The sequence below is a fragment of the Hoplias malabaricus genome, chromosome 2 (genome assembly GCF_029633855.1).
Source record: "Hoplias malabaricus isolate fHopMal1 chromosome 2, fHopMal1.hap1, whole genome shotgun sequence".
Taxonomy (NCBI): Eukaryota; Metazoa; Chordata; class Actinopteri; order Characiformes; family Erythrinidae; genus Hoplias; species Hoplias malabaricus.
Genome location: NC_089801.1, coordinates 80,350,984 through 80,616,080, shown reverse-complemented (window position 1 = coordinate 80,616,080; position 265,097 = coordinate 80,350,984). Strand labels below are relative to the sequence as shown.

Genomic DNA, 265,097 nt, shown 5'->3' with positions numbered 1-265,097 from the left:
TGAGCAATTCTTCACAAACACTAGGGGCAGTGAACACACACACAACCAGAGCAGGGGGCTGCCAACCACCTCAGTGCCCGGGGAGCAGTTCGTGGGTTGGGCGCCTTGCTTAAGGACACTTCAGCCGTGAATGAAATTTTCCTTAAAAAATTTAACCGGCAACCTTCCGGTCTCATGCTCACTTCTCTAACCTCAAGGCCACGGCTGTCCCCGTTATTAACTCCTGTTATAATCTGTGACTGTTCTCCTGTGTTTATGTCCTTTGCCATGTTTTGATCACGTGTTCAGTTCTGTTTTTCTTGCCAGGTGTCTTTTCCGCTCGTTTCCTAGCCACGCCCTGCACCTGTGAGTCCTGAGCGTTCACAGGTGTTTCCTATCGTGTTTTCCTTCATAAGCTCCTCTCTGTGTCCCTGGTTTGTCCTTCATTTTGTGTCTGTGTCATTTGTGCTCCCTTTGTTTATTTCTTGTTCCCGTGACTTGTTTAATAAATCTCCATCTCTGCATGTGCTTCAGTCCCTTCGTCTCGTTCCTGAACCGACAGCTCCATAAATCCAGATCAATGTGGAAGATCTCAGTAAATAGTGTTGGAGAGTGTGGTTTGATGAGACACATTCAATAAAATGCCTCATAAAATATGAAATAAGAATAAGAACATAGTGAACATGTGCTGTGTGTAAAATATAAAGTGAATCATGAAGCTGAAGCAGCAGAGCCACGCCGTCAGACCTCCACAATCTGATATTTCAAACACTTCTGTCAGAAATTAAAAGATAAAAAGCTTGTCTCACCTGAGTATCTCCACTTTACTGTTTGAACTCTTCAGTCGGTCAGAGATCAGCTTCATTTCTGATTCCTGCAGCTCAGTGTCACTGAGGTCCAGCTCTTTCAGGGAGGAGTTTGGTGATTTCAGAGCAGAGAAGTGAACTTCACAGGAATTCATGGTGAGTTTATACACATTCAGTCTGCAAAGCAAAGTAAATACAGCACAGTTCAAACAGAATGTGGATTTCAGACTCAGAATCAGTTTAATGAGATTAATGAGTAAAATAATACTTTCCATTATTTACATTATTCAGAGGGGCATTAATAACAGACTTCAGTCTGAACATTTTTTCTGAATATTGTTCTGAATATTTTCAGCACTGTTTGTATTCTCTTCTCCACATGAACTTTCACCCCCAAAATTAAACTCTCTTTAAACTCCCTCTCACTTCAGGAGGCAGAAACGGGGGAAGAGAGAATTACAGTCAGATGAAGACAGTGTCGAGGACTAGTCTCAATGGAACATAGCTACAGACTGCACCGAATTAACCAATGAATATATGAATAAATTCATTCATTCATCCTCTGTAACCACTTCATCTCTAACCATGTCAAAGTGGGGACTGGAGCCTAACTGGAAGCATTGGGTGAAAGGCAAAAACACACCCCGGACAGGACACCAGTGAATCACAGGACATCACACACACACACACCCAGACACAGAGAGATCACACATCACACAGACGCAGAGAGATCACACCCGACACAGACGCAGAGAGATCACGCCCAACACAGACGCGGAGAGATCACGCCCCACACAGACGCGGAGAGATCACACCCCACACAGACACGGAGAGATCACACCCCACACAGACACGGAGAGATCACACCCCACACAGACACGGAGAGATCACACCCCACACAGACGCAGAGAGATCACACCCCACACAGACGCAGAGAGATCACACCCCACACAGACGCAGAGAGATCACACCCCACACAGACGCAGAGAGATCACACCCCACACAGACGCAGAGAGATCACACCCCACACAGACGCAGAGAGATCACACCCCACACAGACGCAGAGAGATCACACCCCACACAGACGCAGAGATATCACACCCCACACAGACGCAGAGATATCACACCCCACACAGACGCAGAGATATCACACCCCACACAGACGCAGAGAGATCACGCCCACACAGACACAGAGAAATCACGCCCACACAGACACAGAGAAATCACGCCCACACAGACACAGAGAGATCACGCCCCACACAGATGCAGAAAGATCACACCCCACACAGACACAAAGAGACCTGAGCTATAAATGTTCAATATCAAAAACATTTAAATCACTTTTGTCCAAATCACAGACCAACCTTTATTAAATGTTCGGTGTAAAACTAGAGCAAATCTTACTGTTTCTACAAACCTTTTCTATTCAGGAACACACAGAAATCTCACCTGATTATCTCCAGTGTACAGTGTGAACTCCTCCATCCCTCAGAGACCAGCTTCACTCCTGAATCCTGCAGGTCAGTCTGACTGAGGTCCGGCTCTTTCAGGGGTGAGTTTGGTGAGTTCAGAGCAGAGCAGAGACTTTCATAGGAATTCAGGGTGAATCTACAGTCTGTGAGTCTGCAAGGTAAAGTAAATACAGGAGAAAGTGAAGTTAAAATAGAGAATGTGAAATTCAGACTCATGTGAATCAGGAATTATGAGATTTTCATACATCAGTATTTCTCCAATATTAATTATTCAGGGGTGTGTATAATATGAGCTCAATCTGAACATTTGTTCTGAATGTTATTCTGAATATTTTAGAGCTATTTACATTCTATTTCCACATGGAATTTCACTCTAAACTAAACTTTGTGAAGGTAACTACAGCCAACTGGATCAGAAGAATACACACATTATCCACAAGGACATTCAACTCACAATCACACAACTCTCACCTGAGTGTCTCCAGTTTACAGTGTGAACTCTTTAGTGTCTCAGAGATCAGCTTCACTCCTGAATCCTGCAGGTCAATGTGACTGAGGTCCAGCTCTTTCAGGGGTGAGTTTGGTGATTTCAGAACAGAGCAGAGACTTTCATAGGAATTCAAGGACAGTTTAAAGAGAGACAATCTGTAAGGAGAAGTAAACACAGTGTAGAGTTAAAACAGAGAATGTGAAACTCAACCTCACAGGAATCAAGAATTATGACGTGTGGAAAACACTACTGTTATAATCTTGGGGCCTGTGTTTTATAAACGTTATTAAGAGACACAAACAATGAGCTCAATCTGAACATTCATTCATTTTCTGTAAGTGCTTCGTCCTGTTCAGGGTCACGTGGGTCTGAATCCTCCCCAGAATCACTGGCTGCAAGAGGAACACTCCCTGGACAGGGCCCCAGTGCATCACAGGTCTTCACTCACTCAGCCATTTGACATTTATGAGGTCTTTTATGATTTAGGATTCACACTGACATTTGTGATCACACTCAATGATGACTTTCTTAAATGTACGAGAAAAACAAAGCAAAAAAAACTTTATTCCAACTTATTGTAGAGAAGAACAACCTATAGACACCTGCTGCTGTGAAGAGCAGAGAAACTCAGCCACTGAACAGATTTAATCTGGAGAAATTCTTCAGGAAATACATCAATACTTTACTAACATTTATATTTGTATTTGTAAAACCTGTTTATTCTCAAGTGAAATGTTTCAGAAAACAGCTCCATATTGTTTTGAAAGAAATGTTATCCTGTGTTCAATTCTGTTTTTCTTGCCATGTGTCTTTTCCGCTCGTTTCCTAGCCACGCCCTGCACCTGTGAGTCCTGAGCGTTCACAGGTGTTTTCTGTTTCCTAGAATAAGAACATAGTGAACATGTGCTGTGTGTAAAATATAAAGTGAATCATGAAGCTGAAGCAGCAGAGCCACGCCATCAGACCTCCACAATCTGATATTTCAAACACTTTTAAACATTTCTGTCAGAAATTAAAAGATAAAAAGCGTGTCTTACCTGAGTATCTCTACTTTACTGTTTGAACTCTTCAGTCCGTCAGAGATCAGCTTCACTTCTGATTCATGCAGCAAAGTGTGACTGAGGTCCAGCTCTTTCAGGGAGGAGTTTGGTGATTTCAGATCAGAGAAGTGAACTTCACAGGAATTCATGGTGAGTTTATACACATTCAGTCTGCAAAGCAAAGTAAATACAGCACAGTTCAAACAGAATGTGGATTTCAGACTCAGAATCAGTTTAATGAGATTAATGAGTAAAATAATACTTTCCATTATTTACATTATTCAGAGGGGCATTAATAACAGACTCAGTCTGAACATTTTTTCTGAATATTGTTCTGAATATTTTCTGCACTGTTTGTATTCTCTTCTCCACATGAACTTTCACCCCAAAATTAAACTCTCTTTAAACTCCCTCTCACTTCAGGAGGCAGAAACGGGGGAAGAGAGAATTACAGTCAGATGAAGACAGTGTCGAGGTCTCAATGGAACATAGCTACAGTCTGCTCTAAATGTCACCAAAATAACCAATGAATGAAGGAATTAATTTATTTGTTAAATGTCAGTTACAGCTTCATCTTGATCAGGGGCACGGTGGGACCGGAGACTCACTAAAAATTACTGGGAGCCAGGCAGGAACATCTCACACACACACACACCAACATGTGTGTCTGGACTGTGTGATGAAACCAGAGTCACTGGAGGAAACCCACATAGACACAGAGAGAACACACCACACTCCTCACAGTCAGTAACCCAAGGTGAGGACTGACTCTAGGACCCAGAGACGCTGGGGCTATGTGGCAGCAACGCTAACTGTGTTTCACCACCGCTGAAGTAGTGCTTCCACTTTGTAGATAAGTGCTCTGTTCTTATTCCTCTAGAAAGATCCTCAGGTCTAAAAGAATTTTAATGTACAATGAAACGTGTCTTCATTCAACACATGTGGCTGTTAACACACACACACACACTAGTGCACTGGGGGCAATCATCCTCGAAGCCTGAGGAGCAGTTGGGGGTTCGTGCCTTGCTCAAGGGCCCCTCAGCCATGGACTGAAGGAGGACAGTGCTTTTCCTTCACTCCCACCACCCCCAATTATTTCTGTGGTTTGTGGGGATTGAATCAGAGACCTTCCAGCCCCAAACTCTCTTCTCTGATCACAGCTCTCCATTTATAACACCTGAAATATTAAAACTAAGACTTTACCTCAAAGATAAACCACCAAATGTTCCTAATAAACACACTGAGGTGACTGGTTTAAAACCTTGTAACGTAAACAATTTCAGAGCCATTCTCTGCACCATTAAATGGAAAACTATGTGAGTTTTGAATGTTGAATATCAGAAATATTTAGATCACCTCTGTCCAAATCACAGACCCATCTTTATTAAATGTTCTGTGTAAAACTAGAGCAAATCTTACTGTTTCTACAAACCTTTTCAGTTCAGGAACACACAGAACTCTCACCTGATTATCTCCAGTGTACAGTGTGAACTCCTCCCTCCCTCAGAGACCAGCTTCACTCCTGAATCCTGCAGGTCAGTCTGACTGAGGTCTGGCTCTTTCAGGGGTGAGTTTGGTGAGTTCAGAGCAGAGCAGAGACTTTCATAGGAATTCAGGGTGAATTTACAGTCTGTGAGTCTGCAAGGTAAAGTAAATACAGGAGAAAGTGAAGTTAAAATAGAGAATGTGAAATTCAGACTCATGTGAATCAGGAATTATGAGATTTTCATACAGCAGTATTTCTCCAATATTAATTATTCAGGGGTGTGTATAATATGAGCTCAATCTGAACATGTGTTCTGAATGTTATTCTGAATATTTTAGTGCTATTTACATTCTATTTCCACATGGAATTTCACTCCAAACTAAACACTCTTCACTCTTCTTTCACAAACAGAAACAGAGCGAGAGTAAACTACATTCGGCTGGAGCAGGAGAATACACACATAAGAGCAGGGGAGCGAGTGACTGGTCTTAGTCTCACTTTAGCCCAGGGTCTAGTCTCTATTCCTTCTTTGAACTGATCGTCTTCTGTCGTGTCTTATGTAGTCGTAGTAGTCCCTCTGTTCACAACAGCATTAATATCATTACTTTACTAACTCTGTTAACCTCTTCAGTGGGTTGTAGCACATTTCCATTTTCCTTTCACAGATAAACTATGGTGTTGTGCTCTATCACAGCTTTTTAGAGAACTGCAAATGGAGCACTGACCGTGTTAGGCCTGTGAAGAAATGTGTCAAAAACTGGATACGCAGTTACAGATAATGAATGAATGAATGAATGAATGAATAATCAAGGAAAACCTGGCCTCCCTTTTTCCTTTTCTCAATGCATTTACGGAATGTAGCACATTTCACATGTTTAGCATCGTCACAGATTTTCTGAAATGCAGTATATTAAGTATTGTTATTATTATTATAATTATTATTATTATTATTATTATTATTAATTCATTCATTCAATGTCTGTAACCCTTATCTAGTTCAGGGTCGCACTTGGTCTGGAGCCTACCCGGAATCACTGGGTGCAAGGCAGGAACTCACCCTGGAGGGGGCGCCAGTCCTTCAAAGGGTGACACACACTCACACTCTCACATCTACAGTTGCCAATCCACCTACTAATGTGTGTTTTTGGACCGTGGACACAGGGAGAACACACCACACTCCTCACAGACAGTCACTAGGAGCAGGACTTGAACCCACAACCTCCAGGTCCCTGGAGCTGTGTGAGTGCGACACTAACCTACAATGCGCTACAATGCTGTACATTTTGTTTTATTATTATTATTATTATTATTATTATTATTATTACTGGTAATTTTACTGCCTGAGAATAATGTTTTCTTTTGGGAATAACTGTCAGTTTACAAACAGATAATAGTAAAAACACAAATAGTAAAATCTCTGAACCTTATGGATGTAAAAACAATGGCCTAAACTTTTTGAGGGCAAACTACGGCCAATCAGAGCAGGAGAATACACTCATTATCCACATGGACATTCATCCAAAATCTCACCTGAGTGTCTCCAGTTTACAGTGTGAACTCTTCAGTGCCTCAGAGATCAGCTCCACTCCTGAATCCTGCAGCTCAGTCTCACTGAACTCCAGCTCTTTCAGGGGTGAGTTTGGTGATTTCAGAACAGAGCAGAGAGTTTCACAGGAATTCTTGGTCGGCTTACAGCCAGACAATCTGCAACACAATGTAAACCCAGTGCATAATACAGTAAAAAACGTGAAGGTGAGGAACTGTCTGTTAGTTTGGTTTGTTAGAGCAAATGTGAACACTTCCTTCTGACACTGGTGCTCACAAAACAAACAGCACCTCCTTTTTTATTCTGTGCAGTGGAGGAATTTCAGGTGCTGTTTTGACTCCTTTATCCATTTGACCACTGTCTTGTTGTGTTTCCAGTTGAAAATATACCACCAGGTACACAGCCCCGAGAAGTGCATTAAGCTCAGTGTGGGGCATTGTTCAGACGACAAATCTAATGTCATACATGCGTCGCTTTCATACATCATATGTCAACGCTTTTTTTAAAATACATATTTGGTTCAGGACCCAAACCTGTAACGTCCAAAGAAAAACAGAGAAACTAAAGGATCCAATCGCAGGAGTTTTATTTGTAAAGAGTATTGAGTGGATCGCAGAGACGTGTACAGTCCAGATGGGTTTATTCCGGTAAGCGTAGTCAGGGAAAGCGTGGGTGACACTAGGAAAGCAGAGTCCAGAGATTATCCGAGGGGCTAGGCGAATGACGGGTCCTGAGGGGAAAAGCAGAGGTCGAAATATCAGAAGACAGAGAGGAAAATTAGACAGTTTAGTTAAACGCATGTAAGGGCGATACTTCGCAAGGAAGAGAGAGGAGAGAGGAAACTTAAAGGCTGCCACTGGGGTGTGGCTTATGAGGTGCAGGTGTAACTAATTAATACTCAGGTGAGCTGGAGCGCGAGTGGTTCATAACAGTACCCTCCTCCCGACGGGCAGCTCCTGACGCCCCGGAATGCCCTCCCCTTGGTCTACCTCGCCTTCTAGGAGCTGGACGGTCTGGGTGGTCTGCATGAAAGTTGTCGATGAGTGCAGGGTCCAGGATATTCCCAGCAGGTACCCAGCATTACTCCTCTGGGCCATAACCCTCCCAGTCTACGAGGTATTGGAGGTGTCCGCACTATGTATGCGGGTTGACCTTCAACCTCCAGGGGTGGAGGAGGGCGGAGACCGGTTCCAGCTGCAGAAAAAGGACTGTAGAAAACAGGTTTCAATAAGGAGACATGGAAGGTAGGATTCATTTTATATTGGGGTGGTAGTTGTAGCCGGTAGGACACAGGGTTGACCCGTCGAAGCACCTTGAAAGGGCCAATGTACCGGGGACTGAGTTTTTTACAAGGAAGTCTGAGGTTCATGTGGCGAGTGGATAGCCAGACCCGCTGACTGGGGTGGAATACCAGGGTGGGATTACGGCGACGGTTGACGTAGTCCTGCCGGAGTTCGGAGTGCACGTCTAAGGTGGACATGAGCCTTCTCCCATGTCTTGCCACTATTGTGAAACCACTTGTCCAGTGCTGGGAGGTCACCAACATTATAGTTTCTCTCCGCAAGCAGTAGTTTCTTAGAAAAGAAAGCACAGGGATGTAACTTAGGGGGGTTACCTGACCGTTGTGAGAGGATGGCTCCTGTGCCCACCTCAGAAGCATCCACTTCCAGCACGAATGGTAGGTCGGGATCGGGTTGGCGGAGAATAGGGGCAGAGGAGAATGCTTTCTTCAGGTGTTCGAATGCCATGTCCGCGTTAGATGTCCAGGTAAGTTTCTGTTTGGGATGTTGCTTGAGTAGGTCTGAGAGGGGAGCAGCTAAGGATCCAAAGTTACAAATAAACCGCCTATAGAAATTAGCGAAGCCCAATAATCGTTGTAAATCTTTTTTTGTGGTAGGTATAGGCCAGGAGGTAATAGTGGAAACTTTGTCAGACTTCATAGATATATAACCTGGAGTTAGGGTTTATCCCAGGAAGGTTATGATATTTTTGTGAAACTCACATTTTTCTGCCTTAACATAAAGGTGGTGTTTGCGTAACCTGGAGAGAACTGCTTTCACATGTTCGATATGTTCTGGGACGGAATGAGAATAGATTAAAATATCATCAATGTAAGCTAGGACGCTCCTCCCAATCATGTCACGAAAGATCTCATCCATGAAGGCCTGAAAAACAGAAGGACTCTTAGTTAAACCATAAGGCATAACTAAGTACTCATAGTGCCCCCTGGAGGTGATAAAGGCTCTTTTCCATTCATCTCCAGCTCAAATCCGAATGAGATTGCATGCACCTCTCAAGTCAAGTTTAGTGAAAATAGTTGCTCCTTTTAACTGTTCATGAGAGACAGACATGAGAGGAAGTGGGTAGGCGTACTTCACTGTGATGTTATTTAAGGCCCTGTAGTCAATACATGGTCGGAGGCCGCCACCTTTCTTTGTGACAAAAAAGAAACCTGCTGCTAAAGGAGAAGTAGAAGGCCGTATGAAACCATGGTGTAAAGCTTCTTCCACGTATTTCTCCATAGCACTTTCCTCAGGACGGGATAAGGGGTAGGCTTTAGCATGTTGGGGTAAAGGCACCCCTGGTAGAAGGTTAATAGCAATATCCCATGACCAATGGGGTGGTAAATGAGTTGCCTTGGATTTGCTAAACACATCACTGTAAGCCTGGTAGGGACGTGGGATAGATTCTCAAATATTAGGAAGCCTAATATGATAGGATCACGTGGGATAGGAAGTAAGAGAAATTGTATTTTTTCCTGATGAATTAAACCAACCTCCAATGAGACCGGAATAGTCTGATGTTTCACCCATCCCTCTCCTATGGGTTGACCATTAATAGAGTTTACTCGTATGGGGGGGTGCACAGGAATGGTAGGGAGTTCTAGTTGACGGGCTAAATTGATGTCTAAGAAATTTCCTGCTGCTCCTGAATCTATGAGAGCAGACAGAGACACCTTTTCACTGGCCCACGAGAGCATTACAGGTAAGTTAATCTGTTGATTTATGAGATTTAATAAGGAGGATAACCTTACTTGAGTAACGCAATGCGGTTGGTTTCTTAATCGGTTGGGACGTCGAGGACATCGATCCCGAAAGTGATCCGTTCCCCTACAATACAGGCGTAGTCCCTCTGACAGGCGTCTGGTGCGTTCCTGCACAAACAGCGAGGATCGACCCAGCTGCATAGGTTCGGGAGTGTCCTCCGTGAAACCGTGAGATGAGGTGGTGGGAGTTGAAGGCATTGGCCGAGGTTCTCGGTTCCTACTGCTTGGTTGATGCGTGCGTCTCAGGTTGTCCACGTTAATAGCGATCTGGATGAATTCGGTAAGGGAGCTAGTATCCCCACGGCATGCGAGTTCAAGTTGTAGCTCCCTGGAAAGCCCTCGGCGAAACATAGTTTTCAAGGCTGGGTTGCTCCACCCACTCCCGGCCGTGATGGTGCGGAATTCCCTTGCATATGCGGCTACGGTACATTTACCTTGCTGAATCTCACATAGGCGTGTACCAGGGTCTTTGCCGTCAGCTGGGTGGTCAAAGACTGATTTAAACAGAGCGATAAACGCTGTAATCGATTGGAGAGAGGAATCTCCACTGTCCCAGAGTGACGTTCCCAAAGCCCCAGCTTCGCCAGTGAGGAGGGACAGCATGAAATAGATACGCTGTTCCTCTGTGACAAACTGAGAGGTATTGTAAGCAAAATATATCGAACATTGCATTAAGAAATTTTTACAACGGTCGGGAGAGCCGTCATACCTCTCTGGTAACGCTACTGGAACGTGAGGAGAGTTTGCTCCAGAGATGGTAGTTGAACTAGAAGCAGGTTGGGCTTGGGTAGGGTTAACGAGTCCTTGAATTGTTTCCTGGAGCCGAGTGATAGTAGCGTCCTGTCGAGCGAGGTGAGCTGACAACTCCGCTGGATCCATTTTTACTGGTAAAGTATTCTGTAATGTCCAAAGAAAAACAGAGAAACTAAAGGATCCAATCGCAGGAGTTTTATTTGTAAAGAGTATTGAGTGGATCACAGAGACGTGTACGGTCCAGATGGGTTTATTCCTGTAAGCGTAGTCAGGGAAAGCGTGGGTCACACCGGGAAAGCAGAGTCCAGAGATTATCCGAGGGGCTAGGCGAATGACGGGTCCTGAGGGGAAAAGCAGAGATCGAAATACCAGAAGACAGAGAGGAAAATTAGACAGTTTAGTTAAACGCATGTAAGGGCAATACTTCGCAAGGAAGAGAGAGGAGAGAGGAAACTTAAAGGCTGCCACTGGAGTGTGGCTTATGAGGTGCAGGTGTAACTAATTAATACTCAGGTGAGCTGGAGAGCGAGTGGTTCGTAACAAAACCAGAACTAAAATATAAAAATGTATGAATTTACATATTTGGTCCAACCCAAGGAAACTGAACTACAAGTCTGAACACTCCTTGAAATTCAGCCTCACGGGAATCAAACATCAGATTTGCTGCTTTTATAAACTTGGGGGATTTGTGTGATATACAGTGTGAGTGAGAGAAAACAAGAGAAAGACATCAGTCTTATCCATGTTCATCAAACTCCACCTGTCTCATTCATTTTATTTATCACATCCTAATTATACACAGAGTGAAGAACTTCTACTGACCGTAAAACATCTGGAAACTTTTCTCAGTCAACAACAACCTGAAATATATATATAAAAAAAACATATAGAAACAGCACTCACACTGCCTTTCTGCAGTTGCTCACAGCTGGGATCAGTCTCCAATAACCCTGCTCAGTGGTGTTGTACTTCCTCAAGTCCAGTTCATCCAGCACCTTGTCTGAGTTCACGAGCATGTAGGCTAATGCTAAACACTCATCAGCAGACAGTGTCTTATCTGAGTGTTTCTCTGTTTTGAGATACTCCTGGATTTTACTGGATAAAGAGGAGTCGTTCATTTCAGTGAGACAGAGGAACAGGTTGATAGATCTGTCAGAAGGAAAATCCTCTGATTGTATCATGTGTTTGATGTACTGAACTGTTTTCTTGATGCTCTCAGAGCTGCTCACTGTGTGTGTCAGTAGGTCCTGCAGGAGTTGTTGATTGGACTCCAGTGATATGCCCAACAGAAAACGGAGAAACAGATCCAGGTGTCCAGTCTTACTCTTTAAAGCTGTACGAACAGCTCCCTCCAGCAGCTCGTCCAGTGAAACACTGTCAGACCACTTCATTTTTTTTGGCTTCAGAAACTTCATTTCCTTCCTCTTGTTGTTCACACAGCAGTGAAACACATAGAAAGCAGCCAGGAACTCCTGAAAGCTCAGATGCACAAAGCAGTAAACCTTCCTCTGGTAAAGCACAGACTCCTCCCTAAAGATCTCAGTGCAAATTCCAGAGTACACTGAGGCCTCAGTGACATCAATCCCACACTCTCTCAGGTCATCTTCATAGAACATCACATTGCCCTTCATCAGCTGTTTGAAAGCCAGTTCAGACAGTTTCAGAAACATGTTCCTGTTGGATCTCAGGACTTCCTGTAAAGTTCCTCTCTCATCTTCCTCCTCATACTTCTCCTTCCTCATGATCGTCTGAGTGCACAGAAAGTGTGAGTACATTGCAGTCAGAGTTTTAGGGATTTCTGTGGTCCCTTGTTTCATGATTCCCTGAAGCACAGTTGCTGAGATCCAGCAGAAAACTGGAATGTGGCACATGATGTGGAGACTCCTCGTTGTCTTAATGTGGGAGATGACACTGTCGGCTTGGTGTTGGTCACTAATCCTCTTCCTGAAGTACTCCTCCTTCTGTGGATCATTGAATCCCTGAATTTCTGTCACACGGCTGATGTACTGAGAGGGGATCTGATTGGCTGCTGCGGGTCTGGAGGTTATCCAGATGTGAGCAGAGGGAAGCAGGTCTCCTTTGATGAGGTTTGTCATCAACACGTCCACTGAAGACACCTTGGTCACGTCTGACACTTTCTCACTCTCTGAGAACTTCAGTGGAATTCTGCTTTCATCGAGGCCGTCAAATATGAACACAGTTTTACACACGTCATATTCCTTTGTGTCCAGACTTCGGAGCTCAGGGTGGAGGTCACACAGAAGCCCATGAAGACTGTACTGTTTGTCTTTAATCAGGTTCAGCTCTCGGAATGGAAGCACAAACATGAACTCTATGTCCTGATTGGCTTTTCCTTCAGCCCAGTCCAGAATGAACTTCTGCACAGAGACAGTTTTTCCAATACCAGCAATGCCTTTAGTCAGAACGCATTTAAGTTTTTCCACTTGTGGATCTTTATCTGCTTCTCCTTCTTCACGTCTCACATCTTCATCCATCACAGCTCTTGTGTTGTCTTCTTCCATTTCTCCCATCGTACACTGTACAGGGTTAAATATGTCTAAACAGTTTATTGGTGTATCTGGCAGGTTTTGTTTCCAGGGTTTGTTTTCAATCTGTAAAACTTCATGTTCTTCATTCACTCCTTCCCTCTCTCCCTCGATGATGTAGAGCTGAGTGTAAACCCTGTTCAGGAGGATTTTATTCTCTTGTGTTTTGAATCCCTCAAATAAGCTCTCGTACTTGTTCTTCAGGCTGATTTTGTTTCTCTCTGAGACACTGAGCAGGACGTCATCCACTGGTTTGTATTCATCCAGCTCCATGGACTCCTCCGTGTGTGGAAACTGAACAGAGCCCGTTTTAAACCTCCTTCTGCAGCAGGGACAGGTCAAGTCTCCAGAGTGGACAGACTGGTCCCTAAGGCTCCTGATGCACTGTCTACAAAAAGAGTGTCCACAGGTGATAGAGACTGGATCTGTCTGAATCTGCTCACACACTCCACACCTGGAACCATCCTGGAGCCGCACATCCCTCCTAGAGACAGAGACAGAGACAGAGAGAATGCAGAAGGGATTATTGAGTGAGTGTGTTTCAGTAATAAATTCAGATGCTGAATGACTTCATTTTTCATAAAAGGGTTTCTGTTGTGTGGTGGTTGAGAGTATTTTTCTTTCATTTAGACCAGTGTGTGTGTGTGCGGTTTACACTGTATATGTGTATACGTACACTGAGTGTCACTGATATTTTAACACTGACATCTGTTGTAGCGATGGAGAATCCCAGAGATGGTTCTCTGTAGAAACTGTGTAAAATCTTCCACACACCAGACATAGTTCTGTAGTTACAGGCGCAAGCACAAAAAAAAAAAAATTAAAAAAAAGAAACCATTCCACAGAGAGAAATACTCACCTCAGATCAGTGCTGATTTCTTCATTACTGAAACCTGGAGGATTGTGCATCGAGATGTCGCTCTTCATAGACACACAGCTGGGCTCTTGAGATTCTGCTCTAAATGTCTGCTGCTTAAAACATAACCTGGAAAAATGAGAAAGATTAGTTTAATAATTGAACTGAACTCTACAGAAGTCTACCATCCAGTATTCAGTATATTTCCTGATTAAGTTGAAGATACTGAAACATCCACAGAGAGAAATACTCACCTCAGATCAGTGCTGATTTTTTCATTACTGAAACCTGGAGGATTGTGCATCGAGATGTCGCTCTTCATAGACACACAGCTGGGCTCTTGAGATTCTGCTCTAAATGTCTGCTGCTTAAAACATAACCTGGAAAAATGAGAAAGATTAGTTTAATAATTGAACTGAACTCTACAGAAGTCTACCATCCAGTATTCAGTATATTTCCTGATTAAGTTGAAGATACTGAAACATCCACAGAGAGATATTGGAAACATAGCCTTGAAGCCTGATGACAGATCTCAATCACTGATTTTCAGAAAGAATGGAAATGTATAACAGGATGCAGTAGAGCAGCAGGGAGTGTCTCTGTCACACAGCTCCTGTTTCCTGGGGTTTGGGTTTGAGACACACCTTCAGGTGACAGTCTGTGGGGAGTGTGGTGTGATCTGCCTGTTGCCCTCCTGTCAGGGTTTCCTCAGGGTGCTCTAGTGTCCTACTACAGTCCACACGATGGTAGATGGATTGGCTGTTTTAAAGTGTCAATAAGTGTGAGTGTCTGTGATGGACTGAGGCCCAGATCAGTGTATGTTCCTGACTTGTACACAGTGATTCACACCACAGTCTTAAACAGGATGAACTGATTACACAAAATGAATGAACGTATGAATGGAAATGTATTTTCGGCTGAAACATATGGAACACCACAAAAATCTTTTTTTAATGTTTTTTTTTTTGTTTTGTTTCATTTTGATTTTAAGGTCAGTGATGAAAGCAGTCGGAAATGATTAAGTGTTCTTTATAAATCTAGGATCAATTTACTCGGTGGAGATTAACCTGGGTCATTTGGGGACAACAAAGCAATTCATTCTTTATTTCATGCTGTAATTAAAAAAATATATAAAATTAAACACAATTACTTTCATAATACTTGTTTGTTATTATTCGTGTTAAAATGATGTGCTCCTTCTTGCTGAGGAAAGATTACATGGTGTTTTCAGAAGAGGTGCAGTGTAATTCCTGCACTGATGACTACTGAAAGTTCTCAGTATTTTGACAAAATTATTAAAAAGCTTGGTTTCATTCTGCTTTGAATGGTCTACATGGCTAAATACATGTGGTCACAGATATTACACTTTTAACTTCTTCATCCTGTAAATATCTTTGTAAACAAAGTGAGTAGCAGCGTCTTGGCTCAGAGGATTTTAATGTCAGTTCAGTTATTGACCGATTGATTTACCTGTCCCTACAGACACTTCAAACATGAAGATTGTCTTCAACGTCAACAACTGCATCAAAAAAATAAGTCTTCCAGCAAAGCAGCAGTGTACATCAAAGTAAGAAGTGAAGATGTGGTGTTTTTATGTCTCACCTCGGGTCAGTACTGAGTCTTTCATTTCTGAAACCAGGAGGATCCATCTTCAACAAGTTGGTCTTCATAGACACACCACTCGGCTCTGGAGGTTCTGCTCTGAACGTGTGCTGTCTGAAATAAATAACATGGAGAAATGAGAATGAGTTCAGTGTGGACATTTAGTGAAAGCTAAAGGTGATATTTGGTTGTTCTATTAATTAACATCATCATTGTCAGCCATTAGCAGAGATCATTAACCAGTCTGAAAATACACCAAGATTTTGTCCTTTGGATTTTATAAAAGTATTTAAGGGGCCTGCAGTTCAGTGTTTTCCTGATTTAGCTGAAGATATTGTGACATCCACAGAGAGACAATGGAAACATAGCGGTTAAGCCTGAAGACAGATCTCTATCACTGATTTTCAGAAAGAATGGGAATGAATAACAGGGCAGTGCAGTGGTGCAGCAGGCAGTGTCTCTGTCACACAGCTCCAGTGTCCTGAGGTTGTGGGTTCAAACTCTGCCTCAGGTCACTGCTTGTGTGGAGGGTGTTATTTTCCCGGTGTCTGTGTGAGTTTCACACCCACAAGCTTGCAGGTCGACTGTCTATTTAAAAGTGTCCACAAGTGTGTGTGAGTGTGTGTGTCCCTGTGATGGACTGGTGCCCTGTCCAGTGGGCCTCATTCATGAAACCATCGTAATAAAACACGAGCAAACTGCACATAATGTATGAAGAAATGTACATTCCTGAAAACTTTCCACCAGATTCATGAACGCTGCGTAAACACCATATTTTTTTATTAGAACGTGAATATGTTAGTGAATACGCAATGTTCGCAAATTGGGTGGGTGTGCACATTCCTTTGCAATTAACGTGCAATTACCATAAGCTCCGCCCATTAATTTCAAATGACCACTTTATAAGGAAGCGCTCTGACTAAGGAGCCACAGCAAAAAGCCTTAAAATCTTTGCAGAAAAGCAAAAGAAACAAATGAGCGGAAATCAATTTTGTTGAAGTGCATTCAAATCTGCACTTTTTTAGATTCGTTTAATGTATATATATTTTTTCCACTTATGGGCCACTTATGCCATCTAAATGCTGAGATACATAGTACTGTGCAAAAGTGTTTAGATTAAATGAGATGTAAGAAGCTATTATCTGAGCAGTAAGTATGTGCTCCAATGAAAATAAATAACGTTTTTACAGTGAGTGTGATATTCTGGGTGTTAACATCTCTCCTTGTGACGGTGCAGTTTTATTTGAGGTTATTATACTTCATTTTGCTAGATAACGTATGCTGGTTATTTCACAAATACATACGATCAAGAAAATCATCCGGAAACCAACTTGTTTCTTCCCACTGGCTCACAACACGCACATACTTTTAGAAAAGAATATCCCCTTTTTTGTTTTCACAATTATATAAAATTTTATACAAACACCACTCTTATTTAGACAATATATTATTTTAAATAATGATCATTTTCTAAGGGTCTAAGACAATTGCACACTACTGCACCTTCACTAAAGTTAGCCCTGCACAATTGTGCTTAAGGTGGGGGAAGCTGCACGGAAGCTAAAGGCATTTATTCTTGACATTAGCTCTTGGCCCATTGGACTCGCTCTGTAGTCTCTCATAGAGGGATAAAGAATGGACCTATAGTGAACCGACCAGAGAGACATCACTCGGCTAATAAACCTTACGTCTCCAAAGATGTTAAAGTTCTCTGTGCAGAGCTGTCTGTTAAATCCAGCATCAGCACAAGATCAGCCATTTACACAGGTTACAGACCAAACACTTGTTTATATTGCAGTGATCCACATGAAGTAACTTCATGATGGAGCCTCCTAGCACACGAAACTAACATGAAAATTTCATGCATTTCATTATTTATTCATTTATTTATTTATTTTATTAATTAAAATTCAGTCATGCCAGATTATACTTTTACTTTGCGCATTTTCAGGAGCAGGTGTAAATTACATTTGTACCTACAAACATTTAGATTAATTTAGATGCACAAATTCGTTCTTGTCACAGATGCAGGGAGAAGAAGGAGGCAGACGTACACAGAAGGAATTTTTTTCAGGGAGAAAACAAAACTGTAACAAAACAAACACCAGTACAGAGGCAAAAACACAAACCTGAACAAGACTAAACAAGGACAGGAACCAACAGGGGACAGCCGTGAACCAGTGTAGATATAAATGAAACACAAAGACTTGGAAACACACATCCACACACAACACCAGACAAAGGAGCACTGAAACCAAAGGAGTATACACAATGAGCACAGACAAGAAACACCTGGCAAGGATAACAAGAGGACAGGACCACAAAGGAGACACAGGTGGGAACACTAATGAAAGAGCAGGGTTAAGGTGGAGCTAAGGCAGAGGCTAGGGACAAAACAAAAACAGAGCCATGTGCTCTGGAAACAGAAACTGGACTGGGGAATGAACAGGACCAGAAACAGGAGATGGAATTAGTGAAGATGAAGATGCAAAGAGGAGAAAAACTTGCAATTGGCCCCTTAACACTTTCTCATAACTGGATTCACCTGTGTATGTAGGTCAAGGGTCAATGAGCTTACAAAACTAATTATGTGTTCCAATAATTAGTGCTAAAGGTATTCAAATCAATAAAACGACAAGGGTGCCCAAATTTATGCACCTGCCTAATTTTGGTTAATTATTGCGCACTTTCTGTAAATCCTCTAAACTTCATTTCACTTCTTAAATATCACTGTGTTCGTCTGCTATATGATATATTTAACTGAAATTTCTGATCAGTTAAATATGATTTATAACAACCAATGATTTATAAAGGAAAATCATGGTAATTATCAGGGATGCCCAAATTTTTTCATACCACTGTATATTTATATATGTGTGTGTGTGTGTGTGTGTGGAAATATAACAAATTACTCATTTACATTATTGATAATTGCTAACTCACTTGGTGTCACAGGTTCCACTGCTGAAGTCTGTTGTGCTAGGAGGCTCCATCATGAAGTTTTCACATTCACAGACACAACTGGACCCTGGAGATGCTGTTGTCTGCTCCGTGTGAAGAGTTTTTGACCGAGGCTCTCAAACAGAGATTGAAATGAACTTAGATCACTATAAGAAGCAGTCAAAACAGTTTACAGAAATGCAGCTAACATTACATTGGTTGAAACTCATAAACAAAGCTCTTCCTCCTTAAATTTCATAACTAATCAATATTAGTTTTCCATCATTTTTCCATGGCATTTTTTCTGGGAGTTGTACCTCCCACTTGGAGGTGCCTCCAAACTGCAGGGATACCCTTCTCCAACCGTGACGCTCGAGCAGGTTGAAAGTTTGAGGAAAACCGAACGAACCAACAAGAGACGAGTTTAAGAACTTGGGCAGTAATCGCTAAGAAGAGTGTGCCATAACCAACATATTTACACAGAAATATCACTGCGTTTACAAGCCTTTACTGTCCAAATCCACCTGAAATATTTAGACTAGACAAGGCTGGTGTTGCTTATCGATTTTCCCTTCCATCATAAATGTCGTTTAGGAAGCAGATCTTATTCACAATTTTCATAGTCAAACATTAGCTATTCCACCTTACAAGTGTCCGTTTACGAGTTTTATTGGCATTATACGCCAGGTTCTTGAATTCTCTGTTCCACCTTAAGAGCTGAAGCTAGCACTAAAGCTTTTGAAACATTTTGGAGTAACTGTTATTCCACATTATCCATTTAAAACAAACAAACCAATTGTATTATACAACCAATTATTTACAATTTTTTTCCCATTTTATCCATTTAAAACACAGGGTGCACATCATGTCACTAAAACATGTAACTACCTACTAGAGAAACACATTTGTTGTGTACTACCAAGCTTGATTTCTCCATTCCACCTTAAATAGGTCAAAATGCGAGGCTTTTCAAACACAATTTTTGAAAAAAAGAAACACACATTAATCTGAGTTAATTTCTTTAAAAAAAACAATGGTATTAATACTTTTCCTGTTGTTATTCATCCACTTCATATAAAACACAAAAAACACACACCGTCCTGTTTTTAAACCTTTCAAACGTCGCCTTACTTCACTTTCTTTAGATAAAACACAAAAACTACGGTCTTTACTCTTTCTAATCTATACAGAGGCGTCTGTACTTCTATATTTTTTCAGAAATGACTTTGACTGTTTCCTTAATCTATGATCACACACCCTGGACATTTTATGACTAAATACAGTTAATATCCTACATTACATGTCTGTTAAAGTTAATATGAACATCAGTATACACTGCTCTACCACAGTAGGAATATCAAGCTTGTAACAACTATGTAGTTTTACTGCAGGTTTACTCTTTTTTTAAAGAACTTATTATAAAAGGAGACAAAATTCTCTTTTTATTTAACTGTTTGTCTGTGTGATAATAATAATGTTAGTTTCTATAAAACACAAATAAATGTTTGTAGTCGTTGTTGTTTCTATTTAATTCTATTGTTGTTGTCTGGACTCCATTTATTATTTGACTTTGTTCAACAGCAGTTAACATTTTAAAATCCCAGGTGAATAAACTCTCCTTTTCTCTGCAGTAAACCGGATGAACCTGTTTATTGTCACAGACACTTGGCCGTGTTCAGTTTATTCACAGACGTCAAAAATTACGTCTTTTTGAACAACACCTTAAATATAACTTAAGCCTGAAAAACATAACTAAGAGAAGGAATGGCAGATAAACACACAGCTGTAAACAATGAGCCAATTTTCCACAGAAAAATAATGTTAACGATTAAACACCTACCGAGTGAAATCCAGACCGTCTTCCTCTGAAATCTTCTTCAGCTCAGAGTCACTTTTGGTTCAGTTTGTTTCCTCATTCTTGTTTTTCACCTGTGGATAGAAACCTCCTGATCATCACCCAGTGCTTCATACCCAGCCATTACCGTGTCTTGGTATGTCTTAAGACATGTCTAAAGACACATTATGAAGACGTCTTAAGTCATCTTGTGGCATGTCTTAAGATCTGAGTACAATGTCTTTAAGACATGTCTATAGACATGGATCTTAAGATGTCTTGACTATAATAACATCCAAAGATGTCTCAAGATGTGGGATGCATAAAAATTATTTAAAAAATTTTCCTTAAAATATAAAAAAATAAGTCATTTACAGTTAAATATCTTTAAGGGCATATTAAAACATTATGCATTATTTATAGCAAGGACTCTTTTTTATATATATATGTATATATATATATATATATATATATATATATATATATATATATATATATATATATATATATATAACTATCTTTAGTATCTTTATTTTTTTTTTATTCTATGTAGGATGAATAACAGTATTATTTACATTCATACATACTTAATAAACATTTAAACATTTTATAAGTATATATTTACTAGTACATGCTACAGTGAGAACAATTCAACAAATTAAAAAAAAAAAAAATATATATATATATATATATATATATATATATATATATATATATATATATATATATATATTTATATATATATAATTATTAATCACCCCTGCACTGTTGTCTTTCAACATCCTGAGTTCCTCAGGGGTCAGCGCTGTCCTCCACTTGCAAAGAAATTGAGATACATTGCACAGAGACCTCAGGCCTAACCGTTCAGCCAGGCTCTCTGTACCGGAAAGGTCAGGTCCCGCAATGTCCACCAGTTGACGCAGTGTGGTGACCACTGAAGAAAACAGGACTCTGGTCAGTGCAGGAGACGACACGCCTGATATGTCCATCCGGGCGCCGTGAAGCAGAGGTTCCTCCAGCAGCCAGTGCAGCGTTGTACTCTCCGGTCCTTTAACCTTAAAAAAACTCCATATTTTAAAAAGGCCATGATAAAATGCAGGTAAACCTGCAGTGTTCAGTGACTTTGGGTTCATTAAAAACAGGGTCCTGTCCATCCCCAGGCCTCCCACTGTGTGCAGGATCTTGTAGGCTACCACCCTCCAAACCAGTTCCTTGGGGCCAGTAAGCAGTCTTTGTATGAACTGGAGGCAGAAGGCAGCCACCCTGCTGGCTAAATGAATGAGCACCTGCCCGCCCTCATCCTTGGGAAGATGAAGAACCCCCTGAGGAACCCAAAAAAAATCCACCAGCAGAGCTTGGAGATTGGCCAGCAGGCCTGGTGGGGGATCGACACATGCCAGTTTATGCCACAGGGAGGACGCAGCCAGGTTGTTGATGATGAGAAACGTACCTCGGTATGACATTTGAGGGACCAGCCACAACCATCGGTTGAGTCTGTCCTTAACCTTCTCCAGCACACCGTCCCAGTTCCTCTCTCCAATAACACTGTCCCCCAAATGCACACCAAGTTATTTAAACCTGCTCGTCCCCCAGGCCAGTCCGTCTGTGATTCTGGGTTCTTCACCTTCCCAGTCCCCAAGTAAAACCGCTTTGCTCTTGGCCCAGTTTACCTTTGCAGAGGATAAAATGTTAAAATCATGTAAAACATCAACTAAAACATTTACATCATCTTGAGCACTGATAAGTACAACAAGGTCATCTGCATAAGCTGAGACACGTATTGGGGCAGTACAGTTTGGAACATAAAAACCCTCAAGTCCCTCCCTCAGTTTACAGAGCAGGGGCTCAATGGAGGGTGAGTATAGCATTCCCGACAGTGAACAGCCCTGTCGGATCCCTCTAAAAACTTTAAAATGAGCACATACACCACCGTTAACCTTCAGCACACTCTCAATGGCACCATACAGAACCTTGATCATGGCAATAAAACCAGTGTTAAACCCAAAGCTCTCCAGAACCTTCCAGAGATACCCGTGTTCAACCCTGTCAAAAGCCTTTTCCTGGTCTAGAAATACGAGACCAGTCTCTAACCCCAATAATCTGGAGACGTCCAAAACATCACAAATTAAAAATACATTGTTAAAGACAGACCTACCGGGTACACAGTACGACTGGTCAAAGTGAACCACCTGCTCCATCACCTTCGCCAGTCTCGAGGCCAATGCTTCAGCAGAGACACGGGGCGCCAGTTCTTCAGTTCGGACAGTTCCCCCTTTTTCAGCAGCAGCGTCAGCACCGCCCTCCTGCAACTCAATGGAAGCTTTCCATCCCATATGCTGCACCTGAGGACCTCCAGCACATCCTGGCCGATGACCGACCAGAAAGTCTTGTAAAACTCTACTGGTAGGCCATCAATGGCAGGAGCGCGGCCATTCTCCATTCCTTGGAGGGCCTCGTGCAGCTCCCCCATAGAGAGTTCAGCATCCAGCTGCACAAGTCTGGTCACATTCCTGAGGAACCCTTCTCCACCTCCTGCGTCGCTGTGCACTCGCTCTCATATAGCTTTGAGAAAAAGCTGACTGTTCGCTTGCGAATGTCAGCAGGATCAGTAAGGAGATCCCCTGATTCTGATCGCACAGCATGCATGTACCGCTTCTGTCCATTTCTACGCTCGAGACCAAAGAAGAACTTAGAAGGAGAATCCAGTTCATTCACGCACTGAAAGCATGAGCGGACCAGCGCCCCCTGTGCTGTTATACCCAGTAAATCAGCCAGAGCAGCCTTCTTTTTGTTTAGAGCTCTAATATGCTCTAGATCTCCTGTGGTCTCCACAAGACCCTGGAGCCCCACTATTCCAATCTCCAGAGCTTTCAGTGACCTAGTAATGTCCCTCGTGACATTGAGAGTGTACTGTTGACAGAATAATTTAACATTAGCTTTGGCTATGTCCAACCATTGCTGAACAGAGGTAAAATCATTTCTCTTTGCTCTAAAAACCTCCCAGAAAAAGGTAAAAGACTCTTTAAAATTGGCATCTTCTAAAAGTGTGGTATTAAATTGCCAGTACGCACTCCGCGGCTTCATGTTATTTTTTGAGATAGTTCCCTGGATCATAGAGTGGTCAGAGATTCCTACCGGGGTAATAAAACTCTGTGTAAAAAGAGACCTCTGGTGTCTAAAACAATAAAAGCGGTCCAGTCTGGCCAGCGAGAGCATGTTATCTTTACTGTGGGCCCATGTGTACTGTCTTTGTTCATCATGGAAACTTCTCCAGACATCACATAACTCATGGGCCTCCAGCATCTAGCAAAGACGCTTCCGTGAAGCTGCGTGAGGTTTGCCATGATTCCGGTCTGTTCTGTGTGCTGTACAGTTAAAATCACCACCCAAGACTAAAAGCTCCGTGGAATCACAACTTGTTAAAAGAGAGCTCAGTGCGTCTAAAAACATTAACCTCTCAGCTCCTAGTGTTGGAGCATAGACGCAGATAAAAACAAAAGTGTCTTCTTCAAAAACAGCCCTCACTTTTAAAAGTCGCCCCTTTAAAACTTCCTCCACTGTATAAGAGACCGGAATAAAAGACTGTGAGAAAAGGAGTGCCACCCCACCACTAAGGGATGAGTTGTGGCTGAGAATAGTGAGCCTACTCCACTCCTTCGCCCACTCAGCAGCATTTTCCACATTACTGTGAGTTTCCTGCACAAAGACAACATCAATACGTTTGTGTTTAACCAGCTCAAAAAACTTTGCCCTTTTCTCACAGTCCCTTGCCCCATTAATATTTAAGGTGGCGATTTGAAAACCTTCCTTTAAAAAAGGTAAAAAAGAAGGGACAAAAACAATCAGAGATAAAAGTCCGTTCAGGAGTCGTCTTCACACTGCACTTTGTTCAGTTTGATCAGTAACTTTTTTAGTCTAAACGTCTCCTGCTCCGTAAAAACCCCCTCCCTCCGCAAGTGTTTGACGTCCCTTATAAACTGTACACTGTCTGGGAAGTGTAAACTGTACACTGTCTGCTGAAGAGGGCCCCACCTCAGCTGACGCGGCCCCGGCAGCCACCTCAACAGCAGGCCCCGCCGAAGAGGGCTCCACCGCGTCCGACGCGGCCCCGGCAGCCACCCCAACAGCAGGCCCCGCCGAAGAGGTCTCCATCGCGGCCAACGCGACCTCGGCACCCACCCCAACAGCAGGCCCTGCCGAAGAGGGCTCCACCATGGCCGACGCGGCCCTGGCAGCCACCCCCACAGAGGGCTCCGCCAAAGATGGCTCCACCACTATCACCACGGACCCAGCAGCCACCCCAACAGCAGGCCCTGCCAAAGAGGGCTCCACCACAGCCAACGCGGCCACGGCAGCCACCCCCACAGAGGGCTCCGCCAAAGATGGCTCCACCATTATCACCACGGACCCAGCAGCCACCCCAACAAAGGGCCCCGCGGAAGAGGGCTCCACCGTGGCCCCAGCAGCCACACCAACAACAGCGGACCCCGCGGAAGAGGGCTCCACCGCAGCCAACGGGGCCCGGCAGCAACCCCAACAGAGGGCCCCGCTGAAGAGCGCTCCACTGCAGCCAACGCGGCCCCGGCAGCCACCCCAACAGAGGACCCCGCCGAAAAGGGTTCCACCGCGGCCAACACGGCCCCGGCAGCCACCCCAACAGCGGACCCCCCCAGTGGTGACATTGTGCTGTTCGGAGTCCGTGCAGCCGGCCAACCAGCGGTCGCAGGGGGAACAACCACCGCAGGCACAGCCGCTACAGGCCCCGACTGCTCAGTGCCCCCCCGTCCCCTCAGTGCCTGTATTAACTCGGTCAGGGCAGGCACGAACAAGATGTCTGACCTGTCCACACCCAAAATACCTCATAGTACTGTCAGTCGATGCAAACACTGAGTACACAAAACTGTCAACTCTAAACTTCAAAACTAAGTCCAACATTTCAGCTCCTCCATTCAGCACCATGAAAACCACTCTTCTAAAAAACACCAAGTGTTTAATTAGGGGCGACTTACAGGGTAAAGGGACCTTCTTGATCGGGGAGACGAGCTTCCCAAACCGGGAAAGCTCCTGAGCAATCTGTTCATCCTTAATGAAGGGAGGGACGTTGGACAAAGTAATTCTTTTAGACGGGGTACTCAGGTGCAGCACAGGCGTAAACTGGTCATTTATAACCAAACCTTTTTCCACCAAATCAACCACGAACTGCTCGCTAGTCAAAAACAAAACAATCGCGATGCGGAGACATTGTTTTCGTGGCCGACGACATTTACCGCCGCCAGACAACACTCCTCCAAACTCCAGACTCTCACACAGCCGGGTGTGGGAGGACGCTATGCTCCCGCCAAACGCTGACAGCAGACTCCCCCACAGGCCCTAGCTCCACAAACACACCACCAAACACCAAACACAAACTGAGTGTTCTGCTTTTCTCAGTTTAAAACCTCTTGTATTCTTCATGAAGCTGAAACCCAGGTGTCCACACATCAGCACAAGACTTAAACTCTCACTCAGTTACACACACAGCCTGTCCTTTCTGACACAAACTCACTGCGGAGCCTAAATAAAACTCCACACCTAGCACAGACCCAGACAGCAGACACATTTGGGCCGAATCTGTGTCAGTTTTGGGATTCATTTACGGTTCAGTAACGGCACTGGCACAAGTGTGGTGTGAGCTGGACCTGGGCCAAACGTCACGACCCAGGCCTGGCTTGAGTTACAGCTCGTGTTGTGTGGCCAGGCGTGGGCCGACTCTCAGGAGCTGGGCTTGACTTGGGTTATGGTGTGTGTTGTGTGAGTCAGGCGTGGACCAAATGTTGACATGTGGCTCATACACAGTGGAGCTGTGGCTGAGGTGAAGTATCCAGCCTCACCCTGAGTCAATGCCATCATTCCAGGCCAAATGTGACACCTGCTCCTCCAGTGCTTTTCTGAAATGAAGGGCATTAACAGTGGGTTTGTTGATACTTTGCTGCAGTAACAGTCTTCTATGTCCTAGGAAGGCTTTAAACTCTGTGCTGCAACATTGCTCTGAGGGTTTGATTGTATTCAGCGACGTTAGTGAGGGTCGGTGCTGAGATGAATCTCCAGCTCATCACAGAGGTATCATCAGACGGAGCTTCATCACTCCAGAGAGCACAGTTCCACTGATTCACCGCCCAGTGCTGGGAGATTTTACACTCTGCTCTGCACTGGACATGGTGACCTTAGGCTCATGTGTGGGTGCTTTATACCAGTGCTTCTCCAACTGTGCCTTATGCCCCCCACCTGCCCCCGGAACAGAGGGAGAATCAGGGGGCACATGTTTCTGAGTCAGAAACAGAGATGAAAGTGAACACAGTCAGCCACTGCATCAAGAAACGCACCCTGAAACATTTCTGAAAGGAGAGAGCCATATAACATTTCTGTTCATAAACAGCACCAGGTTCTGAGCCCAGATTCATCTCAGATGCTGAAAGACTGAAAGTGCCGTGGTGAAACGAGTCCAGGTTTCAGCTGTTTTTCCTGAAAAAAGGTAACATTTGTAAAGTTTTAAAGTGAAATTTAAAGTGTTATTTATATAGAATCCCCTCATTTATTAATGATTTATTGCTGAGCTTTGTTACATATGTGTAATCTCCTGTGTGATTGTGTAGTGGACACACCTCAGGTCATTGTGCTGATGAAAGTGGATGAAGCCTGTGAACTGGTGAAAAACGACTCGAGGAGAATTTACTGCAGCAGAAAGATCAAAGAGAAGGTGATATTATATGCGTTCATAATGTAAATATATATGTGTGAATCACTCTTTCTCTGAGCCAGTGTTCTGCATAAATACCTCATAAAGTGAGTGATATTCTTCAGATTCAACTCGACTGAAAACAGTGGGATTTCTCTGAAAATTAAAAATCAAGTGAAGTACTTTACGTCAAATTAATACACAATTAAATATTCAGCGTGTAACAGCTTCTAGATCAAATACATTTCAGAGCAATGTTTATTTAATGCTGCATTGTGTTTAAATAATTACTCGTGTCCTGCTCGTGTTAAACACTCGCCCCGTGATAAAAACCTTGACCATGTGCTAAAATTAGCATTTGTTTATTATTTTAGGAAGAATGATTGTGTCCACACACTTTTGCCCAGGGTCTGTTTCTGGCTCCAACACTGATTTAAACTAAACGTTACTTTAATGATCTCAAGAATTTAGGGATTCTACGTCATCAGAACGACAAGGAACTTTACTCAGTGGAAATTGTTGGGTTTTTTAAATAAGGCTTTGTTCTTCAAGGTGAACCAGGCACAGAGCTTTTTACTCGACAGCCTCTTCCTCCTCACCCTCTACTTCTGGAGTCATAGCCACTACAGCTGTAGAAACACCCCCTGTGTCACGTTTAGCTTCAGGCTCATGGTTTTAATCCCATTTTTTACCAGAGAAACCACTGAGGATCTTTTGTGTTTACATTCTCTTATAGTCTTTACTCTCATACATTCAGCTTGTTGTTGCAGTGTGAAGAATTAAAACGTTCTTTTGGACCGTTCCCAAAGTAATTAAAATTTAGAAGATCTCCAAAAGGTCCAAAATACAACCTTCCTCCTCAGGGAGGCGTGCTCGTTCCGGAAGCGTTACAAAGACCAGTCGAGTGAAGTTCAAAGCAAATCAAAGTATTTATTGGATCCAAGAGAACTAATACATGAAAAAGTCTATAGCCTTCCCAGTAGAGTTCTGAGTTCTCCTCCCATCTGACTCCACAATTATACCCCAGATGACGTATTGCCTGGTGGTGAGGCGTTTCTAGCTGATTAACATATATTAATATGCATAATTAGACATGTTAGTACTCATGTTTCTCGCGTGCAGGTTTTCCATACACCTTGACCCCAAAACATTAATTCTTAGGTAAGCTTGACAATATACCTCTTCTTCCCACACTCCTCTCCCATCAGCAAGATTCAGAGGAGTCACTAATGGACTTAAGGTCACTGAGATGCCCTACAGTTCAACTCCCCCTTTTGGCTAACAGTTGTAATTTATATATGTCTTCTAAAAGCTTAAGTGCACTATTATTCAAAGTTAAACGTTTAGGAATTTAAAAAGGTGTATATATCACGTGTCAACATGCCAGTTAGTGTGCAGATTCTAAACTGTTTAAATGTATGGTTAAATACTGGTTAATCATTCATATGAGTACATATAAGATACAAGATTTCACACAATTATAAATGCTTAATTTTAACTAATCATTTAAGGATATTTGTCCACTAACACAAAATAATAAAATTATTTTTCACAACAATTCCCCCTTTTGACCTGTCCAACTGACAGGTCAATACATTTATATAAATGGTAAGCAATTAATGTTAGATTGGTCTGCCTAGGTCACCCCCGGGTTGGCGAGTGACTTAGGTAGAGCGTGATGGCAGATTGTGGTGGTAGCGGGCAATTACACCGCTCCTGTTGGGAGTGGACACCTCTGTCCTACCACTCACCCTCTGGACTAAGAGATTACAATGAGCCCTATATGTGTATGTGTTAAAGTGTATTCTTCATCCGTTGGTAGGGATCTGCGCTGGGGGCAAGGATAGACTTTCCTTGTGGTGCCCCTGCCTCAGGGGATTATTCTGCCCCTATGTTGGTTGAGGCTGCTTGATCAGCCTCTTCTGAGGTGTTGTTTTCCTTCAGTGAATGTTTGATGTTAGGTGTCGGTGCGGCTCTGCACTGTGTGAGGTGGTACCACTATAAGCCTTTACCCTTCAGCCGGACTGCACAACTGGTTCTCTCTGTCACCTGGTAGGGTCATGTCCAACGAGGTTCGTACCACTTCCGCTTGATGACCTTCAGGAGGACCCAGGGTGAGACTGTCACTTCTGGATCCTTCTCCTCCGTTTCTTCTTCTTCTCTCCTTTCCTGCACCTGTATAGAGAAATCTTTACAAACAGCTTTTAGTTCTTCATATAGCTGTCGGTACTCTGCTTGAGGTGGTTTCTGTGGGGCGCAAGCGCATTGTTGGGGCCTGGAAATGGCATGCCTCTCACTAATTCAAAAGGAGTAAATCCTATTGTTCTATTTACTGAACTACAGACACTAATTAAAGCAATTGGAAGGGCCTCAAGCCAATTCATGCCCGTGGCCAGTTTGATTTTTGCTAATTTGGTTTTCAAAGTTTGATTCATCCTCTCCACTTGACCTTGTGAGGCAGGATGATACACACAACCATAGCTATGGCGCAGCCCCAACGACTGCTCCACCCACTGCAGTATTTTACTCGTGAAATGACTCCCGTTATCTGAAAAAATTTTCCTAGGAAACCCATGGTTCGGAATCCAACAATTAATCAGAAACTTACAGACTGATTTTGCATCTTCCCTCAGATTGGGGAGTGCCTCTACCCACCCCGAGAATCTATCTACAACGACCAGGAGATATCTATATCTCCTAATGGGATCAATCATATCTGTGTAATCCATTTGAATCTCATGTCCATGAGAATCTGGCAATGGAAACCTTCCTGGAGCTAGTTTAAATGCTTTTGCTACATTCTGAGTGTTACAAATCTGACATTTAGTGATGTAATCAACCACTAATGCTGACATGTATGGGTGCCACCATTGTTTTAGATTGTCCAGTGTTTGTTGTTTTCCTATATGTGCCACTTCTAATGCTGAAATTACTGCTAGCAGTTCTGCGTTCCCCCTTTTTCTGAAACCGTACACCATTAATCACAGTGTCTGTTTCAGAAACATCCATGTAAAAAGTAAGGAATAGTCAGGTCTGGCTAAGTCAACTGCAACAGATAAGGCTTGTTTAACATCTATAAACACCTGTTCAGACTCCACCGTCCAATTGAGCTTACCAGACAAATTTCCCATCCCTAGCGATTTCACCATGTCCCTAAAAGGTTATGTTCGTCCGACAAAGTCAGTAATGTATTGTCTGCTGTAACCAGTCAGTTCTAAAAATCCTAACATGTCTTACACAGTCTCTGGTTTTGTGTTTATATTGGGGAATCCAAATTGGTTGTGTAATATTCATACAAAAAGAGACAGGTGTCTGATTAGTTTATCCTACATCATCTGGTCCTATGGACCACAATGTGTCAGGTAGTGATGCCAATAATACCTCCATCTGTAGATAATCAGAGTCCTCACAACCATGGTATCTAGGCAGCATTTGATGGTGCAATGTGACTTGGATGGATGAGTTATCAGTGATGTGATATGTCTGTGTGGACTGCGAAAACATGACACCAGGCAGCTGGGTCCGGACCCAATCCGTGGCCTCATTTGCTCTTTTTACCATAGGGCCCAACTGCTTGGCCTCGTGTCTCTGATGGAGAGCTAGTGAAATGTGTGGTGCCACCGTGTCAGACAGTTTATACCAATAATGTTGTTGTGGTGTTAGTGAAACAGGAGATGCCACCCCTTCAGGACCCACATAAATCCCTGTGGTATCAACCGACCACTCTGTACCCTCTAATTCTGTTTGAAAAGCTTCATAATAAGTTAAATCTCCCCCTACATCATAGAACAGGGTGACATGTAATGGGTCGGGCGGAGGGACGTAGGGTGCCATAGCTGTAATCCAAGGTGACCACTGGTGGAACAAAGCAATGAGTCGTGGTGACGGGTCCGTCTGTCCAGTCACTAAACCCCAATAAATGTCTACCGACTCATCCTGCTGAGGTCTCATCAGGTACATACCATCAGTGTACCCCACCACTGCCACAGTTTTGTGTCCATCCAACCACGTAAGTGTGATCCCATCTGGTTGGCATAAAATAGTAACTCCCATTTTCATCAACAAGTCTCTACCACAAATGTTCAAGGGTGCTTGTGGTGCAATTAAAAATGAATGTGACACAGTCTGTGTACCAGTACTGACTGGCAAATGTCTTGTTTTTGGCAGTGATGTAGATGTCCCCGAGAAGCCCCTTACTTGCACAGTATGTTCGCTCATCAGATGTGCTGGTAATACTTTGTTGATGGCTGACCATGTGGCTCCCGTGTCTACCAGAAAAAGGATTTCGGAGGCCCCCACAGTTAATGACAGCATGTGTTCCGCCCTGGCCCTGCTGTCCTGGTGCTCCTCTGGGCCCCGTCAATGTCCACCCCACGGCTCCATGCTGTATTGGCCAGCAGGAAGATGTGATGGCTCCGGTTTTGGTGCCGCCTGTGGTTGTGGTGCCTGGTGTGGATAGCTGGTGTCAGTAGAGAGTGGTGCCCTACATTGTGCTGCCCAGTGATCCAAAGCTCCACATCTTAGGCACGCCCCTGTCCGGCGGCGAGCCCTGCCCCTCCACCTGCCATTACCGCGCCCCCTGCCCCATGAGTAGGGTTAATATGAGAAATATGGACTTGGTCCATAATTATACGGTGGGTTTTGTGGTGGCCCTGATTGGGTAGGCATGTATGTGTTTGTGTTCATAAATGTTTGTGGTGATTGCATATTATATGGTGGTGCAGTCATAGGCATCATGGTGTCAGACTTTGTTTGCTTTTTATTATCATTTACAGATTTCCTAGCTTCTGCTAGTTGAACAGTTAGTAGGTCTCTTTGTAACTTAAGTGTCTCCTTGTCTTTGTTATCTAATTTTTCCTTATATTTGTTCATATGGAACAAAACGTGCCTAACCCACAAGTCATGTGGTGCGTCAGGGTCCATATTAGGATCGTCCTCAATTTTGTCCTTTATGAGGGCTGGCAAGCCTTTCACAACTGCAGTCCTAAACCAAACCACCTGCTGCCCCCTAGCAGGGTGAACCCCTGTAGTGTTAGTCCAATCCTCAACTGCTTTACCCATATATTCCCCTGGGCTAAGCTTTTCATCCCAGGCATATGATGGGATTGTGGACGCTACTCTGGTTGGCCACATCTCTCTCATGACGTCAGTGAGGCGCTGCGAGTGAGCGTGGAAAATATCATAATTAGGTTGAGTAAATGTCTGAGCCTGTCTCTCTATTTCAGCTGCTTCCATGGAAGTAGTCGATCTTTTAATAATGTTTCTAAAATCCCCCAGTGCTAAAGTCATGCCACCTGTCAGACTGTCCAGCTTTCTAATCCAAGCAGCCGCTCCACTACATAAAGGCGGAAGCTGATCGACCAAAGTCTGTGCATCAGTCAATGATAATGGTACATATTTATATGTTCCTGTACTAGTGGCCACTAATGGAAACATAGTGTCGACGTTAGTGTCAGTCCTATATCTGTCAGGCGGGTGTCGGGGTCTGGTGCTTCGTCTCAAAATGTCCGTTTTGTCTGAAGTGTGCATGTCACATTCTACAGTCTGTTTTTTTAAGTCCAATTGTCTCTGTTCTTCTAATATGAGTTTTTCCATGGCACGCAATGTATTGTTCAAATCAGTAATCCGTCTACCACCACGACGTTCATTCGCACTGTCCTCATCATCTGCTATAAGTCCCTCATCTTGGTCAGAGTCATCCGTTGTGACATGTCCCTCTAAATCTGCTTTAATCCTGATGTTTTGTTTATTTTTACGTGGCATCGGGTTCTTAAATGGTGTTGTCAGTGTTTGTTTATCGACAAGGCGCGGTTTATCCTGTTCTACATAATTTCCTGTGGTATCTATAATGTCAGAACAGTCAGTGTGAATATTTGTCTGTGCAATTGAAATTGAGTCATGTGCCTTTCGCAATTGGAATGGATCTTGTGTTTGTACGTTTGTGTGTGTGACTGTTTGAGCTGGCTGCTCGGAATGAGAGCCCCTGTCTTCGTTGTCCATCCGTAAACTCACCGTGCCAGAGTCTACACTGAAGACAGGGAGGACATTATCAACTGGTGTGACGTGACCTAGATTATATGGGGGAGGCGGAGCTGTAGGCTCCTCCCCCTTGTGGTTCGTATACTCAATTTCCACTTCCGTGTTCTCGGCAGTAAGTGAAACAGCGCTCGAAGGTGATTGACCGGGTGTTTTCAAAACCACAAGCTGCGGAATGAGACTGAGGAACGCCATTTTAAAATTTTGAAGCTCCGCAATGTCCGTTTTAGCTATTTTTAAACTTGTCTTTGCCTTAGGTCTTTGGAAAAGGCTAGCCTTACTAACCTCTGCTTCAGCCTGACATAATATTTCCTCCAACTCTCTTTTTAACTGATTAATACAGGTTATTAAAGACGTTTTCTCCCCCGTGTGTATTTTAGCCCACGTTTCAAATCTCTGGAGCACACTTTTGTGCACAACATCCCGCTTTTTCAAATGTATTTCTCCCTGTTTTAATCCCTCAGTTATTATGTCAATTTCTTGTACAAACGGTTTCCATTCCCAGTTCCCCACGCCGTAAATGGCGTTTAATTCATTATGTAAGTCTCTAGTAGTAGCCATAATGTCTGTAAGAAGCTGATTAAAAAATTGGACCTTACCTGAATGGGTCTTCGTTCTAGTTCACCCTTTAATTGCAAATCAATTATCACCGCTAGGTTTCATCGCAATTCAGAGTGAATTAAAACATTTTTCCCAGGGTCACCCCCGCAGAGCGCCCACGCAGCCGCCGCTGCTCTCAGCACAGTCCGCCTTAGTTTATATAAAAGAAAAAGTCCAAAGTTTTAGAGTCAAGTTTACAAACTCAGCCAAAGAAAAGCAGAACCACCTCAACCCTGTGAATAATTTCACAGGTGGATAGAAAACATAAGTTTGTCTTCAAACACAGTATTGAATTTAAAAGCAAGTCAAGCCTAATTTACATGAAGTATGAAACCGACCCACGGACCGAAAAAGCTTATTAGTCAGAAGCAAATAACACGCCAATATATGAAATAAAATTTGTAATCAACAAAAAAGCTAGGAAGACAAGACAGTGAGCTCACAACACATAATTAAACCAAAGACTATATTCAAGGTACGAAAACAAATTTCCAGACACACTTAACAGTCAACAAGCCACAGTGAAATCACAAGATATATTCTAGCAAGCAAAAACAAAATTATATGAACTACTGAATTAGCAAGCAAGTTACAAAATATGTTATGATGACCGAAAAATTGAAACCGAGGCAGAAAATAAATTTTTAAGACGAACTACCACAGTTAAAATATGCAAACTAAACCGGAAAAATAATATTCTTAGGACAATAAGCAGTAAACAAAATACAAAATATATTTTTTCCACTACAAGTCTAAATTAACAATATCAAAGAAACCAGATTCAAAATTAGAGCAAATGTTCAATTAACAATTTTCCCTTTAATTCCCATGTTTAAACCTTACAGTTTCCCCAATGTACCCTATTAATTACTCAGCTTTACACCTTGCTCTCCTTTCTCCTACTCTCAACCTCTAAAAACGTCTTTCTGGAGCTCATTGTCTATATTTTCTTAATGTATAGTCTCCAAGAAAGCTCATTTAATTCACTTTATATATTTTACTTTAAAAACGTCTTCTGTTCAGGGCTCATTGTCATGAATAAACAAACCCCTCATTTTATTGAGGTTCATATTCATTTAAATAACTGTCCTTGAACGAAGCTCATAATTTATACCATTACAAATTTCTTTCCCTATTAATTTCTAAATCACTCATTCTTTATCACATTCCCCTTTTTCTTTAAACACACTCTCTCTCTGACACTCTCTAGGCAGAGGTGTCCTTTCCCCCCTTTTCTCTAAACACACCCACAGAAAATTTATGGCTCTTTACAGCACATGGACAGTTCTCCCCACACAAACTCAAAGGCAACCGCAGAAGAAAAGGGGGTTGATCAGTCCTCCACTTTCTCCTTTTTCTCCCAAAAAATTATTTCAGCTGAAAAAGTTATAAGATGGAAAAAAAGGGAGGGGGTGAGACACACACACTCAGCTGACACATACACATACACATACACATACACATACACAGAAAGACACTCCTCTATCGCCCTCTAGCGAGCAAAAACATACACGACAGTCATGTCACAGCCTCTAAGAATAACACAGGCTCTCAGAACAGACATGAAACATGAATACACAATCAAATTTCATTAAAATACACCACAAACTCTGGCGGGAACAACTTCCGCTCTTTTTTTTTTTTCGCGGGAACAACTTCCGCTCGCGGGTACAGCGTCCGCGAATATTAATATACTTAACCTGCGGGAACAACTTCCGCTTATGAATATACTTCAGAGGGAACCACCCCTCTCGGACGGCCTTTCCGACCGGGCAATTAACTCGATACCTCGTCAGGTTCCGAGTGGAGGACGCCACGACTCAGTTTTAAAAGATGGGAAACCAACATCCATCTATTATATTTTAAATTCCATAATTAATTTTTTAAACCAACAACCCCAAATGTATAAACCGATAAAAAATTATAAAAACATATTTAAAATAAATTGATTTGCTCAATACCTCACTCCGGACCGGCTTCAGACCTCCACACCACTCTGATTTAGAGATTCCAATATGCAGAATTTGAATAAAACAGGGTCTACTCACCCACTTTAGTTCATTGCGGCCGCGAGTGGAAAGGAATCCAAAGTCGGTCTTGTTCTCACACTTCCGCACGTCCGGGGTCACCAATTGAAGAATTAAAACGTTCTTTTGGACCGTTCCCAAAGTAATTAAAATTTAGAAGATCTCCAAAAGGTCCAAAATACAACCTTCCTCCTCAGGGAGGCGTGCTCGTTCCGGAAGCGTTACAAAGACCAGTCGAGTGAAGTTCAAAGCAAATCAAAGTATTTATTGGATCCAAGAGAACTAATACATGAAAAAGTCTAATAGCCTTCCCAGTAGAGTTCTGAGTTCTCCTCCCATCTGACTCCACAATTATACCCCAGATGACGTATAGCCTGGTGGTGAGGCGTTTCTAGCTGATTAACATATATTAATATGCATAATTAGACATGTTAGTACTCATGTTTCTCGCGTGCAGGTTTTCCATACACCTTGACCCCAAAACATTAATTCTTAGGTAAGCTTGACAATATACCTCTTCTTCCCACACTCCTCTCCCATCAGCAAGATTCAGAGGAGTCACTAATGGACTTAAGGTCACTGAGATGCCCTACAGTTCAACTCCCCCTTTTGGCTAACAGTTGTAATTTATATATGTCTTCTAAAAGCTTAAGTGCACTATTATTCAAAGTTAAACGTTTAGGAATTTAAAAAGGTGTATATATCACGTGTCAACATGCCAGTTAGTGTGCAGATTCTAAACTGTTTAAATGCATGGTTAAATACTGGTTAATCATTCATATGAGTACATATAAGATACAAGATTTCACACAATTATAAATGCTTAATTTTAACTAATCATTTAAGGATATTTGTCCACTAACACAAAATAATAAAATTATTTTTCACAACAAGTGAAACACAACAGAATATTCTTCTTCAGTAACAGGGTGTGACCGCCACATCTGTGGATTAACATTTACGCATTTGTAAAGTATCTTGAGACTAATCTCTCTCCATAAAACTACCAGCAAAATCATTAAAGGAGGGAGAGGAGGTAAAGCGCTGCGGGCTCACACTGCCCCCCTGTGGCCCTCGGTGGAAATACCGCTCTTATTTTAAAACACTCATTCTTACACAGATGCAGTTTTCGGTATTTTCTGAAAATAGACAGTATGTACCTCAAAGTGACCAAACGTTTAAAATAGTCTGTCACCAAACATAAAGGTTTTATTTGGTTGTTCTGCGATAAAACAAGTCAATTTAAGTTTATTCTAAAATGTGTTCCCAGGCGCTCCCTCTCTCTCTCTCCCAGACCCAGAGAGAGTGAGTGATCTCGGCACATCGACTCTCTTTGTCTTCGCCTGAGTCCCTGCTATTGGTTTACAGAGGTGTCAATCACTTCTGACCCGCCCCCTCAGAGCTGTGAGCGAATCCCTTTGGACAGCGGCGTCCAGCAGCGCACCCCTCCCCCGGGGAATAGGACCCCGCTCACAGCCGGCAGCCGCTCATTGGTCCACAGCTGCACTGAATCTAAGAAGGAACGCCCTCAACTTTGAATTCACGAAGACTTTACGTCAAAACTTACCATTGCCTGGGCGCTAGGAGCTCCAGAACAGTGCGTTACCGTTACTCAGGAAATAAAGGCACCTTTACTGTGGCGTGGTGAGTAATGGATTATCTTTTGCATAAAATTCCTCACTAATGTGACAAATGTTGTCTTCGAAAAAAAAACCTAAATAAAATAAAGGATATTTTTAACGATTCCTAATGAAAACAAGTGTAGTACAATAGGAAACAAACACGTCAGTTTAAGTTTATTCTAAAATATGTTCCCAGTCGCTCCCGAAAGTCTTATGGTGGAAAAATATCATTTCGAGACTTAATCCGTTCCCTCAGTTTAACAATCATTTTCAGACAGACATGACTCAGGCTGTGCATTAGGACACTAGTCTGATCTCTCCATTCCTTATTTACACACTACACCCACTGTTTACCACTGAAACATTAACAGTTGGTGTCGAGGAGGGAGTGAATCTGGTGGGACTCCATTTCGTTGTGAACTGAGCGAGTTTGTCGCGGCACATTCAGCTGGAGGTGGGACAGTGGGCTCCTGTTGTGCGGCACAGAGCCGCGGCCAAAATCACACCTCATTCTCAAAGTGTTCAGTAAAATCCAACTGACCCGCTGTTGTCTTTATTTATCAATTACCACATTAAACAATAAATAAAACATAACGGGGCTTTTGTGGACAGAATGAAGCCTGAACCGATGAAAATGAGATCAGACAATACCTCATATCGTCCACAAGAGGGCGCCCTAAGGTTTAATTTGACTCCTCATTCAATGTAATGGGGCACTGCGTGATGATACGACACTGAGGGGATTTGTGACCCCGAGTTTTGTAAAAAGGACACAGTTACACACCTAGTGAGTCCATTAAAGCTGGTCAGAACCTAATGTTGCCCAATTTGTCATCGTCCACAACACAGTCCCTGCTCCTCCAGTGGAAAAAGGACAGTTCCAGCTTCATGTGTCTCCTTCATCTTGTGTCTGTTTATTAAAGTATTGTTCCTTTATTTCGTAGACTACGCTTTTGCTGAAGACAACACAGAATGAAGAAAATAGTTATCAGCAAACACCTCTGCAACAGTCTAAATTAATCAAATAATTACAAATAAGCAGCTTTACAGTGGCACTGACGGTGTAATCCTCTACACAGCGCTCATTCTTTATGGTTTTATTCATTTTTTAACGTTCATTCTTGAGAAATATGACAGTAGCAGGTCAACTGTTGAGAATTGTTGAGAACGCAGCTTCAACAATAAAACTTCCTCATATTTTTATTTATTCTAAAAATGTTCACTTTATTCTTGAACATTAACGTTATTAAATCATTTTAAATAGACTTTATTCTCGTAATATAACTTTATTATAAATATATAATTTTATTCTTGAAATATGAACTTAAACTCAAAATATTACAAGTTTATTATTGAGTATTTACTGTTTTCTAGAAATAATAAAAATGAATTCACAAAACGTTGACTTTAATTTTGAAAAATCATAACGCCATCTGGTGCTTCACTGGCAGAGGAACTTAACTGTTTCTTTGCTCGCTATGAGGTGGGAGCAGTGGAGACAAACACAAGACCTCCACCAGTCTCCAATAACCACATCCTCATGGTGCAAGAACACGAGGTGAGACGTGCACTTAAAGCAGTGAACCCCAGGAAAGCTGCTGGTCCGGATGGTGTGACAGGAAAGGTACTGAAAATATGCGCAGACCAGCTCTGTGGCATTTTTACAAAAATCTTAAACCTGTCCCTATCAAAATCCATCATACCACCATGTCTGAAGTCTGCCACCATCATCCCGCTGCCCAAAAAGAACACCATCAGCGACCTCAATGACTACCGTCCAGTCGCACTCACACCGGTTATAATGAAGTGCTTTGAGAGACTGGTTCTACAGCACATCAGAGCCACTCTCCCTCCCAGCTTCGATCCACATCAGTTTGCTTACAAAGCAAACAGGTCCACTGAGGATGCCATCAATACTACCCTTCACACAGCACTCACACACCTGGAACACCAGGGAAACTATGTAAGAATTTTTAGACTTTAACTCCGCCTTTAATACGGTCATCTCCAGCAGACTGGTGACCAGACTCATACACCTTGATCTTTCTCAATCCACATGCATCTGGATTAAGGATTTTTTAACAAACCGCACCCAGTCTGTTAGATTAGGCCGCCATCAGTCCTCCAGGGTAACACTCAGCACTGGAGCTCCACAGTCCTCTCCTTTACGCACTCTACACCCACGACTGCACCCCCACCCACTCCAGCAACACAATCATCAAGTTCGCGGATGACACAACCGTGGTGGGACTCATATCTGGTGGAGATGAGAGCGCCTACAGGGATGAAGTCCTGGGACTGGTGGAGTGGTGTGCAGAGAACAATCTCTCCCTGAACTCCACCAAAACAAAAGAACAGGTCATAGACTTCCGGAGGAAACGCATAGACCCCACACCACTCATCATAAATGGGGACTGTGTGGAAAGAGTCTCTTCCTTCAGATTTCTGGGTATGCACATCTCTGAAGATCTCTCCTGGAACACTAACACCACAGCTGTGGTTAGGAAGGCACAGCAGAGACTCTATTTCTTGAGAATTCTCAGGAAAAACAACCTTCAGGAGAAGCTGCTGGTGTCCTACTACCGCTGTGCTATCGAGAGTGTGCTGACCTACTGCATCTCAACATGGTACAGCAGCTGCTCAGTGGCAGAAAGGAGAGCTCTACAGAGAGTGATCAACATGGCCCAGATTATCATCGGCTGTCCACTGCCCAGGCTGGAGGATCTGTTCAGCTCTCGCTGCCTAAGCAGGGCAGCCAATATACTGAAAGACTCCTGCCAGCCTGGACACCATCTTTTCCAACAGTTGCCCTCAGGAAAACGCTTCAGGTCCATCACATCCAGGACAAACAGACTGAAAAACAGCTTTTACCCCAGTGCTGTACGGGAACTGAACACACAAACCTCTTAAGCCACTCAGGGCCTGTGCAATACACAGCAAACACACGGACATTAATCTCTTCAACTACCCAGGGCTTGTGCAATAATTTGTTATTTATATTGTAAAAAAACTGCATGTTTCTACTGTTTTTTTTTTTGTTTAAGCACTTTAAGGTTTGCTGCTCAATTTCATTGTACATCTATCTATCTACACTAGTATTTCCTGTGCGCATCTACATCGCGGTTTACGGTAGAACGTGTGAGAGCAAGAGGGGGGACTCAGATATTGAAAATTCATAAGAAATGGAATTTAAAACACAGTTCCACATAATTCACTACAGTTAATATTAAAAACAGACCTGAGTGGCTAAAAGAACGGTTTACAACCCTTAAAAAGTCCATAAAATGGAGGGAATTCAGTTTACTCGGAGATTAAAATAAAAAATCAAACTGTTACCAGAAAATCCCACTGTTGTATTGAGAAACATGTCCTCAGGTTCACAGGGTGTAATATTTATGTGTATTTACTGTAAGAATTAGGAGTAATAGGCTGGAAAATACTCAGATATTAAACTCCATCAAAGGGTTAAATCAAACTGTTACCAGACCACTCCACTGCAGCCTTGAAGAACATGTTCTAGAGCACCCAGATTATAATGTTCATACATTTTTACTGTAGGAATGTGGAGTAATAGCATTACAAACGTCATAAGAATAACAACACAATTCCATAAATTGAAGAATGCTGAAGGCCATGAAATGGTTAAATCAAACTGAATAGTAATATTTCAAATTTCCCCAAACATTATTTTTAAATACAACTGTAGTGTTACCAGGGAGACAAGTGCAGTCTTGTCCCTTTTTTCTCAGGTACAATGTTCATAAGGTTTCATTATGGTGTAGTTGTGGTGTTTGTGGGTAACAGCAGTTAATAATTAACTCCTGTTAGTGATTCACATTTCCTGAAAATGACAGTTATATTAGAACGTTAAACACTGTAAAAAACGTTCAATTCAAAAGACACTAGAGATCATGACTGTAGTCTGGAAAACAGTGTTTAAAGTTTGAAAATGATTGTCTTTGGTTTTCACGCTATGATATTTGAGTCATAGAGCGGCACATTTATGAATAATTCTTTTTGAAAAAAACTAATCAATTTAAAGATATAAAAAAGAATAAATAAACATTAATCAGTTTTGTATTTTTATGTTTTAAATTCAGTAAAATGGTTAAATCTGTTTATTACCAGGAAAAATACTGTAGTTTTTAGACCATATCCTGAGATACAGGGGGTGATTTTGGCTGGTGTCTTTACCACAGCAGTTTTGAACTCTTGTCTTCAGAATTCTTTTAAAAATCCATGTTTTGTGCGTCATAACAGGGTTAAATCAAACTGTGATTTGAAAACCCCACTGAAGTATTCTGGGATGTATCCTTATGTACCCAGGGTATAATTGTCATGTCAGTTCTGTAGGAGTTTGTAGCAGTAGGATGTCAAACTGTCGTTTCTGATCAGTAAATAATCACATTTATTAACTCCATAAAACACTAATATCTAAGTTTAACAAATAAAATCAGCCCTATTCTTAACAAACACACACCAGGTAACTGTGGCAGTGACGCTTAGTTATTACACTGTTTAAATGTGGAAACTGGTACTGATTAATTCCTTAAACATGGACCTTAAATGAAGACGTTAAATCAGATGTTCAAGAGAAACGTTTTAATTGAAAGTACTCATTAAATCCAAGCCAAGCGTTTCAAGTTAAACACCACCCCCACCACCCACCACCAACACCACACTCTGAAATGTAAAGAAGACTCTGAAATGTAGAAGAACAAACTAAATGAAGGACAGTTTGTTTGTCTTTTATCTTTCAAACACTAACCTATGCAGGTTTGTCAGTGCCACTCCTCTGCTGTGGGGTCCAGTGCACACTTAGGGACACTCACACAAGTGGGGGATGATACCAGGAACTGCATTTGCTGCACTGGACCATCACTTCATTATTATGAGAAGTCCTGCACACACAGTGAACATATACTTTTACTGCACCCCTCTCTGGCTGTCTTTGTGTTTTTTTTGTAAGCACAGTCTGGGACCCTTTTCTCCAATATCCCTCTGTAGAGTCTTTGCCTTAGTGTTTGTTTTTCCTCAATAAGGCACTCCTCTGGTCTAACTCTGTCACACAACACCTTTACAAAGGCCAGGGCAAAAAGTCCACAACTGCTCCCTGACTGCTGAATCTGCACAGTAGTCTTTCTGATAATGAAACAAGGTGCTGACGGTCGAATCATCCGTGACAGCATTTGTTTAGTGTTGTTGTTTACTCCTGAATTTAAGCTGTCATATATGCACACCTCATTTGGCTGACAGAGAATGTTGCTTGTGTAGAGGGTTAGAAAATTGCCTCCATCTACAGTTAATTTAACACAGACCACCCCCTCCTCACACTTATTTTATTATTTTAATCATCAGAACCATTCTAAAAGCTTTTGAAGCCATTCTTGTTTGTTTGATATGGTGTTACACCACTCAACCCCTAGATGGCGCTTCATCCCATTGAGTTGCATGGAGAACACTAAAATTTAGACTCTGAGCATGCGCAGTTCAGAAATAAACTCGCGCTGTTTTCGACCAAGCTTTTCACTGCTGTCGTGTTTCTTCACTGATTCACAAATTCACAGATCCATAGACTCTAAGGATACACAGTGCCGCTCGGTCTGTGTGTCCCTTGCTGCTGGCCCAGCCACCCCTAGACCTGGGGCCGGCAACACTTGCAGTAATCCAGTGGTTGTCATTAATATTCAGTACTTGCACAAATGGCTTCACTGGGGCACCAACAATACTGCCACGATGAAGGGCTGAGAACAACAGGCATGACTGAAAGCCATCAATATCATTATACTTCTGTGCCATGTAAAAGCAAGCTAACTCTATCTCATCACTGCTTAGCCATGTCTGCGGGTCCAGATGCTAATCCACTGATCACGGTGAATAATTACTGGTCTCGACAATCTGGCTGCTGCTGGAATGACTTCTTGCGGTGAATGATTTCCCCAAACTGGCCCAAGGTTTTCTCTCCGTGCTCTTGTTTTCATTCCTTTACCTCTCTGTTACAAATAATATAAAACATATAAATGTTAACGCTGAGAACTGAAAGCTAAGTGCAATATCAGTAATTTAAATGAAGCTGAATTAAGTCTGAAGCTGCAGTTTTATTTAAATATAGAGCACTACATAAATACGCTTTGGGTATCCCTTTAAAATAAGACCACAGTTATAAAGGTTTACAAATGTTTTAAAAACCTGTGTAAAACACCTTATAATAATATATAATAATTATATAATTCATAATCATTTGTGACCCACAGATAGAAAAAGCAGCAGTGACCTGTGTTTATTGCCTAATGCTGAAAATGTCTGAGCACTTATTGAAAATGTCGACATAAAGAATAAGCTAAGACCTGATGATGTGAATTTGGCTGATTGTGTTGTTATGTCGGGGTACACACCGCATTATAGTTAATGTATAAACAGCGAGTTTGTTGGTGGTTTATTCATTAAACGTTTGCCATTTTTAAGAAATCTGTGCTGACGCTGATAGGTTTAATGTCGATTGATGGAGAAGACAAAGTAAGGTCAGTATCCAGCAAGATCTGAGGTCTAACAGTGCAGATGGATGTGGGTTCACTATTTGGCAAAGAGGCCATTTCTATTTATGTTTTATAACATCATTAATTATTTTTAATATATTAACAACACAATAAATATCATAAATAAACAGATGGTTAAACGTTAATAAAAGTGTATAAGTGTAGTCCTATTCTAAAGTGGTACAGTGTTTTAATGTTTCGTGGCTAAGCCTTTATTACTCTTCTAGAATCACTGGAAGGTACTGAGCTACAGACTGAATAAAATAAACACCTTTAAAGGAACAGTTTCTTTTGTTTCATGAACTTGTTTCTGTCTCGGCTCACGCTCTGAAGTTAGAGGCTCATAAGATGTGGATGGCGTAGATGTAATTAATGTCATGGGATGACTCTGTGGATATTAATCATATAGAAATATGCATTAGTTCACATTCAGATATTTCCTTTGTGAAAACTTATTATAATTCTGAAGACAGACATTGTTTAAAAAACTAAAGAAGTGTCAGTTGTAGAATAATATATTATTAATGTGGTGATATGTGGTTATCTCACTGTCACTGATGCTGTTTCCTGAATGTCAGCTGTAGGCGAGGCACAAGTCAATGGGGATTTAGTGCTCTGTTTTAAACTGGAAAAGTCATGTCAGTGAATAAATAACTACACGTCAGTGCACAAGTCAATAGAGTTTTAACACAAATAGTAGAGTATTTATTACATTTTGTCCAAATAATATGACCATGAAACTATGAGCTATAAAAAGGCTCCTGTGCTGTACTCGGCCGCTTATAAATGAGGTCCTCATCCCTTTCATCGTCCACTGGTTCTTCTGCTTTCAAATGTGTGCTGTTTGTTCTTGAAGACGTCTTTAAAAAATTCAAAATAACTGTTTTTTTTGGTTCTCACTACATTTTTAACAATTACCTAATAATTTTTAATCATTTTCTTGTATCATTTTTATCTAAAACATTGTACATTTAAAAAAAACCAAATAAACAAAACACTATCAGGTGTTAATTCATGAACTCACTGTTGGTTCTTATATTTTTCACTTTGTACAAAAATGTCTACTTCATCGGCGTGACACAGACTCCCCTCTGATTCCCTTCTCTTTGTTTCCACACCTCTTTCTGTATTTTCTGCTCCTAGATAATGACATTAATAGTAATTAAAATACAGATGTTTGGTTTCTCTGTGCTGCACGTGTTTATCTTTTTGCACTAAGTGTGGTGTTAATAATTAATACTTATACAATCATTCATAACGGTTTAAAGATAAAAATATAAAATCACTGTTACATATGAATATTGTCTTATTGTAGACGTCCGGAAAGATGAAAAACAGATCTTTAAATAACTCTTAAATGACTGTCTGAGCAGAGTCTGATAAATCCTATTTAATAATTTAATATAAACATTCAATTAATATATATTTATCTTTTATATTATATCATGTGTTTGTGTGTATTTATTTTTTCAAACCTTTTCACTTTTTTCCTCGTGGTTCGTTCTCCATCACCACATTCCCTTAAAAGGGCAACATGGGCGTCCTGATCACTTCTCACAGAGTCATCACGTCTTGTTATTCGTTGTCTATTGAATCGTATTTTGTTGAGCTCCCACTGGCTCTTCTCCATGATTCCCTTGGGTTCTGTCGTCTTTGGTGAAGTTCTGAAGATCAATGGCGTGTTTCACTGTAATATATCAGATTATTTCCAGCAGCACGACTAGTAAAATACAGACCATACTTTTAAACTGAGAAACACTTGAAGTATATTTCACCTGGAGGGTCTTCATTGAAATTCTGGAACATTTCTTTGAGAACTGCTGATAAACAGCCCCTCACCACGCCTCCCCAGGTCACCGAAAATAACACCATGGTCCTGAAATGTTCCTCGTTGTGAGATATACTTTTTCACAGATGTACATTCTGTGCATGAACTAAGACTGGAATCACCTGAATGAATCACCTACCCAGCGTCAAACCTGTCCACAGAGCTGCCTGGGGCGAGACGTAAGTGACTAAGGAAGAGGTGAATGTCCTAGAGCAGTAAACATTAGGGTCTCCTTCTTGGTCCAGAGGTGCGCTGCTGATGAGATTCTTGAAATGTGTTTGAAATGGTGTTTGACTCACGGTGACCTATAAAATAAATCACATATTTACGGATTGAGGAAAAGGGTGAAGAGAGAAGTTTAATGAAAATCATAATGAGGTTTTTACCTCAAGGTCCTCGGCAACAATGCTGCTGTCATTGACAGGAGATTCTCCAAAGGCCATAAGCAGTGCCTGGAGGTCAGTGAAGTGCTTCTGTACATTTTCAGAACTGCATGGACTTGATAAAAGTACAGTGCAGCTGAGAAGCACCTCGTCTAATTCTGCCATTGTGCTGATGTCAGGAGGCCAAATATATGCACACACAACTTGTAGTGACTGGGAGCACTGACTGAGGAATAGATAGTTTAGAGTTGTTATAATGTACATATTACAGGTCAGTTACACAGACTAATACACATTAATAACAAACAAACAAAATGTTACTAACTGTTTATTTCCATATGGTCTTTACATTCTTCATGATGTGGCTCAGACAGCGATGAAGAACAGTGACTGAAGTCTTCTGTGGTGCCTTTTCCAGTTACTATTTTGAAGTATTTCACAAGCAAATTGCTGAGGTTTGTTTGGTAAAAAACTTGTGATATTTCCTGCATGAGAACAATAGGGCCATCACCTACAATCATTATTGGGTTTATATTCCTGTGTCCATGAAGTCTGACACGATCAGTTTGAAACACACTGAGAAAATAAAGAACAGAAGCAGTGGTGTGATCACATGTCACATCAGTTGCGACAGGGAAAGGAGGACAACCTTTGTTTTGGTTTCTCACCACGATCTCATACATAAAATGGACCTGGATTGTTTTATTGTTTTTTTTAGAATACTCCCTGTAGCATCTAGATACACTGTGTCCTCTTTTGATCGTCTGTGAAAACTGTCAGTGCTCCTTTTTGACCACAGCATTGCTCCTTTAGGAAGGAGGAGTAGTTTTTGAAGCACATTGTAAGGCGAGTCAGTTTCTGGAGACTCAGAGTTTCATTTTTATGAGGTCTTTTCTTGCCTCTTTGTCTCCAGGAGATGGATTTCAGAACCCCAGGAGTTGGGGCTTCATCTCTGCAACCAGACTCAAATACAGCTTTCTGACGTTCCTGCAGATTTTGAAGATGAAGAGCCCTTGGAAGCGTTCCTACAAGTTGTTGATCTGTATGAAGTTGTTCTTCTGCTCTCACAGGACGCCTGTTCAGTTCAGTTTCTCCGTGTACCGCAGTTTCACCTCTGAAGGACACAAGTGCTTTCAGAGTAGCCTCACTGTGCACTACAACATCTACTTCAACTGGACACTCACTAAATGTACAGCACCCTGAGCATTTAAAAAGTGGTGCATTTCTCTTTGATCCAAGAGCTTTAACCCTGTGACCAAGAAATGCAGAACTGCAGCATGGGTGCACAGATCGAATGACTTTAGCTGTAACATTTGTCCATTGTAGTCCCTTAAAGTGGTTTCTTTTTTGCCTTTTACGTAAATGTGGAATGAAAAAGAATAATGTTGGTGCAGGAAGACACTGGACACACACACACACACACACACACACTTTACAGCATTGTATAAGTAAAATGCATTAAATATCATCAGCTTTCAATGTGTTCACTACAGATCTCAATCAGCTGCTGCTGAGTAGCACAGTGTTCATATTAATATTCATTCATTCATTCATTGTCTGTAACCCTTATCCAGTTCAGGGTCGCGGTGGGTCCGGAGTCTACCTGGAATCACTGGGCCCAAGGCAGGAACACACCCTGGAGGAGGCACCAGTCCTTCACAGGGCGACAAACACTCACACACATTCATTCAAAATATAAACTGGGCTCAACGCTGACAGGGGATTCACTCAGTGGAGAACTGTTGGACGGTGCTGGACCCTGGTGTAACTGTGGGGGACCAAACCAGTCACATCATTTCCCTTGAGGAAGGGTCTTGTGTTTTTGAAAACTGTTTAAAACCGGGCACTCTTCAGATTTAAGAGGCTGGAGGTGATTGAGGGGTTAAGCCACAGACCGTCTTCAAGCGCAGCCTGAAGTGCTCTCAGTCCATGTTTCTGTAAGATATCGGTGTTGACTGGAATCAGAGGGGTTTCTTTTGAGTGGATCACATTACAGCTGCAGTATGAAGAGGAGCACTGACTCTTGCTTGTGACACTTGGAGTGTGCTTCATTGTTGAGGTGATGATGTGAGCAGTGTTACTTTCTGCATTGCTCCAAGTCGAAGTCTCAGATTTAAAATGTATTTGTAAATTACTGAATGTTCAGATTCAACACTTTACAAATACATTTTAAATTCGAGACAGTGACTTTACAAATATATTCAATGTAAATTTAAACAAATGTATTTATTTTCGCATAAAATGATGATATATCTATGAAAACCAAACACGTGTTTATGAATGTAACTGTATTTGTACAAACTGCAGACCGTGAGACACAGAGTGTGATGTGTTCATTTGTGAACAGTGAAACATATCTGTGTTTAATTTGTGGATTAACATTTACACATTTGTAAAGTATTTTGAGACTAATCTCTCTCCATAAAACTACCAGCAAAATCATTAAAGGAGGGAGAGGAGGTAAAGCGCTGCGGGCTCACACTGCCCCCCTGTGGCCCTCGTTGGAAATACCGCTCTTATTTTAAAACACTCATTCTTACACAGATGCAGTTTTCGGCTCATTTTAGAACGGTTCCACTTTAACACTAGACTTTAACACTGAATGTAGACAGTATGTACCTCAAAGTGACCAAACGTTTAAAATAGTCTCTCACCAAACATAAAGGTTTTATTTGGTTGTTCTGTGATAAAACAAGTCAATTTAAGTTTATTCTAAAATATCTTCCCAGGCGCTCCCTCTCTCTCCCAGACCCAGAGAGAGTGAGTGATCTCGGAACATCGACTCTATTTGTCTTCATCTGAGTCCCTGCTATTGGTTTACAGAGGTGTCAATCACTTCTGACCCGCCCCCTCAGAGCTGTGAGCGAATCCCTGTGGAGAGCGGCGTCCAGCAGCGCACCCCTCCCCCGGGGAATAGGACCCCGCTCACAGCCGGCAGCCGCTCATTGGTCCACAGCTGCACTGAATCTAAGAAGGAACCTCCTCAACGTTGAATTCACGAAGACTTTACGTCAAAACGTACCATTGCCTGGGCGCTAGGAGCTCCAGAACAGTGCGTTACCGTTACTCAGGAAATAAAGGCACGTTCACTGTGGCGTGGTGAGTAAGGGATTGTCTTTTGGAGCTTTTCACCGGTGCGGCGCTTAAAACAGTGCTTAAACAGTGAGTGTGTGGCTGTGTTTGCGCTGCTGCTGCCGCCCTCGTGTGGTGCACATGTGTAAATGCGACCGGCACAAATCTGTGTGGAGACACTGACCGGTCGATCACGATAAAAACCGGCCTTTTCCGGTCACGGACGATCAGTCTGTGCATCTCTACTGTTGGTACATGATTATATAAACTGATTATATAAATAAAGCTCTTAATAGCTGTGGAGTTAGTCATGGGAACATTGGGTCTTTTTCTTTCTTTTTTACCAGAGAAATCACTGAGGATCTTTTGTGTTTACATTCTCTTATAGTCTTTACTCTCATACATTCAGCTTGTTGTTGCAGTGAAACACAACAGAATATTCTTCTTCAGTAACAGGGTGTGACCGCCACATTCTCACTGCTTTAAAATGTGAGAAAATGTTGAATTTTATTCAGAATCTGTTTCTCATATTGAGAAGGTAACGGAACACATCACAAAATACGTTTTAGGGAATGTACTTTGTTTTCTGTAACGGAATCCATTTTAAAAGTAACCCTCCCAGCACTGTCCATCCTCCATTCAGTGACACACACACCTCCCCTCCCCCAACTCACACACGGACAATTTTGAGTCGCCAATCCACCTACCAACGTTTTTTTGAACCGTGGGAAGAACCCGGAACACCCGGAGGAAACCCACGTCGATACTGGGAGAAAACACCAAACTCTTCAGTCACCTGGAGCTCTTCTCAAGCAAATTATTTAATAAAATGGTTTTCCATTTAAATGCTTTTACATTTAAGTTAAAAAAAAAACTTTAAAATAATAATAATAATAATAAAAAACGAACAGAACCATTAAAAAATATACGCAGGCTTAAAATGAACTGGATTTCACTGTGGACGATCTATTTGGGAACTGAATTACAGATGTAAACATTATTCCACAGCAAAAAAACAAAACAAAACAAAAAACGATTAACGGCCTACCGAGTGAAAATCTTCATCAGCTCGAGTAACTTTCGATTTTGTTTGTTTATCTTTCCTGTTTGTATTTACTTGGGGATATAACCCACCGGACCTCACCTGATCATCACCCAGTGCATATCGCCATCTAGTGTTCGGAACAGTATAAATCCCAAAACTATACATATTCTAGCGTGAATAACGTTAGACACTCTTTCGAATTATTACATTTTATGTTGATTTTCTAAGAGAAAATAGTATACTCTACAGGATTTAAAGTTTTATTTCCCCTCCCCCCTTCCCCATAGGTTAAATCCAGAAAATCGTAACTGCATTAAAGTGTGCAGAAGTGTGCTTTCTTTTCTGTGGAGGATGTGTTCACTTTCTTTGTAACTAGGAAATCAACAAAACCCATCATTTGGCTGCACTGGAATGTAACATGATCCAATTGACCATTTCATGATTTACACTGTGAATATAGAGGCAAACTCTTTATTAATAACAATCAAGTAATACAAGCAATAATAGAAAGATCACAAATTACATAATGATTTGAATGACAATGAAAAAACAAACAAAAAATCCACACATGCAGTAGGGGACATCATTTAGTCCAAAATCTAAGATAAGATTATTACAGACACAAAAGTGAAAGGGGAAATCCTGAGTTTTAACAGGTAGATCTTGCCTCACATTCAATTAGAATGTGGTCAAAAAGTTAATTTAAGTAATATATTTCAAAAAATTAAAATATAAAATATAAATTCATTACAAACAGTGATCTTTTTCGAGCGTTTATTTCTTTAAATGTTGATGATTGTGGCTAAGAGCCAATGAAAACCCAAAAGTCATTATCTCAGAAAATTAGAATATTATATAAGACCTATTTAAAAATAGATTTTTAATACAGAAATGTTGTTCTACTGAAAAGTATGTACAGGACATGCACTCAGGGGGCTCCTTCCTAAATGGAAATCCCAGTCAGCCACGTTAAATGGAACCCAGAGCCTAGACCCGCTGCATTGGCTGCTGGATGTTGCCGACATCGTAACACGTCTGCCATGGTGTTGATGTCATTGGGTGAATTTATTATGTTTGTTAACAGGTCCATAGCCTCATTTATTCTGGGCCTGGGCTCTGGGTTCCATTTAACGTGGCTGAGTGGGATTTCCATTTAGGAAAATACCCACACACAAGGGAGGGGCATTGTTGACCATTAGCGAATCAGAAAAGGAAAATTTAAATGACAGCTCTGTAGGCCAATCAAAAAACGCTACCATTAAACTCTCATACACATACTCTCTCATTGACTGTCAAACTCATACACACTTACTATAAAAGTCTCTTTCATTCCCTAATGAGAGAGGGTTTGATGGTGTGTGTGTGAGGACTGATGGAGAGTGTGAGAGGACTGAAATTTGGCTTAAATGGCCACTCATAGGAATCCTCTGTTGGGATACACATTGAAACCAGGGGCCCTTATCTTATGTATCTTATTTCTGAAGTAGAGTTTACATTAGAAAAGGGAAAGAGTGAAAAGACAGGCAGAAAAATAATTAAATTGAGAGAGACACAAAGCAGAGTCAAAAAAGAGTGTGTATCAGATCATTACAGAGACACAGCACTATTTTATCTGACACAAACTCACTGAGGAGTCTGGATAAAGCCTAAACCCTGCACAGAGGGGTTCAGTGAATGTGGTGTGGAGTGTGTGTAAGTGTGTGAGTGTGTGTGTGTCAGTGGAGACGCTGTAGAAGGACAGAGTGCCAGCCGGATAGTCCAAATACACTCCTGCTCTGTTAGAGCTAGAGGGAGGAGGAGGGACAGCAGTGTCATTTGCATTGTAACGGACAGAGTAACGGTGTTCATGAGAGGTCAGACTCCAGGACTTTTCATTCTGTCCAAACCAAGTGGCATCAATGGCTCCTTTTCTATCAATTGATTTATACGCCACTGAAATATATACCAACCCCCAGCCACTCCACTCAGTTTCCCAGTAACAGCGTCCAGTCAGACCCTCTCTACATAGAACCTGTCCCCAGCCACTGAATCTCTCTGGATGGTCAGGATACTGGTTTTCTTTCTCCTCATTGGACACTTTTCTGTTATCCTCACTGAGAGAGAGGTGTTTGTGCACTGTGTTTGGGTCCATTGTGAGTTCACAGGCATCTGCACACAACACAAAATAAAAGCATCACAAAAGAAACTAAACTCAGAACAACACATAAGAAAATGAGAACTAAAAAAGAGAAAATATGTGAATGAATAGAAATAAATTTCTTTGTTGTACATATACAGAGAGGGAGCTCGAAGGAGGCAGGGCTGGACAATTGATCAAAAATTAACTGTAATCCAACCTGATGACTTCTCCCATGACACTCATTTACATTCATAACTTAGCCATGCAGCACCAGTCAGCAGCTCCTGGATTTCATTTCTGATACAGAAGTTAAATACCTGCCGTATACAGATGATCTTGTCCTGCTGTCTCCCACACAACATAGGCAAAATTTCAATTCAAAAGTTTCAAAAGAAACCCAGAATTCAGGAGAATAATACCCTTTCACACTGAGCAGCACCACACTAATCCACTGATAAAGGATTTTTTTGAGAACTGACCTCTGCATCAGGCAGCTTCAACTTAATTACTCAAAAGCATTTTCAGTACATTGGTAAGAATTTGGTCACAGATACAGCTGCTGGTCAAAATTAGAATACCATGAAAAAGTTGATTTATTTCAGTAATTCAACTCAAAAAGTGAAACTTGTGTATTATACTCATTCATTACACACAGACTGATATATTTGTGTTTAACAAGTGTTTATTTCTTTTAATTTGATGATTATAACTGACAACTAATGAAACCCCAAATTCAGTATCTCAGAAAATTAGAATATTACTTAAATACAAAAAAAGAATTTTTAGAAATGCTGGCCCACTGAAAAGTATGAACATGTACAGCACTCAATACTTAGTTGGGGCACCTTTTGCCTGAATTACTGCAGCAATGCAGTGTGGCATGGAGTTGATCAGTCTGTGGCACTGCTCAGGTGTTGTGAAATCCCAGGTTGCTCTGATAGTGGTCTTCAGCTCTTCTGCATTGTTGGGTCTGGCATATTGAATCTTCCTCTTCACAATACCCCATGGATTTTCAATGGGGTTAAGGTCACGCGAGTTTGCTGGCCAATTAGGAACAGGGAGACCATGGTCCCTAAACCAGGTACTGGTAGCTTTGGCACAGTGTGCCAGTGCCAAATCCTATTGGAAAATGAAATCTATATCTCCATAAAGTTGATCAACAGCAGGAAGCAATGTAGTGCTCTAAAACTTCCTGGTAGACGGCTGCGTTGACCTTGGACCTCAGAAAACACAATGGACCGACACCAGCAGATGACATGGCGCCCCAAACCATCACTGACTGTGGAAACGTGCCTCTCCTCTCTTCCTCCAGACACTGGGACCTTGATTTACAAAGGAAATGCAAAACTTATTCATCAGAGAACATAACTTTGGACCACTCAGCAGCAGTCATTTTTGTCCAGTCATTTTTGGAAGCAAGAAGCTTCTAATGCTGTCTCTTGTTCAAGAGTGGCTTGACACAAAGAAATGGGATGCTGAAGCCCATGTCTTGCATACATCTGTTCATTGGTGGTTCTTGAAGCACTGACTCCAGCTGCAGTCCAGTCTTTGTGAATCTTGCCCACATTTTTGAATGGGTTTGTTTTTTGAATGGGTAATGTTGCACAATCCTCTCCAGGGTGCAGTTATCCCTATTGATTATACACTTTTTTCTACCACATCTTTTCCTTCCTTTCACCTTTCTATTAATGTGCTTGGACACAGAGCTCTGTGAACAGCCAGCCTCTTTACAATGACCTTTTGTGTCTTGCCCTGATTGTGTAAGGTGTCAATGGTTGTCTTTTGGACAACTGTCAAGTCAGCAGTCTTCCCCATGACTGTGTAGCCTACAGAACTAGACTGAGAGACCATTTAAAGGCCTTTGCAGGTGTTTTGAGTTAATTATCCGATTAGAGTGTGGCACCAGGTGTCTTCAATATTGAACCTTTTCACAATATTCTAATTTTCTGAGATACTGAATTTGGGGTTTTCATTAGTTGTCAGTAAAAATCATCAAATTAAAAAAAATAAACACTTGAAATATATCAGTCTGTGTGTAATGAATAAGTATACTATGCAAGTTTCACTTTTTAAATGGAATTACTGAAATAAATCAACTTTTTCATGATATTGTAGTTTTATGACCATTTTATTTTAGCCCCTGTATTTGATGGTGTAATTCAAAATCAAACTCAATAGGAGACAGTGGAAGTGAAATTTGGGTTTCCACTCAGCAGAATCAAGTTCACTAACTAGGAAATGTATCCAGTTGAAAACCTACATGCAGGAGTCTGCCATAAAATCCTAAGATATACATAAAACTACGGAGCCCCTAAAGTCTTACGGTGGAAAAATATTATGTTGAGACTTCATTTGTTTCCTCAATTTAAAAATCGTTTTCTGGCAAACATGACAGAGACAATGTGTTAGGAAACATGTTTGAGCACTCGGTTGTAATGTTTAAATAAGGAATAAACAAAAGTTTTTATAGACTAAAACATAGATGTTCAGGTAGAAAAGGGAGTCAAACTACCCTTATGGCAGTAATTGAGAAGCTCAAGGCAGCAAGTTCTGTCATCAGTTCTGATTCTTCTAGACCTTTCTGCATCCTTTGACACAGGATGTCTTCAATTGTTCCATCTGGAGATGCAAGAAGCCTAGGTGTGATTCTGGATGGCCAGCTGTTGTTCACAACCCATATAGCAAATCTGACACGTCATGCAGATTTCTACTATACACCCTTTCTTTCTAAAGAAAGAAAATCTGCTGGGATTGATTCAGCACAGACCATTACTAAAGGCCTCTATAGCTCTATAGCTCTAAGAGGCTGATTCTAACCAAGCAGTTGTAAATTAAAACTCAGTGTCAATTTTGGCAGCTGATTTTGATGTAGTTGTACATTTAATCTTTTGACAAAATGTATTATATTATTTATGTTTTAGCCATTTTTGTATACGCAGTTTTAGTTTAGATTTAGTCAGAAGCACTTTAGTTTTAGTCTATTCAATTTCATAAAACAATTTTCTTAAATTTAGTCATGTATTTTTTTTACTTTTTACAATGTTGGAAGCATAATTATATAATTAAAATAATCATAAAACTACATATTTTCATAACCGATACTTTAAAAGTTATGTTACATGTACAAACACCTTAAAGGAGCAATCTGTAATACTGACACCAAGTGTTTAATATGGGAACTAAAATACAGTTTCAAAACAGTAGAGGGATCTGTCTACCTCCTCCGCAGACCTGAAGCTCGACCAGATTGGTAGGCTGAGGAAAACAGCGCTGCTGTGCGCTGAGTCACACACAGACTTTAGCGGGAGAGAAAAAAGCTTGAGTATCGATCTTTTTACACGAGTATTCATCAATACCAATACCAGCATTGGTATCGATATTATCAATATTTGGATTGATCCGCCCACCTCTACTGAACATACATGAACAAGCAAAAGACGAGTTTAAAAACTTGGGACTGTAAGAGCTAAAATGATTTTGCCATCAACATATTTACACAGAAAGGTGTTCATTTCAGTAAAACATCTACCTATGCTGGAGTGTAACTTTGGTGGTACTCTAGCTTTTATAACCACATAGCCAGAGACAGAAAAGCACTTATTACCAGATGTCCAATGCTAAAAAGTGAGCTAATCAGGCTAAAGTTAGCAGGCGCTACCACTTGCTCTTATTCATCTGTAACTCTCAAAAGCCTAATTATAACACTGTCCTCAACAAATACAAAGTGTATCTCTATCCATTTCATTCACAGCCAGCCACAGAAAAGCACTTATCACAGAATTGATGTCTAACACGAAGAAGCGAGCTAATCTGGCTTAAGTTAACAGCTGCAAACCCTGGCTCACTGCACAGTAACTCTCAAAAAATAATTATAACTTCCTTAAACAAAACGTATCACTAACACCTGTGAAGGGAAATTTTAAATGTGTGTGTTTCTTTTACAAACGTGCTCATTGAATCACTAGTATTTAGTAGTAATTAGTAGTAATCACTGATGATTAGTAAAGGTCTTTGTTTTATATAAAAATGAGCTGTTTTATGAAATGTATGTTGCATTATTCTGTCTTTAGACTTTAGACTTCACCAACTAAGTCTTTTGTAGGAAAGGAATTTGATGGGAGTACACGGGAGTGCAGCTTGAAAGAGTTACACTCCTGCATCCAAAGTATCAAGGAAGTTTTTTCTGTTTTAACGAGCATGAGATCTAGCTGGTTCATAGAACTTTGTTTCTGCACTGTTATCTCTTTCTTCCCTTATAGATGGTTACAAAACAACTCCTTGTATGATCATGAAGTGCTTATGTGTGTGTGAGCGTATACAACAGAGTTTTTCCCTTTTGATAGAGCAGAGTAGAGGTTTAGTGCATGCTTTTAGCTGATCTCAATAAAGGTTACTCACAGACTACTTTCTCATTTGTTATTAGTTGATAATCGCGTGAGCCCTCTGCCCCGTGATTCAGAAGTTGCTTAGTATAGTAAACCATCAGTAGACCTGGCATAGCAGCCACAGAGGCTGTACTCTCCTTATTACAGCCCAGTGGAACACCACAGTCATTTAGAAGCTGTAATTTTAGGGTGGAAATACTACATAGTGTTCCTTTAAGTGAAAGGAAAAAATTGAAATAGCCACCACCGTTTTCCCTGCTTTTACAAGGCTTTACTGTCTAAATCCACCTTAAATGTTCAGACAAGTCTAGGCTGGTGTTTTTTTCCCCTTTAACCATAAATGTCATTTCAGGAGGTAGATCCTTCCTTCTTATTCACAATTTTTGTATTCAAGCATCTAGTTCCACCTAAAGTGGGTCCATTTTAGAGTCTTATTCTCCAGCTTCTTATTTCAATATTCATGGCCACCTTAAGCAACTATGCAAAGCTAAAGATAGCGCTATATAAACAAAGCTCGTTTTGAAACTAGTTATTACACTACTTATTTGCATTTTTATCAGTTTAAAACACACAAATAAGTGTACATCATATCACAAAAACATCTACCTAGTAGTGAAACGCTTTTTTGTGGTCTATTACTAAGCCTGAATTCTCCATTCCACCTTAAATAAGTGAATATGCCAGGTTTCTCAAAAACAACTATTGTTCCTTAATTCGTTTAAAACAACCACCACAGAGAAACACACATGAATCTGCATCAATTTATTTAAAACAAACAAACAAATAATGATTTTTGCAACTTTCAATCATTTTGTTATTAATGTACTTAGAATAAAACATACCAAACTCAGCCCTTACACCATTCAATCATCGCTATGCCTCACTTTCTTTATATAAAACACACAAACTATAGTGTTTACTCCTTTTAAACCATACATAGGCCTCTGTACTTCTAGATTTGTTTCAGAAATGATTTGCTGTTATGGAGTTTTGCATGAAATTATATCAATTTCTTTCCCTCTCTTTTCTGTGTTGTTCCAATACACATAAAGGAAATAAACGTGTATAACAAAATATGTTTAATTGCAATGATTTTCTGGGAGAAATTCAGGGGTGACAACAGTTTTGGCTATGATTGTATACTGAATGATATAAACAACGATTGACTGAAACGTAAAAAAATCAAAGTGAGTGTTTTATATTTATGCGCCTTGAGATGCCTTGACGATGGTGTTAAACTTTGGTTTGAGAAAAATAAAAAGACGGACTGTTTTTTTTTGTTTCTTATTCCTTGCAAATTTATGTTTTGATTTAAAATAAAAAAGAAATATTGTTTGTTTTTACATAATATGTATTTGGAATATGAAATGAAAATCAAATCCATCCATCCATTTTTCATTGTTTAATATCTGTTTTTAATATGTAAAAATAATGACCAAAAACAACATGGACTGTACATGGACACTTTGTCATATCTAAAATACAACCAGCATGAAGCTGAAAATTTTTTTTATCAGGGTCTGTTCTGTTTTGGCAGTAAAACTGGACAAAGTGCACAAAATTAGTTGCACGGTAGCGGCATATTTGTGTTTTGTGTAGTGAGTTGATGTGGGGAATATGTAGGATGACCAGACATCCTCTTTTTGAAACCTAAAAATGCATCTAGTCTGGATTTCTAAATCACCAAAAATTTTACTGTCCACAGCCTTTCCTCGTCCCGATTCTTGCCGTAAGCCCTTATCTGATGTCTGTTTGGCAACAAAAGAAAATCACAAGGAAATAAAAAATAGGAAAATGCTACATCTGTGTTTCCTGCTGCTCTCTCTTTTCTCAGGGCTGCTGTCTGTTTTAACCAGGACATCACCAAGGCCAGAGATAAACGGAGTCATGGTTAATGCACTAATAGGTTCAGATCATACAGATATATGCCACACGTTTAAATGATACGAACTTCTTCAAAGTTCAGAATGTGCTGCAGAAGGTGCTTGCAAACAATCAAATGTTGACATGAATGACACCAGATGCTCAAAAAAACTATTTTTTGGGAGTTGTCTCCTCTTCACTAAATCTATTTACTTTGACTTTATTCCTGCTGGCCACTCTCACTGTGAACAGAGCAGATGCTCTGGGGAAAGACTTTGAAACATTCATTCAACGTCTGTAACCGCTTATCCAGTTCAGGGTTGTGGTGGGTCTGGAGTCTACCCGGAATCATTGGGCGCAAAGCTGGAACACAACCTGGAGAGGGCACCAGTCCTTCACCGGGTCGGCACACACACACTCACACCAGTGGAAACTTCTGAGTTGCCAATACAACTACCACCGTATTTTTTGGGACCGTGGGAGGAAACAGGAGCACCCGGAGGAAACCCACATGGACACAGGGAGAACTTATTAATCAATGAAGCCCCCAAGACTCTGGAGCTGTGTAACAGAGACACTACCTGTTCAGCCACTGTGCTGCCCTGACTTTGGCACAATATTCTGAAAATAACTTAAGATATTTCTGAGCAATATCTGACCCTTACAGCAGGACAGTGAGGATGTAAGTTCTTTGATAGAGATGACTCATGATGCCATAGAAAAAATCTCACAATGTCTCTGTGAAGCGAGAGAACAGGGAGGAAACTGAAACTGAACATGCCCCTTCAGCAGCAAACAGCCATTACATCTTGCTGTTTTCCACATGCTGTGCATGACAATAGATTCCAATGGATTTTCTCTCTGCCACCATCAAGCACAAAGCCTTTAACTTGTGTTGTGCCATTCTCTTTGAACCAACCACAAAATAGCGTTGTTGTTATGTTTATTTCTGATTGGCTCTTTGAGTCGTAAAATGGGAGATTTCAACTAGCTAGAGTAATAGTTAACTGCTTACATTTAGTGCTCACCTACAGTTAGGGTATTGTAATATATAAATGTTTCATTCTACCTAGTGACTAAAACATATTACTCTGGCCCTGTCCCAGTACTTGAAAGAAGAACTTCAGGAAGCAGTCGTTATATATTTATCAAGCAATTTTACATCTGATTGATCAAATGTAAAGGAGCAGATGACTTAGTTGGGTAGTTGGCTTTATGAATGTGTGGTATGATGCAGACTTAGGAGAGGGGCACATCAAATGTACATATGGTGTGCTCGTGAGAACATTTGTTGTGTGAAATTACAGAAACCAGACACCTGTCAGCTTTGCACACTTTGCAGCAGTGCAAGGCTGGAAGTGGGAGTACTGGTGCAGGGCCTGTGATCAATTAAATTATTATCATGAGGAATATTTGAGGATGATTGTAGCTAACATTTTCTATTTTAGATCATTTGAAGCAGCAAAGGGTGAAGAAAAAACATGCCAATATATGCCTTTGCAGTTGTGGTACAAAAACGGCTCCACTATGCACTGCAATAATGGTTCAGGTGGAACAGGTGGCCAGATATGTTCTTCATCTACAGATTTGGAACATGATCTAAGGGCATGAACATTAATATATGCTGACCTATCATTGGATTATGAACGCCTACCTGGTAAATACACTCACTGTCCATTTTATCAGTTCCACATATCATATAGAAGCACAAATGTAGTTCTACATTTACTCACTGTACTCCATATGCTTCTCTGCATACTTTCCAATTCTCATTTCACGCCCTTCTTCAGTTGTCAGGATCCCCACCAAGCAAGTTTGATTTTGGGGCTGGATAATTCTCAGTGCTGTAGTGGCACTGGTGTGTTTAAGTGGGCCAAAAACGTATGCAGAGAAAAATATGTACTAAAATGTGCAATTGTAAAAACATATTTATCTGAATCTGAATTTTGAATATTTTAATTATATTTATGTGAAGGGCGGCACAGTGGTGCAGCAGGTAGTGTCACACAGCTCCAGGGACCTGGAGGTTGTGGGTACAAGTCCCACTCCGGGTGACTGTCCGTGAGGAGTTTGGTATGTTCTCCCCGTGTCTACATGAGTTTCCTCCGGGTGCTCTGGTTTCCTCCAACAGTTAAAAAACACATGTTGGTGTATGTTTATTGAATGTTTATTTCAAGTTTAATGTGCTTGGAATGCAGCATTATTAAATGATGTGCTACATCATGCAGGTAGTTTTCTTTTTTTTTTTTAGAGAGAGAAAATTAACAGACTCCCCAGAGCCATGATGCCAAGCTGAGATCTACAACTCCCAGAAAGGTGTGCAAGTGAGATCATCTGGCCCAACCAGTGTAGCAGAGAGAGACAGAACCAGATATAAGAGGCGCATGAAGCTTATCTTAAGTAAAATAATGATCATCTTTTCCATTTAATCCATTTCTGTTGTTTGCTCCTCTGCTGATGACACGCAGTGAATCATGGGGTATCCTGGCTGCTGAAGGATACTCCCATTGTGTTGCTCTCAGGAAGGACGACTATGGAGCTAAAACAATGACATAAGTATCTAAATCTGAATTTTGAATATTTTTATTATATTTACCTGAATATTTTATATTTGTATTGTTTTTGTAAGACATTTGATAAAATTGAAATTTTGAGGTGGTGAAATATTAATAATAAAAATTCAGAGTAAAAAATAACAGTTCACAAAAATAAAAATCTAGGCCAGAGGTAACCCAGTGGGTTTCTCAAGAAAAAGCTAACTTCCTTAGAGAGATGGATTGCAGTGTTTAACTGAATAAATACTGACTGAACTTCCTCCTAACTAATTTTTCTACATCACATCTCTGTTTACACCAAAACAGGGCAGATCTCTGGATTATAAACCATGAGTCTCACTAATTTTAGAAGATGCGACTGGACCTCTACTAGATACAGCACTGTATAATAATCAGACATTTACAGAAATGTAAGAATTTGTACACAACAATGGGTTCCCCGCTGTGCCTCGTATCATATTATTCTAATTAATAAATATAAAAGTATCACAGTTTAAATAAAATGTATTCACAATCTGACCATTTTCTAATGTAAACAAATATCATTTCTGTACAGCATCTTTTTGATAATATGCTGAAGTTCAGGGAAAAGCTCTGTTTTACTTGCCGTAGTGATATAATATAAACGACATGCAGTTTAGGACAGTTTATGGTCATGGAAATCCTATCTGTTCAAAAACAAACTACAAAACTGAGTACACTTCAGAACGACACTGAATCACTTTTTTAAAAAGAAAAGCGGTGATCATAGCAGGAGCTGAAAAGATTCAATCTGAATGTTGATGTATCATTAAATGCAGGCACCTTTACATTTAATTAACAAGAATAATATATACTTGATGAAGGAACAGGGCATTTTTGTAGAAGTATTTCAATTTCTAAGGGCTGAAAAAAAACTGAAAAATTGTGCTGTTTGTAATGGAGATTCACAGTTTTTAAAAATATTGATCAAACCACTAGTTCTCTAGTGTTGGGCTTTAATTGTTTAGAGATCTTGCCAGTTTTTGTATAACGTTAAAGGGAACAGCTGCAGTGAACTGGTCCGAAAGGCATGAACAGTATGGGTCCAGTGTTGGGTACGAACAGAGCAGCAGATATTCAGTCAGAAAGTGAAAGGCGCATGTCACAGGAACGCCTCCATGTATAAATAAGAGATTATTAAAATCTTTCAACTCGTCTGTCAGAGTGTCCAGTACTGTAAAAAAAACACTGTAATTATGAGAGCTCAGCTTTCATTTCCAGCCCCCAGAGTGAGGAAGAGCATTTACAGTTACTACTTTCATCTAAAGAACAGTAGCTGTAAATTAATATTACCTCCAAATTTAATTCTGGATTTCTATAAAAATGTAGTGTGATACCATGATTAAAATGAATTTGACTTGAATGCATCTAAAATCATGCTAGACCAGACTTTAAAGCACTACAGGCCCAGGAGCTGAACCCTGAGATGTGTCTATATGTGTACCATATACAGTCTTATTGGCAGTCACAGAACGAGGAGACATCGACCATTGTGCACGCAAGAGGGATATTTACACATGCCAAATGTAAAAAAAAGCCTTATGTGTCCCCAGTTCCAGCTGGTCTTAGTGCTCATGCATCAGTTAACATCCAGTACCCCAGCACAACACAACAACAAATCTGACAGCTCTGTGCTCTAGTAGCACATCCTGAACATGAACAGACTCAGTGACCACAGCCTGGCCTCAAAGCGCATCAGAGTAAAAAAAAACATGCCTGTCCAGAGGAGAAAGGCTGTGTACCCACTGTGAAGTAGAGGAGGTGGAGATGCACTTTCTCCTGCATTGTAAAAAGTACAAATACATGCAAGACTAATATTTACCAAACACAGAGCTGACATCTCAGAGTTAACTGAAAATCCTGATTCAGAGAAACTGAAAGAAGTGCTTGGAGACAGACAGAGGGCTGCTCTGGCTGGTAGATATGTATAGTAGTGTCAGAGTATGAGGGAGTGGGGTTCAACACATTAGTCATACACAGCAATAACATTGTGCCAAAATTGTAACTAATACACACAGAAAATATTAATATTTGTAGGGCTGAATGTTTTAATTACTTTAGTGTGTTGTGTGTGTGTGAGAAAGAGAGCTTTAGTGCACAGTCATATTTCAGAACAGTTTTAGATTCAGCATTTCAGAGTGTCCAGAGCAACCCTTAAAAATCTGTGATCTTGATCGGACCATCTGTAGGACCAGCTTTCAAATTTGTAGAACCAGTGTTTCTAATCACAGGCCATGTGTGACTCAAGGCTTGAAACATCAGCTTATTCCACAACACTTTTTCCCCACTTTGGCTTCTGAAATATCCTTACAATAAATTTCCACCTTATGCTAGCTTACACATCTTATTGTGAGATTACGGCATTATTTTTCTAAGAATTTTTTACTTTTTCCATTAAGTTTTTTTTTTCTTTTTTCTGCATTTACATAATTACCAAAATGTTATTGATGTATGGAAAACCCAGACAGAGAGAAAGAGAAAGAGAGAGAACCTACATTTTCTTGGTCCTGTTTTCATCCTGATCTCTCCTCCATGCTCCAACCTACAACACACACGCACACACACACACAGTTGTGAGTTGATGGTTGTGTTTGAGTGGTGTTTGTTCTCACTGTTCTCTCTGAGCCCCACATTCAGCTTCATTACAGCGTCATTCATTGATGTCATTTTTGGAAACAGAAGAAAGATCATCATCTGTGGTGTTTCATCTTCTCTGTCTTTTTATCACAGAGAAATATTCTGTTTCTCTTTCTCTGTGTTTCATTTCCTCCATTTCCCTCTATTCCTCTCAGCCTTCAACACGGAATAATGCAGCAGAGTCGCTCTTCTACAACTGCTCCATTAAAACCTTTCTAGATCCTAGACTCAGCTGCTCATTTATTAGGTTATTCTGCTTTGTACCTGCTCTCACTGACCATTTCATCACAGACCCCTACACTGCCCGACCAACACAACTCACACACTCTAATATTTCACTGGACCACCTTTAGCTTTGATTTCGCTCAACATTCACCACAGCTCTGTTTCTACAACACAACAACATTTGTTGTGTTAGTGTGTGTTGTGCTGGTACACTGTCATATTTTATATTTATTACATGTATTTCAATCAATTTCAATATTTCAATGAATAGTACTTTACTCAAATTGGAAATATTCCAATGTGAAATAATGGATTTCTATGTTGATGAACAATAAGTCATATAGATCAAAAGAAATACAAAAAATGTCTGAAATATCACTTTATGTGTAATGAATTTAAAATATTACGGTTTACCTCTGAATGAAATTGATTAATTAGTTTTTCACATTATTCAAATGATCATTATCTGATATTATCTGTTACATATTAGCACACTTATTTTTACTGAATTAGAATAACATATGTACAGTGAACATTGTTTAACATCACTGCATTCTCATTATTGAAAAAATAAATGTAATACTATCAAATAAACATAAGAGCACACTGCTGAGACAATGCAACAAACAGGTCACTGTCCTGGCGGACAGATGGTGGAACGAAATTCCACTGGCTGTCTGAACAGCAGACTCTCTTGCAGTCTTCAAACGCAGACAGAAGACCCACCTCTGTGTGACCCACTTAAAGGAGCATTAATCTAACTGCACACCGAAACAGACTCTATTGCACTTATACAATGCTAAACACCTTTCTTTCTAGGTATGAGGACTGATGGAGGAGAGATGCTGTGCATTGCACTTACTATTTTTAGTTCTTTCTAGGTATCAGCACTGACCCTTTCTCTGGCAGCATCTTAGTTCAAGAGGAGCTTGGACTCAAACCTATATTTACTAGCTAGGATAAACATTTTGTCTGAACACTAAGCACATTTTTTGCTCTAGATAAGAGTGTCTGCTATAATGCAGTAAATGAAAAACAATTTCAAGTGTAATGGGGAAAAAACCTAAAGGTAATGTTACTTAAGTACTGGCGACAAGCTGATTATTTTTTTAAAGTAAAAAAAACAAAAAACAAACAAAAAAAAAATAGATTTCTAGTGTACACCACTTTAATGCTTTTAGAGGATCTATGTTTACAAGGAAAGAGTTTGTAGATTTGTATTTAATTTTGAACAGCACAAGTGCCTACTAAGTGTTAGTGGACGTTTGTCTTGCCAATTAAAAAAAAAAGGACCTTCCTTATTGTGGTGTTTATTGATGTCACGTATCACTGGGCGGACTGACGGAGGTGGACGCACTTGCTAAAACACAGTAACTTATTTACAAGACAATATAACCATACAAAGACAGACTAAGATAACTAGAGGGAAAACAAACAAAGAAAGACTGAGACAGAGAAACTTGGAAACAATGACTTGAACAGAGAAAGGGAACTGGACATATAAACCTAGGAAGAGAGAGCTAAACATACAAAGAGAGGAACAGACTAATCTTAGACAGAGCTAAATAGACATTTGAACAGCCAAAGAAAGCTAAACAGACTAAACTTGAACATAGACATAAACAGAGTAAACATACAAAGAGACAAAAGAGATACAAAGACTGACTTGGAGGGTATAAGAAATAAGCAAGACAGACAAAAACAACAAAAAAGAGTACAAAACACAGGTGAAATGTCCGACGAGAGAAAGTGAGAGAAGGGGACTTAAATACAAAACCCAGATGAGACGTACCTGAGACAGATAACGAGGGGGCAGGGTAACAAATAAGACACAGACGAGGAGGCGGAACAAAGGCGGGACAAGGGAGGAGACAAGGACACAAGGGAGGAGACAAGGTGTGGGTTTCCTCCGGGTGCTCCGGTTTCCTCCCACAGTCCAAAAAAACATGTTGATATGTGGATTGTGAGTGTCCGTAGGTGTGAATGTGAGAGTGTATGTTGCCCTGTGAAGGACTGGCGCCCCCTCCAAGGTGCATTCCCGCCTTGCGACCAATGATTCCAGGTAGGCTCAAAGAGTCTCAACATATCGGCCACTGTAAAGGATGTGGCTTTGTCAGATCACTACTGTGTGTTCTTTGATATGTGGGTCTCACCAGTCATCACGGACAGAAGAGTTTGTGTCAAGAAAAGGATTATAAAGGACTGCACAGCTACACTTTCTGCTGTTGAATAAAGATAAAACAGATTATTTTATTTGGGAACAGCAATGAGACACAGATTGGCTGCGTCTGGACTTGGGAGCCCTCAAATCTAAAAAACTGTCTCGCAACCTTGGTGTATTAATGGACTCAGACTTCTGACTAAACCAGACCTGGAGAAACTTATCCATCCTTTTATTTCTAGAAGATTTGATTACTGTAATGGTCTCTTAACCGGACTTCCAAAAAAAGAGCATTAAAGCTTCAGCTGATTCAAAACACAGCTACCAGAGTTCTCACTAGGAGCAAAAAAAGAGATCACATCACCCCATCCTCAAATCCTTACACTGGATACCAGTCTGTTACAGAATAGACTTTAAGGTGTTATTACTGGTCTTTAAACATCTTAATGGGGTATTTAACTTAACCAGTGTATTTAGCAATATATAGCAGAGCTCTCAGATCTTTAGGAACTAGTCAGTTAGTCCTGCCTCAGGTGAAAACTAAACATGGAGAAGCAGTGTTTAGCTACAGTGCCGCTCTTAAATCAAACCAGCTGACTGAGAATATTATAAGAGCCCCGACTTTAGACACTTAAATCAAGACTTAAAACATTCCTGTTTGAGCTGGCTTATAGCCTTTAGTTATTTTCTTTTATTGTATCATTTTAAATTCTTTTAATCATTTTTATCATGTTTTGTTTTACTCTTATGTATTTCCTTTTATTGTACTATTTTAATTGTTTCAATGGACATTCATGATTTTTATACTTGCTTTTAATTTAACTGTTTTTTTCTGTCAAGCACTTTGAATTGCTCTTGTATGAAAGGTGGTCTATAAATAAACCTGCCTTGCCTTGGGTTATAAAAGTGCTATGTATAAAGTTTTATCCAAAAAAAACCCCACAGCCCTCAAAATAAGATGTTTCCTTCAGTGTAGACTGTTGCTTTATCAGAAGTTCAAACAGCTTTTCCCAAAGTCAAATTCAAGCACTTTTCAGGTCAATTTTCATGCTTTTACAACACCTTACAGCTGTAGTAAATTGCATATTTATTTAAATACATACATACTCAAAATTATCACTTCACTTTTTATATATTTTTTAAAAAGGGACGAAAAACATCCAGAACTGTATGTGGTAATAGCAGAAGGATAAGAATTTAAAATTAAAGTTTCAAAATGTGTCACCTGTTTATAAGTAGACTTTATAAGTCTGCATTTATACTTTTTGTCATGTGCTTTTGTGTGCAAAATATTTAAACGTGCATGTTTATATTTTCGCCTTGTGACTTTGTGCCCTCTTGTATTGGCATGAAAATGATGCAATAAAAACTAGAATTACCCAATTGTATTACACACAGTGCACATCATTATGCCTTCAAATTCAACAGCTAGCAGTGTACATAAGCATTAACATTCAAATGTTCTCGAAATTTTTCCACTACAGTGTACCTTTCATGTGACTCAAGAGTTCGACTCTCCTAGTGTAAAAAGCTGCAGGTGCTTTTTGCAGACTTTGCGGGAGGCTACTTGTGAGTTTTGTCTTTTTTTTCTAACTAGCGCTCACTAAAACAGCAACCTCCCAGCATGGTGACGAAGTTCTCCATTTTTCAATTTGGAAACCACAGAGTCATTACTTCTGGGTGATCCCAGTCAAATAATCATAGATCACCAAAAAGAGTCAGAATTCCAATCATTATCATACAAATAGGTGCTAGCAAGTCCAAGTGGAGCAGTTTTAGGCTCTGGGACTTATTTTATTTCTCTATTTAATAAGCAAAATATTAATTTAGATTAGCATTTCCAAGCACTTTCTCAAAAATTTCATCACTGTTCAAACCTTGAAAATACAACATTAATATTTTCAATATTTTCAAGAACTGAATGCGCAGTTTTAAACTTTCCATGTGAAAGCAGCTTCATGTGGCACCACAGTGGTACCACCTGCACTTAAAACCTATGTATGACATGATGCAAAAACTGTACAGTAATTGTGCTGAATGCACAATCACTAAACAGCTATATTTTAAATTGTAACAGCATTTCAAGAGTTCGAGGATTTAGATAAGGTTTATTCAAGCAATATACAATTAATAAAGACTTTGTAGATAGTATTAGCACAGAAAATTACATAATTTGTTCAGGGCTGAAGACTTTAATTTGTAAATAAAACAGAAACACTACTAGATATTTATAACATTTTTTGAGGCCGTCCACTGAATAATTTAAATGAATAAATTGTTGTTTATATATTGGTGTCACGCCCTCGTCATGTCTGTTTCCCAGGCCATGTGCTCTTTTAGCACATGGCTATGTTTGTTGTTGTTTCTTGTCTCCGCCTTTGTTCCGCCTCCTTGTTCGTCACCCTCATTATCTGTTTCAGGTGTTTCTCGTCTGTTCGTGTATTTAAGTCCCCTTCCCTCACTTCCTGTTTGTCGAACATTTCACCTTTGTTTTGATTTTTCCCAGTCGTGTTGTTTCTCCTTTCTCTTTTGTCATATCGGTCGTGTTATTTAGTCTGTCTGTCTCTGCAGTTTCTTTTTGGCCGTTACCTATCATCGTTTCGTTCCCCAATCTAGCCTGTCCTTGTTATAGTTTTGTTTCAGTTCTCAGTCGTTGTGTTGCCTCATCTGTTTCCTGCTTCGTGTTTGCCCTCAAGTCTATTAGTGTTTGTTTTGGATTTGGTTTCATTAAAGTTCTCCGTGTTTTAGCAAGTGCGTCCGTCTCAGTCAGTCCGCAATTGGTACTTTATTTGATTAATTCATTTTTTAAATTTCTTGTTCTCTTTTCAATTAGGTTTTTTTAAATATATATATATCTTAATCCTGTGTCTGAATAACAGAAAATTAGAATGAGCGAACCTGTGTGACACCTGCGGTTACAAAACAGACTTACAGCCTTGAGGCTCAACATTTTTCCACAAGTAGGAGTGAAATTGGTCTAAATAAGTCTTCACAGGAATTATTTAAAAAAATGTAAAGCTGCTAACTTATTAAAAGAACATTTCTAGGAAAAGTCATGAAAGGAGGGTTAAGCTGCAGTCAAATGACTAGGGTGGCACTTCAAGGTATAAGTAGGTAAACCAGGTGCAGTGTTTCTGGTGTTAAACCATTCGGAATTGAGCTTGTAGAACAAGTATGTGGGAGTTGAACACCACAATGTTGCTCATTTTATGTTTTTTTTTTGCTTATTTATTTATTTATTTTTTATAAGTGACACAGGATTTTGACTGATGTTAAATAACCACAGCCAGTTGACTTTATGCAATTTGACAGGCAGCAGATAAATATCAGTTTTTTTAAATGATGTTTACATTTTGCAAAACAAATGGCAATAATGATGTAAATGTCTGCATAGCACAAACTGAAATATTTGCAAAACGTAGGAAAATAATTCAAAGTAATAAAGCAATAAAATCAAAATTAACAAATATGTTAAACAATTCAAAATAATAAAAAAAAGGAACGGTTCCACAGGGCGTGTCTTCATTCTGAATTTGGAATGAAAATTTTGCTCATGCAAAAAGAAAATATGCATTTTGCATTAGCAAAATCTTCTGTCTGCAAGCTCCGGCAAGCATATTTTCATGCGAAATGAAAATGTCAGTATAGGCAGGAATTACCCATGACACTAATATCTAGGACAAGTAAGATGTCCAGCTTTATAGAAATAACAGATGATACCAAATTACAGTAGTTCATCACACAAATACAGAAAGCCACATAAAGAGACCGTTATATGGGCTTAGTTTTACTTCAGTGTCTCACAAGCCTTCAGCCTGACAACAGTTACACACTGAACAGTGGAGACAGAGCGGTGAAGGGTGATACTCTAACCTTTAAATACTACTAGAGCAGAGCAGAGGCTAAATGAAGAAGGAACAATGAGCTGTAGAGCTTTATAGAAATACAGTAACAGCAGATGACATCAGTAACTGAACACACACAAATACAGAAAGCTGTCCGTACCTGAGTGTGTCCAGTCTGCAGTGTGGATCCTCCAGTTTAACAGAGAGCAGCTTCACTCCTGTGTCTCCTGGGTGATTGTAGCTCAGATCAAGTTCTTTCAGGTGTGAGGGGTTTGAGCTCAAAGCTGAAGCCAGAAAAGCGCAGCCATCCTCTGTAATCATGCAACCAGACAATCTGCAGAGAGCAGGCAATAAGACAGAGAGAGATCATTAAAATAGCTGATATGTATTTACTGTTACACAAACATGATGTTGTCTAGTAAAAACAAGTAACCATTAATTTCTGTATGTTTTGCATAAAAAATGTTGAAAATTATGAAGCACAAAGTTCATTCACAAAAGATTTTATTAAAAGGTGCACTATGCGAGGTTTTGCCAGCAGTGGTCGCAGTACCATCTCAGAGTCAAACAAATGATTATTCAGTGACGTCCTATTTCCTGCCTCAACCACACCTCTAGTCATGTTTAACTTCTCGTTGCTGAGAGCAAAAGCTAAAAAGGTCACACTGACTCACTCAGTCTGAGCTTATAATACTCAAAACAAAGGAATAATATCCATAAAAGCTAATGATATCATGCAAGTCACTCAAGAATACTGACACAGAACATTACAATGACAAAGAAAATAATATTTACTTGGTGCTTTTCCATCACCCAAATAACTTCCAGAAGTCCACAAACACCAACACAAAGGAAACAAACCAACACAGAAAACAAAAGTCCAGGGAGAACAGGAGTAGTTACTGTGCTCTGGGGCCACACTGTGTGGACAGAGAGGCTAGTCATTCTCTGAGGTGTGAAAGCAATACAGCGACGGCACAAAAGAGCACATTTCACCAGCATGAGGGAGCTCTGCTCACCGGCGTATAGGTGACAAAATCAGACATTATGCCTAGGCCAGGACGGCAGAAAAACTACGCTCCTACAGGTTCAGAGTGCAAATACAAACAAAAAAAAACATGACTGAGTGAGCCATGGCAAGCCGAGTGGCAGTGAATTCAAGCTCTCCCTCTTTTCAGTATTTAGTGTTTCATTCGTTTTTTCTGCTCTACCTTAAATGGTGCTGATGAACTTTGTGTTTTCATTCATTCATTGTCTGTAACCACTTATCCAGTTCAGGGTCGTGGTGGGCCTGAAGCCTACCTGGAATTACTGGGCACAAGGCAGGAACTCACCCTGGAGGTGGTGCCAGTCCTTCACAGATCGACATACATTCTATGGACACTTTTGAGTTGCTAATCCACCTACCAACGTGTGTTTTGGACCGTGGGAAGAAGCCAGAGCATCTGGAGGAAACCCACTTGGACACAGGGAGAACACACCACTCCTCACAAACAGTCACCCGGAGTGGGACTTGAACCCACAACCTCCAGGTCCCTGGAGCTGTATGACAGCGACACTACCTGCCACCCTACATTGTGTTTTAACACTGATAAAGGTAAATGACTCTGAAAAAAGTAAATAATGCACTGTTTAAAAGCCCTGAATTTAAAGAACCAAGCATGACAGTAACTTTAAAAGTTTCATTTACAGTTTGAATGAGAAATCCGAATAAAGAAATGGTGAATAAGATGCTAATTTCAGGCTTGTGTGTTACACAATATGTAACTGCAGCATCATTTAAGGTGAAATATTAAAATCAGCTCTCCCAGTCCCCCAGAAAGCAGTACTCCAGACTGCCATGGCACAACATCAGTATGGAGAGGAGACACTGACCCAGGAAAGCACTTCTAGGAGAATAATCATGAGTTCAGAATCCTTTTGAAGCCTTTCAGCAGAACTTAGTGTTCTTTATATTAGGAAAAAATCAGTCCAGTCAGGTTTTTTCTCACTCTGTGTTGGTTGTTTTTGCAGAAGAATGTGTTAATCTCAGCAGAGGAACATGTGAATTGTTTTGTTGTTCTGAATATTTGTTAGTGGAATCCACCATCCATAATTGATAACAGCAGAACAGTGTAGCTTTTCTATTCTACTACACCTTTTCACTCAGTCAGGTCAGAGTCAGTTGATACTATATAAATGTGTATAAATGTGTTTAAAATATTATAATACCTTAATTTACTTTTAGTTAGTTTTTCATTTTATTTGTCTAAATTTGTATAGATAAATAAATCTTTTCATTCTATGTATTACCCCAGCTACATTGTAAATGAGAGGGTGAAAAGATCTTTTTTTATTATTATTCTGCTTGGTTTTCTGTGTTGAAATCTTAATCAGTATGTGGAGATGTAATCTACATATAATCTAATAATTCAACAAATGTCTTTTACTTAATATGTTGCATTATACTCTCTAAAATTAAATATTATCTTGTTTGTTAAGATGTAGGAAACTCATGCTGGTAAAACATTAAATTTCAAGAATGAACTGACAGAACTCTGACCTGAGTGTCTCCAGTTTACAGTCTGAACCCTTCAATCCAGCAGAGAGCTTCTCCACTCCTGAATCCTGCAGGTCATTGTTACTGAGGTCCAGTTCTTTCAGGGAGGAGTTCACCAGTAAAACTGAGCCCAGATCTTCACAAGACTTTTCTCCAAGTTTACACCAAGTTAGACTGTAAAGAGAGAGGACATTACTCACTAAATATATTACCAGGAATACTTCTGAAATGTATAAGAAATGCAAGATGATTTCATGCAAAGCTATTTTTCGTATTTTTACTTGGCTAGGAACACATTCAGTCACATTCATGTCACATTCAGAGACATAAGGAGAACTGTTAAATATTCCTTTTTTTAATACAGTGGTTGATTTTGCTTATGACATTCAGAAGGGTGCCTTAGAAAGAGTTTATAGTTTGTGATCATGTGAATTTATTGTAGAACCTTTACTGAAACTCACTAATGTTTTTAACCTCTGTCTGTTTTGGATTTGTGTCATTTCTGAGTTGTGGATGGAGATCAATTTCAGTAAAACACACCTGTGAGGAAAATCAGCTGACAAAGGTTTAATTGTTTAGGCACAGACATCAATATTTAAAGTAACCTGAAATCAGAATGGACTTCTTTCACCTTCTTAGGTTATATTCTTGGTTACATTAACACTGTATGCTTGGATTTTGTATTTAAACTGTTAAATTATTCATGTACATTGTAAGTTTTAGTACATTACTAAGTATATATACTCTACTCAATTTATAACACGTTTAAATGTGTTAAAAATGTCAGCTTAAATAAAAAAATTATCATTTTTTTTATAAAAAAAAATTAATGGGGTTATTTTAAAAGATAATGGTAGTTTTGTGGAGTAAACACTGGAGACTTTTTTTTTGTGTAAGATCTCCAATTTTTCAGCTTGCTCTTTGTGCCAGGTGAACATTTTCGAAGTGATTTTTTAACCAGTGTAACTGAAATGTTCCTGCTGCTCTTTACTTCATATCTGCTGGCAGTCTGTGAGTATGGACAATTCACAGACAGTGGTTTTGGGAAGTGAATGGGATCATATAGATAAACCCTAAAGTTAGGTATTTACTGATGACATCAGAGAATACTGCACTGGCATGAGGAGAGATTTGGAAAAGGTTAAGCCATTACATTCACAAAAACAATATCACTACTTACTGTAATAATGTTATTTTTTATACTAGTATTGAGGGGGTTGTCTGTTTTTTTAACAAATAATACTTCTCAGATAAAAAGTTTTAGAAATCTCATTTTCTCAGGTGCCTACAATTTTTGCAAAGTACTGTACATTCCCACTAACAACTAAAGATGTATGATGTAGTTCTGATTCTCATGTCATCTGATTTATGGTGAGATAATGAGCATAATGTTATAGACCCACTTAGGTGTGAATTACTTAGTTTGTATTAGATTTTCATAACATAAAAATTTTCTTGTTTGTAAAGATGTATAAAACACATGTTTGTGAAAGTCTGAACTGACAGAACTGACCTGAGTGTCTCCAGTTTACAGAGTGAACTCTTCAGTCCAGCAGAGAGCTTCTCCACTCCTGAATCCTGCAGGTCATTGTTACTGAGGTCCAATTCTTTCAGGGAGGAGTTCACCAGTAAAACTGAGCCCAGATTTTCAAAAGACTTTTCCCCAAGTTTACACACAGTTAGTCTGTAAAGAGAGAGGACATTACTCACTGAATAGTTACAGGAACATTTCTGAGATTATGAAATGCATGTTGATTTTGCAGTCCTCATTAAGACATTAAACATTAAAATTAAAGAAATTAAATATGGACCTATTTATCCACATCATGTTTGTAATGTGATGAACGTCTGTTCATCTGTGTCAGTCAGTAGAGGGCACTGCCCCTAATAATGCACATTACAGATAAAATTAAAAACACTGTTAATCGTTAATTTGACTTTATAGCTCACTAAAAATAATTTTCGACATACAATGCATTACGAGTACACAAACCTTTATTTTATGACCGACTGCCTGACAGAGGGTTTATTGAGACATTTGGGATTCTGCCTCGGCTTCGCTACAGCATAGAGACTTCACTCACTGATCAACCACACTTTTCAGACAAGGACAACTGCTGTATTAAACTTTAAGCCAAACCAGAGAAATTGTTTAAGTAACAGTTGCGACAAAACTATATCCTCCAAGAATCTGTTCCACTCTCTAAGAGCAGGCACAATGGGATAGGATTATTTACTAGTAAACTGGGGGAAAAGACTGAGACAAAAGTATATGCTACAACATGGACCTCTATCCTATGTGGTTCCTTGCTTTTCTTTAAGAACAGGTGTTACACCTAACTCTTACATGTATCTCCTTATTTACAACACTAGACATAAACAGACACACAAGAATCCAGACATTTATAAGAGTGCAATAAAATAAAGTTTATTTAACAATTAGATTAATGGTTCTTAACTATGGAGAGAGATTAGTCTCAAAATACTTTACAAATGTGTAAATGTTAATCCACAAATCCAATCTGTGTCTCACGGTCTGCAGTCTGTACAAATACAGCTACATTCATTTTAAATTTTGACATATTTCAAAGAGCTTTAACTAATCAAAGACTCACTTTTACAGATGGTCTTTAATTTTTCCATTCAGGAATGAAATCACAGAAATCTCACCTGAGTGTCTCCACTTTACAGTTTGAACTCTTTAATGCCTCAGAGATGATCTCCACTCCTGAATCCTGCAGCTCAGTATCTCTGAGGTCCAGTTCTTTCAGGGGTGAGTTTGGAGATTTCACAGCAGAGCTGATAGTTTCATAGGAATTCGTGGACAGGTTACAGCGAGCCAATCTACAGATGGAGGTAAAACCAGAGCAGAATTCAGAGGAACCTAGAATTATGAGACTTGTTATACTAAAAATAAAATACTACTTTAATAAACTTAGTGTGTGTGTGTGTGTGTGTGTATATATATAATATATATATATATATATATATATATATATATATATATATATATATATATATATATATATAAAAGACTGCAAGGGAAGCTCAGCTTCCCCTAAAATGTCAAAAAATAAGTGATCAAATATATACTGTTGTGTGTACATGTCATTGAATAAATATGCACTACAACGCGCTCAACTTTTGTTCAGAATCAGCTTCTTATCACTGGTAAAGACACGGCTTTCCTCTCAATCATCCGCGCAGATTCACAGTGACTTAAACAGTGCGGACGCTGAGCATCCACAGAGCTCAATAGCGAAGCAGCGAAGGGCAGCGAAACGAGAAGACGAGTCATTGGATAAATGCTGGGCTTTGTCCCGCCCATCGGACGCTCAGCGTCTCTGGGGGTCTATGAGGCAGTGGGCTGGCCTCGGCTGGCCCGGACGCTCAGCTTCTGCATGATGATTGGATGATCTGTCTGAGGCTGAATCCCTTTTTGATTGACAGCGAAATGAGCGAATCAGCGATCCTTTGGTTTAAAGATCCGAGGGAGCATTACATTTTCATTCTGTTCTGCGTTGAACCAGACTTTCTTAAACCTCTTAGCGGCATTTTCTTTGTTAAAAACAACTAGTGACAAATCAAGCTTCTATTTCTGGTGGGTATTTTGTAGCTGCTTGTGTTTGGAGACTGACTTCTATCACTCTTTCTGACTTGTATCACAGTTTTTAGCGGGTGCTGCTGAGCCCCTCCACCGTCACAAAGCACTCACAGGCGGACACACTTCACATGGGCCAAGGCCGTTTAAGCAGCCTAGCTCTGCTGGCCATTGAGAGGACACTAGTCAAGTCCCTGGAAAAGTTGGTACGGCAGGGTCACAGATCATTTTCTTAAAAAAGAACGGAGGGTAGAATTTATGTATAAATAAACCAACACATTTTATGATGTAGGCAGAAATTGAGCTTCCCCTCTTTGAAAGACCAGTATATATATATATAACCCTGTCAGCGTTGTGCAGCAAGAGAGTTTGTGTGCCACTTCAGTCATGAGGTCAGGGGGTCTGTAGTACATTTTGAGGAAACTAACATTTTCCTATGTAATTACAGTAGAATCCAGGTTCGTGATTTTTACAGCTGTCCCCTGAGTAACTCCTCCAATTACAAAAGACCTTTAGCGGTTTAATGAATTTGAATGTCTTTTTCAAGAAGGGGGATGTAAACTTATTAGTAATTCTGACTGGTTCTGTGGCAGGTCTGATATCATATAAACCAATTTACTTCCGCACACTGAAATTCAACAAATGAGCAGTGCAGGAATAAATAACTAAAAAATTCAAAAGTTATCTGTGCCAATTCAGAGCAAATTCATCACTAAATATAAATGGTTAGAAGAAAAGTATGAAAATAAGTGGACAGCAGTTTTAAAACAAATTCATTTATACACAACACTCACACAGCCCTTGTGCAGTGGCTCACAGCTGGGATCAGATTCAAATAACCATTCGGAGTTGTGTTGTATTTCCTCATGTCCAGCTCATCCAGTCTTTCATCTGAATTCACAATCATCCAGGCTAATGCTAAACACTCTCCAGCAGACAGTCTCTTACTTAACTGTTTCTCTGATTTGAGATACTCCTGGATTTTACTGGATAATGAGAAGTCATTCATTTCAGTGAGACAGAGGAACAGGTTGATACACCTGCCAGAAGGAAGATCCTCTGATTCTATTATGTCTTTAACATTCTGAACAGTTTCCTTGATGCTCTCAGAGCTGCTCACTGTGTGTGTCAGTAGGTCCTGCAGGAGTTGTTGATTGGGCTCCAGTGAGATGCCCAACAGAAAACGGAGAAACAGATCCAGGTGTCCAGTCTTACTCTCTAAAGCTGTACGCACAGCTCCCTTCAGCAGCTCGTCCAGTGAAACACTGTCAGACCACTTCATGTTTTTAGACTTCAGAAGCTGCAGTTCCTCCATGTTGTTGTTCACATAGCAGTGAAACACATAGAAAGCAGCCAGGAACTCCTGAAAGCTCAGATGCACAAAGCAGTAAACCTTCCTCTGGTAAAGCACAGACTCCTCCCTAAAGATCTCAGTGCAAATCCCAGAGTACACTGAGGCCTCAGTGACATCAATCCCACACTCTCTCAGGTCGTCTTCATAGAACATCACATTGCCCTTCATCAGCTGTTTGAAAGCCAGTTCAGACAGTTTCAGAAACATGTTCCTGTTGGATCTCAGGAGTTCCTGTAGAGTTCCTCTCTCATCTTCTTCCCCATACTTCTCCTTCCTCATGATTGTCTGAGTGCACAGGAAGTGTGAGTACATTGCAGTCAGAGTTTTAGGGATTTCTGTGGTCCCTTGTTTCATGATTCGCTGAAGCACAGTTGCTGAGATCCAGCAGAAGACTGGAATGTGGCACATGATGTGGAGACTCCTCGTCGTCTTAATGTGGGTGATGACGCTGTCGGCTTGGTGTTGGTCACTAATCTTCTTCCTGAAGTACTCCTCCTTCTGTGGATCATTGAATCCCTGAATTTCTGTCACACGGCTGATGTACTGAGAGGGGATCTGATTGGCTGCTGCTGGTCTGGAGGTTATCCAGATGTGAGCAGAGGGAAGCAGGTCTCCTTTGATGAGGTTTGTCATCAACACGTCCACTGAAGACACCTTGGTCACGTCTGACACTTTCCCACACTCTGAGAACTTCAGTGGAATTCTGTTTTCATCGAGGCCGTCAAATATGAACACAGTTTTACACACGTCATATTCCTTTGTGTCCAGACCTCGGAGCTCAGGATGGAGGGCACACAGAAGTCCATGAAGACTGTACTGTTTGTCTTTAATCAGGTTCAGCTCTCGGAATGGAAGCACAAACATGAACTCTATATCCTGATTGGCTTTTCCTTCAGCCCAGTCCAGAATGAACTTCTGCACAGAGACAGTTTTTCCAATGCCAGCAATGCCTTTAGTCAGAACGCTTCTGAGGTTTTTGGCTTTTTTGTCTCTTTCATTTCCATCAAGCAAAAAAATGTCATTGCAGCTGATTGGAATGTCATCTTGATGTTTCCAAATTTTTTCAATCTGTAAAACTTCATGTTCCTCATTCACTCCTTCCCTCTCTCCCTTGATGATGTAGAGCTGAGTGTAAACCCTGTTCAGGAGTATTTTATTCTCTTGTGTTTTGAATCCCTCAAATAAGCTCTCGTACTTGTTCTTCAGGCTGATTTTGTTTCTCTCTGAGACACGGAGCAGGACGTCATCCACTGGTTTGTATTCATCCAGCTCCGTGGACTCCTCCGTGTGTGGAAACTGAACAGAGCCTGTTTTAAACCTCTTTCTGCAGCAGGGACAGGTCAAGTCTCCTGAGTGGACAGACTGGTCCCTAAGGCTCCTGATGCACTGTCTACAAAAAGTGTGTCCACAGGTGAGAGAGACTGGATCTGTCTGAATCTGCTCACACACTCCACACCTGGAACCATCCTGGAGCAGCACATCCCTCCTAGAGATAGAGGAGAAACAAAAGACTTGATGAATCAGAATGTGTAAGTGTGTGAGAGTCTGAAACTTGAACAAGACTTAAACATAAGTTCGTACAAATGAGTAATTCACTGACAACACATTTTAACGAAAGAGAAGCTACTCTCCATTTCTTCATCTACTAATAATCATTTTAGCACAGAGGGTAATGTGTTACTGACACAGAAACACGGCTTAAACCTGAGAAAATAAACACGATTTGTATTTAAAGAAAATAAATCAATGTCCCATATTTAGAAAAGTGGATCACCTGCCTGACACAAGGCGCTAAGAAACGGAACCAATGTTGTTTCTCATCTTTACTTCAGTAATGTACTGTTCACAGGATGTTACAAAAAATCACAAATGAACACTTCACTGTTTGCATATTCCCTTTAGAACTGATCTTAATATTTTAATATTTAAAACTCATTCTGAAATACATCAAAAGAGAGGAATTAGAAACTAAAAGTGAATGAGTACATTTCCATATTCTCACAATCATACTTCAGTAGACAAAGAACAAAGCCTGAAACATATTACTGGAGGATTTAGAACTATCTCTGAAAAGCAGAGGTTTCTGGTAGTGGACTCTGTAATAAACTAAACTCAGCACAAAAAGTAAGGAAATGTGTGTTTGTAGATTATTTCTTTGTTGTAACAATGCTTCTTGGCAATAAATCTTCTTTTAACTTTCTTCTGTTAACTTTCCAATTTGTAAGGAGCATGCGTTTGTGGGAGGAGCAGTGGAGCTGAGTGTGTGGGAGGAGCAGTGGAGCTGAGTGTGTGGGAGGAGCAGTGGAGCTGAGTGTTTGTAAGGAGCATGCGTTTGTGGGAGGAGCAGTGGAGCTGAGTGTGTGGGAGGAGCAGTGGAGCTGCGTTTGTGGGAGGAGCAGTGGAGCTGAGTGTGTGGGAGGAGCAGTGGAGCTGAGTGTGTGGGAGGAGCAGTGGAGCTGAGTGTGTGGGAGGAGCAGTGGAGCTGAGTGTGTGGGAGGAGCAGTGGAGCTGAGTGTGTGGGAGGAGCAGTGGAGCTGAGTGTGTGGGAGGAGCAGTAGAGCTGAGTGTGTGGGAGGAGCAGTAGAGCTGAGTGTGTGGGAGGAGCAGTAGAGCTGAGTGTCTGGGAGGAGCAGTAGTGTGAGTGTCTGGGAGGAGCAGTGGAGCTGAGTGTGTGGGAGGAGCAGTAGAGCTGAGTGTGTGGGAGGAGCAGTGGAGCTGAGTGTGTGGGAGGAGCAGTGGAGCTGAGTGTGTGGGAGGAGCAGTGGAGCTGAGTGTGTGGGAGGAGCAGTGGAGCTGAGTGTGTGGGAGGAGCAGTGGAGCTGAGTGTGTGGGAGGAGCAGTAGAGCTGAGTGTGTGGGAGGAGCAGTAGAGCTGAGTGTGTGGGAGGAGCAGTAGTGTGAGTGTGTGGGAGGAGCAGTGGAGCTGAGTGTGTGGGAGGAGCAGTAGAGCTGAGTGTGTGGGAGGAGCAGTGGAGCTGAGTGTGTGGGAGGAGCAGTGGAGCTGAGTGTGTGGGAGGAGCAGTGGAGCTGAGTGTGTGGGAGGAGCAGTGGAGCTGAGTGTGTGGGAGGAGCAGTGGAGCTGAGTGTGTGGGAGGAGCAGTAGAGCTGAGTGTGTGGGAGGAGCAGTAGAGCTGACTGTGTGGGAGGAGCAGTAGAGCTGAGTGTGTGGGAGGAGCAGTAGTGTGAGTGTGTGGGAGGAGCAGTGGAGCTGAGTTTGTGGGAGGAGCAGTAGAGCTGAGTGTGTGGGAGGAGCAGTGGAGCTGAGTGTGTGGGAGGAGCAGTGGAGCTGAGTGTGTGGGAGGAGCAGTAGAGCTGAGTGTGTGGGAGGAGCAGTAGAGCTGAGTGTGTGGGAGGAGCAGTAGAGCTGAGTGTGTGGGAGGAGCAGTAGAGCTGAGTGTGTGGGAGGAGCAGTGGAGCTGAGTGTGTGGGAGGAGCAGTGGAGCTGAGTGTGTGGGAGGAGCAGTGGAGCTGAGTGTGTGGGAGGAGCAGTGGAGCTGAGTGTGTGGGAGGAGCAGTGGAGCTGAGTGTGTGGGAGGAGCAGTAGAGCTGAGTGTGTGGGAGGAGCAGTAGAGCTGAGTGTGTGGGAGGAGCAGTAGTGTGAGTGTGTGGTGGACCACCAACGAAGGACTGGGAGACTGCGGACATAACAGCCTGGGAAAGCCAGCTGAAATACCATTTTGTGTGCGGGTTATGCCCAGATCTACGCGCCTGTGTTGAACCAACTGTTTAGATGTGAACGTGGGCCGACTGAAAGAGGTAGAAAAGTATGCAGCACATGCAGAAAAACTTCTGAACGCCAAGAGAGAAAAACGACGAGAAAAGGAGGAGCGTAAACTGGTTGATGCACAGCTGGCATTGTGGAAGCAGGCAACAGACCATGATCAAAGAGGTGAGGGATGGCGCGGAGGTCGAGGCAGGGGTCAAGGATTTGGAAGAGGCCATGGCAGCGCTGGCAGAAGCGCAGGGTGTTTTGTCTGTGGAAGCCCTGATCACTTCATAAGAGACTGTTCCAACAGACACGGAGACAAGCCTCGCAAGCAATGGAGCCTTCCTGAGAGGAGGCATTGGGGGTGGAGGAGCTGGACGGGGGTGGAGTGCCTGGACGAACACCAGAATAGATAAGTGAACAATTTTTATTATGAACACAAACTGATTCTTATGTTGTCGTGATTATAATAAAGATGACAGAAGCAAGGATAGAATTTAGGTTCATGAGCAACCACTTTTGAGCTTCATGTTTTTCAATTAGACCTCAGCATAAGGGGTGTGTGGCCAAAGTTACAGATGTAGTAACAGAGTCTTTAGGATGCTTCATGCAGACAGAAAAAAAAATGGATTTAATGTGTAAATTGCAGGCACGTGGCTTGCTGTTGTACATATGAGTGGAAGCTGGGAAAGCTTGGCTTTATCAGCAGATTTACTGTCCACTGTTAAGTCTAAATCTCTGCAATCCACTGACCTCCGTACAGACTGGGTCGATGTCATGTCAGTAGAGGACCTTCTGTGTTTCTGTGACCACTGTGCACATGCATGAAGGGCCTGATGAAAATTTTGATAAAGGAATTTGATGGGTTTTAAGTGAAAAGCTAAAGCTTGTTTATCTCTAGTGGGAAAATTGTCACTCTGTGGCTCAGATCATCCTCTCACCTTCACAAAAGCAATTGTTTAAACTGTTTGTTCAAAAGAGAAGTATATTTTTGCATTCTGAACCTCATATATCACTGTCTAAACATCTTGATGATGGGTGGAGAGATCTGGGTCCATGGCAGTGCAAGTGCACCTCCTTGAATGATTGGCAGGATAATAGAGAAAAAGAAGGTGTGGTGGGGAAAAAAAAATACATGAGAGAAATGCATCCAGATCCATTAAAGATAGAATGCTTACTGCAGGGGAGTAAAGGTAAAATGTGTAAGGATGAAGACATCCTAGATCAGTCAATAAGGAGGCTTTATGTGTCCTAGAGATTGTGCTCTAGCAGCTGGCTCCAAAACGTTTAATTATTCAGTTATACATTGTGAATGTCCCACATGGCTTAAGTCCTTCTTAATGAAAACCCAAATGATTATGTTGACAATTTGAACGCTCCCTATGAGTGTTACACTAGAAACTTGTCAAAGGTGTAATGTGTGTCGTAGCAAACCGCTTGCGCCCCTGCGAGAAAGAAGTGGGACATTTTCCAGGGCATTGTTCCATCATGTGGGTGGTTGATCAAAATCAAAGAGTGTTTCAACTGGGGTCTGATCACACAATTACATTTCAGAACATGTATACTCTCTATCCCCCATGCTACACGCTCCTGGTGACCCAACAGAGACCAAGGGCTGACATATTTTGGCGGTGTGGTAACAGAGGTCGTCTTAGATCGACCCTTCCTTCAAACTGGACAGGTACATGTGCTCTGGTCATGTTGGCAGAGCCGACTAAAAAGGTGATTCACAGGGCGAAGAGAGATTTCTTGGGGGACCGTTTGATTTACTTAGATGCAATAGGCACTCCACATTAGGCCATAGTACTAATCGGATGTTGTATTATTCCCTGTGCCAGAAGCCTAATCATCAAAATTATTGAACGAGCTGTTGGTATGCAATTCAGTATGGTGAGTGCAGATGTGTACATGGAGCTTGACCCTGCAGCCGAGAAAAATCCGCTGGATGAGATGCCTCTTGAAATGCCCCAGCCACTTCATGCCTCATTTGATGAGGACTAATTTTTTCCATTTATTCACTTTTCATTAATTAATGCTGATTTCAGGTTGATTTTATAAGTTTAAATAATCATTTGATTTAATCATTTGACATGTAATCATATCACATGTAATCATTCAATATGTTTTTTTTAATGCACGAGTTATGATGCCTAGACTGAAAGCTTAGCTAGTCTATGGTTGATGTTATCTTTTGCATTTTCTTTTAGCATTATTATGATTAATGTTTTTAAATCATAAAAAGGAAGGAATGTAATGGAAAAATGCAGATTAACACTAATGAGTAATGATTAATAATAACTAATGACATAATATATATGGAGTTAGATTAATTTTGGTTGATTCTTACTAAATTATGTAGGCCTTAGTGCTTGAAGGTGAAGGGACTTATTGCATTGTGTGGTTACGGTGACCTGTGGGAGGAATGAGCTGAGCAGATTAGAAGGACATTCTCACCATTTCTCCCTGGCAACTATAAAGTTGGAGATAATGAGGCACCGGTAAGGGAATGTTTGGGTTAAAGGAATGAGACATGTTGATGGTGTACGTGAATGAGGTCCTATATATATGACTTGATTTTGTTCAATAAACTAGAGAGATTGGAGAGAATTCTTGACTCTGTGTCTTTGTTTCTCTGATTTCTCCTCGGGCCTGAGAATCGGTCTTCCTTCCTGGTTGCACTTAGAAAATTGCCATAACACTGCTGTTTTTGTGTCTCACCTCAGACCATTATAGAGTCTTTCACTACTGAAATTAAGAGGATCAATCTGAGAGAGAGAAAGGACAACTACGTAAGGGGAAAGCCAACTACATAAGGACAACAGGGGAGCACAGTGAACTGATACAGGACTTTGTAGAGTGGTGTATGCCGTATCACCTCCAGATCATTTCAGGGAAGACCAATGAAATGGTGGAGTATTTCCACAGGAGCAGACATAGCTCCCCCCCGATGCAGTACCTGAGTTTTCACCACACCAATAGTCTGGACTGGTCAGATAACACTACAGCACTTTACAAGAAAATCACAGAGCACACTACACTTGCTCAGGACCATTTTTTTAACACAGCTGTAGCATCAGCCATCTTTTATGGAGTGGTCTGCTGAGGCAGCAGCATATCAGCTGCAGATAAGAGGAGACAGGATACATTTATTAAGGCGGCCAGCTCTCTCCTGGTTAGTTACATAGACCTAGTGCAGGAAATGGGGGACATTTATGCAAAGGAGCAGTGACTAGGGCAGCAACTACAAATCAGAAATTGACGAATAACTGACACATTTATAACACCGCGGTCAGAGGTGAAGAGGTGCTGCTGTTTTTGTGTCTCACCTCACATTAGTACGGTGTCTTTCTTTACTGAAATTAACAGGATCCATCATTGAGATGTTGCTCTTCATTGACACACAGCTGGGCTCTGGAGGTTCTGCTCTGAACGTCTGCTCTCTGAAACATAAAGTGGAGAAAAGAGAAAGAGTTCAGTGTGGATATTTGGTGAAAGCTACGGCTGATTTTGGTTTGAGTGTTTTCTATGAATCAACATCACTAGTGGCCATTAGCGGATATCACTGACCAGTCTGAGATTATACAAAGGTTTAGTGTTTTAGATTTGATACATTAATCTAAGGAGCCTGCAGTTCAGTATCCAGTATTTCTCCTGATGTCACAACATTCACAGAGCGATATCTGATACAGAGCTGGTCAGTGTTTTGCTTAAAGTAAGTGTTTCATAGAGCAGCAGTGTACACCACGGTCAGAAGTGAAGATATGCTGCTGTTTTTGTGTCTCACCTCAGACCATTACAGTGTCTTTTATTACTGAAATTAAGAGGATCAGCTCCGGTTTCCTCCCACAGTCCAAAAACACACGTTGCAGGTGGATTGGCGATTCGAAAGTGTCCTTAGGTGTAAGTGTGTGAGTAAAGGTGTGTGTGTCTGTGTTGCCCTGTGAAGGACTGGCATCCCCTCCAGGGTGTATTCCCGCCTTGCGCCCAATGATTCCAGGTAGGCTCTGGACCCCCCGCGACCCTAAATTGGATAAGCGGTTACAGATAATAGATGGATGGATTAAGAGGATCAATCATCGAGATGTTGCTCTTCATTGACACATATCTGGGTTCTGGAGGTTCTGCTCTGAATGTCTGCTCTCTGAAATATAAAGTGGAGAACAGATAAAGAGTTCAGTGTGGATATTTGTTAAAATTTGTTGGGAGGGGAAAAGGGAAAGGAGGTGGGTCGGCAGTATTTGTGAAAGTACATAACCGGCCACACCAGAGACAATTAAATACTGGACCCATTTTATACCCACACAGGAGGAGGCATATTACTCCTCACCCCTCCCTCCCTTTGGAAGATCAGATCACTGAATTTCACCCACTGCATGACACATTATGTCAAGTTCTGTGTGGAGAACACTGTACCAGCAAAGTCTGTTCTGTTTCTCCAATAACAAACCTGTTATAACCCTGCTTTCTCTCCTGAAAGAAAAAAGTAGAGATTCTAGCTTCTAGATCAGAAGTTAAGGACGAGCTGAGAGCCGTGCAGTGGGAGCTGAGTAGGAAGATCTGGGAGGGGAAAGCCAACTACAGGAGAACAACAGGGAAGCACAGTGAACTGATACAGGACTTTGTAGAGTGGTGTATGCCGTATCACATCCAGATCATTTCAGGGAAGATTAAAGAAATGGGGGTGTATATCCACAGGAGCAGACATAAGTCCCCCCAATGCAGTACCTGAGTTTTCACCTCACCAATAGTCTGGACTGGTCAGATAACCCTAGAGCACTTTACAAGAATGGACAAAGCACACTAACCTTGCTCAGGATCATTTTTTAAACACAGCTGTAGCATCAGCAATCTTTTATGGAGTGGTCTGATGGGGCAGCAGCATATCAGCTGCAGATAGCTGGAGACAGGATACATTTATAAGAAGGGCAGCTCTCTCCTGGGAAGTCCCAAGTCTACTGGCCAAGAAAAGGGAGGTCGCACCACTAAGCATGAAACTCCGCTCCAGGGACAACGACAAAGAAGACGAGATTCCCGGCCTAGTCGAGGCTATGAATCAGTTTATCATGGAGATGCTTGAGGTTCCGATGGGTGAGACCATCGGACAGGTGTTCAGACCATGGACTTTACAGATTACAGATCTATGCGCTTGTGTTGAAACCAACTGTTTAGATGTGGACGTGGGTCGATTGAAAGAGGTGGAAAAGTATGCAGCTCATGCAGAAAAACTCCTGAACGCCAAGAAAGAAAAACAACGAGAAAAGGAGGACCGCAAACTGGTTGATGCACAGCTAGCATTGTGGAAGCAGGCATCGGACCACAATCAAAGAGATGAGGGTCGGCTCGGAGGCCGAGGCAGGGGACGAGGACACGGAAGAGGGCGTGGCAACGCTGGCGGAGGTGCAGGGTGTTTCGTCTGTGGAAGCTCTGATCACCTCATAACAGACACGGAGACCAGAGACAAGCCCCGCAAGCAATGGAGCCTTCCGACTGAGAGGAGAGGCCTTGGGGGTGGAGGAGCTGGAAGGGGATGGAGTGTCTGAACGAACATCAGAAACGATAAGTGAACTTTTATTATTAACACAAACTAATGCTTACACAGCCATGCCTAGAATAACCATGACAGTGGCAGGGAGAGAGCTTAGTTTTTTAGTTGATTCAGGGGCTACTACATCCACTCTTAGAGCTTCACACTTCCCCGAAAAGCCTCAGCTTACACGGAAAGCGATAACATCAATAGGTGTATCAGGTACCAAAACCACAGAATTTGTCACAGAACCTTTAAAGTGTTCTTTACAAACAGGGGAAACTTTCTCACATGCATTTTTGTTTTCTAAGTTTCGCCCAATTAATCTCCTGGGCAGGGATTCAGGGATTTAATGTGTAAATTGAGTATTTAATATATACTGAGTCTATGTGGGCATCGAGGTCCGTGTGGAGGATGCAGTGGTGTATGTCATGGTGAAGCAGGCACGTGGCTTGCTGTTTATATATATATATATGAGTGGAAGCTGGGACAGCTTGGCATTATCAGCAGATTTACTGTCCACTGTTAAGTCTAAAGGGCGGCACGGTGGCGCAGCAGGTAGTGTCGCAGTCACACAGCTCCAGGGACCTGGAGGTTGTGGGTTCGATTCCCGCTCCGGGTGACTGTCTGTGAGGAGTTGGTGTGTTCTTCCCATGTCCGTGTGGGTTTCCTCCGGGTGCTCCGGTTTCCTCCCACAGTCCAAAAACACACGTTAGTAGGTGGATTGGTGAGTCAACAGTGTCCGTAGGGGTGAATGTGTGTGGGTCTGTGTTGCCCTGTGAAGGACTCCAGGGGAATAAAGGAATTTGATGGGTTTTAAGTGAAAAGCTAAAGCTTGTTTATCTCTAGTGGGAAAATTGTCACTCTGTGGCTCAGATCATCCTCTCACCTTCACAAAAGCAATTGTTTAAACTGTTTGTTCAAAAGAGAAGTATATGTTTGCATTCTGAGCTTCATATATCACTGTCTAAACATCTTGAGGATGGGTGGAGAGATCTGGGTCCATGGCAGTGCAAGTGCACCTCCTTGAATGATTGGCAGGATCATGGAGGAGGTGTGGGAAAAAAAAAAGGGTGAAAAATTCTGAAGTGTTCCGCATCTAATACACAGCTGTGGTTTCTGTTTTCTCATTTGACATGAACACACACACAAACCAGAGCTGTGTATGGGTTTCAGTTCCTCCTGAGGATCTAGCTGCAGTCCCAGACTGCTGATATGCAAAGTACAAATAAAGTTGGGGGTGATATGCGCCCAACCTGTAGTAGTTAATCCTAAAATAGACTATCAACCGAAAAAGCTGCTCAAGCTGCTCACTATTGAGGGCATCACATCAGGGTTCAATTCACTCGTCTGGTGTGATTGTTCTCCGCCCTAAATCAGCAGTTCATACCCTAATTTATTTGGTGAAGAATAATAAAGGTTAGTGCTTCAGGGGAATCTGGAGAGTGGAGATTTGTGTAAGACCTGCAGGCAGTAAATTCTGATATTAATCCTGAGACTCATCCACCCTCTCCAGAAGTTCCAAATCAGCACATAGTCTTATCCCAGGCACCTGTTAAACCTGTTAACAGCACTTTTTTGTGATTTTTGTGATTAATTTAGTGAATGCGTTCTTCAGCATTCCGGTGCACCCAGAAATCCAGTACTGGTTGGCATTTTTATTTAAGGGTAAATTGTGGACATGGACCCGATTGCCTCAGGGTTATTCAGAATCACTGATCATTTTTAGCGCAGCACTTAAGGCTGATTTGAGGATTTCTTTTTGCAGGAGGCTGTGCATATTTGTTGGTGTGTTTTTCTGATGCTGAAGCATGTCATGATGATAATGTTGTATTGTTGAGTTCTCATGGGGTTATTTATAATTATTATGCATACTTCTCCAGCAAATCTTCCTAGCTTCTAGAGATATCATGGTGTTAAAAAAATTTGATGTTGGTGGTTCAACATGAGGTGTTAGTGATTTTTGTTAGAACAGGAAACATGTCATTTGTCAGCTGCACGCTGGTTACTTGTTGCCTTGTTGCTTTAACTGCTGAATGCTACTACTCAGTGTTGCACAATTCTAAAGCCTGCTCCTTACACAGGATGATGGAGAGTCTCATGATGTTTGACAGCCATCTCTCAGGTCTGCTCCTGTAGATCTGTTTTAAAGGATATTTCAATTCCTAACACTGATTTTAATTTGTTTGTTGATGGGTTAGCATCCCATGACACTTGTGGAAAGAACCAAGTTGACTGTTTTGTCTCTGCATGAGTGTTTGTGTTCTGGCAGGTTGCCAGGGTCATTCTCAGCTCAAGCAGCTGAATCGGTTGCTCTCACAGAAGCATGCAAACTGGCTGTGGGTAAGACTGTAAATATTTGGACTGACTCCAAATATGCATATTCCTGTGTGTTTGATTTTGGAATGAAATGTTCCTACAGGAATTTTCTGACATCCACAGGGAAACACATTGCACATCACACATTGGTGACAGCATTATTAAAAGCACTCCTGTTACCAAAAGCTGTTGCTGTGATTAAATGCCAGGCTCACACAAAAGACATTTCAGAAGTGGCACGAGGAAATGCTTTTGCAGATGAATCAGCAAAAAAACGCGCACCCTGGATCTACGTGTCGCACTGCAAAAAGACACCAGCCTTACAGAGGGACGATGGCGACACCGTGAAGCAAGAATGAAAGATTACCAACTGTTAATCATTTGGGTGATGTTGTTGGCACCGGCATTGGCTGGGTCATTTCCAGGTTTGGGCTATCCCAGCGGCACCATACGTTCAGGTACAAATCTTTGGCATCAAAAAGCTAAATACGCTGTCACAACAGCCACAAATTCATCATGTTATGTCTGTATGGGGGCACGGGACGTTCCAATTATCGTGCCGTTTCCTTACAATGCTTGCACTTTTGCCAAATACATGAGAGAAATGCATCCAGATCCATTAAAGATAGAATGCTTACTGCAGGGGAGTAAAGGTAAAATGTGTAAGGATGAAGACATCCTAGATCAGTCTATAAGGGGGCTTTATGTGTCCTAGAGATTGTGCTCTAGCAGCTGGCTCCAAAACGTTTAATTATTCAGTTATACATCATGAATGTCCCACATGGCTTAAGTCCTTCTTAATGAAAACCCAGATGATTATGTTGACAATTTGAATGCTCCCTATGAGTGTTACACCAGAAACTTGTCTAAAGATGTAATGTGTGTTGTAGCAAACCGCTTGCACCCCTGCGAGAAAGAAGTGGGACATTTTCCAGGGCATTGCTCCATCATGTGGGTGGTTGATCAAAATCAAAGAGTGTTTCAACTGGGGTCTGATCACACAACTACATTTCAGAACATGTATCCTCTCTATCCCCCAGGCTACACGCTCCTGGTGACCCAACAGAGACCAAGGGCTGACATATTTTGGCAGTGTGGTAACGGAGGTCGTCTTAGATCGACCCTTCCTTCAAACTGGACAGGTACATGTGCTCTGGTTATGTTGGCAGAGCCGACTAAAAAGGTGATTCACAGGGCGAACAGAGATTTCTTGGGGGACCGTTTGATTTACTTAGATGCAATAGGCACTCCACGTGGGGTCCCCGATGAATTTAAAGCACGGAACCCTATAGCAGCAGGGTTTGAGTCCATTTTCATAAGGGTAACGATGAACTAAAATGTAGATTGGATAAATTTCATATGGTATGATCAACAGCGTCTGGCTAATATGACTCGTGACACACTGAAAATTCTGGGGGAACAGTTGCATTACACTTCACAAATGACATATCAGAACCGAATTGCCCTAGATATGATTTTGGCTGAAAAGGGAGGGATATGTCACATGGTGATCGCTGCTGCACTTTCATTCCTAATCACACAGGCAATGAAAGCGTTAACATCTTTTACTGAGGAGTTGTATGAATTTTCAGGTATAAATAATGACTGGATGGCATGGTTTGATTCCTATTTTGGTAAATGGGGAGCACTGGGGCTGAAGCTGGCTGTCGCGGTAATTATTTCTCTATTAGTAATAGCACTAATCGGATGTTGTATTATTCCCTGTGCCAGAAGCCTGATCATCAAAATTATTGAACGAGCTGTTGGTATGCAATTCAGTATGGTGAGTGCAGATGTGTACATGGAGCTTGACCCTGCAGCCAAGAAAAATCCGCTGGATGAGATGCCTCTTGAAATGCCCCAGCCACTCCATGCCTCATTTGATGAGGACTAATTTTTTCCATTTATTTTTCGTTTATTCACTTTTCATTAATTAATGCTGATTTCAGGTTGATTTTATAAGTTTAAATAATCATTTGATTTAATCATTTGACATGTAATCATATCACATGTAATCATTCAATATGTTTTTTTTTAATGCACGAGTTATGATGCCTAGACTGAAAGCTTAGCTAGTCTATGGTTGATGTTATCTTTTGCATTTTCTTTTAGCATTATTATGATTAATGTTTTTAAATCATAAAAAGGAAGGAATGTAATGGAAAAATGCAGATTAACACTAATGAGTAATGATTAATAATAACTAATGACATAATATATATGGAGTTTGATTAATTTTGGTTGATTCTTACTAAATTATGTAGGCCTTAGTGCTTGAAGGTGAAGGGACTTATTGCATTGTGTGGTTACGGTGACCTGTGGGAGGAATGAGCTGAGCAGGTTAGAAGGACATTCTCACCATTTCTCCCTGGCAACTATAAAGTTGGAGATAATGAGGCACCGATAAGGGAATGTTTGGGTTAAAGGAATGAGACATGTTGATGGTGTACGTGAATGAGGTCCTATATATATGACTTGATTTTGTTCAATAAACTAGAGAGATTGGAGAGAATTCTTGACTCTGTGTCTTTGTTTCTCTGATTTCTCCTCGGGCCTGAGAATCGGTCTTCCTTCCTGGTTGCACTTAGAAAATTGCCATAACACTGCTGTTTTTGTGTCTCACCTCAGACCATTATAGAGTCTTTCACTACTGAAATTAAGAGGATCAATCTGAGAGAGAGAAAGGACAACTACGTAAGGGGAAAGCCAACTACATAAGGACAACAGGGGAGCACAGTGAACTGATACAGGACTTTGTAGAGTGGTGTATGCCGTATCACCTCCAGATCATTTCAGGGAAGACCAATGAAATGGTGGAGTATTTCCACAGGAGCAGACATAGCTCCCCCCGATGCAGTACCTGAGTTTTCACCACACCAATAGTCTGGACTGGTCAGATAACACTACAGCACTTTACAAGAAAGGACAGAGCTCCTTGCTCAGGATCATTTTTTAAACAAAGCTGTAGCATCAGCAATCTTTTATGGAGTGGTCTGATGGGGCAGCAGCATATCAGCTGCAGATAAAAGGAGACAGGATACATTTATTAAGAAGGCCAGATCTCTCCTGGGAAGTCCCATAGACCTAGTAGACCTAGTATTGGGGCAAAGTAGGATGTTACCCAAATAAGGATCCATGCAGGAGAAATTTTCAGGACTCTGTAATCGTTTCCTCTGTGGGATTATTGTCTCATCTAAGATCAGCTCTGTGGAGTGAGTGTGTGGTCTGAGAGCATGGAGAAAAACACACTGGTCTGCACAGATAAACATCATCTCATACAAGAACGTCTCCATGGTTACAGTGGCTCTTGCTTGGAGAAATGCCCTAAAAGTGTCGTTCTTTACTGCTTGAGCATGTGTATACACCAAAAAAAATAAAAATAAAAATAAAAAGCTTTTCTTCTGCACAATTCTATATGTCACTGTTCTGTGTGAAGTTTTGCAATTGCCCCACTGTAGTGGAGTATAGACTGAATAAAGAGATGAAAGTTTTGAATAACTCTAACAAGGATTTTCGTTTTACAACAGGACCCAACATTCCACAGGATTGTATGTGTGTGCGCAAACCCGCTTTGATAAACACTCACGCACACACATAAGGTTTACATCAAAGGACTGACCAGGACACTTTCCAGTGACACTACACCTCACCCCCTTAGGATGAAAGATAATAAACCCACTTTTATAATGCTTTTAAGAAACAGGAACCTCAAACAAAGGGGGGGAAGTTATAATCCGTTTATGACAAGTGGCACCTAAGTGTCTCTCGTTATCTCCTGCGGGAATCAACAGATGGCTAGAAGGGGTGACCTCGGTTTGAACCCCCGTTAACTCATCCGCACCGGACGAACAACATGGATCAACAGTTGGACATCGACCCCTAATGGACATGGGCGAAACTACGCCTCGCCCGAGGTCGCCTAAACAATAACAAAAATAAATCAAACTCTTATTAATATGTACACACAATATGTACGAATGTCATTCTATTGTCTTCAGATGGACATCTATTAACCAATGAAGTGATGTGTATTACTGTTGTCAATCATGAAAGAAATTTCTGTCTCTAAACTAAAGGAAACAAATTAATATTTTTCTAACATAACATTGTAAATGGGACGTAAACACGACGTACCTAAGATAAAATCTTATGTAAATGTTTGATATTAATAATCCAGGACACTCATTGTGATTGTTACTAACATGTATAGGAAATTTCGATACGCGAAATTTCTATCTTATTACTGTTTGAATCTCTGATCCAACCTTCCCCCTTCTTCTCTTTCGGGAAACAAGTCACGTGAGCCTCGGACCCGGATCCAATCAAAGGAAGGACACCTCCCAATAGGGCGTGACCGCGCTACCTTTGAAAAGAGGATGCCGGCTCATTTTCTCTCTCTCTTGTATCACTCTTAGTTCTTAGCTCTTGCATTTTTCAACTCTTATCTTCAAACTCTCGAGCTCTTACCTTTAGCTCTAACTCTTAACTTCGTTTCCGCTCTGAACGCCTTTACGCGTTCTCTTTGTTTTATTTCTTCAAGCTCCAACCTCTCCAAGCGAGACATTTTCTCCTCTTCGTGCCGACGAACAAAGACTTTTGAAGAAACCTCACTAAGCTCCCAGGAGACGTCTTGAGTTAGCTAGTGTGAGAAAGTCTACGAATACGTCGAGTGATTTGAATACCTTCTTTTCTTTTAATTGTGTTTGTTTTTATCTCCCATCGAAGTTTGATCTCACGAGTGATCAAAGCAGGTGAAACTTATTCGTGGCCAGAATAAGATATCACCCTTTTAGATTAGTTGATAGTGGATGTATTAGCGTTATAAGCCGACTTCTGAGGGAACTACTTCTGGAGAATCGAGCGACGAGGCAACTACTCTGAAGATGCCTCCCCTTTCTCAGGGGAAACCAGCCAGGCCCGCGGTCCTCCGTGAAAAAAATAAATCCCGTCCAATGTCACTAAGCCTGAAGCCGAGAGCTTCTGACTCGCCCTGGGAGGAACTACCTTTCAACGGGCCTACTTTCAACGACGCTTAAAGGACGAGAGGCGAAACCCGGAGCACCGAGATCAAACCGTGGGACCCGACGGCTCGGCAGAAAAACGGCGAAAGAGTAAGCAAGCTAAATTCTCACATTCTCCAGAAGCTGATGCCTAATTAAGTCCCTTTATAAATTTATACGTAATCAAACCTCAGTTAGCAACATTTTAGTTACAAGCCATAGGGCCTAGCTTATCTTTAAAGTCAAATCGGCTTCCCCTACGTTGATGCCGTGAGATTGCAAGATTATGCTATGTTAATTAAATATCCTTCTTCTTTGTTAATAAAAACTTTCATTATTTGAAATTACAGTGTGTACAGTCTTTTCGTTAAGGGTCTGAAAATCCTGAAGGTCTCACTTAGCTTGACTATTATTCATTCTCAAACTAATTATTAACGTTTTAATTGCTTAAGCCAATTATAAACTTTAATTACTATCATTAGTCAAATATCAGTAATCATAAGAGTTTGAATAAGGTCAACGCTATAAACACAATATATAAATATATATACTATATATCACGGTGTATATCAACATACAACATACACTACATATTATTTTTGGCACCCACGCGAGGCCAGGAAAAAGTCCTTTAATGAAAAAAACTGTAAAACACTGAAACAATCTCAGCTTGGGTTTATGAAATGCTTTCCGCTGTTTGTGTTGCTGAATAACGATTGAGATTCAAAGCTTGATGTGGGCAATTTCGTGTTGTGTATGTTACTGTTTAAAATCTGTTCTGTGATATATACTGTTGAGAAAAATAAGCTTGGTTGTTTTTGAAGTGCGCGGCTCTGCGCCATTTTGCATGCATTAAATTGAGGCCTGGGTACACCCATTACGTGGAATCCGTTCTGGGATAAGTGCCGTCGGTTCGACCCCTCAGCTGCAAATTCCGGCGAGAGACCACCGAACCGAATTCCTCCGTTCGTTTTAAAACTGGGTCGCTACCAGTGTTAATAACGAGATCGCGCGCTAGGCGATTGTGAGGTTATAAAAGAAACAGCCGAAAATACGTCTTGTGTTAAGAGCGGTCTGCTCTCATCAGCTCTTCCTGTTAGACTGAACGCGGATTCAGGAAAGGAACGACCCCTTTGAAAGGGCGGAGCTGAAACTAAGGAGGGAAATTCAAAACGCCCCCAAAACAGAGGAAGACTAATTCCCTCTTGTGGTTTAAGTGCGTAATTGCAGGGAAACTACTTCATAACTAGCGTCTATAGAAGCGTGTCCTCCCGTGCTACTCCTTGTGGTCAAGTGTGGTGCTACCCTTGACGTTTGATTCCCGTACACCCTCTAGTGGTTGGGAAGTTTTCCGCCGAGGCAACCTTAAGTGTTTAGCAGCCCTCTGGTGCTTAAAAGTTGTCATTACAGATGAAATTCTTTTAAAGTACCTTAGTGTAAAATCTCTGTTCCCCTTTTAAATTTAATTTTGATAAAATATCTGAGAGTTTAAAATCTTTATCCCATTTTAGATTTTAATTTGATAACGCCCTCTAGTGTTGAAACTTCCCGCTACAGTGGAAATTCCCATTTGTGTTATATTGTGTCTGCTCGTGCCGTGTTTATTAGGATTTCCACCAGCGCTGACTGGTGTTCATTGCTGCTATTGCATTATAACTTGCTTGTCGCCCTCTGGTGCCCCAGTCTGGTATTACAATTTAAGTTCAACTTAAATACTGAAGCTTGCTGTTGCCATTCAGACTTACCTTCAGTACCCTCTAGTGGAGAAACTTGCTATCGCAATTGAAATTATTAACTAGCTCACACTGACAAGACCTGGTATTACAGCTCTAGTGGCTGTCTCTAAACTCTGCACATCTGAATAATTACTAGTAAAGGCTTGGAAGCATAGTAAGCTGATACAGCTATAGCAGACAGTGTGCAGTAATTAGAGATTGACACTTTAACTTGAGACCAGATCATAAACACAATTAAAAGAGAAAGTCTTTTAATTTCGCTATTCTTAATAATTCTTTAATTCTGACAATTCTTTCACTTTCATAATTCCTTAATTGGAAATTATATTTAGTAATAAATCTTACTTAAAAATATATTTTTTACTTTTTTTTAACCAAATTTTTCGACACTTCTTTAATTCAAAATTTTAATAGTTTTAATTATTGAAAAAAAAAATTTTTCTTCCTTTGCTCACTTGCGTATAGCAATTTTCACTCCACCCTCTACTACTAACAGACTTCCCTTAGAGATTCACAAGTGAACTCCAACACCATACAGACTAGCAGTTACTCTTAGAGCACGCGGTACAGGTGAATTTAATTCGATTTAGTTAGAAAAGGAATTAACGGAATTAATCCTAACTAAATAGAAGTAAGTTACACCTCGCAGTTAAAACACAGCTAACATGGCAGAAGGGACTTTTCCCTCGGAAGTATATGTAGAAGGCTTGTGGGATGAGGCATTCTCTGTTCTGACCAGCATCACCAGTGATGTGATGCCGGGACTCGCAGAAACTGTGCAGAAAGCCTCACAGGACCATCGTGACCACATGGTGGCTAAGTGGATAGAGAACCACTTAACCGACATCCTCAAGGGCAAGCCCCTAATGGAGGCATTAGGTCAAATAGCCCTCCTCGCTGTAGTACAGCTCAGGGCCAGTGAACGTGAGCTTGACGTATCACGGCGACAGCAGGCAAAGGTAGAGGCAGAGTTAAGTCAACTCCAAAGCAAAATAATTGAAGGGAACACACTGCCCCAGGTCACTCCTGACGTGCCACCTAGTGCCGCTATAGAAAGACAAGACCAGCAGGAAAATAGTGAGGATCAGGAACCAGACTCAGGAACAGTAACCTTTAGAGCTGCTGCAGCACCTCCCCTGGTATCAACGGGTATTTCACCTTCCCCTGTGTCTCCTGTCAGCTTTCCCTTACAACACCCTGCTAGACCCAGAGCACTGCAACCCAGTGTCTGGTCCCCTCAACCTTTACCCTCTCACGGTCCCTCATACAAGGACCTAGACAAAATCGCGCGTAATATAACCCGCTTTGATCCCAAACCTGACGGTTCTAATGATATCTTTTCTTACCTAAAAGATATTTACTTCTACCTCCAAAGGTTCCCTGGGATCACCATAGATGACAGACTATATGTGATTAAACTGACCTCCAACCGAGACGTCAGTAACTTCATTGAACGTCAGCCAGACTATGTAAAAACGCGATATGATGTGCTGTGCCAAGTATTAGAGGAAGAATTCTCCAATCACCTGTCACAGACCGGACTGGCCGTTGCTTTGAACATAAAACAGCAACGCCAGGAATCCCCTCAACAATATTATAACCAACTCAGACAGGCTTATTTCGGACCTAGAAAATGACTCCGGAATGGAGGAAGAGTTAAATTTCAAATCACTATTTATCCAAAACCTCCATCCCCACACCAGTCATCAGCTGGGAGTCTCAGCTTGCCCTCGCACCCTGTCTAGCAGACAGCTGTGTGATTTAGCACTCAGGGGTTTCCTAAAATCCCAACAAATTCCCAACAGACGGTCAGAAACACCCCAAGTCTTCAATGTCGACTCCAGCTCCCCACATTTAGAGTTGGATCCACCAAGATCCACCCTGGACCCTTCCCCCACTCCGTGGGCCAGTGAGGGCCCGAAACCTCTTCCGCCCTCACACCAATACAAGCGCTACCCTCCTCGCAGGCCAGACAGAAATCACGACAAAGATTTCTGGAACCCTCGGAACAGGGCTGGGTATGGTCGTGACTATTACCCTGCAGAAAACCGCGGTGCGGGCCGCGGAAAACCAACACATCCCCATAAGGGATATGAGCGAACAGCTCAGAACCAGATTTCTGATTCTAATAGAGAAAAGAAAGAGAAATATTGGTACCAAAATAAAGAAAATCACGCCAAAGACAAGCTTAAAGGCAAGGAATTCAGCTCTAAGGAGTTAGAGGACATCCGCCGAATGCTTGCAATGATTTGTAAAGAGAAAAAGAAAAAACCTGACGTTCTTTCTATCACCTCTGTGCGGTCTAACCCAAAGCCATCCTCTAACACCCTAGAAATGTTAGAGAGTTATGTAGGAGAAGTGACAAGCGAAGCTCCGTCTTCTAGTGCACCGTGCAATCTCCTCGTGACCCAAACAAACACTGAAGACCCAATGATACAGGGGGGTGACTCGCAAACACCCTCCAGTGCTGTTTTGGTTGTTCAGTTAGACGGTAAGGAAGGTTTAACGCCAAATGTCCCTTCAGTCATTGAAAGGCGACACACCCGTCCAACAATTCATGGGACACTTAACTGAGAAAGGGGTTGCACGCAAATTCTATTTGTCCACCATTGTAGAGAGAAGGCTTGTACATGAGGCCCTGTTGGACACTGCATCAGATGTCACGCTCATGTCTTCCACCTTGTTCCACCAGGTTCGAGCCATTGCGCGGCGTGAAAATCGCGAGATACAGCTCCAAAACTGTTCTCTTAAAATTCAGCCGTATTCACATGCAGGCCTCACTATCCAATCTATGGCACTAATACACTTAGCCATTGGACCAATGACTTTAGTGCATCCAGTTCATGTGTCTCCTCTCGAAACAATTCCCTTCCTCATCGGCAAAGATCTCCTTAATCGCTTCGAACCACTGACTGACTTCAAAAAGTCAAAGATCTGGGCTCAAGTGCATGAGCCTTTGCCCATCTGCACCCCACACCACCGGGAAGCTCAGTGCTGCCGTCTCGAAATCCGGCCTGAATCAATAGGAGATCCACCAAGTCAGATCCCTCACTTTCAGGAAGAGGAAACTGAGCCCATGGCGGCCACACCAGAGACTGCAGTCTCTTCCTGGCCCCCTAATGCCATGTTAGAACAGCGGAACACATTCCTGTGCACTTTCACTAAGCCGTCCACAACAGACGCTCCCGGCCTTCCCATCGTGAATGGTCTCACAATGCAGGACTATCATGTGGACAATGTAGTTCTGGCTCTGTGGACTGACAAGTCCGCCATAAGCCAAACCCTCTTTGACACCCTGCGCCTCACTCAGCCAAATATTCCTTTGGTGAGCAGTCCTTGTCGCTTTCCTCTCGACCTGAAATCAAAAGTAATGTCACCCGCTGATGGAATTTGCACTCTAACCATCCAGTGGAATAAAAGGGTACTCACCCATTATTTCTTGGTCGTCCCTAACTTGCCGCATGACGCTTACATTGGAAGTGACTTCTTGGTGCGCCTCGACGTCCACGTAGACACCCTCAATAGTGTGCTGTGGTCCTTGACTGATGTTTCAACGGAAACCTGGTCCTCAGATCCCAGCAACCTAGGCTCAGTACAAACTATTCCCGAGGTATGTCAGGTCACTAACCAAGGTTCACTTGTGGTACCTGCGAACACCGCAGATGTACCCATCCGCTTGGTCATACGACCTGGCCAACACTTAAGCCACGCGCATGCACTTTTCCAACCGTCACCTCAGTTCTTTGAACTAGGCCTCACCCTCGAAGCCACACCTTTGGTGGAAACATGAGCAAGATCCACCTATCTGTTCATACGAAACGAAACCACTCAACCCTTGACAATTCCTCATTCATCCCCTTTGGGCTGGTTGGTCAGTACGAAATTCCATGACTTCGAGTTGCGAATCCCGATTATAGGACCAATGCCTGAATCCCTGCTTCTTGAACATCCAGAATCAAAGGTGTTCTACACTCATCCGACACGTGCTGTTGCTCTCTTCTCAGCTCTGGACATGGGTAAAGACGCCATTTGCAGAATAGATCTCGCTGACGATGATCAAATGACGGTCATGGTTCTTTCTTTAGATCCATCCACGGAATCCTCCTGGGAACCATCTCTTCTTCCCGAAACGGGAGAAGACACTTCAAATTCACGCAAGTCGAAAGAACTATCTGACTCAGAATTTCGTATCCAAGTCGAACAAGTTCTAAAGGAGGCCGATGCCCTCCAAAACAAAGAAGAACGTGAGAAACTCTGTGAAGTGCTTCTTAAATATCAGAAATCTTTTGCCAAAGATTCAACGGACTGTGGTCTCACTGACATTCATTCAGTGGGCATTCCCACTCGTCCAGGAGCACCACCCACGTTTGTCTGCCAATACAAAATTCCGTTGGCATCCTATGAACCGGTACAAGAAATCATTGATGACTTGCTGGAAAAGGGCATAATTCAACCCTGCAACAGCACATACTCGGCACCATTATGGCCCGTCATAAAACCCAATGGTAAATGGCGCCTGACCATCGACTATCGGAAACTAAATCAACAGGTTCCCTTGTCTCGGTGGCCGATGACACAATTGGAGCAAGAACTCCCCTCGGTCCGAAACGCTAAATACTTTTCCACCATCAATGTAGCCTCTGGCTTCTGGACCATCCCGGTGCAAGCAGAAGACCAACACAAGCTCGCTTTAACCTTTGCAAACCGACAGTACACATTCACTCGGTGCCCCTTTGGATATGCCAACTCACCCGCGGAGTTCAACATTTTCTTAAACAAAGCATGCCCTGATGCCCGCGAGCGAGGCACCCTCATATATGTGGACGATATACTCATGCGTAACCACTCCCTACAGGCACATATTGACGAGATTGATCATGTTCTTGACCAGCTCACAACAGCAGGTGCGAAAATATCACTCTCCAAATGTCAGTGGTGCAGAACAAAGGTGAATTACGTCGGCCTGCTCGTAAGCACTGATGGTGTTGAACCACAAGTGAGTCGAGTGCAAGGGGTAACAGACCTCGCAGCACCCATCAATCTTAAGGAACTCCGCAGTTTCTTAGGAGTATGCAACTACTCACGACAATTCATAGAAAACTATGCGGACCTAGCTCGTCCACTTTATGACCTCCTAAAAAAGGATACTCCGTTCACCTGGGGCAAAGCCCAGGAACACGCCATGCAGGCACTGAAATCTAAACTGTGCACAGCCCCATGCCTTGCCTATCCTGACAGTAGCAAAGAATTCTACCTAGAAGTAGGGTTCTCGGACCACTGTCTCAGCTCCGGTCTGTATCGGCTCTGTACATGACAGAGACAAACGTGTCATAGCCTACGCTAGTAAAAATATGCTGGCTGCCGAAAACAAATACAGTGACTGCAAAAAAGCACTACTAGCAACAGTGTGAGCAGTCAAACATTTCTCCAACTACCTAGGTGGTCAGAAGGTGATTGTTGAAACTCATCATCAGCCAGTCACTTTCCTAAACAGCCAACGAATTCGAGAGGGTGTAGTAACTAACGCTCGAGTAGCCTCCTGGCTAATGGCTCTCCAAAGCTTTGACTTGGAGGTACGTTACGCACAAAACTACAAGAGCCCCCTAGGCACAGGCCTTGCTTCCTGCAGGCGATGCGAAGGAGACATTCCTTCCCAAGTGCCACAAACTACAGAAACCCTCTTACCTACCGTGGCTAACCACCACTATTTCGATCCTAACACATGCAAAGACCTTGTCACTGCGTATGTAGATGGTTGTTCTTTCCGCCGAGAACACACCCTGATGGCAGGAGTGGGTATTATCGGAATAAACGGATGGCCTCACAAACCCCTAAGTTTCAAATTGGGTGCTCAGTCCTCCCAATATGCTGAAATAGCAGGAATTCTCATCACAATTCAGTCTGCGGTCCAGAAAAGCGTAAAAACGTTTGTGATCTGCACAGACTCCAACTACGCGCGCCTAAGCTTCACATGCCACTTGAAACTGTGGAAAACCAACAACTACACCACGTCAAACAAAAAGCCAGTCAAACACAAAGAGCTTTTCGCGGCATGTGAACACTTGGTAGACACACATGACCTGCAGATCTACTGGAAAAAAGTGAAGGGTCACTCCCGAGCCCCGGGAGATGACAAAGAATTCAATGACCAAGCAGATAGCTTAGCCAAACAAGGGGCCCGCGAAGGCACATCGTGGACATTCGATCCCCCCCTTTATCCAAACCCACCCGACGTCGAAGTCCTAGCTATTACACGGTCTCGAACTGTAACGAAGGCATCGCCTGACAATGCTAAACCTACCATTGTCTCTATTAACCCTGCTTTTTCTGACGCTGACTTAGTTACTCTCCAAGCTCGAGACCCATCCATTTCTAAAATGCTTAGCCATGTCTCTGACCCATCTACATGTCCCATCTCAGCCCAAGATCTTGACACCATACCAGGCCTTAAAGACCTATACGGCGCCAGAGCGTCCCTCCAAGTCGTCAAAGGCTTGCTAGTTCATGCCACTGACTCGCACACTTCACCTACGTTTGTGGTTCCTCAGTGCCACAGGGGGGTGATGGTGATGCACGCCCATGACTCCCCATCTGCGGGACACAAAGGGGTCAAAGCAACACACCATGCGCTCCGGCAGGTAGCATATTGGCCCCACATGGTAAAAGATGTGGCTGACTACATTAAAGGCTGTCTGGTATGTTGCCAATTTAAACCCTCGAATCCTCTTCATAGAGCCCCCTTGCAAAAGAAAGGATTATCCTTCCCTTGGTCAAACCTCCAGATAGACTGGGTTGGACCACTCACTCGAACAGTAAGAGGTAACAAGTACTTCCTCACAGTCACGTGTGCATTCACTAAATGGGTAGAATGCCTCCCCGCACCGAATAACACAGCGCTAACCACTGCATACCTAATGATGAACCATGTCTTCTCACGGTTTGGCCTACCCAACCGTGTTGACTCCGACAGAGGGACACATTTCACAGCTGAGGTCATGCAGCAGCTCTGGCAACTCTTAGGAGTAAAAGCCAGCCTTCACATTAGCTACCATCCTCAAAGCTCAGGTCAGGTAGAGCGAGCCAACCGAACTGTTGTTAGCATACTAAAAAAGTACGTAGCTGCAAACCAACGAGACTGGGATGTCAAGCTACCCCTTGTACTAATGGCCATACGGGCGACCCCACACGATGCGGTCGGGGTCTCACCCTTTGAGTTGATGACAGGGAGACAGATGACTCTGCCTCTACATCTGTTATATCAGCCAGGTGAAGCTAGCATAGCCGTAGCCTACACCACTCATCAGTATATGGAGGATCTGCAGAAACACCTCAAGGCCACTTTCGCCTTTGACCAGCAGAAACTGGAAAAAAGTGCGGAAGGTCGCAAAGCGTACTATGATCACAAAGCATCCCACGACGAACTCCAAATAGGGGACAAGGTATGGTACTACATCTTTGTCCAACCTGTTGGAAGGTCGCGAAAAGCAGGGGGGAATCTGGCCCGCAAATTCCTACCCAGATGGTCCGGTCCCTATAAGATCACAGACAAACTGTCCCCCATTGTTTACAGGATCAAAATAAACAAAGCTCGAGACAGTACTGAACTCAAGTGGGTCCACCGCAACCAAATCCGACCACACACAACCCCCATGGGACTTGTAGGGGATACTAACGCTTGTGTTAGATCATAAACAACAGAATCAGAGGCAGGAAGGGTGTTGGTTAACAAACAACTACAACCTTCTACTCACACCTTAGTTCTTCTATCCCTTTTCCCCTTTTCTCTCACTCTTTAGCAGGCAACAAGCTTCTAACCAGACTGAGGACACACAGGGTGCAAGACCCTAGTCCCTCATCGTCAATTATTGTAGAGTGTTTACCCTAGGAAATTTTTATCAAAAGGGGGGTATCGTGAAAAATTTTATAATTTGTCTAAAATGACTCGCCGTAAATACCCTAAAAATTTACCATGAGCATCTCTTCCAGTAAGATGGCCCCGCTGCTCATTCTCCTGATCGTCGGCTCCCTAGGAACCGCCGTGCTTCCTGAAGTGATTGAACTGGGTCCTGACTCAGGAATAATACTGAAAGACCAGCCGGGACTGCTAATCACTAATTGCCGCCTCCATACCCAGAGAGTATTCGTACGGTTGAATCCCGCCGAAGCGTGTAGCAAAAACCTACCAATAACCACTTTGCAGACTGGCCGGAATGGAGTTAGATGGACTGAGGAAGCTATCAGCCATGCTGAAGCCGACGTACCTCATATGCTCCGCCAGCTACAAAAGTTTACCGTGACGCAATCAGAACTAAATGGTTTTAACAAACGACCTAAACGCTTCATAGGCGGATTGCTAATGGCAGCTGCAACTGTGGGATCACTACCGAGTTTCGGAACGTCCGCCGTCAACGCCGTCAATGTAGCCACTGTCAAACGTCAAGTAGGGGAATTACAAGCTGAAATTCCAAACATTAAAACCCAATTAGACAAACAGCAGCAGCACCTGCAAACAATTGGGCAAACCCTACGTGGCACCGTCGTAGTGCTCAATGCTCACAGTGTCGCTTTGAACAAAACGCTCCAGACGGTTAACTCTATGCTTTCAGTAGTGCAACTTGACCTTGCCCACATCCAGCTTGTGAATATGTTATTGTCTGATATGCTACAAGAAATCAGCTCCTCTGTGGATAGCCTAGCCATGGGGAGAATTCCTCCCTACCTGGTGCCCCTATCCTTAGTACAGGAGATTTTGTCTAGAGCAACTCGAGAAGTAGTTACTGATCTCCAGGCCCACCTAGTCTATACCTTAGATAGTGCCATCCCAATTTATGTTAATCCTCAAGACCGAGAATTAGCATTCATCATTAACCTTCCCATAATGGCGCCTGAAAACATCTACCGTTTGAAAGATGTTGTCAACATTGGCTTCTGGCAAGATTCTGCCTACGTTCGTATGAAAACAACATCTCTTGTAGCACACCAAGACGATAACCCTGACCTATATCTGGTACCCAATTTACTTATGTGCACACTCACTAAAGACATTCACTACTTGTGCTCAAATGCGCAAATGGGATCTGTGGCCTTAAGCCTATGATGAGTAATATTCAATGCCCGGTAGTCGTCACACCCCGATGTTTGGTAACTAGTACTCAAGCTGAGATTGTTGGAAATCGTTGGTTGGTTAACACCCCCTTTAGAGAGGCCCTACTACCCTATGATCAACATGACACCTCAGAAAGGGTACTCTTTCCTAGCCAAACTTTCTGGGTAGACGTCCCCGTAAACGCAATCCTACATGTAGGAGACCTGGCCCTGTATCACCTAAACCCTGACCAATATGAGAGCGACATAGAAATCTCAGAGTTCTTCTCCAAACACACCATCGAGCAAGATACTAAAACACTAACTCGTCTAGAATATGAGGGAACCCAAGTCATTGATCTAACCCCCATAGATAACACTCTTAGAGAGCTGTCGTCTCAACCCCTATGGCCAGTTCAGCCTGTCGCCTATGCATGGTCCACTCCAGACACCTTACTAGTTACCCTGGTAGGATTAGGATATCTTTTGACCTTTGGTATAGCTTGGTTCTATTTCAAACGCACTCAAGCCCTCCAGAGCAGGTTAGAAACTTGGTCTAATAAAATGGTCAAATTCGTTAGACATAAAAGAACCCAGAGAGGTGAACCCCCAAGTTTTAGATATGAAGCCGAAGGCCATGTTGAAGAATCAGCTCTCGAGGTTGCGTTTGAACAAGACCTACCCCTAAATAATTAGAATCCCTTCAGCATGCAAACATCAACACTCCATATGCACCCATACACTGGTAGGAAGACATCAGCTCTGGAAATGTGTTTGAATATGTTTGCTGATCTCACCTTCCTCCACAGCAAAAGTTCTTTTCAGCTCCATGCCGGACCATAAAACTGAAAAAGGGGGGAATGTAGTGGAGTATAGACCGAATAAAGAGATGAAAGTTTTGAATAAAAAACTTCTCCACTCTAACAAGGATTTTCGTTTTACAACAGGACCCAACATTCCACAGGATTGTATGTGTGTGCGCAAATCCGCTTTGATAAACACTCACGCACACACATAAGGTTTACATCAAAGGACTGACCAGGACACTTTCCAGTGACACTACCCCTCACCCCCTTAGGATGAAAGATAATAAACCCACTTTTATAATGCTTTTAAGAAACAGGAACCTCAAACAAAGGGGGGAAGTTATAATCCGTTTATGACAAGTGGCACCTAAGTGTCTCTCGTTATCTCCTGCGGGAATCAACAGATGGCTAGAAGGGGTGACCTCGGTTTGAACCCCCATTAACTCATCCGCACCGGACAAACAACATGGATCAACAGCGACCCCAAATGGACATTGGCGAAACTACGCCTCGCCCGAGGTCGCCTAAACAATAACGAAAATAAATCAAACTCTGATTAATATACTTATAATATAATGTACACACAATATGTACGAATGTCATTCTATTGTCTTCAGATGGACATCTATCAACCAATGAAGTGATGTGTATTACTGTTGTCAATCATGAAAGAAATTTCTGTCTCTAAACTAAAGGAAACAAATTAATATTTTTCTAACATAACATTGTAAATGGGACGTAAACACGACGTACCCAAGATAAAATCTTATGTAAATGTTTGATATTAATAATCCAGGACACTCATTGTGATTGTTACTAACATGTATAGGAAATTTCGATACGCGAAATTTCTATCTTATTACTGTTTGAATCTCTGATCCAACCTTCCCCCTTCTTCTCTTTCGGGAAACAAGTCACGTGAGCCTCGGACCCGGATCCAATCAAAGGAAGGACACCTCCCAATAGGGCGTGACCGCGCTACCTTTGAAAAGAGGATGCCGGCTCATTTTCTCTCTCTCTTGTATCACTCTTAGTTCTTAGCTCTTGCATTTTTCAACTCTTATCTTCAAACTCTCGAGCTCTTACCTTTAGCTCTAACTCTTAACTTCGTTTCCGCTCTGAACGCCTTTACACGTTCTCTTTGTTTTATTTCTTCAAGCTCCAACCTCTCCAAGCGAGATATTTTCTCCTCTTCGCGCCGACGAACAAAGACTTTTGAAGAAACCTCACTAAGCAAAGCAGGTGAAACTTATTCGTGGCCAGAATAAGATATCACCCTTTTAGATTAGTTGATAGTGGATATATTAGTGTTATAAGCCGACTTCTGAGGGAACTACTTCTGGAGAATCGAGCGACGAGGCAACTACTCTGAAGACGCCTCCCCTTTCTCAGGGGAAACCAGCCAGGCCCGCGGTCCTCCGTGAAAAAAATAAATCCCGTCCAACGTCACTAAGCCTGAAGCCGAGAGCTTCTGACTCGCCCTGGGAGGAACTACCTTTCAACGGGCCTACTTTCAACGACGCTTAAAGGACGAGAGGCGAAACCCGGAGCACCGAGATCAAACCGTGGGACCCGACGGCTCGGCAGAAAAACGGCGAAAGAGTAAGCAAGCTAAATTCTCACATTCTCCAGAAGCTGATGCCTAATTAAGTCCCTTTATAAATTTATACATAATCAAACCTCAGTTAGCAACATTTTAGTCACAAGCCATAGTGCCTAGCTTATCTTTAAAGTCGAATCGGCTTCCCCTGCGTTGATGCCGTGAGATTGCAAGATTATGCTATGTTAATTAAATATCCTTCTTCTTTGTTAATAAAAACTTTCATTATTTGAAATTACAGTGTGTACAGTCTTTTCGTTAAGGGTCTGAAAATCCTGATGATCTCACTTAGCTTGACTATTATTCATTCTCAAACTAATTATTAACGTTTTAATTGCTTTAGCCAATTATAAACTTTAATTACTATCATTAGTCAAATATCAGTAATCATAAGAGTTTGAATAAGGTCAACGCTATAAACACAATATATAAATATATATACTATATATCACGGTGTATATCAACATACAACATACACTACACCATGATTCAGGAGTTTCTGTATGTCAAAGTAAACCAGAGGTAATAAGCCTCAACCACAAACGTGGGCAGAATCTATACTAGGTGCAGCCTCAGGTATTTGGGACAAGTGTAATAACGCCCTAATAAGCCATTAGCAGAAATTATTAACTGGTTTGAACAGAAATAATTAAATACTAATAATAATTAAATAGTCTCTGATAGGAGCAAACTCAATTTCAACTCTTCAAGTTATGAAACAGACATTATACTGACACCTAGTGGTCTGGATGTTTGAGGTTCTGTACCAAAATCTCATTTAAAAACGATCCTCTATGGGAAACTTGCTCTATGGGAAATAATCTGGTCCATGTGGAGTTTACAAAGCTATTTGTTTCTTCACGATTTGTGAGTTTCACTATAAAAATGTTAAACCAATCATAAATAACTTACAGCTTATTTATATTATTAACAGATGATAACTCACTTTGTGTGACAGGTTCCACTGCTGACGTCTGTTGTGTTTTGAGGCTCCATCATGAAGTTATCACAGACACAACTGGAGGCTGGACATGCTGCTTTCTGCTCCGTTGGAAGAGGTTTTGATTCGAAGTAAGACTAGGATTCTGAAATTCTGAAAAAAAAATACATTTAACACTGAACAAGTTAAAACTCATTACTTCAACAAACTCTTCCCCTTAGATTTCATTAGATTTGTTAGATTTCATCATTAATCGACACATGCTCACACCGTTAGAACGTCTCGTGCGTGAGGAAAGTCAGACTACGATTATTCCAGCTTTTCCCAATAACACAGTTAAACAGCTGCAGGGCTATCAACATCTTTACACTGGTCAATCAAACTCAAACGTCAACACATCATGATCCCTCCCAATAACTCGTCCATAAATGGTTATGAGTTCAGAGTTCATCACATGGTTCACACATGAAGTAAAAGCACCAAGTTTCTGTTTCTCTTAAATATAAACAGTTCAAAAGAGACCAGTGAACCTTAATATACTCTGAACATAACACTAAATGTTCAGGAGAACTCTCAATCACAAAATGTCAAAATGACCTGCCAACGTCGCAGCATAATTTATCATCAGACAGAACACACACATTTGATTAGAAGTCTCCAGCAGTCATTGAACATTAAATTACCACGTCTTAACTTAGTTCTGTCTAGTTATTTCTGGAAATACCTTGGAAGTAAGTTTGGATAAAAGAGTTAGAAAAAGCCATAAATGTAAATATAACATAATGCATGTTGTGAATACTGAAGAAATAAAGCAAAATAATTTCTATTTTTGTGCCCAAGTGTGATATGTTTTCTATTGTTTTATTATCCAAAAAAAAAAAAGGATGCCATTTTTAAAATGGGAAAACTAACCAAATTGACTGAAGTTAAAGTTAAAGGAACACTACATGATATTTTTATCTAAAATTACAGCTTCAAAATCATTGTGTTCGGACCTGTACAAATGAAGAGTAGGGCCTCAGCTGTCACTACTGTAGGCTCAGCACTGCAGAAACTGAACCATGTAATTTTTGGAGGAGGGTAGGAAACCACCCCCTCCTGATTTATTACAGTACAGTGCTGTCAAAATTAATTACACTATGGAGAGCTCCAGGAGCAAAAAATACAAATCTTACCTAGTGTTCCTTTAACTGAATTTATATTTAGTTAACTGAAGAACTTGCATTTAAACATAAGCAATTCAAATTTACATTTATTTTGTGTGTGGTTGTGTGTGTGTGTGTGTGTGTGTGTGTGTGCGCACATGCACAATGGTTAATGCAACATGTTCTGATTTTAAAAGTCAGTGGGAACATTCCAAAAAGACTGTGTGAATGTGCATGCCTAGGTTGAGATGTATTAGTTAGTGTCTGTGTTTTGTGGTGTTGTCCGAATTCTCATTGAGCGATTTGATTCCCTATAGAGTACACTAGATTATTACCCACTATGCACCGAAAATCCAGTGAACAACTGATGTACACTACTTACGGACTAATATCCCACAATGTACAGCGGTTTAATAATATAGAGGTTTACAGTCTTTTTTGTGGTATAGTGAGTTTTGTTTGTAAAATGTAGGTTAACAGTATGTGCACTGTTTTAGTAATAGTAAATGAGATTTGAGTATTGAACATTAATAGTTGTTGCTTACTGTAAAATAAGTAATAAAAATGTGTGATAACATGATAATTTAATAAATGTGCACTCTGATCTCTCTGGCTGTTCTTCTCCTGAATGTCCTTTCACAACACGTGGCTCCTACTGGAGTAAAGTGGTATTGCACTCACTAGGAGACTTGGAGAATTAGTATACCACAAAATGCATTCGGGTTGTAGGGTTTTCTAATAATTTAAAATAGTATACACCCTTCTAAATAAGTTTGTACATGATTAAAAAAAACAGGCAGTGTATTTGAATTGTTTGAATTTGGTAACTAACTATAAAGCTAATATTCAGCGGTGGGTGTTCTGAGGTAATGACAAGCCCTTTTGTGATCACAGCAGTAGGTTACAGATTAACATTTGAATTCACAGATGAACTAATACAACTCGTCTCAGGTCCCCAGTCCTTAGAGCACGTCTACCTCTCTGTCTCAGGGCTCAAATCTTCACCAAAACCAACAGGACTGAAAGTATGACGGACATCTTGATACTTAATACAAAAGTGGAGATTATTATAATGGAGCTTGAGCCAAAACACTGTCTCGTGACGAAAGGTCAAGATAATTTGTTTCTGGAATAAGTACGTGTTGTCTGACTTCTCCTTTTGTTGCTCACTGCTTCCCTAGATATATAGTGTTCTACATAGTGATCAGTGAACGAGTGTACAAGTGGATCATTTCAAACACAGCCCAAGTTTTTTTTTTTTGGTCCAGGCCTTGGTGTGGATAATAACAGTGGCTGCAGCCAAGTACATATCTCTGCAGGCCGGAGGACCGCAAGTGGGCCGAAACCAGCAAGTGGGCGGAAACCAACAAGTGGGGGATATAGATGTTTTGTGGGAAGGCGAATGTAGGAAAAGCATAGCAATTCTGATATTTTAATCATATATTTGTGGTAATCTGATTATGCGGTGAACTGCAAACTTATGAAATCCATCCAATCTACAATCATTATTTAAATTTGATTACAGACTGTATTATTTGTTTTGTACTCAGCACAGTATTGGATTATAATCGGTTTAAATGTGTAAACCCTTAAGTAACACTTATGGCTCACTATTGAAATGAATATTTATAGCAGCTCCTTTCCATTAATGGACATGGTAGAAATGATGCTAATAATTTGCAAACAGTCGTAATATTCAGCAAACCTACCATGAGCACTCAGTCACAGTGGGTGTATATGACAGTGTAGTCAGTGCCTGTAGCTACAAGTGAGGTGAACTTAATAAGATGGGAATTCACTGTAATGTAGTGATGGTTTAACGAATTCCAAGATAGTGGTGCAACCTTTCAGGAAATTTGGCTCAATTAAGAATATAAACAGACATTCAGAGAAGTTCATTGTACTTCATTTAGTTCCTTTGCATGGTTTTAAATGATTTTTTATAGAAGCATGTCCTTGTTGTAGAGTATTATGTATTACTCTTTGTGTTCAGATGATCACACATGCTTTGATTTGGCATCAGAACCAGGTCCTGGAACACAATACTCACAAAATTAGTTGAATCAAGTTTGTTTGAACAGGTAGAATAGGATCAGAATTGGATAACACTGTCTTAGACTGTCAGAAAGCCTCCCTTTATTATTACCTGGATTGTGCATGTGCATTCATTGTCTGAAACTGCTTATCTCATTCAACTCCTCACAGACCGTCACATGGAGTGTGGCTCAAACCCACAACCTGGAGCTGTGTGACTGCATCACCACCTGCCGCACTACCGCGCCGCCCGAAGGGCTATCAATTTATTTTAATATAGTTCATTTATTCAGTTTAATTTATTTCAGAAATACACCATATGTACAAATATTTGAGGACAAATTTGTAATGAATGTATTCCACATTAAGTTGCAACCGTTACTACCACAGATGTGCACACACTGCCTCTCTAATCCCTGTAGAGAAACACTGACAATAGAACTGGATTCTCTGGAGTAGAGAAACATGAACCTAATGCCAGGCGAGGTATATATAGCACCCCAGCACTGGGCTGTGCTGATGAACCCATATTTTCTGTCATGTCTCTTGTTAGGAAGTGAGTAGTGTTGTAGAAAACAATTTTATTACTTTGTGTTAGTAGACAAATATTCTTAAATGTTTAGTTAAAATTAGAAAGTATAATTACATATACATTGTATGAGAACTTGTATTTTATATGCACTCATATGAATGACTAACCAGTATTTACACATGCATTTAAACAGTTTAGAATCTGCATTGGCATGATGACTCACCTTTCTATATTCTTAGACCTCTAACATTGAACAGATCTGCACTTAGGCTTTTAGCATGCTGATATAAATTACAAGTGTTAGCCAAAAGGGGGGGTTGAACTTTAGGGCATCTCAGTGACCTTAAGTCCATTAGTGACTCCTCTGAATCTTGCTGATGGGAGAGGAGTGTGGGAAGAAAAGGTATATTGTCAAGCCTACCTAAGAATTAATGTTTTGGGGTCAAGGTGTATGGGAAACTTGCACGCGAGAAAGCTGAGTACTATCATGTCTTATTATGCATATTAATATAAGTTAATTAGCCAGAAATGCCTCACCACCAGGCTATACGTCATCTGGGGTATAACTGTGGGGTCAGATGGGGGAAGAGGTCAGAACTCTACTGGGAAGGGTATCAGACTCTTTTCATGTATTAGTTCTCTTGGATCCAATATTGTTAAATAAATACTTTGATTTGCTTTGAACTTCACTCGACTGGTTTTTGCAAAGCTCCCGGAACGAACACGTCCCCCGAAGAGGGGGGTGTATTTTGGACCTTTTGGATATTTTTAAATTTTAATTACTTTGAGAACGGTCCAAAATAACATTTTAATCTTCAATTGGTGACCCCGGACGTGCGGGAAGCTAGAGACTTTGGACGGCTTCGGATTTCCTTTCCACTGGCGGCTGCAATGAAATAAGGTGGGTGCGCAGACCCTGTTTATTCAAATTCTGCATATTGGACTTTTTAAATTGGAAGTGGTGAGGAGGTCCGACGGCGGTCCAGAGTGGGGTATTGAGCAAATCAATTTATTTTAAATATGTTTTTATAATTTGTTATTAGTTTATACATTTGGGGTTGTTGGTTTAAAAAATTAATTATTGAATTTAAAATATAATTGATGGAAGCTGGTTCCCATCTTTCAAACTGAGTAGTGGCGTCCTCCACTCGGAACCTGACGAGGTATCGAGTTAATTGCCCGGTCGAAGGTCTTCCGTGAGGGGTGGTTCCCTCTGAAGTTTAATCACGCGGAAGTTGCTCCCGCGAAATAAATAATCAAAAAAACGAGTGGAAGTTGTTCCCGCACATTTTATATTAATATTCGCGGATGTTGTTCCCGCAGATTTATTTGATATTGAGCGGAAGTTGTTCCCGCCAGAGTTTGTGGTGTATTTTAATGAAATTTGACTGTGTATTTTGTGTGTTATTATTTTGTGGGGCTGTTTGCATGACTGTTGTGTACGTTTCTGCTCGCTAGAGGGCGATAGAGGAGTGTCTCGCTGTGTATGTGTATTTGTCAGCTGAGTGTGTGTGTCTCACCCCCTCCCTTTTCCCATCTTATAACTTTGTCCCTTAGTCTGTAACTATGTGTGTGTGTCAGCTGAAAGAATTTTTTTGGGAGAAAAAGGAGAAAGTGGGGGACTGATCAACCCCCTTTTCTTCTGCGGTTGCCTTTGAGAGTGTGTGTGGGGAGAACTACTCTCTCCACTGTAAAGAGCCATAAATTTTCTGTGGGTGTTTAGAGAAAAGGGGGGAAAGGACACCTCTGACTAGAGAGTGTCAGAGAGAGAGTGTGTTTAAACAAAAAGGGGAAATGTGATGAAGAATGAGATTTACAAATTAATAGGGTAAGAAATTTGAAATGGTAAAAATTATGAGCTTCGTTCAAGGACAGTTATTTAAAGAATATGAACCTCAATAAAATGAGGGGTTTGTTTATCTATGACAATGAGCCTGAACGGAAGACGTTTTTAAAGTAAAATATATAAAGTGAAATAAATGGGCTTTCTTGGAGACTATACATTAAGAAAATATATACAATGAGCTCCAGAAAGACGTTTTTAGAGATTGAGAATAGGAGAAAGGAGAGCAAGGTGTAAAACTGAGGAATTAATAGGGTACATTGGGGAAACTGTAAGGTTTAAATATGGGAATTAAAGGGAAAATTGTTAATTGAACACTTGCTCTAATTTTGAATCTGGTTTCTTTGATATTGTTAATTTAGACTTGTAGTGGATAAAATATATTTTGTATTTTGTTTACTGCTTATTGTCCTAAGAATCTTATTTTTCCGGTTCAGTTTGCATTTTTTTTTAACTGTGATAGTTCGTGTTAAAAATTTATTTTCTGCCTCGGTTTGAATTTTTCGTTCATCATAACATATTTTGTAACCTGCTTGCTACTTCTGTAGTTCTCAAAATTTTGTTTTCACTTTTTATAATATATCTTGTAATTTGACTGCTTATTGATGGTGTGCTGATGATGTTTGTTTTGTTCGGTTGGAAATTGATACTCTACATAATAGGCACGATGGTGGCTTGTTGACTGATAAGTGTGTTCGGTTATCTAAAATAGGAGTTGGTGTGTTCTCCCCGTGTCCGCGTGGGTTTCCTCCGGGTGCTCCGGTTTCCTCCCACAGTCCAAAAACACACGTTGCAGGTGGATTGGCGACTCGAAAGTGTCCGTAGGTGTGAGTGAATGTGTGTGTGTCTGTCTTGCCCTGTGAAGGACTGGCGTCCCCTCCAGGGTGTATTCAGGGTGTATAATTGGATAAGCGGTTACAGATAATGGATGGATGGATGGATGGATGGATATCTAAAATATAGTCTTTGTTTTTTTCTGTTTATTACAAATTCTATTTTATATATTGGCGTGTTATTTGCTTCTGACTAAAGAGCTTTTTCGGTTCGTGGGCTGGTTTAACACTACAGGGGTTCACCCTGCTAGGGGGCAGCACGTGGTTTGGTTTAGAACTGCAGTTTTGAAAGGCTTGCCAGCCCTCATAAAGGACAAAATTGAGGACGATCCTAATATGGGCCCTGACGCACCACATGACTTGTGGGTTAGACACGTTTTGTTCCATATGAACAAATATAAGGAAAAATTAGATAACAAAGACAAGGAGACACTTAAGTTACAAAGAGACCTACTAACTGTTCAACTAGCAGAAGCCAGGAAATCTATAAATGATAATAAAAAGCAAACAAAGTCTGACACCATAATGCCTATGACTGCACCACCACCTAATATGCAATCACCACAAACAATTATGAACACAAACACATACATGCCTACCCAATCAGGGCCACCACAAAACCTACCGTATAATTATGGAACTACTCCATATTTCCCATATCAGCCCTACTCAGGGGGCAGGGGGCGCGGTAATGGCAGGTGGAGGGGCAGGGTCTGCCGCCGGACAGGGGCGTGCCTAAGATGTGGAGCTTTGGACCACTGGGTAGCACAATGTAGGGCACCACTCTCTACTGACACCAGCTATCCACACCAGGCACCACACCCAAAGGCGGCACCAAAACCGGAGCCATCACATCGTCCTGCTGGCCAATACAGCATGGAGCCGTGGGGTGGACATTGACGGGGCCCAGAGGAGCACCAGGACAGCAGGGCCAGGGCAGAACCCATGCTGTCATTAACTGTGGGGGCCTCCGAAATCCTTTTTCTGGTAGACACGGGAGCCACATGGTCAGCCATCAACACAGTATTACCTGCACATCTGATGAGCGAACACACTGTGCAAGTAAGGGGCTTCTCGGGGACATCTACATCACTGCCAAAAACAAGATATTTGCCAGTGAGTACTGGTACACAGACTGTGTCACATTCATTTTTAATTGCACCACAAGCACCCTTGAACATTTGCGGTAGAGATTTGTTGATGAAAATGGGAGTTACTATTTTATGTCAACCAGATGGGATCACACTTACGTGGTTGGACGGACACAAAACTGTGGCAGTGGTGGGGTACACTGATGGTATGTACCTGATGAGACCTCAGCAGGATGAGTCGGTAGACATTTATTGGGGTTTAGTGACTGGACAGACGGACCCGTCACCACGACTCATTGCTTTGTTCCACCAGTGGTCGCCTTGGATTACAGCCATGGCACCCTACGTCCCTCCGCCCGACCCATTACATGTCACCCTGTTCTATGATGTAGGGGGAGATTTAACTTACTATGAAGCTTTTCAAACAGAATTAGAGGGTACACAGTGGTCGGTTGACACCACAGGGATTTATGTGGGTCCTGAAGGGGTGGCATCTCCTGTTTCATTAACTCCACAACAACACAATTGGTACAAACTGTCTGACACGGCAGCACCACACATTTCACTAGCTCTCCATCCAAAACACAAGGCCAAGCAGTTGGGCCCTATGGTAAAAAGAGCAAATGAGGCCACGGATTGGGTCCGGACCCAGCTTCCTGGTGTCATGTTTTCGCAGTCCATACAGACATGTCACATCACTGATAACTCACCCATCCAAGTCACATTGCACCTTCAATTGCTGCCTAGACACCATGGTTGTGAGGGCACTGATCATCCACAGACGGAGGTATTATTAGCATCACTACCTGACACATTGTGGTCCATAGGACCAGATGATGTAGGATACACTAATCAGACACCTGTCTATTTTTGTATGAATATTACACAGCCAATTTGGATTCCCCAATTTAAACACAAAACCAGAGACTGTGAAAGACATGTTAACATTTTTAGGACTGACTGGTTACAGCAGACAATAGATTCTTGGCTTTGTCGGACAAACCTCTTAGGGACATGGTGAAATCTCTAGGGATGAGAAATTTGTCTGGTAAGCTCAATTGGACGGTGGAGTCTGAACAGGCGTTTATAGATGTTAAACAAACCTTATCTGCTGCAGTTGACTTAGCCAGACCTGACTATTCATTACTTTTTACATGGATGTTTCTGAAACAGACATTGTGATTAATGGTGTATTGTTTCAGAAAAAGGGGGAACGCAGAACTGCTAGCAGTAATTTCAGCATTAGACGTGGCACACGTAGGAAGACAACAAAACACTGGAAAATCTAAAACAATGGTGGCACCCATACATGTCAGCATTAGTGGTTGATTACATCACTAAATGTCAGATTTGTAACACACAGAACGTAGCAAAAGCATTTAAACTAGCTCCAGGAAGGTTTCCATTGCCAGATTCTCATGGACATGAGATTCAAATGGATTACACAGATATGATTGACCCCATTAGGAGATATAGATATCTCCTGGTCGTTGTAGATAGATTCTCGGGGTGGGTAGAGGCACTCCCCACTCTGAGGGAAGATGCAAAATCAGTCTGTAAGTTTCTGATTAATTGTTGGATTCCGAACCATGGGTTTCCTAGGAAAATTTTTTCAGATAACGGGAGTCATTTCACGAGCAAAATACTGCAGTGGGTGGAGCAGTCGTTGGGGCTGCGCCATAGCTATGGTTGTGTGCATCATCCTGCCTCACAAGGTGAGGTGGAGAGGATTAATCAAAATTTGAAATCAAAATTAGCTAAGATTACACTGACCACGGGCATGAATTGGCTTGATGCCCTCCCAATTGCCCTGATCAGTATTCGGACTTCAATTAATAGAAGCACAGGCTTCTCCCCATTTGAACTGGTCAGAGGCGTAGCATTTCCAGGCCCGAAAACAAGACTGAGTCCTGATGTGGGCTCGCCTGGGATGAATACAGATGAGTATTGTCAACTGTTTTTGAAACTAAAATCAGTGTGTGAGGAACTATCTGTGCAGGTACGGAGAAACAGAGGAGGAGACGAGGAGCATGAGATACCTCCTGAAGTGGCCGACGCTCCATGGGTGTATCTGAGAGCCATCAAGCGAAAGTGGTCAGAACCTCGCTGGACAGGCCCATTCCGGGTGACAGAGAGAACCAGCCACGCGGTACGACTCAAGGGTAAAGGCAGCTCATGGTACCACCTGTCTCAGTGCAAGCCAGCACTGCCACCAGAGGAGCACCAGACGGAGAAGCAAGCATCCAATTAGTAACAAGTGCCAGCTGGACACTCTGCGAACAACAGGTGTCAACGGAGAGCTGTCTGAAGCTGTTGAAGATCCAGAACATATTATTATTTTCTTTACAGGTTGTTGTGGACTGTTCTTCTTTTTACAGGTTGCTTGGATTGTTAATTTTTTCCTTCCTTGCAGGTTGAACTATCTAAACATATTGTAAAAAAAAAAAAAAAAAAAAAAACGCACTCTGTAACTTTAACACTTACACATATAAGGGTTTAGATAATATTTTCTTAATTAGAAGGGAACTTAGTGGGGAAACACATTGATTGTTTAATGATGGCTTGGTATGTTAAAAGGGGGTGTGACAGGACAAAATACAGACAACATAACCAACCAGTACTTCCTCCTGATATTCCGATATGGCTCCAGGTAACCATAACCATTACTCTATTGAGTATAATGATCATAACACTGGCCATGGTTTTCACACAGGAACAATTAACAACGGTAGAGGGAACAGTTGTCAATATTTCAGCAATCGTACGCCCGGCAAACGAGACAATTAAAGACCTGACATCACAGCTAAATAGAACTAAACGATCAACCATCTCTCAGCCTAAATCTAAATGCATCTATCTAAATCTAGACGCTGGGGAGGTATTGAATTAGACTATCATTGGGGTGAGACAACCGCATGGACAGTGAACTTATGTGAAGTGGTTAAATGTGGTACAAATCAGCTGGGACATAAGGGGGAGCCGGTGTATTTGTGTTGGTCTCGTGATGACAATATTAAATGTAATCAAAACACCGACCAAGCAGCTTATAAGGCTAGACCTTGTAACAAATGGGAAGATGTGATGAGGTCAACACATGTTAATTGGAATTGGGCGACTCGTGAACGGGAGAAATGGGAAAAACTTAACATATAGAGGGATAATGGTCCAATCACCAATTTGATAACTATTGCATTGGAGTGGCAAGCCGACCCTAATGGGGAAAAGTCTTCAGCATTTTTCATAGGGGTCGGGGTAGATGTAAGTGGTAATGACCCTGTGGGATGGATTAAGGTCAGAGTTAGAAATAAACCAACAGCCGACACCGTTGAGGACACAAAAAACATGACAGACAACACTGGGGGGAATCAGTCTATATTGGGAACAGATTATTCTACATGGACAACCGAACAAATCGTAAAATTAAGCACAGGGTTTGAAGGGAGTAATTTATGGATTAAATGGATAAATGCGCAAGCTAGAGAAGCTAACATGGACGGGTGCATAGCATGTGCGGCAGCCAGACCAACATTGTTTTTAGGTCCAGCTCCATTATTTCCGAGGGAAGACCCAATAGGGTTTAAGTGTATGATTAACTTAACACATATGGCTAATCCAGCTAATTGTACTGCCTTGGTAAACATTTTTCCAGTCATAGCAAACAACACCGGGTCAGGGTCGTTCAAGATTCCTGAATCAGGTAACTTCACTTGTTTTAATCATACAGCAGGTGACGTGACACGGAGTGCAAAACACTTAGGTAAAATAAATCCTAAATGGTGCCACACTATATTTAATCATGACTCCGGTAACTATATAGGACCATGGGCTAGAGCAGGACTGTATTATTATTGCGGAGGATTAAATCTATTGCTAAGACTACCTATGGATAGTCACGGCCTTTGTGCTATGGTTAGATTAATTTCCCCAATCACTATGTATGGCGTGCACAAACCCACTCCTAATCACAATAGGCTTAGACGATCAGGTGATTATGAATTTGACTTAACTAAAAACACGCCCACTTATATAGACGCAATAGGAATTCCTCGCGGAGTGCCAGACGAACATAAATTGGTAGATCAGATAGCGGCAGGATGGGAAAGTATTTTCATTTGGATCACACCAAACAAGAACGTTGATAGAATTAATTACGTAAATTACCAAGTAATGAGACTGGCTAACATCACTGGAGCAGCAATAACTGGTTTATCAGAGCAACTATCTGCAACTTCACTAATGACCATACAAAATCGTATAGCTTTAGATATGGTACTCGCTAATCAGGGTGGCGTTTGTCATATGTTCGGAGATGTATGCTGTACTGTAATTCCAAATAATACGGCCCCAGATGGAAAGGTGACTAAAGCCTTAATAGCCCTAAAATCTCTGTCTAGAGAGATGGCAGAAAACACGGGAGTAGATAATCCAATCACTAAGTGGTTAGAGAGAACTTTTGGACAATGGAAAGGCGTGTTCATATCTATGGCTTCAGCCGTAGCGGTATTTGCCGCTATTTTAGTCACGTGCGGATGCTGCTGTGTACCTTGTATTAGGTCTCTGATAGAGAGAACAATAACACGTATGATGGAGGGCAAAGATCCTCCACCACCATATATGTTACCAATGTTGGAGTCTGCGGAGGAGCGGGAGGAATTACTGTTGTAGAATAAGTAGTTTGGGAGACAACATACAGGGAATAATATTATTTCCTCCTGTTGACATGGTTAAATTTTGGCCGCCTGGGGGCAGAAGGGGCTAGTGGGAGAATTTTTCCTGTCAAAAATTGGTTGGTTGGCTGCCCGACAGGTTTTCGCTCTCACAGGTTAAACACATGTCAAAAACATGTTTGGAGGATTTAGAGTGTGATGACGTGTCTTGGGACACGTCATAAGGGGGAATTGTTGTAGAAAACAATTTTATTACTTTGTGTTAGTGGATAAATATTCTTAAATGTTTAGTTAAAATTAGAAAGTATAATTACATATACATTGTATGAGAACTTGTATTTTATATGCACTCATATGAATGACTAACCAGTATTTACACATGCATTTAAACAGTTTAGAATCTGCATTGGCATGATGACTCACCTTTCTAAATTCTTAGACCTCTAACATTGAACAGATCTGCACTTAGGCTTTTAGCATGCTGATATAAATTACAAGTGTTAGCCAAAAGGGGGGGTTGAACTTTAGGGCATCTCAGTGACCTTAAGTCCATTAGTGACTCCTCTGAATCTTGCTGATGGGAGAGGAGTGTGGGAAGAAAAGGTATATTGTCAAGCTTACCTAAGAATTAATGTTTTGGGGTCAAGGTGTATGGGAAACTTGCACGCGAGAAAGCTGAGTACTATCATGTCTTATTATGCATATTAATATATGTTAATTAGCCAGAAACGCCTCACCACCAGGCTATACGTCATCTGGGGTATAACTGTGGGGTCAGATGGGGGAAGAGGTCAGAACTCTACTGGGAAGGGTATCAGACTCTTTTCATGTATTAGTTCTCTTGGATCCAATATTGTTAAATAAATACTTTGATTTGCTTTGAACTTCACTCGACTGGTTTTTGCAAAGCTCCCGGAACGAACACGTCCCCCGAAGAGGGGGGTGTATTTTGGACCTTTTGGATATTTTTAAATTTTAATTACTTTGAGAACGGTCCAAAATAACATTTTAATCTTCAGTAGTAGCCTCTATGTGAGCAAACATTATCATTCTCAGTGTGGTCTCAGTTAAATGGTTATTCTCTTTATTTATTGCAAGAATTTAACATATTATTCCAACCACAAACAAGTCTGTAAGTCACATAATGCTGAAAATGTACTCCATATAATGTACTCAATGTTTATAAGATACAATATTAACACTGAAAACAAAACAGTTATTACATCGTCACCAGGCATAGAGCTGAACTACAAAATACACAATAATCTAACACAGTGTCCCAAAGAACTCACTGACATTCTCTTAAACTTCAAACAATGCTCAAACTGAGCAATCTGAGCTGCATTAGTTATGGAAATGTGTTAGAAGAAAGAAAGTAACTAGGATACCCATTTTGTACCTCAGGGTCAATGCAATGTTTGTGGTTACGCCATGCCCCTCACCCCCGAATGTTTAAGGCATGTAAACTGGACTGTAGGGCTCCTCACCTCAATTCTTAATGCACAGATACTAGACTGCAGGGCACCTTGTACACCACAGTTCAGACAGTGTGTATAGTTTGATACTTTTAGAAACCTAGGCTGTCTGGTTCACTGTGACGTCCTGCTTTGTGTAAAATGCCCTACACAAAATAGGTATCCTAGTTGTTTTCTTTCTTCTAACACATTTCCATAACTAATGCAGCTCAGATTGCTCAGTTTGAGCATTGTTTGGAAGTGTAAGAGAATGTCAGTGAGTTCTTTGGGATGTTGTGTTAGATTATTGTGTATTTTGTAGTACAGCTCTTTGCCTGGTGATGATGTAATAACTGTTCTGTTTTCAGTGTTAATATTGTACCTTGTAAACCTTGAGTACATTATATGGAGTACACTTTCAGCATTATGTGACTTACAGACTTGTTTGTGGTTGGTTTAATATGTGAAATTCTTGCAATAAATAAAGAGAATGACCATTTAACTGAGACCACATGTGCTGAGAATGATAATGTTTGCTTACATAGAGGCTACTACTCACTTCCTAACAAGAGACATGACAGTAAATATGGGTTCATCAGCACAGCCCAGTGCTGGGGTGCTATATATTCCTCGCCTGACATTAGATTCATGTTTCTCTACTCCAGAGAATCCAGTTCTATTGTCAGTGTTTCTCTACAGGGATTAGAGAGGCAGTGTGTGCACATCTTTGGTAGTAACGGTTGCAAATTAATGTAGAATATATTCATTACAAATTTGTCCTCAAATATTTGTACATATGGTGTATTTCTGAAATAAATTAAACTGAATAAATGAACTATATTAAAATAAATTGATAGCCCTTCGGGTGGCGCGGTGGTGCGGCAGGTAGTGATGCAGTCACACAGCTCCAGGTTGTGGGTTTGAGCCACACTCCATGTGACGGTCTGTGAGGAGTTGAATGAGATAAGCAGTTTCAGACAGTGAATGAATGAATGATAGTCCTTCTACAAATTCACATGCACAATCCAGGTAATAATAAAGGGAGGCTTTCTGACAGTCTAAGCCAGTGTTATCCAATTCTGATCCTATTCTACCTGTTCAAACAAACTTGATTCAACTAATTTTGTGAGTATTGTGTTCCAGGACCTGGTTCTGATGCCAAATCAAAGCATGTGTGATCATCTGAACACAAAGAGTAATACATAATACTCTACAACAAGGACATGCTTCTATAAAAAATCATTTAAAACCATGCAAAGGAACTAAATGAAGTACAATGAACTTCTCTGAATGTCTGTTTATATTCTTAATTGAGCCAAATTTCCTGAAAGGTTGCACCACTATCTTGGAATTTGTTAAACAATCACTACATTACAGTGAATTCCCATCTTATTAAGTTCACCTCACTTGTAGCTACAGGCACTGACTACACTGTCATATACACCCACTGTGACTGAGTGCTCATGGTAGGTTTGCTGAATATTACGACTGTTTGCAAATTATTAGCATCATTTCTACCATTGTCCATTAATGGAAAGGAGCTGCTTTAAATATTTATTTCAGTAGTGGGCCATAGGTGTTACTTAAGGGTTTACACATTTAAACCGATTATAATCCAATACTGTGCTGAGTACAAAACAAATAATACAGTCCTATAATTCTGTAATTAAATTAAAATAATGACTGTAGACATGAGAGGCCTAATGGATTTCATAAGTTTGCAGTTCACCCCATAATCAGATTACCAAAAAATATATCATTAAAATATCAGGAGTGCTATGTATTTCGTTTTCACTGAAACCTGACGTTTTAAACTATAACTAGTGAAGGGTACCTAGTTCTGTTGGAGATAAACTATGCATTTTTTCAAACCACAAAAGCTGCATTTCCTACATTCGCCTTCCCACAAAACATCTAGATCCCCCACTTGCTGGTTTCTACCCACTTGCTGCGTACGCCCCTCCCACTTGCTGGTTTCCGCCCACTTGCGGGCCTCCGGCCTGCAGAGATACCCTTCTCGCTGCAGTGGTTAATGACAAGTGGCTCCTTTTGGCCATTGGCTTAAAAACATGACCGGCAACAAAAGTCTAGCATCTGATTGGCCACAATAGAAAACGGCTGCTAGCGAACCCGCTCACTTACCCTTCCAACAGCGAAGGGAGAAGGGTGTAGTTTTGAAACCGAATGTAACGACATAAAACTATAAATGATAAATAACGATTATAAACTACATTGTACTATTATACAGTTAACACACACACACTCGGCTGTGGTCTTTGCTTGACTCCAGCAACACAATTAAAACAGAACCAGGCTTCGCACAAACAGCTGCGTAGTTTCCTGAACGCCATTTTGTGACTGGTTAAAAAGTAAACACGACTAAAGCTGAAAGTAACATTTATTACATTTATGCATTTGGAAGACGCTTTTATCCAAAGCGACTTTCAAAAGAGGATCTAACATTCGAACTACAGCACAAATTATACAAAAAACTTTACATTAAGTGCAATATGCAGGAAGTAATAAGTGCATTAAAGAAAGACTTTCAGTGCAAGATACTCTCGGAAGAGCTGGGTCTTCAAGGATTTCTTGAATGAAGAGAGGGTTTCTGTTGCTCTGATGGTGCTTGGAAGCTCGTTCCACCAGCGTGGTACCAGAGATGAGAATAGCCTCAACTGACCTGTACGGGGGGTTGGTCGTGTTAGTTGGCGCTCCTTTGAAAAGTTTTCCCCTTGGTCCAGGCCGTGGTGTGGATAATAACGGTGGCTGCAGTGGGTAATAACAAGCGGCTCCAGTTGGCGATTGGCTTAAAAACACGACCGGCAACAAAAGTCTAGTATCTGATTAGCTACAGTAGAATATTGCCAGCGAACCCGCCCACTTAGAGCCCCCCTACGAAAGTAACGACATAAAACTATATAAATCATGACAAATAACGATTATAAACTACATTAAACTATTATACAGTTAACACACACTCGGCTGTGGTCTTTGCTTCACTTCAGCAACACAATTAAAACGCCATTTTGTGACTGATTAAAAAGTAAACACGACTAAAGCTGAAAGTAAACACACGGGATTCTCTCTTTAACACTCCGTTTTTAATGTTGTAAAGGCTTACCGTCTCAAACACCAGCAGCTTTATCTGGTCTCTCCTCTCACTCTGACCTCGTCTCCTTTCAGTTTCAGGATGTGGGCGTTGTTCCGAAGACTGACCTCCCAACGTCGTGCAGCGGTATGAACACTACAGATAACACTCACAATTTATTTATGTTTATAAGAAAGTGTTAAACCTAATTTACTGCACATCGCATTACTTGTAATGGCTTTAAATATATTTGGACTCATATATATCCGTATTATTAACGCGTTTTAAAAATAAGGTACACAACTCAACCATGACTAGGGCACAAACGCTAAGAGCATCTCCTCATTGTTGGACATTGTGAGGGGTGCTCACCGACCTGAGTTACTGTAATCTGAGCAGTAATGAACACTGCACTGCAAAAGAAAGAGGCTGGCTAAAGAAAGTATAAATCATTGTTAGGAACTGTGTTTAAGCTTTAATTATTCAAATGTTATTCACATTAAACCCTCTAATGCCTTGTTTAAAAGATCAATATAAAACAACATGAATTCTGGGGTATGTTTATTTCTGGTGTTTAAATGTATTCCAAGACAGATCTTTCTCACTCAGGATGCTAGAAAACTGCAGGTTTGAGCACCATCTTTCTTTTAATCTGTTTAGTTTTAATAGTAACTCTCCAATGCAAATGCTTTCTGAAATGTTAGATCTCAGCAATGCTCTTATGTTTTTAGGTATAATATTTAATCATGTATATGTTTCCCTTTATTTAATCAGATTTTGATGTTTTCATTTCTTTTCTCCCACATCCTTTATTTTTGTATTTGTAAACCACTTTGAATGAACATAATGTATGAAAGGTGCTCTATAAGAATATTGCCTTGTTATGGGACTGACCAGAAAACCAGGATCAATTTAACTGTAGACTAACATAGGATTTTGGGTGTGTGTGTGTGTTTGGGGAGGGTTGGGGGGTTGGTAAAGCCCCACAAATGTCTAATTTTTAGGTGTGAAGATGCATTCTTTTGTAGTCTCTCCAGGGGAGATTTGGCAGGCAGTGGCATATTTTTGACACCTGCCAAAATTATTCTCCTTGCTCATCTCTGGAGGGTGAAGCCTGATGCACATCAAAGCTATTTGGGTTACATTACATGGTAATGCATTTTATTGTAGTATTTATGGGGAGAGTTTGGTTAGGTGAAAATCATTTTGGAAAAGCTATTTTTGACACCTGCTGAAACATCACTTCCCTTTACTCTGGGTTGTGAGGCCTGATACGCATCAAATAGTTTTAGTTACATGACTTACTCTGTAGATACAGTTCTCAAATGTACCTCATTTTAACAGGGAATAATATAATGGGGAGTACGTTTTTATCCATTATGCCTTTTAATACATTAAATTAAATTCTGTAAATTCAACAGGACAGAATAATGTTATAAAAGTTATTGACACCGATGAGAACTTTATAACAGCAAACTATAAATGACCTATTATACAAACAAAAGACCAATAACACACAATCTCGAATGTCAGACAAAGATGGGGGTTTAGGGTTAGACAAGGAACAGGGAATATAAAGTCTAAGGGATTACAAAACACCTGGGGATGTTTCAGAGACATGACATGGATGTGACTACCAAATATGTTATGGACAAAGGATCATAAAAAAAATATATATAAAGTCATAGTTTCTGTTAATGTAGCCAACAGCAGGACATGGTTGTCAACATGTCTTTATCTAAAAGTTACAAGAAATTATAAATAATAGTATGATTAACTGGTGCCTGCCAGCTCCACTACAACACTCCATGATCAGAAAAGGAGTGATGCAGGTCTGTGAGAAGGGGACAAGTCTTACAGATGGTCTCAGACCAGCCAAGGCTGTCAATCATTTTATAGCTAACTGTAACCCTGCCTTCTTATATACAGCAGCGTAACTTCTTAAAATGTGATCTCAGGGAAAAATATGCCAATATCAGCACATGGAAAACTAACATGATTTACACACTAGAGGTGGAAACACTGTTTAGAGGAGAACATTCAGTTTCTATTTGAAGCATAGTGAAGTGTTTTAAATGAGCCCTCAGGGGGTGAGGGAGCGAGTCAACACTGATGTCCACTTCAGAAGCAGAACTTGCCCAGAATGCATTGCAGTGTGAAACAAAATCTATAGCAATGGTGAAAACATTTGGTCAAAGCTGAGTGTGGATCAGACACAGCAGTGTTTTTAAACTCCTGGGGGCAGCTGTGGCCTTAAGATTAGAGAAGTGAGATTCAGTTCAGTTTCGGTTCAATTCCCAGGACCAGCAAGAAAAAAATGAATAGCCAACTGAAGGCTTCAAACCCCACCCTATAGTCCCCAGACGCTGAGGTGGTTGGCAGCTGCTGCTCAGGCTGTGTGTAAACAGTAAATTAAATACTTGAATAAATGAAAAAAAAAATGTCTCCTTTTTAAATTCATGCTTTTATTTGCATGACTAAAATATTACAACTTAAATTTAAATTAAAGCACCAAAATGTACAAAACACACGCTGGTAGGTGGATTAGTGACTCAAAAGTGTCCATAAGTGAGTGTGTGAGTGAATGTGTGAGTGTTGTCCTGTGAACGACCGGCGCCCCCCCCCCAGGGTGTGTTCCTGCTTTGCACCCAATGATTCCGGACCCACCTCAATCCTGAACCCTGAACTGAATGAATGAATGTATGAATGAATAAACCTTTTTAATTACGTATAAAATGCTTATGGTATATGTGGGGGGAAATGGTATGAAAAACATGTATAAATTACATAGTGGTTAGGATTAATTTTTCATCTTGGTGAAGTGATCTAGGGGTGCCCTGTGTTCCTGAGATTTGATTAATTATTTGCAGTGGCTCCAGTTAAAACGAGTGAACTGTGACTGTGTGGGTCCCACATTTAAAGAAACAAAAATAACGGGAAACACACAGAGGTTTATGTATCAGATTTAAATGTGACTTTCACAATTATAAGCAAAAAACAGTTTATAAAATTCAGATGTTTCCTCACCACTTGCTGCTCTTTAGTCTGTTTTCGAGCTAGAACCCGGTCTAAGTAAAAGATTAAAAAACAAAGTGTCTCAGTCAGACATGCTAGATTTCCTCTCTCTCTGCTCATGGCAGAGAAATGGCAAAGAGCCTCCAAACACTGAAAATCAGGAAAAGAGATGGAGATGTTGCTATATTCCTGCTCCAGAGGTGGGTAATATTTACTTATTTATGCTGTATCAGATTATTTAGGTAGGAACACACTCTAAATTCGGGAGACTGCTAACGGCATGGAAGTAAAGACCAACAGTGCTACAAAACTAAACAACTCCAGTTACAAATGAGTTTCTGTGGTAATTCATTCATTATCTGTAACCGCTTATCCAATTCAGGGTCGCAGTGGGTCCAGAGCCTACCTGGAATCATTGGGCGCAAGGCAGGAATACACCCTGGAGGGGGCGCCAGTCCCTCACAGGGCAACACAGACACACACACACACACACTCACACCTATGGACACTTTTGAGTTGCCAATCCACCTACCAACGTGTGTTTCTGGACTGTGGGAGGAAACCGGAGCACCCGGAGGAAACCCATGCAGACACAGGGAGAACACACCAACTCCTCACAGACAGTCACCCGGAGGAAACCCACACAGACACAGGGAGAACACACCAACTCCTCACAGACAGTCACCCAGAGCAGGAATCAAACCCACAACCTTCAGGCCCCTGGAACTGTGTGACAGCGACACTACCTGCTGCACCACCGTGCCACCCTTGTGGTAATTCAGTAAAAAAAAAAAAAGTACAGACAAGTTAAACTCCAGCCACGTACAAGCAGCAGTAGTTTTTCTTCTCAAACACACGTGTACCTTCCTCATCCACCTCTGTCTCTCCGGGGCAAATCATGAGTTTCTTTGGAAACATATATAATATGTTTGTTAATTAAATATACATTTTGTTCTTACCAAAACACACAAAATGACCAGTTAATCATACAATTATTTATCATTTCTTATCACTTTTAAATGCATGTGTGGACCATCATGTCCATGAAAGAGGGCTAACAAAGTACACATAGAAACAGATTAGAGTTTCTAATGGAAGAACTACAGAGTGCTCCTGTGTGGACAGTGGAGCTGATAAAATGGACAATGTGTGTAGAGACAGGGGAGGTGTTCCTAATCCAGTGATCATTCAGAGTAAACCTATGGCGGAGTGAGTAGTCACACATCGCAGGCTCTGATGTAAATAGTTTCTCTTTCTTTTAGTCCTTGAATATAAATGTACGTGAAAACCTTAATGAAAGCTGGTGAATTTTTGTGACAAAATACGAGCTTCACAACCCTTTTAGTTACCCTTACCAAACACGGGAGATAATTATAATGGATGATCACGACTATGGCCTGGCCGCTCTCCCTGCAGCGAATGACGATGGAGATAGTGAAGTTGCAGACATTGAAATTGATGAGCAGATGTCCAAGGAGGAAAAAAAATCAACCAGACACACTCCAATTAAACCTCTCCATCCTAAGAAGGGTAAAAAAGGCAACAAACCCCTCACGGTGATGATATCAGTGGCGAGACCATTCTGCTGGCGGTGAATGCTCTAACGAAAAAGATGGATACGCAGACTGAGCTTCTGCTGAAGTTTGAAAAAAGGATTGAGGAGAACACTGCTGCTACTTTTGAAAACAAGAAGAACATTGAGAGGTTGCAGGAAAAATTAATGAGCTTCAAGAGGAAAACAAACGGCTTAACAATCTGTAACAGAACAAGCTCGATACAAAAGAAGGTGGAATCTGAGGTTAAAAGGCCGAGCTGAAAAAGAGGGGGAGAACACGAGAGAGGTTGTTATCGGCATCTTGACAAGAGTGGTGCCCATTTCAGTGGAGCGGCTTCGTGAAATGATCGACATTGTGCATCGCTTGGGTAAGAAGAGTGATCCCGCCATTTCACACAACGTTCCACAGTCAATAATAATTCAGTTCCCTTCGAGGACGGTCCGAGACGATGTTTGGAAGAGGTCCAGGTATTCAAGGGTCTGTCGGGAGATGCGTATCCAGATCAAGGAAGATTTCTCTACAGAAGATAGGGGAGCTCGTAAGAAGCTGTGGCCGTTAGTACGGGACGCCAGACTGAGAGGGCAGAGAGCTTCTCTAAAGGAAGGATATGCGCTGATTAACAATAAAAGAGTTGACCCTACAGAGTCAGAGCTCTTGGTTTAAAACGTCTGCTGTACTGATTCACCAGTCATGCTCCGGAGGTTAAATGTACCTTACTCTGACTGTAGATAGGACAACACTTACATTCCTGCACATCTCAGGGTTCAGTGTTTCAGTTAAAAATAATTTTCAGGTGTATTATCATTTATTTCCTTAAATGCTAGGGGCTTAAAAACAATGTGAAGTGAAAAGCTGTGTTTCTTTTCTGTGAAGAGCATAAAGCCAATTGTGTTTTTCTGCAAGAAACTCATTCTGTTGAAGATGATGTGAATCTATGGAAGTTACAGTGGGGTGATTCAATCTTGGTCAGTCATGGGACATCAACATCAGCTGGTGTTATGGTTCTGTTTAACAGATTTCCTGGTAGAATTATACGTCATACTAGTGATACCAGTGGGCATGGGTTGATTGTCATAACAGAAATTAATGATGAAGACTGTATCTTAGTGTGTGTTTATGGCTACAGTGAAAGAGGCACAAACAGGACTGTGATTTCGGACTTATGTAAACACTTCACACAAAATACACATTCCTTTTCAACTGATAAAACTATAGTTGGGGTGATTTTAATCTGGAGCCTGGTTTTTGGTTCCACCTAAGGTTCAATGTAACAAATGTGATGATCTGATTGTTCCATTGATGAACAGTGCAAATTTGATTGATTACTGGAGGGTTAAAAATCCTGGGACTTCTCAATTTACCTGCTTTAATGCCTCCTCCGGAAATGGTTTCAGTTCTAGAACAGACTACTGGCTCATTTCTACCTCCCTGATAAATTATATCAGCAAATGTGACATCTCTGCCTCACCTTTAACTGATCACAGTGTTATTTCTTTATCTCTGATGCTTTCAAGGTCAGATCCTAGTCTCATTCGTATTTGGAAATTTAATAACACTCTTTTAGAAAAGTCTGATCTCTGTAAAGATGTCAAACAACTGATATTAGAAATCAATGCCTTGGAAATGTTAGCTGTTGTCAGGATCGCGGGGACTGACGGAGGAGGACACACTCACTATAACACAACATACTTATTTATACAGAAGATAACAACACAAGGACAGACAGATTTGGATCACACGATAGGATCCTTAGACAAAGAGAGCTAATAGACTAGAGACAGAAACCACAAGTTACACAAAGCACAGGAAAGAACCCACTAACAGAGCAGAGAGAGAAATAGACAAACCGAGCACACGCAGCAAAGGAGAAGAAGGAAACAGACCAGAGAGACACAAACCGACTTGATAGGGATGAGAATGAGACAGAGGAGCGAATGTCCAACAAACACACACAGGGACAAGGGAACTTTAAATGCACACCACAGACAAGGAACACCTGGGACAGCTAACGAGAGGACAGGATTACAAATGAGACACTGATGAGGAGGAGGAACAAAGGCGGGACTAGGGCGGAGACACGAACACCAACAAAGAGCACATGGCGGGGAACAACAGACACGACAGGACAAGGGTGTGACACCTGTGAGTAAATGGGAATGGTTTAAATTTAAGAAAAGAGAACTGGCGATTTATTCAAGTAAAAAAACTATCTACGTTTAAAAAACAAAAACAACTTAAAATTATCACCAGTGTTAATGATCTTTGTAAGAAAACTAATGTGTCTCCTGAGGAACTTGTTGAATTAAATCACACACAGAGTGAACTAGACCTACATTTAGAAAAAGCAAAGGGTGCGTTTGTTCGCTCTGGAGCTCGTTGGATTGAAGAAGGGGAAAAAATACCTCTTTATTTTAACCTTGAAAACCACAGGCAATTAAAGAAAAACATTATGAAATTGAATATAAATGGTTATGTTTCAAAAGATGAAAAATGATTTAACGGTTGAAAGAGCTCTTGATACAGTTTCGTTATTTTCCGAGGCGTCAGGTTTAGGACTGAACCTTAAAGAATGTGAGGTTCTTCCCGTTCATAATTGTACACATAAAGACACTTCGTCAATCAGAGCTGTTAATGGAGTTAAATATTTGGGAAGATTAGTCTCTGAGAATGTACTGAGAAGAGAAGATGTTAACGTCTCAAAACGTTTAGAAGAGACATGAAAAAAAGTCTTAGTTGTTGGTCGATGAGGGGTTTGACGATCTTTGGAAGAAACCTATTGACGAAAGCAGAGGGCATTTCAAAGGCTGTTTATCCGTGTCATTCTCTGTGTGTATCACCACTAAATATAAGGAAAGCACACTCTATTATTGTTCAGTTTTTGTGGAAAAACAAGACTCATTCGATCAAAAGGTCCCAGTGAGTGGAGAAATGTGATGAAGGTGGTGTTAATGCATTAGACTTTGAAGCCATGGTCGGTACATTTAGGGTTAATTGGCTAAAAAACATTTATTATGCAGCAAAATTCAATGTGGGTTCATATTCCTGGGTCCATTTTTAAGAAAGTGAGACTATTTTGAGACTAATATCTCTCCATAAAACTACAAACAAAATCATTAAAGGAGGGAGAGGAGGTAAAGCGCTGCGGGCTCACACTGCCCCCCTGTGGCCCTCGTTGGAAATACCGCTCTTATTTTAAAACACTCATTCTTACACAGATGCAGTTTTCGGCTCATTTTAGAGCGGTTCCACTTTAACACTAGACTTTAACACTGAATGTAGACAGTATGTACCTCAAAGTGACCAAACGTTTAAAATAGTCTCTCACCAAACATAAAGGTTTTATTTGGTTGTTCTGCGATAAAACAAGTCAATTTAAGTTTATTCTAAAATATGTTCCCAGGCGCTCCCTCTCTCTCCCAGACCCAGAGAGAGTGAGTGATCTCGGCACATCGACTCTCTTTGTCTTCATCTGAGTCCCTGCTATTGGTTTACAGAGGTGTCAATCACTTCTGACCCGCCCCCTCAGAGCTGTGAGCGAATCCCTGTGGAGAGCGGCGTCCAGCAGCGCACCCCTCCCCCGGGGAATAGGACCCCGCTCACAGCCGGCAGCCGCTCATTGGTCCACAGCTGCACTGAATCTAAGAAGGAACGCCCTCAACTTTGAATTCACGAAGACTTTACGTCAAAACTTACCATCGCCTGGGCGCTAGGAGCTCCAGAACAGTGCGTTACCGTTACTCAGGAAATAAAGGCACGTTTACTGTGGCGTGGTGAGTAAGAGATTATCTTTTGGAGCATAAAATTGTGTACTAATGTGACAAATGTTGTCTTCGGAAAAAAACCCTAAATAAAATAAAGAGCAATTATTGACGATTCCTAATGAAAACAAGGGCACAAGTGTAGTACAATAGGAAACAGTGCTTAAACAGTGAGTGTGGGGCTGTGTTTGCGCTGCTGCTGCTGCCCTCGTGTGGTGCACATGTGTAAATGCGACCGGCACAAATCTGTGTGGAGACACTGACTGGTCGATCACGATAAAAACCGGCCTTTTCCGGTCACGGACGATCAGTCTGTGCATCTCTACTGTTGGTACATGATTATATAAACTGATTATATAAATAAAGCTCTTAATAGCTGTGGAGTTAGTCATGGGAACATTGGGTCTTTTTCTTTCTTTTTTACCAGAGAAATCACTGAGGATCTTTTGTGTTTACATTCTCTTATAGTCTTTACTCTCATACATTCAGCTTGTTGTTGCAGTGAAACACAACAGAATATTCTTCTTCAGTAACAGGGTGTGACCGCCACATTCTCACTGCTTTAAAATGTGAGAAAATGTTGAATTTTATTCAGAATCCGTTACTAGACCCTGAATAGAGGGCTTCAGAGTGTGTGTGTGTGTGTGTGTGTGGAGATGCAGTAGAAAGACAGACTTCTGTTTTTTAAGAGATTTATTAAATGTTCATAATATTAAACTTTAATAAAAGTATATTTCAGAATTCTTCTTTTCCACCAACAAACATCACTCTTTCATTTCCCCCCACAACAAACCCCCAGAATCCAATCTCACAGAAAGGAGAAGAGTTTCTTAGAGAAGCCCCATCTTTTCCTTCTGTTCCTATGTTTGTGTTTCCTTTCAGCTTTAAGACACATCTCTTAACCCCCGTCCACTCAGCATCAACACACTGTCTGTGCTCAGTTTACACCATTAACCAGATTAACAAGAACAAAGACAGTTCAGTGTTAGCCCACACTTACATTGTGTTTGGCGTCGTTTGAAAACTAAATATTTAATATTTACAAATATCTGAAGAGTTCTGGAGGTGGAAGTGCACTATGACGAGGGTCTGTGTTTACACTGACGACACAGATGAACACAACCCACCCGTTACACCCTGATCCCCTCTGTCCTCTTTCCTCCTACAGGAAACACCTTCACTCACTCACACCCTCACTCCTTCATTACAGAGTAACAATAGAAACCTCTCCCATGTTCTGGGCTAAGGCTGGTTCTCTCTGTTTGAAGCTATATTTCCTGCTGTAGAGAAGAGGCGCTCAGATGGTGTTGAGGAGCCTGGGATACAGAAGTAGGACCGAGCTGGACACGTCAGAGACAGAGAATCCACTGTTTTGTAACTGACTCCCCATAGATTTGATGTGAGAGACGATGGAGACCAGCGCACAGTGTAAATAAACACAGCGCTTTATAACGAGAGAAATCAAATAAACAGCTGAAAAATCCTGTTTACATCAGGGATATAAAAGAGAGAGAAGTGCAGGGGTGTAGTGTTCACTCAGATCCAGGTTTTATCACTGTTTTGTCCCTGAAGAGTCTCTCTGCTCGCTTTCTTTTACAAACTGAGCTTCATTTCTGTTTCATCGTCTTTTGTGATTCTCCTCACATTTTAAAGCAGCAGCTCGTTTGACAGAAAAGACCAATCAAAACAATAGATCACACACAGCACTATTTTATCTGACACAAACTCACTGAGGAGTCTGAATGGGGATAAAACCCAGCACAGAGGGGTTCAGTGAATGTGGTGGTGAGTGTGTGTAAGTGTGTGAGTGTGTGTGTGTCAGTGGAGACGCTGTAGAAGGACAGAGTGCCGGCCAGACAGTCCACATACACTCCTACTCTGTTAGAGCTGGAGGGAGGAGGAGGGAGAATAGTTCTGTTCTTATTGTGAAGGACAGAGTAACTGTTATTAGAGCAGATCAGACTCCAGGACTTTTCATTCGCTCCAAACCCACAGTCAGCACTGTATCCTTTTCTCCTGATTGATTTATATGCCACTGAAATTTCAACCCCTCTCCCACACCACTCAGTTTCCCAGTAACAGCGTCCAGTCAGACTCTCTCTGCACAGAACCTGCCCCCAGTCACTGAATCTCTCTGGATGATCAGGATATGACACATACCAAGACTCACACTCCACTTTCCTGTTCCCCTCAGACAGAGAGAGGAGTGTGTGCACTGTGTTTGGGTCCAGTGTGAGCTCACAGGCATCTGCACACAACAAGATACACAACACACAATCAGACACACAACGGTACCACATTAAAATAAGAATACACTAATAAAACTTAAATGGTTTAAAAGCCTGTTATTACATGGTTATTAATGACACTGAACACTTCAAAAGTGATTACTAATCCTTTGTAACACAGAGAAAGGAAGTGTGACTGAACTCTTTTGTGTCTAATACTGAAAGTGTGAGAGAACTTAGTGAAAATGTGAAGGTAAAGAATAAGCTCAGACCTGAAAATGTGAGTTTAGTCATTTCACATGTTAAGGTTCACCACATTATCATTAAAGTAGAAAAAGACACTCTGGTGGTGGGTAATTCATTAAAGGGTTAAACTCATCAACAAATATGTGCTGGAGCTGACGGGGTTAATGTCGACTGATGGAGGAGACACAGTGAGGTCAGTATTAGGCAAGATCTGAGGTTTAACTGTAGATGGATTTGGATTCACCATTTGGCAAACAGGTCATTGGTGCCCTTTATATCTGTGTTACAACTGATTATTAACGTGTTAACAACATAATTATAAATAAACAGACTTTAAACCATTTATAAACCTTTATAAGTGAAGTCTTACTCTGAAGTGGTACCTACACAATACACAAACAACACAAAATGAGACACGACGAATGTAAAGAGAAAGCAGGAGAGAAAAGGGAAAGTGAAAGTGAAACAGAAAAAGCAAAAGAGTATGAGGGAGAGAGAGAGAGAGAACCTACATTTTCTTGGTCCTGGTTTAATCCTGATCTCTCCTCCATGCTCCAACCTACAACACACACACACACAGTTGTGAGTTGATGGTTGTGTTTGAGTGGTGTGTGTTCTCGCTTCTCTCTGAGCCCCACATTCAGCTTCATTACAGCGTCATTCATTGATGTCATTTTTGGAAACAGAAGAAAGATCATCATCTGTGATGTTACATCCTCTCTGTCTTTTTATCACAGAGAAATATTCTGTTTCTCTTTCTCTGTGATATATTTCCTCCTTTTCCCTCTGTTCCTTTCAGCCTTCAACACAGAATAATGCAGCAGAGTCACTCTTCTACAACTGCTCCATTAAACCCTTTCTAGATCCTACACTCAGCTGCTCATTTATTAGGTTCTGCCTTGTACATGCTCTCACTCACCATTTCATCACAGACCCCTACACTGCCCGACCAACATAACTCACACACTCTAATATTTCACTGGACCACCTTTAGCTTTGATTACGCTTCACATTCACCACGGCTCTGTTTCTACAACCTTTTACACAACACAACATTTATTTTCTCCAGAGTTGCCTTCATTTTTGGTGGAGATCTGGTATTGACGACGGGAGAGTCGGACCACTCCGTAAAGTCTTCTCCAGCACGTCCCAAAGACTCTCAGTGGGTTCAGGTCAGGACTCTGGGGTAGTCAATTCATGTGTTAAAATGATTCCTCGCACTTTCACAATCTGAGCCTGATAAATCTTGGTGTCATCCTGGAACAATCTACTGCTGGGACGACCTGGTCATTCAGTCCATTCAGGTCCTCAGTGGACTTCATTTTACTGCCACACACCACTGACCTGACCCACTGAAGACCCCCAGATCATAACACTGCTGAGTCTAGACCTGACCCACTGAAGACCCCCAGATCATAACACTGCTGAGTCTAGACCTGACCCACTGAAGACCCCCAGATCATAACACTGCTGGGTCTAGACCTGACCCACTGAAGACCCCCAGATCATAACACTGCCTCCAGAGGCTTGCACAGTGGGCACTGTGCATGACGGGGGCATCTCTTCATCCACTTCCCTTCTGACCCTGACAACCCCATCGCTCTGAAATAGGGTCAGTCTGGACTCATCAGATCACATGACCTTTCTCCACTGCTCCAGACTCCAGTGTTTATGAGCCATAGTGAACAGAAGCTTTGTTCTCTAATTAATCTCTAACACTGAGCTGTGGTTTTCTAAAGACCACACAGCGGTTAAGTCCCAGTCCTGTGAGAAATGCTCTTACTTTCACTGTTAAACACAGCAGTGAGTTCTACTTTCCATTTTATACCATTCTACTTCACCAAGTTTTTGTGTGATCTCTGATCAGGACAATTCAGGAAACACAAAACACACAGTTGAACAGAACTGATGGTCTGCAGCTTCACAGATAAACACAAAAACTCTTAGAGAATCTAAACTGAAACGCCCCAAATAACAGAACAACTTTAGGAAGAACACAGATTCGACTAAACATTTACATTACACTCCCCAGACTCTCTGTAGACGACATTAAAATATTAATAACCAAAGAGTCAATGGCTGTATATCACTATAATAAATAAAGCTCTGCTCTGGGTTGTAGCCTGTATGAACACCACTCTGGGTATTAAAGTCTGCTCTTCAATCTGTTGACCATTGATCCCGACACATTTAGACGCCCCGAAATGATAGGAATACAGAGATAATGATGGACTAGTCGACTCAGTTTCAGGATGCAGAAGTAGTGTAGGTAGTAGAAGTAGTGACTGTTCTAGAAACAGTCTACAATCCACATAAAGAGAGCGTTATATGGGGCTTAGTGTTCAGTTTCTCACAAGCCTTCAGCCACTGACAACAGTTACACTGAACAGTGGAGACAGAGCGGTGAAAGGTGATACTCTAACCATTAAATACTACTAGAGCAGAGCAGAGGCTAAATGAAGAAGGAACAATGAGCTGTAGAGCTTATAGAAATACAGTAACAGCAGATGACATCAGTAACTGAACACACACAAATACAGAAAGCTGTCCGTACCTGAGAGTCTCCAGTCTGCAGTGTGGATCCTCCAGTTTAACAGAGAGCAGCTTCACTCCTGTGTCTCCTGGGTGATTGTAGCTCAGATCCAGTTCTTTCAGGTGTGAGGGGTTTGAGCGCAGAGCTGAAGCCAGAAAAGCACAGCCTTCCTCAGTAACTAAACAAAAAGACAATCTGCAGAGAGAGAGAGAAAGCGAGGTTAAGAGAGAGATGTGGTATCTACTCAGAGCAAATCAAGCTGCTGTTTATCAACAAGCACAAAAATCTGTTTAATTAAAACAAAACTCCAGTATCAAACAGGTTAAAATCTAAAGGTAAAAGTTCTAAAAAAAAGTTAAAAAACCTTAACACAATTAATAAAAAGTCCTGGATGTTTGTTTTCATAAATCCAAGACATTTTAGAGTCTGTTCAAAACCTCATTCAGTAGAAATGAGTAAAGTTAATATAAATAGAAATCAAATCACAACACAACATTATCACAACAGTGTCCCACAGAGGGGTTATTACTAGAAGTATATATACAGACATTAATCCAGTAAAGGTTTCTATACTATGACCTCCCTGTTTAAGTTATGATCCTAATTTTATTCTTTTAAAGGTTTTGAAATGGGAGGTTTATGACAGTTTGGGGGTGGGGTCAGGGCAGTTTCTCTTAGTGAATGCTATTGGCTGATGTCTCCTGGTTCTGTGACTGCCTCATACACTGTATATGTCCCTCCTACTGGGAGAAGCAGAGCTGCTGTTTTCACTGGGACAGCACCATGGATAAACAGAGTCGAGATAAGGTCATATTCCACTGTCTATAGTGGGTTCAGATCATAGTAATATGTTGTAGTGGAGTATGGATGAAATAAAGAAATGAAAGGTTCTGAACGAAAAGACCCTCCCCCTTTGACAAGGATTTTTTGGAACAGAACCCCACATTCCACAGACTGCGTGTTTGCGAAGACTCTGCACTCCCCCACCCACACGCACACACATAAACTCACATCAAAGACTGAGCAGGACACTTTCCAGTGACCCCCTCCGGCGTCTTCAGAAATGGAAAAAAAACAAACCCAGTTTATGATGCTCTTAGGCAAAAAGAAGATCAAACACAAGGTGGTAAAGACCGGAATTAAAAAGGACCTTTATGGCTTGGCGCCTAAGTGGCTCGTAATTATCTCCTGCAGAAATCAACAGATGGCTAACAGGGGTGACCTCGGTTTGAACTCCTGTTAACCCATCCGCACAGGACGAACAGCATGGACCAACAGCGACCCCAAGTGGACGTTTGCGCGAAATCACGTCTCGCCTGAGGCCGTCTAAATACATAACGGACTTAATCATATTTTAATAAATATGTTTATGCAATATGTATGAATGTCACTCTCTTGTCCTCAGATGAACGTCCACCATCTAATGAAGTGATGTGTATTACTGTTTCAATCATGAAAGAAAGTTTCGGTCTCTGATTAGAAAAACGAATTAGTATCTTCTAGCATAATATTGTAGTGGGATGTAATCGTAAAATACCCAAGATATATATACGTAGATGTTTGATATTAATAATCCAGGACACTCATTATGCTATACCACAAACATGTATAAGTAATTTTTGTGTATGCGTGAATCTTTTCTCTCTCTGAAACGTGAAACAAGTCACGTGAGCCTCAGACCCAGGATCCAATCAAAGGAAGGATACCTCCCAATTGGGCGTGACCGCGCCACCTTTGAAAAGAGAGTGCCCGACTCATTTCTCTCGCTCGAGCTTCCGCCTTCGCACTCTAGCTTCCGCCCTTCACCCTCTCGCTTCCTCTTCTCGCCCTTCCAGCTCTTCTCAGAGCTTTTCGGCCGCTCTCCGGCGACCTCCTCAAGTTGCGCTCACTCTCTTCAAGTGCGACGCTTTTCTTCTTCCTTACGCCAACAAAACGGCTCATCAAAGACTCTAAAAGGACCTCGCCCAGCTTACAAGGGACGCCTTGTGCCAGCTAGCAGTGTGATACAGAAACTACAAGTAACGTCGAAGTAACTCTAAGTAATCTTTTTTCTTTATATTGTGTTTATGTTTGATCATCCAATCTAAGTTTAATCTCACGACTGATCAAAGCAGGTGAAACTTATTCGTGGCCAGAGTAAGAAACACCGCCGAGATAGAAGAAAATCGTAAAATAAGTATAAGCCTATTGATTCGATTTTCAGTTCTGGAGACTGCAAGAACCAGCGAAAACTTCTCGTCTAAAGCATCCATATGGTTGGAACCTCCCACTCAGGACAGTGAGCCAGAGGGAATCCTTTCGTCTGCGTCACCACGCTCTGAGTACGCCCGAGGCGGCTCGACTCGAGAGTGACTAACTCCACGCTGACCCAGCCTGAAAACTTCCACGGAAGAACTGCGGGAACTAAGCGGGACTCCATCTCTTCCAGAACCTCAAAGAGCCTCTGTACCCGTCGATTGGTTGAGATCGACGAAAAGTAAGCTAAAACTACGCACTTCCAGAGCTGAAAATTGAATTAAGTCTCTTGATAAATTTATACGTTAATTAAATCTCAGTTAGCAACACATTAGTCACAAGTCATATCGCCTAGCTTATCTTTAAATTCGAATCGGCTTCACCTGCATTGATGCTGTGAGATTTTGAGATTATGCTATGTTAAGTAAATATTCTTTTTCCTTTTAATAAAATATTTCCATTATTTGAAATAACAGTGTGTGGAGTCTGTTCATTAAAAGTCTGAAAATCCTGAAGAACTCACGTAGCGAGAACAGTATTCATTCTCTAACTACTTGTTAATGTTTTAATTATTTAAGTCAATCATAAAAATAATAAGTATTATCATTAGTCAAACATCAGTAATCATAAGAGTTTGAATAAGGTCAAACGCTACAAACACAATATATAAATATATATAATATATATATATTTATATATATCACGGTGTATACACAACATACACTACAATGTGATAAACTGGTGGAAATGATATTCACTGCAGGAAGGCGTTAGAAATCTGACACTGAGTCAACAGTGAGGTTGATTCCCTGAATCATTTGCCAAGAGTCAAGCCTTACTTCATGATGCTCAGGGTTGATTCGTTCATGAGTCGACTCTTGTTCACTAGCTACACTCTCAGAAAAAAAGGTTAGAGGTCACTAAAGGTACAAACCGTGTAAATGTACCTTTAAAGGTGTAACACTATTCAAAAGTCCAATTTAATTTCTTAAAGGTACATTACATTCTCTTCTACAGCAGGATACATGTTTCTAATCTTGGAGTCCTGGAGATGAAATAGGATGTATGAAATCAACATGATTTTAAAATCTACAATTATAATACAATAAGGTACAATTATGTTTCCTAATTAAAAGTACAAATATGTACCCTTGAGGGTACCACCACAGTGACAAAATCTCTGACAGTGTACATTTACTTTGTATTCCACCCGCTCTCACTGCACAGAGACACTGAGGGACTGCTTTGGAACCATACTCTCAAAATTATTTTGGATACGGAGTAGTGTCCTATTTTACATTTTCCCCGTTTCAAAATGAAACACAAATAACCACGGTACACATCCTCCATGTATGTTTTTCTGTAGAAGGCTTCTCCCAGTAGGAGGGACATATACAGTGTAAGAGGCAGTCACAGAACCAGGAGTCATCAGCCAATAGCATTCACTGAGAAGAACAGCCCTGACCCCGCACCCAAACTGTAACAAACCTCCCATTTCAAAACATTTAAAATGAAGAGGGTAAAACCATTTGAGAATAAAAAAAAACAGACAGTTTGAGAATGAGATTATGATCTGTGTGTGAGTGCAATTTCTCTCTCTCTCTTTTTCTCACTCTCTCATTTCATTGTACATTATACAATGACAAATAATTGCACATCATTCATTCATTCATTCATTCATTATCTGTAACCACTTATCCAATTCAGGGTCGCGGTGGGTCCAGAGCCTACCTGGAATCATTGGGCGCAAGGCGGGAATACACCCTGGAGGGGGCGCCAGTCCTTCACAGGGCAACACAGACACACACACACATTTACTCACACACTCACACCTACGGACACTTTCGAGTCGCCAATCCACCTGCAACATGTGTTTTTGTACTGTGGGAGGAAACCGGAGCTAATTGCACATCATACATTATATATTACATTATGTAAATTATAATCTAGTAATCCAGTCTTTTCCTTAATATTTTATACTACAACTTAATTTTTCTATTTTTTAAATGTATAAAGTCATGTTTGTGCAGTATAGAAAATTAAGAATAAAATCCCAGAATTCTGACCTGAGTGTCTCCAGTTTACAGAGTGAACTCTTCAGTGCAGCAGAGAGCTTCTCCACTCCTGAATCCTGCAGGTCATTGTTACTGAGGTCCAGTTCTTTCAGGGAGGAGTTCACCAGTAAAACTGAGCCCAGATCTTCACAAGACTTTTCCCCAAGTTTACACATAGTTAGTCTGTAAAGAGAGAGGACATTACTCACTGAATAGTTACAGGAACATTTCATGAACAGGTTCTCCTTCATATATTGACCTGGCTAGGAACATCACGCTCAGTGACAGAAGGAGAAACGTCACTGTGTTTTCTTTTCTCACAAACTGCCTCATTTCTCTAACGTCATTCAGAAAAGTGAGGTCAGAATCAGCTACAGTTTGTGACGGTGTGTGAATGTGGTACAGAACCTGAACGACTCACTAATCTTTACTGAAGCTGTGTGAGTTTTGACTGTGTCAGTTCTGAGTTGTGTGTGGTGTTTGATTTCAGTAAAACACTCCCCTGAGAAAAATCAGCTGATCAGCTGCCCCCTCCAGGGTGTGTTCCTGCCTTGTGCCCAGTGATTTCATGTAGGTTCCGTACCCACCGCGACCCTGAACTGGATGAGCGCTTGCAGAGAATGAATGAATGAATGAATGAATGAACTTTATTTTAGCAAAGGTGTACAGAGAAGAAAACACGTCTTAATGAGACCAGTCTCTCTCTCGCTCTCTCGTTGTCATGGTAATTGAAGTTATGTAATAAAATAATTGTTGGAGTAGGACCACGCACAAACTCCTCCTCTCAGCCCTATATATACCCTGCAAGCTCACGTCATTTCTGTGTCAGACAAATTTGCTCCCACCTCCACCCTGTCTCCACCCTTTTCTTTTGTGTGTGTGTGTCTGGTTTCATACGCAGTCGTAAGCCACCCTCAACTCCTCCCCAAAGACTTCTGAGTTCCCCCCCCCCCGTTTCAGTCTTTGTGGGCGTGGTCTGGATAAACAAACGTGTACTAAGTGCTACTCTGTGCATGTTTTGAGAATTTGATCAGACTGGAGATTAGACTGAACAGATAAACACCTCCGTCTGGGTCCATGTACCTTCTTGTTCATTCTTTTTTATTTTAAAAACAGGTATTAAACAATGAAAAACAGATGATTATTTGTTTTTCATTTCATTCTTCAAATCCATAAAATGTAAAAACGAATAACAATTATTTTTATTTTAAATCAAAACGCAATTCGCAAGGAATAAGAAAAAACAGTCAGTCTTTTTATTTTTCTCAAACCGTCGTCAAGGCAACTCAAAGCACGTAAATACAAAGTGTTCACTTTGATGTTTTTATACTTGCTCTTGAAAGTTTACTGTTGTCAGAGCTGTTAGTTTCAGAGCAGGACGGGTTTAGAACCACACTCTGAAACAATTGTACACACGGCAAGAAGAGGACTATATTCTACAGCCGTCTCTGAGGCTATTCCTCATTGTTACGGAGGTGAAAAGGGTTTTCCCTGTGGTGATTCACTGGGTTCAAGCTATTTGCGCTTTGGAAATTGGTGGTCAAGCCATCCCCGCTTCAAATCCAAATCCACGTTTAGACACAACATTGTTTTTATTACGGAGAAATGAAATAATATATTGGACAAAATTAACAAGTTATTATGATAATGTTTAATTTCAAATCACTTTAATGAGGCAAAACACACACTGCTGATCTTATATATTTACGTATATTTACGATTATTTATATGCATTTTAGCAAAATGATACAGTTAATAGCCAAGGGGTTCTTCTGTTTAATGACAGTGGAATGATTCTGGCATCAAACTCAAAGTATTAATTGGGTATTAATTTATTTATAATTGGTACAGTAAAATTTCACCTGTATCTCTACATCAGTCTTACCATTCAAAGCCAGTTAAGTGTTAATTAAATAAATGATTATAGTCAGAAATATATATATATATATATATATATATATATATATATATATATATATATATATATATATATATATATATATATATCCATCCATCCATCCATCCATCCATTATCCACCGCTTATCCGGGTCCGGGTCGCGGGGGAAGCAGTCGGAGCAAAGAAACCCAGACCTCCCTCTCCCCAGCCACCGACGCCAGCTCCTCCGGGGGTATACCGAGGCGTTCCCAGGCCAGTCGAGACATATAGTCTCTCCAGCGTGTTCTTGGTCTGCCCCGGGGCCTCCTCCCCGTTGGACATGCCCGGAACACCTCTCCAGGAAGGCGTCCAGGAGGCATCCGAACCAGATGCCCGAACCATCTCAACTGGCTCCTCTCGACGTGGAGGAGCAGCGGCTCCACTCCGAGTCTCTCCCGGATGTCCGAGCTCCTAACCCTGTCTCTAAGGGAGAGTCCAGACATCCTGCGGAGAAAACTCATTTCAGCCGCTTGTACCCGCGATCTCGTTCTTTCGGTCACTACCCAAAGCTCGTGACCATAGGTGAGGGTTGGGACGTAGATTGACCGGTAAATCGAGAGCTTTGCTTTTCTGCTCAGCTCTTTCTTCACCACAACGGACCGGTACAGAGCCCGCATTACTGCTGACGCTGCACCGATCCGCCTGTCAATCTCACGCTCCATCTTTCCCTCACTCGTGAACAAGACCCCGAGGTATTTAAACTCCTCCACTTGAGGCAGGATCTCACTTCCAACCTGGAGAGAGCACTCCACCCTTTTCCGACTGAGTACCATGGACTCGGACTTGGAGGTACTGATCCTCATCCCTACCGCTTCACACTCGGCTGCAAACTGGTCCAGCAAGAGCTGGAGGTCCCGGCTCGATGAAGCCAACAAGACCACATCATCTGCAAAAAGCAGACATGGGATCCTGAGACCACCAAACCGGACACCCTCCGCCACTTGGCTACGCCGAGAAATTCTGTCCATAAAAATTGTGAACAGAACCGGTGACAACGGGCAGCCCTGACGGAGTCCAACTCCGACTGGAAACCAGTCGGACTTACTGCAAGCTATACGAACCAGACTCCTGCTCTGTTTGTACAGGGACTGGATAGCTCGTAACAAAGATCCCAGTACCCCATACTCCCTGAGCACCCCCCACAGAATACCCCGAGGGACACGGTCGAATGCCTTCTCCAGATCCACAAAACACATGTAGACTGGTTGAGCAAACTCCCATGCACCCTCCAGGATCCTAGTGAGGGTAAAGAGCTGGTCCTGTGTTCCACGACCGGGGCGGAATTCGCATTGTTCCTCCTGGATCCGAGGTTCAACTATCGGTCGGACTCTCTTCTCCAGTACCCCCGCATAGACCTTACCGGGGAGGCTGAGGAGTGTGATCCCCCTATAGTTGGAACACACCCTCCGATCCCCCTTTTTAAAAAGGGGAACCACCACCCCAGTCTGCCAGTCCAGAGGCACTGCCCCCGATGTCCACGCGATGTTGCAAAGACGTGTCAACCAGGACAGCCCCACAACATCCAGAGCCTTGAGGAACCCGGGGTGAACCTCATCCACCCCCGGGGCCCTACCGCCAAGGAGTTTCCCTACCACCTTGGCCACTTCAGCCCCAGTGATAGACGAGCCCCCCCCGGGGTCCCCAAGCTCTGCTTCCTCTGCGGAAGACGTGCCGGTGGGATTGAGAAGATCCTCGAAGTATTCCTTCCACCGTCTGGTGACGTCCCCAGTCGAGGTCAACAGTTCCCCACCCCCACCATATACAGTGTTGGTGGAAAACTGCTTTCCCCTCCTGAGTCGCCTGACGGTTTGCCAGAAACTTCTCGGAGCCGACCGAAAGTCGTTTTCCATGTTCTCACCGAACTCCTCCCACACCCGAGTTTTTGCCTCAGCGACTGCCGAGGCTGCGAGCCGCTTGGCTGCTCGGTATCTGTCGGCTGCCTCCGGAGTCCCCTGAGCCAACCAGGCTCGATAGGACTCTTTCTTCAGCTTGACAGCCCCCCTCACCCGGGGTGTCCACCACCGAGTGCGGGGATTGCCACCCCGACAGGCACCGACAACCTTGCAGCCACAGCTCCGTTCAGCCACCTCAACAATGGAGGTCCGGAACATGGCCCACTCGGACTCAATGTTACCAGCCTCCCCCGGGATGCAGTCGAAGCTCTGCCGGATGTGGGAGTTGAAGATCTTTCTGACAGGTTCCTCTGCCAAACGTTCCCAGCAAACCCTCAACACACGTTTGGGCCTGCCAGGTCTGTCCGGCATCCTCCCCCGCCATCTGATCCAACACACCACAAGGTAGTGATCAGTTGACAGCTCAGCGCCTCTCTTCACCCGAGTGTCCAGAACATATGGCCGCAGGTCAGATGATACGACTATAAAATCGATCATCGAAATGCGGCCTATATATACACACATATATATATATATATAAAATAAAAAAGACATTTTGACAAGGTGCAGATAAAGCAAAGTCACAAGGAGCTAAGATAACACTAGTGTACACGTAGGGGTTCGATAAAGGGTGGTTGGATTACTCTTCATTCAAAAAGAAACCAGATGGAGACGGATAATTTCCTGGCAGTGCTGCCTTTTATTTTTCCACCGTCAGAAGCAACACACTCACTCTCTACTCACTTCCCCGTTTTCCTTACATCACGTGACTTCTTCAACCAATCATAAATCAGGATGAATATTTGTGATAATAAACAAAGAACAGTTATTCCCTTAAATATTTGGACTTAACTTCTGCCAGAATAAAACTTTAAAATATAAAAGATAAAACAGTTTAAAACTAAAACATTTATTCAGTCTATTGCCCCAATTTAACCCTTACACTAGTTACTATGGAGTGAGATCACTGTCTTTTATGCGAGAGCACAAAAACCACACTAAATCGAGCAAGTCAGAGCAAGTCACACTCAACGAGCGCACAGAATCATTAAAACAGAGCGAAAATAGCGACAGGGATGTAGCTCCGCGCGCTCGTTTCACTTTTCACAAAAATTTGAGCTCTCTCTCGCTTCTCGGTTTTAACAGGAAGTACGTCACAGATTCAGAACCTGGTAACCGATTCCTAGTTATAGCACTCTTGAATCTGAAGCTTGAAGCACGCACACAAAATTCTCTCATGTTAAATACCTCATAAAGCAAGCACACATGAGCCTCGCCTATGGAAAAAACAGGCAATGGATTATGGAGAGAGATTAGTCTCAAAATACTTTACAAATGCGTAAATGTAAATCCACAAATTAAACACAAGTCACAGATATGTTTCACTGTTCACAAATGAACACATCACACTCTGTGTCTCACGGTCTGCAGTTTGTACAAATACAGTTACATTCATAAACACGTGTTTGGTTTTCATAGATATATCATCATTTTATACGAAAATAAATACATTTGTTTAAATTTACATTGCAAATATTTGTAAAGTCGAAGTCTAGAATTTAAAATGTATTTGTAAATTGTTGAATCTGCGTTTGTGAATCGAGTCACTCACGTGTTTTCCATGACGTGCATTTGTTCATTTCCTCTCGCGGGTTTTTGGATATTGAGACTTTCCTCTCACATTTCACCCGCTCCAAATACAAATGCAGTCTGATCCACAGATGTGGCCAGCAGGAGAACAAGACACCACTAGGTGGCACTGTTGTTTACCCCAGTGTTTCAGGACTGACATGTTCCTATCAGAGCCTCAGCGAAACAAGTACGCGGGACTATGACTCCATTGGCTGCCGCAGTAAATGATAGATGACAGATAACTCTGGCTGCTGATTGGCTAAATAAAAGTGATGACCAATGAGAAGCGCATATTCTGTTAAGGAGCCAGGGGGTACTCACTCTTCAGCTGAGGGTGTCTGTCTGAAACAAATCACCCGTTTTAACAGTCCAGTCGTGAAAATAAGAAACACATCGCGTCCCATATCAGTCCAATACGCAACACCGCTTTCAGTGTCCAAATACGGAATGATTTTAAAGTATTTTATTTGACAACCCTATTCTACAGCGAAATTAGGGAAGTTCCACTGGACTTTAACATTGTTAAATTTAGGGCACCTTCAAGTGTTCCCCAGTGATCCCCCGCTCCTAACTGTCTGTGATATGAAGCTGAATTCAGCGGTTGGGCGGCATTTTGTTCGAATTTCCACATTAAATATTGCGCAAATGTGTCTCCATTTAAGTTGTCCCTACACGTCCTAAAACATTTGTTAACATTTATGCATTTGTAAAGTATTTTGAGACTAATCTCTCTCCATACTGACCTGCTGCTCTCAGCGCCTCCGCAAAACAAACCGCTGTCAGAGGGACTGTGGCTCCATTGGCTGCAGCACTGAATGATGGACATATAAATCTGGCTGCTGATTGGATAACGATGACGAACAATTAAATATTTGGATAATAAATGACGACCAATGAAACTCGTGTTCTCTGTTTAGGAGCTGTGCAGAATCTGCCCCTCTCTCCGGCTGAGGGAGAGCTGGGTGTTTCTGTCTCAAACATAAAAGTGTGACCTCAAACAAAAAAAACAAATAAACAACATCCTCTATCGGTGTAAAGCAGAATGCATCTTTCAGTGTCCGAATACAGAATGATGCCGTTGTTTACGGGACAGTTGGCAACACTACGTTTACGGATTCTATCAAAAAAAAAAAAAAGAAATAAAAGGGGGAAGGTGCTAAAACAGATCTGGACGTCCATGCAGAAAGATAACCAAGTAAAATGAACTCTCACTGGGCTGTCTAATGGCGGGTGGTGTAAGCTCGCTCGCTTGTAACTCAAATCTTGACTCACATCATAAAACAAAAACAACAACAGAGCGACGGCTTGTATCTCAGAAAATTCATAAGTTGATTCAATCGTAAGTCAAGGTTTCACTGTGTATATATAAGAAATTATACAATATACGTAAATAAATTAAATAAACAATGAGGAATAGCCTCAGAGACGAATGTAGAAGATAGTCCCCTTCTTGCCGTGTGTACAATTTTTTCAGAATGTGGTTCTAAACCCGTCCTGCTCTGAAACTAACAGCTCTGACAACAGTGACCTTACAAGAGCAAGTGTAAAAACATCAAAGTGAGCACTTTGTATTTATGCCTTGAGTTGCCTTGACGACGGTGTTAAAATTCGGTTTGCACTGCCGGGCTGCGCTGAGCCTCGTATCTGTGAGTGTGGGTCGAGTGAAGGGTTTTTGTCGCTGTGCAGTTCAGATCAGCACCGCCCGACAGTGCACACTGACACATGGTGACGATACAAACCTGTTTCTGAGAGAGAGCACCTTTTAAAAATGAGAAAACTTTAAAATACAGAACTGATACTTTACATGGACCGTGGATCTATAATTGGAATGAATTTAATCGCACTGGAGAAAATCTTGGCCATTCCCTTGTCATTGTAATGGAAAAATGCAGATTAACACTAATGAGTAATGATTAATAATAACTAATGACATAATATATGGGGTTTGATTAATCTTGGTTGATTCTTACTAGGCACGGTGGCGCAGCAGGTATTGTCGCAGTCACACAGCTCCAGGGGCCTGGAGGTTGTGGGTTCGATTCCCGCTCCGAGTGACTGTTGGTGTGTTCTCCCCGTGTCCGCATGGGTTTCCTCCCACAGTCCAAAAACACACGTTGGTAGGTGGATTGGTGACTCAAAAGTGTCTGTAGGAGTGAATGTGTGTGTGTTGCCCTGTGAAGGACTGGCGCCCCCTCCAGGGTGTATTCCTGCCTTGTGCCCAATGATTCCAGGTAGGCTCTGGACCCACTGCGACCCTGAACTGGATAAGTGGTTACAGATAATGAATGAATGATTCTTACTAAATTATGTAGGCCTTAGTGCTTGAAGGTGAAGGGACTCAACAACTGAAGGACATCTCTCACCATTTCTCCCTGGCAACAATAAAGTTGGAGATAATGAGGCACCAATAAGGGAATGTTTGGGTTAATAGAATGAGACATGTTGATGGTGTGCGTGACTGGGGTTCTATATATATATATATATATATATATATATATATATAGACTTGATTTCTTTCAATAAACTCGAGAGAATCTTTGACTGTGTGTCTTATTCATCTGTTCTCCCCAAAGAATTCTTTGAGCATTGACCTTTCGATCTTCCTTTCTGGTTATACATAAATTAATTTTATATTTGCCATAACAGTCATCAACATTTTACTACACACAACACACTAGAAGGAGAGATACACATATAAAGTATTTGTGATTAGGGCTGTTCCATATCTTTTTGTTCGTGATAATATCATCAATTTTTAAACCCAAAAAAAAATAAATTTATCGTGACTTGTCTACGTAACGACGTCATGCAGTTACCCAGAATACAGCGTATGTTCTTTACATGAGTCACTTAGACACAGTGAAGTACGGTGGAAAGTGGCTCTGAGGCAGAGGAATTTGCTCCAAAAAGGTGGAGTGACTTCAGTCGTGTGGAGGTGGATTGTTACAAAATATCAGATGAACAATAAACCGTGGTGTTATGTAAGAAATGAAAGAAGCCTGTAACAACAGAAGGAGGAAACACAACTAATCTGTTTCACCTCCTCGAGCAGAAGCACCTGGTGGAGGATGAGGAAAGCCCTTTAGAAGAGTTCAACAGCCAATGAGCTCTAACCAAAGCAGATAAACTACACTGACTCTGCACAGACACTATTCTGTGTTTTTTTATTTATTTTTTATTATTTACCGTAAAACTTTGTTACTTTTTGTATACTTCCTTATGTTTGCTGTTTATATTCACACACTACACTTTCTGCTATGTTATATATTTCATACAAAATCAGAATCTTGGAAAGTTACTGTTGTTTCCAAAAAGCAAATGTTTACAGATTTTTTGTTGCTTCTTCTGAATGTTGTAAAAGATACATTTGTAGTAAAATAAATCTTTTTAATAAATAAAAGCCTTTAAGGTCATTAATATGTATTAAATATCAGGGCTGGGCGATATATCGATATTTTAAAATATATCAAGATAGAACAGAGATATGGAGTGGGGCTATATCATGTATATCGATATTTTAAGTTTTTAAAAGTATAAATATTGTACAGGGCCATACTGTGCTCTGCTCACAGCCCCGCACCTGACTTCATCTTAATATTTCATATTGTATGTTACGTGCCAAAGAGGCACTGTTTGTTTTGTTCTCTCCCTCTACTTTCTTCCAATTCCTCTCTCTCTAGTTAATTACCTGTTCAGCCAATGGGGGAGCTGTTGCTCAAGACTGATGTCCTAATCCTCCCAGGTGAACAGCTCGTCCTATAGAAGAGGCAGGGCCTCTTGGATATAAAACTCACCAAGTGGAACAATGAGGGGGGAGGAGTTTTTCACCTGTGTGATACTTGAATGCTGCTAACTTATGGTTTGAGGCTTGTTGCTGCTAGCTTATGTTTACAGATGTTGCTGCTATTTTGTTTGATTTTCATCTTGTTCAGTTCAGCTTGTGGTTGATCTGGCAACCCGTTTGGTTGTTCCTGTACCCGTTTAGAAGCTGTTTTGATCGCTCGGGTTTTTCTGTTTACTCGTTTCTACTGTTATTTCTATATTTATATCTGTTTTTATAACCTACTAACCATCCATAGATCTATCTTTTAGATTGTCTCCGCAGGAATATTCATTACAGATGCACTAAAACTGCCACCGGACCCTGGAATAACGTTCTTGGTGTAAGTTACTAAAATCAACTAAAAGCGGTAAGTACCTGCAATTCCATGGCTACTACTGGCTGTTTTGCCTGCTCAGAGTGTGGCATGTTTAGTTTAACCCCCTTTTCCACCTCTAGCGATAAAGATAGTGGTTGTGTTTGTACTAAGTGTCAGTTAGTTAGCTCTCTAGTGGATAAAGTGGACCAGCTAGAAGTGCGCATCCGGAGCTTATTATTGTTAAGGGATAAACAGCGAGATTCAGTGTTAGCAACTCCGGGTGCCTTAGGAAGAGTTAGCACCCCCACGACTCCGGCGTTAGAGCCCTCACAGCGGGGTGAATGGGTGACGTCTCGGCGTCATAGCCAGAAAGCTAAGGCTGATGCTAATGCTGAGGCCAAAGCTAGCCCACCAGGACACCACGCTCCTCCGATTCGCGTGTCAAACAGGTTTGCCCTGCTCAGCGAAGCACCCGCTGAGGAGCCTGTTAAGAATGCTCTGGTTATAGGAGACTCTATTGTTCGACACGTGAAATTAGCTACTCCTTTAGGGGCGCCGGCAGTAACAGTTAGCTGTTTATCGGGAGCCAGAGCGCCGGATATTAGTGCCAAACTTAGACTGTTAGCTAATAGGAGATATTCGAGGGTAGTCATTCATGTAGGGGCCAATGATATTCGCTCAGACAGACAGGCTAAACCGACCGTATGCAAACTGTCTTGAGGCGTCACCCAGGTTCAACTGTATTGAGACTGTGTCTTTCCCCTGAACTAAATGTAAAAGTAGAGAAACAAAATCAGCCTGTTTCAGCAACTTAATCAATATTAAATCATACACAACACCTAGCAGCAACACCTCAGAACTAAAATTTGGGTTACTCAACATAAGATCACTAAACTCAAAAGCACTCATCGTAAATGATATTATAAGTGATCATAAATTCAATGTTTTCTGTCTCACGGAAACGTGGGTTAGACCAAATGAATATTTAGCACTAAATGAAGCCACCCCCCTAGGCTATAATTATGCACAAAGCCCAAGAATATCAGGCAAAGGAGGTGGAGTATGTGTAATTTACCAAAATACCCTAGAAATTAGTCTTAAACAATGTGACACCTTCTCTTCTTTTGAGGTTCTCTCCACTATTATTACAAATCCGGTCACAAAAAAGGACTCATTTTTATTATGCAACATTTACAGACCACCAGGGCCTTACTTAGAATTTCTGAAAGAATTCAGCGATTTTGCTACAAACCTAGCGGTGTGCAATCATAAAGTTATAATTGTAGGAGATTTCAATATCCATTTTGAGAAGGAAAGTGACCCACTAAAAAAGGCATTTACCTCAATCTTAGACTCTATTGGTATTACTCAAAATGTAACAGGGCCTACACACTACTACAGTCACACTTTAGATTTAGTTCTGACACTAGGTCTTAACATTGACAAAATTAATATCTTACCGCAATCCTCAGCAATCTCCGACCATTACTTAATTTCATATGAGCTACGTCTTAGCCATAATATATGTAAGAACCCTTGCTATTCTACAAGGCGTATAATAAAACCATCTACCGCCCTACAATTTATAGAAAACCTACCAGAACTATCGACCCCAGTTCCAACTCCATCAGACCCAATGGACCTAGATGTACTAACTGATTACCTAGAAAATACCTGTCGATCTACTTTAGAAAAGGTAGCACCACTTAAACATAAAAGTATAAGACAGAAAAAGCTCGCACCATGGTATAATGATAAGACCCGTACTTTAAAACAAACATTACGAAAACTAGAGCGGAAATGGCTATCAACCAAGCTTGAAGTGTTCCATTCTGCCTGGAAGGACAGCCTTATAGAGTATAGAAATGCCCTCACTAAAGCTCGCTCAGCATATCTGGCCTCGCTGATCTCCAATAATAAAAATAATCCGAGAGCACTGTTTAGTGTGTTTTCTAGAATTACAAAAAATCAAGCAGGTTCTGAACAACTAATTCCAGCAACTCTCACCAGTAAAGATTTTATGGACTTTTTTAATAATAAAATTGAGAATATTAGACAACAAACTCAAGCCACAGGATTAAATCCATCCTGGCTGCCACCCGATGTGAATGATATAAAACATAATGTAACTGTAAAAGAAAGACTTGAAACCTTTTACCCACTCCCACAATTAGAACTAGAGAAGATTATCACCTCCGCAAACTGTACAACTTGCACACTTGATGCAATTCCCACAAAGTTGCTCAAAGAAGTACTACCAGCTATTATTGATCCTCTTTTAACTATAGTAAACTCATCCCTTAGTCTGGGCCATGTACCCAAAGCTTTTAAACTAGCAGTTATTAAACCTATGATCAAGAAACCAAATCTTGATGCTAGTACACTGTCTAATTACAGGCCTATTTCTAGTTTGCCATTTCTGTCCAAGATCTTAGAAAGAGCTGTGGCCCAACAACTTAGTTCATATCTACATAAGAATCATATATATATATATGAAAAATTCCAATCTGGATTCAGGCAACATCATAGTACAGAGACAGCTCTAGTCAAGATAACAAATGATCTTCTTCTTGCCTCTGATCAAGGCCACGTATCCCTGTTGGTGCTTCTTGACCTAAGCGCAGCCTTCGATACAATAAACCACAATATTCTCATAGAAAGGTTAGAAAACATGGTTGGAATCACAGGGACAGCCCTATTATGGTTCAAATCTTACTTAACGGAACGTTATCAATTCGTAAAAGTAAACAATCTAAATTCAAATTACTCTAAAGTAAGATTTGGAATTCCACAAGGCTCTATTTTAGGACCATTATTATTTACATTATACATGTTACCGCTAGGCACAGTTATAAGAAACCATGACATTAACTTCCACTGTTACGCAGACGACACACAATTGTATATTTCAGCCAAGCCCGATGACAAACACAGATTAAAGAAAATAGAGGACTGTGTAAAAGACGTGAAAGGCTGGATGTTGCGTAACTTCCTCCTTCTAAACAGCAACAAAACAGAGGTCCTGCTTTTGGGTCCAAAAGTGGCAAGAAATAAATTATCAGATTTAATTTTAAATCTCGCTGACTTTCCAGTTAAACCTGGTTCAGCAGCAAAAAATCTTGGTGTCATAATTGACCCGGATTTATCATTTGATCAACACATAGGTAGTATCACTAGGACAGCTTTTTTACATCTTCGCAATATTGCTAAGATTAGAAATGCCTTATCCCTTCAGGACGCAGAAACATTAGTACATGCCTTTATTACTTCAAGGCTTGACTACTGTAATGCACTACTGTCAGGATGCACCAGCAGCAATTTAAGAAAACTTCAACTAGTTCAAAATGCTGCAGCTAGGGTCCTCACTAAAACTAGAAAATTTGAACATATCAGCCCAGTTTTATCATCACTTCATTGGCTGCCTGTTAAATTCCGCATTGACTACAAAATTTTGTTATTAACATATAAAGCTCTACATGGGCTTGCTCCTGAATATCTTCAATATACAATTTCCTATTATGAGCCTCCACGTTCACTCAGATCACAGAATACTGAATTTTTAATTGCTCCCAGAATTCAGAAGGCCTCAGCTGAGGGAAGAGCCTTTTCTTATAAAGCCCCCAAACTCTGGAATGATCTTCCAGAAAATGTTCGGGACTCAGACACAGTCGCAATCTTCAAATCTAGGCTAAAAACTCATTTGTTTAGTTTATCTTTTGGTAGCTAATGCTCCCCCATAGATAAAGGCGGCAGATTCGGGGGGTCCATGGACACAGGGAATTATAGTAAACTGAGACGCTGGTGCTGTCGTTCCGCCGCTTCTCGTGATCACTCAGGTTTGTTGACGGTGGAGCGGAGGGATGCCAGTGTTTCAGGATGCTCCCGTGTCTGTGTGTCCTCCTGGTTTTCTCCTTTTAGTTAAAGCTGTCATAGTCAGATCTGCCAGAGTCATTAGCCACACTCTGGAAATTTTCATATTTCTACTTTACAAACACAAAACAGTTCAAAACTAATTCCATCCCTTTACATCTTTCAGAGTAAACGACTGCCCACCTGTCTGTCTGGACACTGATGGATGACTGTCGAGATCCTCCTCCACGCTTCAGACCAGCTGCCCACGCTCCAGCAACCACCAAGTGCCTTGAAGCTGTCCCTACACTGAAGTTCTCACGGACTACTAACTATTATCACCAGTAGATTGACCAGAGGAGGATGGGTCACCCCTTGTGAGCCTTGGTTCCTCCCAAGGTTTCTTCCTCAGCTGGGGGAGTTTTTCCTTGCCACTGTCGCCCCTGGCTTGCTCACTTGAGGGTTTTACATTTGTTTTTACATTTCATGTCAAATCTTTGTCTTACTGGAATTCTGTGAAGCTGCTTTGTGACAACATCAGTTGTGAAAAGCGCTATATAAATAAATTTGATTTGATTTGATGATCTTTGCTGCTAGCTCAAATTGAGATTGTTGTTGCTGTCACTAGCTAGAGTTTGAGGTTTAGTTGTGGTGCTGCTAACTTTACTTTAACCTAGCTTCACTTTAGCCATTTTAAATCTGTGGATTGTTCTTCCCTTGTTAAATATCTCTACCACCACCACTGGTGTGGACAGGCAAGTACAGGCACCTATACATTCCATGGTAGGACAAACCCTGTATATACACACACTAGGTAAGGGGTGAGTGCCACAGTTGTATTTTTGGAGTAGGTTAGTTTTATTTGTTACTGAACTTTTGTTTATTTCTTTTCTTTGGTACCATCCACAGTCCACCCAGTAGCAGTCGGTTGGTTTTAGCATTTGAGATTTTTCATTATCTTCTACTTCTCATATCACTGCTACAACTACATTTGCATTGTTCTATTCTTAAACCATTATCATACCACTACTGCTGCTTTATTGTACCTTGTACTTCGCTTTAGATAAAAGCTGAAAAGAGCATTCTGTTGTTCCCTCACTTCCACATTACACCACACATTCCATGTTACACCCATCCCTTGATACCTCTAGATACATCTTACAAAAGAGTGTGGGGCACAACATTGTATCCTCTAAATAAAATTAAAAAGTATTAAAAGTATTTAAAATGTTAAAGATGTATAAATTTAATGTTGTTGAAGCATTAAAAATCAAGACTGAACTGACCTGAGTGTCTCCAGTTTACAGTGTGAACTCTTTAGTGCCTCAGAGATCAGCTTCACTCCTGAATCCTGCAGGTCATTGTGACTGAGGTCCAGCTCTTTCAGGGGTGAGTTTGGTGATTTCAGAACAGGGCAGAGACTTTCATAGGAATTCAAGGACTGATTAAAGCGAGACAATCTGTAAGGAGAAGTAAACACAGTGTAGAGGTAAAACAGAGAATGTGAAACTCACCCTCACAGGAATCAAGAATTATGACGTGTGGAAAACACTACTGTTATAAACTTGGGGTCTGTGTGTTATAAACGTTATTAAGAGACACAAACAATGAGCTCAATCTGAACATTCATTCATTTTCTGTAAGTGCTTCATCCTGTTCAGGGTCACGTGGGTCTGAATCCTCCCCAGAATCACTGGCTGCAAGAGGAACACTCCCTGGACAGAGCCCCAGTGCATCACAGGTCTTCACTCACTCACCCATTTGACATTTATGAGCTCTTTTATAATTTAGGATTCACACTGACATTAATGATCACACTTAAAGGAACACTATGTAAGAATGGGCTTTTTAGTGTCCTGAGCTCCCCCTACCTGTTGCTGAGTGTAATTCATGTTTATAGTATTGTAATCAAAAGACGAATAAGAATATTCACGTATCATTACCCTCTCTCTGTCTCTCTCTCATGTCTGTATGAGGAAAACAGAGCTAGATTCTACTTGTAGTAAACACTAAACACTTGTGAGTCATAAAGTGTTACTCAGGTCTCAGAGTTCTCCACCCCTTGATTCTGAAGTTGCATAGCCAGGTTTTAGGGGACCAGCCCGGTGCAGCAGTGAGAGAGGCGCTATTCCCCCTCTTACATGTCGGGAGAGCGTCACAAACCTTTTGAAGGTAGCGGCACGGTAGTGCAGCAGGTAGTGTCTCTGTCACACAGCTCTAGGGACCTGGAGGTTGTGGGTTCGTGTCCCGCTCCGGGTGACTGTCTGTGAGGAGTGTGGTGCGTTCCCTGTGTCTGTGTGGGTTTCCTCCGGGTGACTGTCTGTGAGGAGTGTGGTGTGTTCCCCCTGTGTCTGCGTGGGTTTCCTCCGGGTGACTGTCTGTGAGGAGTGTGGTGTGTTCTCCCTGTGTCTGTGTGGGTTTCCTCCGGGTGCTCCGGTTTCCTTCCATAATCCAAAAGCACACGTTGGTAGGTGGATTGGAGACTCAAAAGTGTCCGTATGTGTGAGTGTGTGAGTGAATGAGTTAATGTGTGTGTTGCCCTGTGAAGGACTGGTGCCCCCTTCAGGGTGTATTCCTACCTTGCGCCCAATGATTCCAAGTAGGCTCTGGACCCACAGCGACCCTGAACTGGATAAGCACTTACAGATAATGAATGAGTGAATGAATGAATGAATTAATTAATTAATTAATTAATTTTAAGGTAAAAATACTACATAGAGTTCCTTTAATGATGAGACTTTTTAAACTTATAAGAAACGAAGAAGCAAAAAAAACACTTTATTCCAACTCATTGTCTAGAAGAACAATTTAAAGTCACATGCTTGTATTAATGACTGTAACTGGTTTGTATGTGTATTAACAATCACTTCAGGGGTCGAGTCAGGACAACAATTATATACGTTCAGGTGAGTTGAGATAAAAGGAGATAATATTCAGGTCCAGGATTTAAACTGAAATTGTCTTTAATTTGACTTGTCCATTAATATTAATCTGGTACAGGTCTCCACATGTAAGTAGAAGTGGGTGTGGTGTTCTACACAGAGATAATAAACAAATACAATTAGAAACACTGGACTATGAGTAATCCCCTTATTACAAACACAACTTAAAATGTCCACAATAAATAAACATCATTAAAGGCTTGTCACGAGGCTAAGACCTGACTATAAATGAACTGAAGGTGTACAACATAAATGCACATACATTACTTATCACAGCTAAAAGTAATCTACTCAACACAAGGTATACATCACACAAACATTTTATGGATGCATTTAATTAGGAAAAACATAAACTACTGCGTCACACACAGGCTTACACACCTCCATTAGGTAAAGCTAGTAGCTAGCAGCTGACTTCCCCAAATTACTTAAAAACACTCGACAAAACTAAACACAGTGAAAATATATATATTTCGGTCTTATACAACCAAAGATAAAGCACAAATAAGGTTCCTCACGTTCAATGGACGCACACTGTTAATGAGACCGATTAGATGAAGGTTGAAGAATGGTTTCATGCCAATACCTCTCTGAACCAGTGACAGCACGCGTGCCTTAAAACTGGCTGCTCATAACCATGAAAGTAAATGGAGACACACAAAACTAGAATGTTTCCGACTTGCATGGCAGCACAGCCTCACCGACTACAAACATGCCTTATCTAAAGCCAAATCACAGTACACCTCTTCTCTAATAGAAAAAAACAAAGACAACCCTAGATTCCTTTTTAGCACTGTATCAAATCTAATTGGCAACAAGAAGGAAATCAACCCCATTGTCCCCTCTGATTTCTGTAGTAATGACTTTATGAGGTTTTTTAATGATAAAATTGATTGCATTCGCCTCAAATTGCTTAGTTGCTTAGTTTAATTAGCTCATCTAAATCAACTTCATGCTTACTGGATCCTGTACCAAAACAATTATTTAAACAAATTTTACCTAAAGTCATTAGACCATTGCTCACAATAATAAACTCATCCCTCAACATTGGATATGTACCAAAACCTTTGAAACTAGCGGTAATCAAACCAATTATTAAAAAACCCAATCTTGACCCTCTTGTGCTCGCAAACTACAGTCCAATATCAAACCTCCCTTTTATTGCTAAGATTCTAGAAAAAGTCGTGTCACAGCAGTTGTGCTCTTACCTACAAAACAATGACATTCATGACATTTTTCAGTCTGGATTTAGACCATATCACAGCACAGAAACAGCTCTAACAAGAGTAACTAATGACTTACTCCTTTCACATGATAAGGGCTATATCTCTATTCTGGTGCTGCTTGACCTTAGTGCAGCGTTTGATACCATAGATCATGTGATGCTTCTTGATAGGCTGGAAAATCTGGTAGGAATAAAAGGATCTGCCCTCTCTTGGTTCAGATCTTATTTATCTGACCGTTATCAATTTGTTTATCTGAATAATAAATCCTCTAATCATACTTTAGTTACATATGGTGTTCCACAAGGATCAGTGCTTGGCCCTGTATTGTTCACACTCTACATGCTGCCACTGGGTAGACTAATCCGTAAGCATGGGATTCAATTCCACTGTTACGCTGATGACACACAACTGTACATATCAGCCAAACCTAATGATGTTGCTTGTCTACGTTAAATAACAGAATGTCTAACTGAAATTAAAGACTGGATGATGCAAAATTTTCTCATGTTAATTTCTGATAAAACTGAAGTCTTGTTACTAGGTACAGATACTCAGATACATTCACTCAGAAATGCTGCTATTAATTATTGATAATTCAACAGTAAGACAGTACCATAATTAAAAACTTAGGGGTAGCCTTTGATTCGACTCTCACATTTGATACCCACATATCCAATACAGTCAAAACCGCCTTCTTCCACCTACGCAATGTTGCCAAAATTCGGCATATTTTATCCTTAAAAGATGCAGAGAAACTAGTGCATGCTTTTATAACTTCACGTCTAGACTACTGCAATGCGCTCCTGGCAGGGAGCTCGTGCAAAGCGTTACACAAGCTTCAGTTAGTTCAAAATGCAGCAGCCAGGGTGCTCACTAGAGCTAGAAAATTCGAACATATCACCCCAGTTCTCTCGTCCCTACACTGGCTACATGTAAAATTTCGCATTGACTATAAAATACTCCTCTTAGCTTATAAATCTCTAAATGGTTTAGGCCCGCAGTATCTTACTGAACTTCTCATACCTTATCGCCCGTCACGTACACTTCGTTCACAGGATGCCCATCTAATCTTTGTTCCTCGCTTTAAGAAAAACACTGCAGGAGGAAGAGCCTTTTCTCACAAATCTCCTCAACTCTGGAATAGCCTCCAGTTACTGTTCGGGGCTCAGACACACTCTCAATCTTTAAATCTAGATTAAATACCTACCCTTTCAAACAAGCTTTTGGTTAATCATTCACTTTCAGATTACTCCTTCTCTATTGGTGTTTGGGCTGGTTTTCATATTATCCCTGTTCTGTATTAACCCTGTCATATCACCATAACTACAGCATTCTTAGTTAGCTTTGTAGTAACCGCCAACACGCTGTCTGTCGCTGGGTTCTCTTGCCTGACCCGTGGAAGCTTTTTTCGCAGTACAGTTTTGCCCGTTCTTTACCATGACCCTACTAACCTCTGTATTTTTATTTGTTCCCTTTGTCTGGTTTTCTTTCTCCCGTCTCTCTCATGCTTTGAGATGTCCTGCTGCTCTCCAGGTGTTGGCCTGATCCAGCCCCTGTGTCCTGTACAAGATCCTGGCCTTGTCTCATCTACACTATCATGCTTGGCCGTGCTGTTTTATCTCAGATTAACTCTACACCTAATTTTAACTCACACAGAATCCCTGATCACCTCCTCCTTCATCAGACACATACATCACTAATATACTACATTTACATTACTATAACCCCTTCATCTGTCATCATTTCACTTTTACTTCTGTTCTCTGTTGTGTCTCCGGTGTCGACCCGAGGAGGATGGGTTCCCCGTATGAGCCCCGTATTGGTTCCTTCCAAGGTTTCTTCCTCGTGTGCTGAGGGAGTTTTTCCTTGCCACTGTTGGCCCTGGCTTGCTCATAGGAGGCTTGGACCCAGATCTCTGTAAAGCTGCTTTGTGACGACTTTTTGTTGTGAAAAGCATTATATAAATAAAATTTGATTGATTGATTGATTGAACCACGTGTGTTAGCAGGATTATGCATCGGTGCATTTGGGTAGCCGCCTAGTGGCGGAAGTATAACTATATACAAAACACTAAATTACAGGCATACTAGACTTGAAGGATGAAAACAGGTAAATGAACAGTCTTTTGTACATGCTGCAGTGAAGGGCAATGAAACTCCGCCACTGAACTGATTTAGTCTGGAGAAATTCTTATGAAAAGACTTTTCTTTCCTAACATTTACTTCTGTAAAACTTGTTTATCTTGTGAATTTTTTTGACAGAAATGTACAGCATTTGAAAAACACTGTGTTTCTGAGTTTTCATTATGTTTCTGTAAACAATGGGAGAGCATTTACACAACACTTCATTTATTTACTATTTTCAGGCACTAAATTAACTCTCAGATCCCTGTGGAAGACCTCGGTAAATTGTGTTGATGAGAACATTCAGTAAAATGCCCCATTTGATAAAAATAATATAAGAACATAGTGAACATGTGCTGTGTGTAAAATATAAAGTGAATCATGAAGCTGAAGCAGCAGAGCCACGCCGTCAGACCTCCACAATCTGATATTTCAAACACTTTCACACATTTCTGTCAGAAATTAAAAGATAAAAAGCGTGTCTTACCTGAGTATCTCCACTTTACTGTTTGAACTCTTCAGTCCGTCAGAGATTAGCTTCACTTCTGATTCCTGCAGCTTAATGCGACTGAGGTCCAGCTCTTTCAGGGAGGAGTTTGGTGATTTCAGAACAGAGAAGTGAACTTCACAGGAATTCATGATGAGTTTATACACATTCAGTCTGCAAAGCAAAGTAAATACAGCACAGTTCAAACAGAATGTGGATTTCAGACTCAGAATCAGTTTAATGAGATTAATGAGTAAAATAATACTTTCCATTATTTACATTATTCAGAGGGGCATTAATAACAGACTCAGTCTGAACATTTTTTCTGAATATTGTTCTGAATATTTTCAGCACTGTTTGTATTCTCTTCTCCACATGAACTTTCACCCCCAAAATTAAACTTAAATTAAAGTTAAAGAATGGGTTGTGGATAACAGAAGAACAGAGGAGGTGGAGTAAGAATGGGTGGTGGAGTAGTGAGGGGTAACAGAGGAACAGAGGAGGAGGAGTAATAATGGGTGGTGGAGTAGTGAGGGGTAACAGAGGAACATGAGATGACTCTCTGAATGTATCAAATGGGTTTTTAAATAAATTTTATAGCAGAACAGCGGCTACTGTGCCGGTACACCCAGCAGAACAGCGGCTACTGTGCTGGAACACCCAGCAGAACAGCGGTTACTGTGCCGGAACACCCAGCAGAACAGCGGCTACTGTGCCACTACACCCAGCAGAACAGCGGCTACTGTGCCACTACACCCAGCAGTAACAGAACAGTAGCTGCTGTTCTGCTGGGTGTACCGACACAATAGCCGCTGTGACATACTTCCGGTATTAGTGTGACAGGACACATGGGGACAGCACAGTAACATCTTGGTTAAAGCTGGCTCTCAAGGGCGGCATAGTGGAGCAGCAGGTAGTGTTGCAGTCACACAGCTTCAGTGACTTGGAAGATGTGTGTTTGAGTCCTGCTCCGGGTGACTGTGAGGAGTGTGGTGTGTTCTTACTCAAATGTGTCAGTAGGTGTGAGTGTGTGTGTCCCTGTGAAGGACTGGCACCTCCTCCAGGGTGTGTTCCTGCTTTGCGCCCAATGATTCCAGGTAGGCTCTGGACCCACCGTGACCCTGAACTGGATAAGCTCTTACAGACAATGAAGGATTAGATGCTGTTTTCACAACCTGTGCTTTGCTGTGATGTTCTGGATAATGATTGTTATTTAAAGCAAGTCAAAATAAAGAAGCATCTTGAAATGAATCACGAGCCTGAATCATGAGCAATTTGTGTTTTGTGTGTGTGTGTGTGTGTGTGTGTGTGTGTACTCCGCTCTTTCCATTTCGATTTCAACACAGATTGGCTGCTCTGACGTGTCTCTGGCTCATGTAAGGTCTGAATGTCTGATATAGATACCATTTATTTACTTATATACTGAATTGTGCTTGTTGTTAGAAATAAAGCTTTAAAACCGTTGCATCTTATCCTCTGATTTCTGTCCTCTGTCATGGTCAATGCTTGAGGGAGTTTAGTCGATATGAGATATTCTTTTATCTGAGACAAAACAATATAAACAGAGCTCTGTAGAAAGAATGACATTTATAACACCTTAATAAAACTAATATTTTGACATCAGAAAAGAATATCACAGAACATTAAAAATGCTATATCTACATAAACATTATTAATATATACACTCAGCTGTTAATGTAAAACCTTCTAACCCATAAACTGTTTGGTAGCCATTGCCTGCCCCATAAATAGAAATCATTCTGAATATCAAACACTTTTAGCTAATTCCTGCCCAAAAATCAAAGACATGCCTTTATTAAATGGTCTCTTCATAAACAGAGCATAGTTTACTGTTTCTTTAAATCTGAATTATTCAGGAATGAACTCACAGAAACCTCACCTGATTATCTCCAGTGTACAGTGTGAACTCCTCCATCCCCTAGAGACCAGCTTCACTCCTGAATCCTGCAGGTCAGTCTGACTGAGGTCCGGCTCTTTCAGGGGTGAGTTTGGTGAGTTCAGAGCAGAGCAGAGACTTTCATAGGAATTCAGGGTGAATTTACAGTCTGTGAGTCTGCAAGGTAAAGTAAATACAGGAGAAAGTGAAGTTAAAATAGAGAATGTGAAATTCAGACTCATGTGAATCAGGAATTATGAGATTTTCATACATCAGTATTTCTCCAATATTAATTATTCAGGGGTGTGTACATTATGAGCTCAATCTGAACATTTGTTCTGAATGTTATTCTGAATATTTTAGTGCTATTTACATTCTCTGTCCACAAGGAATTTCACTCCAAACTAAACACTCTTCACTCTTCTTTCACAAACAGAAACAGAGTGAGAGTAAAGTACAGTCGGCTGGAGCAGGAGAATACACACATAAGAGCAGGGGAGTGAGTGACTGGTCTTAGTCTCACTTTAGCCCAGGGTCTAGTCTCTAGTCCTTCCTTGAACTGATCGTCTTCTGTCGTGTCTTATGTAGTCGTAGTAGTCCCTCTGTTCACAACAGCATTAATATCATTACTTTACTAACTCTGTTAACGTCTTCAGTGGGTTGTAGCACATTTCCATTTTCCTTTCACAGATAAACTATGGTGTTGTGCTCTATCACAGCTTTTTAGAAAACTGCAAATGGAGCACTGACCGTGTTAGGCCTGTGAAGAAATGTGTCAAAAACTGGATACGCAGTTACAGATAATGAATGAATGAATGAATAATCAAGGAAAACCTTGTCTCCCTTTTTCCATTTCTCAGTGCACTTAAGGAATGTAGCACATATCACATGTTTAGCATCATCATAGATTTTCTGAAATACAGCATATTAAGTATTATTATTATTATTATTATTATTATTAATTAATTCATTGTCTGTAACCCTTATCCAGTTCAGGGTTGCAGTTGGTCTGGAGCCTACCCAGAATCACTGGGTGCAAGGCAGGAACACACCCTGGAGGGGGCGCCAGTCCTTCACAGGGCAACATATTCACACACTCACATCTACAGTCACCAATCCACATACTAACGACTGTTTTTGGACCGTGGATACAGGGAGAACACACCACACTCCTCACAGACAGTCACTAGGAGCGGGACTTGAACCCACAACCTCCAGAACTAACCTGCTGCGCTACAATGCTATAAATTATTATTATTATTATTATCATTATCATCATCATCACTGGTAAAATGCTGTTACTCTGATTTCTGCTTTGCAGAAATGCTTCTCTGTCTCTGTGTGTGAGAATAATGTTTTCTTTTGGGAATAAATTTCAGTTTACAAATAGAATATAGTAAAAACATAAATAGTAAAATCTCTCAACCTCACGGATTTAAAAACAATGGCCTAAACTTTTCGAGGGCAAACTACAGCCAATCAGAGCAGGAGAATACACTCATTATCCACATGGACATTCATCCAAAATCTCACCTGAGAGTCTCCAGTTTACAGTTTGAACTCTTCAGTGCCTCAGAGATCAGCTTCACTCCTGAATCCTGCAGCTCAGTCTCACTGAACTCCAGCTCTTTCAGGGGTGAGTTTGGTGATTTCAGAACAGAGTAGAGGGTTTCACAAGAATTCGTGGACGGCTTACAGCCAGACAATCTGCAACACAATGTAAACCCAGTAAAAAAACGTGAAGGTGAGGAACTGTCTGTTAGTTTGGTTTGTTAGAGCAAATGTGAACGCTTCCTTTCGACACTGGTGCTCACCAAACAAGCAGCAACTCCTTTTTTTATTCTGTGCAGTGGAGGAATTTCAGGTGCTGTTTTGACTCCTTTATCCATTTGACCACGTCTTGTTTTGTTTCCAGTTGGAAAAAATACCACCAGGTACACAGCCCCGAGAAGTGCATTAAGCTCAGTGTGGGGCATTGTTCAGACGACAAAACTAATGTCATACATCATACATCATCGCTTTTTTAAAATACATATTTGGTTCAGGACCAAACCAGAACTAAAATACAACAATGTATGAATTTACATATTTGGTCCAACCCAAGGAAACTGAACTACAAGTCTGAACACTCCTTGAAATTCAGCCTCACAGGAATCAAAAGTCAGATTTGCTTCTTTTATAAACTTGGGGGATTTGTGTGAGATACAGTGAGAGTGAGAGAAAACAAGAGAAAGACATCAGTCTTATCCATGTTCATCAAACCTGTTCTGTAATGTCTCAATAATTTTATTTATCACATCCTAATTATACACAGTGAGGAACTTCTACTCACCGTAAAACAATCTGGAAATTTGTCTCAGTCAACAACAACACTGGAATATATTAAAAACAAAACATGTAGAAACAACACTCACACTGCCTTTCTGCAGTTGCTCACAGCTGGGATCAGACTCCAATAACCATGCTCAGTGGTGTTGTACTTCCTCAAGTCCAGTTCATCCAGCACCTCGTCTGAGTTCACAAGCATGTAGGCTAACGCTAAACACTCTCCAGCAGAGAGTCTCTCATTTGACTGATCCTTGGATTTGAGATACTCCTGGAGTTTACTGGATAAAGAGGAGTCGTTCATTTCAGTGAGACAGAGGAACAGGTTGATAGATCTGTCAGAAGGAAGATCCTCTGATGTTATTATGCGTTTGATGTACTGAACTGTTTTCTTGATGCTCTCAGAGCTGCTCACTCTGTGTGTCAGTAGGTCCTGCAGGAGTTGTTGATTGGACTCCAGTGAGATGCCCAACAGAAAACGGAGAAACAGATCCAGGTGTCCAGTCTTACTCTTTAAAGCTGTACACACAGCTCCCTTCAGCAGCTCGTCCAGTGAAACACTGTCAGACCACTTCATGTACTGAGGCTTCAGAAGCTGCAGTTCCTCCTTGTTGTTGTTCACACAGCAGTGAAACACATAGAAAGCAGCCAGGAACTCCTGAAAGCTCAGATGCACAAAGCAGTAAACCTTCCTCTGGTAAAGCACAGACTCCTCCCTAAAGATCTCAGTGCAAATCCCAGAGTACACTGAGGCCTCAGTGACATCAATCCCACACTCCCTCAGGTCGTCTTCATAGAACATCACATTGCCCTTCATCAGCTGTTTGAAAGCCAGTTCAGACAGTTTCAGAAACATGTTCCTGTTGGATCTCAGGAGTTCCTGTAGAGTTCCTCTCTCATCTTCCTCCTCATACTTCTCCTTCCTCATGATTGTCTGAGTGCACAGGAAGTGTGAGTACATTGCAGTCAGAGTTTTAGGGATTTCTGTGCTCCCTTGTTTCATGATTCGCTGAAGCACAGTTGCTGAGATCCAGCAGAAGACTGGAATGTGGCACATGATGTGGAGACTCCTCGTCGTCTTAATGTGGGAGATGACACTGTCGGCTTGGTGTTGGTCACTAATCCTCTTCCTGAAGTACTCCTCCTTCTGTGGATCATTGAATCCCTGAATTTCTGTCACACGGCTGATGTACTGAGAGGGGATCTGATTGGCTGCTGCTGGTCTGGAGGTTATCCAGATGTGAGCAGAGGGAAGCAGGTCTCCTTTGATGAGGTTTGTCATCAACACGTCCACTGAAGACACCTTGGTCACGTCTGACACTTTCTCACACTCTGAGAACTTCAGTGGAATTCTGCTTTCATCGAGGCCGTCAAATATGAACACAGTTTTACACACGTCATATTCCTTTGTGTCCAGACCTCGGAGCTCAGGATGGAGGGCACACAGAAGTCCATGAAGACTGTACTGTTTGTCTTTAATCAGGTTCAGCTCTCGGAATGAAAGCACAAACATGAACTCTATATCCTGATTGGCCTTTCCTTCAGCCCAGTCCAGAATGAACTTCTGCACAGAGACAGTTTTTCCAATGCCAGCAATGCCTTTAGTCAGAACGCTTCTGAGATTTTTGGCTTTTTTGTCTCTTTCATATTCATCAGGCACAAAAATGTCATTGCAGTTGATTGGAATGTTGTCTTGATGTTTCCTAGTTTTTTCAATCTGTAAAACTTCATGTTCTTCATTCACTCCTTCCCTCTCTCCCTCGATGATGTAGAGCTGAGTGTAAACCCTGTTCAGGAGGATTTTATTCTCTTGTGTTTTGAATCCCTCAAATAAGCTCTCGTACTTGTTCTTCAGGCTGATTTTGTTTCTCTCTGAGACACTGAGCAGGACGTCATCCACTGGTTTGTATTCATCCAGCTCCATGGACTCCTCCGTGTGTGGAAACTGAACAGAGCCTGTTTTAAACCTCATTTTGCAGCAGGGACAGGTCAAGTCTCCTGAGTGGACAGACTGGTCCCTAAGGCTCCTGAGGCACTGTCTACAAAAAGAGTGTCCACAGGTGATAGAGACTGGATCTGTCTGAATCTGCTCACACACTCCACACCTGGAACCATCCTGGAGCAGCACATCCCTCTTAGAGCTAGAGGAGAAATAAAAGACTTGATGAATCAGAATGTGTAAGTGTGAGAGAGTCTGAAACTTGAACAAGACTTAAACATAAGTTCGTACAAGTGAGTAATTCACTGACAACTCAGTTCAACCAAAGAGAAGCTACTCTCTATTTCTTCATCTACTAAGAATCATTTTAGCACAGAGGGTAATGTGTTACTGACACAGAAACACGGCTTAAACCTGAGAAAATAAACATGATTTGTATTTACAGAAAATAAATCAATGTCCCATATTTAGAAAAGTGGAACACCTGCCTGACACAAGGCGCTAAGAAATGGAACCAATGTTGTTTCTCATCTTTACTTCAGTGATGTACTTTTCACAGGATGTTACAAAAACACCAACAAATGAACACTTCACTGTTTGCATATTCCCTTTAGAACTGATCTGAATATTTTAATATTTAAAACTCATACTGAAATACATCAAAGGAGAGGAATTAGAAACTAAAAGTAAATGAGTACATTTACATATTCTCACAATCATACTTCAGTAGACAAAGAACAAAGCCTGAAATATATCACTGGAGGATTTAGAACTACCTCTGAAAAGCAGAGGTTTCTGGTAGTGGACTCTGTAATAAACTAAACTTAGCACAAAAAGTAAGGAAATGTGTGTTTGTAGATTATTTCTTTGTTGTAACAATGCTTCTTGGCAATAAATCTTATACCGTTGGAAAGTCTGTTAATTTCCCTTTTAAATAGTGTCACATTTGTAAGGAACATGCATTTGTGAGATGAGCAGTAGAGCTGAGTCTGTGGGTTGCGCCCATGAAAAATTTGGCAAATCCTTTCTCTCCACAAACACAGTGCCCAAGCAGCTCACACTCCACTAACACGCCACACACTCTGCACAAACTCCACTAACACACCACACAAACACTGCACACTCCACATACTCCATTAACAAGTCACACAAACATCCACACTCCACTAACACACCGTAAAAACACAGTACACTCCACAAGTACCGCACACTCCACTAACATGCCACACACTCCACTAACACGCCACACAAACAGCACACGCACAACACTCTCCACTAACACACCAAACAAACACAGGACACTCCATTAACACACTGCACAAACACTACACACTCCATTAACACACCACACAAAACACTCTCCATCAATACGCCACACGAACAATGCACACCACACAAACGCACACACAAAAAAAGAAAACTCAAACACACCGCACAAGAAACGCACTCTCCACTAACACACCACACAACCACCGCACACTCCACAAACACACTGCACACTCAACAATCACAGCACACACCACAAACACTGCACACACCACTACCACACCACACAAACACCGCACACTTCAATAACACACCTCACAAACTCTGCACACTCCTCTAATACAACAAACACAGCACACTCCATTAACACACCACAAGCACCACACACTCCACTAACACACCACACACTGCTTGGATTCTTCTGGTCTTGTCTTGTCTACCCTCAGAGACGCTTAGCACTGTTCTTCCAGGTAAAATTAGAAATGGAATTGATCAACTGGTCTCTCAACGCTATTGACACCATCTTCTCAAGGAGAAGCTTGGGCTCGGGGGAGCCCGCCTGCCGTGATGGAACGACGCCGGCTGTATATGCCATAGATGGATGGGAGAGGTGGCGGGTGGTGTGTCTGGTGCCTCTTTCCATCGAGGACATTGAAGATGTATACCTATTCGGACTTACGATCGTGGGCTTTTTGCTGATTGGTCTAGGAGTTGCCCTGGTATATCGGGAAAGTAAGAGTTGGGTCAGTTGTAAACAGCCCAAGGAAACTGCCCAACATGATTGATGGGATGGGCAGAGCCATTGGAACACAGACTGTAATTGTGAATAGATTCCATCATGAAGCAACTAATGGCTATGAACTCTAAGTTCGAACGTTTGGAAGACCAGAGCAAAAATCGAACACCTGCTGCCGTCGCATCTGTTACACACACCTAACCCCTGTTTATGTGAGTGGACAGACGGAATATCATTTCGAGCTACTCTACTAAAACACCACACAAATACTGCATACTCCACAAAATCACCACACTGCACACTCCACAAGCACATCAAACTCCACAAACACAGCATACTCCAATAACACACCTCACAAACGCATCACACTTCACAAATACACCACACAAACCACAAACACAGCACCACAAACACACTGCACACTCCACAAACACCCACCACTCTACTAAAAAAACCACACAAACACAGCACACTCCACAAACACACCACTGAACTAAACTACCACACAGACACTGCACACTCCACTAAAACACCACACAAACACAGCACACTCCACAAACACACCACAGAAACACCGAAAACTCCAAAAACACACAGCACAAACACCGTACGCTCCAACAACACGCCTCACAAAAACATACCATGAAAACACTGCATATGCCAATAACAAACCACACAAACACAGCACACTCCACAAACACCACATACTCCACTAAAACACCACACTGCCCACTCCACAAACACACAGCAAACACACACACACACACACACACACACACACACACAAAATAAAACTCAAGAAAAAATTAAAAGGCTGTTAGTTGAGGCGAGTCACGCTAAAACTCACTAGAATGTGGTTCATGTCTCACCTCTGATCAGAACTGATTCTTTCATTGCTGAATTGTGGAGGAAGATACAGTGAGTTGTTGCTCTTCAGAGACACACAGCTGGGCTCTGGAGATTCTGCTCTGAATGTCTGCAATCTGGAAATGTGAAGTGGAGACATAAGGAAGAGTTAAAGCTACGCTAGGCACTTTACACTCCACAAACACACCACACACTCCACAAACACACCACACACTCCACAAACACTGCACACACTCCACAAACACTGCACACACTCCACAAACACTGCACACACTCCACAAACACTGCACACACTCCACAAACACACTGCACACTCCACAAACACACCGCACACTCCACTAACACACCACAAACACTGCACACTCCACAAACACACTGCACAGACACTGCACACTCCACTAACACACCACACACTCCACCAACACACCGCACAGACACTTCACACTCCACTAACACACCACACACTCTACAAACACACTGCACAAACACACCACACAGACACTGCACACTCCAATAACACACCACACACTCCACAAACACTGCACAAAGACTGCACACTCCACAAACACACCACACAGACACTGCACACTCCACTAACACATCACACACTTCACAAACACACCACACAGACACTGCACACTCCACTAACACACCACACACTCCACAAACACACTGCACAGACACTGCACACTCCACTAACACACCACACACTCCACCAACACACTGCACAGACACTGCACACTCCAATAACACACCACACACTTCACAAACACATCACGCAAACACTGCACACTCCACTAACACACCACACACTTCACAAACACATCACGCAAACACCGCACACTTCAATAACACACCTCACAAACTCTGCACACTCCTCTAATACAACAAACACAGCACACTCCATTAACACACCACAAGCACCACACACTCCACTAACACACCACACACTGCTTGGATTCTTCTGGTCTTGTCTTGTCTACCCTCAGAGACGCTTAGCACTGCTCTTCCAGGTAAAATTAGAAATGGAATTGATCAACTGGTCTCTCAACGCTATTGACACCATCTTCTCAAGGAGAAGCTTGGGCTCGGGGGAGCCCGCCTGCCGTGATGGAACGACGCCGGCTGTATATGCCATAGATGGATGGGAGAGGTGGCGGGTGGTGTGTCTGGTGCCTCTTTCCATCGAGGACATTGAAGATGTATACCTATTCGGACTTACGATCGTGGGCTTTTTGCTGATTGGTCTAGGAGTTGCCCTGGTATATCGGGAAAGTAAGAGTTGGGTCAGTTGTAAACAGCCCAAGGAAACTGCCCAACATGATTGATGGGATGGGCAGAGCCATTGGAACACAGACTGTAATTGTGAATAGATTCCATCATGAAGCAACTAATGGCTATGAACTCTAAGTTCGAACGTTTGGAAGACCAGAGCAAAAATCGAACACCTGCTGCCGTCGCATCTGTTACACACACCTAACCCCTGTTTATGTGAGTGGACAGACGGAATATCATTTCGAGCTACTCTACTAAAACACCACACAAATACTGCATACTCCACAAAATCACCACACTGCACACTCCACAAGCACATCAAACTCCACAAACACAGCATACTCCAATAACACACCTCACAAACGCATCACACTTCACAAATACACCACACAAACCACAAACACAGCACCACAAACACACTGCACACTCCACAAACACCCACCACTCTACTAAAAAAACCACACAAACACAGCACACTCCACAAACACACCACTGAACTAAACTACCACACAGACACTGCACACTCCACTAAAACACCACACAAACACAGCACACTCCACAAACACACCACAGAAACACCGAAAACTCCAAAAACACACAGCACAAACACCGTACGCTCCAACAACACGCCTCACAAAAACATACCATGAAAACACTGCATATGCCAATAACAAACCACACAAACACAGCACACTCCACAAACACCACATACTCCACTAAAACACCACACTGCCCACTCCACAAACACACAGCAAACACACACACACACACACACACACACACACACACACAAAATAAAACTCAAGAAAAAATTAAAAGGCTGTTAGTTGAGGCAAGTCACGCTAAAACTCACTAGAATGTGGTTCATGTCTCACCTCTGATCAGAACTGATTCTTTCATTGCTGAATTGTGGAGGAAGATACAGTGAGTTGTTGCTCTTCAGAGACACACAGCTGGGCTCTGGAGATTCTGCTCTGAATGTCTGCAATCTGGAAATGTGAAGTGGAGACATAAGGAAGAGTTAAAGCTACGCTAGGCACTTTACACTCCACAAACACACCACACACTCCACAAACACACCACACACTCCACAAACACACCACACACTCCACAAACACACCACACACTCCACAAACACTGCACACACTCCACAAACACTGCACACACTCCACAAACACACCGCACACTCCACAAACACACCACACACTCCACTAACACACCACAAACACTGCACACTCCACAAACACACTGCACAGACACTGCACACTCCACTAACACACCACACACTCCACCAACACACCGCACAGACACTTCACACTCCACTAACACACCACACACTCTACAAACACACTGCACAAACACACCACACAGACACTGCACACTCCAATAACACACCACACACTCCACAAACACTGCACAAAGACTGCACACTCCACAAACACACCACACAGACACTGCACACTCCACTAACACATCACACACTTCACAAACACACCACACAGACACTGCACACTCCACTAACACACCACACACTCCACAAACACACTGCACAGACACTGCACACTCCACTAACACACCACACACTCCACCAACACACTGCACAGACACTGCACACTCCAATAACACACCACACACTTCACAAACACATCACACAAACACTGCACACTCCACTAACACACCACACACTTCACAAACACATCACACAAACACTGCACACTCCACTAACACACCACACACTTCACAAACACATCACGCAAACACTGCACACTCCACTAACACACCACACACTCCACCAACACACCGCACAGACACTTCACACTCCACTAACACACCACACACTCTACAAACACACTGCACAAACACACCACACAGACACTGCACACTCCAATAACACACCACACACTCCACAAACACTGCACAAAGACTGCACACTCCACAAACACACCACACAGACACTGCACACTCCACTAACACATCACACACTTCACAAACACACCACACAGACACTGCACACTCCACTAACACACCACACACTCCACAAACACACTGCACAGACACTGCACACTCCACTAACACACCACACACTCCACCAACACACTGCACAGACACTGCACACTCCAATAACACACCACACACTTCACAAACACATCACACAAACACTGCACACTCCACTAACACACCACACACTTCACAAACACATCACGCAAACACTGCACACTCCACTAACACACCACACACTTCACAAACACATCACGCAAACACCGCACACTTCAATAACACACCTCACAAACTCTGCACACTCCTCTAATACAACAAACACAGCACACTCCATTAACACACCACAAGCACCACACACACCACACACTGCTTGGATTCTTCTGGTCTTGTCTTGTCTACCCTCAGAGACGCTTAGCACCGCTCTTCCAGGTAAAATTAGAAATGGAATTGATCAACTGGTCTCTCAACGCTATTGACACCATCTTCTCAAGGAGAAGCTTGGGCTCGGGGGAGCCCGCCTGCCGTGATGGAACGACGCCGGCTGTATATGCCATAGATGGATGGGAGAGGTGGCGGGTGGTGTGTCTGGTGCCTCTTTCCATCGAGGACATTGAAGATGTATACCTATTCGGACTTACGATCGTGGGCTTTTTGCTGATTGGTCTAGGAGTTGCCCTGGTATATCGGGAAAGTAAGAGTTGGGTCAGTTGTAAACAGCCCAAGGAAACTGCCCAACATGATTGATGGGATGGGCAGAGCCATTGGAACACAGACTGTAATTGTGAATAGATTCCATCATGAAGCAACTAATGGCTATGAACTCTAAGTTCGAACGTTTGGAAGACCAGAGCAAAAATCGAACACCTGCTGCCGTCGCATCTGTTACACACACCTAACCCCTGTTTATGTGAGTGGACAGACGGAATATCATTTCGCGCTACTCTACTAAAACACCACACAAATACTGCATACTCCACAAAATCACCACACTGCACACTCCACAAGCACATCAAACTCCACAAACACAGCATACTCCAATAACACACCTCACAAACGCATCACACTTCACAAATACACCACACAAACCACAAACACAGCACCACAAACACACTGCACACTCCACAAACACCCACCACTCTACTAAAAAAACCACACAAACACAGCACACTCCACAAACACACCACTGAACTAAACTACCACACAGACACTGCACACTCCACAAAAACACCACACAAACACACCACAGAAACACCGAAAACTCCAAAAACACACAGCACAAACACCGTACGCTCCAACAACACACCTCACAAAAACATACCATGAAAACACTGCATATGCCAATAACAAACCACACAAACACAGCACACTCCACAAACACCACATACTCCACTAAAACACCACACTGCCCACTCCACAAACACACAGCAAACACACACACACACACACACACAAAATAAAACTCAAGAAAAAATTAAAAGGCTGTTAGTTGAGGCAAGTCACGCTAAAACTCATGTCTCACCTCAGATCAGAACTGATTCTTTCATTGCTGAATTGTGGAGGAAGATACAGTGAGTTGTTGCTCTTCAGAGACACGCAGCTGGGCTCTGGAGATTCTGCTCTGAATGTCTGCTCTCTGGAAATGTGAAGTGGAGACATAAGGAAGAGTTAAAGCTACGCTAGGCACTTTACACTCCACAAACACACCACACACTCCACAAACACACCACACACTCCACAAACACACCACACACTCCACAAACACTGCACACACTCCACAAAGGGGAGCCCGCCTGCCGTGATGGAACGACGCCGGCTGTATATGCCATAGATGGATGGGAGAGGTGGCGGGTGGTGTGTCTGGTGCCTCTTTCCATCGAGGACATTGAAGATGTATACCTATTCGGACTTACGATCGTGGGCTTTTTGCTGATTGGTCTAGGAGTTGCCCTGGCATATCGGGAAAGTAAGAGTTGGGTCAGTTGTAAACAGCCCAAGGAAACTGCCCAACATGATTGATGGGATGGGCAGAGCCATTGGAACACAGACTGTAATTGTGAATAGATTCCATCATGAAGCAACTAATGGCTATGAACTCTAAGTTCGAACGTTTGGAAGACCAGAGCAAAAATCGAACACCTGCTGCCGTCGCATCTGTTACACACACCTAACCCCTGTTTATGTGAGTGGACAGACGGAATATCATTTCGAGCTACTCTACTAAAACACCACACAAATACTGCATACTCCACAAAATCACCACACTGCACACTCCACAAGCACATCAAACTCCACAAACACAGCATACTCCAATAACACACCTCACAAACGCATCACACTTCACAAATACACCACACAAACCACAATCACAGCACCACAAACACACTGCACACTCCACAAACACCCACCACTCTACTAAAAAAACCACACAAACACAGCACACTCCACAAACACACCACTGAACTAAACTACCACACAGACACTGCACACTCCACTAAAACACCACACAAACACTGCACACTCCACAAACACACCACAGAAACACCGAAAACTCCAAAAACACACAGCACAAACACCGTACGCTCCAACAACACGCCTCACAAAAACATACCATGAAAACACTGCATATGCCAATAACAAACCACACAAACACAGCACACTCCACAAACACCACATACTCCACTAAAACACCACACTGCCCACTCCACAAACACACAGCAAACACACACACACACACACACAAAATAAAACTCAAGAAAAAATTAAAAGGCTGTTAGTTGAGGCAAGTCACGCTAAAACTCATGTCTCACCTCAGATCAGAACTGATTCTTTCATTGCTGAATTGTGGAGGAAGATACAGTGAGTTGTTGCTCTTCAGAGACACACAGCTGGGCTCTGGAGATTCTGCTCTGAATGTCTGCTCTCTGGAAATGTGAAGTGGAGACATAAGGAAGAGTTAAAGCTACACTAGGCACTTTACACTCCACAAACACACCACACACTCCACAAACACACTGCACAGACACTGCACACTCCACAAACACACCACAAAGACACTGCACACTCCACAAACACACCACAAAGACACTGCACACTCCACTAACACACTGCACAGACACTGCACACTCCACTAACACACCACACACTCCACCAACACACCGCACAGACACTTCACACTCCACTAACACACCACACACTCTACAAACACACTGCACAAACACACCACAAACACACTGCACAGACACTGCACACTCCACTAACACACCACACACTCTACAAACACACTGCACAAACACACCACAAACACACCGCACAGACACTTCACACTCCACTAACACACCACACACTCTACAAACACACTGCACAAACAGACCACACACTACACTAACACACAACACACACTACACTAACACTCCACAAACACACCGCACACTCACCACACTCTCCACTAACACCACACACTCCACTAACACACCACACACTCCACTAACACACCACACAAACACCGCGCACTCCACTAACAAGCCACACACTCAGAGCACACACAAACATGCCAGACATTCACACGCACAAGAAAACTCATGAAAAAATTTAAAGGCTGCATGTTGAGGTCTAGTGGAGTATGGACCAGATCAAGAAATGAAAAGTTTAAGACTCTCCACTCTGATAAGGATTTTTGGAACAGAACCCCACTTTCAACAGAATGTGTGTGTGTTGAAAGACTCTGCACCCCCCCCAAAATCAACAGATGGCCCCCAGAACTGACCTTCTAGTGAACTCTCGCAACCCTAGTTCAAACCAGACAAATAGCATGGACCAACAGTGCACCCAAGTGGACATTTGCGAAATCACGTTTCGCCCTGTCTCCCTCTAAATACATAATGGACACATCGGGGTGCCGCTGTTTATAAACATGTTTTATGCAATGTGTATTAATGATCCTCTGTTATTCTCAGGTAAATGTCTACAAACTAACGAAGTGATGTGTATTACTGTTTCAATCATGAGGAAAAATTCTGTCTCTGTTTAGGAAAACGAATTAGTTTCTGACATCTAGAATAGTTGGTAATGTACTCAAGATATATACATACATATATATTTGATAAAAATAATCCAGTACACTCATTATGCTATGTTCAAGTATGTATAAGTATTTTATTTTATCCTGTATTCTGTAAGAGCCAAAAATATGAATTCTCTCCCTCTCTCTGAAATGTGAAGAAAGTCACGTGAGCCTCAGACCCAGGATCCAATCAGAGAAAGGAGACCTCCCAAATGGGCGTGACCGCGCCACATCTGAAAAGGGGTCACCCAGCTCTTGCTACACTCTCTTGCTACCTTCTTTCCGAGCTCTCTTCTTTTCACTCCTTTGTCTTCTCGCTACACCAACAAGACGACTCTTCAAAAGAACTCTAAGAAAAGGACCTCACGCAACTCCCAAGGGACGCCTTGTGTCAGTTAGCAGTTAGAGTAACGTCGAGTAATTGTCAGTAATCCTTTCTTTGTTTATTTGTGTTCGTGTTTGTAGCCCAATCCAAGTTTAATTTTACGACTGATCAAAGCAGGTGAAACTTATTCGTGGCCAGAATAAAAGACACCGCTAAGACAGAGGAAAATCATAAAATAAATAAGCTAAATAATTCGAGATTCGTTCTGGAGATAGGAGGAAAATCAGCAGACTTTCATCTTGAAGCCCCTTCCATCGGGAAGGATAAAATCCAGCCAAGCCAGCAGCTCTCTGAAGGGAATCCCCGACTGACGTCACACCGTCCGAAGGACGTCAAAAAGTGGCTGACTCATCCGGGAGGGAATCTCACCACTGATCAGCCTAAATTCAGCTGTGACAAGTCAAATACCAGAGAAACAACAGAGCAAAGATCTGCGGGACATCAGCGGTTGTGATCATAACCCCAAAATCGGCAGAAAAGTAAGCTAAAATTCCTCATTTTCAGAGCTGAAATTGAATTAAATCTCTTGGTAAAAATCTATCTTAATCAATAAGCCTCACTCCCAAGTCATACAGCCTAGCCTATCTCTAAATTCAAACCGGTTTCACCTGCATTGATTCCGTGAGATTTTGATGATTGTGCTATGTTTATCAAATATTATCTTTCCTCTTAATAAAGTATTTCCATTATTTGAAATAATACAGTGTGTGGAGTTTGTTCATTAAGAGTCTGAAAATCCTGAAGAACTCACGTAGTGGTGACAGTATTCACTCTCAAGTTAATTGTTAATATTTAAGTCAATAATAATAATTATTATTATTATAAGTTATAATCACTATTAAGCTCGAATACGGTCACTCCGCTACAGAGGCGAGTCATGCTAAAAATCACTAGAATGTGGTTCATGTCTCTGACTCCACAAACACACTGCACACTCCCCCATTCCTGCACACTCCACAAACACACCACAGAAAAACACACACACACACACAAAAAGAAAACTCAAGAAAAAAATCAAAAGGCTGCTAATCACACTCCACTACTACACCAAACAAATGCTGCCCTCCACAAACACACCACACAAACACTGCACACTCTTAAAACACACTGCACAATTCACATACACACTACACAAACACTAAAAACTCCAAAAACACAGAGCACAAACACTGTACGCTCCAACAACACACCTCACAAAAACATCATACCCCAGAAACGCACCACACAAAACACATCACACTCCACAAACACACAGCAAAAACAACCACACACACACACACAAAAGAAAAGCCACACTGATTAAAAGGAGAAATATCTTTGTTACTAAAGAATTAAAAAACAGTAAAAACTTGAAAATTAAATCTGCTGCCAATTATTTTTATCGCTGATTTTTATAAATTTTGTCAGTTAATTTTTGTAGCTTTATATAATGAATAATATAGTTATCACTAGAACCCCCTCCATTCACCACATCACTCCTGTCTTTCAACAGCTCCACTGGCTCCTTGTTAAGTGCCGCATCGATTACAAAATCCTTCTGCTCACATTCAAGACCATCCACAATTTTTCTCCTCCATATCTTTCCAATCTTCTCCATGTTGCTACTCCCCCTCGCACCCTCAGATCATCTCTCTCCATTCATCTGTCTGTCCCTTCCGCCTGTCTCACTACCATGGGGAGTAGAGCCTTCAGACGATCTGCTCCCCAGATTTGGAATTCTTTACCACCGGACATAAGGAATATAAACTCACTTTTACAATTCAAGTCCACACTCAAAACCCACCTGTTTAAGACTGACTCAGTTGTGTTGTCTTATTCTAACTTGTTTTAATGTTGCTTACTCTTTTGTTTCTTTATTATTTATTCTATTGTCTACTTTTTTTCTGTAAGGTGTCCTTGAGTGACAGATGAAATAAAATGTATTATTATTAAAACACACACACACACACACACACACACACACACGCACACACACACAAGAAAAACCTAAAGGCTCTTTGTTACTAGGGATGGGACGTTCCACACACTGTCGAAGCATTTCTCGTGAAATAATGTTTTTTTTTGTATTAGGTTGAATGTGTGTTTTCAAAAGCTGGTGATATCATCAGTAAAAGAAGGAGCAGATTAATCCACAGTGCAGCAGGACAAGTAATCTTACTGAATAAAAATACTCACGTCTACATCTGCTTAAGACAATGTGTGCTACTTATTTAAACTTAACATTCTGATTCATCCCTCGAATATTCCATAATTAAATGCTGCATCGTACGACTGGGACCTCTGGGAATCAACATCACTGACAAGTGAGTAGCAGGAGTCAATAAAACTGGAAAAAGTAATGATGTGTAAAATCAGTAATAGAAAGTAACACACTTTGAGTCTGAAGTTCTTTTTCCGCTGCTGAAGTCATGAGGCTCCATCATGAAGTGTCTATACTTTATAGATAAAGCTGGACACTGGACATTCTTCTCTGCTTCCTGTAAAAAGATATTCTCATTAAAGGCTGGACGATACAGACCAACATTTATATCACAATATATTTCTTAATTTAGGTCAATACGGTAATTCTCATATCGATATGAACAATAAAAAAAGCCTAAGAAAAACTGCCAAGAACTGAAAGAAACATGACATTACCATCAAACAACACCCTCTTGGCTTTGTCAATATTAATATTTATAACTAACTTTAAAATTGAGGGCAGTGCCCTGTAACACGTGATGTAAATAATGTATACAGAAATATTGATCATGTGTTTTAAAATCATATCGTTGCTACTGAAACATTTAATATTGTGATATATATATATATATATATATATATATATATATATATATATATATATGGATATAAAATAATTGTCCAGCCCTAAGTTCAATAAACCAGAGAGAGAGAGAGAGAGAGAGAGAGAGAGAGAAATAACCAATAATTAGGGGGAGCTACAATGGTGAGAACACCAAGGGTTTAATAAGGACACAGTTTCACTGATGTAAAGCAATGAATAGCGTCCCCTGTAGATCAGTCTGTGAGCAGTAAAGTGACTGAATAATTCTAAACTCAGCACAAATGTTTATAGTAAGGGCTCTGGGAACCTTAAACGTTGTGTAAATCAATTGTGTAAATCACAAGAACACTATACAGCACATCCTATGTGCTCATGTTAGAAGTACGAGCTCAGCAGCTAGTGCACAAAATACTGAAATATTACAGTTTCTTATTAACAGGGAGTGACAAACTGTTGCTTTAACAACGCACATCATACCAAGCTGCTGTTGCATCACAGTCTGACATTTTTTCATGAGCAGAATCACAACTTATCTTTTTTTTTTTAATTGTAACAATTCATATTAATTATTGCTTCCATTTAATCGTTGTTATGATTTCATGTCTATTTCTATTTGTTTCATTCATATTTTTGTGTTTATTTCCTCTCTCCCACATCTCTGATTGTATTTTGTCGTGTGTAAAGCACATTGAATCACCACAGTGTATGAAAGGTGTTATATAGGTTTACTCTGAATGATCACTGGATTAGGAACACCTCCCCTGTCTCTACACACATTGTCCATTTTATCAGCTCCACTCTCCATACAGGAGCACTCTGTAGTTCTACCATTAGAAACTCTAATCTGTTTCTCTGCAGACTTTGGTGGTGTGTGAGTGTGTGTTGTGATGATGTGAATGGATCAGACACAGGATCCCCGTTTAAGCTGATGCTGGTAGACACCGTTAGCAGCACTTCTTAAGGTGGAAAAGAGAGTACAAAAAAGCATGATGGTCCACACATATACAGTTACAAGTGATAAGAAATTATAAATAATTGTATGATTAACTGGTGCCTGACAGCTCCATTACAGCTACGCCACTCCTGAACAGAAAAGGAAGCAGTGCATGTTTGGGGAGGGGGCAGGTCCTGCAGGTCTCATATATATATATATATATATATATATATATATATATATATATATATATATATATATATATATATATGTATGTGTGTGTGTTTTAAACGTGTTCTTGTGAATACAGAGTAAATTCTTGTGTAAAACATTAAACACACAGCACAGATAACTAAAATATGGTTTTAAATAATAATAAGGCTTTAGGATGACCTTGGTCCAAATTCAAACATATTTCGAACATCGACGGAAGTGGTCTCAATGCCTTTTCAACTGGCCTGTGCTTACTGGGAAGTGTGAGTACTGTATTGGGACAGGGGTGCCAGACTCTTTCCCTCTCTGCTGCGCTGGTTGGATGCATGCGCAACTGATGACCCCCACAGCACACTGGGAGTTGTAGTTCTCCTCTCAGCTTCTTGAATCTGGGGAATCCGTTAATTTTCAGGTCAAAGCCTGCGTGATGCATCGCTTTGTTAGTAATGTTGTACTTTAAGCATATTCAGCTCTAAATAAACAACTTAATAATCCTTAAAGTAGTATATTATTGCTCTTAGCCAAAAGGCTAATCCGTGACACAGGCCGCTAGCAACAAGCTAACAACTGAACCGAATATTTTTCCATATATACACTCCATATACCTTTTGTGCTCTGGGTTTTTTCTTTCACTTGTTCGTAAGCATGTGGAATATCTATAAACATTAACATTTACACACAGCACTAAAGCGCTATCTAAACTCACCAGATGTTTCCCTCACAAAATTACCACACACAATTTCAGTTAAATATGTGATTCAGGGCAAAAAACTCGAAAGGAAAAGAGCAACAAGAGACTTATAGATGCTCTGGAGTTCCTCTGAGATGGCACACTCAGAGAGACAGAGAGAGAGAAAGAGAAAGAAAGAGAGAGAATCGTTAAAAGCGTTTTAGAGACGGGCTCAGGGCTTAATGTGTTACAGCTGTCATCACAGAACAGAGTGTAGTGGACTCGCATGTATTAGGGCGGCAAGGTGGCGCAGCAAGTTAGTGTTACAGGGTTCCAGGGTCCTGGAAGTTGTGGGTCCAAGTCCCGCTCCGAGTGACGGTCTGTGAGAAGTTTGGTGTGTTCTCCCAGTGTCCACGTGGGCTTCCTCCCACGGTCCAAAAACACATGTTGGTAGGTGGATTGGCGACTCAAAAGAGTCCGTAGGTGTGACTGTGTGAGAGTGTGTTGCCCTGTGAAGGACTGGCGCCCCCTCCAGGGTGTGTTCCTGCCTTGAGCCCAGTGATTCTGGGTAGGCTCCAGACCCACCACGACCCTGAATCAGAAAAGCGGTTACAGTGAATGAATGAATGAATGAATGAATGTATTATTGGTGTGTGTAAAAATAAAGCCGCTTATATTTGTTGTGTACTACCAAGCTTGATTTCTCCATTCCACCTCAAATAGGGGAAAATGCAAGGCTTTTCAAACATAATTTTTACTTCATTTGTTTAAAGCACACACATCACGAAGAAACACACATTAATCCGCCTCAGTTTCTTTAAAACATACCATGTTATTTACACTTTTCAATCCTGTTGTTATTTACCTGCTTAATACAAAACACAAAAACACTGTCCTGTTTTTAAACCTTTCAAACGTCACCTTGCCTCACTGTCTTTAAATAAAGCACAAAAACTACTGTCTGTACTCTTTCTAATATATACAGAGGTGTCTGTACTTCTATAATTTTTCAGAAATGATTTGCTGTTACATGTAAACATCCTCCACTTTTCAAACACAGGGTCAATATTTCCTCTCATTTTACTCCGTCTCTGGTCATGGAGACTTTTAGAAGAGCAGTGGGGGTTTTTGGGTCCAGTAAAATATAACATTAATTCTGTTCACTTGGTCATTTCATGGCTGTGAGACACTGTTTGTAGACCTGGCCACACGGTGGACTGTAAAATGATTGGACAGAGGGCGAGATCATAGGAGCTCTGCTCTGGACTGGGCACTTCTCAAAGAGAATATACTGCAGTGCTGTGAGAGGCAGCAGTGTTTGAGCTTTGACTGTTTCCTTGATCTATGATCACACCCTGGACATTTAATGACTAAATACAGTTAATATCCTACATTGCTCCTTTAAGAGCTCATGTCTGTTAAAGTTAATATGAACATCTATATACTGCACTACCACAGTAGGAATATCAAGCTTGTAACAACTATGTAGTTTTACTGCAGGTTTACTCCATTTTTAAAGAACTTATTGTAAAAGGAGACAAAATTCACTTTTTATTTAACTGTTTGTCTATGTGTTAATAATAATGTTAGTTTTATACTATAAAACACAAATAAATGTTTGTAGTCGTTGTTGTTGTTTTCTATTTAACAAGTCTGGACTCCATTTATTATTTGAGTTTGTTCAACAGCAGTTAACATTTTAAAATCCCAGGTGAATAAACTCTCCATTTCTCTGCAGCAAACCGGATGAACCTGTTTATTGTCACAGACACTTGGCCGTGTTCAGTTTATTCACAGACGTCAAAATTACGTCACTCCTGTTTCCCCGCCTCCCGCGTCAAAAGAGAACAAAACTGAAGTGCAGACAAAACCAGGGCGAGAAAATAAAATAAATAAAATAGAAGTCTGGGATATGAGTCCTCCAAAACAACACGCTAACTCGCACTGTTACTGTTTCTAACTTATTTTTGTTTGTTTGTTTTAGTGAGACGTAGTTCAACCTTTTCGAACAACATCTTAAATATAACTTAGGTCTGAAAAACATAATTAAGAGAAGGAATGGCAGATATAAACACACAGTTGGACAAAAATGAGCCAATTTTCCACATAAAAATAACACGATTTAACACATAAATTTTAACACGATTTATGAGAGATTTAACAGAAGTTAACATTTTTAAATCCTAGGTGTATCTCTATTTCTCTGCAGCAGTTCCATTGTGTTTTACTCTGATCAGGACGAACCTGTTTGCTGACAGATATTCAATCGTGTTTAGGTATTTGTAAACAAATATCAAAATGGCGACACTCCTGTTTCCTCGCCTGAAGCACAGACAAGAATAGCGAAATAAAAAACAATAAATAATGTTTAAACAAAGCATGTAAATGATTAATATTTTGGTCAAATATCTGGTTGTGTTTTCAAACATTTAAAACCAGAACTTTACTCCACCGTTTTCCTGAGTACGCGCCCTCGCGCTACTGTAATCCAAGGTGACATTGTGACGTGACTGGGGCCTTGTCCCTGAGTAGAAGTCTGTTTCTAGTCCAGAAGAGCTACCACTAAACCGAACAGCTGTGTTATTAGTTTCAGTCAGATATGAGTACTCCAAAACAAAACGATAACTCACACTGTTCCTGTTTCTAATGATTTTAAAAAATATACCTTACCGTAATTACACCTGAAAACCATAACTAAGAGAAGGAATGGCAAATAAACACACATTTCTAATGTAAACAATGAGACCATTTTCCACAGAAAAATAATCTTAACGATTAAACACCTACCGAGTGAAATCCAGACCGTCTTCCTCTGAAATCTTCTTCAGCTCAGAGTTACTTTCGATTTAGTTTGTTTCCTCGTTCTTGTTTTTCACCTGTGGAGCCACCTGATCTCACCTGATCATCACCTAGTGTTTATCGCCATCTAGTGGTCAGAAGAGCGTAAAATCCCAAAACTATACATCAGTAAACATCAAAGTGTTCGCACTCGGTACTATTGTATATTTTTAACCTATTGTGTTAAATCCAGTAAATAAACAGTGGTGGCTCTTTAAAGTTCATAGAAGTGTGTTCTCTGTGGAGGGTGTGTTCACTTTCTGTTTAATAAAGAAATGATTAACACACAATATATGAATGCATTGGACTGAGAGAGAGAGAGAGAGAGAGAGAGAGAGAGAGAGAGAGAGAGAGAGAGAGACTCTTCTGTATCTAATCTGTGGGTCAGTGTCCAAACACATAGTGTAATGTAGTGTAACTGAGTGTTCTGCTTTTCTCAGTTTAAAACCTCTTGTATCCTTCATGAAGCTGAAACCCAGGTGTCCACACATCAGCACAAGACTTAAACTCTCACTTAGTTACACACACAGCCTGTCCTTTCTGACACAAACTCACTGCGGAGCCTAAATAAAACTCCAGACCTAGCACAGACCCAGACAGCAGACACATTTGGGCCGAACCGGTGTCAGTTTTGGGATTCATTTACAGTTCAGTAACGGCACTGGCACAAGTGTGGTGTGAGCTGGACCTGGGCCAAACGTCACGACCCAGGCCTGGCTTGAGTTACAGCTCGTGTTGTGTGGCCAGGCGTGGGCCGACTCTCAGGAGCTGGGCTTGACTTGGGTTATGATGTGTGTTGTGCAATACAGCAGTGGGGCTTTTTGGGTTCGGTAAAATCTAACATTAACTCTGTTCTCTTGGTCATTTCATGGCTGTGAGACACTGTTTGTAGACCTGGCCACACGGTGGACTGTAAAATGATTGGACAGAGGGCGGGATCATAGGAGCTCTGCTCCGGACTGGGCACTTCTCAAAGAGAATATACTGCAGTGCTGTGAGAGGCAGCAGTGTTTGAGCTTTGACTGTTTCCTTAATCTATGATCACACCCTGGACATTTAATGACTAAATACAGTTAATATCCTACATTGCTCCTTTAAGAGCTCATGTCTGTTAAAGTTAATATGAACATCTGTATACTGCACTACCACAGTAGGAATATCAAGCTTGTAACAACTATGTAGTTTTACTGCAGGTTTACTCCATTTTTAAAGAACTTACTGTAAAAGGAGACAAAATTCTCTTTTTATTTAACTGTTTGTCTCTGTGTTAATAATAATGTTAGTTTCTATAAAACACAAATAAGTGTTTGTAGTCGTTGTTGTTTCTATTTAATTCTATTGTTGTTTCTGGACTCCATTTATTATTTGACTTTGTTCAACAGCAGTTAACATTTTAAAATCCCAGGTGAATAAACTCTCCATTCCTCTGCAGTAAACCGGATGAACCTGTTTATTGTCACAGACACTTGGCCGTGTTCAGTTTATTCACAGACGTCAAAATTACGTCACTCCTGTTTCCCCGCCTCCCGCGTCAAAAGAGAACAAAACTGAAGCACAGACAAAACTAGAGCGAGAAAATAAAATAAATAAAATAGAAGTCTGGGATGAGTCCTCCAAAACAAAACGCTAACTCACACTGTGACTGTTTCTAACTTATTTTTGTTTGTTTGTTTTAGTGAGACGCAGTTCAACCTTTTCAAACAACACCTTAAATATAACTGAAGAACATACTTACGAAAAACACACTGTTGTAAACAATGAGACCATTTTCCACAGAAAAATAATCTTAACGATTAAACACCTACCGAGTGAAATCCAGACCGTCTTCCTCTGAAATCTTCTTCAGCTCAGAGTTACTTTCGCTTTAGTTTGTTTCCTCGTTCTTGTTTTTCACCTGTGGAACCACCTGATCTCACCTGATCATCACCCAGTGTTTATCGCCATCTAGTGGTCAGAAGAGCGTAAAATCACAAAACTATACATCAGACATAAAATACATCATCAAAGTGTTTGGACAGACTCTGTAGTGGAAATAACATTATGTACAGGAAAGTTTAACAGACTGTAAAAAGGCATAATGTGGTCAAAACTTATATTTTATATTTTTAACCCATTGTTTTAAATCCAGTAAATAATAATAATAATAATAATATTAATAATAAGTTAGATTTATATAGCACCTTTCTAATACCCAAGGTCGCTTTACACAAAGAGGAGGGGGAGAAAAAAAAATAATAAGAATAAAAAAAATAGAGAGAAGAGATAGGTCTTTAGCTGGGTTTTAAAGGCAGAAAATGAAGAGCAGAGACAAAAACTTTGTGGTAATAAATTCCAGAGCTTGGGTGCCATCACGCTGAATGATCTACCACCAGCGGTAACCAATTTAAATTTTGATACTGACAAAAGACTGCTCTCGGAGGACCTCCGTGATCTTGTAGGACAGTAGGAGTGTAAAAGTTCAGAAAGGTAGGCTGGCGCCACACCATGCAGCCCTTTGTATGTGAGCAGAAGAACTTTAAACTGAATACGGAGTGAGACAGGTAACCAGTGGAGCTGATGAAGAACAGGGGTGATATGAGCTGATTTTTTAGAATAAGAGAGGACCCGAGCAGCAGAGTTCTGAACACACTGAAGGGAGTGTATGGTCGTAGAAGGAAGGCCAATGAAGAGAGAATTACAATAGTCTAAACAGGAGGAAATGAAAGCATGGACCAGAATTTCAGCGTCCTTAACAGAAAGCAGGGGACGAAGGCGAGCAATATTACATAGATGGAAAAAGGATGTTTTGGTTAGGGCCTTAATATGAGGTTTGAAGGACAGGGAGGAGTCAAGATGTACACCTACATTGTGAAGAACTGGAGAGGTTTTTACAGCCACACCATCAAAGTTAAGTGTGTTATCAGAGATTTTTGAAAGAGTGGACTTGGGGCCAGTAAGCAACACTTCAGTTTATTCTGTGTTGAGTTTCAAAAAGTTGGCATGCAACCAGTGTCTCAGATCCTGAACGCAGGAAATAAGGGCAGAGTGGGGCAGAGTGGAGGTATTTTTGGTGCTCACGTATATTTGAGTGTCGTCTGGATAACAATGATATTTAAGACCATGGCTGTGGATGATATGACCAAGTGGCAGCATGTATATGATGAATGGTATAGGGCCTAGGACTGAACCTTGGGGAACACCTTGTGTAACAGTACTAGGGGAAGATCTGTGTGTACCAAGAGCAACAAAGTGAGATCTACTGGTAAAGTAAGAGATGGGCCAGGAAAGTGCTGTGTCAGTTATGCCAATAGCTGAGAGACGAGAGATGAGTATGCTGTGATTAACAGTGTCGAATGCTGCATTCAAATCTAAGAGAAGAAGGATACTGAGTGCACCAGAATCAGTAGCGAGTAGGATATCGTTTAAAACCCGCAAAAGGGCTGTCTCAGTACTGTGTTTTGTGCGGAAGCCAGACTGAAAAGGCTCAAAAAGATTATTGTCCATCAGGAATGACTCTAACTGAATGGCCACCACCCTTTCTAACAGCTTAGCTAAAAAGGGGAGGTTAGAAATAGGTCGGAAATGATCAAGGTTGTCTGTGTTCAGACCAGGTTTTTTGAGAATGGGTGTGATGGCAGATGTTTTAAGGCCTATGGGGACATAACCTGAGGCAAGAGACATATTAACGAGATGGGAAATAGGGCTGGATATGATGGCGGAATATTTTTTAAGAAGTGGGGTAGGAGCAGCTTCGAGGAGAACAGGTACAAGCGTTGGAATTAACTATAAGCTCTGATATAAGCTCTGGATCAATGGGAGAGAAATTAGCCAGGGGTTTATGAGCTGGGCTCAAATGGAAACAATGCTCAGGTGAAGAAGGAGATGAGAGGAGCTGATGGTAGATTTTAGCAATCTTGTGATTAAAAAATCTATGGAAAACTTCACATTGCTCAGCAGTGTTAAAGTTCTTGATTGTTTGTGGCTGAATGAGTTTACTAACAGTAGTGAAAAGTGTTTTGGGCTTGTTACCAGAATTATTAATAAGAGATTTTAAAGCAGTATTATAAGAAATCATGTATTCAGCATATGCCATTAAGTGCACAGTAAGACCAGAATTCTTGAAGCGGCGCTCCAGACGCCTACCAGTGGCTTTTAAAGCACGGAGTTCAGGAGTGAACCAAGGGGAGGAGCGACCAGCAGGGACCTGTCTAGTGTTTAAGGGAGCCAATTGGTCTAGTACACCAGAAACAGTGTCATTAAAGAGAGTCAGAATGTCATCAGGACAGGACAGCCGGGAAATAGAAGAGAGTGCAGAAGACTGAAGAAGGGCGGAAAAAGATTGAGGTTTGATAGCTTTGATATTACGGAAGGAGACGGTAGATTTACTGCACTGCCGTGAAACCGAGATGTTAACAGATGCTTCAACAAGCTTGTGGTCAGAAACACCAACAATAGAGCCAGAGACAGAGGTAACAGATAGATCAGAAGAACAAATTAAATCCAATGTGTGGCCATGTGAGTGTGTGGGAAAATCAGCATGTTAGGTCAAGCTAAAGCAGTCCAACAGAGACTCAAATTCAGTTGTCAATGAACAGATAGCATCAGCGTGGATGCTAAAATCCCCTAGCATGACCAGAGCTGGACATGCAGAACTGACCAAGGTGAGTATCTCACAGAGTTACTCAGTGGAGCTGTGGCTGAGGTGAAGTATCCAGCCTCACCCTGAGTCAATGCCATCATTCCAGGCCAAATGTGACACCTGCTCCTCCAGTGCTTTTCTGAAATGAAGGGCATTAACAGTGGGTTTGTTGATACTTTGCTGCAGTAACAGTCTTCTATGTTCTAGGAAGGCTTTAAACTCTGTGCTGCAACATTGCTCTGAGGGTTTGATTGTATTCAGCGGCGTTAGTGAGGGTCGGTGCTGAGATGAATCTCCAGCTCATCACAGAGGTATCATCAGACGGAGCTTCATCACTCCAGAGAGCACAGTTCCACTGATTCACCGCCCAGTGCTGGGAGATTTTACACTCTGCTCGGCACTGGACATGGTGACCTTAGGCTCATGTGTGGGTGCTTTATACCAGTGCTTCTCCAACTGTGCCTTATGCCCCCCACCTGCCCCCGGAGCAGAGGGAGAATCAGGGGGCACATGTTTCTGAGTCAGAAACAGAGATGAAACTGAACACAGTCAGCCACTGCATCAAGAAACGCACCCTGAAACATTTCTGAAAGGAGAGAGCCATATAACATTTCTGTTCATAAACAGCACCGGGTTCTGAGCCCAGATTCATCTCAGATGCTGAAAGACTGAAAGTGCCGTGGTGAAACGAGTCCAGGTTTCAGCTGTTTTTCCTGAAAAAAGGTAACGTTTGTAAAGTTTTAAAGTGAAATTTAAAGTGTTATTTATATAGAATCCCCTCATTTATTAATGATTTATTGCTGAGCTTTGTTACATGTGTGTAATCTCCTGTGTGATTGTGTAGTGGACACACCTCAGGTCATTGTGCTGATGAAAGTGGATGAAGCCTGTGAACTGGTGAAAAACCACTCGAGGAGAATTTACTGCAGCAGAAAGATCAAAGAGAAGGTGATATTATATGCGTTCATAATGTAAATATATATGTGTGGATCACTCTTTCTCTGAGCCAGTGTTCTGCATAAATACCTCATAAAGTGAGTGACATTCTTCAGATTCAACTCGACTGAAAACTGTGGGATTTCTCTGAAAATTAAAAATCAGGTGAAGTACTTTACGTCAAATTAATACACAATTAAATATTCAGCGTGTAACAGCTTCTAGATCAAATACATTTCAGAGCAATGTTCATTTAATGCTGCATTGTGTTTAAATAATTACTCGTGTCCTGCTCGTGTTAAACACTCGCCCCGTGATAAAAAACCTTGACCATGTGCTAAAATTAGCATTTGTTTATTATTTTAGGAAGAATGATTGTGTCCACACACTTGTGCCCAGGGTCTGTTTCTGGCTCCAACACTGATTTAAACTAAACGTTACTTTAATGATCTCAAGAATTTAGGGATTCTACGTCATCAGAACGACAAGGAACTTTACTCAGTGGAAATTGTTGGGTTTTTTAAATAAGGCTTTGTTCTTCAAGGTGAACCAGGCACAGAGCTTTTTACTCGACAGCCTCTTCCTCCTCACCCTCTACTTCTGGAGTCATAGCCACTACAGCTGTAGAAACACCCCCTGTGTCACGTTTAGCTTCAGGCTCATGGTTTTAATCCCAACAATAAAATAATAATAATAAAAGTTTGTAATTACAGCAAGAATTAAACTGAAGAATTATTAAACACTGCTGCTGTTAACAGTGAGACACTGATTTCTTTTCTGAGTTTGTGTTAAAACGATTAATATTTATTTACACTGTGGTTTATCAAGTGACTAATTTCATAGATTAAAACAGCATTAAAATCACATGAAGACACACAATAGAAAAGAATATTCTTCTCTTAAAACACTGTTGGTACATGATTATATAAACTGATTATATAAATAAAGCTCTTAATAGCTGTGGAGTTAGTCATGGGAACATTGGGTCTTTTTCTTTCTTTTTTACCAGAGAAATCACTGAGGATCTTTTGTGTTTACATTCTCTTATAGTCTTTACTCTCATACATTCAGCTTGTTGTTGCAGTGAAACACAACAGAATATTCTTCTTCAGTAACAGGGTGTGACCGCCACATCTGTGGATTAACATTTACGCATTTGTAAAGTATTTTGAGACTAATGTCTCTCCATAAAACTACCAGCAAAATCATTAAAGGAGGGAGAGGAGGTAAAGCGCTGCGGGCTCACACTGCCCCCCTGTGGCCCTCGTTGGAAATACCGCTCTTATTTTAAAACACTCATTCTTACACAGATGCAGTTTTCGGTATTTTCTGAAAATAGACAATATGTACCTCAAAGTGACCAAACGTTTAAAATAGTCTCTCACCAAACATTAAGGTTTTATTTGGTTGTTCTGCGATAAAACAAGTCAATTTAAGTTTATTCTAAAATATGTTCCCAGGGGCTCCCCCTCTCTCCCACACCCAGAGAGAGTGAGTGATCTCGTCACATCGACTCTCTTTGTCTTCATCTGAGTCCCTGCTATTGGTTTACAGAGGTGTCAATCACTTCTGACCCGCCCCCTCAGAGCTGTGAGCGAATCCCTGTGGAGAGCGGCGTCCAGCAGCGCACCCCTCCCCCGGGGAATAGGACCCCGCTCACAGCCGGCAGCCGCTCATTGGTCCACAGCTGCACTGAATCTAAGAAGGAACGCCCTCAACTTTGAATTCACGAAGACTTTACGTCAAAACTTACCATTGCCTGGGCGCTAGGAGCTCCAGAACAGTGCGTTACTCAGGAAATAAAGGCACGTTTACTGTGGCGTGGTGAGTAAGAGATTATCTTTTGGAGCATAAAATTGTGCACTAATGTGACAAATGTTGTCTTCGAAAAACCCCTAAATTAAATAAAGAGCATTTTGTAACGATTCCAAATGAAAACAAGTGTAGTACAATAGGAAACAAACACGTCAGTTTAAGTTTATTCTAAAATATGTTCCCAGTCGCTCCCGAAAGTCTTATGGTGGAAAAATATCGTTTAGAGACTTAATCCGTTCCCTCAGTTTAACAATCATTTTCAGACAGACATGACTCAGGCTGTGCATTAGGACACTAGTCTGATCTCTCCATTCCTTATTTACACACTACACCCACTGTTTACCACTGAAACATTAACAGTTGGTGTCGAGGAGGGAGTGAATCTGGTGGGACTCCATTTCGTTGTGAACTGAGCGAGTTTGTCGCGGCACATTCAGCTGGAGGTGGGACAGTGGGCTCCTGTTGTGCGGCACAGAGCCGCGGCCAAAATCACACCTCATTCTCAAAGTGTTCAGTAAAATCCAACTGACCCGCTGTTGTCTTTATTTATCAATTACCACATTAAACAATAAATAAAACCTAACGGGGCTTTTGTGGACAGAATGAAGCCTGAACCGATGAAAATGAGATCAGACAATACCTCATATCGTCCACAAGAGGGCGCCCTAAGGTTTAATTTGACTCCTCATTCAATGTAATGGGGCACTGCGTGATGATGCGACACTGAGGGGATTTGTGACCCCGAGATTTGTAAAAAGGACACAGTTACACACCTAGTGAGTCCATTAAAGCTGGTCAGAACCTAATGTTGCCCAATTTGTCATCGTCCATAACACAGTCCCTGCTCCTCCAGTGGAAAAAGGACAGTTCCAGCTTCATGTGTCTCCTTCATCTTGTGTCTGTTTATTAAAGTATTGTACCTTTATTTCGTAGACTACGCTTTTGCTGAAGACAACACAGAATGAAGAAAATAGTTATCAGCAAACACCTCTGCAACAGTCTAAATTAATCAGATAATTACAAATAAGCAGCTTTACAGTGGCACTGACGGTGTAATCCTCTACACAGCGCTCATTCTTTATGGTTTTATTCATGTTTTAACGTTCATTCTTGAGAAATATGACAGTAGCAGGTCAACTGTTGAGAATTGTTGAGAACGCAGCTTCAACAATAAAACTTCCTCATATTTTTATTTATTCTAAAAATGTTCACTTTATTCTTGAACATTAACGTTATTAAATAACTTTAAATAGACTTTATTCTCGTAATATAACTTTATTATAAATATATTATTTTACAGGGGTCTTGTTTTTGTTTAAGTGTTTAAATGTAAACATGTTTACCGTGTGGTCTCCATGGCAACGTTAATGCTGTCGGAAAGCTTCAAAATGGCTGCAGTGAGGGTCTATGGCTGGAGACGCTGGTCATGTTCAGGTCTGGGTCAAAGTGAAAAAGAGAGTGTCCATGTGCTTTAGAGAGGTTCTCAGACTCAGAGGAACTGCTCCAGCTTCAGTGAGGTGTGGAACATGTTTCAGACCCGGAGCAGAGGCTGCGAGATGCTGTCCAGCTGGTGGAGCCCGACGTCTTCTGTCATCTGTACGACGGCTTCATCGGACGGGTCACCGGAGACCAGCCTGAGGTCACTATCCACACACACTACCACTGCTGGGAGTAACTCCACTCAATATAACGAACACACTGATCTCTACCTCACTCTCTGTTTACTGCAGGTCCGCACAGAGGAGGGTGGGACCCTTGTGGTCCCCTCGGGCCCTGTGATCACATACAGTGTGAGTGAAGCTGCTGGGTTCATTGGTAATTATTTATATTTAAGTGAGCCCTGTTCTCATTGGTTTCCTCATTTAACTTCAGTGTGAATGGGCGGGGCTTAACTGCTGTAGGCTGAATTGGTGGATGTATGGTAATGTGTTGGTGTATGACGCCACAAAAAGGAGTGAATACTAACTGTTCATATTTGGACGGTGCGTATCTGGACCACTAGAGGGCGCTAACAGTGGTCACCGATGGAGAGAATGAGACTCATATGAGCTCTTTAACTTCTGAGCCTGTTTGTAGTGGTTCATTCTAATGTGCACCACCCCCCACCCCCACAGTGTCCCAGGCTCTTTCTGGAGCGGCTGGTCGTTCGGCTTCATGGAGGAATGCAGAGGACTTTCTGGACCCTGCGTTTCTCCAGCACAGAGTGGCACCGTGCAGACAAGAATGTGTGCACCTTTATCTGTTCAAGACCCCCTGTCTGGTGTTGTTAATCACATCTGTAGCTTTGTAGGGTCTTATTTGCCTGTGTGTGTGTGTTCGTGTGTCTTCCAGAGGGTCCATGTCAGGCTCCACTACGTTGAGCTCACGCGGGGGGCACTTGCATATCACTGGTGGATTCACACCAAGGGTTTTTTCATTCCATCGGCTAAGGTCCAGACCTCCTCCCACTGCACTCATCTCCAGCACCATTCTTTCATTTTCTCTCATTCATTTCACTAGTCGTAGTTTATATCATCCATATGACGACCAGAACTTCTCTTACAGTGCCCCGTTTGGACCGCATCCACCGCGAGGGTCACCCTTGCCCAGGTGAGATCTCTCAGACGTGTCTATGTTCACTTCAGCCTGGTCTTTTGATGGAGCTCGACTCACACTGTGAAGCTGGTGTAAGGAGCTGAGCTGTTGCTGTTGTGTCTTTTTTAGCGAGTTGACGGTCTCCTGACGCGAGTGGCATCCTGCGCGTTCACCGAGGAACACAGCTGTAAAACATCTGGAGGTGTTGAGGTGGGTTCAGCGTGTTCTAGTAAACACTAACACACCTGCTCTTGTACAAACCTCACTTCCAAAAGAGTCGGGGACAGTTTAAAAGTTGTAAATAAACAGAGAAAGCAGCTATTCATTCTGTTTGTAACAATATACTCAGTGTTTTATCTTATGAACTTATTCATAATCAGTGTTTATTTATTTCATATTAGGGCCCTCTTTCCTGGACCTGAGCTTTGTAGAATGCCTTTTGAAAAACCACTGCACTGCGCTGTTCCCAAGTACTGAGTGTGTTGTTGTTGTCCAGGTGACGGAGGTGCTCCGCACGTGTCAGTCCCTCTTCATCGGACGGGAGGCGTGGTCCTTCAGAACCAGCTCGGGCACAGAGGTGACCCGCCCTGACCCAGACCCTCAGCCTCAGCCTGAGCCCACTCCTGAGGTAAAGCAGATGTGCAGCTGTTATTACGGTAATTAGAACTCCCTGAATGATATAAGACTGGAGCAGGAGGTGAATGTTTGGTGTTACAGACGTCTGGAGATGCAGAGGCTGTGGCTCGGGAGGTGCCCTCTTTGCAGTGAGTACAGGGGCAGCTTTAACCCTTTACGTCCCACACTGAATAAAAGTGCTGGCATCTATTAACAGAACTGACCTCATGCAAAACCTGCTCCTTCTCCACAGCATCTACTCAGAGATTAAGAGGATGACCAGCTTCCCTCTTAAACTGCGGGCCCTGCGCCAGGCCTTCACTGTAAGTGAACCACATGAAACCACTGTATTTCTACCTCATCTGAAGACCGCTGTCTTTAAGCAGTGATGAGTCTCCAGTCCGTTTTCACTGAAACTCCTTCCATTGCTTGTGTAGACCACACTCAGTGAAGCAGGCTGTCGCTGCAGTCTCCGTGAAGCTGGCCGTATGATGTTGGAGGACCTGGCCGCCCTCAACGACAGGGTAAGAAAATGATCGCTGCGTCATATTAAATGATGTGATGTAATATAACCGCTTCACTAATGTAATTCTGTGCATCTCTTTACATCCTGCAGGACGTGAGACTCTTCCAGCAGCTCTACCATCGTCTGCTGGTGACGGCCGAGTCTCCCTCCTGTGGTGAAGGGGTTGTAGAGGAGCTGGCGGAGATCGGAGTGAGTCTGAATAACCAGACGTGATGGAAAGCACCGGCACTACTTATGAAACCGGACTGTGTGTGTGTCACTAACGCTTCCTCTCACTCTCAGATCCAGCTCTTCAACTTCATGGACGTCATCTTTGAGGTTGTGCTGCTGAGAATCCAGGCGGGGGCGGAGCCTCAGATCTGTCCAGTAAGATGTCCTTCTGTTTCTCCAGTGGAGCGTGTGTGTGTGGTGTCCATCACTGCTTCTAGAATGGATGTGACCCCTAGGGGCCTAGAATAACTAAATGGCAGCGCTCATGTCATTTGAATTTCATTTTCAGAGGCCAGGAGGATTCCTCCACCACCTGATGGCCGTGATCTCCTCGGTCTCTGCAGTCACCAGGCAGAGCAGACCCAGAGCTGACCAGTGCCTGCTCCTTGTCCGGGTAACACTGACCATCCATCGCCACACGACACACCTGTGCAGCAGCAGCTCAGTGTAGAAATGATGTGCTTTTCTTTTGAAGGGGTTTGTTGGCCTCATTTGAGCAGAATCTCTACTTCTGTCTTTCAGAACGCGATGCTGCTCTTTTTGGAGAGCGTCTTTACGCTGGAGGAGTCAGAGCACAGCTCTCCTGGGTCTTTGTTCAGAGCGGTGTGGGAGATCTTCCAGAGCCACGCTGAAGATCTCTGGGACAGGCTCGAGGACATCTGACCATCTACACCTCCTTCAGCTCCTCACTTTATTCTTCTTATTCATTTTTAATCACTAGTTTTAATAATAATAATAATAATAATGTAGTGTAATGTGTGTATATTATTAGAGTAGAGTGAGTATTATTTGTGTCTGTATTGATTTAGCTGTGTTTGTACAGTTCAAGGGAAGTCAAGGTCAGTTTCTGTAGATGGTAGGAATAGGATCTGTAGATATGTGCATGGTTCATTTTAACACTGTCTCTGTTTGCAGTCTCTCTCTTCTCTCGCTGTCTCTATTTGCAGGGTTCCCACTGGATCTGAGGAGTTAGTTTGTGGCGTTAGACGAGCTGTAGATGTGCGTTTATACTTCGTGTCTGTAGATGCTAGAGGAAGTGTGTGTTGTGATTGTGTGTGTGATGTCATTCCTCGTCTTTGTGGACTGTATTTGCAGGGAATGCCAGGTGCCGTGTGATCACAGCCTCTATAAGCAGACACCAGTCAGTCCAGTAGTGCACCATCTCTGCTGGACTGACTGGTCACCACCACAGCCCCCTGTGAGTAAACCATCCTGTTGTTTGTCTACTGTCCATTTGTAACGATCCTGTGTAGAGATGAGAAACACAAACACAGTGAATCTGAGCCCATGTTTCTGTCTTTCCTCCCTCTGTCTGAGGGGTGGAGCCTCACCACACAGACATGTGCAGACCCAATAGAGCCTGACAGACCACAGGAAACCTCTGTGACTGACTTCAGAGTGAAGAGGGAGCACAATACGACAAGAACAGCACCTCGTTTTTCCTTTTATGGCCTGAATATCTCATCATTCATTCTTTATAAACTCCATAAGCGAGTCTCCAAACGTCCACAGCACGCGTCTGAATGGAGGCTCTTTACAGGGTTCTTCTCCAGTCTCAGAAACAACCTCAAAAGCAGAAAGAGTGACTCCTCTAACGTCAGCGCTGAAGACAAGGTGAGACAGCTGTCTACAAGACTAGATGTGGTATATTTAACACATGAGCACTGGCACAATCACTGCACTCTTCTCTTAGGGGCGCTGTCGAGGGCGATGTTGAAGCTCTTATTAAAACAGAAGTACCTGCTTGTATCTGGCCAGCTCTGAGTCCTCAGTCTACAGTAGACTGCAGTTCTAATGAATTTCCAACTGCTGCAAGGGACGTGAAGAGCCAGACGCAGATGTGAAATCCTGCGTTTCATAAGGACTGAGTAGGAGAGGACACTGAGCCTCAGAGACAGCAAACACATTTAAATACATCGCTGCAGATGAGAGTCCCCCCCTTGCTCTTTAAACAGTGTTTCTGGACGAAGTGTGGGACAGTTTCTGAACGTCCGGACTCAAGACGCTGAAGCAGAAGTCGGAGAACAAAGAATTATGATTATATTAATAGAGCTTACAACATTCATCACCTGTGTTTGAAGCATAAAGACGACTGAAATAACACTCTGCAGAAACGCCAGTCCTTCACAGGGCGACACACACTCACACACATTCATTCAAAATATAAACTGGGCTCAACGCTGACAGGGGATTCACTCAGTGGAGAACTGTGGGACGGTGCTGGACCCTGGTGTAACTGTGGGGGACCAAACCAGTCACATCATTTCCCTTGAGGAAGGGTCTTGTGTTTTTGAAAACTGTTTAAAACCGGGCACTCTTCAGATTTAAGAGGCTGGAGGTGATTGAGGGGTTAAGCCACAGACCGTCTTCAAGCGCAGCCTGAAGTGCTCTCAGTCCATGTTTCTGTAAGATATCGGTGTGGACTGGAATCAGAGGGGTTTCTTTTGAGTGGATCACATTACAGCTGCAGTATGAAGAGGAGCACTGACTCTTGCTTGTGACACTTGGAGTGTGCTTCATTGTTGAGGTGATGATGTGAGCAGTGTTACTTTCTGCATTGCTCCAAGTCGAAGTCTCAGATTTAAAATGTATTTGTAAATTACTGAATGTTCAGATTCAACACTTTACAAATACATTTTAAATTCGAGACAGTGATTTTACAAATATATTCAATGTAAATTTAAACAAATGTATTTATTTTCACATAAAATGATGATATATCTATGAAAACCAAACACGTGTTTATGAATGTAACTGTATTTGTACAAACTGCAGACCGTGAGACACAGAGTGTGATGTGTTCATTTGTGAACAGTGAAACATATCTGTGACTTGTGTTTAATTTGTGGATTAACATTTACGCATTTGTAAAGTATTTTGAGACTAATCTCTCTCCATAAAACTACCAGCAAAATCATTAAAGGAGGGAGAGGAGGTAAAGCGCTGCGGGCTCACACTGCCCCCCTGTGGCCCTCGTTGGAAATACCGCTCTTATTTTAAAACACTCATTCTTACACAGATGCAGTTTTCGGTATTTTCTGAAAATAGACAATATGTACCTCAAAGTACCGAAACGCTTAAAATAGTCTGTCACCAACATAAAGGTTTTATTTGGTTGTTCTGCGATAAAACAAGTCAATTTAAGTTTATTCTAAAATATGTTCCCAGGCGCTCCCTCTCTCTCCCAGACCCAGAGAGAGTGAGTGATCTCGGCACATCGACTTTCTTTGTCTTCGTCTGAGTCCCTGCTATTGGTTTACAGAGGTGTCAATCACCTCTGACCCGCCCCCTCAGAGCTGTGAACGAATCCCTGTGGAGAGCGGCGTCCAGCAGCGCACCCCTCCCCCGGGGAATAGGACCCCGCTCACAGCCGGCAGCCGCTCATTGGTCCACAGCTGCACTGAATCTAAGAAGGAACGCCCTCAACTTTGAATTCACGAAGACTTTACGTCAAAACTTACCATTGCCTGGGCGCTAGGAGGTCCAGAACAGTGCGTTACCGTTACTCAGGAAATAAAGGCACGTTTACTGTGGCGTGGTGAGTAAGGGATTGTCTTTTGGAGCTTTTCACCGGTGCGGCGCCTCTCTCCTGAGACTCTCCTGAGATTTTTTAAAGACAGAATCTGAAGAGATTTTACAGTCTGTTATGGTTTAAATGTCCGAGTTTAAATGTCGTCCTGCTCCAGGTGTAAACAGTCAGTACCGAGCAGGGGGCTGAAAGTCAGTGTGTGTGTAGTGGTGTTACTACTGAGACATATGAGGTGGTGTTGAGGGCTTTTTGATCAAATAATTTGACGCTATGAACTAATTAATGTTGATTAACAATAGAGGGCGTTTCTGTACAAAGGGTTTAATGGAAACTTTTACATCTGAACATAAAACTGTGCACTAATGTGACAAATGTTGTCTTCGAAAAAAACCCTAAATAAAATAAAGAGCAATTATTAACGATTCCTAATGAAAACAAGTGCACAAGTGTAGTACAATAGGAAACAGTGCTTAAACAGTGAGTGTGTGGCTGTGTTTGCGCTGCTGCTGCTGCAGTTATAACATCTTCATCTGATATCCATCATGTACTTTAACGACTGCTGACTGACTAACCCTTCTGTTAGATGTAAGCAGTCACTGCTGTAGAGACACAGAGATAAGAGTTTATTACGGATGCTGGAAAAGGCAGTGAGAAAGCAGCTGAGAAATGAAATAAATAAATATAAATACACTCCACATTGGGTGTAAAACCAACAGAAATGTTAATATGTCTTCATTTTATGTTTTATGTGTTTTCAAAAATTCTGCTTTCAATTCTTTAACTTTTAATAGAAAAGAGACCAGATGAAGGAAAGACTCTGTTTCATTGTGTCAAAGGATAAATGATGTACGCTGTTTACTTCAACACTTCTGTACATTCACTTCATAATTCATATGTACACAGTCTGATGAACACTGAACTGATATCTTTTGTCTTTATGGACTAATTAAGGTCATAATAATTACTTCATGTGCAGTGTCTGTGTTGCCCTGTGAAGGACTGGCGCCCCCTCCAGGGTGTATTCCTGCCTTGCGCCCAATAATTCCAGGTAGGCTCTGGACCCACCACGACCCTGAACTGGATAAGGGTTACAGATAATGAATGAATGAATGCAGTGACTGCAGTGATTAGTACCAGGACTCGCACATTATAAGGGTTTTGGCTAAAGGCAGCTTGCTTCTATGGAGCCCCCAGTGATTTAATTAGTTATTTCATAAACAAATTACTAATTCATTCACTTGAATTAACTAAAAAAAGCGCACAAAAAATTTGTATAGTTTTTTACCCACGGCCCCTCCAGGGCTCCATATGTAACCACCTACAAGCATTCATACAGAGTCAGGTCAGGTGTAAGCTGCTTTATCCTCTTTATCCCAGTAAAGCCCTTTATGTTTTTCCTCATTGGGAACTACACGCTTCTCTTTACACTGTGTTACAGCTTCAGCAGGAATCCACCAATAGAAAAGCTCCAAAATGACAGTTTAAAATGTCTTCACAGTGACTTATAAATATTCACATTTAGGAACATGTGGAGGAAGGAGCTGTGGATGAAAGTGAGGGTGCAATTGTAAAAACAGCCACCATGCCACGTCCTACAGATTCATCCCATGAGGAAGCATTTCACATCGGGTGCAATGAGAGCTACATTGCTATGGGCTGCAGTGTAAGGCTCTGTCAGTTTCAGAAACATGGGTTTTCTGGAAACTTGTGGCTGGAGTATTCCCCCAGTGTGGATTCAATGCACTGTTTCAGTTGATGGCTTTTTCAACTTAAAGGCTTCAGACACTTGGGGCTTCTTTGCTTTTTGTCTTTTAGTCTTTTTCAAGGCTAAACAGGAAAATGACTCGGATTTTGAAATGACTCTGCCGGCGTCAGACTCATGACTTTCTTAAACAGTCTCAGGCCCCTCAAACATGGTCCAAATAGACAGAAGTTCTATATTAATTTTGTCCCTAATAGAGAACTGTAGTAAACAGGGCTATAGTTATTCCAGCAAGAATTCAATGAAGGAGACCTCTGACAAAGCTTACGGACCAGCAACGACGAAGACGGCCACACGCACCCTCAGAATGACCTTCTGAGATGAGGCCCAGGAGAGACCTGCATGGACGTGTCTCTCACAAGGCGGCAGATCAGCGGTGACAGAGAATCCCCACAGAGAGCTTCAGAACGCCACCAGCTCCGACGGAGGGGTCGCTGTGTCTGAATAGGGGGAGAAAAGGAACGCCCGCGGTCGCAACCTACCAGGCCCACGTCTGCATCTCTCCAGGAAGTCGTGCCGGAAAGCACAGCACGTCAGCGACATACTCCCAGCTATCTCCAGTACATCTCCACGAATACGTAATGTCACATGGTCTCATTTCTTTTATTGCTCAGGAGGTTAGTGGTGAATGCTTCCTGGGATCAACAATAGCGTTTTCTAGAATTTAGAGTAATTATCATAGAGAAATCTCCTCATACATTAATCTCCCTGTTCCCTCATGTATCGCTGTAATCCATTTCATTATATGAATGTCTAATCAATATTCATTATTTGATATTATTATTAATAATAGATAGATAGATAGCCTTTATTGTCATTGCACATGTACAACGAAATTGAGCAGCAATCCTTAAAGTGCTTAAACAAACAAACAAAAAAAAAAAAAACAGTAGAAACATGCAGTTTTTTACAATATAAATAACAGATTATTACACAGGCCCTTAGTGGCTTAAGAGATTTGTGTGTTCAGTTGTGTGATAAAACCAATCCTTGGTTATTTGTTTGTGTGTGCACCTTTCTTGTATGGAATTATAACTTCTAGTTCAGATTCCATTTCAGAGTCAAGAACCTACGGCGGGTCAATGAGCATAATTCATTAATAATAGTTAATTCTAGCTAATTCTGCTGTATAATATGTGAAGTCATCTAACATGATGACCTACTTGTCTAAGCTAAAATTGGACAGTTAAAGACACTACATATTATTTAATGGCTCCCAAACATGGAGCTTAGCAAAATGAATTAAATAATTAATTATTAATCAAATAATAATTAATTATCATTGATTCCTATGTAGTGCTTTTGCAACTGCAACGTGTGCATAACTATTTCCACTACAACACAATCAGTGACCAATGGAGGTTTGTGAAGCTCCTGCCATCCGTGAAAACTGTTTCAAAAGTCAGAAGGAAAAAAGGAAGCAGAAGCAGATTTAAAAAAAGAGAGAGGTTTAAAAGAAGAAACAAAAGACAGGCAAAATACAAAGAAAAATACGTATGAAATAACTGCAAAGTTATAAAGTAATAAAGTAACCAAGAAACTTTTAAAACATTTATTTACTTTTTCTGTTTTTCGTTCACAACATGTGGTTATTAACAAATTCATAACAGAGACTCATCATTAATTTATTAACAACTGTACAATTAGTTTAGAAACAGAGACAGCAACAAATCCATCCTCCATTTGGTGACACCCCCAACACACACACACACACAGTAATTAAAAACAGACAGCCCTTTAAATTATTATGGTCTGTAAGAAGAGCCAGAATTAAAGGATGAAGTTAAATAGTGGGAAATTTTGAACAACTTCAGTCAACCTACACGTTTATAATTTCTCTAAATTAAAAAATAGAAGAATTATAGCTTATAAATTAAGCATTTAATCCACAGTTTCTGTTTATTTTTAAACATAAAATATTGGGAAATTCAGAAAATAACAAGAGAAGCAGAAGTGAGGAGAATGTGTTCATCTACTTCACCTCAGAGACTCAACCATGTACTCAGGTGTACCCAAACTTGTGATGAACTGCACTGAAGCTGCTGATAGAAAGGAGGCGTGTCACGGCTGTTGAGTCAGAACCTCGTATCTCTAAAGAGTGCCTTTACAGGAGCAGTGAAGTGAAGCCCTGGTCTTCAGCTTCAGAACAGAACTCACAGCCCTGAAAATCCCAGCTCTGGAGCTTTTTAACATCTGAAGGAGTTCAGAGATCTTTGGCACGTTCTCAACAAGCTCCACTATAAAGTTCATTACTGGAACCGCCTTGAAACAGATTTTACACAGATTCCTGAAGATAGCTGAAGATTTACTGAAGCTCCATCTGACACAACCCCACTGAATATTCACAACCATCCCAACCCCCTGAGGAGACACCATCACACAGACTAGACCCTGAATAGAGGGCTTCAGAGTGTGTGTGTGTGTGTGTGTGGAGATGCAGTAGAAAGACAGACTTCTGTTTTTTAAGAGATTTATTAAATGTTCATAATATTAAACTTTAATAAAAGTATATTTCAGAATTCTTCTTTTCCACCAACAAACATCACTCTTTCATTTCCCCCCACAACAAACCCCCAGAATCCAATCTCACAGAAAGGAGAAGAGTTTCTTAGAGAAGCCCCATCTTTTCCTTCTGTTCCTATGTTTGTGTTTCCTTTCAGCTTTAAGACACATCTCTTAACCCCCGTCCACTCAGCATCAACACACTGTCTGTGCTCAGTTTACACCATTAACCAGATTAACAAGAACAAAGACAGTTCAGTGTTAGCCCACACTTACATTGTGTTTGGCGTCGTTTGAAAACTAAATATTTAATATTTACAAATATCTGAAGAGTTCTGGAGGTGGAAGTGCACTATGACGAGGGTCTGTGTTTACACTGACGACACAGATGAACACAACCCACCCATTACACCCTGATCCCCTCTGTCCTCTTTCCTCCTACAGGAAACACCTTCACTCACTCACACCCTCACTCCTTCATTACAGAGTAACAATAGAAACCTCTCCCATGTTCTGGGCTAAGGCTGGTTCTCTCTGTTTAAAACCTATATTTCCTGCTGTAGAGAAGAGGCGCTCAGATGGTGTTGAGGAGCCTGGGATACAGAAGTAGGACCGAGCTGGACACGTCAGAGACAGAGAATCCACTGTTTTGTAACTGACTCCCCATAGATTTGATGTGAGAGACGATGGAGACCAGCGCACAGTGTAAATAAACACAGCGCTTTATTACGAGAGAAATCAAATAAACAGCTGAAAAATCCTGTTTACATCAGGGATATAAAAGAGAGAGAAGTGCAGGGGTGTAGTGTTCACTCAGATCCAGGTTTTATCACTGTTTTGTCCCTGAAGAGTCTCTCTGCTCGCTTTCTTTTACAAACTGAGCTTCATTTCTGTTTCATCGTCTTTTGTGATTCTCCTCACATTTTAAAGCAGCAGCTCGTTTGACAGAAAAGACCAATCAAAACAATAGATCACACACAGCACTATTTTAAATACACAAACTCACTGAGGAGTCTGAATGAAGATAAAACCCAGCACAGAGGGGTTCAGTGAATGTGGTGGTGAGTGTGTGTAAGTGTGTGAGTGTGTGTGTGTCAGTGGAGACGCTGTAGAAGGACAGAGTGCCGGCCGGACAGTCCACATACACTCCTACTCTGTTAGAGCTGGAGGGAGGAGCAGGGAGAGCAGTTCTGTTCTTATTGTGACGGACAGAGTATCTGTTATTAGAGCAGAACAGACTCCAGGACTTTTCATTCGCTCCAAACTTACAGTCATCACTGACTCCTTTTCTCCTGATTGATTTATACGCCACTGAAATATAAACCCCTCCCCCACTCCACTCAGTTTCCCAGTAACAGCGTCCAGTCAGACTCTCTCTGCACAGAACCTGCCACCAGTCACTGAATCTCTCTGGATGATCAGGATACGACTGTTCCTCCATCACACACTTCACCTTCCTGTTCCCCTCAGACAGAGAGAGGCGTGTGTTCACTGTGTTTGGGTCCAGTGTGAGCTCACAGTCATCTGCACACAACAAGATACACACCACACAATCAGACACACGACACACAATGTTATGTTAAAATAAGAAAACACTTCAACATGTTTATAAATGGTTTAAAAGCCTGTTATTACATAGTTATTAATTACACTGAACACTTTAAAAGTGATTAATAATCATTTGTAACACAGAGAAAGGAAGTGTGACAGTGAACTCTTTTGTGTCTAATACTGAAAGTGTGAGAGAACTTAGTGAAAATGTGGAGGTAAAGAATAAGTTCAGACCTGAGAATGTGAGTTTAGTCATTTCACATGTTAAGGTTCACCACGTTATCATTAAAGTAGAAAAAGACACTCTGGTAGTGGGTAATTCATTAAAGGGTTAAACTCATTAACAAATATGTGCTGGAGCTGATGGCGTTAATGTCGACTGATGGAGGAGACACAGTGAGGTCAGTATTCGGCAAGATCTGAGGTTTAACTGTAGATGGATGTGGGTTCACTATTTGGCAAACAACAGGTCACTGGTGCCCTTTATATCTGTGTTATAACTGATTATTAATGTGTTAACAACATAACTATTAATAAACAGACTTTAAACCATTTATAAGCCTTAAGTGGTACCTACACAACACACAAACAACACACAATGAGACACAATGAATGTAAAGAGAAAGAGCAAGAGAGAAAAGGAAAATTGAAAGTGAAACAGAAATAGCAAAAGAGCAGAAAGAGAGAGAGAGAGAACCTACATTTTCTTGGTCCTGGTTTAATCCTGATCTCTCCTCCATTCTCCAACCTACAACACACACACACACACAGCTGTGAGTTGATGGTTGTGTTTGAGTGGTGTGTGTTCTCACTGTTCTCCCTGAGCCCCACATTCAGCTTCATTACAGCGTCATTCATTGATGCCATTTTTGGAAACAGAAGAAAGATCATCATCTGTGGTGTTTCATCCTCTCTATCTTTTTATCACAGAGAAATATTCTGTTTCTCTTTCTCTGTGTTTCATTTCCTCCATTTCCCTCTGTTCCTCTCAGCCTTCAACACAGAATAATGCAGCATCTTCTCTTCTAGTCGCAGAGTCGCTCTTCTACAACTGCTTCATTAAACCCTTTCTAGATCCTACACTCAGCTGCTCATTTATTAGGTTCTTCTGCCTTGTACCTGCTCTCACTGACCATTTCATCACAGACCCCTACACTGCCCGACCAACACAACTCACACACTCTAATATTTCACTGGACCACCTTTAGCTTTGATTACGCTCCACATTCACCACGGCTCTGTTTCTACAACCTTCTACAACACCACAACATTTATTTCCTCCAGAGCTGCCTTCATTTTTGGTGGAGATCTTGTATTGACGACGGGAGAGTCGGACTACTCCGTAAAGTCTTCTCCAGCACGTCCCAAAGACTCTCAGTGGGTTCAGGTCAAGACTCTGGGGTGGTCAGTTCATGTGTGAAAATGATTCCTCACTCTTTCACAGTCTGAGCCTGATGAATCTTGGTGTCGTCCTGGAACAATCCACTGCTGGGACAGCCTGGCCATTCAGGTCCTCAGTAGACTTCATTTTACTGTCACACACCACTGCTGAGTCTAGACCGGACCCACTGACGACCTCCAGATCATAACACTGCTGAGTCTAGACCTGACCCACTGAAGTCCCCCAGATCATAACACTGCTGAGTCTAGACCTGACCCACTGAAGACCTCCAGATCATAACACTGCTGAGTCTAGACCTGACCCACTGAAGACCCCCAGATCATAAGACTGCTGAGACTAGACCTGACCCACTGAAGACCCCCAGATCATAACACTGCTGAGTCTAGACCTGACCCACTGAAGACCCACAGATCATAACACTGCTGAGTCTTGACCTGACCCACTGAATACGTTGCATGATGGGGGAATCACTGTATCCACTTCCCTTCTGACCCTGACACCCCCATCGCTCTGGAATACGGTCCGTCTGGACTCATCAGATCACATGACCTTTCTCCACTGCTCCTGAGTCCAGTCTTTATGCTCCATAGCGAACTGAATCCTTGTTTTCTGATTAATCTCTAACACTGAGCAGTGGTTTTCTAAAAGACCACACAGCTGTTTAGTTCCAGTCCTGTGAGAAATGCTGTACTTTCACTGTTAATCACAGCAGTGAGTTCTACTGTCCATTTTATACCATTCTACTTCACCAAGTGTTTGTGTGACCTCTGATCAGGATCATTCAGGAAAAACAAAACACACAGTTGAACAGAAATGATGGTCTGCAGCTTCATAGAGAAACACAAAAAATTAAACTGAAACTAAACTGAAATGCACAGAATAACATAATAACTTTAGGAAGAACACAGGTTCGACTAAACTTTTACATTACACGCCCCAGACTCTCTGTAGACAACATTAAAATGTTAATAACCAAAGAGTCAATGGCTGTATATCACTATAATAAATAAAGCTCTGCTCTGGTTTGTAGCCTGTATGACTGATAACACCACTCTGGGTATTAAAGTCTGCTCTTCAGTCCGTTGACCATTGATCCCGACCCATTTAAACGCCCCGAAATGATAGGAATACAGAGATAATTAAGGACTAGTCGACTCAGTTTCAGGATGCAGCAGTAGTGTAGGATCTTTCAGTCTGAAGTGTTTCAGCATTGAGTTCGTAGAACTGTTTATACCAGAGTACTCCTGTACTTCCCTAAACACTGAATGTACATTTCTAGAGACAGTCTACAATCCACATAAAGAGACTGTTATATGGGGCTTAGTTTTACTTCAGTGTCTCACAAGCCTTCAGCCTGACAACAGCTAAACTGAACATTGGAGACAGCGGTGAAGGGTGATACTCTAACCATTAAATACTACTAGTGCAGAGCATAGGCTAAATGAAGAAGGAACAATGAGCTGTAGAGCTTTATAGAAATACAGTAACAGCAGATGACATCAGTAACTGAACACACACAAATACAGAAAGCTGTCCGTACCTGAGTGTGTCCAGTCTGCAGTGTGGATCCTCCAGTTTAACAGAGAGCAGCTTCACTCCTGTGTCTCCTGGGTGATTGTAGCTCAGATCCAGTTCTTTCAGGTGTGAGGGGTTTGAGCTCAGAGCGGAAGCCAGAAAAGCACAGCCTTCCTCAGTAACTAAACAAAAAGACAATCTGCAGAGAGAGAGAGAGAGAGAGAGAGGCAAAGTGAGGGATGTGGTATTTACTCAGAGCAAAATAAGCAGCTGTTTAGAATCAAACCAACAAGCACCAAATCCTGTTTAATTTACAAAAACACTTCAATATCAAACAAGTTAAAATCTAAATATATAAGTTATTAAAAAAAAGTAAGAAGTGTAAATCTAAGACATTTTAGAGTCTGTTCAAAACCTCACTCAATAGAAATGAAATCAAATCACAACACAATAGTGATGGGAATTTCGGCTCTTTTTGGGGAGCCGGCTCTTTTGGCTCGGCTCTTCATAAAGAGCCGGCTCTTTCGGCTCCTAAATGGCTCTTTGTTTTACCACTTATTTCCACTGGTACATAACAATATTACCTACATTTTACATGACTATATGGACAAAATATTATTGTTCAATATTAAAAATAATACATAGTGTTGCAATGGCCAATTGTTTTTATGTCTGTCTTGTAATAACTCACTGATTGCACTCACACATTCAATTGTATAAATAACTGGAGTTTTATTTAAACACCTTAATAAAAAATCACTTGTAAACTCTGAAATATAGCCAATGGAACCCAAAAGGTAGGTATTATAAAATAGCTTATTAAATTAAATAATCATCCATTTCTGGGTAATAAAATAAACAAATACAATGCAAAGTACAAAACAGCAGCATTCAACGATAGTGATTAAAACACCCACAACTGTCAACAAACATTTAACTGATTTAACATTTTCTTCAACTATTTTTTGGAAGGCAGTAGGGCTGCAACTAATGATTATTTTGATAATCGATTAATCTGTCAAATTTTTTTTCGATTAATCGATTAAATCGATTATTAATCGGATAAAAAGGAAGACAAGCCAAATTTGGTTTCCTGTCTGTTACTAGCATATTCAGGATACCATCAGTGAGAACAGCTGCTTGCTGTGGTGTGCAGATCTTCTTCAAAATATAGTCAGCAATGCTGGGCTGTTTTTGTCTGAGGTGAGAGAGAAAGTGTAGATATGAACATACACCTTTTTTAAGTTAATAACTACTGATCTAAAATGCAGGCAAATTGAAATTACATAAATGGATATCGGGTGATGCTGCCATGTGCTGAGATTAAAAGGGAAATTCATCTAACACATATGATCAGATATTGTTAAGATATTTAAGATTTTAGAGAACTAATGTTGTAATTGTATAAGGAACACACAACCTGCCATTATTAATAATTAGCGTTTACATGAAGAATGAACCCAACCGTTACATTCATTTTATGTTTATCAATATTTAACACAGTGTATGTAATGTAATATACACTTGGCTGTGATACTCAAACACTAACACGCAATGCCAGTCAGAAAAGACCTTAAAAAAGGCTTTAAATATATTATTTTAAAAAATGTTTGGATTGATTTTTTTAACTCTGAATGTAACTGCCGCCACATTTAAGGTGGAACGGAAAACTTGCTAAATACAAGAGTGATATAAATTTACTAAAAATGATCTTGTTTAACTACTCTAGCAGGCTCTAGTGACATTGAGTGAGAGAAAAACTAACGTCACTAACGTTAGCTTGACTAAAACTACGGTTTATTTTGGACCTGCTGGTCGAGCTGACACATTTAAGGTGGAAGAGAATGCTAAGGGGATGCTAAGGCTTGTTCGCTAAATGCGAGTGTCATATCAATGTACTAAGAAAACAAATGTTGTTTAACTACTCTAGCAGGCTCTAGTAACATTGAGTGAGAGAAAAAGTAGAATGAACTTACTATACTTAATCTCTTTCACACATAGCTCCAACAGGATTCCTTTTCAGGTGCTCATGCAGTGATGTGCTGCTGTGCCATGCGAGATCAGCTGTGCACATTTTGCACCTAACGCTGTTCCTTGAAGGCGTTAATGTAAAGTGTTCCCATACTTTTGATGACTTGGGTCGTACATTTTTCTCTCGGCTTGTGCTAACATTATCCTCTGCTGTGACCGCCTCCGCCATTTTTCAAACCCTTCTTCCAGAGTTCGTCACGTGTAGCAACTGTACCTATGTGTATAATAACTTAGACCCAACTAATCGATTATTAAATTAGTTGCAAACTATTTTAACACTCGATTTTAATCGATTAGTTGTTGCAGCCCTAGAAGGCAGATTGGCATTCAGGAAAACCAAGTGTCTCAGCTTTGCTTGTTGTTCTCTGATTTGTTGAATGACAAGCCTTAGAAAAAAATGGCTCGGTCTTAGACAGGAACCGGCTCTCATCTTTCACTTACAAGAGCCGGCTCTTTGAACCGGTTCGTTCGCGACCGACACATCACTACAACACAACTTTATCACCACAGTGTCCCACAGAGGGGTTATTACTAGAAGTAAATATACAGACATTAATCCAGTAAAGGTTTCTATACTGTGACCTCCCTGTTTAAGTTATGATCCTAATATAATTCTTTTAAAGGTTTTAAAATGGGAGGTTTGTGACAGTTTGGGGGCGGGGTCAGGGCAGTTTCTCGGTGAATGGCTGATGTCTCCTGGTTCTGTGACTGCCTCATACACTGTATATGTCCCTCCTACTGGGAGAAGCAGAGCTGCTGTTTTCCCCGGGACAGCATCATGGATAAACAGAGTCGAGATAAGTTCATATTCCACGGTCTACAGTGAGTTCAGATCATAGTAATTTGTGATAAACATGTGGAAATGATGTTCTTTTCTGTAGAAGGCTTCTCCCAGTAGGAGGGACATATACAGTGTATGAGGCAGTCACAGAACCAGGAGACATCAGCCAATAGCATTCACTGAGAGAAACTGCCCTGACCCCGCCCCCAAACTGTCACAAACACTCCCATTTCAAAACATTGAAAATGAAGAAGGTAAAAACCATTTGAGAATAAAAAACAGACAGTTTGAGAGTGAGCAGCGCAAATATTACATTATGTAAATTATAATCCAGTATTTTCCTTTATATTTTATACTAGAGCTTGGAAAAAAAATTGTTTTTTATGTTTAAAGTTATGTTGGTGAAGAGTAGAAAATGAAGAATAAAATCCCAGAACTCTGACCTGAGTGTCTCCAGTTTACAGAGTGAACTCTTCAGTGCAGCAGAGAGCTTCTCCACTCCTGAATCCTGCAGGTCATTGTTACTGAGGTCTAGTTCTTTCAGGGAGGAGTTCACCAGTAAAACTGAGCCCAGATCACAAACTGCCTCATTTCTCTAACGTCATTCAGAAAAGTGAGGTCAGAATCAGGTACAGTTTGTGACGGTGTGTGAATGTGGTACAGAACCTGAACGACTCACTAATCTTTACTGAACCTGTGTGAGTTCTGAATGTTCAGTTCTGAGTTGTGTGTGGTGTTTGATTTCAGTAAAACACTCCCCTGAGAAAAATCAGCTGATGATGTGTAGGTGCAGACATCAACATTTACAGTGCCCCCTCCAGGGTGTGTTCCTGCCTTGTGCCCAGTGATTTCATGTAGGTTCCAGACTCACCGTGACCCTAAACTGGATGAGCGCTTGCAGAGAATGAATGAATGAATGAACTTTATTTTAGCAAAAGTGAAAACAGAAGAAAACACATCTCAATGAGACCAGTCTCTCTCTCTCGTTGTCATGGTAATTGAAGCTATATAATAAAATAATTGTGGGAGTAGGACCACGCACAAACTCCACCTCTCAGCCGTATACATACCCTGCAAACTCACGTCATTTCTGTGTCAGAAAAATTTGCTCCCACCTCCACCCTGTCTCCACCCTTTTCTTGTGTGTGTGTGATTGCGTGTGTGTGTGTGGGAGGGGGGGGTTAGTTTCATACTCAGTCATAAGCCACCCTCAACTCCTCCCCAAAGACTTCTGAGTTCACCTCCCGTTTCAGTCCTTGTGGGCGTGGTCTGGATTAACAAACGTGTACTAAGTGCTACTTTGTGCATGTTTTGAGAATTTGATCAGACTGGAGATTAGACTGAACAGATAAACACCTCTGTCTGGGTCCATGTACCTTCTGTTCGTTCTTTTTTTTATTTTTAAATCAGATATTAAACAATGAAAAACAGATGGTTCTTTGATTTTCATTTCATTCTCCAAATCCATAAAATGTAAAAATGAATAATTATTTTTTTATTTTAAATCAAAACATAAATCCTCAAAGAATAAGAAACAGAAAAATGGTCAGTCTTTTAATTTTTCTCAAACCGTCGTCAAGGCAACTCAAGTCACATAAATAAAAAGTGCTCACTTTGATGTTTTTACACTTGCTCTTGTAAGGTCAATGTTGTCAGAGCTGTTAGTTTCAGAGCAGAACGGGTTTAGAACCACACTCTGAAACAATTGAACACACGGCAAGAAGGGGACTATATTCTACAGCCGTCTCTGAGACTATTCCTCATTGGTATGGAGGAGAAAAGGGTTTTCTCTGAGGTAATTCACTGGGGTCAAGCTATTTGCGTTTTGGAAATTGATGGTAAAGCCATCAGCGCTTCAAATCCGAATGCACGTTTAGACACAACATTGTTTTTTTATTACGGAGAAATGAAGTAATATATTGGACTAAAATTAACAAGTTACTATGATAATGTTTAATTTCAAATCACTTTAATGAGGCAAAACACACACTGCTTATCTTGTATATTTACGTAAATTTACGATTATTTATATGCATTTTAGCAAAATGATACAGTTGATAGCAAAGGGGTTCTTCTCTTTAATGACAGTGGAATTATTCTGGCATCAAACTCATCAAAGTATTAATTGGGTATTTTTATAATTGGTACAGTACAATTTCACCTGTATCTCTACATCAGTCTTACCATTATAAGTCAGAACATTATAAGTTATACTATATATAGTCAGAAATAAATATATATATATATACACACACACACAGTAATACCTTGATTTACGAGTTTAATTCATTCTTTGACCGAGCTCGAAAACTCAATTTGCTCGTAAATCAAATTAAAATTCCCCACTGAAATAAATTTAAATGACTCCGGTAAAGTTGGTTTCATATTCGCATATTCAGATTTCTTTCTTCAATAGCTCTCAAACGGTGCATGCAAATGACTTAAAACTTGCAAAGTATTGTTTTTGGGATCCAAGACAAGCAACTACAACTCAGTTTATGTCAGAAATGTTTGCCATTTAAAAAACACGAAATATATTGTTTTCTATGGGCTGCCGCCATCTCCGCGAGAGCTTAGGGACCGTTTACAATCTACACTACACAGTAAAAACGAAGGTGACGAACCTCACACATGATATATGCTACATCTCCTACCTTGATAAATTTAACCATTGCTGGCCCGTGGTGATAGATTTTTCATTACAAATTTCAATAGATTTTGAACCTTTAATGATATTGTTTCTAAACAAGTTGTATTTGATCAAGTGCCACCCACATGACGTACTACACCTGTTATTTTGGTCAATTTAACCCTTACTGGCCCGTGGTGATACATTTTTCATTACAAATTTCAATAGCTTTTGAACCTTTGATGATATTGTTTCTAAACAAGTTGTATTTGATCAAGTGCAACCCACATGACGTACTACACCTGTTATTTTGGTAAATTTAACCCTTACTGGCCCGTGGTGATACATTTTTCATTACAAATTTCAATAGATTTTGAACCTTTTATGATATTGTTTCAAAACAAACTGTATTTGATCAAGTGCCACCCACATGACATACTACACCTGTTATTTTGGTAAATTTAACCCTTACTGGCCCGTGGTGATACATTTTTCATTATAAATTTCAATAGCTTTTGAACCTTTGATGATATTGTTTCTAAACAAGTTGTATTTGATCAAGTGCAACCCACATGACGTACTACACCTGTTGTTTTGGTAAATTTAACCCTTACTGGCCCGTGGTGATACATTTTTCATTACAAATTTCAATAGCTTTTGAAGGTTTTATTATATTGTTTCAAAACAAGTTGTATTTGATCAAGTGCAACCCACATGACGTACTACACCTGTTATTTTGGCAAATTTAACCCTTACTGGCCCGTGGTGATACATTTTTCATTACAAATTTCAATAGCTTTTGAAGGTTTTATGATATTATTTCAAAACAAGTTGTATTTGATAAAGTGCAACCCACATGGCATACTACACCTGTTATTTTGGCAAATTTAACTATTTCTGGCCCGTGGTGATACATTTTTCATTACAAATTTCAATAGCTTTTGAACCTTTGATGATATTGTTTCAAAACTAATTGTATTTGATCAAGTGCCACCCACATGACATACTACACCTGTTATTTTGGCAAATTTAGCCATTACTGGCCCGTGGTGATGCATTTTTCATTATAAATTTCAATAGCTTTTGAAGGTTTTATGATATTGTTTCAAAACAAGCTGTATTTGATCAAGTGCCACCCACATGACGTACTACACCTGTTATTTTGGTCAATTTAACCCTTACTGGCCCGTGGTGATGCATTTTTCATTATTAATTTCAATAGCTTTTGAAGGTTTTATGATATTGTTTCAAAACAAGTTGTATTTGATCAAGTGCCACCCACATGACATACTACACCTGTTATTTTGGTAAATTTAACCATTGCTGGCCCGTGGTGATACATTTATCATTATAAATTTCAATAGCTTTTGAACCTTTTATGATATTGTTTCAAAACAAGTTGTATTTGATCAAGTGCAACCCACATGACATACTACACCTGTTATTTTGGTAAATTTAACCCTTACTGGCCCGTGGTGATACATTTTTCATTATTAATTTCAATAGCTTTTGAACCTTTGATGATATTGTTTCAAAACAAGTTGTATTTGATCAAGTGCAACCCACATGATGTACTACACCTGTTATTTTGGTAAATTTAACCCTTACTGGCCCGTGGTGATACATTTTTCATTAAAAAATTTCAATAGCTTTTGAAGGTTTTATGATATTGTTTCAAAACAAGTTGTATTTGATCAAGTACAACCCACATGACATACTACACCTGTTATTTTGGCAAATTTAACCCTTACTGGCCCGTGGTGATACATTTTTCATTGCAAATTTCAATAGCTTTTGAAGGTTTTATGATATTGTTTCAAAACAAGTTGTATTTGATAAAGTGCAACCCACATGGCATACTACACCTGTTATTTTGGCAAATTTAACTATTTCTGGCCCGTGGTGATACATTTTTCATTACAAATTTCAATAGCTTTTGAACCTTTGATGATATTGTTTCAAAACTAATTGTATTTGATCAAGTGCCACCCACATGACATACTACACCTCTTATTTTGGCAAATTTAACCATTACTGGCCCGTGGTGATGCATTTTTCATTACAAATTTCAATAGCTTTTGAACCTTTGATGATATTGTTTCAAAACAAGTTGCATTTGATCAAGTGCCACCCACATGACATACTACACCTCTTATTTTGGCAAATTTAACTATTTCTGGCCCGTGGTGATGGGTTTTTGAAAATTAATTTCAATAGCTTTTGAACCTTTGATGATATTGTTTCAAAACAAGTTGTATTTGATAAAGTGCAACCCACATGACATACTACACCTTTTATTTTGGTCAATTTAACCATTGCTGGCCCGTGGTGATGGGTTTTTTAAAATAAATTTCAATAGCTTTTTAACCTTTTATGATATTGTTTCTAAACAAGTTTTATTTGAACAAGTGCCACCCACATGACATACTACACCTCTTATTTTGGTCAATTTAACAATTAATGGCCCATGATGATGCATTTTTGAGAATAAATTTCAATAGCTTTTGAATGTTTAATGAAATTGCTCAGAAAGAACATGTAGCTGTTTGAATGAAGTAATGGTGGGGTAGGCAATAATTTGAGGAGCTTTTTTAACAGGTTTTAAAATATTTTTATTGACCAACTGTCAATATTTTGCAGAATGTAAGTATATACACACAAAACACCATCAATAGTTATAATCCAAAAAAATTACTTTCAATGTAAAAATTAAGTTGTCTGACTCATGAGAGACATAACTTTTGCCAGAGGTGTACATACAGTAGGTGTATGCAAAATGTTGGTGTATCAACAGGATACATTTAAAGAAAGCTGGAGCAGAAATTCCCAGAAACAGAGACTGTTTGTCTGTAAAGGGCCATTGTGGATCTAGGACATTGTCCAAGACAAGTAGCAACACATCTCATGTTATGCATTACATAAGGTAGTCTCTGTTTCTGGGAATGTCTGCTCCAGCTTTCTTTAAATGTATCCTGTGGAAATTTATAATGAAAAATGTATCACCACGGGCCAGCAAGGGTTAAATTTGCCAAAATAACAGGTGTAGTATGTCATGTGGGTGGCACTTGATCAAACACAACTTGTTTTGAAAAAATATCATCAAAGGTTCAAAAGCTATTGAAATTTGTAATGAAAAATGTATCACCACGGGCCAGCAAGGGTTAAATTTACCAAAATAACAGGTGTAGTATGTCATGTGGGTGGCACTTGTTCAAATAAAACTTGTTTAGAAACAATATCATCAAAGGTTCAAAAGCTATTGAAATTTATAATGAAATATTTATCACCATGGGCCAGCAATGGTTAAATTTACCAAAATAACAGGTGTAGTATGTCATGTGGGTGGCACTTGTTCAAATACAATTTGTTTTGAAACAATATCATAAAACCTTCAAAAGCTATTGAAATTAATAATGAAAAATGTATCACCACGGACCAGCAAGGGTTAAATTTACCAAAATAAGAGGTGTAGTATGTCATGTGGGTGGCACTTGATCAAATACAGTTTGTTTTGAAACAATATCATAAAAGGTTCAAAAGCTATTGAAATTTATAATGAAAAATGTATCACCACGGGTCAGTAAGGGTTAAATTTACCAAAATAACAGGTGTAGTATGTCATGTGGGTGGCACTTGATCAAATACAATTTGTTTAGAAACAATATCATCAAAGGTTCAAAAGCTATTGAAATTTGTAATGAAATATTTATCACCACGGGCCAGTAAGGGTTAAATTGACCAAAATAACAGGTGTAGTATGTCATGTGGGTGGCACTTGATCAAATACAATTTGTTTAGAAACAATATCATAAAAGGTTCAAAAGCTATTGAAATTTATAAGGAAAAATGTATCACCATGGGACAGCAATGGTTAAATTTACCAAAATAACAGGTGTAGTACGTCATGTGGGTGGCACTTGATCAAATACAACTTGTTTAGAAACAATATCATGAAAGGTTCAAAAGCTATTGAAATTTGTAATGAAATATTTATCACCACGGGCCAGTAAGGGTTAAATTGACCAAAATAACAGGTGTAGTATGTCATGTGGGTGGCACTTGATCAAATACAATTTGTTTAGAAACAATATCATCAAAGGTTCAAAAGCTATTGAAATTTGTAATGAAATATTTATCACCACGGGCCAGTAAGGGTTAAATTGACCAAAATAACAGGTGTAGTATGTCATGTGGGTGGCACTTGATCAAATACAATTTGTTTAGAAACCATATCATCAAAGGTTCAAAAGCTATTGAAATTTATAAGGAAAAATGTATCACCACGGGCCAGCAATGGTTAAAATTGCCAAAATAAGAGTTGTAGTATGTCATGTGGATGACACTTGATCAAATACAATTTGTTTAGAAACCATATTATCAAAGGTTCAAAAGCTATTGAAATTTATAATGAAAAATGTATCACCACGAGCCAGTAAGGGTTAAATTGACCAAAATAACAGGCGTAGTATGTCATGTGGATGGCACTTGATCAAATACAATTTGTTTAGAAACCATATCATCAAAGGTTCAAAAGCTATAGAAATTTATAATGATAAATGTATCACCACGGGCCAGTAATGGTTAAATTTATCAAGGTAAGAGATGTAGTATACATCACGTGTGAGGTTCGTCACCTTCGTTTTTACTGTGTAGTGTAGTTTGTAAACGGTCCCTTAGCTCTCGCGAAGATTGCGGCAGCCCATAGAAAACAATATATTTCGTGTTTTTTAAATGGCAAACATTTCTGACATAAACTGAATTGTAGTTGCTTGTCTTGGATCCCAAAAACAATACTTTGCAAGTTTTAAGTCATTTGCATGCACCGTTTGAGAGCTATTGAAGAAAGAAATCTGAATATGCGAATATGAAACCAACTTTACCGGAGTAAATAACTAACCTGTTTTCAACGCATTTCGGACGTCCACTGACATTGTCAATTGGTCCCGAAATAACTGACTTGTTTTCAACGCATTTCGGACGTCCACTGACGTTGTCAATTAGTCCCAAAATAACGGACTTGTTTTTAACGCATTTCGGACGTCCATTGACGTTATCAATTTGTCCCGAAATAACTTTTTTCAACGCATTTCGGACGTCCATTGACGTTATCAATTGGTCCCGAAATGACGGACTTGTTTTCAACGCATTTCGGACGTCCATTGACGTTGTCAATTGGTCCTGAAATAACTGACTTGTTTTCAATTAATTTTGGACGTCCACTGACGTTTAAAATATGTTATTGACAGACTGACTACTTTTAGACCTTTTTTGAACGTCCAGGAACGTTCCTTGTTTACTGGGTAGGTGGCACTGTTGTTTCCTCCAGTGTTTCAGGGCTGACCTGTTGCTCTCAGTGCTGCAATAAAACAACCCCCTGTAGGCGGGACTATGACTCCATTGGCTGCCGCAGTAAATGATAGACAGATAACTCTGGCTTCTGATTGGCTAAATAAAAGTGTTGACCAATGAGAAGCTCATATTCTGTTTAGGAGCCGTGGGGTACCCACCCTCCGGCTGAGGGTGTCTGTCTGAAACAAATCACCCATTTTAACAGTCCAATCGCAAAATTAGGGACGTTCCGCTGGATTTTTACGTTGTTTAATGTAGGGCACCTTCAAGTGTTCCCCAGTGATCCCCCGCTCCTAACTGTCTGTGATATGAAGCTGAATTCAGCAGCTCGGGCGGCATTTTGTTTGAACTTCCACATTAAATATTGCAAAAATGACTCTCTATTAAAGTTGTCCCCACACGTCCTAAAACAACAGTGCCACCTAGCGGTGGTTTGTTCACCTGCTGGCCACATTTGTGGATCAGGCTGCATTTGTATTTGTAGCGGGTGAAATGCAAAAGGAAAGTCTCAAAATCCAAAAACGCGCGAGAGGAAATGAACAATTGCACGTCACGGAAAACTCGCGAGTGACTCGATTCACAAACGCAGATTCAACAATTTACAAATACATTTTAAATTCAAGACTTCGACTTTACAAATATATACAATGTAAATTTAAACAAATGTATATATTTTCGCATAAAAGTATGATATATCTATGAAAACCAAACACATGTGTTTATGAATGTAACTGTATTTGTACAAACTGCAGACCGTGAGACACAGAGTGTGATGTATTCATTTGTGAACAGTGAAACATATCTGTGACTTGTGTTTAATTTGTGGATTAACATTTACGCATTTGTAAAGTATTTTGAGACTAATCTCTCTCCATACTGACCTGCCTCCGCAAAACAAACCGCTGTCAGAGGGACTGTGACTCTATTGGCTGCAGCACTGAAGGATGGACAGATAACTCTGGCTGCTGATTGGATAACGATGACGACCAATGAAATATTTGGATAAATACAGGTGATGACCAATGAAACTCGTGTTCTCTGTTTAGGAGCCGTGCAGAATCTGCCCCTCACTCCAGCTGAGGGAGAGTTGTGTGTTTCCGTCCCAAACATAAAAGTGTGACTTCAAAAAAAAAAAACAATAAATAATACAAACAAAAAAACAAAAACAAATAAACAACGTCCTGTATCGGTGTAAAAAGGAATGCATCTTTTATTGTCAGAATACAGGACAATTCCGTGGTTTACGGAACGGTTGGCAACACTACGTGTGCGTATTTTATAAGAAAAAAAAAGACATAAATAAATTAAAAAAAGGGGAGGGGGGGGTGCTAAAACAGATCTGGACGTTCATGCAGAAAGATAACCAAGTGAACTGAACTCTCACTGGACTGTCTAATGGCGGGTGGTGTAAGCTCGCTCGCTTGAAACTCAAATCTTGGCTCACATCATAAAGCAAAAAAAAAATGACAGAGTGACAGCTCGTATCTCAGAAAATTCATAAGTTGATTCACTCGCAAGTCAAGGTTTCACTGGGTAAATATTTATATGAAATTATACAATATACGTAAATAAATGAAAAAACAATGAGAAATAGCCACAGAGACGGCTGTAGAAGATAGTCCCCTTCTTGCCGTGTGTACAGTTGTTTCAGAATGTGGTTCTAAACCCGTCCTAGTGTTGCACCAGTCAAGACCAAACAATTTAGAGAGAAAAGGCTTGCTCCATGGTATAGTGACAGCACGCGTGCATTAAAACTGGCTGCTCGTAACCATGAACGTAAATGGAGACACACAAAACTAGAATGTTTCCGAATTGCATGGCAGCACAGCCTCACCGACTACAAACATGCCTCATCTAAAGCCAAATCACAGTACATCTCTTCCCTTATAGAAAACAACAAAGACAACCCTAGATTCCTTTTTAGCACTGTATCAAATCTAATTGGAAACAAAAAGGAAATCAACCCTATTGTCCCCTCTGATTTCTGTAGCAATGACTTTATGAGGTTTTTTAATGATAAAATTGATTGCATTCGCCTCAAAATCCAAAATCAGTCCAAAGTCACATCGGCTCTCGTAGATGAACCCCCCGCCAGCTCTGAGGTGCACTTAGACTACTTGAATTCTGTCAATGAAAATGACTTGCTTAGTTTAATTAGCTCATCTAAATCAACTTCATGCTTACTGGATCCTGTACCAACACAATTATTTAAACAAATTTTACCTAAAGTCATTAGACCATTGCTCACAATAATAAACTCATCCCTCAACATTGGATATGTACCAAAACCTCTGAAACTAGCGGTAATCAAACCAATTATTAAAAAACCCAATCTTGACCCTCTTGTACTCGCAAACTACAGGCCAATATCAAACCTCCCTTTTATTGCTAAGATTCTAGAAAAAGTCGTGTCACAGCAGTTGTGCTCTTATCTACAAAACAATGACATTCATGACATTTTTCAGTCTGGATTTAGACCAAATCACAGCACAGAAACGGCTCTAACAAGAGTAACTAATGACTTACTCCTTTCACATGATAAGGGCTATATCTCTATTCTGGTGCTGCTTGACCTTAGTGCAGCATTTGATACCATAGATCATGTGATTCTTCTTGATAGGCTGGAAAATCTGGTAGGAATAAAAGGATCTGCCCTCTCTTGGTTCAGATCTTATTTATCCGATCGTTATCAATTTGTTTTTCTGAATAATAAATCCTCTAATCATACTTTAGTTAAATATGGTGTTCCACAAGGATCAGTGCTTGGCCCTGTATTGTTCACACTCTACATTCTGCCACTGGGTAGACTAATCCGTAAGCATGGGATTCAATTCCACTGTTATGCTGATGACACACAGCTGTATATATCAGCCAAACCCAATGATGTTGCTTGTCTACGTAAAATAACAGAATGTCTAACTGAAATTAAAGACTGGATGATGCAAAATTTTCTCATGTTAAATTCTGATAAAACTGAAGTCTTGTTACTAGGTACAGATACTCAGATACATTCACTCAGAAATACTGTTATTAACCTTGATAATTCAACAGTAAAACACAATGCCATCATTAAAAACTTAGGGGTAGCCTTTGATTCGACTCTCACATTTGATACCCACATATCCAATACAGTCAAAACCGCCTTCTTCCACCTACGCAATATTGCCAAAATTCGGCATATTTTATCATTAAAAGATGCAGAGAAACTAGTGCATGCTTTTATAACTTCACGTCTAGACTACTGCAATGCGCTCCTGGCAGGGAGCTCGTGCAAAGCGTTACACAAGCTTCAGTTAGTTCAAAATGCAGCAGCCAGGATGCTCACTAGAGCTAGAAAATTCGAACATATCACCCCAGTTCTCTCGTCCCTACACTGGCTACCTGTAAAATTTCGCATTGACTATAAAATACTCCTCTTAGCTTATAAATCTCTAAATGGTTTAGGCCCGCAGTATCTTACTGAACTTCTCATACCTTATCGCCCGTCACGTACACTTCGTTCACAGGATGCCCATCTACTCTTTGTTCCTCGCATTAAGAAAAACACAGCAGGAGGAAGAGCCTTTTCTCACAAAGCTCCTCAACTCTGGAATAGCCTCCGGTTACTGTTCGGGGCTCAGACACACTCTCAATCTTTAAATCTAGATTAAAAACCTACCTTTTCAAACAAACTTTTGGTTAATCACTCACTTTCAGGTTACTCCTTCTCTATTGGTGTTCGGGCTGGTTTTCATATTATCACTGTTCTGTATTAACCCTGTCATATCACCATAGCTACAGCATTCTTAGTTAGCTTTGTAGTAACCGCCAACACGCTGTCTGTCGCTGGGTTCTCTTGCCTGACCAATGGAAGCTTTTTTCGCAGGACAAATTTCCCCGTTCTTTACCATGACCCTACTAACCTCTGTATTTTTATTTGTTCCCTTTGTCTGGCTTTCTTTCTCCTGTCTCTCTCTCATGCTTTGAGATGTCCTGCTGCTCTCCAGGTGTTGCCCTGATCCAGCCCGTGTCCTGTACAAGATCCTGGCCTTGTCTCATCTACACTATCATGCTTGGCCATGCTGTTTTATCTCAGATTAACTCTGCACCTAAATTTTAACTCACACAGAATCCCTGATCACCTCCTCCTTCATCAGACTCATACATCACTAATATCATCATCCTCATCATTTTCTTTTCTGCTTCTCCATCATCACTAATATACTACATTTATATTACTATAACCCCTTCATCGGTCATCATTTCACTTTTACTTCTGTTCTCTGTTGTTTCTCCGGTGTCGACCCGAGGAGGATGGGTTCCCCGTATGAGTCTTGGTTCCTTCCAAGGTTTCTTCCTCGTGTGCTGAGGGAGTTTTTCCTTGCCACTGTTGCCCCTGGCTTGCTCATAGGAGGCTTGGACCCGGATCTCTGTAAAGCTGCTTTGTGACGACTTTTTGTTGTGAAAAGCGCTATATAAATAAAATTTGATTGATTGATTGATTGATGACGGTGTTAAAATTCAGTTTGCACTGTCGGGCAGAGTCACTTAGACACAGTGAAGTACGGTGGAAAGTGGCTCTGAGGCGGAGGAATCTGCTCCAAAAAGGTGGACTGACTTCAGTCGTGTGGAGGTGGATTGTTGCAAAATATCAGATGAACAATAAACCGTGGTGTTATGTAAGAAATGAAAGAAGCCTGTAACAACAGAAGGAGGAAACACAACTAATCTGTTTCACCTCCTCGAGCAGAAGCACCAGGTGGAGGATGAGGAAAGTCCTTTAGAAGAGTTCAACAGCCAACGAGCTCTAACCAAAGCAGATAAACTACACTGACTCTGCACAGACACTATTCTGTGTTTTTTATTTATTTATTGTTTTATTATTTACCATAAAGCTGTAATGTTACTTTTTGTATACTTCCTTACGTTTGCTGTTTATATTCACACACTACACTTTCTGCTACGTTATTTATTTCATACAAAATCAGAATCTTGGAAAGTTACTGTTGTTTCAAAAAGCAAATTTTTACAGATTTTTTGTGGTTTCTTCTGAATGTTGTAATGTTACATTTGTAGTAAAATAAAACTTTTTAATAAATGAAAGCGTTTAAGATCATTAATATGTATTAAATAATCAGGGCTGGGCGATATATTGATATTTTAAAATATATCAAGATAGAACAGAGGCATGGACTGAGGCTATATCACTTATATCGATATTTAAAATTTTTAAAAGTCTACATATTGTACAGGGCCATACTGTGCTCTGCTCACAGCGCCGCTCCTGACTTCATCTTAATATTTCATATTGTATGTTACGTACCAGAGAGACACTGTTTGTTTTGTTTTCTCCCTCTATTTTCTTTCACTTCCTCTCTCTCTCTCTAGTTTATTACCTGTTCAGCCAATGGGGAGCTGTTGCCCAAGACTGCTGTCCTAATCCTCCTATAAGACGAGCTGTTCACCTGGACGAGGCAGGACCTCTTGGATATAAAGCCCACCAAGTGGAACAATGAGGGGGAGGAGCTTTTTACCTGTGATACTTGAATGCTGCTAACTTATGGTCTGAGGCTTGTTGCTGCTAGCTTATGTTTACAGATGTTGCTACTGGTTTGTTTGATGATCTTTGCTGCTAGCTCAAATTGAGATTGTTGTTTCTGTCACTAGTTTGAGTTTGAGGTTTAGTTGTCGTGCTGCTAACTTTACTTTAGCCTAGCTTCACTTTAGCCATTTTAAATCTGTGGATTGCTCTTCTCTTGTTAAATCTCTCTACCACCACTACTGGTGTGGACAGGCAAGTACAGGCACCTTTTCTTTTCTTTGGCACCATCCACAGTCCACCCAGTATTAGTAGGATGGTGATAGCATTTGAGATTTTTCATTGTCTTCTACTTCTCATATCACTGCTACAACTACATTTGCATTGTTGTATTCTTAAACCATTATCATACCACTACTGCTGCTTTAGTGTACCTTGTACTTCGCTTTAGATAAAAGCTGAAAAGAGCATTCTGTTATTCCCTCACTTCCACATTACACCACACATTCCATGTTACACCCATCCCTTGATACCTCTAGATACATCTTACAAAAGAGTGTGGGGCACAACACTGTATCCTCTAAAGAAAATGTTAAAGATGTATAAATTTAATGTTGGTGAAGCATAAAAAATCCAGTCTGAACTGACAGAACTGACCTGAGTGTCTCCAGTTTACAGTGTGAACTCTTTAGTGCCTCAGAGATCAGCTTCACTCCTGAATCCTGCAGCTCAGTGTGACTGAGGTCCAGCTCTTTCAGGGGTGAGTTTGGTGATTTCAGAACAGAGCAGAGACATTGATAGGAATTCAAGGACCGATTAAAGCGAGGCAATCTGTAAGGAGAAGTAAACACAGTGTAGAGTTAAAACAGAGAATGTGAAACTCACCCTCACAGGAATCAAGGATTATGACGTGTGGAAAACACTACTGTTATAAACTTGGTGTCTGTGTGTTATAAACGTTATTAAGAGACACAAACAATGAGCTCAATCTGAACATTCATTCATTTTCTGTAAGTGCTTCGTCCTGTTCAGGGTCACGTGGGTCTGAATCCTCCCCAGAATCACTGGCTGCAAGAGGAACACTCCCTGGACAGGGCCCCAGTGCATCACAGGTCTTCACTCACTCACCCATTTGACATTTATGAGGTCTTTTATGATTTAGGATTCACACTGACATTTATGATCACACTCAATGATGATTTTCTTAAATGTACGAGAAAAACAAAGCAAAAAACTTTATTCCAACTTATTGTAGAGAAGAACAAACTATAGACACCTGCTGCTGTGAAGAGCAGAGAAACTCAGCCACTGAACTGATTTAATCTGGAGAAATTCTTCAGGAAATACATCAATTCTTTACTAACATTTATATTTGTATTTGTAAAACCAGTTTATTCTCAAGTGAAATGTTTCAGAAAACAGCTCCATATTGTTTTGAAAGAAATGTATATCATTTAAAAAACACACTGTTTCTAAAGGTTTGTTTTTGTAAACAGTGGGAGAACATTTACACAACACCTCATTTATTTACTCTTTTCAGGCACTAAGTGAGCTCCTGTTATAATCTGTGACTGTTCTCCTGTGTTTATGTCCTTTGTCATGTTTTGATCACGAGTTCAGTTCTGTTTTTCTTGCCATGTGTCTTTTCCGCTCGTTTCCTAGCCACGCCCTGCACCTGTGAGTCCTGAGCGTTCACAGGTGTTTCCTATCGTGTTTTCCTTCATAAGCTCCTCTCTGTCCCTGGTTTGTCCTTCATTTTGTGTCTGTGTCATTTGTGCTCCCTTTGTTTATTTCTTGTCCCCGTTACTTGTTTAATAAATCTCCATCTCTGCATGTGCTTCAGTCCCTTCGTCTCGTTCCTGAACTGACAGCTCCATAAATCCAGATCAATGTGGAAGATCACAGTAAATAGTGTTGGAGAATGTGGTTTGATGAGACACATTCAATAAAATGCCCCATAAAATATGAAATAAGAATAAGAACATAGTGAACATGTGCTGTGTGAAAAATATAAAGTGAATCATGAAGCTGAAGCAGCAGAGCCACGCCGTCAGACCTCCACAATCTGATATTTCAAACACTTTCAAACATTTTGTCAGAAATTAAAAGATAAAAAGCTTGTCTTACCTGAGTATCTCCACTTTACTGTTTGAACTCTTCAGTCCGTCAGAGATCAGCTTCACTTCTGATTCCCGCAGCTCAGTGTTACTGAGGTCCAGCTCTTTCAGGGAGGAGTTTGGTGATTTCAGAGCAGAGAAGTGAACTTCACAGGAGTTCATGGTGAGTTTATACACATTCAGTCTGCAAAGCAAAGTAAATACAGCACAGTTCAAACAGAATGTGGATTTCAGGCTCAGACTCAGTTTAATGAGATTAATGAGTAAAATAATACTTTCCATTATTTCCATTATTCAGAGGGGCATTAATAACAGACTCAGTCTGAACATTTTTTCTGAATATTGTTCTGAATATTTTCAGCACTGTTTGTATTCTCTTCTCCACATGAACTTTCACCCCCAAAATTAAACTCTCTTTAAACTCCCTCTCACTTCAGGAGGCAGAAACGGGGGAAGAGAGAGTTACAGTCAGATGAAGACAGTGTTGAGGACTAGTCTCAATGGAAAATAACTACAGACTGCTCTAAATGTCACCAAAATAACCAGTGAATGAAGCAATAAATTCCTTTGTTAAATGTCAGTTACAGCTTCATCCTGATCAGGGTCACGGTGGGACCGGAGTCTTAATAAAAAATCACTCGGAGCAAGGCAGGAATATCACACTCTCTCTCTCTCACTCACACATATACACACACACACACTCACTCTCACACACACACTAGTGCACTAGGGGCAGACATCCTCAGAGCCTGGGGAGCAGTTGGGGGTTGGTGCCTTGCTCAGGGGCCCCTCAGCCGTGGACTGAAGGAAGACAGTGCTTTTCCTTCACTCCCCCCACCCCCAATTATTCCTGTGGGTCGTGGGGATTGAATCAGAGACCTTCCAGCTCCAAACCCTCTTCTCTGACCACTACACCACAGCTGTCCATTTATAACACCTGAAATATTAAAACTAAGACTTTACCTCAAAGATGAACCACCAAATGTTCCTAATAAACACACTGAGGTGACTGGTTTAAAACCTTGTAACGTAAACAATCTCAGAGCCATCCTCTGCACCATTCAATGGAAAACTATGGGAGCTTTGAATGTTGAATATCAGAAACATTTACATCACTTCTGTCCAAATCACAGACCAACCTTTATTAAATGTTCTGTGTAAAACTAGAGCAAATCTTACTGTTTCTACAAACCTTTTCTACTCAGGAACACACAGAAATCTCACCTGATTATCTCCAGTGTACAGTGTGAACTCCTCCATCCCTCAGAGACCAGCTTCACTCCTGAATCCTGCAGGTCAGTCTGACTGAGGTCCGGCTCTTTCAGGGGTGAATTTGGTGAGTTCAGAGCAGAGCAGAGACTTTCATAGGAATTCAGGGTGAATTTACAGTCTGTGAGTCTGCAAGGTAAAGTAAATACAGGAGAAAGTGAAGTTAAAATAGAGAATGTGAAATTCAGACTCATGTGAATCAGGAATTATGAGATTTTCATACATCAGTATTTCTCCAATATTAATTATTCAGGGCTGTGTACATTATGAGCTCAATCTGAACATTTGTTCTGAATGTTATTCTGAATATTTTAGTGCTATTTACACTCTATTTCCACATGGAATTTCACTCCAAACTAAACTTTGTGAGGGTAACTGCAGCCAACTGGAGCAGGAGAACACACACATTATCCACATGGACATTCAACTCACAATAACACAACTCTCACCTGAGTGTCTCCAGTTTACAGTGTGAACTCTTTAGTGCCTCAGAGATCAGCTTCACTCCTGAATCCTGCAGGTCAGTGTGACTGAGGTCCAGCTCTTTCAGGGGTGAGTTTGGTGATTTCAGAACAGAGCAGAGACTTTCATAGGAATTCAAGGACTGATTAATGTGAGTCAATCTGTAAGGAGAAATAAACACAGTGCTAAGATTTTTAGATTTATCATATTACACCTTCACTGATCATCCCTTATGATAACATCTTAATTCTGTTCAACAACTTCTTAGACACGGCCTCAAAACCAATTTGGAAATTTGTTTCATTCAGCATCAGCACTACAATATTTAAATAAATTCACTGAGACACAACACTCACGTGGCCTTTCTGCAGTTGCTCACAGCTGGGATCATTCTCCAATAACCCTGCTCAGTGGTGTTGTACTTCCTCAAGTCCAGTTCATCCAGCACCTCGTCTGAGTTCACGAGCATGTAGGCTAACGCTAAACACTCATCAGCAGACAGTCTCTCATTTGACTGATCCTTGGATTTGAGATACTCTTGGATTTTACTTGATAAAGATAAGTCATTCATTTCAGTGAGACAGAGGAACAGGTTGATAGATCTGTCAGAAGGAAGATCCTCTGATTGTATTATGCGTTTGATGTACTGAACTGTTCTCCTGATGCTCCAAGAGCTGCTCACTGTGTGTGTCAGTAGGTCCTGCAGGAGTTGTTGATTGGACTCCAGTGAGATGCCCAAAAGAAAACGGAGAAACAGATCCAGGTGTCCAGTCTTACTCTTTAAAGCTGTACGCACAGCTCCCTTCAGCAGCTCGTCTAGTGAAACCCTATAAGACTTCCTGGTTTTGAGCTTCAGAAACTTCAGTTCCTCTATGTTGTTGTTCACACAGCAGTGAAACACATAGAAAGCAGCCAGGAACTCCTGAAAGCTCAGATGCACAAAGCAGTAAACCTTCCTCTGGTAAAGCACAGACTCCTCCCTAAAGATCTCAGTGCAAATCCCAGAGTACACTGAGGCCTCAGTGACATCAATCCCACACTCTCTCAGGTCGTCTTCATAGAACATCACATTGCCCTTCATCAGCTGTTTGAAAGCCAGTTCAGACAGTTTCAGAAACATGTTCCTGTTGGATCTCAGGAGTTCCTGTAGAGTTCCTCTCTCATCTTTCTCCTCATACTTCTCCTTCCTCATGATTGTCTGAGTGCACAGGAAGTGTGAGTACATTGCAGTCAGAGTTTTAGGGATTTCTGTGGTACCTTGTTTCATGATTTGCTGAAGCACAGTTGCTGAGATCCAGCAGAAGACTGGAATGTGGCACATGATGTGGAGACTCCTCGTTGTCTTAATGTGGGAGATGACACTGTCGGCTTGGTGTTGGTCACTAATCCTCTTCCTGAAGTACTCCTCCTTCTGTGGATTATTGAATCCCTGAATTTCTGTCACACGGCTGATGTACTGAGAGGGGATCTGATTGGCTGCTGCTGGTCTGGAGGTTATCCAGATGTGAGCAGAGGGAAGCAGGTCGCCTTTGATGAGGTTTGTCATCAACACGTCCACTGAAGACACCTTGGTCACGTCTGACACTTTCTCACACTTTGAGAACTTCAGTGGAGTTCTGCTTTCATCGAGGCCGTCAAATATGAACACAGTTTTACACACGTCATATTCCTTTGTGTCCAGACCTTGTAGCTCAGGATGGAGGGCACACAGAAGTCCATGAAGACTGTGCTGTTTGTCTTTAATTAGGTTCAGCTCTCGGAATGGAAGCACAAACATGAACTCTATATCCTGATTGGCTTTTCCTTCAGCCCAGTCCAGAATGAACTTCTGCACAGAGACAGTTTTTCCAATGCCAGCAATGCCTTTAGTCAGAACGCTTCTGAGATTTTTGGCTTTTTTGTCTCTTTCATTTCCATCAAGCACAAAAATGTCATTGCAGCTAATTGATCTTATTTCATCTTGATGTTTCCTAGTTTTTTCAATCTGTAAAACCTCATGTTCCTCATTCACTCCTTCCCTCTCTCCCTCGATGATGTAGAGCTGAGTGTAAACCCTGTTCAGGAGGATTTTATTCTCTTGTGTTTTAAATCCCTCAAATAAGCTCTCGTACTTGTTCTTCAGGCTGATTTTGTTTCTCTCTGAGACACTGAGCAGGACGTCATCCACTGGTTTGTATTCATCCAGCTCCATGGACTCCTCCGTGTGTGGAAACTGAACAGAGCCTGTTTTAAACCTCCTTCTGCAGCAGGGACAGGTCAAGTCTCCTGAGTGGACAGACTGGTCCCTAAGGCTCCTGATGCACTGTCTACAAAATAAGTGTCCACAGGTGATAGAGACTGGATCTGTCTGAATCTGCTCACACACTCCACACCTGGAACCATCCTGGAGTAGCACATCCCTGAGAGAGAGAGAGAGAGAGAGAGAGAGAGAGAGAGAGAGAGAGAGAGAGAGAGAATGTAAGGGTGTAAATGGATGTCAGGTGAACGTCAGAATCATAAATGAAATCTAACTGCAACAAAAAAGAGGAAGTAATAGTTTCACTTTTAAACAGACTGATGGTAAATGTCTATTCAAAGTGACACTTTTCTAATGTCCAGTTCACTAGTACCATTTTCACACTCAAAACCCTGAACATGTATTTATTAATGTTATTAATTTCTATAATAAATATTTAATTAATAATGCAATGGGCAAATCTATAATCACGCACCATACAAATGTCTCATGGATAAACACACTCTGAAAATCTATAATTGGAAAATGTCACTGCTACAATGGAGGTGACCTGTATGTATCTGTTGTCCTCCCACCAGTGGGTATCTGGAGAATTAAATTTAATTCCTCATTCCTAATGCACATTTAGTTTTTTCAAAATACATTTCTTAGACAAAATATTAGATTTATACTGGTAAAATAAAAGCATATTTTATAGGTAAATTAACAATTCAGGATTTGAGCGGAATGTATCTATTAGAATCTTCTAAACATTCTAAACACTGTCAAGCATTTGATAAAACCATGAGATCAGGGACTGGGAATTAGTGGAAAAATTACAAAGTGATATTTGACATGTAAACATTGTATATGTAATTAACCAGTCATTCACATGAATGGTAATAAAAAACCTCTTATATATGATTAATACATAAATCCTATGCAAATGCGAAGTGACTAGGGCAGCAACTGCAAATAAGAAATGAGGTAGTTCTTCATTCATATGATTTAAATGGAAAACCAATCACAGTAAAATCTACGATGACTGAGCTGTCCCGTATGGAGAGATTAGTCTCAAAATACTTGGCAAATGCGTAAATGTTAATCCACAAATTAAACACAAGTCACAGATATGTTTCACTGTTCACAAATGAATACATCACACTCTGTGTCTCACAGTCTGCAGTTTGTACATTTTTTTTTTAAATAGGTATATCATAACTTTATGTGAAACTAAAATAAAGGTGCATCTCAATAAATTAGAATATCATCATAAAGTTTCATTTCAATTAATTACAAACAGCATGATATATTTCAAGCATTTATTTCTTTTAATGTTGATGATTATGGATAAAACAGTCCCTTAGTCTGGTTCAGGAGGCTACACAATCATGGGGAGTACTGACCTAACAGATGTCCAGAACGCAGTCACTGACACCCTCCTGCTGTATCCAAGCATATTAATGGAAAGTTGAGTGGAAGGAACAGGGATGCACAAGTAGCAGGGATAACCACAACCCTGAAAGGATTTTCAAGGAAAGGCCATTCAAAAATTTGGGGGACAGGAGTGGGCTGCTGCCTGAGTCAGTGCTTCAAGAGCCACCACACACAAACATATCCAGGACATGGGCCACAATTGTCACAGTCCTTGTGTCAAGCCACTCATGACCCTGTGACAAGGCCAGAAGTGTCTCACCTGGGCCAAGGAGAAAAATACTGGACTGTTGCTCAGTGTCAAAAGTCTTGTTTTCAGATGAAAGTAACTTCTGCATTTAATTTGGAAATTAAGGTGCCAGAGTCTGGAGGAAGACAGGAGAGGCACAGAATCCAGGTTTCTTCAGGTCCCGTGTAAAGTTTCCATAGTCAGTGACGGTTGGGGTGATGTCATCTGCTGGTGTTGGTCCACTGTGTTTTCTGAGGTCCAAGGTCAAAGCAGCTGTCTACCAGGAAATTTTAGAGCACTTCACACTTCCTGCTGCTGACTGACTTTATGAAGACGCTGATTTCATTTTCCACACAGTGCCAAAGATACCAGTACATGGTTTAAGGGCCATGGTTTCCCTGTTCTTAATTGGCCAGCAAACTCACCTGACCTTAACCCTACTGAAAATCTATGGGGTATTGTGAAGAGGAAGATGCAATAGGCCAGACCCAACAATTCAGAAAGCTGAAGACCACTATCAGAGCAACCTGGGCTCTCATATAACACCTGAGCAGTGTCACAGACTGATCAATGCCGCATTTCTGCAGTAATTCAGGCAAAAGGAGCACCAACTAAGTATTGAGTGCGGTACATGCTCATACTTTTCAGTCGCCCAGCGTTTCTAAAAATCCTTTTTTTGTATTGGTTTCAAGTAATATTCTAATTTTCTGAGATACTGAATTTGGGGTTTTCATTAGTTGTCACTTATAATCATCAAATTAAAAGAAATAAACACTTGAGATATATCAGTCTGTGCGTAATGAATGACAATATACAAGTTTCACTTTTTGAATGGAATTACTGAAATAAATCTACTTTTTCATGATATTCTAATTTTATGACCAGCACCTGTATTTGTGACTTGTGTTTAATTTGTGGATTAACATTTACGCATTTGTAAAGTATTTTGAGACTAATCTCTCTCCATAAAACAGTGTCTATATTTATCAATCAGACCTTCATTAATAAAAACAAACATGAGTGGTAAATAAACCCTCTTAACTGCAATTTAAACATACACTATCTATCTATGCAATTCACATGGACTAATTTTACACACTATCTGAGATAACCACTGTTACATGCCAGAAAGGCTGTCTGGTTTTTTTTCTCTCCACACCCCTTTTTCCTTGCTGTCTTAATCCTGTCCTATTACAGGTGATCAACAGCAACCCCTGTATCTGACCAATGAAAGGAGCTGTTTCTGGAGTGAAGGCGGGTCTTCTTGTTTAATTTGGCCCATGCTGGAAGAAAGGAGAGAGCTGGGGAGAAGAGGCCATGGTGTTTTTGTTTGTGGCTAACTTGCTTGTTTGTGGCTAACTTGCTTGTTTGTGGCTAAGCTACTTGTTTTTCCTTGTGGAGTTAAAGTTGTTATGTAAGCAAATGTGACTATGTGCTAACCTTCAGTTGTTCACTATCTCAGTGTGGACAGGCTAGTAAAACACCCAACAGTACTGATGGTAAACTGTTGTATACACTAGGTAAGGGGCGAGTGCCACTCATGTATTTTTTCTTCTTCTTAGGGAAGTTAGTAGGATAGGCAGGCAAGTTGTTTTGTTCTTTTCTTTGGCACTTCATTTTGAAGCAGTGGCCCACCACTGCAAACTGGCTGCTGCCGCTGCTTCCACAGTTAAATGTCAAGAAATCCCAATTACAAATGTCTGCAGGGGGCTTTTAATTTCAAAACAATGGATACAGAAGAGAAAATGGTAAAGTAGCTCAAGTTAAATTTGATGGGATTTACATTTGTAAAGTATATTAGCAAAGTACTGTAAAGCCCTTTAAACACGACCTGCGATTCAGAGCTCTGATTGGAGGAATGTTGCTTCGTTTCACTATGTACTGGTAAATAACTGAAATGACAATAAAGCCTGTTGAACTTGAAATGTACTTTCTATCAGAATGTGCACACACAAAATTTCAGTTGATTTCCCCGCCCCTACAAATACTATGAATGTGATGACACTTTTCAATAACAACCACTGTATGGAGTTTGTGTTTCACAAAGCATCAGTGCAGACCACAGTCAGAGGTGAAGATGTGCTGCTGGTTTTGTGTCTCACCTGACATCAGTACAGTGTCTTTCATTACTGAAACTAAGAGGTTCAGGCATTGAGATGTAGCTCTTCATAGACACACCACTGGGTTCTGGAGGTTTTGCTCTGAACATCTGCTCTCTGAAATAGAAAGTGGATAAATGAGAACGAGTCCAGTGTGAATATCTATTGAAAGATACAACTGACATTTGGGGATTTTTCTATGGAGATCAGTGTTTTTCCTGATGCAGCTGTTTAGATTTTTTGACATCCACAGAGAGATTTCTGTCACACAGCTGTTAAGCCTGATAACACATCTTAGTCACTGATCTTCAGAAAGACTGAGAATGTATAGCAGGTAGTGTCGCTGTCACACAGTTCCAGGGTCATGGGTTTGTGGGTTCAAGTCCCACCTCAGGTCACTGTGAGGAGTGCAAAGTGTTCTCTAAGTGTCTGCGAAGGTTTCCTCCAGTTGCTCTGGTGCTGTATAAAAATGTCTATGAGTGTGAATGTGCGAGTGTGTGATGCACTGTCATGGACAGGCCCTCTGATCAGGGTGTGTTCCTGCTCTGCGCCCAGTGATTCTGGGTAGGCTCCTGACCCACTGCAACCCTGAACTGAATGAAGCCATTACAGAAAATGAAGGAATGAATGAAAGGAAACTTCTTCAGCATAGATTTCCAAACTGAAATTACCATTTGTCATGACATTAACTAGGGGTAACATACAATTAGGAAAAACAAAGGTCCTACCCCAGTGTGTGTGTAAATGTATGTTTCACTGCACGGATGGGGTTAAATGTGGAGAACTAATGATCTGTGTGCATGCACAGTGGCCAATAAAATGATTCTAATTCTAAACCTAAAGCTTGTGGGACATGAAAATAAATGAATAAATAAATAATTTTATCTGTTAATATGAGTGAGACACATTAAGCAATAAGAATAAACACAGTATTTCCACCACATTCATTTTGAAGCAGCCGCCCACCACTGCAAATTAGCTGCTGCCACTGCTTGCAAAGTTAAATGCCAAGAAATCCCAATTACAAAAGTCTGCAGGGGGCTTTTAATTTCAAAACAATGGATACAGAAGAGAGAATGGTAAATAGCTCAAGTTAAATTCGATGGGATTTACATTTGTAAAGTATATTAGCAAAGTAATGCTCTGACTGGAGGAATGTTGCTTTGTTTCACTATGTACTGGTATACAACTGAAATGACAATAAAGCCTGTTGAACTTGAAATGTACTTTCTATCAGAATGTGCACACACAAGATTTCAGTTGATTTCCCCGTCCCTAAAAATACTATGAACGTGATGACACTTTTCAGTAACAACCACTGTATGGAGTTTGTGTTTCACAAAGCATCAGCGCAGACCACAGTCAGAGGTGAAGATGTGCTGCTGGTTTTGTGTCTCACCTCACATCAGTACAGTGTCTTTCATTACTGAAACTAGAAGGTTCAGGCATTGAGATGCTGCTCTCCACAGACACACCACTGGGCTCTGGAGGTTCTGCTCTGAACATCTGCTCTCTGAAATAGAAAGTGGAGAAAAGAGAAAGAGCTCAGTGTGGAAATTTGGTGAAGTTTGTTTTGTGTTATAGCTTTGGTAAATTAATCTAAAGGAGCAGTTTTGAGATCAGTATTTTTCCTGATAATGTTTTTGATGATTTTGTGACGTCCAGAGAGAGATTTCTGACACAAGCCTGAAAACAGATACTGATTATTGATTTCTGAAGGAATAGAAATGTTTAATGTACAATGTAAATGTTTTTTTACTGATGCAGGGACAAAGCCACTGAAAGTCATTAACTGTGTATGAGAGCGAGTGACACCAAGCGGTAAGACAAGCATGACGGAGTTTAGCTCAGCACAACTTCATGTGAATGAGCAGTGACAGTGACTCCAATTCAGAAATGAGGTTCTCACATCACATGGAACACATGCATGGAACATGGTTCTTAAATATTTGTTCTGTTTCATTTACATGATACAGGAGTGAGAACTGATGATAGAGTCTAAGCTGACTGAGCTGTACATAGTCTGTGTTTATTAACTGCTGTTTATACACAATACTAGTTGGTAGATTAAAGTGAATATATGATGACCATAATATTATTTTATCCTTGTGAAGTCAGAGCAAAGACCACTGTGTACTTTGTCTAGGTCTATGTCTTTATAAGACACAAAATATTATATATGTGTAGAATCTCCTCAGACTGCTGCAGGTCGCTCATTCTGACGGATTAAATAGAGAGTGAAAGTGATCAGTTTGCTAAGTGTTTCAGGTCATGAGCCCTATTTATATTTGTGCATTTGCTTTAAAAATGTAGTCTGTATGATCACACAGGCCAGTCTTACTCACAGTACCTAGTGGTCTGGATATTTCAGAGATCCTATCAGAGATACAGAGATCTATTTTACACGTGGCTGTCCCTGTAAGGTGGGATGACTCTGTGAATAATAACCTGGTTCATTTGGTGACTGCAAAGAAATTTGATTCTTCACTTCATGTGATTTGCACTTTATAGTAAATGTAAAAGTAATTATAGCTTTAATAGATAAGGTTTGCTACTATTTGTGATAAAATAACTTGAACCCCTTTAAATTATCATTAGATGGTAACTAACTTGGAGTCAGGTGTTCCACCGCTGACGTTTGTTTTACAATGCAGCTCCATCATGAAGTTTTCCCACTTCACAGACACCGCTAGACCCTGAACACACTGCTTTCTGATCTATGAAACCATTACTCTGAAACACAAGTTATATTAAAATTGATGACAATAATAATATCAATCTATAAGGCTTAGTACATAAATAAAAAACAAAATTACATTTAAAATATCTCAACTCAACTCAACTCAACTTTATTTATAGAGCACTTTAAAAAACACCAACAGTTAAAACAAAGTGCTGTACAAAAGATGTTTATAAAACAAACTAAAACAAAATAAAATAACCAATAAGGAAAAATAAATAACTTAAATAAAAACAACATTAATAAAATTAATAAAACAAAACAAACTTCTCATGCTGAGTTGAAAGCCAAGGAATAAAAAATGGGTTTTAGGATAAGTTTTAAAAACTGAAAGTGAAGAAGCCTGCCTAATCTGTAATGGCAGGCTATTCCACAGTTTTGGCGCAGCATTTGAAAAAGCTCTATCTCCTCGGAGCTTACGTTTTGACCTCGGCACCTCCAGGAGCAGCTGATCAGCTGACCTGAGGCACCGAGCAGAGACGTGGGGGTGTAGCAGCTCAGTGAGGTAAGGTGGGGCGAGTCCATTTAAAGATTTAAAAGCAAATAAGAGAATCTTAAAATGTACTCTAAAATGCACAGGCAACCAGTGGAGAGAGGCCAGAATGGGAGTTATATGTTCCCTCTTACGTGATCCCGTTAAGAGTCGGGCAGCAGCATTTTGCATCAATTGGAGACGTCTGAGGGAGGACTGGCTGACTCCAAAATACAGTGCATTGCAGTAATCCAACCGGGATGTGATGAAGGCATGGATTACTGTTTGAAAATGCTCGTATGAGAGAATTGGCTTCACCTTTGCCAGCTGCCTCAGGTGGAAAAAGCTGGACCTGACTACTGTGCCTATTTGGCGGTCCAATTTAAAATCACTGTCCATCTTAAAACCCAAATTTAAGATAGTTGGCTTCACATACAAAGTCAAGGGGCCCAAATCAACTGGAGGGGCTTCACAGGGACCACTGGGACCAAACACCATCACTTCTGTTTTGTTTTCGTTAAAATGCAAAAAATTTAAAGCCATCCAGTCTTTAATGTCATTGAGACATAACAACAGTGGTTTAATCGAGAAAGCATCTTTCTTCTTTAAAGGGACATATATCTGGCTGTCGTCAGCGTAACAGTGAAATGCAATGCCATGTTTTCTCAAGATAGAGCCCAATGGGAGCAGATAAAGTGAGAAAAGGAGGGGTCCTAAGATTGAGCCCTGTGGAACTCCATATGATAAGGGAGCTGAGGAGGATTCTGAGCCAGCAAAACTAACACACAAAGTTCTGTCCGTCAGATAGGACCTAAACCAGTCCAAAGCACTACCACAAATGCCGACTAGATGCTGCAAGCGGGAAACTAAAATGTTGTGATCCACTGTGTCAAAAGCAGCAGTTAGATCCAGCAGGACAAGAATTGCATGGTCCCCAGAATCATTGGCCAGGAGAATGTCATTAAAAACCCTGAGCAACGCTGACTCTGTACTATGCAAGGTTTTAAAACCAGACTGAAAAACCTCCAGAATATTATGCTCATCCAAAAATAATTTCAGTTGAGCATAAACAACTTTCTCCAAGATCTTTGAAATAAAAGGCAGCTTGGAAATAGGTGCCTATTATACACATGATATAATATAATACATAAAAAACAAAAATATATGTAAAACTTCAAAATGTATTTCCCCAGTAAAATCATCATTAATAAATGTTATGTACATAATCATAATCAGCATTAATTTTCAATCAAATCCTGCTAATGTCCTGAGAAGGGGATTACGAGTGGTAAATTTCACATATTCCACACGAGACCGGTACATGCCACTAGCACGTGAAACATCATTTACTTTCAAGACAGTGGCAGAAAAACGTAACATAAGTCAGTCCAGTGAATGCTGCTACTGCTACAAAACAATTATAAACAGAGCTAATGAAATGATTTCTCCCAGAGAGAGACAGAGTGGAGGAGCAAGGCACAGATGATGAATATTGTGTGTAACGTTATGTGTGTGTAAAGCGAGTGAGATACAAAGAGAGTGTTTATTTATTTGGTATGTTATAAACTGATCAACCATAACATTAAAACCACTCACAGCTGAGGTAAAAACACTGATTATCATCTTTTAATAATTGCACAAGTAAATCTGATCCGCCACATAATGTAACAGTGCTGTAAACCGGTGGGAAAGTGATTGAAGGCCAGAGTCCAGTACAGTTTGTTAAACATAGTTCAGCACACATGGTTAGCACAAAATGCTACAAAACTAAACAACCCCAGTTACAAAATAAAGGTTGTAGTATGTGGTCAGATATGTCTCTGTGCACTAGATTTTGTATGCACTAGATGTATGTATTTCCAATGTGTGCAAAGCTAAATAAAAAATACTGATGTTAAAATCGAGGAGGTTAATGTTAGTTGTTACCTCCTGTCTTTTGTACATTTAGTTTTTAGTCTTTTTAATTATCACTAGCACAATCCATATCTATTTCAATGTTGTAAGTTTTTAAAAAAAATCTGCACTTTACCAACTGTCTCTTTGTGTGTTGGGCGCCTGCTGCATGATGAGACGCTGGATTAAAAAACACACTCTCTGTACGCAAGAAAAACAAAATGGAGTCAGGGGATGCATGATTAGACTCTAATGTTTTGAGTTTTTCAGTGGTGGTAATTAACAGGGTCTGTGTGATGGGTCTGATGCTGCATGTGAAGTGTGTGATGTGTCTGCGAGTCTGTGTGAGCTGTCAGATTCTGTTTGTGATGTGTCTGAGTTTGTGTGTGATACCTGTAGTGTGTGTGATGTCTAAGGCTCTGTGCTCACAGGTCCCTTTATGTTTAAAAATGTCAATTTTCCTCTCTCTGTTTTTGAAAATATACGCATCCAGACAAATATGAAAACAGTTGCATTATCATGTCAGTCCAGTAGGGGGCCGTAGTATCTATTATAGAGAGGCATCAAAACACCACGACACATGAGAGAAACCCTGAGGTTTAAACCCAGATCACTCTATACTCCATGTAGTGCACTACACAAGTCATTAAATTACTGAATCTAGGTCTTAATACTGCATTATAAGTTTATAATACAGCATCATTTATATTTACTCATATGTGGGAATCTGAAATCAGTGCTAGCTGCATGTATATTGTAGTTTAATGACTAATGAACTTCACTATAGAGGGAGTGAGGAGGTATTTGCATTTAAGCCAAAGACAATCACACTGTGTGACATCAGTGTCTCAGAAAACCTCTGTGAAAACCACATGAGAACAGTGATAATGGCAATTTTTAAATGACAGTTTTAAAGCAATCTCCACAATGGATAACGTTTTTTAAACCTCCATTTTCAGTGATCTAAAACGACATGCTTGTGTGGATGGCAGACAAAAACCTCAGCTTTTGTAAATAACATTATACACACATTTGTTTGGGCAAAAGTCACAGGTGTTGCAGCTGACAGAGATGTGGTGGAGTGCACTGAGAGAAATGTGGTGCTGTTCCTGTTGCCTGAGGTAGGAGTAGGGCTAAGCCTGAAGACCACTGTTTTTTTTTTTTTTTTTATAAAAGTCATCTGGTGTTAAAATATTCACTCTCAAAAACTACTTTGTGGTGGTTGTTGATTTAATCCTAGACTCAATTTATTATTTGACTTTCGTCATCTTAAATCCAAAACATGGAGTTAATGAGAGATTTAACAGCAGTTAACATTTTAAAACCCCAGGTGTATCTCTATTTCTCTGCAGCAGCTCCAGTGTGTTTTATTCTGATAAGAATTAACCCATTTGTTGCCAGATACTCAGCCGTGTTTAGGTATTTGTAAACAAATGTCAAAATGGCGTCACTCCTGTTTCCTCGCCTGAAGCACAGACAAAAAGAGCTAGAGCTAATAAATAATGTTTAAACAATACATGTAAATGACTGATATTTGGTCAGCTGACAATGCGCTACTGTAATCCAAGGACATTGTGACGTGACTGGGGCCTTGTCTCTGAGTAGAGGTCTGTTTCTAGTCCAGAAGAGCTACCACTAAACCGAGCAGCTGTTTTATTAGTTTCAGTCAGATATGAGTACTCCAAAACAAAACGATAACTCACACTGCTCCTGTTTCTAATGATTTTTAAAAATATATCTTACCGTAAATACACCTGAAAAACATAATTAAGAGAAGGAATGGCAAATAAACACACATTTCTAATGTAAACAATGAGACCATTTTCCACAGAAAATTAATCTTAACGATTATTAACGTTAACGAAAATAATCTTAACGACGTCTTCCTCTGAAATCTTCTTCAGCTCAACGTCACTTTTGGTTCAGTTTGTTTCCTCGTTCTTATTTTTCACCTGTGGAAAGAAACCTCCTGATCATCACCCAGTGCTTATCATAATCATTTCTCTATGGGAAAGTTTAACAGACTGGAAAAAGGCATAATGTGGCCACAATTAATATTTTATATTTTTAACCCATTGTGTTAAATCCAGTAAATAAACAGTGGTGGCTCAGTAAAGTTCACAGAAGTGTGTTCTCTGTGGAGGATGTGTTCACTTTCTGTTTAATAAAGAAATGATCAACACACAATATATGAATGCATTGGACTGTAACATAATCCTGTTCCACAGTTCTGGATATACCCTGTGAATGAGAGAGAGAGAGAGAGAGAGAGAGAGAGAGAGAGAGAGAGAGAGAGAGAGAGAGAGAGAGAAAGAGACAGTGAGAGAGAGAGAGAGAGAGAGAGAGAGAGTCTCTTTTCTATATCTAATCTGTGGGTCAGTGTACAAACACATAGTGTAATGTGGTGTAACTGAGTGTTCTGCTTTTCTCAGTTTAAAACCTCTTGTATCCTTCATGAAGCTGAAACCCAGGTGTCCACCCATCAGCACAAAACTTAAACTCTCACTCAGTTACAGAAACAGCCTGTCCTTTCTGACACAAACTCACTGCGGAGCCTAAATAAAACTCCACACCTAGCACAGACCCAGACAGCAGACACATTTGGGCCGAATCTGTGTCCGTTTTGGGATTCATTTACGGCTCAGTAACAGCATTGGCACAAGTGTGGTGTGAGCTGGACCTGGGCCAAACGTCACGACCCAGGCCTGGCTTGAGTTACTGTTACATGTAAACTTCCTAACCTTTTCAAACACAGGGTCAATATTTCCTCTCATTTTACTCCGTCTCTGGTCATGGAGACTTTTAGAAGAGCAGCGGGGCTTTTTGGGTCCGGTAAAATCTAACATTAACTCTGTTCACTTGGTCATTTCATGGCTGTGAGACACTGTTTGTAGACCTGGCCACACGGTGGACTGTAAAATGATTGGACAGAGGGCGGGATCATAGGAGCTCTGCTCCGGACTGGGCACTTCTCAAAGAGAATATACTGCAGTGCTGTGAGAGGCAGCAGTGTTTGAGCTTTGACTGTTTCCTTAATCTATGATCACACCCTGGACATTTAATGACTAAATACAGTTAATATCCTACATTGCTCCTTTAAGAGCTCATGTCTGTTAAAGTTAATATGAACATCTATATACTGCACTACCACAGTAGGAATATCAAGCTTGTAACAACTATGTAGTTTTACTGCAGGTTTACTCCATTTTTAAAGAACTTATTGTAAAAGGAGACAAAATTCCCTTTTTATTTAACTGTTTGTCTCTGTGTTAATAATAATGTTAGTTTCTATAAAACACAAATAAATGTTTGTAGTTGTTGTTGTTGTTTTCTATTTAATTCTATTGTTGTTGTCTGGACTCCATTTATTATTTGACTTTGTTCGACAGCAGTTAACATTTTAAAATCCCAGGTGAATAAACTCTACATTCCTCTGCAGTAAACCGGATGAACCTGTTTATTGTCACAGACACTTGGCCGTGTTCAGTTTATTCACAGACGTCAAAATAACGTCTTTTTAAACAACACCTTAAATATAACTTAGGCCTGAAAAACATAACTAAGAGAAGGAATGGCAGATATAAACACACAGCTGTAAACAATGAGCCAGTTTTCCACAGAAAAATAATGTTAACGATTAAACACCTACCGAGTGAAATCCAGACCGTCTTCCTCTGAAATCTTCTTCAGCTCAGAGTTACTTTTGGTTCAGTTTGTTTCCTCATTCTTGTTTTTCACCTGTGGATAGAAACCTCCTGATCATCACCCAGTGCTTCATACCCAGCCATTACCGTGTCTTGGGATGTCTTAAGACATGTCTAAAGACACATTATGAAGACATCTTGTGGCATGTCTTAAGATCTGAGTACAATGTCTTTAAGACACGTCTGTAGATATGGATCCTAAGATGTTTTGACTATAATAACATCCAAAGATGTCTCAAGATGTGGGATGCATAAAATTTATTTTAAACATTGTCCTTAAAAAAAAAAAAATAAGTCATTTACAGTTAAATATCTTTAAGGGAATATTAAAACATTATGCATTATTTATAGCAATGACTCTTTTATATATATATATATATATATATATATATATATATAAGTATCTTTAGTATCTATATTTTTTTAATTCTATGTATGATGAATAACAGTACTATTTACATTCATACATATTTTATAAACATTTAAACATTTTATAAGTATATATATATATATATATATATATATATATATACACACACTAGTACATGCTAGTACATGCTACAGTGAGAACAATTTAACAAATTAAAAGTAATACAATTATAATATATATATATATATATATATATATATATATATATATATATATATATAAAATATAATAATTATTAATAATAACAATAATAACACCGTGGTAGCTAGGAAGACTGCACAATAGATATAAATCAGTGTAAGTCAATTTTATACAAATTATCAGTAACTTAAGTAAGTTCTTGAAGAAGTAAAATAAAATAAGGTGACAAAAAGATGATTTAAAGATTCATTTTAAAAACACAACAGTACCACAAAAAAGTGAAAAAAGCTAAGTCACTGCATTATAACAGAGAAGAAGAGGGTCAAGGACAGATATGGACGAAAAAACATTTTAAAGAATAGCATTACTCTACGTGAGCATGAAGATATCTGTTTTTTATGTAGCACCTGTTGTTGACATTGTGGCGAATCAGGGTCCCTGTGTTTTCACAGTAGCTACCACAGCTACGTGATTTTGTCCCTATCCCAAGATGGTGTTGAGGCTGATAAGTTATTATAACATTCTCTACGGGAAAGTTTAACAGACTGGAAAAAGGCATAATGTGGCCACAATTTATATTTTATATTTTTAACCCATTGTGTTAAATCCAGTAAATAAACAGTGGTGGCTCAGTAAAGTTCACAGAAGTGTGTTCTCTGTGGAGGATGTGTTCACTTTCTGTTTAATAAAGAAATCATCAACACACAATATATAAATGCATTGGACTGTAACATAATCCTGTTACACAGTTCTGGATTTACACTGTGAATCAGAGAGAGAGAGAGAGAGAGAGAGAGAGAGAGAGAGAGAGAGAGAGAGAGACAGAGAGAGACACAGAGAGAGAGAGAGCGAGAGAGAGAGAGTGAGAGGGAGATAGAGCAAGAGAGTGCAAGAGAGAGAGAGAGAGCAAGAGAGAGAGAGAGCAAGAGAGAGAGAGAGACTTTTTTTTTTTACTTTTTAGGGTCCTTTATTAACAACAATTGGACTCAGTATTCGTCCAAGTTCAATTTAGAAACATAAAAACTACTTGGAAACAACACTCACACTATAAAACCTGAGTATAAAAAAAAGTGCATTTAAATGAAAACTGGAACACTGCTGTCAGTGTTGTTTTTCCGACTGGTGTAAATGGCCATTTTCGCTTGACCAAGGATAAAATTCAACAATTGGCACTTGGCCCGATCCTTCTTTTTGTATTTAAAACCCAGGATAAAAGTGTGCACAGTAAAAATCACATTAAAAGCCATAAAAACTGTTTGTAAAAACTCAAAAAGGGGACGTAGCCTAAAACATTGCATAAAATCATGATAAACAGTTTCCCTCTGAGTGCAAAAAGGACAAACTGGTGCTACCTCAGGGTTTAAAACAGAGATAAAAGCGTTAACAGGTAAAATCCCATGTAAAAACCCTCCACTGGAGGTCAGCAGCTCTTTTAGTTAATGGTGGTTTGTACAACGCTCTCCACTTAGGCTTCACATCATTACTGAGAGACAGAACCTCCCTCCACGGCGTGTCCACCCTCCCATTCAGTCTCGTTTTGTTTAGAGTTTTCACACATGCTCTGTACAGCAGCTTCCCGGAGGCACTTCCCTTACACTCCAGCACGGGCCCCTCGCAGTCCTCCAGGTCAGGGGCCAGGATGAGGGCAGGAAAGGGGTCAGCCTCTGCAGGTCTAGTCACCCCTGCACTGTAGTCTTTCAACATCCTGAGTTCCTCAGGGGTCAACGCTGTCCTCCACTTGCAAAGAAATTGAGATACAACGCACAGAGACCTCAGGCCTAACCGTGCAGCCAGGCTCTCTGTACCGGAAAGGTCAGGTCCCGCAATGTCCACCAGTTGACGCAGTGTGGTGACCCCCAAAGAAAACAGGACTCTGGTCAGTGCAGGAGTCGACACGCCTGATATGTCCATCCGGGCACCGTGAAGCAGAGGTTCCTCCAGCAGCCAGTGCTGCGTTGTACTCTCCGGTCTTTTAACCTTAAAAAAACTCCATGTTTTAAAAAGCCCACGATAAAATGCAGGTAAACCTGCAGTGTCCAGTGACTTTGGGTTCATTAAAAACAGGGTCCTGTCCATCCCCAGGCCTCCCACTGTGTGCAGGATCCTGTAGGCTACCTCCCTCCAAACCAGTTCCTTGGGGCCAGTAAGCAGTCTTTGTATGAACTGGAGGCGGAAGGCAGCCACCTTGCTGGCTAAATGAATGAGCCCCTGCCCTCCCTCATCCTTGGGAAGATGAAGAACCCCCTGAGGAACCCAAAAAAAATCCACCAGCAGAGTTTGGAAATTGGCCAGCAGGCCTGGTGGGGGATCGACACACGCCAGTTTATGCCACAGGGAGGACGCAGCCAGGTTGTTGATGATGAGAACCCTACCTCGGTATGACATTTGAGGGACCAGCCACAACCATCGGTTGGGTCTGTCCTTAACCTTCTCCAGCACACCGTCCCAGTTCCTCTCTCTAATAACACTGTCCCCCAAATGCACAACAAGGTATTTAAACCCACCCGCCCCCAGGCCAGTCCGTCTGGGAGTCTGGGTTCTTCACCTTCCCAGTCCCCGAGTAAAACAGCTTTGCTCTTGGCCCAGTTTACCTTTGCAGAGGATAAAATGTTAAAATCATGTAAAACATCAACTAAAACATTTACATCATCTTGAGCACTGATAAGTACGACAAGGTTATCTGCATAAGCTGAGACACGTATTGGGGCAGTACAGTTTGGAACATAAAAACCCACAAGTCCCTCACTCAGCTTACAGAGCAGGGGCTCAATGGAGAGTGAGTACAACATACCCGACAGTGAACAGCCATGTCGGATCCCTCTAAAAACTTTAAAAGGAGCACATAAACCACCGTTAACCTTCAGTTACCTTCAACTCTCAATGGCACCGTACAGAACCTTGATCATGGCAATAAAACCAGGGTTGAACCCAAAGTTCTCCAGAATCTTCCAGAGATACCCGTGTTCAACCCGGTCAAAAGCCTTTTCCTGGTCTAGAAATACGAGACCAGTCTTTAACCCCAATAATCTGGAGACGTCCAAACCATCACGAATTAAAAATACATTGTCAAAGACAGACCTACCAGGCACACAGCACGACTGGTCAATGTGAACCACCTGCTCCATCACCTTCGCCAGTTTCGAGGCCAATGCTTTTGAGAGCAGTTTACAGTCAGCGCACAGCAGAGACACGGGACGCCAGTTCTACAGTTCGGACAGGTCCCCCTTTTTCGGCAGCAGCGTCAGCACCGCCCTCTGCAACTCAATGGAAGCTTTCCATCCCGTATGCTGCACCTGAGGACCTCCAGCACATCCTGGCCGATGACCGACCAGAAAGTCTTGTAAAACTCTACTGGTAGGCCATCAATGCCAGGAGCGCGGCCATTCTCCATTCCTTGGAGGGCCTCGTGCAGCTCCCCCAAAGAGAGTTCAGCATCCAGCTGCGCAAGTCTGGTCACATTCCTAAGGAACCTGTCCTCCACCTCCTGCGTCGCTGTGCACTCGCTCTCATATAGCTTTGAGAAAAAGCTGACTGTTCGCTTGCGAATGTCAGCAGGATCAGTAAGGAGATCCCCTGATTCTGATCGCACAGCGTGCATGTACCGCTTCTGTCCATTTCTACGCTTGAGACCAAAGAAGAACTTAAAAGGAGCATCCAGTTCATTCACGCACTGAAAGCGTGAGCGGACCAGCGCCCCCTGTGCTGTTATACCCAGTAAATCAGCCAGAGCAGCCTTCTTTTTGTTTAGAGCTCTAATATGCTCTAGATATCCTGTGGTCTCCGCAAGACCCTGGAGCCCCACTATTCCAATCTCCAGAGCTTTAAGTGACCTAGTAATGTCCCTCGTGACATTGAGAGTGTACTGTTGACAGAATAATTTAACATTAGCTTTGGCTACGTCCCACCATTGCTGAACAGAGGTAAAATCATTTCTCTTTGCTCTAAAAACACCCAAGAAAAAGGTAAAAGACTCTTTAAAATTGGCATCTTCTAAAAGTGTGGTATTAAAATGCCAATACGCACTCTGCGGCTTCATGTTATTTTTTGAGATAGTCCCCTGGAGCATAGAGTGGTCAGAGATTCCTACCGGGGCAATAAAACACTGTGTAAAAAGAGACCGTTGGTGTCTAAAACAATAAAAGCGGTCCAGTCTGGCCAGCGAGAGCATGTTATCTTTACTGTGGGCCCATGTGTACTGTCTTTGTTCATCATGGAAACTTATCCAGACATCACGTAACTCATGGGCCTCCAGCATCTCACAAAGACGCTTTCGTGAAGCCGCGTGAGGTTTGCCATGATTCCGGTCTGTTCTGTGTGCTGTACAGTTAAAATCTCCACCCAATACTAAAAGCTCTGTGGAATCACAACTTGTTAAAAGAGAGCTCAGTGCGTCTAAAAACATTAACCTCTCAGCTCCTAGTGTTGGAGCATAGACGCAGATAAAAACAAAAGTGTCTTCTTCAAAAACAGCTCTCACTTTTAAGTCGCCCCTTTAAAACTTCCTCCACTGTATAAGAGACCGGAATAAAAGACTGTGAGAAAAGGAGTGCCACCCCACCGCTAAGGGATGAGCTGTGGCTGAGAATAGTGAGCCTACTCCACTCCTTCGCCCACTCAGCAGCATTTTCCACATCAACCGAGTCTCTGTCCTCCACTGCCGTCACATCCTGTTTTGCCTGTTTTTTCCCCTTCCCCTGGCCCCTCTTCTTTCTCTTATGAGGAATTTTAAAAACTCAACCTCCATAAGAATTACCCCTCCAGCCTCCTGTTCTGCTTCTCGGGTTGGAGCCAGTTCAGAACAGCTGTCCTGTACCCCTCCGTACCTCTCCTCCACGTAAACACCACCAGAGCCCCACCCCCCCCCCCCCCCCCCCACAAGGCCCCACTGAAGAGGGCCCCACCTCAGCTGACGCGGCCCCGGCAGCCACCCCAACAGCAGGCCCCGCCAAAGAGGGCTCCACCGCGACCGACGCGGCCCCGGCAGCCATCCCAACAGCAGGCCCCGCCGAAGAGGTCTCAATCGCGGCCAACGCGACCCCGGCAGCCACCCCATCAGCAGGCCCCGCCGAAGAGGGCTCCACCACGGCCGACGCGGCCCCAGCATCTACCCCAACAGCAGGCCCTGCCAAAGAGGGCACCACCACAGCCGACGCGGCACTGGCAGCCACCCCCACAGAGGGCTCCGCCAAAGATGGCTCCACTACTGTCACCACAGACCCAGCAGCCACCCCAACAATGGGCCCCGTGGAAGAGGGCTCCACCGCGGCCCCAGCAGCCACACCAACAACAGCGGACCCCGCTGAGGAGGGCTCCACCTCAGCTGACGCGGCCCCGGCAGCCACCCCAACAGCAGGCCCCGCCGAAGAGGTCTCCATCGCGGCCAACGCGACCCCGGCAGCCACCCCAACAGCAGGCCCTGCCGAAGAGGGCTCCACCACGGCCGACGCGGCCATGGCAGCCACCCCCACAGAGGGCTCCGCCAAAGATGGCTCCACCACTATCACCACGGACCCAGCAGCCACCCCAACAAAGGGCCCCGCGGAAGAGGGCTCCACCTTGGCCCCAGCAGCCACACCAACAACTGCAGACCCCGCGGAAGAGGGCTCCACCGCAGCCAACGGGGCCACAACAGCAACCCCAACAGCAGGCCCCGCTGATGAGGGCTCCACCACAACAGCGGACCCCACCGAAGAGGGCTCCACCGCGGCCAACGCGGCCCCAGCAGCCCCCCCAACAGAGGGCCCCGCCAAAGAGCGCTCCACTGCGGCCAACACGGCCCCGGCAGCCACCCCAACAGAGGGCGCCACGGAAAAGGGTTCCACCGCGGCCAACAAGGCCCCGGCAGCCACCCCAACAGCGGACCCCCCCGGTGGTGACATTGTGCTGTTCGGAGTCCGTGCAGCCGGCCAACCAGCGGTCGCAGGGGGAACGACCACCGCAGGCACAGCCGCTACAGGCCCCGACTGCTCAGTGCACCCCGTCCACTCAGTGCCTGTATTAACTCGGTCAGGGCAGGCACGAACAAGATGTCTGACCTGTCCACACCCAAAATACCTCATAGTACTGTCAGTCGATGTAAACACTGAGTACACAAAACCGTGAGTTTTGAAAAAACTTCAAAACTAAGTCCAACATTTCAGCTCCTCGATTCAACACCATGAAAACCACTCTTCTAAAAGACACCGAGTGTTTAATTAGGGGCGACTTACAGGTTAAGGGGATCTTCTTGATCGGGGAGACGAGCTTCCCAAAACGGGAAAGCTCCTGAGCGATCTGTTCATCCTTAATGAAGGGAGGGACGTTGGACAAAGTAATCCTTTTAGGCGGGGTACTCAGGGGCAGCACAGGCATGAACTGGTCATTTATCACCACACCTCTTTCCACCAAATCAACCACGAACTGCTCGCTAATCAAAAACAAAACAATCACGCTGTTCATTCGCGACGCGGAGACTTTGTTTTCATGGCCGACGACATTTACCGCTGCCAGACAACACTCCTCCAAACTCCAGACTCTCACACAGCCGGGTGTGGGAGGACGCCATGCTCCCGCCAAACGCCGACACCAGACTCCCCCACAGGCCCTAGCTCCTCAAACACACCACCAAACACACATCACACAGGCACACTCACACAAACTTCAGAAAAAATCTGAAAGTAACGCACACGCACAAAAAAAACTGGCAAAAACCCCAACTGCTCGCACTCAAGCTCACAACGCCACGCTCACTCCAACACTCGCGCATGCGCACAGAGAAAGAGAGAGAGAGAGAGAGAGAGAGAGAGAGAGAGACTCTTCTATATCTAATCTGTGGGTCAGTGTCCAAACACATAGTGTAATGTAGTGTAACTGAGTGTTCTGCTTTTCTCAGTTTAAAACCTCTTGTGTCCTTCATGAAACTGAAACCCAGGTGTCCACACATCAGCACAAGACTTAAACTCTCACTCAGTTACACACACAGCCTGTCCTTTCTGACACAAACTCACTGCGGAGCCTAACCCAGTCACGACCCAGGCCTGGCTTGAGTTACAGCTCGTGTTGTGTGGCCAGGCGTGGGCCGACTCTAAGGAGCTGGGCTTGACTTGGGTTATGGTGTGTGTTGTGTGAGTCAGGCGTGGACCAGATGTTGACATGTGGCTCATACACAGTGGAGCTGTGGCTGAGGTGAAGTATCCAGCCTCACCCTGAGTCAATGCCATCATTCCAGGCCAAATGTGACACCTGCTCCTCCAGTGCTTTTCTGAAATGAAGGGCATTAACAGTGGGTTTGTTGATACTTTGCTGCAGTAACAGTCTTCTATGTTCTATGAAGGCTTTAAATTCTGTGCTGCAACATTGCTCTGAGGGTTTGATTGTATTCAGCGACGTTAGTGAGGGTCGGTGCTGAGATGAATCTCCAGCTCATCACAGAGGTATCATCAGATGGAGCTTCATCACTCCAGAGAGCACAGTTCCACTGATTCACCGCCCAGTGCTGGGAGATTTTACACTCTGCTCGGCACTGGACATGGTGACCTTAGGCTCATGTGTGGGTGCTTTATACCAGTGCTTCTCCAACTGTGCCTTATGCCCCCCACCTGCCCCCGGAACAGAGGGAGAATCAGGGGGCACATGTTTCTGAGTCAGAAACAGAGATGAAACTGAACACAGTCAGCCACTGCATCAAGAAACGCACCCTGAAACATTTCTGAAAGGAGAGAGCCATATAACATTTCTGTTCATAAACAGCACCAGGTTCTGAGCCCAGATTCATCTCAGACGCTGAAAGACTGAAAGTGCCGTGGTGAAACGAGTCCAGGTTTCAACTGTTTTTCCTGAAAAAAGGTAACGTTTGTAAAGTTTTAAAGTGAAATTTAAAGTGTTATTTATATAGAATCCCCTCATTTATTAATGGTTTATTGCTGAGCTTTGTTACATGTGTGTAATCTCCTGTGTGATTGTGTAGTGGACACACCTCAGGTCATTGTGCTGATGAAAGTGGATGAAGCCTGTGAACTGGTGAAAAACGACTCGAGGAGAATTTACTGCAGCAGAAAGATCAAAGAGAAGGTGATATTATATGCGTTCATAATGTAAATATATATGTGTGAATCACTCTTTCTCTGAGCCAGTGTTCTGCATAAATACCTCATAAAGTGAGTGATATTCTTCAGATTCAACTCGACTGAAAACTGTGGGATTTCTCTGAAAATTAAAAATCAAGTGAAGTACTTTACGTCAAATTAATACACAATTAAATATTCAGCGTGTAACAGCTTCTAGATCAAATACATTTCAGAGCAATGTTCATTTAATGCTGCATTGTGTTTAAATAATTACTCGTGTCCTGCTCGTGTTAAACACTCGCCCCGTGATAAAAACCTTGACCATGTGCTAAAATTAGCATTTGTTTATTATTTTAGGAAGAATGATTGTGTCCACACACTTTTGCCCAGGGTCTGTTTCTGGCTCCAACACTGATTTAAACTAAACGTTACTTTAATGATCTCAAGAATTTAGGGATTCTACGTCATCAGAACGACAAGGAACTTTACTCAGTGGAAACTGTTGGGTTTTTTAAATAAGGCTTTGTTCTTCAAGGTGAACCAGGCACAGAGCTTTTTACTCGACAGCCTCTTCCTCCTCACCCTCTACTTCTGGAGTCATAGCCACTACAGCTGTAGAAACACCCCCTGTGTCACGTTTAGCTTCAGGCTCATGGTTTTAATCCCAACAATAAATAAATATTAATAAAAGTCTGTAATTACAGCAAGAATTAAACTGAAGAATTATTAAACACTGCTGCTGTTAACAGTGAGACACTGATTTCTTTTCTGAGTTTGTGTTAAAACGATTAATATTTATTTACACTGTGGTTTATCAAGTGACTAATTTCATAGATTAAAACAGCATTAAAATCACATGAAGACACACAATAGAAAAGAATATTCTTCTCTTAAAACACTGTTGGTACATGATTATATAAACTGATTATATAAATAAAGCTCTTAATAGCTGTGGAGTTAGTCATGGGAACATTGGGTCTTTTTCTTTCTTTTTTACCAGAGAAATCACTGAGGATCTTTTGTGTTTACATTCTCTTATAGTCTTTACTCTCATACATTCAGCTTGTTGTTGCAGTGAAACACAACAGAATATTCTTCTTCAGTAACAGGGTGTGACCGCCACATCTGTGGATTAACATTTACGCATTTGTAAAGTATTTTGAGACTAATCTCTCTCCATAAAACTACCAGTAAAATCATTAAAGGAGGGAGAGGAGGTAAAGCGCTGCGGGCTCACACTGCCCCCCTGTGGCCCTCGTTGGAAATACCGCTCTTATTTTAAAACACTCATTCTTACACAGATGCAGTTGTCGGTATTTTCTGAAAATAGACAATATGTACCTCAAAGTGACCAAACGTTTAAAATAGTCTGTCACCAAACATAAAGGTTTTATTTGGTTGTTCTGCGATAAAACAAGTCAATTTAAGTTTATTCTAAAATATGTTCCCAGGCGCTCCCTCTCTCTCCCAGACCCAGAGAGAGTGAGTGATCTCGGCACATCGACTCTCTTTGTCTTCATCTGCATCTCTGCTATTGGTTTACAGAGGTGTCAATCACCTCTGACCCGCCCCCTCAGAGCTGTGAGCGAATCCCTGTGGAGAGCGGCGTCCAGCAGCGCACCCCTCCACCGGGGAATAGGACCCCGCTCACAGCCGGCAGCCGCTCATTGGTCCACAGCTGCACTGAATCTAAGAAGGAACGCCCTCAACGTTGAATTCACGAAGACTTTACGTCAAAACTTACCATTGCCTGGGCGCTAGGAGCTCCAGAACAGTGCGTTACCGTTACTCAGGAAATAAAGGCACGTTTACTGTGGCGTGGTGAGTAAGAGATTATCTTAAGTTTGAGTTTATTCTAAAATATGTTCCCAGTCGCTCCCGAAAGTCTTATGGTGGAAAAATATCGTTGAGACTTAATCCGTTCCCTCAGTTTAACAATCATTTTCAGACAGACATGACTCAGGCTGTGCATTAGGACACTAGTCTGATCTCTCCATTCCTTATTTACACACTACACCCACTGTTTACCACTGAAACATTAACAGTTGGTGTCGAGGAGGGAGTGAATCTGGTGGGACTCCATTTCGTTGTGAACTGAGCGAGTTTGTCGCGGCACATTCAGCTGGAGGTGGGACAGTGGGCTCCTGTTGTGCGGCACAGAGCCGCGGCCAAAATCACACCTCATTCTCAAAGTGTTCAGTAAAATCCAACTGACCCGCTGTTGTCTTTATTTATCAATTACCACATTAAACAATAAATAAAACCTAACGGGGCTTTTGTGGACAGAATTAAGCCTGAACCGGTGAAGATGAGATCAGACAATACCTCATATCGTCCACAAGAGGGCGCCCTAAGTGGTGATGATGATACGACACTGAGGGGATTTGTGACCCCGAGTTTTGTAAAAAGGATAACTTCAAGGATCTGGCAACCCGTTTGGCTGTTTCTGTACCCGTTTGGAAGCTGTTTTGATCGCTCGGGTTTTCCTGTTTACTCGTTTCCACTGTTATTTCTATATTTATATCTGTTTTTATAACCTACTAACCATCCATAGATCTATCTTTTAGATTGTCTCCGCAGGAATATTCATTACAGAGGCACTAAAACTGCCACCGGACCCTGGAGTAACGTTCTTGGTGTAAGTTACTAAAATCAACTAAAAGCGGTAAGTACCTGCAATTCCATGGCTACTACTGGCTGTTTTGCCTGCTCAGAGTGTGGCATGTTTAGTTTAACCCCCTTTTCCACCTCTAGCGATAAAGATAGTGGTTGTGTTTGTACTAAGTGTCAGCTAGTTAGCTCTCTGGTGGATAAAGTGGACCAGTTAGAAGTGCGCATCCGGAGCTTATTATTGTTAAGGGATAAACAGCGAGATTCAGTGCTAGCAACTCCGGGTGCCTTAGGGAGAGTTAGCACCCCCACGACTCCGGCGTTAGAGCCCTCACAGCGGGGTGAATGGGTGACGTCTCGGCGTCATAGCCGGAAAGCTAAGGCTGATGCTAACGCTGAGGCCAAAGCTAGCCCACCGGGACACCACGCTCCTCCGATTCGCGTGTCAAACAGGTTTGCCCTGCTCAGCGAAGCACCCGCTGAGGAGCCTGTTAAGAGTGCTCTGGTTATAGGAGACTCTATTGTTTGACACGTGAAATTAGCTACTCCTTTAGGGGCGCCGGCAGTAACAGTTAGCTGTTTATCGGGAGCCAGAGCGCCGGATATTAGTGGCAACCTTAGACTGTTAGCTAATAGGAGATATTCGAGGGTAGTCATTCATGTAGGGGCCAATGATATTCGTCTGCGGCAGTCTGAGGTAACTAAGGGTAATATTACAGAGGTGATTAAACTGGCCCAGACGATGTCCGATGCTGTAATCTGCTCTGGCCCCATACCAATGCGGCGTGGCGACGAAGCTTACAGCAGACTTTGGGCGTTAAACTGCTGGATGTCCAAGTGGTGTTCCGAAAATCAAGTGGGCTTTATAGACAATTGGTTTCGTTTTGAGGGCAAGCCTGGTCTTATAGGTAGGGATGGTATCCACCCCACGCGGGAGGGTGCTGCCTTACTTTCTTGCAGCATAGCACATAGTCTTTTAGTTAGTCAGCAGAGTAGTGTAGATAGCTGCTGACAATCCAGAGCCGGGACCAGGCCGCAGACAGACAGGCTAAACCGACCGTCTGCGAACTGTCTTAAGGCGTCACCCAGGTTCAACTGTATTGAGACTGTGTCTTTCCCCCGAACTAAATGTAAAAGTAGAAAAACAAAATCAGCCTGTTTCAGCAACCTAATCAATATTAAATCATACACAACACCTAGCAGCAACACCTCAGAACTAAAATTTGGGTTACTCAACATAAGATCACTAAACTCAAAAGCACTCATCGTAAATGATATTATAAGTGATCATAAATTCAATGTTTTCTGTCTCATGGAAACGTGGGTTAGACCAAATGAATATTTACCACTAAATGAAGCCACCCCCCTAGGCTATAATTATGCACATAGCCCAAGAATATCAGGCAAAGGAGGTGGAGTATGTGTAATTTACCAAAATACCCTAGAAATTAGTCTTAAACAATGTGACACCTTCTCTTCTTTTGAGGTTCTCTCCACTATTATAACAAATCCGGTCACAAAAAAGGACGCATTTTTATTATGCAACATTTACAGACCACCAGGGCCTTACTTAGAATTTCTGAAAGAATTCAGCGATTTTGCTACAAACCTAGTGGTGTGCAATCATAAAGTTATAATTGTAGGAGATTTCAATATCCATTTTGAGAAGGAAAGTGACCCACTAAAAAAGGCATTTACCTCAATCTTAGACTCCATTGGTATTACTCAAAATGTAACAGGGCCTACACACTACTACAGTCACACTTTAGACTTAGTTCTGACACTAGGTCTTAACATTGACAAAATTAATATCTTACCGCAATCCTCAGCAATCTCCGATCATTACTTAATTTCATATGAGCTACGTTTTAGCCATAATATATGTAGGAACCCTCGCTATTCTACAAGGCATATAATAAAACCATCTACCGCCCTACAATTTATAGAAAACCTACCAGAACTATCGACACCAGTTCCAACTCCATCAGACCCAATGGACCTAGATGTACTAACTGATTACCTGTCGATCTACTTTAGAAAAGGTAGCACCACTTAAACATAAAAGTATAAGACAGAAAAAGCTCGCACCATGGTATAATGATAAGACCCGTACTTTAAAACAAACATTACGAAAACTAGAGCGGAAATGGCGATTAACCAAGCTTGAAGTGTTCCATTCTGCCTGGAAGGACAGCCTTATAGAGTATAAAAATGCCCTCACTAAAGCTCGCTCAGCATATCTGGCCTCGCTGATCTCCAATAATAAAAATAATCCGAGAGCATTGTTTAGTGTGTTTTCTAGAATTACAAAAAATCAAGCAGGTTCTGAACAACTAATTCCAGCAACTCTCACCAGTAAAGATTTTATGGACTTTTTTAATAATAAAATTGAGAATATTAGACAACAAACTCAAGCCACAGGATCAAATCCATCCTGGCTGCCACCCGATGTGAAAGATATAAAACATAATATAACTGTAAAAGAAAGACTTGAAACCTTTTACCCACTCCCACAATTAGAACTAGAGAAGATTATCACCTCCGCAAACTGTACAACTTGCACACTTGATGCAATTCCCACAAAGTTGCTCAAAGAAATACTACCAGCTATTATTGATCCTCTTTTAACTATAGTAAACTCATCCCTTAGTCTGGGCCATGTACCCAAAGCTTTTAAACTAGCAGTTATTAAACCTATGATCAAGAAACCAAATTTTGATGCTAGTACACTATCTAATTACAGGCCTATTTCTAATTTGCCATTTCTGTCCAAGATCTTAGAAAGAGCTGTGGCCCAACAACTTAGTTCATATCTACATAAGAATCATATATATGAAAAATTCCAATCTGGATTCAGGCAACATCATAGTACAGAGACAGCTCTAGCCAAGATAACAAATGATCTTCTTCTTGCCTCTGATCAAGGCCACGTATCCCTGTTGGTGCTTCTTGACCTAAGCGCAGCCTTCGATACAATAGACCACAATATTCTCATAGAAAGGTTAGAAAACATGGTTGGAATCACAGGGACAGCCCCTTTATGGTTCAAATCTTACTTAACGGAACGTTATCAATTTGTAAAAGTAAACAATCTAAATTCAAATTATTCTAAAGTAAGATTTGGAATTCCACAAGGCTCTATTTTAGGACCATTATTATTTACATTATACATGTTACCGCTAGGCACAGTTATAAGAAACCATGACTTTCACTGTTACGCAGACGACACACAATTGTATATTTCAGCCAAGCCCAATGACAAACACAGATTAAAGAAAATAGAGGACTGTTTAAAAGACGTGAAAGGCTGGATGTTGCGTAACTTCCTCCTTCTAAACAGCAACAAAACAGAGGTCCTGCTTTTGGGTCCAAAAGTGGCAAGAAATAAATTATCAGATTTAATTTTAAATCTCGCTGACTCTCCAATTAAACCTGGTTCAGCAGCAAAAAATCTTGGTGTCATAATTGACCCGGATTTATCATTTGATCAACACAAAGGTAGTATCACTAGGACAGCTTTTTTACATCTTCGCAATATTGCTAAGATTAGAAATGCCTTATCCCTTCAGGACGCAGAAACATTAGTACATGCCTTTATTACTTCAAGGCTTGACTACTGTAACGCACTACTGTCAGGATGCACCAGCAGCAATTTAGAAAACTTCAACTAGTTCAAAATGCTGCAGCTAGGGTCCTCACTAAAACTAGAAAATTTGAACATATCAGCCCAGTTTTATCATCACTTCATTGGCTGCCTGTTAAATTCCGCATTGACTACAAAATTTTGTTATTAACATATAAAGCTCTAAATGGGCTTGCTCCTGAATATCTTCAAGATACAATTTCCTATTATGAGCCTCCACGTTCACTCAGATCACAGAATACTGGATTTTTAATTGTTCCCAGAATTCAGAAGGCCTCAGCTGGGGGAAGAGCCTTTTCTTATAAAGCCCCCAGACTCTGGAATGATCTTCCAGAAAATGTTCGGGACTCAGACACAGTCGCAATCTTCAAATCTAGGCTAAAAACACATTTGTTTAGTTTATCTTTTGGTAGCTAATGCTCCCCCATAGATAAAGGCGGCAGATCCGGGGGGGTCCATGGACACAGGGAATTATAGTAAACTGAGACGCTGGTGCTGTCGTCCCGCCGCTTCTCGCGATCACTCAGGTTTGTTGACGGTGGAGCGGAGGGATGCCAGTGTTTCAGGATGCTCCCGTGTCTGTGTGTCCTCCTGGTTCTCTCCTTTTAGTTAAAGCTGTCATAGTCAGATCTGCCGGAGTCATTAGCCACACTCTGGAAATTTTCATATTTTCTACTTTACAAACACAAAACAGTTCAAAACTAATTCCATCCCTTTACATCTTTCCGAGTAAACAACTGCCCACCTGTCTGTCTGGACACTGACGGATGACTGTCGATGACCTCCACGCTTCAGACCAGCTGCCCACGCTCCAGCAACCACCAAGTGCCTTGAAGCTGTCCCTACACTGAAGTTCTCATGGAATATTAACTATTATCACCAGTAGATTGACCAGAGGAGGATGGGTCACCCCTTGTGAGCCTTGGTTCCTCCCAAGGTTTCTTCCTCAGCTGGGGGAGTTTTTCCTTGCCACTGTCGCCCCTGGCTTGCTCACTTGAGGGTTTTACATTTGTTTTTACATTTCATGTCAAATCTTTGTCTTACTGGAATTCTGTGAAGCTGCTTTGTGACAACAACAGTTGTGAAAAGCGCTATATAAATAAATTTGATTTGATTTGATTTGACACAGTTACACACCTAGTGAGTCCATTAAAGCTGGTCAGAACCTAATGTTGCCCAATTTATCATCGTCCACAACACAGTCCCTGCTCCTCCAGTGGAAAAAGGACAGTTCCAGCTTCATGTGTCTCCTTCATCTTGTGTCTGTTTATTAAAAGTATTGTACCTTTATTTCGTAGACTACGCTTTTGCTGAAGACAACACAGAATGAAGAAAATAGTTATCAGCAAACACCTCTGCAACAGTCTAAATTAATCAGATAATTACAAATAAGCAGCTTTACAGTGGCACTGACGGTGTAATCCTCTACACAGCGCGCTCATTCTTTATGGTTTTATTCATTTTTTAACGTTCATTCTTGAGAAATATGACAGTAGCAGGTCAACTGTTGAGAATTGTTGAGAACGCAGCTTCAACAATAAAACTTCCTCAAATTTTTATTTATTCTAAAAATGTTCACTTTATTCTTGAACATTAACGTTATTAAATAATTTTAAATAGACTTTATTCTCGTAATATAACTTTATTATGAATATATTATTTTACAGGGGTCTTGTTTTTGTTTAAGTGTTTAAATGTAAACATGTTTACCGTGTGGTCTCCATGGCAACGTTAATGCTGTCGGAAAGCTTCAAAATGGCTGCAGTGAGGGTCTATGGCTGGAGACGCTGGTCATGTTCAGGTCTGGGTCAAAGTGAAAAAGAGAGTGTCCATGTGCTTTAGAGAGGTTCTCAGACTCAGAGGAACTGCTCCAGCTTCAGTGAGGTGTGGAACATGTTTCAGACCCGGAGCAGAGGCTGCGAGATGCTGTCCAGCTGGTGGAGCCCGACGTCTTCTGTCATCTGTACGACGGCTTCATCGGACGGGTCACCGGAGACCAGCCTGAGGTCACTATCCACACACACTACCACTGCTGGGAGTAACTCCACTCAATATAACGAACACACTGATCTCTACCTCACTCTCTGTTTACTGCAGCTCCGCACAGAGGAGGGTGGGACCCTTGTGGTCCCCTCGGGCCCTGTGATCACATACAGTGTGAGTGAAGCTACTGGGTTCATTGTTAATTATTTATATTTAAGTGAGCCCTGTTCTCATTGGTTTCCTCATTTAACTTCAGTGTGAATGGGCGGGGCTTAACTGCTGTAGGCTGAATAGGTGGATGTATGGTAATGTGTTGGTGTATGACGCCACAAAAAGGAGTGAATACTAACTGTTCATATTTGGACGGTGCGTATCTGGACCACTAAAGGGCGCTAACAGTGGTCACCGATGGAGAGAATGAGGTTCATATGAGCTCTTTAACTTCTGAGCCTGTTTGTAGTGGTTCATTCTAATGTGCACCACCCCCCACCCCCACAGTGTCCCAGGCTCTTTCTGGAGCGGCTGGTCGTTCGGCTTCATGGAGGAATGCAGAGGAATTTCTGGACTCTGCATTTCTCCAGCACAGAGTGGCACCGTGCAGACAAGAAGGTGTGCACCTTTATCTGTTCAAGACCCCCTGTCTGGTGTTGTTAATCACATCTGTAGCTTTGTAGGGTCTTATTTGCCTGTGTGTGTGTGTTCGTGTGTCTTCCAGAGGGTCCATGTCAGGCTCCACTATGTTGAGCTCACGCGGGGGGCACTTGCAGATCACTGGTGGATTCACACCAAGGATTTTTTCATTCCATCGGCTAAGGTCCAGACCTCCTCCCACTGCACTCATCTCCAGCACCATTCTTTCATTTTCTCTCATTCATTTCACTAGTCGTAGTTTATATCATCCATATGACGACCGGAACTTCTCTTACAGTGCCCTGTTTGGACCGCATTCACCGCGAGGGTCACCCTTGCCCAGGTGAGATCTCTCAGACGTGTCTATGTTCACTTCAGCCTGGTCTTTTGATGGAGCTCGACTCACGCTGTGAAGCTGGTGTAAGGAGCTGAGCTGTTGCTGTTGTTTCTTTTTTAGCGAGTTGACGGTCTCCTGACGCGAGTGGCGTCCTGCGCGTTTACCGAGGAACACAGCTGTAAAACATCTGGAGGTGTTGAGGTGGGTTCAGCGTGTTCTAGTAAACACTAACACACCTGCTCTTGTACAAACCTCACTTCCAAAAGAGTCGGGGACAGTTTAAAAGTTGTAAATAAACAGAGAAAGCAGCTATTCATTCTGTTTGTAACAATATACTCAGTGTTTTATCTTAAGAACTTATTCATAATCAGTGTTTATTTATTTCATATTAGGGCCCTCTTTCCTGGACCTGAGCTTTGTAGAATGCCTTTTGAAAAACCACTGCACTGCGCTGTTCCCAAGTACTGAGTGTGTTGTTGTTGTCCAGGTGACGGAGGTGCTCCGCACGTGTCAGTCCCTCTTCATCGGACAGGAGGCGTGGTCCTTCAGAACCAGCTCGGGCACAGAGGTGACCCGCCCTGACCCAGACCCTCAGCCTCAGCCTGATCGGTAATATCGGTTACAAAGTCTGTATGTAGCTGAGTGACTTGATCCACAAACGCAGATTCAACAATTTACAAATACATTTTAAACCTGAGACTTTGGCTTTACAAATATATACAATGTAGATGTAAGCAAGTGTACAATGATGATATATCTATGCATTTAACTGTATTTGTACAAACTGCAGACAGTGAAACACAGATTGGGATGTATTCTACTGTGTAAATCCAGTCCAGTATGAACACTTGTATGACCGTTCATTCTCTCTCTCTCTCTCTCTCTCTCTCTCTCTCTCTCTCTATATATATATATATATATATATATATATATATATATATATATATATAATCTATTTGCTGTATTGTGAAGACAGGTGATGGAAAAGTATCTCTGCAGACACGGTTAAAGGTGTGAATACATCTTTATTTACAGAAACAGTGTCTTACTGGTTCTTAAGGATCCCGTGAGAGAGGTGTCAGCAGTGTTCAGCGCGCTCTTGTCTCTTCCCATTTTCTCTCTATTTTCTCTCTGCCAGCTCTTGAGTATGACCCTGATCTATATGATTCTTAACCTTTCCAAATAGGAATCTGGTCTACATTTGCACGTTCAAGGGACTAAGGGAGGAGTAAAATGTATAGTCTCTACTGCATTTAAGGCCTTATGTTTAAATATATATATATCACTCTCTCTGCCATATAACTTCTATACCAGGAATACCGAGCTAGACTCTTCTCGTAGGAGATTTGTGCCGTAAAGCGTTACGCATTTCTCAGGAGAGTCCTCCACCCTGTGATTCAGAAGTTTCTTAGTACAGTAAACCAGCAGAGGACCCAGTGTAGCAGCCACAGAGGCTCTATTCTCCCTGTTACAGCTCAGTGGAACATTGTTGTCATACTAAGGTATTGTTCATTTAACTAAGAAAACTGCAGCTCACAGCTCAGATGATAAAACACCTCCATTATCTAACTTCAACAACCCTGAGAGATGAATGTGTGGATTAAGCGAGGAAGATGGGGGACAACAATGTACCAAACCTCTAGCAGCAGCTGTTTGTGAGCTCGTGCCCGAGAGAGAGAGACGGCGAGAGTGAACGTTAGTTATGAGATTTATGAGAACAACAGTAGTAACGCTGTGTTTACATTGCCTAAGTAACTTGTTCTGTAAAACAGTTG

The 265,097-nt window shown here is 41.4% G+C and overlaps 7 protein-coding genes across 8 annotated transcripts; 3 read left to right on the top strand and 4 right to left on the bottom strand.

The window, feature by feature from the left end:
* Positions 1–11,517: 11,517 nt before the first annotated feature.
* Positions 11,518–20,428, bottom strand: LOC136687346 (NLR family CARD domain-containing protein 3-like). The gene is made up of 8 exons (XM_066661731.1): positions 20,403–20,428; positions 18,566–18,698; positions 15,623–15,736; positions 14,275–14,400; positions 14,024–14,149; positions 13,155–13,648; positions 12,310–13,061; positions 11,518–12,243 (listed from the first exon to the last, which is right to left on the bottom strand). Exons 2-8 carry the CDS (start codon positions 18,616–18,618, stop codon positions 11,518–11,520), a joined length of 2,391 nt encoding a protein of 796 aa, XP_066517828.1. The 5' UTR covers positions 18,619–18,698; positions 20,403–20,428.
* Positions 20,429–50,801: 30,373 nt separating this feature from the next.
* LOC136678448 (NLR family CARD domain-containing protein 3-like) lies at positions 50,802–183,931 on the bottom strand. The gene is made up of 17 exons (XM_066656502.1): positions 183,754–183,931; positions 181,940–182,069; positions 177,929–178,042; positions 176,641–176,754; positions 173,999–174,112; positions 171,851–171,964; positions 167,130–169,181; positions 166,249–166,422; positions 157,327–157,500; positions 142,604–142,774; positions 138,324–138,497; positions 75,281–75,454; positions 74,124–74,294; positions 72,614–72,784; positions 70,232–70,405; positions 63,699–63,745; positions 50,802–52,408 (listed from the first exon to the last, which is right to left on the bottom strand). The coding sequence occupies exons 1-17, from the start codon at positions 183,929–183,931 to the stop codon at positions 51,864–51,866; spliced, it is 4,791 nt and encodes a 1,596-aa protein (XP_066512599.1). The 3' UTR covers positions 50,802–51,863.
* LOC136687646 (NLR family CARD domain-containing protein 3-like) lies at positions 77,002–86,090 on the bottom strand. The gene is made up of 7 exons (XM_066662157.1): positions 86,076–86,090; positions 85,718–85,845; positions 84,597–84,710; positions 78,643–79,051; positions 77,935–78,543; positions 77,199–77,850; positions 77,002–77,102 (listed from the first exon to the last, which is right to left on the bottom strand). The coding sequence occupies exons 1-7, from the start codon at positions 86,088–86,090 to the stop codon at positions 77,002–77,004; spliced, it is 2,028 nt and encodes a 675-aa protein (XP_066518254.1).
* Positions 183,932–195,730: 11,799 nt separating the features above from the next.
* LOC136678437 (uncharacterized) lies at positions 195,731–201,026 on the top strand. The gene is made up of 17 exons (XM_066656492.1): positions 195,731–195,809; positions 195,893–196,014; positions 196,106–196,165; positions 196,707–196,805; positions 196,920–196,964; positions 197,079–197,159; positions 197,446–197,577; positions 197,667–197,713; positions 197,818–197,887; positions 198,002–198,088; positions 198,181–198,279; positions 198,373–198,456; positions 198,590–198,694; positions 198,823–199,299; positions 199,396–199,498; positions 199,639–199,914; positions 199,994–201,026. The coding sequence occupies exons 1-14, from the start codon at positions 195,731–195,733 to the stop codon at positions 198,961–198,963; spliced, it is 1,251 nt and encodes a 416-aa protein (XP_066512589.1). The 3' UTR covers positions 198,964–199,299; positions 199,396–199,498; positions 199,639–199,914; positions 199,994–201,026.
* Positions 201,027–207,081: 6,055 nt separating this feature from the next.
* LOC136678427 (NLR family CARD domain-containing protein 3-like) lies at positions 207,082–245,506 on the bottom strand. The gene is made up of 10 exons (XM_066656483.1): positions 245,449–245,506; positions 239,305–239,427; positions 238,094–238,207; positions 236,698–236,811; positions 232,702–233,116; positions 231,074–232,617; positions 230,705–230,878; positions 210,587–210,760; positions 208,346–208,392; positions 207,082–207,617 (listed from the first exon to the last, which is right to left on the bottom strand). Exons 2-10 carry the CDS (start codon positions 239,355–239,357, stop codon positions 207,082–207,084), a joined length of 3,171 nt encoding a protein of 1,056 aa, XP_066512580.1. The 5' UTR covers positions 239,358–239,427; positions 245,449–245,506.
* Positions 245,507–250,368: 4,862 nt separating this feature from the next.
* LOC136678419 (mucin-1-like) lies at positions 250,369–252,183 on the top strand. The gene is made up of 2 exons (XM_066656476.1): positions 250,369–250,377; positions 250,836–252,183. Exons 1-2 carry the CDS (start codon positions 250,369–250,371, stop codon positions 252,174–252,176), a joined length of 1,350 nt encoding a protein of 449 aa, XP_066512573.1. The 3' UTR covers positions 252,177–252,183.
* Positions 252,184–255,801: 3,618 nt separating this feature from the next.
* LOC136687409 (uncharacterized) lies at positions 255,802–264,127 on the top strand. 2 transcript variants are annotated; one of them, XM_066661807.1, is made up of 8 exons: positions 255,802–255,940; positions 256,687–262,378; positions 262,470–262,529; positions 262,854–262,964; positions 263,071–263,169; positions 263,284–263,328; positions 263,443–263,523; positions 263,810–264,127. In XM_066661807.1, exons 4-8 carry the CDS (start codon positions 262,902–262,904, stop codon positions 263,933–263,935), a joined length of 414 nt encoding a protein of 137 aa, XP_066517904.1. In that variant the 5' UTR covers positions 255,802–255,940; positions 256,687–262,378; positions 262,470–262,529; positions 262,854–262,901; the 3' UTR covers positions 263,936–264,127. The 2 variants fall into 2 exon arrangements, with proteins under 2 accessions (XP_066517904.1, XP_066517903.1); XM_066661806.1 differs by having other exon boundaries at positions 256,687–262,529.
* Positions 264,128–265,097: the final 970 nt, after the last annotated feature.

Excerpts from the sequence above, each read along its gene's own strand:
- LOC136678437 (XM_066656492.1), top strand. The coding sequence starts at position 195,731 with ATGGCAACGTTAATGCTGTCGGAAAGCTTCAAAATGGCTGCAGTGAGG. Across the intron at positions 195,810-195,892 it reads GAGACGCTGGTCATGTTCAG|GTGTGGAACATGTTTCAGAC; the intron begins GTCTGGGTCAAA and ends AGCTTCAGTGAG. Across the intron at positions 196,015-196,105 it reads TCACCGGAGACCAGCCTGAG|GTCCGCACAGAGGAGGGTGG; the intron begins GTCACTATCCAC and ends TGTTTACTGCAG.
- LOC136687646 (XM_066662157.1), bottom strand. Across the intron at positions 77,851-77,934 it reads TCTGCTGGATCTCAGCAACT|ACAATCATGAGGAAGGAGAA; the intron begins GTGCTTCAGCGA and ends CTGTGCACTCAG. Across the intron at positions 77,103-77,198 it reads GAATGACTTCTCATTATCCA|ATGAAAGACTGGATGAGCTG; the intron begins GTAAAATCCAGG and ends TTGTGAATTCAG.
- LOC136687409 (XM_066661806.1), top strand. The coding sequence starts at position 262,266 with ATGTTTCAGACCCGGAGCAGAGGCTGCGAGATGCTGTCCAGCTGGTGG. Across the intron at positions 263,170-263,283 it reads TTTTCATTCCATCGGCTAAG|TGCCCTGTTTGGACCGCATT; the intron begins GTCCAGACCTCC and ends CTTCTCTTACAG. Across the intron at positions 263,524-263,809 it reads AAACATCTGGAGGTGTTGAG|GTGACGGAGGTGCTCCGCAC; the intron begins GTGGGTTCAGCG and ends GTTGTTGTCCAG.
- LOC136678448 (XM_066656502.1), bottom strand. The coding sequence starts at position 183,931 with ATGCATCACGCAGGCTTTGACCTGAAAATTAACGGATTCCCCAGATTC. Across the intron at positions 182,070-183,753 it reads TACAGTACTCACACTTCCCA|CCTTTAATGAGAATATCTTT; the intron begins GTAAGCACAGGC and ends TGTATCGTCCAG. Across the intron at positions 72,785-74,123 it reads TGTAAACTGGAGACACTCAG|TCTAACTTGGTGTAAACTTG; the intron begins GTCAGTTCTGTC and ends CTCTCTTTACAG.
- LOC136678427 (XM_066656483.1), bottom strand. The coding sequence starts at position 239,357 with ATGATGGAGCTGCATTGTAAAACAAACGTCAGCGGTGGAACACCTGAC. Across the intron at positions 233,117-236,697 it reads AGACACTGTACTGATGTCAG|GGATGTGCTACTCCAGGATG; the intron begins GTGAGACACAAA and ends TCTCTCTCTCAG. Across the intron at positions 232,618-232,701 it reads AGGAACATGAGGTTTTACAG|AAAAAAGCCAAAAATCTCAG; the intron begins ATTGAAAAAACT and ends AATGAAAGAGAC.
- LOC136687346 (XM_066661731.1), bottom strand. The coding sequence starts at position 18,618 with ATGATGGAGCCTCCTAGCACAACAGACTTCAGCAGTGGAACCTGTGAC. Across the intron at positions 14,150-14,274 it reads AAAATCAGCACTGATCTGAG|GTTATGTTTTAAGCAGCAGA; the intron begins GTGAGTATTTCT and ends TCATTTTTCCAG. Across the intron at positions 13,649-14,023 it reads GAAATCAGCACTGATCTGAG|GAGGGATGTGCGGCTCCAGG; the intron begins GTGAGTATTTCT and ends CTCTGTCTCTAG.